Below are 218,649 nucleotides of genomic sequence, written 5' to 3'. Positions count from 1 at the left end.
TGGTTATGTGTATCTTATACTTTATCTTTTTTTCTTTAAATTATTGAGCAACAATATTGCCCACATGACAGACTTTTAATGCATAATGTCTTGTTGTGAGCCGGAATTGCACCATTTACTAGGCCTAATTGATCCACAATTGCCAATTTGTATTCTATGTTTGATTGGATTGAGTTGTTCAAGCTTTGAAAAAGCTAGTTGCCCTGCTTTTAGCCCAACTGTAACCAACTTTTGAAATTATTTTCCTGGGCTTAAATCTTCTGGACCAGGCTAACACACGCCGGGTATGCGGATACTTTGATAACAGATGGCACTTCGATACCAGATAACAACAAAAGCCACTTCAGCTTTTTTGCATTTATGTTCTGTTCATTTGGTTTTCAGACACGTAACATTATTTGATCGATTAATGGTATAGTACTTCGTATTGCGGAGCAAGAAAGTCGTGAAAAAGCAGTGGATTAAAAAAAAATCATCGATAATCATCGTGATTTCGATGATCAGTACGTATTTCAACAAAATAAAAATACTTGGAAATAAATTAAGAACGTGCCAACTTATCGAAATAAAATATCAATATGTCCATTAATGTTACAACATGTTAAATTTTAGTTAAATAATGTATTTGAGGAAAAATCAAATGTTTTAAGAGTCGGATGCCAAATTTTCATGGACACTTCTTTTACCGATCATCGCAAAGACAATGGCACTTCGATTCCAGATAACTCGACACTTTTTACCAGATATAACACACTCTTTTTAGTGAATAAAAAATGCAGAATTCGCTGTGGAATACTGCTATAGTAAGCAGGCAATAAATAAAAATGTATGTACTGACGTAAATTTAAAACGAATTACCGAAATATTTTCTTATCCCTTTGGAATATGATAATAAAAGGGAAAGGGAAGTGTAAAGGGAAGTGCTTCCTATAAGTAGGGCTCAATACAAAGTGAGTTTTCCAATCTCTTTTAAATTTTGTGGCTACGCATTAGTATCGTCTTCATGGTGCGATTCTAATGAGCACCAATGACAAAGGATTTTATGAGGTGTATTGGCCGCTTTAAGACCCCTTGTCCTCCTATAAGTTCAATTGAACACAGTCGTGTTGATCCACATGATCCGTTGTATTTTCAATTCTCTTAATCTCAATTTATCACTTAAAAACAAGTTTATTATTTAGACAATTATTTTCGGTCGTCACTTAAATTATATTAATTCAGAAATAAGCATTTGAATCTTATTTAAAATGTGCACTTATAATATTAATTATATAAATTAATAGTAATAAGATTTTTGAAAACGAACAACGCCATTGGTTATATTTTACATGTGTATTTAATAACGTTATGCATAGATTCCCAATGTGTCGGGCTTGACAATGCAAATTGATTCGTACTTCAAATGTTTGGTAAGAATAGCAATAATTTACATAAATGCATTTCAGGTAGAAGATAAAACTCGGTTATCAGAGTGCCCAATTTGTTGAAAGTCTCTGTTATTCGAAGTGCCCTATATCGGGAATCAAAGTATCCGCAACTTCACGAATACCACCTAATAAAACATGCTCTATCTCCGTTTATATTTCATTGAATACTATCAAAATTTCAGTATATAAAGCACAATGATTACTCTACATGCTGGAATATCAAACAATTTCTTGCAACATTTCTAAGTAGTTTTTTTTTTGTTGTTGAAATGTTTACTGTTCATCCAGTTAATGCTGTTTTCCGACCGATTTTCTAAAAAAAAATTGGGGGGGGGGGGGGGAATCTACCATTCTTCCGTGATGTTTTTCTTTGCAATAGAAAAGTATTAAATAGATCTAAACAGTGGTCTAAACAATAAACTTTTATTCCAGGGGTCAGTGGTTCGAGCCCACTTGAGGGTAACTTGTTTTCTTTAATTTTATTCTGTTTTTTTTTAATGGAGCTTTTAAGATTCAATGTTTACAAATTAAGCAATTAATGACAAACTGTGGAAAGATTCATTTTAGATGTTTATTTAAAAATACCTCAAGGTAAAAATTTAGAACTCATTGGTTGTTTATTTGATTTATAAGTGATTTTGTTTATTTGCCTTGTCAGCGAGGTTACTTTGAAGTTATTATCACTTTTATCCTTTTTTTCTTATCATTAATAAAAAAAGATAAGTTAAGCTTCATTTTGGGCAAAAGGGCTTAAAGGGGCCTTTTCACAGATTTTGGCATATTTTGAAGTTTGTCATTAAATACTTTATATTGATAAATGTAAACATTGGATCTTAAAAGCTCCAGTAAAAAATCAAGAATAAAATTTAAAAAAGGGAAAAAAAGTAGCCGGTACCAGGGTTCGAACCAGTGACCCCCGGAGTCCTGGAAATAGTCTGAAGTAAAAACGCATTAGCCCTCTCGGCTATTCCGCCGGGTACGTACATGTAAGTATTTTATACCTTATATAAGCAATCTTCGTAGTTTCGTAAATTTAAACGACAACAACAGAACTCTCCAAATTATTCAATCGTTTCGCGTTGCAACGCTCTATAATTTTTAGGTTTTCAAATCGTCAAAAGATACATATAATGGCTATATTGGACTACGGTAAATGTTCAGTTATACTGTTTCCTCACAAATATCATAACTAAAACGAAAATTTGCGAAACTGAAACAACTTTTTTCAATTTTGTCAATTTACCAAACCGTGAAAAGATCCCTTTAATGCATATACATTAACTAATCTTATTTGACATGCATTAAGCCCCGTTTTCATGAAAGCAGCCAATGTGTACAGATTTCAATGATAAACTGGTCAATGTCGCCGCACAAGCTGTTAAACACTCGACTGGCCAATGTCGTCGCACAAGCTGTTAAATACTATTGATAACATACACGCTGTCTGCAGTGTACCAGTGGTGCAGTATACACAGGCAGTAGTTATCGTTCCTAGCGTAGTTAAGAGCAGACTGACTTGCAAAACTCCCTCTACACAGGGACCTATACAAACAAATTTGTTTGTTTATGTCAAACAAATTTGTTTGTTTATGTCCCTGCTCTACATTAGTTGCCCGCTAGCGCGAACAACTAAAAACCCACTGAAACACCATCCGTAGCAATTAAATATTGTAAGTGTATTTTCGACGCAATTCGTGCATAAATAATATCTCAACAATGTACAGGCTGTTTAGAATTTTCAAGTATTCATGTCGAGCGAGGCCGACTATTTGATACCATGGGACTCTGAAGGAAACTAATCGAATATACCGGTATATAACTTTTTCAGTCTATCGTGCATCTGATTGATTGGTTAACAATAATAGAACAAGTTGCTTTAAATATATACAATACGAGATATGGAGGGGACTTCAGGCTTAAATAGTTATATCAAACTAACTTTCTCGGCTTCAATGGAGCTAACGCTCGATAGGTAATTGTTGGCTCGGTTACTACTTAAATCTTCCGCGGGTACTCTTAAGAATTCTTAAATCTACCCCGTACACGGAAAATATACAAACACGTTACCGGGAATTCTAACACTAAATTGGTCGTTGTCGGCTTTTTTTTTCCCCAAATTTTATTATGTGTATATTTATTCAAATATTTTGTAAAATGGCCTAAATATTATCGTCATTCATACTCAAAGAATGTTGAGGCAAGTTTTGCTCCAAGACAATTTTGTTTTGTATTCCGTAGAGCGTTTAACGACATCGGAATATAGGCGGGAATAAAACGAAGATAAATTTAAAATTGAACGGGTACGTTTTATTATATTTTCCGTACCCGGGTACATGTAAGTATTCTTAAAGGAGAAATGCCGTTCTTTTTAAAACCAGTAAAACCCCTTTATTTATCGAATTTAGTATACATAAAAACATGTCAATTTGACGTCACCGCCAAAATAGGTGTCAGAAATATCCGCACGGTTTACGGAAAACAAAATCATTTTATGTATCAAAATGTGTGCTGCAATTTTTCTCCATGATTCCATTCGTTTTATAATATATGTGTTAATAAAATGGCATTGTATCGTTATCAAAACGTTATTTCTTCTGTATGAGAACCCGGGGTACATGTAAGTAGTACCCGAGCCTACAATGACCAATCGAGCGGAGCTAACCTATGTCTCAATTAGGCTCATGAACGAAGATCTTGGCTTCAACGACGCCGCCGACTGCCTCAATTGACTTCTCTTCCCAACCAACCCAAAGCCTCGAAATAACATGTAACCATGAACTTCCGTACACACGCCCTTGGTAAAGCCTCTTCTTCTCATCAAACGTGGTTTTACGCAATCCATAACTTAAGCTCGATTGGTCATTGTCGGCTCGGGTACTACTTACATGTACCCCGGGTACTCTTAAATATACTTTCATGTGCCCCGGTACGGTAAATAAACTTAAAGGTCAACAGAAGAAATCTGACTAACTGTTCATATTTTATAAAGTAATACCATATTATAACAACAAAGTAAAAAAATAAAATTTAAAAAAAAAAGTTAGAGCTAAAGAAACGATGATTTTGATGATCGGGAATTTCCGTAACGCGTTCGGCAATTTCCGCCGCTATTTTACCCCGATGACGTATGTGTGCACCACTGCGCATGACGAATATTCCCATGTTATGTACAGTATGCACTGAAGCATGCAAATTTCCCTCAAAACTTCAAGGATTACAAGACTGTGTTGATCATTCACTTGCATATACTTAATTTATAATCTCTTTTGTGTTGATTACGAGTCGAACTTTTACATGACATTGAGGATTTACTGATTTACAAGATGGTTCAATGTGCAGCGTTTGGCTGCAATGCTCGTTCTGAAAAGCAAACGGAGAAGTAAGGATTCTTCGGCTTCTCAAAGGACGAAAGTATTAAGCGGAAATGGATTCTATCCGTGAATTCACGAAGGATTATCGACGGAAAGGTGGTGGACTTTACGCCAAGCAAATATGCAAAACTCTGCATAAAACATTTTGAAGATAAGTGCTTTGTCCACCCCCCCCCCCCCCCCCCCCGAGTGTGATGGCGAGTGCGGGCTTTGGGATGAGACTGTCGCTGCATCCTGATGCAGTGCCAACTTTGTTCCCTGACACGGACAACTTCAAGGCATTACAGCCGAAAGCCCTAAGGCCAGACGAGTTAGGAGCCCCCAAACGGAAACGTGACAACTATGGTGCTTTTGCCAAGAGAAATCGCAAAACGGTAAGAACTTAATTAATAAGGTCAATGATCAGATATGCATCTTAATACCACAAGTTCTATGTTACTAGTATTTCAAAAAGCTCAAACACTGACAATGTAAAAAATACTTTTGAATTAAAAATCATTGTATGTAGTTAGAATAGTTGGCAGCTAGTAACCAAACTGACTTTGGCAGTACAGCAAGATCTAATTATTTATTGTATGTGTTTTGACAGGCATCAGTTTGAAATCGACACATTTCGATCTTAATACAAATGTGTATCTATCTAAATATACTACTAGTCGACACAATTAGCATTTCAAGCAGTGGACACTGTTGAGTCCATTTCCTGGGAAGAACCAGTACTTGGTGTCTATGGAGGAGATAATGAGAAAGATCCCTGAGTAGAGAGCGAACCCAGGAACTCCCGATCGCTAGACGGACACCGCATCCACTACACCACCGTGACCTCTTACTGTTTTCCACCACGGTTAATTAAGCTCAAGTTCTAATGTAAAGCAGTTGCTGACAAGCCATATTTTCTACCTATTTACCAAAAATTCAATTAATAATGTGTTGCTTATCTTTTTATTGTTTAAAATGTGAAAACGCAAGGGCTTTTTAGTAAATACATTCAGACTTCCAATAATGTATTAATGCTGGTTTAGAAAAAGAGATGATAAGTTAGAAATAGTGTGCCATTTAACTGTTAAAAGAATAAAAAAGAAATTTGAATTAGTAGCCGACAGGTGTTTTATTATTTATATACCATTTATTCTTCATGTAGTGTGAATCATAAAATGCATCTTGATTTTTTTGTGTTTTCATAAATTGAACAGCAACTGATTCTAGTACTTAGTAGCTGATGGCTATTTAGGCTACTGGTAGTGCCATGATAATTTAAATAACAGTTCAATTTCAGTCTTCAGGGTAATATATTTAGCCAAAATCATTGTTCTATATTAGAAACAGGAGAAAAATCCAATAGCCTGACTATATAAATTATTAATTTCTAGAAGCCCAAATAACATCTTACCAGACTCGGGATGTCTGGCTTATAATTGAAGACTGAATAAATGTTATATTTTCAAATTAATATTGTTACATGCATTAATTGCATTGGAAACAGTTTTCAGTGTAATAAACTCATTTTGCTCCTTATGGGCTTTAGCCATTTTGAGATTTCATTATAGCATTCAATGTACTAAAGATGTGTTGTTTGATTAATTTCTGAAGTGGAAAAAAGAAAAACATGTAGTTTTACTATTATGAATACAAAGTTTACTTTATTTTACAATTTTGTGTTACAAATCTTGTAGAAAATAAATGACAGCATTATAATATGTGTAAAATTAAATAAGCTTTTTTCGGGTTATCATTTTTATATTTTATTTATAAAGTTGCTTCAATTAGGTGGTTTCTGTACAAAATAAGTGGGATCCAGACATAAGCCCCCCAGGACAAAACCCCCCCAATGAAAAAATGAACATTTGGACAATTGCCCCCCAGAAGAAATGACAGGTAGGATATAAGCCCCCCAGTGCTTATTTTGCATCTGGACATTTGCCCCCAGTGCTTATTTTAGAAGTGGACATTTGTCCCCCAGTGCCTAATTTTAAACGACATTACTTGATTGAGCAGATAATCATGCCCAATTATCACCACCTTTTAATCCTTTTGATTGATTAAATACAGAAGCCTTTAATTTTCATTAACTAGTATATGATCAAAGCCACATGCAACACCACTAACAAGCTGATAATCCTTTTGATTGATTAATTAAAAAACAATTCAAATTCTTTAAGATGTTTGTTTTACCTAAGATTAGGCAATTAAAGTGAGTTTCTGGACCTTTTTTATTTCGAATTATAATGATCCAAGTTTCTATGATTATATATTTATGAGATATGAAATAATACTGAATCCAAATACAGAGATATACTAGTCTAATGGAAACAACATATGATATTAGCACTGGGGGGCAAATGTCCACTCCTAAAATAAGCACTGGGGGGCAAATATCCAGATGCAAAATAAGCACTGGGGGGCTTATATCCTACCTGTTATTACTACTGGGGGGCAATTGTCCAAATGTTCATTTTTTCATTGGGGGGGTTTTGTCCTGGGGGGCTTATGTCCTACAATCAAAATAAGATGGTCACTAAACTAGCTGAATTTTTGCAAATCACCATGCCAACAAGGCACCAAGTTGGCAGAATGTGGTGTATTACCACCCTACAGCTGCCATAAATCAAGCTGGTGTCATAAAATAGATGGTCCTCTTTGTTTCTGTAAAGTCAAGTATTGTTATCAGTGATCTACTGTTATCAATTGTATTTGAATAGAAAGTAATAAAATAAGCAGATTATCAGACTGCAGTAATCATAACAACTGAATATACAACATACTGCACTAGTAGATAGAACAGTATTTATAAATAGAATAGGAAATAAATTGCAAAAAATATAAATAACATTTTAATTTTGAACAACAGCAAAAAATATAAATAACATTTTAATTTAGAACAACAATCTACACTCCTATTCTTGTCTCTTGTCTTTATGCTTTCTTTTAATTTAAACACTGTATTATTTTAATTGGGATATTTTTTTTATATATTGTATTTATTTAGTTTGACAAATTATAATTAAAACAGATACTTGCATAAATACTGGCATCATTTAAATAGATTTCTTCAAAACTTGATTTTTTTATTAATTAAAAAACAAATCCTAATGAAATGAGCTATAATGCTGCGCATGGACACAGTTTTAAAATACAGTTAAAATGAAAAAAACAACAACCATTTTTAATGAAATAGTCATGGAAAATTGCTTACCGGTATAAAGCTTTAATTAAAGATACTAATACTATATTGCAAAAATAAATGTAGATCATGAAATGAATAGTTTTGTTTGAGAAAATCACCAAAATGATGTCCATTCCCTGTTTGATGTCTTATTCTCAATTCACATAATACAGTGTTTTTAGAACACATCATGACTTGCAGTTGACCCCTATTGATTTTGAGGTCACTAGGTCAAAGGTCAAGGTCATGGTGACCCCAAATAGTAAAATGGTTTCCGGATGATAACTCAAGAACGCATACGCCTAGGATCATGAAACTTAATGGGTAGATTGATAACGACTCGCAGATGAACCCTATTGATTTTGAGGTCACTAGGTCAAAGGTAAAGGTTATGGTGACCCGAAATAGTAAAATGGTTTTCGGATGATAACTCAAGGACGCATATGCCTAGGATCATGAAACTGCATAGGTAGATTGATCATGACTCGCAGATGACCCCTATTGATTTTGAGGTCACAAGGTCAAAGGTCAAGGTCACGGTGACCCGAAATAGTTAAATGATTTTCGGATGATAACTCAAGAACGCTTTTGCCTAGGATCATGACACTTTATAGGTACATTGATCGTGGCTCGCAGATGACCCCTATTGATTTTCAGGTCACTAGGTCAAAGGTCAAGGTCACAGTGACAAAAAACGTATACACACAATGGCTGCCACTACAACGGACAGCCCATATGGGGGGCATGCATGTTTTACAAACAACCCTTGTTTCATTTACATTTATCGGATTATATATTTAACATCCGATTAATGTAAATGAAATGATTATGAAATTTTGTTCAATGACATGTGTTGCCATGAAAGTTGGACTATTACTTGTCTTTAGGCTCGAAGGCGCACAAGGAATTACTGTTGGTCATCGGAAGCAAGTGTCTTCTCTCTGACATTCGCATGCTGTCACCAGCTGAACAGACCTCGATGCTGGAGGCTCAGCACAAGGTGGTCTGCCAATTTGCGCCAAAATTTGTCTGCTTTTCATACGCAGCAATGAAACAGAGGTATGAATTGTGATCGATTAATATTATATCTACAGAAGAGCTAGCGCAGGCATGTTGTTTTTGTCTTTCATAGTCCAGTGGTAATAATTTATAAAACTACAACTTTAAGGCAAAAATTAGTTTATTTCCTACACGATTGATAAATATTTGTGCAAGTTTAATGAGAACAACATTTGATTATGATGCGGTTTGGGGTTTTTTACATTCGGCATTAGTTGTGGAAATTCTAACAACCAAAAATATGATATTTAATTCGAGTAAAATTAATATCCTAGTTGACTAATAAAGATTGTCATTTGCAGTTCATAAACCATCAAGTGCCCATGAGCATATGTCCATAATAAATATGCATTAGTTGTGAAAATGATTTTAGTTCCTTTTTATGCCCGTGAAGGTGGGCATATAGTGATCGCACTGTCCGTCTGTCTGTCTGTCTGAAATTCCGTCACACTTTGCGTTTAGGTTTTGAAAAATGTGGAAAAACACTGCGTTCAGGTTTAGACAAATTTGGAAAAAGGGGGCATATGTCATCCTATGGTGACAAGCCTTGTTGTTATATGAAATAGTAATTGTTGATATAATTTGTGATTAAAGGCTATTTTTTGTAATCCAGATTGCATCTGGCAGCCCTGCATTCCGTTTCTAATGCGCACAGGAAACATGCAGAGACGAAGAACTGCGAAAAGCGCTACAGGATTTCGTATCCAAAGTACTAGGCGGGACACCATGTCGTGAAACCTGTCAAAGAGGCCTGCAATTATGGTAATGGTCCTTCTAAGCAAAATAGAAAATTGGCATTCTAATATATAATATACAAAAACCTAACAGTGAAACTGACTAAATTGACTGTTGTTGTTGTTTTTTATGCATAATATGTGTATTTTTATTTATTTGTTCAATGTGCATAGTTTAACCAAGTAGTAAAAAATAAATTGTTGATGCTTTTTTCAGATTATGTCACAGAGCTCATGGTTGAATTGCTGCAATTAAAACAACAGTTCAATAGCACCCGGATTGCTAAGCCGGCATCTTCTTCCATTCTGTTCTCTCCACCACCATTAGCATCATCTGCGAAGAAAATTTTAAAGAATGAAGCAGTGCAGTTGCACCGCTCTAGGTTTAATTAATTACAGTAATTGGAAACAACTTGGCATGCCATTTGTCATGTATTGCTCCAGCTGGGTTTAGTGTACGTGCGTAAGGTGTCATCCCAGATTAGCCTGTGCCATATATGTTTGTAATTAATTAAAAAAATCCTCGCGCTGGAAAGATGAGACAAAGCGTGCGCAAAATATCTCGTCCCATATTAGCCTGTGTCCCTGATAAGACTGTGCAGACTCGACGTGAAAACATGATATGCCCCAAGTTTTATATGACAATGTCTACGAATGTGCCCTAATGACAAATTAGAACCTAGCTGAAGCACGTATTGTTTCAAATTAACATAGCAACTACAATGATTTTTTTGAAAAATGTGAATGTATTATTTTGACAAATATGCTGTAATAATAGTTTATCCATTGTGTGCTATACTGTTATTATAAAAATGTTAATGTCAACACCTTTATTTTTAAATGTTGGGACCATGTAGTGTTTTTTGTGTGATAGTATTGGTCTGTAAAAGATGTTTTAAAAGTCATTTTGTTAAAGGTACTTAATTTGACTCCATGACAAGATGTATTGCAACATTGTGCTAGTAAAGCTCATTTACTTATTCCGTCCAGTTTTCTAAAACTTGTCGTCAGGTTACAAGTTGTTCTGTTGTTGTGTCTGTGGTAATTTATATTTTTAGATGTTGCAATAAACTTGTATGCAACATATATATTGTTGTGTTGGAATGTTTTCTCCATTTCAAAAACATCGAGAGTAAAAATTTGACATGCTATTTCTCATTAATAATATTAAGTCACCTCGCTCGTGGAGAGTTTAGAAAAATTCATATTTATATAAAATCAAGACTAATTATTAAAAAATATTTATTAAAAAACAACAGAAATGAGATCATTCAAACTTTGAAGTGAATGTCGACGTAAATGAGATCAATTTACCATAAATAAAAAATCGTGTGCAGGGAACACATCGGGTTTCAACAAAATGGCCATGTCAGGATACTAGCAAAAGAAATAAAACATCTATTCTCGGTCATTTAGTATTAAATGACACGACCATTTACGTAAGAATTATTCATTTCAAATCAACAGTATTTATTTCAACTAGTACGTTGTTGAAGTGTTGAACTTGAACGGTTAGTAAATTTGGACAGGCATTCGTACGTCGATCAGTTTCAGGGAATAATTATATCTTTTCAATGTGCCAATTATATTTGTCTGATTAAATTATAATAAATTACTTAAACAGTCAAGATGCGATGTCCTGTGGATGTGTACTATGAAAAATAAAAACACGTTATATGACGAACTTTAAAAAGACAAAAGCTGATACCGTTTCCTTTGTTATGAACTCGTAGCAAGTGGTTAACTCATACGTCACTTCCGGTTGAAACAAAAATGTCGACTCGATCACGAAGTGCGAAAAATCGGCATAGTTATCGGCTGTATACTCGCTGAATACGATGGTTTTAATCGAATTATGATATGGAAATGCATTTAAACGTTATAATCTCCCATAATATTGGTGTATTTCAGGATTTTTTAGTCGGGTCCGTTGATCTTTAAACTTACCCGGTAGATATTAGACTGTACCCGAGTTGTATTCCCGTCCAAAATCCGATGTCGTAAAACGCACTCAAACGTTAAAACGATCTTGTTTATCTTAAACAAACTTCTCTTTTAATAAAACTGCATGAACATGCTTTTTGAGTATTAGTTTCGATAATATAGAGACCATTTAACAGAAAATTTGACATAAATGCCAACATAATTAATTAAAAATAAATAGCCGACAACGACCGATTTTAAAATAGCGGTAAAATTCACGGGTGCGTTTTAGTTTATTTTCCGTACCCGGGGTACATGTAAGTATACTTTAGAGTACCCGGGGTAAATGTAAGTCTATAGTGACCAATCGAGCATAACTTAACCCCCAGACATCTTAAGGACTTTTTCAATAGAAACTCTTCTGTTCGGGCGGCTGCGTATGAACTTTATCTAATGAAGTCACTCAAGTGCGCATTTTCCATTTACTTATCGGGTCATTCGTTTCAAAATATATTAAACGCCTATTAAGTCATGCTTTATTTTTTAGTAATAAAAGGTATTTTTAAATGTGATAAACGTTATCGAACGTATGAATATGTCATGACTCAAACCTCACATCGGCATGATTTCTTTGTTGCATGTGTGCGTTTATGTGAAGTAAATCGTCTTTAATCCGACCTGACATCCAAATAGTTCAATCTAAATATGTCTTTGTATAGATTTCAAGCGATCGAAACATTTAGTCTTGTACTGTATGAAACAACTCGATCACAGCTTTGTTTCGTTCTATGCCAGAAACCCTTTGTATACGGGCGCGTGTCCTCCTTTTTATAAGTCTTTAAAATAATTCAAGTATCACCAAGGACCTATACAAACAAATTTGTTTGTATAGGTCCCTGGTATCACCCAAAGCTGATCTTACCACAGCATTGTTCATTCCTCAAATTATCAAAAATCCCAAAGTACATAAAATAAAGAGAAACCAAAATCAAAATAAGGCATGATAGCGCAGTGACAATGAGTAAAAAAAGCCTTGCTGGCATCTTCTTCAGTCCATCCGTGGATCGTTTGTACGTGTCCCATAATTAAGAATAACATTACAATTGATCTGATTAAACGAAAACAATCATTAAAAATGATCTATTGCCAATGTAACTTATTGTCGAGCATCAGACATCCGACAATCGAAAACGAAACCGAACTTTTTTGCAAGAGCGTTCACTTGTAAAAACTGATCAATTTTTACAAGGGAGACGAATCGTACACAGCGCACCTGCTTTTGGATGCTCAAAGGGAGAGAATTTCAATATAGGTGGCGTTGTTATGTCGCCATGATTGTTACCTCTAGCAACCAATAGTTCGAAGCAGTGTGTGCAGTTGGAGGTTGACAATTTTTTTAATTTGCCTCCTTAAGTTAGCAATGGAATCACAACACCAAGAAGAAACGTTTGAAGTTCCGAGGCTTCAATTGGAATCTGTTGTCGGATTTAATGGTAATACTAATAGTATAAAGTAAATGTTTTGATGTGTAATTGTAATAAACAAGTGAAGTGTGTTTAGTTTTCGTGTTTCAGTTTGTTAGGCGTTGTTTAATGTCACATTTGATTTTTGAACCATTATTTACTGGTTTTGTGTGTTATGTGGAATTATTCGTTCTAAGTTAAACGTATTTTAGTAACGTTCATCTTTCAAATTTTCAAAAATAAACATTTTAATAACTCGATCTGACTCTTATGTTAAATTAGTATTGGAAAGGAGTTGACTCTATAATGTTTCAATTCTTCAGTAATCAGTGAGATTGCACTAATATCCCTTTCTGAAAATGCACTTAAATGCTCACTTAAATAATCATTCTTCCCACATGTAAGAACCAGTCACCTGTTTTAACTCAAGTTTGTATGTGTTTGTGTTCCAGTGGTTGTGGGTTTCAACCCCATACCATTTCAACATTTGCTCATTAGTTTACTGAAATAGATTTGTATACTGGTACATAAAAAATGAAGTTTTGGAGGAGGCATATCAAGAGTAACTCTGTTGGCTGGTCTGTACATTAGTCGAGGAGAGACGCACGCAACCGGAAGTGTCGTGTTTTTTAACAGCGGCAACTCGCACTAATATTTTTCAATAATTAAATTATTCTCAGTGTTGGTAAACCCCAGAAAGTGTTTCTTAACCAATCCATACTTTAACACATAAGCCCAGTATTTAACGTAAATATGTCTGACTAAACCACTCAGGTAGGCTGGTAACCACCCCTGACTTCTGTCCACGCTTCCAGAAAATTCCAAGATGGCGGCCAGTTTGGCCAAATCAACGGAACACACACCTATCCTGCTGAAATTCTTGCTCTTGATTATATTGCTTTCCTACGTAACCAAATCGTACCCATCTGCACATCATAACAAAACAACATTGATCGGAACAGGATTGAAAGTATTTCCACCAAGAAACTTCTCATTTGGCAGTACAATGAACATATCTTTGAAAGAAAAACCTTACACGTCGAGACAACGTAAGTGCCTTATGACATTATTAATACTCTTGTCAGGCGACATTGAATAAAACCGGGGCCCAGGAAACAAATCTATATTCCCCTGTGGACTATGTGACGACCCTGTGAACTGGTCCCAAAAAGGCGTATGCTGCAATAACTGCAGTATTTGGTATCACAAATCATGTGAAGATATTGGCACCAAAACAATGTCTCACTTGGAGAAATCGCAAGTAGTCTGGTTGTGCTGCAAGTGTGAAAGCATAAATGTGGACAGTTTTACTTTTAACAGTTTTGAACTCTATACAACAAACTTTTTCACTCCACTCTCAGTTTCGAACTCTACAATGGAGTCAGTATCATCATCGTGTTTTGATCCTCCGCATACAAGCAGTCCACTCAACAGTAACAAACGAGACCACATATACTCGCCCGGAAACACTGTATCACCACCACGGACTAGCTCAAGAAATTACTCCAGTACATCAGCTGACCCTGAACTTGGGAGACTACCACTACCAACAAACATTCGATTGTTAACCGTGAACTGTTGTAGCGTACGGACAAATAGCTCATCATTTAAAGCATCTTTGGACTACATAAAGCCAGACCTTGTTTGTGGTACTGAGTCTTGGCTACGAGGCATCAAACCAAGAAAAGATCCGGAGCCAAATGCTATCAAGAACTGCGAGGTATTTCCAGAAACTATAACCGTCCACAGAAATGACCGGAATATACAAACGGGTGGAGGTGTATTCACAGCATTGCGTGAAGGCATTGTAATGGACGCACTACCTGACCTAACAAGTGAATGTGAAATTGTGTGGTCCAAGGTCAAAGTAAGAGACACCAGGGATATTCTCCTATGCTCCTTCTACATGCCCCATAGAAATATGAATGACATCAAAGAACTAGACATTGCATTTAATAGACTATCCCATAACCAAAAAGACAAAACCATCATACTAGCCGGAGACTTTAATTGCCCTGACATAAACTGGCCACACCAAACTGTATCCAAAGACGCACCAGACAGAGAAATCCAACTAGCACTCATTGATTTCGCCATCGAACATGGTCTCTCACAGATACACGATCAACCGACACGAAACGATAACATCCTAGACCTCGTGTTTACAAACAACCCCTCACTGGTTAAAACATCCACATCAGTACCAGGTATTAGCGACCATGCTATGATTGTCACAGAATTTAATATTATCCCCCATGTGATCAAGCAACATCCTCGAAAAATATATCAATACTCTAAAGCGAGTTGGCCAACCATATCTGAAGCCACAAAGGAACTATCATCCACCATATAAGCATCTAACCCATCACTACCAATTGAAAACCTTTGGGAAACATTAAAGTCAGGAATTCACAAAATTGTAGACAAACATGTTCCATCCAAAATGTGTAAACACCGGAAATTCCTATCCTGGTTCAAGAAAGATCTACACAGGATGACAAAGCGCAAAGCAAGACTTCACAAGAAAGCCAAGATAACCAACAATTTGGACACCTACAAGCGCTACCAAAAACACTGCAAGAAGGCTTTTAAAAAGGCTGAAATTGATTACATAAACAACACCATACAAAGCGGACTAGACGAAAACAACACAAAGCCATTCTGGAGATATGTTAAGTCACGCCGCCAAGACAACACAGGCGTAGCACCGCTTAAAAAATTGGGTCAACTTATGAATGATAGCAAAACAAAGGCACAGATACTATTAGACCAATTCAGCTCAGTTTTCACCAAAGAAGATAAAGATGGGGTGTTACCCAACCTTAACAAGAAAACAAGATCAATACCCCCACTACACATAACAGAGGAAGGCGTAAAGAAATTACTTTCTGATTTGAACATTTCCAAAGCTAGAGGCCCAGACAGTATCCCAACCATTGTTCTCAAGAACTGTGCAGCTGAACTAGCCCCAGCCATGCAATATATCTTCCAGAAATCACTGGACCAAGGGACGCTACCAATTGACTGGCGGAATGCAAAAATCGCCCCTGTCTTCAAAAAAGGAGATGTTCACTTGGCAGAGAATTATCGACCTGTGTCTCTAACTTCAATATTATGCAAACTTCTCGAACACATAATCTGCAAACATATACTTAACCATCTAGAACAAAACAAAATACTTACTTCACTCAACCACGGCTTTAGATCTGGCTATTCCTGCGAAACGCAACTTATTACAACCATCCATGACCTCCTAATTAACTACGACAAGGGAAGCCAAATAGACATGGCCATACTCGATTTCTCGAAAGCGTTTGACACTGTCCCACACGAGAAGCTCCTGAATAAACTTTCCGGTTATGGCATCGATGGCCCACTGAATACATGGCTAAGAGATTTCCTCACCAATCGCAACATTCAAGTTGTCCTAGAAGGGGAGAAATCCACAAACGCCCATGTTGACTCAGGAGTACCCCAAGGAACCGTCCTCAGGCCCCCTCTTGTTTTTGTGCCACATAAATGACCTCCCTGACACAGTTAAGTCACAAGTACAACTGTTCGCAGACGATTGCCTCTTGTAAGGCCCATACGATCCATACAAGACCACATAGCCCTTCAAGACGACCTGAAAGCGTTGGAAATCTGGGCATCTTCATGGGGAATGCATTTCAATGCCAAAAAATGTTACATCCTGAGCATTAACAACAGATCATCTCACTTCCATGAATTAAATAAACACATCCTCCAACAGGTCGAAGAAAATCCATACCTAGGCGTCACAATATCCTCCAACTTAAACTGGGACACCCACATCAATAAAATAATCAAGAAAGCTAACTGTACCCTAGGATTCATACGTAGAAATCTCAAACACTGTCCGATCACCTGTAGAAAAACAGCTTACTTAGCGTTAGTCAGATCAACACTTGAGTACAGCTCTGTGGTATGGGACCCACATCTAGCAAAGCATACTGACAAGATCAAGCGCATCCAAAGACAAGCGGCTAGATTCATCACAGGGGATAACCGCTCGCGGGACAAAGACTGTGTAACTTCAATGTTGAAAACACTGGAACTCCAAAGCCTACAGGACAGACGAAAGACCAATCGACTCACCTTCCTGTACAAAGTTGTCGGGGGGAAGGTGCCAGCCTTACCTTGTCATGACATACTAACACCAGCAAGAAATAAAAGAAACGTTAAACCTAAATTATTTAATGACTATCAAGCTACAAACATTCTAGAAAACCAAGTGACAAATAATACTAAGTGCTTTAAAACTTTTGTGTGCAAAACCGAACAATTTAAAAACTCCTTCTTTCCCAGAACTGTATTAGACTGGAACAAACTTAGTGACAGTGTTGTGTGCGCGGCTTCCGTCAATAGTTTCAGGACTGCGCTGCTTAATCCACAATTGGACTAGTCTCTCTCCCGTTGCGACCTACGCCCTACAAGGCCCTGCAACGTATCGATTCAGATTCAGATTCAGTCCATATAAATGTTATCTCAGAGCCTTTGATAATTTTGCTATGGTGGCTCTGGGAGTCAGGACCCTCTTTTGCCGCCAGGGGAAGCCACCCACATCCATCATGAGGGGGAATTTCGTGTCGTTTTGGGCAAAAAGGGGAATTTAAGAAGATCTTTTCACCAACCATTCAACACTCAAAATTGTTATATTTTAATGTGATTTACATAAATATACATTTAATCAAAGGTAGCACGATACCAGTGAGCTGGCAACATAGGTATAAAAAAAAAAAGTTGAGGGGGAATTTTAGCTGAAAAAGGGTGAAAAAGTATACTTTTTTCATGGGGGGAAGCCGCCGATATTCGGCGGTAAAAAGTGCAAAACGAGGGAGTCTATACGCACCCTTTCAGAAACACAATTGCAGTTCTGCGCAGAGATTCCCTGTGCATCACTTAACAGATGCTGCTTGTTACCAATTAAGGAAAGCGATTAATAAACTTCAAAAACACATTAAATTAACGGGAATGACAGCCTACGGATGTAATCCTTTGCATGCAACCTAAAAACACACTATTGTTGCTGACATTTTCATGTTGAAATTTGGAACAGTGTACATATGTCGACATCATTATCGACTTAGGCTACATAAGAAATTACAATGTGCAAAAGATTGGTTTACTGTGACCTAACCGATAGCGACACTTTGATTCGGCAATATTACGACAGTTTTGCAATATGGTAGTAGCGTACGAAAGAATAAAAAAGTAAATAAAAAGCAATTATATCTTGATTTAAGGGTACCATTTGCGTGATTTTGTGCTTTAGATAGGTATAGATATTTTTTGGTTTGGCTAACGTGTTTTAGTCTTAAGCACCAGTGTTAAACTACCTATAAAAGTTTCTTAAATATAGAAACATTAAAGAAAACACACACATTATTTTACTAAGGTGTTATGCATTTGAAAGAATAAAAATACATTGATATTATTATATTAATCACCTTTCCATTAGCATAGTGACTATTTACCACCAGGGGATTTGGACAGAGTGACAATTTTAGTTTTGGAAACCAATCTGAGTGAATTGAAAATTTATTCCAAAATGTTGTAAACAAGAAACATCTAAATTAAACTAAATGATTAATATTAAGTTCCCTTCTACCTACTGGACAAGTAAGAAAATGTAATATACATGAACAAGGAGGCATGGAAATGTTTAAAAGCATATATAAAAGGATACATAAGAAGCATGCATTAAAAGCATACATAAAAAGAATACATGCAAAACCTGATAATATTAGTAGAATTGTGCTTGAAGGAGTATGGATGGAAACGTTAGAAGCTTATGTTAAATGAATAATATACAGCAACATTTAAAAAAGTTATGGCTGAGGCGGAATGGGAGGTGGTGATTAAGTAACTTTCTGCTAACATCTAATTTGTCCCTTTGTCTGCAATTTCAGGAACTGTAACAAATGGACTGAAGGTGCATCCTGATAGACAACACATCATCTACCCCTTGGGCTGTGCTGTGGTGATCGAAGACATAAGTGGCAATGGAAAACCTAGCCTGCTCTGGGGACACACAGATTATGTCACCTGTATAGCTATATCAAACAGTAATGGAGATCTACTTGCCTCTGGTCAGAAGACACACATGGGGTTTAAGGTATATCTAGATCTCTTGAATAATACTTTTAGATATACATGTAATTGTCATCTGATGGGTCTGAGATTTGAAAATCCCTGATTATTACCATTATAGCAAGTCATTAGAATTTATTTAAAAAAATATTTAAGACATACATATGAAAATTGAGAGATACTAGTTTCTTGTAATTTTTCCAATTTTATTCTGCAGACTAGATGAATTCTTTACAGGATTTAGTTAGAATAATTACCCAATTTGGCTCAAACAATTTTTAGAAAATTAAACAAATTCAAAAATTAGAATCTTTGCATACAGCCTCCATAGACACAACAGTTTTATGTGTGTGAAAAGTTAGTTTTGAAGCAATAATGTATGCAAAAGTGAGTTTCATATTAGTCTGAATGACTTTATCTACATGTAGTTACATTTGTTATAAAGGCTGCAGCTATTGTATGGGACTACAAATCACAGCGGGCACTCTACAAGCTTGAGCTTCACAAAGTGAATGTGCAGGCTTTGGTTTTCTCCCCCAACGATCTGTACCTTGCTTCACTCGGAGGCTGTGATGATGGGAGGTAAGAGAATCAGATTACATGTTTTCAGGGGTTTCCCTGCCATTCACAAATATGACTCATATAATGATATATACGGAATATTACGCTAGTCAATTGTTCCAAGAGTTTGTATCACTCGAGTGGCTTGTGTGATGACGTATCACTGAGAGGCGGAGCCTCGAGTGTGATGCGAAATAGCACAAGCCACGAGAGTGATACAAACTCTTGGAACAATTGACTAGCGTAATATTCCTTTTATTATATACAACAACTAACGAAAACAGTTAACAAATGTATTTTTTACTTAAACAAATCTGACAAAACAATGACTAAAACGGTACGCCATAGTTCATTTAAGACGCATATGAATACAGTTAATGTAAATTAACGTGTAAACATTCAAACCGGGAAAACAGGTTTCCGACACGCTTACCTTAATGCCATCGTTAATCCAATTTTTATAACAATTAAGTTGACAGCTTTAATCCGATGTTTATAACAAAAACGTTTAAACGATATGCACTTCCACTTCTATCTTCCATGTCTTTATCGAAACTTAGTTTAAACCACACTATTTTATTGTATTCCTATCAAAATATACATTTATGCATGATAAACACACACTCCAAAATACGTTTTTAACACATAGTTTACTTCTAAAAAACACCACGTCCGACATGTCCTTACAGAGTTTAGATAAAACTATTGTGTTTTGTCACAGAAATGACGTCACACGATGTACTACGTAATATATTTCGTAATATAAAATATTTCTATTTTCGGTGCGTGTAATGTGACGTCATTTAATGCGTCGAAGTAGTCCGGCTAGTATGGTAATACGGAATTGGAAACAGCGAGTAGCGTAATACTGGATTTTTTATTTCAACGATTGATACAACCTGTATTTTGTTTAAAGCATTAAACAGGTATATAATAAAAGCTAATGACTTCAAGGAGAAAGTTTTCCACTAAATACAGGTATTATGGTCATCAATCTTGAAGTCTAGGACTATGCTTTGGAACATCTCACTTTAATATATGTTAACTGCCACTGTGCCATCTATCTGTATTGGGCAATGTTTTGAGCCTGGCATTCATTTACAAATTAATTTAACATTTAATTTTATGCTGAGTAGCGAGTAAGCACTCATGAAAATACAAATTGTATCCTTTTCTGATAATAGACTGGATTATCAAACCAAAAACAAACAAAACATCTTGTTTCTATTCTTCATGGTTTGTCTTCTGTTATCAGTGTTGTGATTTGGGACATGAAGAATGGCCAGCCTATCTGTGGTTCCCCGGCCCAGGTGGAGAGTGCAGGCAACACTCTCTGTATCAGCTTCTCAAAGACACGTGATGACGTCTTTGTCACAGGTGGAGAGTAAGTACCTAGTGGTTCTGAGCATTTTTATTTATACCCTATACTGTACAATTACATCAGGGAAACTTTATGTTGAATACTGAGTATATCAATTTTACTGAATTATTAAAGTATTCAAATAGACTTCACCACTATTCATATGATCAAACTTATTACTGAAACTTGATGATCAAGTCAACCAGAAAATTGAAATTTAGTGTATGAAATATGAAATTTTACTAATACTTATGGTTCTTAAAAGTACAATTTTTGTTGTCATATTAAAATTTAATGTAAAAGATTTAATGAAGCATACTATTTTCTTTTAATATTTTATTATTTGTATACTAAACATACAACTTTTGCTTATGTCACTTAGTAGTTTTTCCTTCCTCATATGTGTTCTGCAATATTTCATTATTCAAGTTCATAGTCTTAAAAGACCGTTATTCATACTCAAATGATATGATAGCTCCATAAGAATATTGCCTTGCAACTGTGTGCAGGTCGACACTACGTGTGTGGGAGCTAGATGTGGAGAATAGGAAGATCAGACCCTCTGATGTTGACATGGGTCAGATCAAACGCAGAGTCGAGTGCATTTCGGTGAGTGATCACCAAGTAAATGTTGAAACTTGTTTTTTAGCTCGACTATTATATATGAAATATATGTATAGTGGAGCTATCCTACTCACCTCGGCGTTGCCATTGCCGTCTCCGTTCCCGTGTCTGTTCGCGTGCAAATGTTAAAGTTTGCTTACTACCCCAAATATTTTCAATGTCCCTTGACATATTGCTTTCATATTTTGCATACTTGTTTACCATCATGACCTCAAACTATAAACAAGAGCAGACAACTGTATCAAGCATTTTGACAGAATTATGGCCCCTTTTATACTTAGAATATGCATATTATTGATAAATCTATGTTAAAATTTGCGTACTACCCCAAATATTTCCTGTGTCCCTTGACATATTGCTTTCATGTTTTGCATACTTGTTAACCATCATGACCCCAACCTATAAACAAGAGAAGGCAACTGTATCAAGCATTTTGACAGAATTATTGCCCCTTTTATACTTAGAATATGCATATTATTGATTAATCTATGTTAAAGTTTGCGTATTACCCCAAATATTTCCGGTGTCCCTTGACATATTGCTTTCATATTTTGCATACTTGTTATCCAACATGACCCCAACCTATAAACAAGAGCAGACAACTGTATCAAGCATTTTGACAGAATTATGTCCCCTTTTATACTTAGATAATTGAACATTTTGCTTAAATTGCCATCACATCTTTAATTATGATCAGATTTTATTAATACTTTGACAAAACAACACTTACCTGAATAACAAAATGGATTCCACCCAAACAATACCCCACGCCCCAACCCAGAATCCCTGCCCCCCACCCCACCCCCATTTTTTTTTCCTTTTTTATTTTTGAAAGATCATCTTATAAATGACCACACCCCACATTATACCCCCCTCTCAACCCCCCCCCCCCCATAACCCCCCTAAAAAAAATTTTTTTTTCCATTTTTTAATATTGAAAGATCGTCTAATAAATGACCACACCCAACATTATACCCCCCTCTCTACCCCCCTACCCCCCCCCCCCCAAATAATTTTTTTTCCTTTTTTTATTTTTGAAAGATCGTCTAATAAATTATTGAATATGAACACTTTCCCCATCATGGCTTACGTTATACTGTCAAGCACTCTAATAGTCGAGCACGCTGTCCTCTGACAACTCTTGTTAATTGTTACATTTGTATTTTATATCAATAAAAAACTTTGACCTTTTACTGCCAGTGCGGAATATGGAAGACAGACACCTATATTATTGAAATTTCTTGTTATTAACTTTCAAAGCAGTTTCTTAATTGTATGTGTGTTCCAGTATAAGATTAAGGTATTATTAACATTTAAATTTTTATGCCCCCGTCTGTCCGTCACACTTTGCGTTTAGGTTTCGAAAAATTATCATAACTTACATGTCGCTTCAGATAGCTATTTCATATTTGGCATGCATGTGTATATGGACAAGGCTTTTCCATGCGCACAGAAACTTTCACCCCTGTAACCGTGACCTTGAACTTAGGGTCGGCGTTTAGGTTTCGAAATCTGCGTTTAGGTTTCGAAAAGAGCTCATAACTTCTATCAAGCGTTTATAGAGGGCATAAGTCATCCTATGGTGACTGTTCTTGTTTGATATAAAAAAATGTGGAACAGTTTTGATTAAAAGGATTTTTTTTAATGGCTTTGTTATTTCCATTTTCTAACAGATGGATGACTCAAACCATGACAGTCCATTCTTCTTCTGTGGTACCTCTACTGGTGACATATTGGCAATCAACATGAAAACCAAACGCTTCCAGTTCAAGGCACCTGAGAAAAACAACTTTGAAAATGGAGTAACTGCCCTTGCACATCTGAAGAACAGCAATTTCCTTGTGGGAACTGGCTGCGGCAAGCTATATGAGCTGAAATTCCCTCTACCAACGACAGACAGCAAGGCTAAGCCAAGCAAACCCAAGGAAATCAGGTCAGTGTGTAAAGAATTTCGGAAAAGGATGATAATCAAGAAAAAAATAAACACATGTTATTGCCTGTGCACAACAAAATATTACAGTTCTTTTTTATGCCCCCGAAGGAGGGCATATAGTTGTCGCATTGTCCGTCTGTCCGTCCGTCCATCTGTCTGTCCCTCACACTTTGCATTTAGGTTTCGAAAAATGCTCATAACTTCTATGTCCCTTCATATTTGGTATGCATGTGTATATGGACAAGGCATTTTCATACGCACACAAATTTTGACCCTTTGACCTTGACCTTGAACTTGAACTTAGGGTCCACGTTTAGGTTTCGAAAAATGCGTTTAAGTTTCGAAAAATGCTCATAACTTCTATTAAAGCGTTTATCGGGGGCATATGTCATCCTATGGAGAAAGCTCTTGTTCTGAAGAAGTTTAGGAGATGTATAACAGTCATCTCTGAACATGGTTGTCATTATTTTATGTACACTTATGTGATGTTTACAAATGAGTACTGTAATGAAATGTTATGAATAATGTTTATATTATTTCATCTCATATTTAATTTAACAGATTCCTTCGATAATTTTGGTAGAACATTTAGTTGTATGTGTACATGTATAAATATGTCTTTTACATAACAGGAGTATTGATTGATTGCAGGTGTTGGCAAGATGAGACTGTGAAGAGCAACCGAGATGCAGCCATCACATCCATTTCTCTCAGGGGGGCAGGCCATCAGGTGAGGTTTACACACTTAACCTAGAAATGAACATCGCCTACAGACAATATTCTGATACAACGGTCTGTTGACATTATTGCTATTTTAAGGTATTGTGAAGGAAAAAATTGATAATCATCATTTGCACAATTATTTAATAATATCTCAGTGATCAGTTAATCTATGATTGGGAAAGCTATAGCTGACCAAAGGAGTTTACCAGAACTATGTACACATATTTGTGTAAGTAATTGAAAACTGCCCAATTGAATCAGAATTATGGGAGAATGGCAGGCTCTTTCAAAATAATTTTACTCACGTTAAGTGTCTGGGCTGGGATTAAAAGTCCTCATCACTTGATTGACTTGTTCAAATGTGTAGCAATTTCGTTACAATAATGGCCACATGTTGTTAGCTATCCCTTTAACAATAATGTCTACATTTTGACATGTGTAGCCATTTCTTTTACAATAATGGTCAAATGTTGGAATTAGAATCAATGGCTTATTATATTATAGGGAGAACAGTGTTTGTTTGTTTGTTTCTTAGATCTCAACATTTAGTTTATCTACCACTCAGCTCTACAAGTAACACCTTATTAAATATAATATTTAAAACACTTTTAGTCTCATTTGTGAAGCATTTGTTAGCAAAAAAACAAAAACACTTATTCCCCAATTTTGGTCAAAATGCCGAGACTGGAACAGCAGATAGCCCTGATATTTTTCTCATGTACACAATCTTTCAAAACTTGCAAATATTTGCTGATAATTGTTTTTATGCACCCAAAGGAGGGCATATAGTGATCGGACTGTCTGTCCGTCACACTTTGCGTTTAGGTTTCGAAAAATGCTCATAATTTCTATGTCACTTTAGATAGCAATTTCATATTTGGCATGCATGTGTATATGGACAAGGCCTTTCCATATGCACACACATTTTGACCCCTGTGACCTTGACCTTGAACTTAGGGTCCGCTTTTAGGTTTCGAAATCTGCGTTTAGGTTTCGAAAAAAGCTCATAACTTCTATCAAGCGCTTATAGTGGGCATAAGTCATCCTATGGTGACAGCTCTTGTTTTTAATATAATGCTAGGAAAACATAAATAACATGTGACAAATAAGCATGTCTTCTCATTTTCAGTTCTTTGTGGGGACTGCCAATGCTAGAATGTACAAATTTGGTTATGAGAGCTCCGACAAATCTGGTGTTCCTACATTTGATACTTGTGAACTTACAAAAACCTGCCACTCTGCTCGTGTGAATGATGTCATCTTCCCTCCGTAAGTACTTTTGCAATTAATTACTTCATGCACAATTTTTATCTGGTACATGTATACTTACAAATTTTAATTGTAGCAAGATATAGGTTTTTTTTTCTTCCTAAAATAATTTCATTTTTAGCGAGGCTGTTTTCAGAGAAAACCCGAGCTATTGTCATAGCCAGCTCGTCGTGTCGTGTCATTCGCCGAGGTCGTGCTAAAACCTTAACATTTGCTCTAAAATCAAAGTGCTTCCACCTACAACTTTGACACTTCATATGTAGATGCACCTTGATGAGTTTTACACGCCACACCCATTTTCGGGTCACTAGGTCAAAGGTCAAGGTCACTGTGACCTCTAAAAAAAATAATTCTGACAAGCTTTCACAGCAAAGTGTGGCACCCATCTCTTGTCTCTAAATTATGTCAGAATTTCATCTAATGATTTATATTTGAAAACAAACTTTACAAAATAAATGTATTAACATCTCAATAAGTTCTAATAATGCTTTTAATCAGAAGGATTTATGTGTGGACATTTTATAGTAATTGATACGTTAAAAAGAATTAATTCAAATATTCAATTAATATAATATTGATATTATATTCCATATTAAATAATGTCTGATTTACCCACTGTAAGAAAAATGAGGATGTGTGGACAGCTGATGTCTTATAGGTAAAGAAGGCCCTGACAGTGAGACATCAATGAACACTAATACTCCACCTTCTCTGTATAGGTTATGCATTTGAAACCTGGCTTAATGCATGTGCGTAAAGTGTCGTCTCAGACAAGCCTCTGCACAGGCAAATCAGGGACGACACTTTCGGCTTGTATGTCATTTTTTGTTTAAAAAAAAGTCTCTTTTAAATAAAAATCCAGTCTAGGCTGAAAGTGTTGTCCCTTATTAGCCTGTGTAGACTGTACAGGCTTATCTGGGACAACACTTTATGCACATGCATTAAGCCCTCTTATCCTATAGCGAGACTCATGTGTGTTGTTTTGTACTGCAGTGGCACCTCTGACCTTGTGCTCACCTGCCAGAAGGAGCAGATCAGAATCTGGGCCTTGAAGAACATGAAGGAGCTCAAGAGACACATTGTACCCAACATGACATGCAATGCCATCACTCTCGCTTGCAATGGACAGGCCATTGTCTCTGGTAGGTTTATTGAATTTGGAACAAATCAGAAGGGTATTGATTTGGAGGATTCGGTGAAAATCATTTCAATATTTAAAAAGGATTGACTGCTTATACTTTAAATACTATAACAAAAGTTAATACAAACATGCATATTTACGAAATGAGAATAAACGTTATATCTTATTTTTGTCTATTTGGAGTTGTTTTTTATGATCTATACTTATTCAGCATCTCATTTTATTACAGCTTGGGACGATGGAATCATTCGAGTGTTTGGCTTCAACGGTAAATCAAACAATGATCTGGTCCTGAGGAAGGCAATCAGTGCGGCACACAACAAGGGAGTTACAGCCCTTGCCTGCACACAGAATCTCGGATACCAGGGCCAGTGGGACTTCAAGATTGTGTCTGGTGGTGGCGAGGGCCAGGTGAGGATCTGGCAGTTCCGCTGGGACGGGCGTGGCGATCCTAGCTACACCTTGATGGATACGCTCAAGGAGCACAAAGGGTCTGTGTCCGATATCAAGATCCGTAGAGATGACAGAGAGTGTGTGTCGGCCAGCACTGATGGAACATGTATCATATGGAACCTTGAGTAAGTATCTTGTGAATTGTTAATGGTGTATAGTTATGTGTGAATTGTCAAAGCCATATCACCCTTAATGTTAATAAAGGAACACAATTTAAGATAAATAATATACTACCAAAGAAGGATAAATGTTTTGTTACTGATGATTAATTAAAAATGCCATATTTAAAATTGATTTGACAATTTGTTTTTGTGTTTTTGTAATGGATTATCATCATTTCCACAAGTATTTAATAATATCATCGGGTCAGTTAAACATTTTACCATTTAAGAGGGTCATTAACATTTTAATTGGCCTTTAAATTTGTATTTGGCCAAAAAGCATCTTTTCCAGGCAGTTGCTTTGTCAATCATCATGCAATTGTTTAACAACTATGAGAAGACTTGAGTGTGGTGTTTGTCATCTGTCTCATTAACATCGTTCAAATTCAAATTGTGCCATTAACAGTAACATTTTACACTAACAACATGTTATTGATGTAAGTGGAGTTTTGATAAAAAATGGAATAAGGGGGTTATCCTTGCACTATGGACTTATGTCTTGTTTTTTAGGAAGCGGTCCAGAAGCCAGATCGTGTTTGCCAACACGTTGTTCAAGTGTGTCTGCTACAACAAAGATGAGACCCAAATCTTTACCAGCGGTACAGACCGCAAGATTAGTTACTGGGAATGCTATGACGGCTCTCAGATTCGCGACCTAGAGGGATCCCTGACTGGGGCTGTTAATGCCATGGACCTTTCACTAGATGGCCAATACTTTGTCACTGGTGGTGATGACAAACTCTTGAAGGTAAACACATTTAAGAAAATGATTATGCTCATTCCTCAAGATTTATTGATACAAAATAAAAAGTTTTTATATTCCAGTTTATAAAACAATGCATACTATATGAACACCTACGGTTGGCATACAGCGTCCAGCAAAACAAAGTGTGCTCAATATTTTCACACGTTTAAATAAGATAATCATGAAGCTTGGTGATAATGTTTTTGGGCATAATAACATTACCTTGTTAAATAACCTGACAGATCGCATGAAGAATTATGGCCCTTGAATAGAAAATAGAAAAAAACACCAAATTAACCTTTTCCCCTGCTACTCAAATAGTTTAAAATACATATTACGTCCAAACATGAGTACAATGTTTATATGCATTATATCTCAACCAAGTTTTATAACCAACCAGATCACCTGATAGACTTCTAAATTATAGCCCTTGAATTATCCAAAATTTTCAGAATTTATTAAGTCTGCTTTCTACATAATTGTTTTCTTTCGATAACTTTAGTTTGCATGAACCAATCTTGATAAAACTTTACATAATCTAAGCTTAAAAAGAGACATAGCTAGGGACTGAACTTGTGGTATGTAATGTCAAGGTAACTGATATTAAAAATAGAAAGATTGTTTCTGCTCAATAACTTTAGTTGGATTGAGGTATTGCATTCAAATTTTGTTTGTGGGTAATTTGAACGGACCCTAGCTTTAAATTGCATTTGGGGCCATTCGGGTCAAAGTCAGGTTTACTGTTACATAAAACAGGTTTCTACTCTATAACTTAAAGACCTAGCTAGCAATTAAATTTGAGGCCAATAAATTTAAGGTCAAGGTCACTGTAGCTAAAAAATAAAATCTGCTCAATAACTTTTTGACAGAGGTATCAAGCAAAACTTGTGTGTGTAGGTATCATACATGCATGGCTTTTCCACATATCTTGTTTTCTCCAATTTTTTTGTGCCATCATATCTACAACAGTAAACATTAGTTAAAGACCAATAAAATGCATACTTTTAAAACAGTGTATTTTTTTTACAAGATGGCATTTTTAATAGGATTTTACTGACTAATGAAAAATGTGTTTGGCTTTCCAACTGTTTGGCAAGTGAATGATGCAATTTTTTCATATGATGTCTTTGGCATCTTGAGTATTATTTGAAAATTATTGTGGGTTAATTTAAACTGTATGCATTCATCTGTGTGTTTTAATAGACAGTTGTACATCCGTTTTTATAGAAATTTCACTTTATATGATCTTTTGGAAATTAGGAACATTCATAGTTTAAGAATGCTTCAATGAATAAAAATGTAAATTGTTCCCTTCTCTTGTTATTGAGCATTCTTTACCTTATAAAAGTAATCATCTCAGTGAGCTCAGTGAGTGAGGATGTATTTTACTGATAGTTTTCAATACTGTGCATAAAATAACCTGTGATAATTAACACCATGACTGTTCTTCAGGTGTGGACATACAACGATGGTGAGGTGGTTGCCGTGGGTACAGGTCACAGCGCTACCATTGTGCGTATCAAAATCTGCCCCCAGCAGAAGTACATCACCAGTGTCAGTGAGGATGGGGCCGTGCTGGTCTGGAAGTTTCCGTTCTAGGCCCGGCTATTGAGCATGCTTAGATACATGTACTTAGTGTTGATCAATTACTGTTTGTTGACTGGGCTCTTAAGTCAACCTGTGAACATTACATCGAGTTCAGAACAATGTTCCTTTATGCCTGATTAGAAAGTAGACTCATTTTTTGTCTGATAATATTAACGGTTTTTGTTGTTTACTTAAAAAAGCAATTTTTGTGTGTATGACCTGGTGAAAGAATGTGTAGGTTTTTTTAGATTTTGCATTATTGAGTTGGATTAAACAAGTGAATATTCATTAATATATTTAACTATGCTTGAGTATTGTTCTTTTACCTGTGTCATGAACATCAAAACAGTTTAATTAACTATGATTTAAATTGTCTCCTTAGAACTGTTCTTATAATTAAATTGAGCATGGTGGTTAAAATGAATGTTTACTCAGACATTTTGGTGTTTTTTTAATCTCAATGAATGATATATTATTACAGTCCACACATTTAGCAATTAAGATATTCAAACAAGAGATTTATTTACAGGGAATATTCAGTCTATTTCATGTATTATGTGTAATTGAATTATATTGTTATATAAAACTTGGCAAATACTGTGATAATTAATATACTATGTGCTTTACAACTATTTTTTGTGCTACATGTAGCAAGCTTATAATAATTACAAAGTGAAGAATGGGAATGGACTCTTGTATTAATCAAAATGTTTACCTTCACTTGATGTTTGTATAATTTATTACAAGTTTCAGTACTTAACCCACCCACTATTGAACATTTATATTGCGTGTCAAACAAAACATCAAATAATGGAAAATATTTAATGTTATGTGAGAAGTTGTTCTCTTTTGTTTATCTTTCTTACTAGGAGGGTTAGCAATCCATTTTTTGTAATGCTTGTCTGTTTGTATTATTTGGATTGTGTTTTTAAGAAATAAAATGTTTTTGTTTCATTTGTACATTCAATTGCATTTTAAATTTACTTGCTATATAATATGAATTTGTGCATATTTAAATAAAGTATAAAGTATCTACTTCTCACATAGTTTCTGTTCACTTTTGTCAAACAAGAGGGTAAAAGGCCCAAATCACTTACCTGAGAACTAATGAAATAAACTAACAAGCAGCTTGTGTGAGGTTTGCTAATAGATGCAACTTCTGACATTTGTTTTTGCCTAGAATCATTTGATAACTTGGCTGATATATCATAAGAACGAATGAAGAATAAAAGGAAAACTGCCCCAATGATGGCAATGTTTTCAACAAAAAGGAAACATTTTCTAACTTGGATGAGAAAGCATTACAACAAATGTTCTGATTAAGTTTCATGAGGATTGTACAAAACCATGTGTTTTTCAGAGTATTAACAAGCGTTTTCTTATATTTCACCTGGTAACCTATATGGGCTTAGCTCTGTGAAAAGGGGGTTTAATGCATGTGCGTAGTGTCATCCCAGATTAGCCTGTGCAGTCCACACAGGCTAATCAGGAACAAAACTTTCGGCCTAGATTTTTGGTAAGAAGACTCTTTCTGTAAATAAAAAATACTATACAAGTGGAAAGTGTTGTCCCTGATTTGCCTGTGTTGACTGCACAGGCTAATCTGGGATGACACTTTGCGCACATGCATTAAACCCCATTTTCAAAGAGCACGGTCTATATCTAAGTTATTGACTGCACAAGAGAAAGCTTCAAACTTGGCCAAGATATCATAAGGGCAAATGTCTTGACCCAGTTACATTAAGCTGTGGCATATAGAGTGTTCAACAGCTAAATGTTGAAGACACTCAAAATTGACGGACAAAAGTTTATCACAAAAGCTGGAGGTGTGCTAAAAGTGTTTATAATACATTGCATATGCAATTTGAAATGAAATGGCATCTTGTTAATCCCATTAAATGTAACAAGATCTGTTCGTTAAAAAGTTGTGTCCATTCTATATTTAAAGCAATCCTTTGATAAAAAACTGTTGACCAAAAACATGACTTATATCATCTTAAAAGGGTCATACCTAAACAACTTCTGAGGCAAGTTTGTGGATTTGTAAACCTAGATTGTGGTACCTTGTTTTATATGTTTGAGAAATGGCCATATTGTGTGGGTTTTCAAATAATTTCATGATGATGTGACAAGCATAATAAGACAGAATTCCATTTTAGAACAAGACCCAATAATTCAAGGAAGGTCACAATTCATGATCCAAGGTCAAATAGAAGAAATCAACCCTGAACACTGCCTTAGGCATAAAACTACCATAGATGTTAGATGGATTTCCAAATAGCTTTGTACAAGTGATAAACATGATTGGCAAGATTGTCTATAAAACAAGCAAATTCGTTGAATTGATATCACCGCCAATATACTTTTGGACACAAAAGTTTTCTGGACGGATAGACAATGCCAACGTGCATCATCCTCTTATCCATATATATACTCATACCAAGTTTCAATGAAATCCGTCAAAACACATCCAAGATATGGCTCCGGACGCACAAAAAAAGCATTTTTTCAAGATACAAATGGCCATAACTCTGTTATTACCGGTATCCAATGGTGTACAATGCCATTTGGTGTGCATCATCCTCTTATCCATATATATATATATATATATATATACTCATACCAAGATTCAATGAAATCAGCCAAAGCACTTCCAAGATATGGCTCCTGACAAAAAAAGCATTTTTTCAAGATACAAAGGGCCATAACTCAGTTATTAACAAATGGTGTACAATGACATTTGGGGTGCATCATCCTCTTATCCATATATATACTCATACCAAGTTTCAATGAAATACGCCAAAGCACTTCCAAGATATGGCTCCAGACACAAAAGTGCCGGACGGACTGACAGAAGGACGGACGGAAGGACAGACAACGCCAAAACAATATCCCTCCACCTATTGCGGGGGATAATAACTCTTAGCACTATGAAGAGCCTACCTCATGCCTCTAGGTCCAAGATCGCAATTCAAATCAATTGTAAAATAGAACAAGAGTGCAAAACTGTCACAATATATGCCCGTTTGAAAGTTTTGGACAACTTGATAACTTTACCATGACCCGTATTTGAACTTGACCTACATATCATCTAGACACAACTTCTGACCAAATTTGTTGAAGATCAGATGAAAACTACTTCAATTAGAGAGCGGACACCATGCTAAATGCTTGAAATACACTAAGTGACCTTTTGATCTAGTTTTTGACCCATATTCGAACTTGACCTAGATATTGTCTAGATAAAACTTCTGACCAAGTTTGGCGAAGATCGGATGAAAACTATTTGAATTAGAGAGTGGACACTGCTGTGGACGCCGCCTGCCCGTCCACCGCCAAGGTGAAACTATAATACGTCCCGTTTTTTTTAAACGGGCGTATAAAATGGAATACATTCATCATTAGCCGATTTTTTGTCTTGAACATAATTTTATATAGCATGCGTCAGCAAGATTCAAATCACTTGGTCCCAGTTTATTGTCACAATTCAAGCTCCATGATCAAATATGAAATCCACCTCTGGCTCTTTTCCAGAGCAAATCTTTGTCTAGCATGGATGAATTTTCAAACACTTGGCAGAAGTAGGACGCATGATTGGTCAGAGTGTTGTCAAATTTAACCTGTAGGTGTTACCTTCACCTTTTAGGTTAAGAGACAATTCCTTCACATGACATGCAGTCTCCACATGGCAGAAAGTTGTGGTAAAATATTTTAAAAGAGGACCAAACACTAGTACTTAACTAAGACCTCAAGAGTTTTGAGCAGGTAGCATTCACAAGTTTGCACAACATTTGGCTACGGTGTACGAACTGGTCCAAAACTATTTCAAACCGTATCGGACGGTTTATAAACTTTAGGAAAGTTTTGGACCCTTGGTGGGCATAAACTGTCCGATACGGCATAGACTAGTTTTGGCATAATCACAACAAACAATAAAACATAAGCATAGTAATAAAATGCTGCCACTTGAATTGTTTTTGAAATACTTTGATCTGGGTATTTTACAGAGAATGTGTCTTTCCCATTGTCCTAATTGCCATATTTTAAATATTTCTATTTTTGCATCAAAATGTTGATTTTATGCTTACTGAGACATCATGAAAGTTTAATAACAATCAATCACCTAAAGTACAGGGTGACTCAAAAAAGTGAAACCCTACTTCAAACGTATATTGTGACTAAAATAAACCGAATATTTAAAATATGAATATGCAGTTATGTAAATGCGTCCCTTTTTTAATGTTTCGTCAAAATTGCTCCTAAAAATATGCAGTCATTTTAAAGTTATGAGTATTTCAATGAAGCACCTTTACATCCGTTTAAACCTGATATTTGGTTTTGTGATCACACATGATAGCTTTTTGCACAGTTAAAGCATACCAGTAGTCTAAATATTCCATGCATGGTTTGTTATCCACAAAATAAATCGCCCAGTACGGTTTACAGACGCACGAGCGGTTCAGATGAGGACGTTTTTAATTTGGCTGATATATCATTAGAACAAAGGTTCAGTAGCATTTTCTATAATTTAACCTAATAAACTAGTTTTAAGCACTATATGACCCAGCTTTTTTATGCCATATTTAACCTATGACCTTTTAGATTGAAATTGACCTTTTAGGTAAAGTGACGGTTGTTACAATCTATATATTGTCTTATCATGCTGGACACTTTGTGGAAAGTTATTTTGAAATTACAACATGAATGATGAAGTTATAGCTTTTTTATGGCCAAATTTGACATTAGACATTTAAGATAGTGAGGACGGTGTTCAACACAACATGTTATTATGGCGCACCAAAAGGGTCGAAACTTTAACTTCTGCTGCTGCAGAAAAAAATGCTGCTCGAGCAGCAAATTACTGCTCGTGCAGCATCTAGATGCTGCTCGGGCAGCAATTTGCTGCTCGAGCAGCATTTTTTCTGCTGCAGCAGAAAAATCCTGCTCGACCAGCATTTATTTTTAGATTATGGCATCAGCCCATCAGAATCAGATTACACATAGGCATAAATCATGTAACGTTGAAGCAATTGATCAACCAAATTTGCATGTTCCTACATGACTTATAGATTTTAAAGCTTAATTATTATTTTATGAACAACTACGAAAAAGGGATGAGGATTTAATAATAATGGATTAAAACACAGATTATGAGTTTGTTGCAGTTTTTCTAAAGTTATTGTCAGGTCTTTTTTTTTCCATAGAGGTAGCTTATGTCGTCCGTTTGTAAGCTCAAATGTGATTGGCTGACGGGTTCAAGCAGGATTTTTCTGCTGCAGCAGAAAAAAATGCTGATCGGGCAGGAATTTTGCTGTTTGAGATTTAAATGCTGCTCGAGCAGCATTTTTTTCTGCTGCAGCAGAAGTTAAAGTTTCGACCCCTTTGGTGCGCCATATGTTATCCCCTAAATGGTGGCTGTTTGTGGCATATTATTTAAACAAGAGGGCCAAGATGGCCCTAGTTCGTACACCTGAGAGGAGTCAGTTCATTCAATCTTTACCAAACGTCAAACTTGACCTAGATATTGTCCAGACAAACATCCTGGTCAAGTTTCATCATTATTGAGCCAAAACTCTGGCACATGGAGTGATTTTGTTTTTGTAAGATTTGACCTGGTGGCCTATATTTTGAGTTGACCCCCCTTACCAAACATCAAACTTTGCTTACAAAAATGAATATTACGACCAAGATTCATAAAATCTTTAAAAAAAATTGTGACCTCTAGAGTGTTTACAAGGATTTTGTATAATATAATGAAAATTTGGACAATCTACGGGCAATAATTATGGCATTAATTATGGGATATATATAAAACCAATCTTTTCACCAAGTTTCATGATGATTGGGCAAAAAATGTGACTTCTAGAGTGTTCACAAGCTTTTATGCCCCCCCCCCCCCCCCCAGCCGGCCATGTCATTCAACTGACCGGAACCATTTTCAAACTCAACTCTCATATCAAAGAAACAAATTTTCTGACCAAATTTCATGAAAATTGGGCCTAAATGTGACTTCTAGTGTTTACATGTTTTCACTATATACATATAGAGAAAAATGCCCGCCCACTGGCAGCCATGTGTTTTCACCGATCTGGGCCATTTTCGAACTCGTCCGAGATATCAATAAAACCAATGTTTTGACCAACTTTCATGATGATTGGGCAAACATTGTGACTTCTATAGTGTTTACAAGGTTTCTCTATAGCCAAATAAGGAAAACTGCCCCCCGGCAGCCATGTTATTCAACTGACCAGAACCATTTTTGAACTCAACTCTCATATCAAGAATAAAAATGTTCTGACCAAATTTCATGCAAATTGGGCCAAAAATGTGACTTCTAGAGTGTTCACATGTTTTCACTAAATACATACAGAGAAAAATGACCCGACCACTGGCGGCCATGTTTTTTCACCGATCTGGACCATTTTCGAACTTGTCCGAGATATCAATAAAACCAATGTTTTGATTATCTTTCATGATGATTGGGCAAAAAGTGTGACTTCTAGAGTGTTTACAAGGTTTCTCTATTGCCAAATAAGGAAAAATGCCCCCCCGGCAGCCATGTTATTGAACTAACCGGAACCATTTTCAAACTCAACTCTCATATCAAGGAAACAAATGTTCTGACCAAATTTCATGAAAATTAGGCCAAAAATGAAAATGTGACTTCTAGAGTGTTCACATATTTTCACTATATACATATAGATAAAAATGCCCCGCCCACTGGCGGCCATTTTTTTTCACCCATCTGGACCATTTTCGAACTCGTCCGAGATATCAATAAAACCAATGTTTTGATTATCTTTCATGATGATTGGGCAAAAATTGTGACTTCTAGAGTGTTTACAAGGTTTCTCTATAGCCAAATAAGGAAAAATGCCCCCCCCCCCCGGCAGCCATGTTATTGAACTAACCGGAACCATTTTCAAACTCAACTCTCATATCAAGGAAACAAATGTTCTGACCAAATTTCATGAAAATTAGACCAAAAATGAAAATGATATCAATAAAACCTATGTTTTTACAAACTTTTATGATGATTGGGCAAAAATTGTGACTTCAAGAAAGTTTACAAGGTTTCTCTTTAGCCAAATAAGGAAAACTGGCCCCCCCCCCCCCCTGGCAGCTGTGTTATTCAACTGACCGGAACCATTTTCAAACTAAACTCTCATATCAAGGATAAAAATGCTCTGACCAAATTAGATGGAAATTGGGTCAAAAATGTGAATTCTAGAGTGTTCACATGTTTTCATTATATACATATAGAGAAAAATGACCCGACCACTGGCGGTCATGTTTTTTCACTGATCTGGACCATTTTCGAACTCGTCCGAGATATCAATAAAACCAAAGTTTTGACCAACTTTCATGATGATTGGGCAAAAATTGTGACTTCTAGAGTGTTTACAAGGTTTCTCTATAGCCAAATAAGGAAAAATGCCCCGCCCACTGGCGGCCATGTTTTTCAACGGACCGGAACCACTTTTGAACTCAACCAACATATTATTAAGCCAAACATTTTGACAAAGTTACATGAAGATTGGGCATGAAATGTGACTTCTACAGTGTTTACAAGTTTTCATCTTTTTTTTTACCTAGTGACCTAGTTTTTGACCCGGCACGACCCAATTTCGAACTCAACCAAGATTTCATTGGGACAAAGCTTCTGACCAAGTTTCATGAAGATGGGACAATAAATGTGGCCTCTAGAGTGTTTAAGAACAAATGCAGACTGAAGGACGGACAGACGACGGACAAAGACCAGTCACAAAAGTTCACCTGAGCAATCAGGTGAGCTAAAAATTGACCTAAAACAGTTACCTTAAAATTTGAGATATGGATATGGGTGTAACCCATGACATGTTGTCTTTCGATGTTAAAATTTATTCTTAAGTAATTTAAAAATTGCATTATTCATGAAAAAAGTATGGTTCCGAAAAGCTTGAACCTGCATACATTATTTAATACGTATGTATTGACCTTTGACCTCGCTGTGGCCTATAACTGTGAAGTATGGAGACAAGTGTTAACATGTGTTACGGAGTGCTATGATGGTGAATATTTTTGGTTAGTTACTATAAAATTGCATGATGCATTATAAAGGTACTGTCCAGAGAAGCTGTTTTATGGCGGAATTTGACCTTTGACCTCTGTGACCTGGGCCTTTTAGACAGGGACATGGGCATTACACCTAAAATGTTGTTTTATGATGGTCAACATTTGTGGTCTGTTATTTTTAAATTGGATAATGAATGAAAAAATTATACCCAGTAGTCAAAACAAGATTGGATGCATATATGTTATGTCCAAACTTGACCTTTTGCCCCTAATGGTTACCTTGATCTTTGAAAAAGTGAGATGAGTGCTAAATGTGATGTGTGTTCTTATGATGGGGGAACTTATGTGGTAATTTTTTACTGGTAATTGCCTGATGAATAATTACGTTACAGTTCACACATGCTTGGACACAAACATCCACATACACTAGACCATTGCAACACTTTTAGCAAGCTTTCCACATACACTAGACCATTGCAACACCTTTAGCAAGCTTTCCACATACACTAGACCATTGCAACACTTTTAGCAAGCTTTCCACATACACTAGACCATTGCAACACCTTTAGCAAGCTTTCCACATACACTAGAACTTGCAACATCTTTAGCAAGCTTTCCACATACACTAGACCATTGCAACATCTTTAGCAAGCTTTCCGCATACACAAGACCATTGCAACACTTTTAGCAAGCTTTCCACATACACTAGACCATTGCAACACCTTTAGCAAGCTTTCCACATACACTAGAACTTGCAACATCTTTAGCAAGCTTTCCACAAGAAAGCAGCTTAAAAATGTAATCCTTGATATTTAGAATTTAAGATTCTTCACATTTAGCTTTAGTGACTTTTTTAAAACACCTTTTATTAAGGTCAAAACTATCAGTAGTTATTTCAGTATAAAAATAATCATACCTTGTTATACATATTGTTCACCTGTAAGCATGTCTGTTTTCTTTTCAATGTGTTTGTACACTAGTACATTATTGAAAATAATGTCTGCTTTGTTAATGACAAGAACAAACATCACATTATTTTCGCATTAAATAAGGATTTATTGACATTAAAAATTGCATATAAATACATAAGAGCTGTATAATAATAAAAAACATAATCAGTTCCACAATTAGACAACCCCTTTCAATTTCCAACATGGTTACCCAACAATATCTTCTTACTGTTAACGTGTTGAGTATATATTTGTTTGGAATTATTCAAATCATTTAACAAGATAAAATAAATAGTTGTCAAAGGACTGATGAATATTCAAAGCAGTTCATGACTATATATTAAAACCACATAAATACTCAAAATCAATTAATATTTTATAAAAATAAAGTTATTAACCCCAACAAAATCGGTGTTCCTTATAGCAATAGCCAAAATGACCAGATGTGGTATGGAAGCATAGATTTAATGAGATACAAAATGCTTGTTTTTATTTTTTGCATCACAATATATTCCATGTGAATGTCACGAGATTGGCTTCGGGCAGCGTTGGAAGCAAGACGTAGATCTTAATCGGTTTTTAATAAAAGTTGCACATGAAGAACTTTACATCATCAGGAACAATCCATGTTATCTAACATGTATTTTTTAATTTGAGGTAAAGATGCTGGAGTGGATAAAAGTTCCATCTTATTTTTCAAGTGATTGGCTGACAAGGTTTATTCAACTCGCAAAACTATTTCCCTGTCTAGAGATGGATGCTTACACTATAATTGAAATCAAAGACCGAGGTTTCTCTCCAGCATATTCTCTGCTGAACGGACATCAAGGAAAGGAGTCAGTTTTATATGACAGTAACAATATAAATAAACAATTATGAATTTAATCATATGTCAACTGAGATTTAACTTTATGCATAATATGTAATAACAAGATATGTGCGCATTGGGCATGGATACCACCACATTCCACTTTTATCTCAAAACTCCACTTCTGTCAAAAGCAAGCTTGAATGTTTTATTTAACATTTTGACTTTTGTCCCTTTAGTGTGAACTTGACCTTTCAGGTTGGCAGACAAGCGATACATTTCATACTTCACCTCCTTATAACTGCTATTAGTGGAAATTTATGTTTAATTTGCAAAATGAATGACAAGGTTAGAATACGTATAAGTTTTTTTTAGAGATATATTTAACTTTTGACCTCCACAAGTGATTTTTACCTTTGAGGTAGGGAAAAAAATTAGTTAACACCCTAACACATGGCCTATGATGGTTTGCTATTATGTTGTTTTATATATAAAATCATTTCTAAATGACAAACTTTTTGCTGAGACAGGACATTTTCTGCTATTTCATATCCAAATTCGAATTTTGACATCTGAGACATGAACCTTTCAGGTGAGGAGACCCATGTTACAAGCAACACATTGTCATGATTTACATTTGTTACATTAAAAGTTATAGTAAAAACATGATTTTCAAGCTGTTTTAGGGCCAAATTTATTCTTTGACCTTTAAGTGTGCCCTTGACCTTTAAGGCAGGGAGACGGATTTCATGTGTTGTCTTATGACAGTTTAGATGCCAGTCTATTTTAAAATCCATCCATATATGGCAAAGTTTTGGAAGTTATGACAGGAATTTTCAGATGTCCCTCCAAGAACTCTCAGTACAGATGTTTGCACGTACAGACTGACAGTGCGACTGCTTCATATGTACCACCTTTTTATAACGAGGACATAAAAATAAGGAGCTCAAAGCAGTTGTCAAATCTAGGCTACTTTTGTATGTCTCAGTTCCCATCATATCAACAAGGAATACAACATGAATGCCACAATATCCATTGAGGGATTCCTTTCAAATCTTTTAAAGATAAATTCACATAATATCTAAATATTTATCCAAAAATACACATGCTCCTTATCCTAAGAGTAAATAAAATAAATATTTTTGGGTCAGGCAGGTATTCATTAAGCTCTAACGAGAAATTTTAACATGTAATAAAGTTGGTTAAATGCATTTAAGAAATTTACTGGAATTCTCCCCAAGAAGCTTTAATAACATTGACCCGGTTCAGCAGTAGAATGATATCATGTATCAGAGTGTAGATGTCTAAAACGGCAGATATCCGCAACAAATATTCACAACTGTAACTGAACTTGATTTGCGGCCTGTTATTCAAAATGAAACATAATCCCTAAATGCATTGAAAATTATAAAATTATTTACAAAACATTATGCCTTCTATAATTTTTTTCTGATTTCTTCTTATCTTACCAATTTTTTTTTCCATTAATTTATAACTGTTTTCTTATGAGAGTAAACACACTAACATTATATTGTAAATTTCATTGAAATAGACTATAATGAAAGTAACATTTTCTAGATACATTAACACAGAACAGAAGCATGTATGTATGGAATTGGTTTTATGTTATATTATATAGTAAGGTTTTCAAGTAAATGGTAGCACAAACAATATTATCATCATGGACCCGCATCATGCAAAAATTGGTCTTATGCCCTTCAATCCAGTCTTTCAGGAGCAACCCTGTCTCCTTACGAGACCAAACAAAAAATTAAGTGTTTTTGCAGACATGGAAGCTCCTAACCAGCCTGCACAGATACGCAGGCTGGTCTGGAACTATGCAGGCCTATACCGCATACATTTTATTTTTGCATGACACAGGTCAAATCTTTTTTTGTCATCAGGATGCCAGCATTGCTTCTTGTTCATGTTTTTCCTTCCTTGCTTTTGTTTTCCCTGAAAAGAGTAAATTCACCATCATTTCGCAGCCCATTTCCTGGGATTTTTTTCAAACATTATTTAAATAAACGACACTTTCCGCTTGTATGGTATTTTTAGTTTCAAGGAAGTCCCTACTTACCAAAAATCAAGTTTAGGCGGAAAGTGTTGTCCCTGATTAGCCTGTGCGGACTGCACAGGCTAATCTGTGATGACACTTTACGCACATGCATTAAGCCCAGTTTTCTCAGAACAAGGCTCATTTATAATGTCTTTTTTACAATGAAAACTGCTAAAAAACAAGAACATTTTAGTGCAAATTGCAAAACAAATCCACTACACAGCGTGACATGCCCATGGGTAACTGACCTTTAAGCTCTCCTGCAGGCACCTCAGGTAGATCCAGGGTGCCTTCCTCCTCCCCAACAGCTGGCAGGCACTCCTGAGAGCAGACACACTTGTGCAATTTACATTATGGCCATTTACAACAATGTCAATGTTAATATTATTACCATTATAATAATTATATTATCTTTGTGAACTAAGTCATGCAACTCTAAATTCTAAAACAATGTAACATATCTTCTAGTAGTCCCTATTGTCACAATTAATTAACTAGTTGGAAATGTGATTTTCTTTGAATTATAATTTTCATAAATGCTTTAAATCAATAATTATTTAACTTTTTAAATTAGGAAAAAATAGACACTTTTCCAACTTGCAACAATTTGTTATAACAACACAAAGCACACATTCAATATTTTCTCAGCAGGCAACAAAGCCGGCACCTTCCAACACATTGATGTATTTGGGTTTCACCATCCATGCCTCAAAAAACATCCATTGATAATGTTTAAGTATTTATTTCCATTAATTGAAAATCACAACCATTATCATCTACTATTGTCAATTTCACAAACTTTTTACAAGAGCTCATGCATGCAACAGAGTAGATTCAATAAAACATAATTGACAACTGCTTAGGCATCTATTATGTGTAAATAAACACAAGTAGGTTTAACCCTTTGCATGCTGGGAAATTTGTCGTCTGCTTAAATGTCGTCTCCTGAATTTCTAAAATTAGCATTTTCTTCGATTTTTTCAAAGAATACTATCAGAATAGCAAACAGTTTGGATCCTGATGAGACGCTTCGTTCTGTGGCATCTCATCTGGATCCAAACTGTTTGCAAAGGCCTTCAAAATTCATTTCTAGCACTGAAAGAGTTTAAGCTTCCCCACTGTTGCATGCAGTCCCGCTACCTTAATGATGTCCTGCAGTTCAGAGAGCACATCCTCCTCATCCTGCTGAGTAAGGCTGCCAGACAACAGCTCATCTATCTCCTGGGGACAGAGGCAATGCTCTATTAAAGGGGCCTTTTCACAGATTTTGACATGTTTTGAAGTTTGTCATTAAATGCTTTATATTGATAAATGTAAACATTGAATTTTAAAAGCTCCAGTATAAAATAAAAAATAAAATTTAAAAAAGGAAAAAAAAGTAGCCTGCAGCAGGGCTTGAACCAGTGACCCCCGGAATCCTGAAGTAAAAACGCATTAACCAACTGAGCTATCCTGCCAAGCATACATAAGTTGCATATTTTATACGTTATATAAGCAATCTTCGTAGTTTAACAAATTTAAACGACAACAACAGAACTCTCCAAATTATTCAATTGTTACGCATTGCTACGCTTTATAATTTTTAGGTTTTTAAATCGTCAAAAGATGCATATAATGGCTATATTAGACCATGGCAAATGCTCAGTAATACTGTTTCCTCAGAAATTTCATTACTAAACCGAAAAGTTGCGAATCTGAAACAACTTTTTTCAATTTTGTCAATTTACCAAACCGTGAAAAGATCCCTTTAAGGCTTTAACGTAAAGGTTGGGTTTATATTATATAAAACTATATAAAACTTTATTGTCTGATATTGATTACGGTACATCTTCAGCTCACTTGCACAATGCCCCCCTGATCGCTGGGATATGTTTCTTCACACTGGTTGCAGTATGCAGCCAATGCACATTGGCTTATTTCACTCACAGGTAACTATTTATACCCATGGGTTTAGAGGAGTAAACATGGGATTAATTTATTGCTGAGAATAATGCCAATGGTCTGAGAAGGTTTGGAACCAGGGACCTCCCAATTCCTAGACCAGCATCCTACCACAAGACCACTGCTCTCTTGAGACTTCTGTTTCTAATGTAATAACAATCACTTAACACACACTAAGTTATATCATTTAAGGAAAATTACTTCATAGGGATAATAACATTCTTGAGGCAGTTAATGTTAACAGACACCACCAAAATAAGCACCTGTTCAAGAGCTCGGGACATTGGTTTTCATACATGTTAAGGACATACAAATGTTGCTTTTTTGTTTCTCTTATACCTGTAACTGTACCACAAAAATGTGTTAAGAAGATAAACAAGAGGGCCAAGATGGCCCTAGTTCGCTCACCTGAGAGGAGTCAGTTCATTCAATCTTTACCAAACATCAAACTTGACCTAGATATTGTCCAGACAAACATCCTGGTCAAGTTTCATCATTATTGAACCAAAACTCTGGCATATGGAGTGATTTTGTTTTTGTAAGATTTGACCTGGTGGCCTATATTTTGAGTTGACCCCCCTTACCAAACATCAAACTTTGCTAACAAAAATAAATATTATGACCAAGATTCATAAAATCTGAAACAAAATTGTGACCTCTAGAGTGTTTACAAGGATTTTGTATAATACAATGAAAATTTGGACAATCTTAGGGCAATAATTATGGCATTAATTATGTGATATATATAAAACCAATCATTTAAAACTCAACTATCATATCAAAGAAACAAATTTTCTGACCAAATTTCATGAAAATTGGGCCAAAAATGTGAGTGTTCACATGTTTTCACTATATACATATAGAGAAAAATGCCCCGCCCACTGGCGGCCATGTTTTTTCACCGATCTGGACCATTTTCGACTCGTCCCATATATCAATAAAACCAATGTTTTGACCAACTTTCATGATGATTGGGCAAAAATTGTGACTTCTAGAGTGTTTACGAGGTTTCTCTATAGCCAAATAAGGAAAACTGCCCCCCCCCGGCAGCCATGTTATTGAACTGACCAGAACCATTTTCGAACTCTACTCTCATATCAAGGAAACAAATGTTCTGACCAAATTTCATGAAAATTGGGCCAAAAATGTGACTTCTAGAGTGTTCACATGTTTTCACTATATACATATATAAAGAAAATTGCCTCGCCCACTGGCGGCCATGTTTTTTCACCGATCTAGACCAGATTCGAACTCGTCCGAGATATCAATAAAACCAATGTTATGACCAACTTTCATGATGATTGGGCAAAAATTGTGACTTCTAGAGTGTCTACAAGGTTTCTCTATAGCCAAATTGGGAAAACTGCCACAATATACATATAAAGAAAAATGCCCTGCCCACAGGCGGCCATGTTTTTTCACCGTTCTAGACCATTTTCGAACTCGTCCAAGATATCAATTGAATCAATGTTTTGACCACCTTTCATGGTGATTGGGCAAAAATTGTGACTTCTACAGTGTTAACAAGGTTTCTCTATAGCCAAATAAGGAAAACTGCCCCGCCCACTGGGGGCCATGTTTTTCAACAGACGGGAACCACTTTTAAACTCAATCAAGATATAATTAAGACAAACATTTTGACAAAGTTACATGAAGATTGAACATAAAATTTGACTTCTACAGTGTTTACAAGATTTTTCTTTTTTTTGACCTAGTGACCTAGTTTTTGACCCGGCACAACCCAGTTTCGAACTTGATTGAGATTTTATTGGGGCAAAGCTTCTAACCAAGTTTCATGAAGATGGGACAACAAATGTGGCCTCTAGAGTGTTTACGAGCAAATGTTAACGGACGGACGGACGACGGACAAAGACAGGTCAGAAAAGCTCACCTGAGCAATCAGGTGAGCTAAAAATTGAGCAATTTACTATACAATTGACAGTTTATTGGAACACAAATACAGAATGATATTTGTTCATATCGATTATCAGGGCTGTATTCAAAGGCTAGAATAGCATAAGGAGGGCAAATTCAAACTTGGCCTAGATACTTTTGATACATGTATCAACATTCAGACTATATTTTATGAAGTTTGAATCATATAATAAAGAATCTTGAGTTGAGTCTTAACTTTACAGAAATTAATTTTGACCAAGTTTATTCAATCTTGCGACACAACTGTGGTCTCTCCCTGGAGAAATAACAAGCAAATTCATTGAATTGATATCCCCCGCCAATATACTTCTGGACACAAAAGTTTTCTGGACGGATGGACAACATCAATGCGCATCATCCTCTTATCCATATATATACTCATACCAAGTTTGAATAAAATCCGTCAAAGCACTTCCAAGATATGGCTCCGGACACACAGAAAAAGCATTATTTCAAGAGACAAAGGGCCATAACTGCTTTATTATCCAATGGTGTACAATGCCATTTGGCGTGCATCATCTTCTTATCCATATGTATATACTCATACCAAGTTTCAATAAAATCCGCCAAAGCACTTCCAAGATATGGCTCCGGACACAAAAAAGCCTTTTTTCAAGATACAAAGGGCCATAACTCTGTTATGAACAGACGATGTGCAATGCCATTTGGCATGTATCATCTTCTTATCCATATATATACTCATACCAAGTTTCAATGAAATCCGCCAAAGCACTTCCAAGATATGGCTCCGAACACAAAAAAGCCGGACGGACTGACGGACAACGCCAAAACAATATCCCTCCGCCTATGGCGGAGGATAACATGCATGATGTTGATGACTCATGCATATGACAACAGTCATGGATGGACCACAAAAGCTCTGCCTCATGTTGATCACAAAGTGATCACCTTAGTGATCATAATGACCTAAATAATCATCAAGGTAATACAAATATAGATGATAAAAGAAACTAGGTTAAGTATTATTCACCAATATGATCACTAACCTGCTGATATTCTGCTGCCTCTCGAGTTTCCTCCATTAATTTCTCTACTGTTTCTATGGAGAACATCTGGAAAAAAAACTTGTGTTTAGTCAGTCTGATGCAGTGCACTCACATTATTACAAGTGAAAACTGAGTCTATACATTTAATAACAAAACACAAGTGCTGCAAATATGGTGCACTGGTCCCTGTGTCTTTGATTTCATCTTTTAATAGAATTCAAATATCAATACATGTTGTAAATATATAATCAGTTTCTCAGGACAGAAAGAGGCATTCCTATGGCATAGTTTGACTTATTCCTATGGCATACTAGTAGTTTGACTTATTCCTATGGCATACTAGTAGTTTGACTTATTCCTATGGCATAGTAGTAGTTTGACTTATTCCTATGGCATACTAGTTGTTTGACTTATTCCTATGGCATAGTAGTATTTTGACTTATTCCTATGGCATACTAGTAGTTTGACTTATTCCTATGGCATACTAGTAGTTTGACTTATTCCTATGGCATACTAGTAGTTTGACTTATTCCTATGGCATACTAGAAGTTTGACTTATTCCTATGGCATAGTAGTAGTTTGACTTATTCCTATGGCATACTAGTAGTTTGACTTATTCCTATGGCATACTAGTAGTTTGACTTATTCCTATGGCATACTAGTAGTTTGACTTATTCCTATGGCATAGTAGTAGTTTGACTTATTCCTATGGCATACTAGTAGTTTGACTTATTCCTATGGCATTCTAGTAGTTTGACTTATTCCTATGGCATAGTAGTAGTTTGACTTATTCCTATGGCATACTAGTAGTTTGACTTATTCCTATGGCATACTAGTAGTTTGACTTATTCCTATGGCATACTAGTAGTTTGACTTATTCCTATGGCATAGTTTGACTTATTCCTATGGCATACTAGTAGTTTGACTTATTCCTATGGCATAGTTTGACTTATGCATGATATGTAATTCTTCATCAACATGTGCACTTATTGATAAACATGCATTTTAAAGCCCATTCGGCTATTAATAATAAACCAAATAACAGTGAGGCCCACAAAACATTACAGAGAGTTTAACACTAGACTACAGTGCAAACCACACTACAATACAATAGCACCTAAACTAGTCAACAGCGAGACCCGCACTAGATTGCAGTGAGATACAAACATCACTTCACTGAGATACACATGAAATATGTGAGCCCCACACTAGACTACAACCACCATACCTTTTGAAGAGCCTTCAAAGACTCATTTCCTTTCTTGAGCCCCTTAACTACCTCCGCCTCAATCTGCACAAACTCCAAGTCATGGACCTATGAAAAGAAGTAGGCAAATAACAAAGGGATCTCCCTCATAGTAAATACCTTTATGTGCTATAGCTTTAAATTCATATCTGAACTTTTACATCAGGGGTTTGACATAAAAAAAAGTATGAGATTATTGATTCACATACAACCAGTTCATATGACGAAAAGGTAAAAAATTACAATTGGTTATTTTTTGCAAAGACATAATTATATTTGTGAATGAATTGTTTTGAGACAACAGTTGCTTACATTTTGATCATGTATAGACAATATCACCAAACTGTTTTCATTTAAAGTGAAGCAGACATGAACAAACCATTCTTTCAATGTTTTCTAGTTGACCATCCATTTTTTCAATCTGAGTTTCACCAAATTTCTTTTTTCGTAACAAAAGCTTTGCTTTTCTGAAATAAGAGAATGCCTGAAAACTGTGAAAATGTGGTTATCAAGCAATACAACAGAAAATACACATAATAGAAAAACAAAACCTGAAACTTGGTACTTCACAACTTGTGGTTTTAATAGCAGCTTATAGCACAAGTGCTTGTATGGAAAGCGTCAGAGCAACAAACCATTGGTAACTAATAACTGCAAAAACTAACACTAACAGGTCATTCATTTCTTAAATAGACAAAGATTATTACCAGTTGAAGTATGGAAAACATAGTAGTTAAGGCTCGATTGGTCATTGACGGCTTGGGTACTACTAAAATGTACCCCATACTATTAAGACTACTTAAGCTCAATTAGTGGTTGTTGGCTTGGGCACTACTTAAATGTACCTCAGGCACTCTTAAGTATACTGAAATGTACCCTGGGTTCAGAAAGTATACTAAATCGAACCTGGCATATTGAGACATATCCGAGTTTTATTCTTGCCCAAAATCCGATATAAAACACCCTAGGGAATACGAAAGGAAAAATATCTTTGAACAAAACCTGCCACGGCATTGTTTTTTTAGCAAGAGTTTTTATAATAAAGAGGTCATTTTACAAAATATTGACATAAATATGAACATAATTAATTTGAAACAAGAGATGTGTTTGTCAGAAACACAATGCCCCCTTCTGCGCGGCTTTGAAGCCATATATTTGACCTTTGACCTTGAAGGATGACCTTGACCTTTCATAACTCAAAATGTGCAGCTCCATGAGATACACATGCATGCCAAACATCTATCTAAGTTGCTATCTGAAGCGACATAGAAGTTATGAGCATTTTTCGAAACCTAAATGCGAAACCTAAATCCTAAATGCAAAGTGTGACGGAAAGACAGACGGACGGTCCGATCACTACATGCCCTCCTTCGGGGGCATACAAAAATAGAGTACATTCAATAACAGTTAGTTTAAACCTATTTTATTTTAGCTTGATTGCATCGAAAGCTTTAAGCTTATTGAAACGCTATTGAGTCCGTTTCCTGGGCCTAGAACCAGTACTTGGTGTCTTTGGGGGAATTCTAAAGAACGCTCCCACAGAAGGGATCACACCCATGACCACCCAGTTGCTAGGTGGACACCTATCCATTGCACCACAGCGACCTCATAATACCTCAATAACAGTTAACACAGCAAATTTACATTATGGGCATAGACATCTTCTATTAATATGGTTTTTCTTATGATAATCATCGCATAATTAGAGATTCTTTATTACAAGCACAATGTATTTCCGGTTTTATTCTTTTTTTTTAAAGTTTCTTTGCCTAAATATATAAAGTTTGCATTAAGCTTTTTTACATATTGAATGAAATACTTTAAAATATGCCAAAACATGTAAAAAAAATCCATTCTATACGATGATTATCAACATCATGCTGTCATTAGCTGTACTGCCATAATATAATGTTTAGTCCTTGTCGATGAAATTCAGGCATAGTTATATTAAATGAGCTTTACTCTTTCTTTCCATCCTTGAGGAACTTCCGGGCAGCTTCTCTGTCCTTTTCTAGTTGCAAACTGATTTTCTTCTGCAACTGTTTCAGTTTATCTCTTTGGTTTTTTAACTCCTGAAAAAGACCCGATTTAAGTATGTTCTGGCTTAAGATGCCGTATCTTGATCAGATTATAAAATCAAACATAATAAGTTGGTTAAATATAAAAACAACAAACAAACTTATAACTAAGTATATCCTTAATTTCGAAAGCAATCAGAGACTATGAAAATAAAACCAAAAAAAGATTCACATGATAACAGCATATTTTGGAAATAAATTGCTAGTTAATTTGCCTTTTTTCATGTGCATTTATTTGAAATTAATAAAACAAATGCTTGTTTCAGAATCGTTGGGTAAAATGATAAGCTTAAAAATTTCCCATTATCCGAACACAACTGTCCGAATATGTGTATTATTTAGAGTATAATATATTTTCGTGATTGGGATTGACTTTTAAATTTGTTGTATTGTGTTCAATTTATTTTATGAATGTGGGTATTCAAGCCGACAAATATCTCATTTCGATACAAAATGAACTTACTAAAACCGCCTTGTCCTGTTCGGTAACACGGGACTGCTTTTTGTTATCACTTTTGCTAAAAAGTTTCCCCATCGCTTTTTCTTCACAGTTTCAACAATTTTATAAATGGTTTTCTCACATCATCGGTGTTTATTTCATACCAAATCAAATTATCATCTGAAAACGATCAAAATGACATACTACTACATGTATTATGTTTTATTTACATATCACGACGACCCGGATATGATTTAAGCATTACCTATCTGACCCCGTTTTGTGTATCAGATAAACCGAAAGTAGATTGCAGCATGACTCTTATCGTGCTGTGTCTGTGTTTCATGGTTACCATAGGTACTGGTGACATTTTACCACAGCTTTCCAGTGAAATCACGAAATTGGGGTTTCACCGGTAAGTTTGATATTTATTTAACCGTTGTTCCAGAATTACCATTTGATGGGGGATGTAGCATTTTTACTCTATGTTGTCTTGTATGTCAACATTTGCATTTGTGCAGATTAATGCCTTTGTCATATGTGCGTACATTCATGTGCTTTTGTGTCATACATTACATGTTTGTCCAGTCTTCTACTTCTACTTCTTCTACTTCATTTTCCTACAGTCCATTGCTGATTATTACTGTGAGGAAGGCCTATTATGAAAGATATGGACACTGTCGAGTCTGTTTCCTGGGAAGAACCAGTACTTGGTGTCTATGGAGGAGATAATGAGAACGCTCCCCGAGTAGGGAGCGAACTCACAAACCCCCTATTGCTAGGCGGACACCTCATCCACTACACCACTGCGATCTTAGTCAGAATGAGAGGTATTAAAGCAATCAAAAAGATTTTCATTGGTAGGCACATAAAAATGCAATAGAAATTGAAAATAACTGACCATGCTTCTTTTATTTTGAACAGCTGCAAGACAATCTTCATGTTATTGTAAAGGTCTATTTTGACTTTTAACTTAACATTCTTTCAACCCGGTCTTATACTCTCTTTATATATATTCAATATATTTAATAGATCACACAATACGCTCAACTGGGAGGTCAGGGTTTCGATCCCCACTGTGGGAGCGTTCTTGAGATCGCCCCAATAGTACTGGTTCTAGTCTCAGGAAATAAGCCTTAGGCTTTCAATGCAATTGAGCTAATATAAATAGGTTTAAACTAATAGCTATATTCATTCCAAAAATGAAATTGAAAATATTAATTAAATGGATCCGTTTAGAGAATTGAACTGAGAACTGATGATACTCACTTGGCGATGAACAAATCTGCTGCAACAAGCACGATATTGATTGGACTTCTTTCCTTTGAAAACAAATATTGCACTGTCTGCTTTCATCTTACATAAAGTTTCAGATCTCATCATTCTTCGATTCATCAAGCTTTTCAGTATAAACCAGAGGGGAAGGGAAGGACCTTCGGATGTTCAACAAATCTTTACTACATTATGCTGAATTTCTCAACTGCATAAATCATACACTTGAACAAGTTGAACAGCAATACATATAACCTGTTTACAATTAAGATAGTATCTATCAAATTAAAAATTGTGATACCAGTATATATATATATATATATATATATATATATATATATTACTAAAAATGATTAATTATTTTTAGAAACATGATTGATGGAAACCATGTTTCAAAAATAAAACAAGATTGTCTGAAGAATGATCCTTTGTATCTACAATTGAACATATAGAATGAAAGAATCCAAATGAAACCATAAAGATCAACTAGCCCAATTACTTAAACAATTAAATGCTATAAGCAACTAACAAGGACAAGGACACATTGTTTTCGATCGAAGAGCAAATGGATAATGGAGTAAAAATAACATGCTATTTTTGTTCATTAGAAAACAATTTCTGTTTTAATGTGACATGTTTAAAGATTGTTACGTATTTGAAAATAACAATAGCTTAACTGTATTAACAAAACTGTTATACTTTAAATTTAAATAACTAATAACAGGAAAAAAACAAAAATAATGTGTCAACGCTGGGGATCGAACTCTTAACTTCTAGAAGCAAAAGTTTACTTACTAACACTGCACCACACAGGCTTTAGATTCTTTGTCGTAGTTAAAAAAATAAATTGTTAATACATGTTTATGATGAATTTTATATTATTTATGATAACATTATAAATGCTTTATAGTTCTTAGGATTTTGATTCAACATGGACTCGCTTTAAAAGTGTTTTGGAACTTTAGCCTTCTACAGTAACTGTTTGTCTTTAAATAGGGAGATACATCGCAAACTAACCTTTCCAGTCGCCCTCCTTCCTGGTCTGGTGCCAGGAGGTGATGTAGAGTGTCACGTTATGTTTGATGAGTTAATACCGGCAGGGGCATACATGGATCCATACCAGCTAGAGAATCTGCGAATGTTTGTTGGTCTTAATGTAAGTCGCGGTTTATATGGTTTCTTACTGAATATTCCACCAAGCCTTAATTAGATCCTACTTTAATTGCACCAGATTTCTAGAGGATATGTGTCGTAGGTCTGTTTAGTGAGTCCCATTGGTCATTAATAAAGTTTATATTGACAATAAATGGTTTTGTTTCCAATAACTCATCAATATTTTATTGTGATCTCCTTTCCGCACACAAAAATTATGGAAACAGACATGCGTCTCGTGCATTAAAAGGTTGTTAGATTGTTATTGCATTGATATTTTGCTTTTTTTTAGGGTTGTTATGTTATGATTTAAACTTCAACATCAAACTGCTTAACTATTGGAATGCTATTTTTACACAGGAAATTTTGTAAATTGTTCATTAACTTAACAAATTTTCTCAGAAAATTGGCAATTTAATAACAAATATGTAAAAGTGTAAAATCGGTTAAAAGTGCGATTCAGTATATACAAAATCATGTTTAAAAGCAGAATGGAAAGTCGATCATGTTCATTACCGTCATATAACTCTCTAACAAATTAGATGCAGGTATTGTGTGCCATACAGGTGGAAATACATGACCAAGTAGATCTGGAGGCCCCAGAATTTCAATCCAGTGCCATCCATGTGTCAGTGTTCTCCAACCTTAGCCTAATAGGCGACAGCTGGCAAGCAGGCTACGTGTTTCCGGTACACATCCGTTACCATGGCATTTCAGACAGTTCAGAGTTCGTCAGGGTGAAGTTTATTACACCATCAGTGGCTATTCGGTGCCAAGATACAACTTACCAGATGACATTTTATGGTTGGTTTTTTAACATTTTCTTGTGTCTATATTAAATTTGTAGTACAACTTCATGTACACTTGAACAGCGTTATTTTTAAGTTGTGGGAAGAAAACTTTGTAACAACAATCATTCTTGTCTAACATTTCCCTGTAGACTTTTTATAAATATTGCTTGTATTTATATTTTTGTGTATCAGACAGCAAAATTTATCGAAAGCGACAAGAACGAAAACAGAAGAATACATTTTGCATAACTTCATGTTTAATATGGACATGGAAATAAATCGCATATATAATTGCATATATCATTTTGATATATTAGTTGAATGATAAATACTGTCTCTCTCTATAGTGTTGTGTAGTTTCATACAGTAGAAATGATTACATCTCTGCATTTTGATGTCCACAATAAGCTTGTCATGACTTATTTCTTTGCTCATTTAAGTAACAATACATAGAGAAGATACACCATCAAGTGTTTCTGTTTATATACTCCATAAGACTTTTATGAAGTTATTTGATTACAACACAGATGATAATATTCTGTATGCGTCTATCATTTATGGGGAACACGGTTATTGACTTCCTATTACCAGCCTTGTTATTTTAATATTTTTAGGGGTCTAGGTTTCGGTTTTTATGCCATTTGTCCATTTCTAGATTGTCCATTTCAGTGCCGTTTTAATTGTTTTGTGCAATGGTTGGTGTTCTGTTATGAAAGCAGTAGAAAAGAATAAGAATTTCTTTCCTGATAGGGTTTTTGAAGTTTAATTGTATGTAATAGTTGTCCAACATTTCTAAATTCAACTTAGGAAATGTTAAAACTATCCATGCATAGTAAATAAACACTACACTTTATTTAGATAAAGCTTGTGTATTTTCCATGAATGTGTTTCAATACTAATTCTGTTGTTTTGTATAGGTTATGGTGGCCCCATCCATTCCCAGCAAAGCAGACTGTGCAGTAGAGGATCACCTATCCTGTGTGATTGGATGTTTATCCAAACTGAGAAGGTAGTACAAATACTGATACAGTGTCAAGAGTTTTATTAGTTAATGGCCACTGCCAGTCTGTTCAAGTAAACAGTTTTTATGCCCCCGAAGGAGGGCATATAGTGATCGGACTGTCCGTCTGTCTGTCTTTCCGTCACACTTTGCATTTAGGTTTCTAATTTAGGTTTCGAAAAATGCTCATAACTTCTATGTGTATCTCATGGAACCGCACATTTTGAGTGGTGAAAGGTCAAGGTCATCCTTCAAGGTCAAAGGTAAAAAACATGTATCAAAGCGGCGCAGTAGGGGCATTGTGTTTCTGACAAACACATCTCTTGTTTATATTTAAACTAGGGATGCAAGAGGTTAACCAGTTAATCTGCCAAAATAATCAGTTAACTGGTTACATATTTTTGAAAAAGGTTTACCTGATTTTTTTTAATTATGCCTTTTTCATAGAATAAATCTTGCGATTTTACTTTTTGCGCGTGACATACTGCCAACATTCACTGGCAACCAGTTAGAACAACATGCCACAGCAGCCACACCATTGATGGTAATAAATAACGTGTCAACAAGCACAGTAATAATGCAATAAATCAATACCTTTATGGTGAATTAAAGGGTGTATGTTTTGATAATTGTCACTATTGTTTTGTATTTCTTGTGAAAAAATTATCTTTCCAAGTGCGGAGATAGGGGGCTATAAGCGTAGACGTAATTGACTAATTTATTAACTGGCGATAAACTTTAGTTGAAACATTGGATGGCTTATTTTTAGCTTTTGTTAACCAATATTTAACACTGATTGCGCGTGAAAATAAAGTGTCAATACTGATAAATATCAATTTTAATAAGATTAGCATTCGTTGTTAAAGTCTTGACCTGCTAATGTTTGTTTTTATCTGAATTAAATAATATTGTTAGTTATTTATGTCATCAACAATTCCATCACAACTGTGTTAGGCAAGATTAAATTATGATAGCAAATTATCAAACTAATTTAATTACAAAACAATAATCAATCAGGTTATAAAAAAAAGAAGCTCATCAACGTTGTATCTATGTAATTGCTCGGAATGGTACATTAGCAACATAAGTAACTAGCAGTATTTGAGTTCATGATACTAAGTAACATCGCTATTATATTAATATAATGATAATTTAAAATATTTTATTTGCATTTTGTTAAAAATATATATATTTAGATTTATTTCAAAGAAACTCAAAATTGTTGTGAGTAATAAGATGTGAAAGTAACATAAGCTGCCCCACCAAAAACAAAATAATGGCAGGAAAATTTTAACATTCTGTAGTACTACTTAAATGTATACTGCGTACTCCTAAATATACTTAAATGTACTCTGGGTACGGAAAATACACATAAACGTACCTGGGAATTCTAACGCTAAATTGGTCGTAATACTTATGTCAATATTCTGTCAAAGGGCCTCAATATTATCGAAACACCTACTCAAAAAAGCATTTTTTTCCAATTTTTTACGCACTTTAGGACATCAGATTTTGGGCTGGAATAAAACTCAGATGCAGTATAAATTGGCCTGGTTCCTGTAAGTATATTTTCTGTACTTGCGGTACATTTACATGTAAGTAGTACCCAAGCCAACAAGGACCAAGCGAGCATAACTTATTACTCATATAAACTTTTTACGCAGAAAAGATAAATGCAAAATCTAACATACATTTACATATTTATTAAAATGAATGTTATTATACACTTATTAAGAAACTGACTTGGCAGTTTAAGTAATCAACGCAAGCAATCTTTAATTACTTTCTTTTCATAGCGAGTACATCTAATAGCAATATGATATTATAAGTATACTATAATACTTTTACGTTTTAAAGTTGTTCACTTAACCGTTTAATAACCAGTTACAGTAAAAGATTAACCGGTTTATGTTTTTTGTAACCTGTTGCATCTCTAATTGTAAGAATTGTTACAGTTATAAACTTTCACTGCTGCTACAACAAAAGTATTGTACAAATATATTTAGCTGACATGTGTATATGTATTTACACATAATTTCTGCACAAATGGTTCTCCACAGTCATACAAAATGACAAACCATTTATTCTTCTACAAAGCTTTGATACTGGAATTGATGATGTCTTTAAACACTATCAATGCACCCACATCACCTGATCTCATTTTAGGTGAGAAGATGCCATAGCCTATCGATTTTGGGAAAAATTAGCACCTGGCATGATTAAATTGGTATATGTTTCCACGGACTCTAGATATACACTCCGTGATGTTTTATAGCTTTTCAAAAGTTTACTGTTTATCTTCATAAAAATAAAATAAATAAAAAAATATTTCAAATAAAATTATTGAATGAAATTCTAAGATTAAAATTTTACTCCCAATATTGCATAAAATATTTATATACTACACACTTTTCCCCATTTCCACTTGAGGCATATTTTGACAAAGGGAGAGAACTTTTTACTATTTTTAATTACTTCTCACTACATGTACATGTATTTTCCATTACTTCCCTTGCAATTGGTACAAATGTTTCAACAAAATTAATTCTACTAGTTTAATATTGTTTCTGCATAAATGTGCACATATATTGCCTTTATGAAGTTTGACTATTTTAAAATGCATTGTTTATACATGTAAACATACACAAATGTAACCCTACATAAACTAAGTGGAATCAAATCAAAAGTCTACCACTGTCTCTTGTGGAGGTGACGGTTCCGACGAAACCGCACGGTGGTAGAGGGTTTGTAATGCATGCACCTGGTGGCAAAGGTCCCGCACTTCACTGTGTAGGTCCTGTATCATCATAGCCTGTGCGTCAAATCGTTTACTAAACTTAGTATTTTGGGCGACCAGCAAGGCCTGGACCCCCGTCAAGACCGCCGCCACTGTGTCGTCAGATTGACGCTGGATTCTGATGGTAGGCCTGCGTATGGTCGGTGTTGTTCCTGGCACTTCCTCTGACACCTGAACAGAGGGCGTGGTCGAATCAGAGGGCGCAGTCACGTGACGAGCATACATCAAAACCGCGACGGGAACTTCAACTGATGGACCAGACGGCGTAGTTGGAGCGGGTACACTCGGGGCGGGCGCAGTCACCGGTAAGGACGGCGCAACCGTGACGGGAACCTCCACTGACGGGCCAGACGGCGTAGTAGGAGCGGGTACAATAAGGGACACCGTCGCTGGCAGCGCAACAGCAACAGGTGCGGGCACTCCCTCTGGACCGATCGGCGCTGCCACCTGTCCCTGGCCTACAGCAACCATGCGCGCCAACTCCTTCCCTTTTTCGTTTTTTTGAACCCTGGGTCGTTTTACCGGTGGTTTAGTCGACTGGGCGGCTGGAGCGGCCACGGCCACTGATGGATTCTGTGCCTCCCTGGCTTTCATGTCGTTTTGCGCACCCGTCGCCAGAACGACTGCTTGGGTTACCTGTCTGGCGTTTCCCCACTGAACTTGGTATCTGCTACCCACCAAGATCTGCAGACAAAATAAACAGATAATAAACAAATGATTCAATTCTTTTTTATAGCTTGCTTTGTACATTTCTCTATTATTTAAATAAGATTTCTTTCGTTCATTTCTATTTACATCCATGCACAAAGATTGAGTGGTCATACCGAAAACGGACCAAAATATTAAAACTCGATAAAACAGTATCTTATTAAAACGTATAATATGCTAAATCAGATGTGGATCAACAAAATTATAATGAAGGAAAAAATTGGGCATATCAAATAATGTATTTATGGAGGTTTCGTCACAATGCAGTTTCGACTATTGTTAGACAGTGTTTTGTTTGTAAATAATTCGTATTTTATTTATGTAGTACAAATACAAAAAAAGTAATATGTAATCAGTGAAATGCTACATTTACTAACAAGAAATATCTTTAAAAAAGATATACGGCGTAAATAGTTTAATGAATGAGATCAAGGATAGCGAATGTCTTTTTCTGTGCAGTTCTTAGCTGCATCACACGCAGTACGGGATGTTACGGGGAGTTTTCGCGGCTTATTTTACATTATAACATATTGCTGGTCATAAACCTATAGATACAAAACAGAAAACCAAAAGAAGAATGGAAGTGAAATTTAAACATATGAGTCAACCGGCCACACGAGAACAAACCTGTTTTAGTGGTCTGTCGGGCATTGCTATTTGATTCGATTATTAACAGTATCGAGAATCATCGTGCTCATGCTTAAAGTGATATTATGGGCATTTTGCACTGTTGAATTGAGCTGAAAAGAATTAACAGGTCAAAATAGTTAGTTAAAATGTGGTTACTGATCAATTATCTGCAACTCACCTTGCTACCAGTTGTTTATAAAAAATATATTTTATATTCGATATTCTTACGTGACCCACCCAGTCCTGTAAGCCGAAATGATCCGTAAAACAATATTGTGTCTTTGTGTCGTATGAACAAATCTGCACTAAAACTAAATTTAGGTTCAACTCGTTAACGCATGATCAGTTGTCAAACGAAAGTACGGTTAATATTCAAATGCATTATTTTTCTCTTTCTGGTATATTGTTTTAGTATGTTGATGCTGCATTAATTACTATAAGTGTATATGAAGTAGAAACATCAAAAATAATCAACGGTTGCGATAGACACCTATAAACTGTTACATGCTCATAATATCACTTTAGTACATTAGGCAATATGGTGGAATAATTATTGTTAAATTTATTAAAAATAATATTTATCATTGTATTGTTGAAAACACATTAAGAATCTATTATTGACATACCATAATTATATTGCTGAATATCTTCTTTTAACATATTTCTGGTCTAAAGAAAATTCCAAGTCACCTAGTTCACGGATAGCGTCTTTATTATATAACGATTATTTTACTGACCGCGAACTCCGGTGATGACCTGTATATAAACTCTGAATGTCCGCGACTTGACCCGAAACCTCGCGGGTTGAAATGCAATTCTTTAAAGTGAGGCCTCGCTTCCACTGCTCTTTATACTTTTACATGTTAACATGTTGACAGGAATATGGAAGTAAGTACTAAATATGAGAACATAGCCTTTTAAGTATAAACGCTTTTGCGCTGGTAATACTCTGAAAATAAAAGGTGTACGCACAAACTGTATTGATGTCGAGAATTGAGTGTAAAACTGTTCTATCTATTAAGCCTTTTCATTAGAGATAAAATTGTTTCATACAGCAAAACAGTGTTACAAAGACGCGGATATGTTTCCAATGTTCTGGTGGTATACTCAAATCAGCCAATGGAATAAATGAAGTGTATTCATTCGTACCTAGCCGCGGGAAATTTTATTTGAATTTTATTGGACACTTACAAAGGTCAAGTCAGGGTGAAAAGCTGGCTTATGCAGCTTACGCCGAAAAAAACAAAAAATAAAAAAAACATTTCAGCCGCATGAGATATTCCAGGGACCTATACAAACAATTTGTTTGTATAGGTCCCTGGATATTCTTAGGATTGATTACTTGACAGTGCAAACATATTTTATTAATTAGCGCGTTGCAATAAACGAAATAAGAAAAACTTATTAAATTTTAAAGTCATATTTTCAAATATGGCCAACGTTAAATAAGTTTGATATATTAACGAAAACACAAAATAAGAAATTTTGTTTGTATATATATATATTTTATCTGTTTATTTTCTTATTTTGTGTTTTCGTTAATATATCAAACTTATATATATAATGCGAATTGTTTACGGAACAATTTAGAAACAAATTAATTCATCTATGTATATTATTTTCTCTCAGAATTTGATGAGTAATAATCAAATATGAATATTAAAATGAAACTTTTTATGTAGATGAATGTACTCTTTATCTCTTATAAACAACTATCATAATCGGTGTTAAAAGGATATATCTTTTGATATGAATCAGTAAAATAAAATGTTCACTTCTTCCATTACATAATTTTTATAAATATTACCTAATTTCATAATAATTATCATCCATGTCGTTACACTTGTGTATTATGTATTATGCATTTGGCTAAAAAGCGTGTATGCTTACGAGCTAATAAATGTTGTTGTTGTATATTATGGGAAAATTTATTGAACCTACATAATTTCCTGCCAATCAAACATAGAATATTAAGCATTTATAAAGAAACCTGGAAAACAAAGATAAATAACTAGCCGCTTCTTGAAACGCATAATATATTTATAAACACTCATTAGAATTAAAAAAAACACACACTATGTTATAAAGACTAAAATATTTAAAACCGCGCTAGATTTCGAGCATCATCTCACAATTTGGCAGGTAGATGCACAGACATGCCCAGACAACCTCGCCTTTGTACAAATTGCCATTTTGATTTGTTAGAAAATGAATACCGCATTTTACTTATTTGCCCAAATTATACAGATGAAAGTAGTTTACATCTTAGCTGAAAATTCATATATATGAATTAACATAATACATTCAAACTGTGAAAAAATCCAAGTTTTTATCAATAAATAAGCGGCGTTAATCATCTGCTTAGTGGTACTCCGACCTACATTGTACCTACATTATATATTTTATTGTCCTTATTCTTCTGGCGATGTTGGTGGATACAAACAAGTTTAAGTATCACTATAATTGATGTTATGTACATGTTCGATAATTAGTTTTAAGTAAATTTGATAGTGCAAATGAGTAAACCCGCTATTTAAAATTTTCCTAGAAATACTCAATATACAGTTAAGGGACTTATATCAGTATATTCTTACCTCATCTGTAACATCTTTGAAATGTCCTTTCGATCTCACTTGCACTTTGCTGTCCTCCAGGTATCGAACCAGAAAATGATTGTCAGTGCGAGTCAGTTTCCACAGTGCCATTGTGTGTGTTAAATAATCCAACTATATTCACTTCTAATTGTACAATGTTATTAACACGGAACCAAAAATAGTAAATAACTCTAGAGCGTATACTATTATTAAAATAAATCCAAAGAGCATGAGACACGATATATGAATGAGGCTGGGTTGGTGAGTTGTTCTTTTTTATACATAATCATGTCCTTCCTGAGAATTATTGTAAAACGCGGACATATTGGCAGGACAGTGACCAGTGTGACATGTGTAATATCAACTTTGTAATAATACCCGACACGATGTCTACTTGTTGTTAACTCGTGTCATAAACGGTCCATCCTGGCGTGTGAGAGGGGTGACAGACATGTCCTTCATAAAAAATTATTGTTAAAACACAGCGATATATAAGCAGGACAGGGGCCGGTGTGACATGTGTAATGTCAACTTGGTAATAATACCCAACACGATGTATGTGTGAAAGGGGAGACAGACAATCAGGCAACATTTTTTTTCTCCTTAGTTTTTATTTCTTATCGTACAATTATACACATGTATTATGTATAACAAATATAACTTTGCAATAACGCGTGTTTATACAAACATGTATGTTGAATTATGCAAAAAGGCATTCGATATAATGAAGAGGAATACTTGAAATGAAAAAGACATTTGTATGAAATTTAGTAAACTTATTATGTGAAACGACGCAACTGTTTTCTATGTGTCACAAGTTTTGTAAATTCTACAATTTTAAGAAGAAAGTTATATATTAATATACCATTAAGTACTTGTAGTTTATAAATAATTTAAATACATGCATGTTGAACACGGTGTGAATAAAACAACGCAAATAACCGTGAGTAATAAAGAGAACAAAAATAATATACAAACAAACATACAACAGGAGCCCATAGAAAATAAACGTAACTCGACGCAACTAGAATACAACTGTGAATATTTAATGCAACTATCAACTCAATAATTACCACCTTCTTTTAGCAATTAATGGAATAACCTACCTAAAAGAGAAATTAAATGCATTAGTAAGCAGAGAATTGACTTTGTTCCGACAATTAAAACCATTCATTATGCATTCGTTGAATGTGTTTACTTGAGTAAGTTATGCCTGTAAATTCACACAGATTCGCCAGACTTTTAATGGATCGCAACTTTTAATAGGGTCATTTGTTTACATGTTCAGTATAGAAAATCACCTGCTTACATGAAAACTTTGGATTAAATTAACAAAATAAAAACAATGTTGCAAACTGTATTTATATTAATTGGTAAGTATTAGTTAAAAGACGACGTTTTGTGTGTCGTATATCAACGAGTTTTCTATACAACAACAACTACTTCTACAACCACGTCGGGATCGATCTATCTTGGTTTTTTTTTTTATTGTAAATATTATACTACATGTACATGTATGTACTTGTAATAAATGTAATTTTATTTGAAAATCAGGAAGTCAAACAAAATTTAATTGATCGTTATCTTGTAAAACGCGAAGTTTTCCCCGCGTTGCCAACGCCGAGGGCCGCCGCGTCACAGTATCAGTTTTGCCGATCGTTAACCGCCGCGTCCAAAATCATGAAAACGCCGCGTATCGCGGGATTTTCTTAATCTCCCTCCAGGTCAAGCACTTACCGTACCAGTAGATGTTAAGTCCATTTGAACAAGTCCAAAAGTTGGTCAATTTTTACAACAAAATGAGGTCAGGTTATGCGGATGTTTTGAGAGGGCTCACAGAGTCAAACAAAAGTTGTATATGTCCATTGTCATCTCGAATGTAAGTGTTTCTGGTGGGTCATTGCATAAAATATTTAAACACTGAGTGACAGGTTTTAACAATTTTACGATTTTAATATGAATTTCTTATCTTTAGGTTGCAAATGATATCTCAGTAGATGTTCCGGTAGGGAAAATGGCAGACACATTTCTGGTGTTGGTTGTCACTATGGTGACAACGTTAGGCGCGTGCGCAGCATTGGTTGCAAAGGCTGTTGATTGTGGAAAGTATACTATGTTCACTATGAAGAAGGTCAGCTGATTACCAGACAAAATTTGATACAACTTGAGTTGTTAAGTAAGTAGGAAAAGTTGTCACTTACCTGAAGAGATTTGACAACAACGTCCTTGTGAAACATAAACAAAACGGTGCATGGTAATGGTAATGTTCCTTTGGAAATGTGCACACATGAATAGTGAAGCTACATGAAATGGATTATTCCATAGGGTAGAAATCTGAATACAAATACGAGGAACTCGTGTCAAATGTGTAACTATGCAAGTGTTCTGTTGATGACACATTGTCTATACATACAGTTATTGTTCACATTATTATTAACTGTTATTCCCATGTGTGATTTGCTTCTTGTTAGCTCACCTGATTGCTCAGGGGAGCTTTTGTGACCAGTGTTTGTCCGTTGTCCGTCCGTCCATATTATTTTGTTCTTAAACACTCTAGAGGCCACATTTATTGTCCGATCTTCATGAAACTTGGTCAACTAACTAATGGGATTGTTTACCCTCGGGACTTCGGTTATAAACCATTGCCCGAGCACACTGCTTAACATAGAACTCTGCATAAAAAAGCCGAAAACGGCCATAAAATGGACAGCCCGATTTTACTGGGCTGTACCATTGATATAAAAAGAAAACTTTGCAGTGTTGGTGCGGTGCCTTAATAAAAATCTATTAGTTTAAAAATATCTAACCTTTATAAGAAGCGTTAAAAAGACGCAGTACTTTACAATGCCTAACGCTGTTAAACTTGGTCAGAAGATTTGTCCCAATTATATCTTGATCGAGTTCGAAACTGGGTCATGCTGGATCAAAAACTAGGTCACTAGGTCAAAAAAAAGCAAGCTTGTAAACACTGTAGAAGTCACATTTAATGCCCAATCTTCATGTAACTTTGTCTAAATGTCTGTCTTAATGATATGTTGGTAGAGTTCAAAAGTGGTTCCGGTCCGTTGAAAAACATGGCCGTCAGTGGGCGGGGCAGCTTTCCTGACATGGCTATAGAGAAACCTTGTAAACAATCTAGAAGTCACAATTTTGGCCAAATCATCATGAAAGTTAATCAAAACATTGGTTTTATTGATATGTCGGACGAGTTCGAAAATGGTCCAGATCGGTGAAAAAACATGGCCGCCAGTGGGCGGGTCATTTTTCTCTATATGTATATAGTGAAAACATGTGAACACTCTAGAAGTCACATTTTTTGCCCAATTTTAATGAAATTTGGTCAGAACATATGTTTCCTTGATATGAGAGTTGAGCTGGAAAATGGTTTCGGTCAGTTGAATAACATGTCTGCCGGGGGGGGGGGGGGCAGTTTTCTTATATTTATATAGTAAAAAAAAGCTTGTGAACACTCTAGAAGTCACATTTTTTGCCCTATCATCATGAAACTTGGTGAAAAGATTGGTTTTATATATATCTCAGATGAGTTTGCAAATGGTCCCGATGTGTCAATAAACATGGCTGCCAGGGGGGTGGGCAGTTTACCTTATGTGACTTTATAGAGAGAAACCTTGTGATCGAACGCTATGGAAGTCACATATTTTGCCTAATCATCGTGAAACTTAGTCAATACATTTGTTTGATTGATTTCTTGGACAAGTTGGAAAATGGCTCAGATCGGGGAAACAGACTTTTTAGCTCACCTGAATGCATAGGTGAGGTTTTAGGATAGGTCTTTGTCCGCTGTCCGTCCGTCCACATTTGGGTTGTAAACACTCTAGTATTCACATTTCTCAAGCATTCTTTATCAAATTTGCTGAAAGATATTTTAGTCAAGTTTGATGATAGGTCACCATTTCAAATCTTAAAAAACAAAAACACTCCCTACGCCAGAGTTTGGTTCAATAATGATGAATCTTGACCAGGATGTATGTCTGGTCAATATCTAGGTCAAGTTTGACATTAGGTAAAGATTGAATGAACTGACTCCTCTCAGGTGAGCGAACTAGGGCCATCTTGGCCCTTTTGTTTTATACCAAATGTGTTTGATTTTTCAATTCTTTTTGATTAAAAAAGAAATAACTATTCTTTGGCCAAGGACTCACATATAGTAACATATGCAGTAAGAATATTCTCCTAGGAAGTTAGGAACGTCAATAAAGCTGACGAATATCCAGTAAAGAAGTAAAAAATAACCCATAATGGAACCTAGTTCACAATGGGATATTCCTCTTTTTCTATTACTTATCATTCATGCTATTAAAAGTGAGATTATCATCCACTGCTTTGAACTGCTATTTCTCTTCATGCCATTAGGATTGTTTATGAATCCAGTGTTGTTATTTTTTGTTGTTGTGACAAAATATTTGACACAATTATTCTACTAGTGGTCAATAAAATACCATTATGTCTGTTATATGCTTTGTTCTTTACGTTATTATTGCCAATATACAGATATGTTATTTTTAGCAAACCTATGCATAATGTTATCAAGGTAAGCTATTGTTATCAACCTATATCTGGTGTCCGTCATGCGGTGTGCGTCATCAACTTTGATATAGTTACCACTTAAGAGGCCACATTTTGTATTATCCCATCTAGATGTCACCTCTTTATCCAATCTTGATGAAACTTGGTCAGAATGTTTATCGTGACAGTTTCTACACTGAGTGTGAATCTTTTTCATGTGTGTCCACAAACAAGGTAACTAGGTTAAACCTTAGAAAAACCTTGTTACATGTACCACTATTGAGGCCACATAAAAAACAGAATGTTTATAGTGAGTCTTTTTAGTGGCAATGTCTATGATGTGAATAAATCTAGGTTACTTGCATCCTAAATCTGGGTCAAAAGATCAAATCTTCGTAAACCTTATAAGCACTATTGAGGCCACAATTATGACTCAATAGTGGTGTCAGAATGTTTATCTGGATAATATCTATTATATGTCCAGTTTGAATCTGGATCACATTCTTCCAAAAACTAGGTCACCATGTCAATTCTTATAAAAACATTATTTCCACTGGAGATGCCACATATGGCTCAAGCTTGTTAAACTTGGTTAACAAGTCTACATAGACCATACCTGAGATGAGTTCTAATCTGAATCAAATGTTAATAAATCTTAATGATACTTGGTCAAAATATTTATATTGACAATATCAAGGCCATGTTTTAATCTGGGTCTAGTGTGTCCCAAAAATAGGTCACCAGTTCAAATCTTAGAAAACCATATTACCAACATAGAAGTGTCATTGATGACACAATGTTGATAAAACTATGTCAGCATGTTTATCTTTCCAATATCAATGCCATGTTTGAATCTGGGTCAAGTGGGGTCAAAAACTTACCAGGTAAAGTCTTTGGAAATTGTAACCCTGAAATCAGGTGAGCGCTGCAAGGCTATCATGGCCCTCATGTTTTTGTTGCTTTAGCTCACCTTAGCACAATGTGCTCATGGTGAGCTTATGTGATCGCCTTTTGTCCATCACGCAGGATGCGCTGTGCGGCGTTAACATTTGCCTTGTTAACACTCTAGAGGCCACATTTATAGTCCGATCTTCATGAAATTTGGTCAGAACATTTGAACCAATGAAAGCTTGGACGAGTTTAAAATTGGTTCTGGTTGGTTGAAAACATGTCGGCCAGGGGCGAGGCTTTTTTCCTTATATAGCTGTAGTAAAACCTTGTTAACACTCTAGAGGCAACATTCATTTCCGATCCTCATGAAATTTGGTCAGCAGATTTGTATCAATGATATCTTGGATGTGTTCGAAAATGGGGTTCGGGTTTGTTGAAAAACATGGCCACCAGGGGATGGGGCATTTTTCCTTAGATTGCCATACTAAAACCTTGTTAACACTCTATAGAGGCCACATTGATTGTCCGATCATCATTAAACTTGGTCAGAAAATTGTCTCCATGATATCTTGAATGAGTTCGAAAATGGTTCCGGTTTCTTGAAAAACATGGCCGCCAGGGGGCAGGGCATTTTTCCTTATATGGCTATACACCCTCCCCTGGATGGGTATCAGGTTTGCTCAAACTGGAATATGCATATGAGAGAGGCTTATCAGCAGCGTATAATTAACAAGTAATAAAACCCCAGAGTGTGCCACCTTGCATTCTGCTCTTGGAGCTTAGGAAACAGAACTCCTATGTTCTGATAACAGTTGCAGATAAAATATCATAATTAAGTTCATACAACACTGGACAATACAAAATTGAATGCTCGGTCTCTAACAATAAATATGTGATTTTCATTTTGTTTTTATTTTGTGTACATGCTGATAATGCTACATTTGAAGATTCACCAGCTAAGTGCTTATTCAATATTTCTTTTTGCAAACTTTAATAGTACCGGGTAATCAAGTTGTAGATGTTGAGAATTTAACAGACTGGGGTTCAATTACTGGATATTTAGCCTGATCGGACTTTTTTTCTCATTAAAATGAAGAAGATTTTTTAGTTTTAATGATTTCTCTTTAAAACTATTTTACCATATAAGTAAACACCACCAAGTAACACATTTTTAACGGATATTCCTTTATACAGGTGGTTTCTATGTACATTTATCTATTATAGAAGGAATTCCATGTGTCGTATTCGAATATTTAATATGATAAAATAGTTGTAAAGTGAAATTATTAAACCTAACAAAACTTGTACATTTTTTATGAAATATATCTTGATTGTGCTTCATTCAGTAATTGAACCCCAAGCAGCCTGCGTTCAAGTACAACTTTATTTATTTATTATATGTTTGTAAATTTTAAGTTTATTATCAGTAAAAACAAATCGGCCATTATCATAACTATATCTTTCCCGAAGTTAACAAATCACATTTTATTAACCAGTATGCAAAATCATTGATTATCATTGTTTATGTTTAAATATTTCAGATTTGCTGCAGATATCATAAGAATGAAATTCGCAAGGACTTTTGAAGTGTTTAGTGTTGAAAACTGTGGTCAAAAATACATATATTGTGATGATTTTTTTTACTTTTTAAAACAGAAAGATGATAGTGTGAGGAAATTTAATTTAAATAGAACACTAAAAGGATATAAAGGGGAAGCCATCCCAGTAATGAAATCAGCTATGGTTTGGTTACCGCGTATTTTAGGAGATTGTGCCGAATTGTTTTTACATGTTAGTTTTTAACTGAAGTAGTGTTACTTTTACTGCTGTTGACAAAAGGGTATTCAATATTTTGTATTTTACTTTAAAATGATTTAATATTATGGCACAGTGCAGAGGTTAATATTGTGTTGTCTTTACTAAGTTCAGTTTCTCTTACAACTTAATATATTTGTATGCTCCTCCAAAAAATTTTGGGGGAGCATATAGTCGCTGCTTGGTCTGTCCGTGAGTGTGTCCGTCCGTGCACAATTTTTGTCCGTGCTAATTCGCAGCAATTAATGACCGAAATTCAATTGAACTTTATGGGAAGCTTCAGTAACAAGAGGAGATGTGCATATTATCAGCCGGTTCTGGTCGGATGATTTTTCACAGAGTTATGGCCCTTTGAAATTTTCCATTAACTGTACATGTAGTGCAATTCTTGTCCGGGCTATTTCTCAGCAACTAATGACCGGAATTCAATGAAACTTTATGGGAAGCTTCACTACCAAGAGGACATGTGCATATTATCAAAGGGTTGTAGTCAGATAATTTTTCACAGAGTTATGACCCTTTGAAATTTTCCATTAACTGTACATATAGTGCAATTCTTGTCCGGGCTATTTCTCCCCAACTACTGACTGGAATTCAATGAAGCTTTATGGGAAGCTTAACTTCCTTGAGGAGATGCGCATGTTATTTGAGGGTTCTGAGTAGATGATCTATTTAGAGAGTTATGGCCCTTTGAAATATTTGCTAAACCATCCATAGTATTATTTTGTTCAAAGTTATGCCCCTCAAGACGTTTCCTTTTATTTGAATATATAGTGCAATATTGTGACAAAAAAAACCTTTGGGGAGCATAACCCGTCTCCGACGGTTTCTTGTTTTAAACTGAAATTATATTTCACATTTTTCACTTCTTATGAACTAAATACAAGTAATCAAAACTTTTTAAATAATACGTTAAATATTAATAGTGCTCGATTGGTCATTGTCGGCTCGGGTACTACTTACATGTACCCGGGTACTCTTAAGTATACTTACTTGTACCCCGGTAGCGGTAAATATTCTTTATCATACCCGGTCAATATTAGACAGTACCAGAGTTTTATTCCCGCAAAAAATCCGTTGCCGTAAAACGCGCTACCGATTATCTTAAACAAACTTCTCTTTCAAAAAACTGCATCAACATGCTTTTTGAGTATGAGTTTCGATAATATAGAGGCCATTTTACAGAAAATTGACACAAATGTGAATAAAATTGATTTAACAAAAAAATAACCGACAACGACCCATTTAGCGTTAAATTTCACGGGTACGTTTTAGTATATTTACCATACCCGGGGCACATGTAAGTATACTTTAGAGTACCCCGGGTACGTGTCAGTAGTACCCGAGCCAACAATCACCAATCGAGGATTAGTAGTATCTATTTATTGTTTTGTTTAAAAAGTACAAGCTACTAGAAGTACAATGTGGCAAAATTTCATACTTTACCTAACACCTGTATATAACTACTGTTTAACATTGAATGTTCATTATGACATTATTTTCATTGATTTCACTATACATCCGTGAAACATCATCTATTAATTTAAATTGGATATTAAATTGTTCTAAAACAATTTCTTTGGTTTCAAATTCCTGCACATTTCATGTAAAATATACTCTGAGATCTGGAGAAACACAATTTTCAAGAAAATGTCTGCTTGATGAGAGCATGTGGTAATTGGATATGGCCCTAAGTAAGAGATATGCCAGCATGCTAACTGTCTTTATGGCCTGTTAATTATACGCTTATAGGACCCTGCTGATAAGCCTCCCTCGATGGAGGCTGGTAGGTTGTTCCAGGTGGCAATTATACTTGGAAAAAAGCTGTGGCGATAGAATGAAGTGGATGTCGATAATGGCAGGAACTTGATGGAGTAGTTTGCTCGTGTCCGGTTTGAGCCAGGGGAAAGATATTTCGAAACTGGTATGTCCATGAGGTCGTTGGTTATCTTATAGACCATTGTCAGCTTGGCTTTGGTTCTTCTGGACTCTAGAGTTTCCAACTGTAGGTGTTCGAGCATTGATGTGACGCTACTGGTGTTGTGGTATCTGTTCGTAACATAGCGGGCTGCTCGTCTTTGGACCATCTCCAGGTCATGGATCTGCTCCTTATGGTATGGGCTCCACACAGTGCCGCAGTACTCTAGGATGGAGCGAACAAGGGAAAAGTATGCTGCACTTTTTACCTCCTCGTTGCCTATCCGTAAGTTTCTGCGTAGGAAACCAAGGGAACTGTTGCCTTTCTTAAGCACTTTTTGGATATGTGGCTTCCAGGACATGTCCTTTGTCAGCTCAACCCCAAGGTATTTTTATGCTTCTTCACATACAAGCGTGTGGCCTTTAAGGGTGTAACTGTATAGGATTGGTGATCGCTTACTGCACACTCGCAAAATGCAGCACTTCCCTGGGTTAAAGGACATTCCCCAGAGCTTCTCTTGTTTCCTCTTGTCGGATCATTAAGTATCCACTACAGCCCCGTTTCATGTCATCTAGAGTCTGTGATATTGACGTCATCTTGAGTCCGTGATTTCGTATGTGTTACTGAAAATAGCAATTTTCAGGGACATTTAAGGATAAAACGAGTATTCCATTCTAAACGATCGAAAGAAAATCTTCTAATTGTTACTTTCAACTTATAATTTAACATTTTTTAGCGCTTTATTTATAAATGACATTCCGTATTGTGTTGGTGATTGTAATTTAACTGAAAGATTTTCGTTTATTGTCTATATTTCAATATTCGTGGATTTGGCGATAAAAAGTTTACAAAACTAAAATGTGCACGCCTGAAAAAAGGAAGCACAATTGTACGTTTAGATGTATAATTTGTGAAGACATTGCTATGATTTTTTATATACCGGTATGCCTTGAACAAAATTATACCGGATATATATATATATATATATATATATATATATATATATATATATATATATATATATCAAGAGCAATCAAGTAAATCAATATCAAGCCTTAAGGTTCATGGGGGGGGGATAAAATTCATTAAAACTTCGTTTTGGTTTTTTCATTCAATGTGGTACAATATGGTCAAACTATATATCATTTTAAAGCTTAAAACGGATAGAATAAGATAAACACATTTTTGACATTCAATATTTGTGTGCTTATTCATATTTTGGTTTAAAACCAATACATTTTTACACTAATTTACAAAATCTCAATCTAAAGTTAGGAAGGATATACACTACCTTAAGTTGAATAAATACAAAGCTATATACCAGAGACGTAGATAACATCTACGTCTCTGTATATACATATACAAGGTCAAGTTAGCAACATTTCACAGAAAATTATTGTCATAAAACAACAAATGAGTTTTTATTCAACTGCCTTTTTTGGATAAATTTCCTAAACAAAGTTCTAAAAATAACTTAAACGTAACTACTTTTTAAAAATCCAGGTATGATGGATAATAAGTCACAATTCTATTTCAAAAACTTAACAATTTTGTTATTTACCTCTCAACCAAATTGCAAATTTTAAACCATCTCAAATTGAAATAGATTGCAGACGACATATAAAATTGTAAAGGAATATAAAGAAATTGGCAAACCGATTGATTTTATATTTCGATTCCTTCTACCCATTTTGAAAGCGTGGCCATCGCTGTGCTCCGTAGAAAAACGTGCAAAACAAATCGGTCGAAACCACGTGCAGTGGTGAGAAAACCGGGTATGTGTATACACATACCTGAGAAAACACATACTTATTTTGACAGTTGGGTGGCAACTAGTAAAACAACTATTAACATTAATCAGCAAGAGATCGCACTAAATAACATAAATGACCACGTAGAGATATCATCACTTACCCTATTTCAAATATTTTCCAGCTGAAAATTGTCCCCCACACGTCTTTTTTAGTTTATTTGTATTGTTTTTCCGGAGCCGAAGTGCATCTCACAGAATATCCATCCAACTTCCGTTGTTTTCACTTTCGTTATTAAAAACTCCGTTTAAAATAATTATTTCTACTTCTAGATTGTTAAAGCGATGTATTATTATATATTATCAATAGAATAGTATACCGTGATGAATTAAACGGAGTTACGTATCGATCTTACTGTCAGTCTGTAAGCGTACTATTTTATGCGCAATAATATAGTACATGTGATTCGACAGCGATTGTAAACATTGGTGAAATGCTTCTTACATAGTTATTCTTTTGAGTGTTTATGAAGTCTGATCGTGCAGTTTGCAAACATCAACGGAAAGATTACAATCCAATGCATTTTTCATCGTCAACCGTTTGGAATGTCAAGTAGGCGATGAGTGAGTTTTTAGCATGTTGTTGTGCCGGTGCCCGGTCTACAAAATGCGCACATACCTCGTGATTGGGAACCAGCGACAAATCGGTATAGTGCATGCTGGGTAGCACGAGTTTGTACGGTCTCTTGTGCACGGGACGTTGATGTTAGTAGATGTGTTTATGTGCCTATGTCCCAATGTGAGTATTGTGTGAGGAATTGTGAGCCTGTAAATTTTAAATGGTATTGTATTGTATATGTGTGTCTGTAACTGTGAGCCTGTAACTGTGAACCTGTGCGTGTAACCCTATATTATATATATATTTGATAGTGAAATATTTTTTTTTCAGAAAAGTTAATTTTTCGTTATAATATGATTATTTATCATTCAAAATGATGTTTTCACTAATTAATATCATAGCCACACGCTAACCACCTGTGGTCTGTGACTGTGTATGTGAGTCTGTGAGTTGCCTGTGATTGTGTCAATGACACGTATTTCCCTGGAAGTGTATTCCCAGAAGTATATGTGTATGTAAGCTGGTGACTGTGTGTTTAAGTACGTATTTGCCTGGAGGTGTATTCCCAGAAGTACATGTATAGTGCCATTTCGTGACGTGGATGAGCCGAGTTCCCTCGAAGACGACGAGGACGATTGGTGCCATCCTGACGTGGATTCCGGTTGATGCCCATGTGAGTAGTTTAGTATCTTGTCGTTGCTAGTAATTGCTGTAGTGGTTGTGGACGAACCCCACAAAGAGCTAACCGTAAAAACACTACAATGTTTCTTTCTATTTTATTAATTTAAAAATGGCTGCCCACATGGTGATGAAATGACATGTGTTCGAGTTTTGATATTTCTAGATATGTAAACCTTTTTTACTATTTAAGCGTAACTTGCCCTCGTCAATGTCTATATTAATCACTAGTTATATAATTTTCCGCCGAAATACGCGGAATAAACATGATTCAAATTTTTGAAAATAATGTATATTTTATTGTTAAAATCGCTTTGTATTTTGATTGATTTTGTGGATGTTATGATACGTTGATGTACAAAATTGGTAGCAGTTTGAAGGAAAAACATCCTTTAAAGCATATAATGTATACATTTTCAATGTGGCACTCTTCCTTTAGTCAAATTTGAGTTCAATGCTAGGGGTCCCAAATTTAATGCATTTACAGAAGTGAAAACAAACATTTTGGGCTTCTGTTCCATTGTGGAAAACGGGCCATAATTCCACCAAAACTCGTCTCAGCCAAAATTCTGATCACGTGTGGCAAGTTTTTTAGTGAAATCCATCCATGCGGTACAAAGTTAACCGACAAATATTTCCCCCGCCCACCCCGCCGATGTTCTCATAATGCGGCCGTTTTTCAAACAAGCGTACCATTTTATATAAAGCTAAGTAATATAATTATGTGAATTAGAGCAATGCAATTCCTTCACTGTTGACAAAAATGTGTATAAATCTTTCAAATGATATAAAGCAGGGACCTATATGTCCCTGTGTAAAGCTTAGAACACGTCGACATCAGTATAATTGCTGATATATTATTTACCAAAGTATTTTTATTTATGCCGTTATCACTACAGTAATATTGCTTCTACCACAGGTGGATAGCGTGTGGCTATGATATTATTTAGTAAAAACATCATTTAGTATGATAAATAATCAAATTATGACGAAAAATCAACTTCTCTGAAAAAAAATCACTATCCAATATATATTTGATAGTGATTTTTTCAGAGAAGTTTTTTTATTTAATTTGATTATGTTTTCATTCAAAATGATGTTTTACTAATTATTAGCATAGCCATACGCTAACCATCTGTTGTGGCGTCTACTGCATTGTTGTTGCACATCTTGTTTGTTCATTTCAACATTTATCTTATACTTAGATATTTATTAAGTTATTCGCGTCCACAAACTGATAACCTGTGCGAATGTCGTTTTGTGTTAAACTGCAGTTTCCTCCAGAGTTCATGCTTTGTGAATATGATTGAACAAAATATTGTTTAATTGACATGACTTATCAAAGTCTGCATCAGACATAATAATGACACCAAACAAATTATAGCATTTATTTTTAAAGCCTATAGTTATACATTCACGAAATGTGCTTAAATCAATCCGATCGCACGATCGCCTTGTCATTTTGAAATGTAATACTTCATACTTGTAATTCCGACTTAAGTGTTTTTCCAGTAACCTTGATAGTGACAAAAAAATAGCGCATGACTATGACGCACCATATACAAACATCACGAAGCTGTCGATTGCTTTACAATTTAATCACGATCTATGTATGGTATTGGAACAGAAACGTGGCCTATATATACATCTAACAGCCGAACAAAAGGCTTAATACATATACTTAGGCACGGGTGACTGCGGATCGTGACGACTCGAGCTGGCATGATCACGTTTTCTCACAATGCCTTGTTTACCGAATGCCCGGGTACGAGTATATATTGCGGTCGGTTGTGGGAAGCGGCATTCATTCGAATTCTACAAAGCCTGCGGGTCAGGACTTAAGGAAAGCACTTCTTAAGAATATAGCTGGTTCGAAGTATACATTGACATCAGAATAAACGGTAAGTTATTTTTTTCATCGTTTAAGTAAAATACGACTTACATAACTACATTCTTATGAATATTACTGTTACATTTATTAACAGCAAAAGTCGATATAAAATGCCTTTACATGACATTGATATGCATTTCCTGCAAGGTCGATCGCGATAAAGGAAAGTGATATTGTAATATTTTCAGATGCATATTTCAATGAAGATTGTCGTCGCAGTGTTGGTTTGTGCAGTTATCCTAAGCGAAGCCCGACCACAGGTAAAAGGAAATCTACTTCACAGTTTATTTGAGCATATTAGCATAGTCAGTGAGGGAATACTAATATTCATGTATAAACCGCTATTTTAGGTATGATAAATCTATAGCCATGATTAAAAGGTGTAAATATAGACTGTACGTTGTTAGTATCGTGATTTTCTTCGATTTAAAGAATGGCTGTAAGAAAAGAAATATTATTATCTGCAGGGTGGGTCAGGAAATCAGCAACGGCCTTCGAAAGGGTCCGGAAAGCAGAAGCCCACACCAATGCAAAGAGCCAAGCCAACGCAGACACCCAAGCCAGCAAATGGTGGCGGTGACTTAAAGCCGCCGAGGAGACCGGAAGCTGTAAAAGGCGCGGGAAAATTCTGCGGCGCACTCGTGAACGGAAATATCACCAACAACAACACGACATTCGACGGTGTGTTCACCAGCGTCAGCGGCGTCTGCACGGATCTCCTGGCCTGGCTAGAAGCCAACAAGCCGACAGACGCCCCGCCTGCTGAGGGAACTGTAAGCCACATTACGATTAAATTGAAGTATCTTTATTCATAAACGTATACGCCGACAACTGGCACTCGTAAAAATGTCCTTTAGTAGCATAATATAGTATTTTCTATATTTGCAGTTAAGTTTGTTCGTGCACGTTTTACTTTATCAGGTCAGAGCAGCATACCTTTTGAGACTCGCTTTAATCGATTTGAATCTTTTCCTTTACTCAACTTAGTATATTTATCCTAGCAGGATTTTCTCTAATATTAATTAATTAATTGATAAATGTCAGTGCCAGTTAAACAGAGGCGATCGAATTGACAAATATAGCACGCTACATGGAGTAATCAGCCATGTTAAACGAATAGATTATCAATTACGGTAATTAGATTTTTTTTAATCTATCTACTTAATTGTTTCAGGGTAAACGTGGCCCAGCTGGAGGTAAGAAATCCCGCGGTGGAAAGGACAGTTCCGAGAGTGATGATGCCGACCGCCATGGCAATAAGACTGCCGTCGATATCCTACTGCATGTGTGTGAAGGCGTCGAGAAGATTCCCGTTGACGACCCGGTGAGTAGACGCTCGACAGGCATGTTCATTGAATAATAATAGGGTCGAATGTAACATATAAACTATTTAAACTTCAATACCATTATAATTGTTTACAGTACCGCAACATACAATTAATCTAAGTTTACTATTCTGAATATCAAAATACGTATTGTAGTAAGCATATAAATAAATATATATGTATGTATATATTATGCTTCTAAAATATACCCTCTATTGATTGAAAATTGATTAATATCACAAGTTATATAGACGTCATCCATTTTCCTTGACAGACCATCCCCGCAGACTTGAAGAACATCATCACCCGATTTGACACCGAGTGTGATGAGGCAAGAAAACTTGCCGGCGGCTCGGCTCCCACTGACGCCCCAGTCCCAACAGCTGCCCCAAATTAGGAACCACTTTATACCATACAATAACTTTGCCGAAAAAAAATTACAACGCAGTTAATTTTGCCGTTTGTGATTTATGTAGCCTAAACAGATTATTGTCAACACAAATGTTATTGAAGTAAAGCCCTTAAGGCAAATGTGCATTAAAGTACACGCACACACAATGCATTTGACAACGAACTTATCACGTTATGGTAGGTTCTAGAGCCTTTTGAATTTGAATACTGCTTAGTTGATAGATATACGTTGCATTTTGATAGGGATATACTGCGTAGGACGTTATGTTAAATATGTTTAAGTCAGTAAAATACTCGACGCTGGTCGTCTTTCTCGTTGATACTATTGTAAGACGAGGCATTTGATAAAAAATGACCATGAACTCGCATAAAGCATCTTGCTTTTGTTTATTTTAAACTAACAGAATGTCCATTTGTTCATATTGTTTTATCAGTGGTATTGTGTCACTTGAATTTACACCTATGGTATATCTTGTCTTGTGGCCATGATTTTTTTAAATAAATAATACAATAAAAAAACACCTATTTCTTGTTCTGTTGTCAACTATTGAGGTCTTGGAAATCGTGACAGAGATGTGCACATTACTGTTGATATTGCATCAACAGTTGTTATAGTATAAAACGTTGATTCCGCATTTGAAGATCCAACCCAGCTTACTTTTAATTATACCGTTCTATAAGTGTATTGGTGTGTCACACTTGAAAACTGTTGACAACAGGTTACAATTTAAACACGGACATCGTTGTAACCTGCCGTAAACTTTCACTGTATAGTACGTTTTTAAGTCAAGCGTTTTACCTGTTTGTGATAGAAATTATCAAAGTTGTTTGGTGTTGCATGACACTGGATACAACTCGTTCATCAAAATTAAAACTTAAGAGCTAAGAACAAGTTTAATTTAAATACAACACAGTTTACTTAGTATATCAAATGTGTCTAAACACGAAATGTTATATACCGGTAATGTTAGTGGACAGATAAGCTGCATTCACACATAGTGTCATTGTTAGTTTACCTAGTCCAACGTTTGTAGAAAACGGTTTTAAATTATATGCCATCAAAAACTGATTCTAATTTACCCCAGGAACATTATTTATAAAGGTCCCTGTTCACACTTATATGCAATTATATAATAACGATGCTCCTTATTTATTCATACTCGTTACCAGCACGGAGTGTAATCTAGAGTCCGTGTTACCAGTAAACGTTAATTTACAATCACATCTTATAATACACAATAAGATATTAAAATGAAGCTGAAAAATCAAATCAAGAAAGATATATCAGAAAGATATTGATAAAATTGATAATGTTCAGCGTCAAGCTGCCAGATTTGTAACAAATAATTACAGCAAGACACCGGGCACGGTCACAAATATAATTAAGGATTTGAATTGGAATACCTTGCAATCAAGAAGACAACAAGCTAGACTCATTTTGTTCTACAAAATAGTATATAATCATGTTGATGTCAATCCCCTTCACTATCTCACTCCATACATTAGACACTCACGCCCTCATCATCACATGGCATACCAAATACCACCAAGTACAGCTGATTACCACAAATTTTCATTCTTTCCAAGAACAGTTGTACAATGGAACACACTTCCATCTTATGTAGTCAGCGCTGATACGATCCCTGGATTTAAATCAGTGCTTGTTTTTAACTCGACTAATATTCTCACCACATGCACAGTTGTATATGTATATATTTAAGTCTTAAGGGCTTAAGGTGTTAGGTTTTGCACCTTTTTTATCACTGTTGATAGGATTTTCTTGAGTGGATTGAGTAACTCGGGAAGACTATCAATCTATTTCTTTTTAACCCCCCACGCATGGCCATAATGTATCAGTATTGAACATAGCCATTATTATAAAAGTAGAAGAAGAAGAAGAAGAGTGGACTATTTAAATAGCCGTTAGATATACTACAAATGTACTTGTATGTAACATCACACGACATGGACTGAACTTACTTATGCAGGAGCTGATTTTTTATTTTGAATGATCTTATACTCAATAGATCAGTATCTATTTAAAATATCCACCAACAAAAATTACTTCTAATATAAAACAATGTTTATCATTTGAATTAACGGGTACTCAATATTAATTTATGACCAAATTCCAAACCTTTAGTAGGCATAAATCTAATACTAGTAAATGTCAAGAGAGCATCACTTCCTGGAGCAGAATAATCTGATTACAACCATTATCAGACTGAAGCTTCTATAGTATGCTCACTGATTAAGCAATGTCTACTAATACTAATTAAACCCACAATGCACCTTGACTTTCCTGCTACTGGTGTCAGACCAATGGTAGCCAGCAGTGAGTGGCCGCTAGTTTGGTTTCGGGCTGAAGCTGTGCAGAACTTTGGTTTACTTATAGACACAAATGCTACCATTTGTTTCAGAAAAAAATGTTCAATTAATCCAAACATAATTGCAAATTTAATTCCAGCAAACATAATAATGCATTGTACAGTGCACAATGAGAATATCGAAAAAATTATACAAGACATAATTATCTTAAGCTTCAAAAACAACAATGGTGAACATAACAATTATAATCAAGAGTTCCCAAAGTTAAGAATAGTACAAAACAATACAATACAGTACAAAAACTCTATAGGAATTTACAGTTATCATATACATGTTGTAAAAACTTCCAATCAATTAAATGACCACACAGAGTCAGAAAATGAAGCCTTCACTTTGAATGGTCTCATTGTGCTTATTTACTTTAGTCATTAATCTAGCGGTAAAGATGGAACATGAGTGATAATATCCCTTATTTACTTTAGTCATTTATTAATCTAGCGGTAAAGATGGAACATGAGTGATAATATCCCTTATTTACTTTAGTCATTAATCTAGCGGTAAAGATGGAACATGAGTGATAATATCCCTTATTTACTTTAGTCATTAATCTAGCGGTAAAGATGGAACATGAGTGATAATATCCCTTATTTACTTTAGTCATTAATCTAGCGGTAAAGATGGAACATGAGTGATAATATCCCTTATTTACTTTAGTCATTAATCTAGCGGTAAAGATGGAACATGAGTGATAATATCCCTTATTTACTTTAGTCATTAATCTAGCGGTAAAGATGGATCATGAGTGATAATATCCCTTATTTACTTTAGTCATTAATCTAGCGGTAAAGATGGAACATGAGTGATAATATCCCTTATTTTCAATTACAGTACTATTTCATACACAGTACACACAAGTTTATTAAATAGGCTCAAATACAAAATCAATTAGATTCAAAAAATTTTTAGTAAAAAAGTTTATTTTTTTAAAGTCTTGAATATGTGCCCAAGCATAACATTTAAGCCATAAGTGTAACAAGAGTGCCAAACTGTCACAAGATACGCCCGTTCGAAGGTTTTGGAAACCATGCTCAATGCTTGAAATGCACTAAGTGACCCCGAGACCTAGTTATTGACCCGGCATGACCCATATTTGAACTTGACCTAGATATCATTTAGACGTAACATCTGACTAAATTGGGTGAAGATCAGATGAAAACTACTTCAATTAGAGAGCGGACACCATGCTATATGCTTGAAATGCACTAAGTGACATCGTGACCTCGTTTTTGACCCGGCATGACCAATATTTGAACTTGACCTAAATATCATCTAGACACAACTTCTGACCAAATTAGGTGAAGATCGGATGAAAACTACTTCAATTAGAGAGCGGACACCATGCTCAATGCTTGAAATGCACTAAGTGTCCTCGCGACCTCGTTTTTGACCCTGCATGACCCATATTTGAACTTGACCTACATATCATCTAGACAAAGTTTGGTGAAGATCGGGTGCAAACTACTTCAATTAGAGAGCGGACACCATGCTTTATCCTTGAAATGCACTAAGTGACCCCGTGACCTAGTGTTTTACCCAGCATGACCCATATTCGAACTTGACTAGATACTAGACACAACTTCTGACCAAGTTTGGTGAATATCGGATGAAAACTATTTAAATTAGAGAGCGGACACTGCTGTGGACGCCGCCCGCCTGCCGCCCGCCAAGGGTGAAACTATAATACATCCTGTTTTTAAAAACGGGCGTATAAAAAATGGTCAATTAAGGAGTTAGTTGACATATCATAGGTATATATTTATTGGGAATAGCACATAATTGTTTGTTTTTCATTAAAGAACTTTACTTCCAATTCTTGTACAAACATCCTTGAGCTAACAGGAAGGTGGGATGGACACTATTTATAAAGTTGTTAATTACTAGTAACATAATTGTGACTTTATTTTGCAATTTTAGTAAATAATAACTTAAGAATCTTTATAAATATTGACACAGATCATCCCAGTCTCTGGTGTCCAGTCCCTTTCATAAAGGAATAAAGCCCATAATTCTAGTACAATTTATTCTTCCATGGGGTATCTCTTCACCAGGCTTTCAAGGGAAGGATTTCGCCCTGTGAACTGCTGGAACACTGACTTGGCACTGACACCACCGCCCTGGGCAAGGTACGTACTGCGGAATCTGAAACCACAGTCAAACACACATCTTGTCAGCATGATGGTAAATCTAATAAGTTGTTTGATCTTTCAATTTTTTCTTTTGACAAAAATGTGACATTAATTTTGTGACATCATCAATAAATTTTGTTTCGCAAATATATTTACTTTATGAATATATTGTTTTGTTTCATGTTGGAATCATATATAGTTCCTAAGATATAGCCCTGAAAAGTTTGTAACAGACAAGCTGACTTATGGACAGAGGGATAAAAAACAAAACTATATCCTTCCCCCTTCCTTAAGTGGAGGACAATTAAAACAAGGGCTGTTTGTAAAACATGCAGGCCCCTATATGGGCTCTCCGTTGTAGTGACAGCCATTGTGTGAATATGTTTTTTGTCACTGTGACCTTAATCTTTGACTTAGTGACCTGAAAATCAATAGAAGTCATCTGCCAGTCATGATCAATGTACATATGAAGTTTCATGATCCTAGCCATAAGCGTTCTTGAGTTATCATCCGGAAACCATTTTACTACTTCAGGTCACCGTGACCTTGACCTTTGACCTAGTGACCTGAAAATCAATAGGGGTCATCTGCAAGTCATGATCTATCTACCTTTCAAGTTTCATGATTCTAGGAATAAGCGTTCCTCAGTTATCATCCGGAAACCATTTTACTATTTCGGGTCACCGTGAACTTGACCTTTGACCTAGTGACCTCAAAATCGATAGGGGTCATCTGCGAGTCATGATCAATGTACCTATGAAGTTTCATGATCCTAGGCATAAGCGTTCTTGAGTTATCATCCGGACACCATTTTACTATTTCGGGTCACCATGACCTTGACCTTTGATCAGTGACCTGAAAATCAATAGGGGTCATCTGCAAGTCATGATCAATGTACCTATGAAGTTTCATGATCGTCGCCATTAGCGTTCTTGAGTTATCATCCAGAAACCATTTTACTATTTCAGGTCAGCGCGACCTTGACCTTTGATATAGTGACCTGAAAATCAATAGGGGTCAACTGCGAGTCATGATCAATCTACCTATCAAGTTTCATGATCCTAGGCAAAAGCGTTCTTGAGTTATCATCCGGAAACCATTTTACTATTTCGGGTCACCGTGACCTTGACCTTTGACCTAGTGACCTGAAAATCAATAGGGGTTATCTGTGAGTCATGATCAATGTACCTATGAAGTTTCATGATCCTAGACATAAGCGTTCTTGAGTTATCATCCGTAAACCGTTTTACTATTTCGGGTCACCGTGACCTTGACCTTTGACCTAGTGACCTGAAAATCAATAGGGGTCATCTGCCAGCCATTATCAATCTACCTACGAAGTTTCATGATCCTAGGCATAAGCGTTCTTGAGTTATCATCCGGAAACCATTTTACTATTTTGGGTCAATGTGACCTTGACCTTTGACCTAGTGACCTGAAAATCAATAGGGGTCATCTGCGAGTCATGATCAATCTTCCTATCAAGTTTCATGATCCTAGGCCTAAGCGTTCTTGAGTTATCATCCGGTAACCATTAAAATATTTCGGATCACTGTGACCTTGACCTTTGACCTAGTGACCTGAAAATCAATAGGGGTCATCTGCGAGTCATGATCAATCTACCTATTAAGTTTCATGATCCTAGGCCTAAGCGTTCTTGAGTTATCATCCGGAAACCATTTTACTATTTCGGGTCACCTTGACCTTTGACCTAGTGACCACAAAATCAATAGGGGTCATCTGCGAGTCATGATAAATGTACCTATGAAGTTTCATGATCCTAGGCCCAAGTGTTCTTGAGTTATCATCCGGAAACCACCTGGTGAACGGACCGACAGACCGACCGACATGAGCAAAGCAATATACCCCCTCTTCTTCGAAGGGGGGCATAATAATAGAAAGAGTTAACAAATGTACACTTGCTACGATGTGGCATTTCAAACATGTCAGGTCTAGGTATCCCGTCTGTTTGCTTATAGATGCAGTTATTCGGTAGTAGATTCCAAATACGTCATGTTAAGAAAACATTTTTATTTTATGCTTTCCGTTGGTTTATAGAGAAATATCAGTGAAATAAAACTGGTATTTCACTGTTTTAAACAGTGAAAAATAACAATGAAAACTAGAGCTTTGTCACAGACGTGACAAATACCCCCACATGCCGCATTGACACATAATATTTTGCATGTCGTCTTCACAAAAAACAGCGGACACCATGCTCAATTTTTAAAACGCACTAAGTGACCCCTTGACCTATTTTTTGACCCAAAAAGGCCCATGTTCTATCTTGGCCTTAAGATCATCTCCATAAAACTTCTGACAAAGTTTGGTGAAGATCGGATGTAAACTACTTGAATTAGAAAGCGGACACCATGATGAATGTTAAAAAACGCACTAAGTGACCCCGTGACCTAATTTTAGGCCCGGAATGGCCCATGTTCACACTTGTCCTAGAGATCATTTAGATAAAACTTGTGACCAAGTTTGATGAGGATTGGATGAAAACTACTTGAATTAGAGAGCGGACAACATGGTGAGGTTTACAACGCACTAAGATACCCCGTGACCTAGTTTTTGACCCAGCATTACCCATATTCAAACTTGACCTAGACATCATCTAGATACAACTTGAAGATTGGATGAAAACTACTTGAATTAGAGAGCGGACAATATTGTGATGTTTAAAACGCACTAAGTGACCCCGTGACCTTGTTTTGACCCGGCATGACCCATATTCAAACTTGCCCCTAAACATTATCAAGATACAACTTCTGACCAATTTTGGTGAAGATTGGATAAAAACTACTTGAATTAGAGAGCGGACAACATGGTGAGGTTTAAATCACACTAAGTGACCCCATGACCTAGTTTTTGACCCGGCATGGCCCATGTTCTAACTTGACCTACACATCATCTAGTTACAACTTCTGACCAAGTGTGGTGAAGATCAGATTTAAACTACTTGAATTAGAGAGCGGACACCATGCTCAATGTGTAAAACGTACTAAGTGACCCTGTGACCTAGTTTTGATCTGGCATGGCCCATGTTCGAACTTAGCCTTCAGACCATCTAGATAAAACTTCTGACCAAGTTTGGTGAAGATCGGATGAAAATTACTTGAATAAGAGAGAGGACACCATGCTGAATGTTAAAAACTTACTAAGTGACCCTGTGACCTAGTTTTGACCCGGCAAGGCCCATGTTCGAACTTGGCCTTAAGATCATCTAGATACAACTTCTGACCAAGTTTGGTGAAGATCGGATGAAAACTACTTGAATTAGAGAGCGGACAACATGCTGAATGTTTAAAACGCACTAAGTGACCCCGTGACCTAGTTTTGACCCGGCAAGGTCCATGTTCGAACTTGGCCTAGACATCATGTAGATACAACTTCTGACCAAGTTTGGTGAAGATCGGATGAAAACTACTTGAATTAGAGAGCAGACAACATGCTGAATGTTTAAAACGCACTAAGTGACCCAGTGACCTAGTTTTTGACCCGGCAAGGCCCATGTTTGAACTTGGCCTAGACATCATCTAGATACAACTTCTGACCAAGTTTGGTGAAGATCAGATGAAAACTACTTGAATTAGAGAGCGGACACTTAATACGGACCGACAGACAGACAGACCGACCAACCTACCAACCGACCAACCAACAGACAAGTTCACTCCTATATACCCCCTAAACTTCATTTGTGGGGGTATAAATATCGATATTTTTCACTGTTTTACTGTGAAATGACGTCATTTTTCCGATGAAATGACGTCATAAATCCAGTGAAATTATCCAGTTAAACTCCTGAACAATGTAAATTAATGGTGAAAAAAGCATAAAATAAAAAGAAAATGTGTTGGATTCGATGGAATAACGATTTTAATTCACTTGTGACCATAAAAAATAGATATTATCACTCGTGGCTGCGCCACTCAAAAAAATATTATTTCATATGATCACTTGTGAAATAAAATCGATATTCCATGGAATACAACAAATATCCTCTATATCAAAACTAAATAATAGCCATTTAATGGTGTTATGTGCAAAATGTACTAAATGCACATTTATACTGCATGAGATAGAGATTTATTCCAATCCATCACCTAATACCTAATACATTTATTAAGTACCTTATTTGTTCAGTTATAGGTGTCCTTACTTTAGTATTACTTTAAATTTATTTTTATGTATTTACTAGGGATGGCAAACCTGATGAAATCCGTAACCGGTTAACCTGTTTCAATATTCGAGCGGTTAACCGGTTAACCGACTGTATTTGTACCACCAAAAATAAATATAAAAAAACACCCGAAAAACGTATATGTTTATAAACAATTTTTTACATGCTTGTCGGTGAACTGTGATATTTCTTTGTTGTAATATTAGCTTCATGTCATTTACACACGATTATTGTTCTACATCTTGATCAATAAAAGCTAGTGCGGAATTTAAATTATATTGTGTTTTATTAACACTAACACCCACTATCCTTTAAGAATTACTTGCATTAATAGTTTGCTGTTTTTAACAATTGTCAAATAGCGTAAATTTAATTTGCAACGGGCAAAGTGGTTTTCAAACCTCTGTTGTTAAGGCCTGTTATATCAATGTCCTTATTAGAGCGTTCAAGTTTGCAATAGTTGTTAAAACAACAGTGATCAGGTGTGATCACGGTGTCCAGCTTCATTGATTTTATCAAGCAATGGTAGTCAACGCAATGGCATACTTCACTGGACTTGCAAAAAAACACCAAAAAACAACAACAACAAACAAACAAAACAAAATGTGCATGTTATTTTTTTTCATTCATTTGATTGATGGAGATTTTTGGATGTACCCCCATGCAACGAAATTGTCGTTGGGCATAGTATGCATGTAGCTGATTTCTTGTCAGCAGCCTGTTTGAACAATTTCCAAGCATCCGATCATGGTAAGAAGCATGATTGTTGTTTGTGTCGCTTAACTTTTTAAAAACATGATATCTTAACAAGTTGGACCGAATTTATACTGGATATTCACGTTGAATTAATATTTATAACATAAAATGACATGTGGCAGTCAAATGTGCTAATTGACAAGCCTAATTGATCGGTTTGTAATTTAAATTTAACAATATGTGAAAAATTGAAACACACTAAAATGTAAAGTGCTAAACAAACTGCAAAGGAAGTGCGAATTGCTCGCGTGCCTGCCCATTATTCCGCTGCACGCGATAGTTTACAATGATAATCACTATTGATCCACAGGGGGCATTACAGGGTGGTAATTGCCGATAATTTGCGATAAGATAAGCGGATTAGCCATTACAGTGAAATGAAGTAAAACAAAACTGACGATTTGAGCATTTATTGCGTTCAGCCAAAAATTGTGTTTTCTGCGAGAGTAACCGATTATTTATTTTGTAATCGGTTAACCTCCTAAAGAAACAATTAACCCGTTAACCGATTAACCGTTGCCATCCCTAGTATTTACTATCTACCACAACTGCATCATATTCACTTGAATAAAAAAATAATTCAAACAAGCAAATTCTTTTAATAGATATCCCCGGCAATATAAACATTGTTTATGGATCTGTATAAAATCACTAAATACACAGTATAATCATTACGTGCAGGGTAATAATGAATAGGTAATAATTACGTGAAAGGTATTTATTTTTATGTATAGCAATTCTCCTCATTGATATTTACACACCCATGAAGTTTCATGCTGAAATATTGAAGCGTATCTGAGATATACCCTTGAAAAGTTAAGTCATACAAAAACAACAATGGGCAATAACTCTTATTTGAGGAAGTGAAGGGTTATGGTTCTTAAGCATGGCACTTGTCCTCATTAATATCACTACATCCATGAAGTTTCAGGTTGAAATCTTGCATGGTATCTGAGATAAAGCCCTGAAAAAAAATCATCATACAAAATAGAATAGCTTTTATTAAAGAAAGTTTAGGGTTATGGTTCTTGTGCATGGCACTTATCTTCAGTGATATCTATTCACCTATGAAGTTTCATGTTGATATCTTATAAAGTTTCTGAGATTTTCAGATATAGCACTAAAAAACACAAGAGCACTGCATAACAGGTTGTGTTTTTTTTAAGGGGTCACAGTGACCTTGACCTTTGACCTAGTGACCCAAAATGGGTGTGGCGTGTAGAACTCATCAAGGTGCATCTACATATGAAGTTTCAAAGTTGTATGTGGAAGCACTTTGATTTTAGAGCCAATGTTAAGGTTTACTTTAAAGTTTTATATTAGAGGTCACAGTGACCTTGACCTTTGACCTAGTGACCCAAAAATGGGTGTGGCATGTAGAACTCATGAAGGTGCATCTACATATGCAGTTTCAAAGTTGTAGGTGGAAGCACTTTGATTTTAGAGCCCATGTTAAAGTTTGATATTAGAGGTCACAGTGACCTTGCTTGACCTTTGACCTAGTGACCCAAAAATGGGTGTGGCGTGTAGAACTCATCAGGTGCATCTACATATTAAGTTTCAAAGTTGTAGGTGGAAGCACTTTGATTTTAGAGCCAATGTTAAGGTTTTAGCCCGACGCCTACGGCGGATGTCGGACAACGAGCTGGCTATGACAATAGCTCGGGTTTTCTCCATAAACAGCCTTGCTAAAAAACAACTGTGACAGACGGACTGATGGACAGACAGGCGGACGGACAAAGCTAATTCTAGATCCCTCCACGTTTGGCAGGGGATAAACAATATTTGGAAAGTTTGTGATTTAATTCTTACCTTCTTCCCACTTTAGTAAGTTGTTTTTCATTTTGGAAGCCAGCATCAGTGAACTCCTCCATGATGTTTGCAGCAAGCATCTGCAGTGGATGACAGATCAAATGAGCCTCATGGGAAAATGGGTCTTATGCCATATGAAGCAAGCATAGCTCTAGCCCAGCCTGCACAACAGCACAGTCTGTTATTTAGACTAAATAACCTTACATGACTTTAGAGTGGAAAGGTAAGCTCCTGACTAGACTGCATGAAAACGCAGGCTGGTCTAGAGCCATCGTCACAGCATATGGCATAAGAGCAATATATAGCCACAAAAGCCTTTCACAGATCGAAGAAATCTGTGTACATCATTTAAATCACAAGTAATTTATTAAAATTAAAACCTAGTTAGCCAGCCCTTCCTGTTCACACAATTAATACAGATCAATTGAGCCTGGTTCTGGGAAAACTGGGCTTCATTCATGTGGGCAAAAGTGTTATCTCAGATAAGTCTGTGCAACTTGCACATCAGGGATAACACTTTCTGCCAAAACTTGATTTTCACTGAAAAACTTCCATAAACAAAAGGGCCATGATGGCCCTGAATCGCTCACCTGATGGAAGTTTTACTATGATTTGACCAGATGACCTACTTTATGACCTCAGATGACCCATATACAATCCCAAGCCAGATTTCATCAATTAATACTTCATTAAGACGTGATGAAAACTGTGATCTCTTTCATCTACACTAGGTTTTTCTATGATTTGACCTAGTAACCTAGTTTCTGACCCCAGATGACCCAAATACTATTCCAATCCAGATTTCATCAAGATAAACATTCTGACAAAATTTCATAAAGATCTGATGGAAACTGTGACCTCTATTGTCTACACAAAGTTTTTCTATGATTTGACCTCGTGACCTAGTTTTTGACCCCAGATGACCCAAATACAATCCCAACCCAGATTTCATCAAGATTAACATTCTGGCCAAATTTTATTACGATTGGATGAAAACTGTGATCTCTACTGTCTACACAAGTTGTTTTTTTTAAACTTTGACCTTTTGACCTTGTTTTTTACCCTAAATGACCCAAATTCGCTCCCATTCAGATTTTAACAAGACAAACATTCTGACCATCTTTCATTAAGATCTGATGAAAACTGTGACCTCTATTGTCTACACAAGGTTTTTCTATGATTTGACCTAGTGACCTAGTTTCTGACCCAAGATGACCCAAATGCAATCCCAATCCAGATTTCATCAAGATAAACATTCTGACTAAATTTCATTAAGATTGGATGAAAACTGTGACCTATATTGTCTACACAAGATTTTTCTATTATTTGACCTAATGACCTTGTTTTTGACCCCAGATTACCCAAATACAATCCCAACCCAGATTTCATCAACATAAACATTCTGACCAAATTTCATAAAGATTGGATGAAAACTGTGACCCCTACTGTCTACACAAACAAATTGTTGACGGACGCACGCACCCAAAACAGACGCCGGACATCACACGATCACATAAGCTCACCATGTCACTTAGTAACAGGCGAGTTAAAAAAGGGGAAAGTGTTGGCTTTGATAAGCATGTGCTGACTGCACAGGCTAATCTGGGACGATATTTTACCCACATTTATTCTGCTCCCCTTACCTCAGACCAGATGTTCATGTAGTAGGCTGCTACGTAGGCCTCGCTCATCCAGAGTGTGGGGTCTGAGCACCAGACCCAGTCCTCAGGGTGCAGCTCTATCGGCATGAACAGCTTGTACAAGTCTATCTGGATGTCCTTCCAGTAGTTGTCATGACTACAACACAGACACACACACTATGGCATGTAGAAATACATGTGTAACACTATAATAACTGGTAGAACATTTGCGGAACATGTATGTACAATTAAGTAGGGCATCACTATGTAGAAGAAATTATGTAGGGCAGAACTATGTATCAGAAAATGATGTAGGACAGAACTATGGAGGGGAAAATGATGAAGGGTAGAACCATGGAGGAGAAAATGATGTAGGACAGAACTATGGAGGAGAAAATGATGAAGGGCAGAACTATGGAGGAGAAAATGATGAAGGGCCGAACTATGGAGGAGAAAATGATGTAGAGCAGAACTATGGAGGAGAAAATTTTGTAGAGCAGAACTATGTAGGAGAAAATGATGTAGGGCAGAACTATGTAGGAGACACCATATAACATGCCCAGCCATTTAGAATAGACATAGGGCAGATCATATGATGGCATGAAATTTACAGCAAATACAATGCTAAATATAATGAAATAATGTATAGACTCACATCACATAGAAACAAGCCTTTTATTCTCAGAGAAAGACGACAATGTCTTTTAACTACCATATTTTAAGTTGGGACCTTCATCCGATAGGCTGCACATAGGATCAAAAGCTAGGTCTGCATATGAGGTTTTAGTGAAATTCATGCATCAGAACTCAATTTATTGAGCGCTAACATTTTCTTATTCAGTAATAGTTACCATGCCCCCACTGTCCCCAAATGCAAGCATGTTATCTATCCCTGAAGAAAAAAATGTGCACAATATCTCCATCCTACTTAATAGTACACAGTTTTTATCAATTTTCAGCAACAGTAACATTGTTCTTGACCCAACCTTCCCAAAATGAATCCCCAATCTAGGTCTGCATGTCACCTAGAGAAAGAGTGTGCTGCATGAAAATGCTTACCTGAATTTCTTTAGTTACACAAAATACAACAAGGGGCATAACTCTGCTAATGGCAACTTAGACTTATTGGCCTTTGTTGGTACCTCAAATGATGATCCTTAAGACATGTGTGAAGTTTCAAATGGGCATTTAACCCCCTTTTAACAGGGCACAGCCCAAATAAATATTTGTGGTAGATTCAGAGAAATGTATTTGTAGCATGCTAACCTTGAAATGTATTTATATCATGCTAACCTTGAAATTTACTTGTAGCATGCTAACCTTGAAATGTACTTGTAGCATGCTAACCTTGAAATATATGTGTAGCATGCTAACCTTGAAATGTACTTATGGCATGCTAACCTTGAAATGTACTTGTTGCATGCTTACCTTTTTTGAAGAACAAAAGGTAACATAATCATGCATACAAGCTTATTTAAGATATAGGTCTTAAATTATCAATTGTGTATACAGACCCTAAACACATATGTAAATTTTTAAATAAAAATAGCTGTAGTATATATAAAGATATGGAGTTGTTGAACACTGTTATCAGAATTTGATACCAACACAAAGTAGAATACATGTTATTTTGTTTAATTGTAGGTTGGAGTTATGGAACTTGGTCGGTGACCTTGCACGATTCCCCCAAACACATACTTTCATAGTTTCAATTGAAACAGTGATATGGAGTGGTTGAACGTTCACCTTAACCAGAACATTAAGAGTATGACAATTTTGACATATGGGTAAAAAGTATAGCTGAGACTAGTTCGTTATTTGTCAAGCTTAAACAAGAGCATCGCAAAACGGCAGCCAATGCTCAGGTGCGGGTGCAGTTTTGAATAAATGAAAGCTTTTCAGAATATTGTTTTTTTCAGAGGTCACAGTGACCCTGACCTTTGACCTAGTGACCCCAAAATGGGTGTGGCGTTTAGAACTCATCAAGGTGCATCTACATATAAAGTTTAAAAGTTGTAGGTGGAAGCACTTTGATTTTAGAGCAAAATGTACAGGTTTTAGCACGACGTGGACGGCGAACAGCGGACGACACAACGAGCTGGCTATGAAAATACCTCTGAATTTCTCCGAAAACAGCCGATCTAAAAATGATCTACATGTACTTAACCACACAAACAATGTGTTAGATACAATGTTCACCATTTTATAACTTTAAACATCTGTATGCTTCTTAAACATACTAGACAGGCCTTTGTAAACTTGAATGTAAAAATCTATAAAATGAGCCTTGTTCTGAGAAAACTGGGCTTAATGTATGTGCATACAGTGTCATCCCAGATTAGCCTGTACAGTCCACACAGGCTAATCAGGGACGACACTTTCCGCCTAAACTTAATTTTGGGTATGTCGGGACTTCCTTGAAACTAAAAATACCATAAAAGCAGAAAGCGGACTGCACAGGCTAATCTGGGATGACACTTTACGCACATGCATTAAGCCCAGTTTTCCCAAAACACAAATAATTTCATGTACATACGCAAGGTGGTTCTCAATGTCAAAAGCACTCTTGTAAAGCTCTGTACACATATCCAAACCCTTCATGTAGGCCTGACCTGAAACAAAAACAGAATGTCCTTCAGATCATACCCCAGTCCTTTTCACAAAATTACAACTGTAAATACACTTGATGATCCTGTTTGTAAAAGAAAAAGAGATCCAAATAATATAAATGTGTTTTATTCTGTTGCATTTAAAACGTCTATGTAACTCTATGTAATGATTTTGAATGAAACAATAATTATGAGGATCACATAAGGACTGAAATAATGGTGTTCATATGCTTAAAGTGATGTATTCTTGGTCTTAAGAAACAAGAAACCGTCGGAGACGGGTGATGCTCCCCAAAGTGTTTTTTGTCACAATATTGCACTATATATTCAGATAAAAGGAAACGTCTAGTAGTTGGGGGGACAAGAATTGCACAATATGTACAGTTAATGGAAAATTTCAAAGGGCCATAACTCTGTGAAAAATCATCCGACTAGAACCGGCTGATAATATGCAATTCTCCTCTTGGTAGTGAAGCTTCCCATAAAGTTTAATTGAATTCCGGTCATTAATTGCTGAGAAATAGCCTGGAAAAAACTTGTGCACGGACGGACGGACACACACACGGACAGACGAAGCGGCGACTATATGCTCCCCCCAAAAACAATTTGGGGGAGCATAATAAAACAATGATTTTTGGCTTGCTTGGTCTGACTGCCAATTTAAATAACTGGTGACATAAGACTGCAGTCTCAACCCACAAGACTGCAGACTACACACACATGACTGCAGACTACACCCACAAGACTGCAGTCTCCACCCACAAGAATGCAGACTACACCCACAAGACTGCAAACTACACCCACAAGACTGCAGACTACACCCACAAGACTGCAGACTTCACCCACAAGAGTGCAGACTACACCAACAAGAGTGAAGACTACACCCACAAGACTGCAGACTACACCCACACAACTGCAGACTACACCCACAAGACTGCAGACTACACCTACAAGAGTTCAGACTACACCCACAAGACTGCAGACTACACCCACAAGACTGCAGACTACACCTACACGACTGCAGACTACACCCACAAGACTGCAGACTTCACCCACAAGAGTGCAGACTACACCAACAAGACTGCAGAATACTACCAATTAACTGCAGTCTACACCCACAAGGCTGCAGACTACACCCACAAGACTGCAGACCTCACACACAAAAGCCACAAGACTGCAGACAACACCCATAACAGTGCAGACTTCACCCACAAGACTGCAGACTACACCCACACTGCAGACTACACCCACTAGACTGCAGACTACACCCACAAGACTGCAGACTACACCCACAAGACTGCTTACTACACCCACAAGACTGCAGACTACACCCACAAGACTGCAGACAACACTCATAAGATTGCAGACTACACCCACAAGACTGCAGACAACACCCACAAGACTGCAAACTACACCCATCAGACTGCAGACTTCACCACAAGACTGCTGGCTACACCCACAAGACTGCAGACTACAACCCCAAGACTGCAGACTACACCCACAGGACTGCAGAATACAACCACAAGACTGCAGACTACAACCACAAGACTGCAGACTACAACCACATGACTGCAGACAACACACACATGACTGCAGACTACACCCACAAGCCTGCATACTACATCCACAAGACTGCAGACTACACCAACAACACTGCAGACTACACCCACAAGACTGCAGACTACACCTACAAGATTGCAGACTACACCCACAAGACTGCAGACTACACCCACAAGACTGCAGACTACACCTACAAGACTGCAGACTACACCCACATGACTGCAGACTACACCTACAAGACTGCAGACTACACCTACAAGACTGCAGACTACACCTCCAAGACTGCAGACTAGACCCACATGACTGCAGACTACACCTACAAAACTGCAGACTACATCTACAAGACTGCAGACTACACCCACAAAACTGCTGACTACACCCACAAGAATGCAGACTACACCCACAAGAATGCAGACTACACCCACAAGACTGCAGACTACACCCACAAGAATGCAGACTACACCCACAAGACTGCAGACTACACCCATAAGACTGCAGACTACACCTACAAGACTGCAGACTGCACCTACAAGACTGCAGACTACACCCACAGGACTGCAGACTACACCCACAAGACTGCAGACTACACCCACAAGACTGCAGACTACACCCACAAGAGTGCAGACTACACCAACAAGACTGCAGACTACACCCACAAGACTGCAGACTACACCTACAAGACTGCAGACTACACCCACAAGACTGCAGACTACACCCACAAGAGTGCAGACTACACCAACAAGACTGCAGAGTACTACCAAACAACTGCAGTCTACACCTACAAGACTGCAGACTACACCCACAAGACTGCAGAATACACCTACAAGACTGCAGACTACACCTACAAGACTGCAGACTACACTCACAAGACTGCAGACTACACCTACAAGACTGCAAACTACACCTACAAGACTGCAGACTACACCTACAAGACTGCAGACTACACCACAAGACTGCAGACTACACCCACAAGACTGCAGACTACACCTACAAGACTGCAGACTACACCCACAAGACTGCAGACTTCAACCACAAGACTGCAGACTATTTCCACTCACACTTGAGCAGCTTGTCTATCTGTATGTCAGATAGCGGTTCCCCAGTCAGGTGGTGGGTGCTGATATCCCGTATCACATGGGGCTGCAGGGCCATCATCTTCATCACATTGCTCACCACATATATGGCATCACGCTCTATGTTCCGCTGACCCGCTAGCTCTACTAGCGGCACCTCTGTCAACAGCTGCTGTAGAGAGTTGCCCATCTACAAAAACGTGGTCATATTCTAAGAATTATTTATTCAGAAAATTTCTTCAAATGTTTAGATTTGTAACACATATTAACAATTAACCAGTAAATCTTCATGATGCTGTATCAGTGGAAGGGTAAACAATCAAGTGTTATAGTCAAAACATTAAGAGATACATGTGATTGTCTATATCATATGCTACTGTTATGGATACATTAAATACATGGGAATTTATTGCGAAATTCGTTTGTTGTTGCTTTTTTCTACAAATTATGTGTTTTCTTCATCCAGAGGTAATTAACATACAAGTATATTTTATATTACCTCTTTGCTTCGATTCAAAATATAAGCTACTTTTGTACAAAAGAATTGCAAGGGCGTATTAACATGTGTAAAAGGCATAGTTGGTTATTAAAAAATAAATTTGTCATTGAATAAGTTAATTCAAACAAAATTAAAGATCAGTAGAATGACAACAAAAAAAGACTTTTAGTATGACAACATAAAAAGACCTTTAAACTTTTAATCTTTTTTTAATGTTGAACCAAGGTAGTCTGAATTAAAAAGCATTTCCTTAACTTTCACTTAAACAAGCAGAAATGCAGTTGTACCACTAATGTAGCAAATCATATTGCACTGTTCTCTCAACTGCAATGACCCTCTGTGGTGGTTCGTACCTCGGAAAAGAGAGCTAGCACTTCCCTGAAGGACATCAGGTTAGGGACGCCCTGCCGCTCTGTCTTCAGCACGTTCAGAGTGATCACTGAGATTGGGCTCATTGCCAGCAGGTCACAGCGCTCTGAAACATACATAGAATGATGAACGGCTTTTTTAGGTACATTTAGGGGTCATTATAAAGGTTCATTACTTGAGGAAACGCATTCAATAAATATTTTATCCCAAGTATTTTTACCCCTGATAATTTTTAAGGACATAACTATCCAACCAACAGTCTGAAAATTACGTCTGAAACTGCACAATTCCAGCATTATTTGTTATTAAAAAATAATGTGTGACTTAGGATTGTTTTTCACAACAGGCCCGAATCGCAATTCCAACCTAGGTCTGCATGTAAGCTACCTACAAAAACAAATTTACCACAAAAAATCTCCCTCTAGACTAAAATTAATAAGCCCAAACTATTTTTTAATATTGTTAAAGTGACATTGACAATAATGGCCCAAAGTCAATCCCTCCCTTGATCTGCATATAATTAACAAAGTATACATGATTTCAGCACAACATCTCCATACTTAAGTTATTGAACCCAAACCATTTATATACCTTGTTAGCAACAGTGACCTTAACTGTGACCATATTGGCCTCAAATGCAAGCCCATTCTAGGTCTATATGTCAGCTAGAGATAGTTATTGTACTCAAAATTTACCAAAATCTTGTGTGTGTGTGTGTAATTCAGAGTTTATTTACATGTGATCGCTTAGTCTTATAGACTACATTATGTGTTGCCCTGCCCTTGTGACATTTCAGGAGAAATTATTTAATTTTGAGCTAAATTAAGTAAAATTTACTCCAGCAGTTCAGGTATTCGCCAAAACAATACTTTTGATCCAAATAGACCAGTGCACAATGGCCGAGACCTTAATATGCACTGGTAGACAATTTAAAGACAAATCATGTCTGGTTGTCCTAAATAGGACAAGGTTACTCTGCAGTGGAGTGCTGACAATTTGGCAAAGATCTTCTTCCCGCTCCTCGCGTGCCTTTATGGCTCTTGAAGTCACAAGCTGTGAACCGAACCTCAGAACGGTTTCCCCGATACGTTGAGCGTACTGAGTACCCCCGTCATGGGACACTTCCATTGTATTCATAAGGCCACCCCCTTGAAGTCCTGATCTGCATCGCTGCTCCAGGTCCGTTAGTCCATCCTCTACGCTGCCAACTCTGCTGTCCTGCTGCTTCCGTCCCACTCCTGGTGATTATAGTTGCAACCCCTTAACCACTATATCTTCATCTCCTACGGACAATTAGCATTCTGCTTGGGGAACATCAATCATCAAGTTCTGTGAGACAGTGAAGTCCTGTCCTACTCCTGGTGATTAAAGTGGCAACCCCTAAACAACTATATCTTTATCCCCTAAAGACAATAAGCATTCCGCTTGGGGAACCCTGATCATCCAGTTCTGGGAGACAGCAAAATTAGCGGGAGAGGAAGTCCGGCTCCAGGGATGACAGTACTTGCTGGAGTAAAAGATCCGCCCGCAGAAATTCCCCTATCCAACCCACCTCAGACAATCTAGTGAAAACCATTATCCAGCTACAGACAATTAGCATTCCGCTTGGCGATTCCTCTGAGAAGTCTTTAAGAAAATCTTCTGCAGGTGGTTCTTGCCCCGGGAGCAGCCTGCACGCTCCAATTGCTGACCGAGCCAAAATCATTTAAGTACAAAAATTTGCATAAATGAGCCAAACATGCAGAACACAAAATGACCCAAAGGGATGTTTTAAGTTTTAATTGAATATCTGTAGCAGAAACCACAATATGGAGATGATGCGCATTTACTTTCCCCAAATTAGTACCAAAAGGGGTGTAATTCTGCTAAATTGGATGTCAGTGTTATTGAACTTGGTCAGATATCTGACAAAATGGCCCTGAACACATCAATGAAGTTAAAATTGAAAAGATGTACTAGAAACAGTGCTATGGTAAAGTTGCACTTTTACTTTAGCATAGCGCAGACACTGACATTGACAATTGAATAAGTAATATAGCTAGGGCTATTTAATTAATAGTGGAGCTAAAACCTTATTCATATTAAGACCAACTTTAATTTAAGTAACAGTAAAGAAATTTACAGATGGGAGTCAGATGAGCATGTTGCACTCATTTCACAACAAGAATGACTTTTTAAGAAATAAGCTGCTTAAATATAAACCCTTGTAAAACCAAGTTTTCCAGTATTTTGCATATTGTAGAAAATACTTGTAGAAATAATATTTGTAAACTTCAAATTGTAAGGATACAAGATGATTTGTATCAAAACAACGTTAATACATTTAATTTATTTAGTTACACGGAACATTAGCATAAATATGCTGCTAGTACATTTATCCCACTTCAGTACTTTACCTCGACATATGTATGTTGTGTCCACAATTCTCTTTGTAGGTCTCGCAAATGGGTCAATATACAATCTTGCTACATAGGAACCTGAATGTAGAAAATATGATATAGTCTCCGGGAAAACCAGACTTAATACATGTGCATACGGAATTGTAAATGATAAGGGTTAACAGTCTGCAAAGGCTAAATAGAGACGAAGCTTTCCACGTATAATGGACTTTTGTTAAGCAACAAAAAAAGAACAGTTAAAGAGGAAAGTTTTGTCCTAAATTTGCCAGTGAGGACTGCAAAGTATAAACAAGGACAATCCTTTACACACAATCAAAAACATAGTTTTAACAGAGACAGGCTTAAATGAAATGTATACAAGTTATCTTTGAAAGCCTCAAGGACCCACTGGACAGGTTATAAATACATGTTCATGTATGATAAAGGCAGATTATTCCAAATGTTCATATATGTTTTAATAAATTGATTCGAGTGATTAAAAAAAATCATAAATATTATCTTTAAAAGGTCAGCGACAATACATCTGTTTTTTAAATAGGTATATTAACACAAATACATGTAATTACAAGAGCACACAACTAAAACATTAAAACTATATTTACCAAACAATGTTCAACACCAGCATAAAAGCAGAAAACAAGTTGTTTCTTTTATTTAAATGTTTAGCTAGCTAATCTCAGAACAAATGGTTTTAACACATGTTTTCTATGAAAGTAAGGAATCGTAAACAAAAATAGAGCCATGTTAGTCTCCACATACCATCCTCATTCAGCAAATTATAGGCTGTGACATCTTGGTGCCAAACATCTACTGTGGACGGATCAACTTGCTGCAAGAAACACATCAGTCAGATCAAAGGCGGGAATAAGAAACAAAAGGTTCTTTTTCTGCTAAAATAAATACACTTCTCCAGTCACTTCAGATGTTCAAAACAGGCCTAAACAAAATTTAAACATTGTCTTGAGTATACTATGAGGTGTTTCTTGCAAAATTGGGTCTTAAGCCATATACATCAAAAATTACACCAAACCAGCCTGCACATCTGTGCAGAGCTACCCAGTCAGCTAACCAGACCGTGAAATGTTGCGTCAATTTACAGGGGACAGTGACGTGAGATTATCCAATTGGGCAGGCTGTACTAAAGCTACTCTGATACCATATGGCATACAACCCATTTTAGAATCACGCAACACGTGCGTTTTCTATATGCTGGGACATTTAAGAATAAAATTCTGCTGTCCCAATTTTGAGAAGCAGAAAAAAAAGTCTAATCGTGTCTGAATATTTAGAATAGCCATAAATATTTTGTGCTCATTTGAAATCATACCTCAAACTTGATTCCAAACATCTTCTCACACAGTGAGAACAAAGAACGTAAGACCACATCATAGGTGAAGTACTGCATTCTGTCCACCTTCTGCATGCTGTACAAATAGTGCAAAATGTTTTGGTAAAACAGGCATAAACTTAATAAGAATAGCACTAGTTAATGAACAATTGTTCAATATGAATACATAATTAAATAGCTTTGTGAATAGATACCAGTTTTATCAAATTATGTGCTACAGTATGGATTTATTAGTACATATCACTACCTACCATGTATATATGCACATAACACAAGTTTATCTTATCACAGTGTACATACAAATATTGATTATCAAACTCTATATACATGTGCAGATAACCACAAAGCTCATACCTTAATAAACATTCATGTACAGCATATCACAGTGTACTAAAAGTACAGAATATCACAGTGTACATACATATACAGCATATCACAGTGTACATACATATACAACATAATTTATCACAGTGTACATACCATTGATTCTCCACTAAAGTAGCAAATTAGGATATTGGTTGAGCTTAAAATCAAATGTTGCGCTTACCAGATTAAATCAACTTTTTATGAAAGTTCAATGCATGTATAACATTGAAAACATACTGGTCCTTCTAACATTTTACCCAAATTCTGTTCACTTATGTTGAAATTAAGTCTCCCTTAACTCATTTTTTATGCAAAACAGATACGTTACATTGGTTTTGCTTAGTTTAAAGGTCTATATTGATTGTATAAGCATGGTTGTATTTGATTTAATGACTGGTTCACATTCTCACAACAAACAATCATTAAAATGTTATATGATTTGATGCTCCGTTAGACATTTTGAATGAAATATTAAAGTTCCATCCGGGGTGTGAAAAATGTGCTGGAAAAAAAACGTCTTATTGATCAGGCGTATGTATTCCAAAAAAGATATATATCAATCCAATGTGAATTAGTTAATCAAACTACCAGTGTCCCTTACTGGGATTATAGTACAATTGAGTAGGGATCAAGTATGTAATATATCTCTATATAATTAAGAGTAAATAAATGACAAGAGATGGTAATGTATCTGATTATTTCATTCTACAAGACACAAAATTATGTTTGATTTTGAACATGAACATAAACACATGTTAACAGTTCTAACACATTTGACCAATCGATTATATGTCTGAATAAGCAATGTTTGTACAGTTTTTAATAAACAGAGCATTCAATGCCATTTTGTCTATGGTAACGTATCTGTTCTATATGTGTGTTAATGTTTATAATGTTAATGTTTGTATGCAAGATATAAGCTCACAAAACAGTGTGAGAATAAACAATTACTTTCAAACATTAGGTAAAACAACATATCCTTCAAATGCTTTGTGTTAATTACTACATAGCTTGCAAAATAACGAGCATTGAGTCCTATTTAATCGTGGTAACGATTCTGTTTTCTACATGTGTCAGCAATAACAATATGGTTTTATGTTATTTAATAGAAACAAACAGTTATGATAAAAATAGAAGTGATAGTCAAAATGTTATATGTTTTATACGTATATTACAAATCTTAAAACATAAACATGCATGTACGAAATGAATGTTTTCATTTTTGCTGTATTGTACATGGTATGGAATGGAAGTAAATTGTGTTAATTTTTACATACTAATAGATACTGACAAAACACAGTAGGAACGTTGACAATAACTTTAAAACACTTTCAAACAACAAATGTGTCTGTTTATGTGCGTGAACGACTACATTGCACGTAAAACATCGATCACAATGTCATTTTCAATTTCAGTAACGTATCTGCTGCGGGTTCTCTTGTCTGTAGAATACGAATTTGATATACTTCTCGTGTGTTGCCCATTCATACAACTCGCTGGCATCTTGTATCGACACCTTAAAACTTGGTTTATATATATTTACATAATCTTTTTAAGCCTGAAGTGTATTTTGTGTTTTAGTTGTTAATTGGTGATAATTTTCAATTTGACTGTTTTGAAAGCAAATAATTGTATTTTTATGTTCCTAATAATTTGGCCTTAAAATCAATAGAATGGTTTTAATGATTTTAATAAAACAAAATTATCATGGGTATACAAATTAACTCCGTACACACTGCTTGTTCTATATAAAATGTAACAAGGGCTGTTTGTATAAATGTACCTATGAAGTTTCATGATCCTAGGCGTAAGCCTTCTTCAGTTATCATCCGGAAACAATTTTTCTAAGTTGAGTCACCGTGACCTTGACCTTTGACCTAGTGACCTGAAAATCAATAGGGATCATCTGCGAGTAATGATCAATCTACCTATGAAGTTTCATGATCCTAGCCATAAGCATTCTTGAGTTATCATCCGGAAACCATTTTACTTCTTCAAGTCAATCTGACCTTGACCTTTGACCTAATGACCTGAAAATCAATAGGGGTCATCTGCGAGTCATGATCAATGTACCTGTCGAGTTTCGTGATCCTAGGCGTAAGCGTTCTTGACTTATCATCCGGAAACCATTTTACTGTTTCGGGTCACCATGACCTTGACCTTTGACCTAGTGACCTGGCAATCAATAGGGGTCATTTGTGAGTCATGATCAATGAACCTATGAAGTTTCATGATCCTAGGCCTAAGCGTTCTTGAGTTATCATCCGGAAACCATTTTACTATTTCGGGTCACCGTGACCTTGACCTTTGACCTAGTGACCTGAAAATCAATAGGGGTCATCTGCGAGTCATGATCAATGTACCTATGAAGTTTCATGATCCTAGGCCTAAGCGTTCTTGAGTTATCATCCGGAAACCATTTTACTATTTCAGGTCACGGTGACCTTGACCTTTGACCTAGTGACCTGAAAATCAATTGGGGTCATCTGCGTGTCATGATCAATGTACCTATGAAGTTTCATGATCCTAGGCCTAAGCGTTCTTGAGTTATCATCCGGAAACCATCTGGTGAACGGACATACATACGGAGGGACGGACCAACATGAGCAAAACAATATACCCCCTCTTCTTCGAAGGGGGGCATAAATATTACATAAAGCAATATCGTAAGTACTAGTACGTGTCTTATTTTTTTTATTTTAATTTGTTAAAGTCACACACCTTGAAATGAAATACATTGCAGAGTAAATTTAAGCATGAATATGAAACATAAACTGCATATAATCATGTATCGTTTTAAAACAGATACGTTACCAGAAAAAAACAGATACGTTACCAAGAATGTCAAAGAGTTTTTCATTATATTTCTCGGAATATTTCTATATCGAGTTATTGTATGTCATCATAGCTATTTTCCAACAAAATTTGCAAAAATCTCCACTTACCCTTGTTTTCCAGAGCCTCTAATATTTTGTTTTCCTTTCCTTAAACAAAAATGGCGGAAAACGCTGTCCAGCGATGTTGCTCGATACATGACACCATCATCTATATGACATCATTTGGTTATCGCGCAAAAATATCAATTAAATCTCATTTAGCGAAAATCGGTAACATATCTGTTCATAACATATCTGTTTGCCCAAAACTAAACTACATCAGATGCGTCATTTATATTTGTCAGATATATCAAAGTTGAAAATTTTTGGTAATTATATATTTAAAATGTACTTTAAAAAGACCCGATATGCATATACCAACGAGGGTACATGATGTTCAGTGAGAAAGGATGGAAACGTATCTGTTCTGTTTTAAAGAAAACTACATGTCGCCTTACCTTAATGAAGGCATCGTTGCTTTTCAATGTTTCTGGTAGCAGTATTAATGTCTAGATGATGAAATATAATGTTTTGTGATTTTAAAAAGGCAGTTTTAATAATCAAACGGGTTATACTATTGTTATTCTTGTAGCTCTGAAGTTTGGTAACGTATCTGTTCAATGGTTCAGGGACATGGTTTTCAACATGTATATTTTCAAAAATAAAATATTCTTACAGAATTTGATGTATACACTAAGTTATTTGAACTTTATTTATACTTTTGATGGAGTTTTGTCATCTCATGATTTTCGGGAAAGTGATATATAACAAAACGCAGTATGTGCTGCGGTGGTTGGGGACATTGAAAAAACTTTAAATAGCATCAGTACATGCTGGAATTATTGTAAAAAATGCACAGGAAACATTTAATGTATGTTTTAAGTACGTAATGACACTCTCGTGAAATACAAAGCAGCAAACATGTTTTCCAGCAACATCAGAGGAAATTATACACGTGGGTCAGAATTTACTCCTAATTTACTACTTTAGTGAAGAATCAATGATAGTGTACTCCATATCACAGTTTACATAACTGAACAGCATATCAAAGTGTACATACATAAACAGCATATCACAGTGTACATGCATGTAGTGCATATTCCAGTGTACATACATGTACAGCATATCACAGTGTAAATACCTATACAGCATATCAAGGTACCCATATATGTACTGCATATCACAGTTTACATAACTGTATAGCATATCACAGTGTACATACCTGTACAGCTTATCACAGGTCACATACATGTAAGCATATCACAGTGTACATACGGAATATTACGCTAGTCAATTGTTCCAAGAGTTTGTATTACTCGAGTGGCTTGTGTGATGACGTATCACACGAGAGGCGGAACCTCCAGTGTGATGCGAAATAGCACAAGCCACAAGAGTCATACAAACTCTTGGAACAATTGACTAGCGTAATATTCCTTTTATTATATACAACAACTAACGAAAACAGTTGACAAATGTATTTTTTCTCTAACAAAACTGACAAAACAATGACTAAAACGGTACGCCATAGTTTATTTAAGACGCGTATGAATACAGTTTATGTAAATTAACGTGTAAACATTCGAACCGGGAAAACCCAGGTTTCCGACACGCTTACCTTAATGCCATCGTTAATCCAATTTTTATAACAATTAAGTTGACAACTTTAATCCGATGTTTATAACAAAAACGTTTAAACGATATGCACTTCCACTTCTATCTTCCATGTCTTTATCGAAACTTAGTTTAAACCACGCTATTTTATTGTATTCCTATCGAAATATACATTAGGCATGATAAACACACCCTCCAAAATGCGTTTTTAACACATTGTTTACTGATAAAAAACACCACGTCCGACATGTCCTTACAGAATTTAAATAAAATTATTGTGTTTTGTCACAGAAATGACGTCACACGATTAACTACGTAATATATTTCGTAATATAAAATATTTCTATTTTCAGTTCGTGTAATGTGACGTCATTAAATCGGTCGAAGTAGTCCGGCTAGTATGGTAATACGGAATTGGAAACAGCGAGTAGCGTAATACGGGATTTTTTATTTCAACGTTTGATACAACCTGTATTTTGTTAAAAGCATTAAACAGGTATATAATAAATACATATACAGCATATCACTGTGCAAATATATTAAATCTAATCAGAGAGTACACAACTGTACAGAGTATCATAGTGCACATACCTGTTCAGGATATCAAACTGTACATACCTGTATAGCTTATCAGAGTGTACATATATGTACAGCATAACACAGTCTGCATACATTTAAATCAAATCACAGAGTACATAGATGTACAGCGTATCATAGTGTCCATACCTGTACAGCTTATCATAGTGTAATACCTGTACAGCTTATCACAGTGTACATACATGTGACAGCATAACACAGTCTGCATACATTTAAATCTAATCACATAGTACATAGATGTACAGCTTATCATAGTGTCCATACCTCTACAGCTTATCATAGTGTAATACAAGTACAGCTTACCATAGTGTATATACCTTAACAGCTTATCAAAGTGTACATACCTGTACAGCTGATAATAGTGTACATAACTGTACACCTTATCATGGTGTACATACCAGTACACCTAATCATGGTGTACATACTCTGTACAGCTTATCATAGTGTACATACCTGTACAGCTTATCATAGTGTTCATACCTGTACAACTGATTATAGCGTCCATACCTGTACAGCTTATTGTAGTGTTCATACCTGTACAGCTTATCATAGTGTTCATACCTGTACAACTGATTATAGCGTCCATACCTGTACAGCTTATCACAGTATACATACCTGTACAGCTTATCATAGTGTCAATACCTTTAAAGCTTTCATAGTGTCCATTCTTATACAGCTTTTCATAGTGTCAATACCTGTACAGCTTATCATAGTGTCAATACCTGTACATCTTATCATAGTGTACATACCTGTACAGCTAATCATCGTGTGCATACCTGTACAGCTTATAATAGTGTACATACCTGTACACCTTATCATGGTGTACATACCAGTTCAGCTTATCATAGTTTCAATACCTGTACAGCTTATCATAGTGTACATACCTGTACAGCTAATCATCGTGTACATACCTGTACAGCTTATAATAGTGTACATACCTGTACACCTTATCATAGTGCACATACCAGTTCAGCTTATCATAGTGTCAATACCTGTACAGCTTATCATAGTGTACATACCTGTACAGCTAATCATCATGTACATACCTGTACAGCTTATAATAGTGTACATACCTGTACACCTTATCATGGTGTACATACCTGTACACCTTATCATAGTGTCCATACTTGTACAGCTTATCATAGTGTCTTTACCTGTACAGCTTATAATTGTGTTCATACATGTACAGCCTATCATAGTGTCCCTACTTTTACAGCTTATCATAATGTCCATACCTGTAAAGCTTATCATAGTGTCCATACCTGTACAGCTTATCATACCTGTACAGCTTAACATAGTGTTCAAACCTGTACAACTGATCATAGTGTCCATACATGTACAGCTTATCACAGTGTACATACCTGTACAGATTATCAAAGTGCCAATACATGTACAGCTTATCATAGTGTCAATACCAGTACAGCTTATCACAGCGTCAATACCTGTACTGCTTTTCACAGTGTACATACCTGTACAGCTTATCATATTGTCAATACCTGTACAGCTTATCACAGTGTACATACCTGTACAGCTTATCATAGTGTACATACCTGTACAGCTTATCACATTGTCCATACCTGTACAGCTTATCATAATGTACATACCTGTACAGGTTATCATATATACCTGTACAGTTTATTTTAGTGTCCATACCTGTACAGCTTATCATAGTGTACATACTTGTACAGCTTACCATGATGTACATACATGTACAGCTTATCAAAGTGTACATACCTGTACAGCTTATCATATTGTCCATACTTGTACAGCTTTCATAGTGTCCATTCCTATACAGCTTATCATAGTGTACAAACATGTACAGCTTATCATCGTGTCCATTGCTGTACAGCTTATCATATTGTCCATACTTGTACAGCTTTCATAGTGTCCATTCCTATACAGCTTATCATAGTGTACAAACATGTACAGCTTATCATCGTGTCCATTGCTGTACAGCTTATCATAGTGTACATACCTGTACAGCTTATCATATTGTCTATACCTGTATAGCTTATCATAGTGTCCATACCTGTACAGCGTAACATAGTGTACATACATGTACAGCTTATCATAGTGTACATACCTGTACAGCTTATCATAGTGTCCATACCTGTACAGCTTATCACAGTGTACATACATGTACAGCTTATCACAGTGTACATACCTGTACAGCTTATAGTGCCCATACATGAACAGCTTATCACAGTGTACATATATGTACAGCTTATCACAGTGTCCATACCTGTACAGCTTATCATAGTGTCCATACCTGTACAGCTTATCATAGTGTACATACCTGTACAGCTTATCACAGTGTACATACCTGTACAGCTTTTCATAGTGTCAATACCTGTACAGCTTATCATAGTGTCAATACCTGTACAGCTTATCATAGTGTCCATACCTGTACAGCTTATCATAGTGTCCATACCTGTATAGCTTATCATCGTGTCCATTGCTGTACAGCTTATCATAGTGTACATACCTGTACAGCTTATCACAATGCAGGCGCCTGTAGTAGGGGATATCCCACTGTTTTATTGGCTCTTTTAGTCCCATGGATGCTGCAAACTGCTGTAAGTCGGCTACTTCTTTCTTAGCCATTGGTAGAAAATGTTCCCTGTATCTGCAATTTGTAGGTTTGTTTGTTTGTGTGCTTATTTGTTAATTTTGTTGAGATTATCTCGGTTTTCAACAATATTTCAGTCATCTTACATCGGTTTATAAACCAACACACAGTTTACCTGGATTAGCTGGTTTACCAGCACAAAGTGCTCATGTTAAGAAAAGAAACTCATTTCATAATAAATGGTCAGTATCATGTAATCCAGCTCAAGCGACAATATTTGTGAAATAATCACAATGAAATGATTGTCATCATGTCATTTGGTAGCATAACTGAACATTGAAAATTCTGCAAGACAACAATTATAACAAGGGACAAAATTGTCACAAAACCAGGTTATCATTGTGAAAAAAAAATCTGATAAAGGGAGAAAACTCAAACTGAACTTTATAAATGAACAAACAAAATTAACCCCCTTTGTAAGTTTTTTTTTTTTTTTAATCTATTTTTAGTCGTGGCGACCTTGACATTGGAGATATTGACGTGATTCTTTCGTGCGACACACCATCCCATGATGGTGAACAAATGTGCCAAATGATTTTAAAATCTCACAATGAATGACATAGTTATGGCCAGGACAAGCTAATTTATGGCCATTTTTGACCTTTGAACTCAAAGTGTGACCTTGACCTTGGAGATATCGACGTAATTATTTCGCGCGACACACCGTCCAATGATGGTGAACAAATGTGCCAAATTATTTTAAAATCTGACAATGAACGACATAGTTATTGCCCGGACAAGCTTGTTCCGCCAGCCCGCCAGCCAGCCAGCCAGCCCGCCAGCCAGCCAGCCAGCCAGCCCGCCCGCCTTCGCCAATCTAATAACCAGTTTTTTCCTTCGGAAAACCTGGTTAAAAACCTGGTTAAAAACAACACTTAAATATGTAAACAATTTTTCAATGAGGTGCCCAAGCACTTAAAACAGCTAGAAACAAAGGGAACCAAGAAATCATTTTAAACAAGAGATTGCCTAGCAATATGGTCCCCTACCGGCTCCACCATTTTCAGAAATTCCACCATTGTCAGAATTTTATTTTTTTATTTGTTGCTTGCCACAGCAACCAGAATTTTTAACGTAGGAACAAAATGAAATGAGGTGCATAATGTCCATATTGCCATCTATCCGGGATTCAAGTTTCATGAAAAAATATGAAGAACTTTTAAAGTTATCGCAGGATCCAGAAAACCACCATTTTCAGCAGTATTTCTAGTCTATTTGTTGCCATAGCAACCAGAATTGTTGATGTAAGAACAAAATGAAATGTTATTGCAGGATCCAGAAAAGTGTGACGGACAGACAGACTGACAGACAGACTGACAGAGTGCAAACCATAAGTCCCCTCCGGTAAAACCGGTAGGGGACAATAAATAGCTAGAATGGTGAATACCTGTCTAACATTGTGAGAACAGTTTTCAGATTTCCTGCCATTCGTCTCTCCATACACAGGTCTGTGAAATGTTCAAACCCCACCTTCTGGGCAATGTCTCTCCTGAACACACATTAAATACCGGGCAATGTCTCTCCTGAACACACATTAAATACAGATTTGTAGGGCCAGCTCAGAGATCCCTTGTACTAAGCAAGCACTAACAATATATTATTTATTATACAATACAGGAAATAGTTGTATACAAACTTGTAACCCAGGCTCCATATTTACTTTAAAACAGACTTGTCCAGTCTGACTAGCGGCTTAAAAATCATTGACATCAAAAATACACATACAGTGAGATGAAACATGACATATTTCTTCCAATGTTCTTATGCATTTTCATTAAAGAACAAAATCAGAGTGTTATGTGGAGTGCAAAACACAGTTGAATCGCACTCTGTGCAGTGCGCGCAAGCTTATCACAGATGACAATTTTCAGATTGGTGTCAAGCGGAGTCTTCCTTTTAACTCAAAATACTTTAGAAGCAGAAAGTGTTATCCCAGAAAGTGTTATCCCAGAAAGTGTTATCCCTGATAAGCCAGTGCGGACTGCACAGAACAAAATGGGACAACACTTTACGCACATGCATTAAACCCCCTTTTAACACAGTGCAGCTCAGTTTGTCTTACCTTGCTTCTGTGATCTGACCAGGTATCTCAAAAGTGTGCAGTCGAATATCTGTGGAGAAGTGTGTGCCAATGATGTGCCAGCCATTCCACACCTTGAAGCGGTGGGTCCTGTTGGGACAAATCTCCAGGAACGCCTCCACAATGGGCTTCTTCAAGGTCACCCGCCAGGGCCCCCGGTCTACTGCTGACCTGGCCATACATGGCAAACATTCATGGACTGATTAATATGTAAGGATGGGAAGGAATAGTGCAATAATGTTTGAATTTTAAAAATATGTTTGTCATTATTTGAAAATATTCCAATATTAGTTATTTTTAATCTTTAAATTTCAATGTCCAAACTTGCTACCTTTCAGAGCAAAGTAATGTACCTGATTGCCTAAAATACCAATACTTATTTTATAATATATACAGCTTTTAAAAAGGGAATAAGAGTAATAATTTTGTAAACAATTATCTATTATTATATTCTTCATTTTCACTGAATTTATTTCTTTTTTAAAAGATATATGATATTTCCAGAAAATATTGCCTTAATTTTCATTTATTTCAACCCTATAATAAATTATTTGGATAACCTTCCCTAGATCATATTTTTGCTTTTGTTTTCGCATTTTTTTTTAATGAACTCCAAAATCACAGAACCACATTTAATTGGTTACTTTTTTAAGTAACTAAATTCTGATATGATAATCCTGAACTTAATATCTGGATATAGCAATTAAAATGATTGGCCATTCGAAAAAAATGAAAGCTGTGTTGTCTCTTTTGTCTTAATTGCTAGACGCTGATCTATAAATAACATGTAAATTATCTTAGGCAATAGATTTAACACAGTGTATTAACACCTGTGTATACAAGAACATTGTCTACACTGAAAAAAAAGACTTTGCACCAATACTCTATTCGAAGTTTTTTGCATAAAAAATGAATATTCAAAAATTAATTTTTGATTCCTATATTTGGAAGATTTTCGACTGTTACGTTATTTGTTCCCATCACTATAAATAACATAATCATGTGCATAAAACAATTACTACAAAAATGGGCCTCTTTATGTTATAAAAATGTGTATGTTAAAGGTGAAACGTTGAATCAGTATAAAGACTTCGGAGGATGTTGAATGCAGGAAAACAGATTCAGTGAAACATGAAATAACATTTTTTTAAATAAAATTTTAATAGCTATCTGACAACTAAAATGATGTAAGTTTTAATTATTTAAACCAGCAAAAGCAAGGAAATGAGAATGGTTGGTAAGTCTCCAACTCTTGGTGCACAGTACTTTAGTACGTCAATTTGTATTAGGATAAATGCTGCTAAATGTATAAGGAACAAGAACACAGGAACTGTCTTCAAGTACATACTTATCTCTAGCTATCTCCTGTATAATCTCTGCAGGTAATTCTTTCAAATACTTCCAGTCTGCTTGTCCTCCGAGGTCCAGAAAAAACAGGGACTTGTGGGTCATCACCTTACGTCTACAAGGCAGAATATTGTGAAGAAATGTAGACCTATTAAATAATGCTCTCCTTTCACAATGTATTGTTTGTTGGACTTTTCTCTCTGTTTTCAACAGAATTTCAAAGCATTCAGTTCAGCCAGGCACACTTTTCCAAAAGTTCATACTGAGCATTAAAATAATCTCAGGCAAAAGCAGAATGGCCATACAAATAACTGCATGAATAATCAGGCCCAAATCATACAGCCCCACAAGAGTCCCCGTATTGATAGTCCATTGAGCCATAAATTAAGCTGTCCAGGCCCAAATGAAAAGGTACAATCAAGGATTCCCCAAGGAAAACATGGTGGGATGACCTTGAACATAGAAACTTGTGTTTTGGACAGTGACTGGAGAATTAAGGGAAATGGTACTATCATGGCCAAAAATTTAAATCGGTCATTTTCAAACCATATTGGTCTCAGACCAGCAAAAGGAAAATAATATTAAATCTGCACATAAGACCCATGGTGTATTTGACAGAGTTATGCTTACTGGAATTCCTCCTGGTTTCTTTCTATCTTCTGGTAGCATTCCATGATGTATGTGTAGTCTTTTTTCTTGTTGTCCAGCTTATGCATGCCAATCATCTTTGCCTCATATATATATATGTCCAGCAGACGTTTGTGATAGTCTGACAACTTGTCGTAATCTTTCTTCTTAATCCTCTGAAATTTTAATAAGAGCACATCAAGCATTTAGCAATGTTTTATGTTGGTGCGTGCCAGTAATTCACAGTTATTCAATTATCATTTGAAGTCAATATTCCTGTATAAATGATAAAGAAGCATTGATCCAGAGATCACTATTTTAATAGGGAAATGAGATTTGGTTGTTTTGAGTCTCTTTTCATTTGACAAGAAAACAAAAGCCTTTGAATATGAAATGGTTTTGAACATGTAGTGTTTCACACTGCTTATACCTAAGTTGTAACCCTAACTTCATACAAACTGCAACACAGTTGAACAAGGTTTGGAAATTTTCAACTGAGAATGCTAATGGGATGAGTCTTTACATACGAGGATATGTACATAGGATGTAAACATTCAGAGTTTAAAATATAGAAATGTAAATATTTGTTTACAACAAGAGCATTGTAGAATTCTTCTTGGAAATGTATTTCATTCAGAGATCGCTGAATCTGGCTGTCAATCTGAAATGAGAAATATTCTTGACCCATACTTACAACCATGAAAACTGTATGCTATTGTAAAAATCATTATTGTAAATGATTGTAAAAAAATTAAGAAAAGTCAGCTTACTGGTATCTCTTTCCATTTGCTGATGAAAAACTAGATTTTGTAAGAAATAGTGACAAATACTCCCTGATTTCGCATGCTGAATAGCAATTTGCATTGATCATTTTATAGATTTTTTTTAATGAGAAAGGGGCACAACTTTTGCAATATTTTTGGTAGGATGATTCATGTTTCAGAAGCACAAATTAATATCATAAGTAAAAAAGCATAAATGTTTAAATGTTGTAAGTATAAATGTGAAGGAGTCTACGCACAGACGGTTACAAAGACAAACATCCAGTGTGATTACGATTTACCCAGTGCTGTCTTTAGGCTACTGGGGTATAACTATTTTTTCAGACTTAGACAAGGCAATCTAGCATTCTCATGTCAACATAATCCAGGCAAACCATGCAGCTGTACATATTACAATTCTAGAGATGATCAATAATGACTTTAAGAGGAAAGCCTATGATTCAAACTTCAATGATAGTTATGCAAGTAGAGCTGTTGGTATTGCCGATGACAATGTGAAGGTAGCATGACTATGATGTAAAATACGATGAGAACTATGTGTGTGTTACTGCTGCTGTTGCTGATGATAAGATATGGAAGATTTAATATGTTCTCACTCTGTCATAGTTTGGTCGAGGGAAGTCTTTGAAGTTTGTCTGAGTGAGAATCTCTGCCTGATGGTAGGCTGTGTACAGTGGTGCCATCGACTGCTCCAGGGCGCTCACTATCTCCTCAAAACTCAACTTCTTTGCTATAACATGTGCATGTAAAATAAATTATGTTTTATGTCTCTTACAAGCATTTATGTTTGTCATTATAAGGTATATTATATAATCTTATATCTTTTTGCACAAAAACTTTAAAGAGCAATTAACAATTTACATTACCTATGTAGCATCTTAAATTTTTTTTATAACTGTCAACACAAAAAAACTTACCACTCAAAGTATCAACAAGCTGATCAAATTTTGAATCAAAGGTTAATGCCAACTTTGCACATCCTCGAAGCACTGTGTTTTTTTTAACTTTGGAAAACTCCGGGAATTTTTCATAGTTCATAACTGGGTTGTTGTCTTTGTTGTCTTTTGGCACCTCTGGGATACTGAAAATGTATTTTTCTGAACTAGAAGAGCGAAAAAGTGTACAAAATGAGGAATGGTTAAAATCAGACAGTTAATGAGAACTGTTGACACCTGGACAAATCAACCATTCCTAATTTAAGTACTCATGTTGTATGAATATTTGTATGAAACTGAAGAAGCTAGGTATGTAAATCTCTCACTTAAATACCATGTAATGCAGTTAACATATGGTGAACTTCCAAACAAGGTTACTCTGTCGCGCTAACAAGGTACAAGAAGTAACAAAAAAGTATAAATTAAACCCTGAGCCGTTGTCAAAAATTATTCCACAAGCAAAATATAAAAACAGTTTCCTGACCAGAAACCATTGGAGCCATTAGCTCCTTTCTCCCAGACCTGGTGCAGATCTGCTGACAAGTCCCACTCAGTCTGCAGACATACTTCGCCTTATCAGTACTGCCTGTCACTTAAATTGCCAATATGCCATCAAAGTCTTTTACCGTTATTGGAAATCACTTTCCCTAGGCAGTACAAAGCGGAAGGGAAGTCCAGCTTCACAAAGATGTGGCATTTATGCATAATAATTTGCTACAATTGGGTTATTAAAAAAAATTCTATTGGTCATAGCCTTTGTATTACTCTGGTTAGTTTTTCTTGAATGATTTGAGCTAATGTGAGTAAATACGTACAGCTCAAAGTTCTTCCTGGTAAAGGCAAAGAACATAAAAAAATAAGTCTCAAGAATGTCTATAAAATCGAGTTCTATCAAACTAATACATGTACATTGTAACGAACATGATACTTGTTTCCATCCACATCAATTTGTGTGTCTTTTGTAGAGAAATGCTCAAGTTAAAAACTTGACAAAAAATCGTGTTCAAACCAAAAGCAAACATTTTTTATTGAATGAGTTGGTTTATCACGATTGGTTAATTAGAAACGCGATCTATCTTGAGGAGGATTCCAGGGAAAGGCAATGTATAATTTTTGCATAGTTTCGAATTTGGAATACTAGATGTTGACCGTTGTAAATACCTTCCAGGAACTGTTGACTTGTTTGAAACTTGGATTAACATTATTATACTGCAAGCACACCATATCACGTACGTTATTTAGTTTGCGCATTTAGGATATACAGTACAGCCCACGCAGAACAAACATATTTCGCGATCCGCAGAGTCAAGGCGCAGCAAGTCGATGCCAAGTTGGCCGTTGAAGCCGCATCAGTATGCGGCAGCACGTAGCATTTCACCACTATGCTTTGCATCTGTCCGCCAAGACATGTCGAGGCAAGCCGCGATCCAGGATATGACGCAGAGTAGACGCGCATCAGAAAATAAAAATCTTTTTAAAATTATTAGTTAGTCAAAAAAAATTAAAAGAACAATTATAATAATATTAAAATCATAATTAATTTAATGTATCTATTACTGCATAATCACTATTTTTCCCGTCCCTACTCATTACCAGATAATCCAGTATATTCCAGTTTTAAAGCAAATTCTGGTAAATATTTACGATAAAAGTGCTCAAGAATTTCAAGAAACACATACATTCGCAATTTTTCTTCGAATAAATTTTGGCATTTGTTACTATTTAAAGATGTGATGAAATAACGTCGAATCGGGTTGTTTTTTCCCCACTGAACACGCGTTAATCACCTGACTTGATGTTCATGTTTTTATACAACACAAAATACACCCACACTTTCTATGCAACGTTCTACATGTCTGAATAATTTTCGCGCGCTTTTTATTGAGACAAAGGATAAGGCACTGTTAATTTTACGCTAGAATTTAATTGTTAATGTTGTTTTAGTATTGAAATTTGTAAGCCTGTTTCGGATTACAAATTCAATAATGCTCATTTGAGAATCGAACGAAACATGTACAGTTGTGCGTAATTAATTCAACGATAATTTGTTAAAGCGCATTACGTGTCAAATATATTTCAGGACGTGATATTATATAAATAGTCTATAAAGCATCATTTTATAGACATATAAAAATCATATTCGCATATCAAAACGTGAAAATAATAACTATGAAAGTAGCGCAAATCTTGGTTTCTACGCTACACAAATGTACATGTCGGCGATATGAACACACGACGCGGCCGCCGAGTATTAACGATTCTGGCCGTGGCGTGACTGAGGATTATGTTGGTTCTGCGTGGGCTGTACTGTATTTATGATCTTTATGTGTTTATTTATGCCAGAAAATAGTTTATGTGGCTCATATAAGTGATAAAAGGGCCGCCTGGATTTCTTTATTAGTTGCAACTCCTATTGACCCGGAGGGTCAATAGTTTGCAGTTGGATCATTGCAACTATTAATCTAGTAAACTGAATGAGCCAATTCAGAAAAACTGGATCTGGCTTTTGTTACATCTATTTTACAGAGGTTTTGAATAATCTATCTATCTATCTTTCAATAATGCCGGACTTCCCTCACGGGTATTACTGGCAGGTGCGCGTGTCAGTGCAAGATAAAAGGGGTTTAAAAGCATTGAAAGGGAAACTTAAAAGCACGAAAGTGAGGTGAACATAAGTGTGATAGTGTTAAACAAGAAGAAACATATTTATAGGTTAAAAGTTATTAAAAACACTGTTTTGTGCATTCAGGGACGACTGGAGAGTAGAGTGGGGCTAAGGCAACGCTTAAACCCCTCTAGTTCTGACTGCTGTACAATTGAGGCAGGTAAGCTGTTCCAAAGAACTACGGTGAAAGGAAAGAATGAGTATTTGAAGTGGTTGGCTGATGTATGTATTTGTCTGAATGAGAGTGGGTGCAGCAGGCCTTGAAGAATCCACTCGACCACTCGCATATGCGAGTGAAGTTGATGGTCGGGCGAGTAAAGTTTGTTAAATACTCGACCGACCGGGCGAGTGCTGTTTTTCATGTTGAGAAATATAAATTCAGTTCCAGAACTCCTGCCACATCAATACAAATTGCGAACAATTTTTCGAACGAACAAAAAATAGGTTTAGTACACAAAAAAACTGCACTTTCGTTTTGACACTGAAAAATGACGTAACAGGCACAGTCAAAATAATTCTCGAAATTGGCTGCCCTCTTTTCGTAGGTGTCAGTGCTGTCAGCTAATCGATTCAAAGTGAAAAACACAGTTAAATATATTGGTCATTCCGTGAAGAATAAAATTTCATTGTAATGTAAATATCAATAGAAAAAATAAAACAACTGGTTAATTATAATACTTCTTATATTTAATTAAAAAGAAAAAGAAAAAATAATTATTAATAAACAGAATAATTCTTGATCAGAAGCCTTAGCAAAAATTTACCATATTGTACCCATTTGTCAATCAAGCGTGTCTTTCAGTAAAAGTTCGCCTGAAATATTAAAACTCAGCATGGAAAAGGGTTCAATTTTAAAATATCTGCAAGGTGGTGGAGACAGGGAACAGAAAGAAAGGTCATCAAAACTATAAATAAAGATTTTTTTTTTTAATGCAGGGCGAGTAGATTAAAGTGACGGGCGAGTGGATTGTCATGCCCACTCGCCCTGAAGGGCAAGTGGCTCTGGAAAAATTCTTCAAGGCCTGAGTGCATATGACGAGTCATCCTCATAGGCCTTTCAAGATATGATGGCAGCACAATGGCTACCAAGCCATACACAACCTTGTAAAACTTTTGGTCAGTCTGGAGAGGTCACGTCGGTCCATTAAAGTCTGCCAGCCAAGTTCAGATTGCATACCGGAGACACTGCTGTAAAATGAGTAGCTGTTTTTTACCCCTTGGACTGCTCTACGCTGTACTTTTTCTATTTTGTCAGTATTATATTTGGTATGTGGGCTCCAGACAGAGAACGAATATTCTACCTGGGGTCTAACTAAGGTCTTATAGGCTACTTCTCTGATGTTTTCATTTTTAGTTTGTATATTTCTGCGGATGAAACCAAGAGATTTATTAGCATTTGTTGTAATGTTGGTACATTATTAAGTCGGTGTATTACGATTGGTTGTTTACACACGAGATCTATCTTGCAGAGGATTCCGGATATAGTCGATAGCACAGACTAAGACTAACACATTTAAATAAACCATTGATGTGTTTGAAACTTTTGATTAATATCAATATTATGCGAGCACACCTTATCATGTAATTTGTTCTAACTTGTGCATTAGCGATATATATCTGTTAATTGCTGTTGCTAATATTATTATTTTAATTTTAAGCGCTGCCTGGATTCCAGGCCGTATCTTTCCATGAAAAAGGATTTTATCAGTCAGTTGCAACAATCACATCAACCCGCAGGATCAATAGCTGGGAGTAAGATTGTTGCAACTAACCTTTTTTCGGTGGTAAACTTTCAACATATTGTATACAGTTTGACAGAAACAATCAGTGACATGTAGCCTGTTAATGGTCAATTTATGTCAATGTCAAACATAAAAACTGACGATTGAGAGATTAATTGTCTCTTACAACACGAAGTATCCTCTTGACATCGAATTTGTAGCTTCTGAATTGTTTCTGCATGGCATATACAAGACCGACTGCAAATGACGAATCTTTTGCATTGATACTCGACAAACCATGGATGCTGCCATCTTGATGTAGCATTATATAAAAACAAAACGGAGCCAAAGACGAAACGGTTAAAACAATACACTATGAACGAACCACTCTTTTACACTGCGGTTCATTGCATTCATGTATGGTGAGGAACGAACGACAACTCTGCTAGGAGAATGTGAACGAACTTACAATTTCAGGTACACTGTTCAGCAGGACATGCGTCGTATGAACCACCTATTTAATTAATACGTTTAAATACTTTAAGTGCTTTTTATTTCTTACAAATATATTTAGTTTATAGATAAACTTAAATTGCATGTGATGCACATCATTTATCTGATGAGTGTCATTTAAAATTGCTAATTAGGACAGACACTGCACGTTTATTTTTCGGCGAAGCTGTATTAAGCCAGCTTTTCACCTTACGTGACAATTGTAACTGTCCAATAAAATTCAAATAAAATTTCCCGCGGCTAGGTCAGAATGAAAACACTTCATTTATCCCATAGGCTGATTTGAGCATACGACAAGAACATTGGAAACATGTCCGCGTTTTTGTAACACTGTTTTACTGTGTGTTCAGCATGAAACAATTTTATCTCTAATAAAAAGGTTTAAAAGATAGAACAGTTTTACAGTCAATCTCGACATCAATACAGTTTGTGTGTGCACCTTTTATTTTCAGAGGAATTCCAGCGTGAGAACATTTGTACTTTAAAGGCTATGTTCTCATATTTAGTACTAACTTCCATATTCCTGTCAACATGTTAACATGAAAAGTATAAAGAGCAGTGGAAGCGAGACCTCACTTTAATGCATTGCATTTCAACCCGCGAGGTATCAGGGTCAGATACAGGTCATCGCTGCATCTTCACAACTACCTTATGTGCTGACCGAAGTTCGCGGCGAGTAAAATTATCGTTATATAATAAAGGCGCTATAGCATGAACTAGGTGAACTGGAATTTTCTTTAGACAAGAAAGATGTTAAATGAAGATAACCAGCGATATAATTATGGTATGTCAATATTCAATAATAGATTCTTAATGTGTTTTCAACAATACCATGATAAATTTTATTTTTAATTATTTTAACAATAATTCTTCCACCATATTGACTAATGTATTAAACATGAGCGCGATGATTCTCGATACTGTTAATAATCGAATCACATTGCAATGCCCGACAAACCACTAAAACAGGTTTGTTCGAAGAGTGCGCGTATAAATATTAAAAATATGTACGGATACTTTGCGTGTGGCCGGTTGACTCATATGTTTTAATTTAACTTCCATTCTTCTTTTGGTTTTCTGTTTTTTATCTATAGGTTTATGACCAGCAATATGTAATTATGTAAAATAAGCCGCTAAAACTCCGCGTAACATCCCGTACTGCGTGTGATGCAGCTAAGAACTGCACAGAAAAAGACATTCGCTATCCTTAATCTCATTCATTAAACTCTTTACCTTGCATAAACTCCAACCACAATCAACGCCGTATATCTTTTTTAAAGATATTTCTTGTTAATTGATTCAGCAATATTATATCAAAATACGATTTTTTTTCTCACATTCACTTGTATCTAATCTCAAACGTTTTCCTTCTGCGTGTATTTGGGAATCCCTCAAATGTGCGTTTTATAGCCACCATAGCAAAATAACCTTCATTTTATAAAACTGGAGTAAGTCTGGATATCATGGAATATGTGGCTCTTTCAAGAGGTGGCCTCCACGAGGCAAGAACTGGGCAACATATTCATTATGTTGGCAAACTACCTCATGTTTATATAATGAGAAATTTTCTGTGGTTTAAAATACTAAGATCAAGTATGTTGTTTTTTTTATATAAATAAATTTCTCGATTCTTTTTCCTACAATCAGGTCAGCACATAAGGTATTATTCTTAAAATAATCTAGATATGTATGTTTAGATCGTGAACATGCTTTAACACTGGTGGCCGAGTTTTTACATACACGATCAGTAACTATCAAACTGTGAAATAAACAAATGTTTTCCTTCTTTAATCATGTTTACAAAAAAATACTGGTGGTGACATCAACGCACGAGCGTGTTCCGCAAACCTTGGTCTGTACAAGTTGGCCAACCTTCTCAGAGAGGAATCTGAGACAGTTGATCTTCATAAACGGCTGGTGAGCCAGCACCTTCTCACGAAGATCAGATGGAAGAAATATGTTGCCATACACGGCAGACTACATCAAGCATGGGATGACTACGAAGAGGAGAAGCTGACAACCACTGATCTACTGAGGATCATCAGCCATATCAATGCCCTGGGACCATCCATGGCGGTCCACCACATGCTCGACGCCGACGAGTTTTAAACGATGTGAATGACTGATATGGTTGAAATGTCACATTAAATTGTACTGTGTCATAAATGTATCTCATTTTTATTAGAAATGAAATTAAATTAAATCAGCATGCGAAAAATCTGAATGATAATAATGTGTCGTATTAATATTGTACTGTGTCAAAAATGATTCTTATTAATATGTGACAACTCCCTCATTTTTTTTTAAATGACATGATATATTCAAATATGTCCTATATATATAAAAAGACCGATTTTGCATCGCTATGATATCATATTATTCATATTAACGTTTTCGTGTGTGTGTTTTCATCATTAGTCATTGAAATGTCTTTTTTTCTCCAAAAAACGCTCGTTTTTCTGACCGATTTGTTTCAAAACAATATTTGCCTTTAACTCGGCTTTTTATGTCTTAAATCAGAATTCATTGACGACACTGGGAACCAAACCAGGAAACTTAACTTTCATGACGTCATGGGTGGGGATCGGAGTCAAAATGGCGGATATATTTCCGTGCTGTACGAGAGACCCTGATCTGAAGCGACAGAGTGATATAAGTAAACAAATAGATGAACAGCTCAAACGAGAAAAGATACAGTTTAGAAGGACAGTGAAAATTCTCCTTTTGGGTGCGGGCGAGAGTGGCAAAAGTACTTTCCTAAAGCAAATGCGAATTATTCATGGGGAAGATTTTGATCAGAAAATTCTCACGGAATTCCGTGATACCATTTACTCAAACATTATCAAAGGAATGCGGGTGTTAGTAGACGCAAGAGAGAAGTTACAAATACCATGGGGTGATGGAAGTAATGTTAAGCATGCTCAATTTGTGTTTGGCTGTGACACTTCTAAAAAGATTGACGAGTCTGTGTTTCTTAACTATTCAGAATCACTTGAAACTTTGTGGAATGATTCAGGAATAACTGCTGCCTTTGATCGTCGAAGAGAGTTTCAGCTGGTAAGTAATCAACCTAAATGTTTCAGATATAAATTGTAAGCACATTTGTATTTGGGGTGCAACACTTAAAGGGGCCTTTTCACAGCTTTTGGCATATTTTAAAGTTTGTTAAATGCTTTATATTGATAAATGTAAACATTGTATTTTAAAAGCTCCATTAAAAACTCAAGAATAAAATCTAAAATAGTAAAAAAAAGTAGCTGTTACCAGGGCTCGAACCAGTGACCGCCGGAGTCCTAGAATTAGTCTGTAGTAAAAATGCATTAGCACTCTCGGCTATTCCGCCTGTTATAACCAGTTTAAGTATTTTATACCTTATACAGGGATTTCAATAGGTTTTAAAAACCAGGAGTCAATGACCCCTGGACTGAAATTTTGAGGAGTCAAATTGAAAAATGGTGGGGTCAATTTGGAACGCGTTGATTGTGTTTTTGTCTGTATTATTCAATTTTTTAGCTAAAAATATGCTCTAAGAGTAACACAATATCTTAAAAAGTAATACTGCTTTATTAAATAACAATACCATGATACATAACACAACATATTTTAATGTATTGGTACATTAAATATACTTCCTTATAGTTTTTATAACACATTTAAGTCTTTTAACACATTTAAATAATTTAAGATTTGTACCGGTAGCACTATTTCATCACATATTTATCGTCCCTATGATAGCTTTTCTAACAAAACACAATCTAAATGCATGGAACATCTAGTATATCTATTACTGTTTATCCGAATACTATACATGTCCGAAATATGTACACTTTGGAATGCCTTACCTGTAGTAGTTTTACTTAAATAATCCAAATTTTTCTTGTTGTTATCGGGTTTAACAAACCTTATCAAATGTTTCTTAAATCCAGTTAATGCTTTCTTATTGAATCGCCAGTACTTGCAATTTGAATCGCCAGCTTTGAATTGAACGCGGGTTGAATGTTAATTCCGCCATTTACAATGTCGAAGGTCATGCCGCAGCAATTTAATTTTACTCGGATAATTTATATCTTATCCAGAAAATGTGTTTCCTCAATGTTTATGTGTAGTATTATTACTTGTTAGTATAAAAAAATGAATTGTGATTCCAGTTTATATAAGATGGGTGTTACTCGTAATTATCGGTGGTTTAACAACTGACAAAACTCGCTGGACTTAGATCTACTATTGGATCTACGTAATTAATAGACCTTTGATCAATATGGTTTTTACTTTAATTAATTTTGCCGACTTTCTTTAACCGTGCCGTCTGAAAAGTCTGCAAAAACCCTGCAATTTTCGGATGGTCAATCAATTATCACGTAACCACTGCTGCTAATTACCCAGTTAGTGGGCACGCACTATTTAGACGGAGACATGTGTATTGGAAGAGATGAGATAAGATAAACAACGCCCGGGGTATTCCTTCGATTATAGACCGAGTTTCAAATACTGAAACATTAATTTCAATTAGGAGCACAGCGGGATTTATTACCATGGAACTCGAGATGTTAACTGACTGACGCACACGAGCACAGCAGAAAAAAGGGTTGCGTCAAAAATGAGTCATTTTTAATTTGCTCGCGTCAAAACGCAGGATTCTGCGTCTATTGAAATCCCTGCTTATATAAGCAATCTTCGTAGTTTCGTAAATTTGAACAACAACAACAGAACTCTCCAAATTATTCAATCGTTTCGCGTTGCAACGTGTTATAATTTTTAGGTTTTCAAATCGTCAAAAGATACATATAATGGCTATATTTGACTATGGTAAATGTTCAGTAATACTGTTTCCTCACAAATAACTTAAACGAAAATTTGCGAGTCTGAAACAACTTTTTTCAATTTTGTCAATTTACCAAACCGTGAAAATATCTCTTTAAAAATAATATCTCATTTTTATTTGAGTCCGTAATTGATTCCCATCTCAAAACACTTTATTACAGAGTTGCATTTTCATTGAACTTGTCCGCAAACAACATGACAAGTATGGGAAATCAACAATAGTAATTGCAACACACATATTTCTATTGTAAAAGTTGCTTCTGGAAGCAATTTAGAATCATTTAACAAACATTTATTGACATTACCAACATCCCAATCAAAATATATTCTCCAATTACCGTGAATTGAGGGGATATAGAAACTTAACAAGTAAAAGAATTTCAGAATTAATGCAAACAATGCCACAATGAACAATGTACCTTTAAAAATTTATTTCATTCCCATTAAATCCATGCAGTGCTTTCAAAAGGCCATTTAACTGTCGTAAAAGAATTTCAGAATTAATGCAAACAATGCCACAATGAACAATGTACCTTTAAAAATTTATTTCATTCCCATTAAATCCATGCAGTGCTTTCAAAAGGCCATTTAACTGTCCTTTGCCTGGGCGCTTGAATTTTGAAATCAGTCAGTGAGTCAGTCCGCGGGCATTTGAAATTTACAGAGTAGTGTATTTTTTCAGAAACTGCAACAAGTTATTCATAAGATCAAAGCTATATCGATGTTGCCAATATTTTGAGAGCCGTTTTTATGATCCTCTGTCATTTACATGTATCTCTTTACCCAAATTAAGCTGCCTCTAGGCGGAGCGTGATTCTTTCGGAGAATCGATATTGGCCAATGAGAGCGCACACTTTTCGTGAGCAACAGCACTCTTAGGCATGTACTAGCTGCAGTAAAATTATGTAGACGACAAATGCCGTACTTGTCACCTACCACAATTGGTCACAAGGTTAACACTTCAACAATAAAATCCTGTTAAGTTATTTAGATTAGAAGACTGATGATGGCAACCGGGTACAATTCACATGGATATTGTGCATTGCATGAATTTTAACAAATTAAAGTTGAATTCATTATATACCACTCAGGGTTTTTTTTGGCTCGATTTTATAGCCGAAATTCGGCTATGTTCCCAATCCCAAAAAGTATACTTTTTTCCCAAAATGTGGCAAAAAATTCCCAATTTCCAAAAAAAAAGTGTCTTATGCGTATTTTATCTCAATTTTAATTCAATTACATCTAACAAAGACTTAGTATTTTATGATTTTGTTCTTTTAATTTTAATGATTATAAAGTGTTACATCAAATTTAGTATTTCCCTTATTAGAAGACTTTTCATGTGGAAAAAAAAGGCTAATGAATTAATTTTCCCAATTTCATGAAAATGCAGATAAAATTCCCAATTCCAAAGCCATGGGCTATCTTCCCAAAAAGTGGAGAAAAAAAACCTGCCACTAAAATGTTTTGTTGAAATATCCAATTGGCATTCAATCTAAATAAATTTGTAATCCGAAACATGCTTCTGAATTTTAATGTTAACGTGGCATAAACAAATTCTAGCTTCAAATAAAAAGTGCTTCATGTATTTCTGCTGTTTCTTTGTCTCAGTTAAAAGCGGGCAAAAAACTATGCAGACATATACAACGCCACATGAAAAGTGTGGAAAGATTTATTGAACAGCAAGTCAGTAGACATATGTGTGTTCAGTTGGAAAAAACCCGTCCCTACATTATTTCATCAATCTTTAAAAAGTCACATATGCCAAAATTAATTTTCTACTTAAAAAAAAGATGAATGTTTATGTTTATGAAATTCTTGAGCCTTTTTATACTCAATATTTATCAGAATTTACTTTAAAAAATGGAATATACAGGATAATCTGGAAATGAAAAGCGACAGGAAAGGAGTAAGTACATGTATGCAGTAACAGGGTTCCCAGCCAACCTGGAAATCAGGGAAAACCTGGAAAAAGACTTTCACTTTTCCAGTCAGGGAAAAGTCAGCAAATTTGAGAAAAGTTCCTTAAATCACGGAAAAATCAGGGAATTATGTTTGGTCAGACTTTTTCGACTTGTGTTGAAAAGTCCATATTTTTAAATCAGCAATAATTCATCTGTTTGGCTATGGTGGCTTTGTAGTATACATGTAGCTTAGTGTACTACATGTATTAGTAAATACCTACTTCTTTCTCCCCCTTTCTCTGTTTATAAAGCAGCTGTGATGCAACTATATATATTTATTGAGGGTGTTTAAAACTAAAAATAGGTCCAAATTATGATCCTGGAATTTTTATTTTCTATCAGGGAAAAATCAGGGGCAAATCAGGGAATTTAGTTCAAACCAAAAGCTGGGAACCCTGAGTAATTGATAGTGTTGGGTTGATACGGATGCATTAGGGAATCGATCGAGTCTGGAATATGAGTATCTATGCATGAGAAAAAGTATTAAGCAATTAAATTAATGTTGTTATCCATGACTTCATAGCTTTTTTCTAAACAAGTTCAGGCTATCAAGCGGTCATACTTTTTCCTACTATTTCCTACTTTTTCATCATGATCCTACTTTTTCCTATATTTTTACCAAATCTTCCTACTATTCCTACTTTTTCATTTTCAATGAAGAATTATTATCTTTTTAGAGTTTATTTAGTAAACTTGCAGGATGAATGAATCTATGGCATGACTGTATTCCTGTTAAGGTGCATTCATCTAGATGAGACCTGACAACCCATGCTGACTGTCTGCTAGCACCTCTTCAGGAAGCATAAATATTTATTTTTATTTAATGCTTTCCGGTGGTTTATAGAGAAATATCAGTGAATTAAAACTGATAATTTCACTGTTTCAAACAGTGAAAATTATCAGTGAGAATTATCGATAATTTTCATTGTTTACTGTGAAATGACGTCATTTTTTTGACGAAATGACGTCATTATCCCAGCAAAATTCGTTAGTTAAACTCTTGAACAATGTATATAAACTGTGAAAAATGCATTAAATAAAAAGAAAATTTGTTGGATTCGGTGGATTATCGACTTTAATTCACTCGTGATCATAGAAAACATATATTTTCACTCGTGGCTGCGCCACTCGTGAAAATATTATTTTCTATGATCACTCGTGAATTAAAATCGTTAATCCACCGGATCCAACAAATATCCTCTATATAATGTAACTTTTGAAATTATTGACAAAGTTTTATTTAAAGTAACAATAGTGCCTTGTTTACTTCCTTAGCACTTGTACTCTGCAGACTTCACTACCTTACATAGTTCCCAGTGATGCAAGAGCTGAGGGAACCCATTGTTTATTCCAGTTTTATTTTGTTTCCATTGACAACAATTTGACCAAACCTTATGCATGTTTACATGATATTGCTGTTTGGAATGTAGAGATATAGAGATACATGTATTGTATGAGTGGTTATGTAATATGGAATTTATTACACAAGTTATTTGAAAAAGATAAAACTGATGCTTTGCCGAGTTTTCATCATTTACAAATATAATGTAATAAATTCCGTATTACATGACAACAGATATGATGTTCTATTGATATCATAGGTACATCATGTGTAGTAATTAAAGATAAATGCACAGAGCCTAAATGCCCTGATACATTTGTATGCTCCCGGTAGGGTGGCATATAGCAGTTGTACTGTCAGTCCGTTTGTCTGTCTGTCTATCTGTCTGTCTGTCTGTCTGTCTGACTTTTGTCCGTCTGTCTGTCTGTTTGTGTGTCCGTCTGAAAACTTTTACATGGGCCATAACTTTCGCAATATTGAAGATAGCAACTTGATATTTGGCATGCATGTTTATCTCATGATGAAGCTGCACATTTTGAGTGGTGAAAGGTCAAGGTTATCCTACAAGGTCAAAAGTAAAAAAATACAATCCAAGGGAAGTAATAAGCTTTAAAAGGGCGATAATTTCTAAACCTGCCAAATGATATTTTGAAATTTTATTTCAAAGGGGCGCAATAGTGGGCATTGTGTTTTTGACAATCACATCTCTTGTCTAATGATGCCCATAGCTAGTGAGGTAACTTCAAGGTGTTACAGCGTAGTATTAAAAATATTAAACGGCATTATTACACTCTCACGACATCATCAATAATGAAAAAACATTTTTTGAAACTAAAATAAACAATGTAGTGCAACTGTTTCATTGCTCAATCAATGATGTCATAAAAGATATCAGGTGATAAGGTCCTATCTCCATTTGCATAATGTGCTCTGCAATGACCAGTCATTTTGAATGTAACTTAAGTCATTATAACTGCACCCTATTGTCAATTTAAAGGTTTCAAAATGTAGCTGTAGCAGAGCATTGACATTGCTTTATATACTAGTATTAATCTTGTACAACAAGTTGGTGTATCACTAAATAAATTTTGTCTTCTGCTTAAGGATATAACATGCATAGTATATTACCATTTTTATATCCATACACAGAAGACCTCTAACCACTTATTTGATGATACACCAAAATGAACAGCATCTAATTATACTTCTTTATCAGGGTAGCTTTGCTTGAAACTTAATTATCATAGATACACTATAAGTGCTAAAATGCCTAGTGGGAGAACAAAGTTTAACCCTTCATGGATTGAGAAGTTGGACAACAGTGGAAAAACACTTGGATCGTGGTGCAATAGAGATACCGTGGTGCAAGAGAGATACCGGCAATTAGTTTGCAGGATAGTGTACTGTCTGAATGAAGTCCATCTTGTGTAATACATGTAATTCTGGTGCTTATCAACTGATAAGTCATGCAGATGGACAACAACACAAGGAAAACATGAAATACATGCATGATAATTCACAAAAACATTTGTTTGGAAGTGCTACAAAGCCAAGCAGCTCTCAGGGGGGGGGGGGGGGGATAAATCTATTTGTATGCAAGTACATCCATCACACAAGGAACAGGTACAAAAGGCTGAAATCCTCTGGGCCCTTATTTAGGTAGCTTCAAGAGGGAATACATACAGAACATGTGATGGCACTCCTGCTCTGTTTCAAGCTATGTTTCCTGGACCTGTGTCTAAAAAAATTGTATTATGTATTCCTACTTTTGAGGGAAAAGTTCCTACTTTTTCCTACTTTTTTCCTACTTTTTTTTGCAAAAGTAGTTCCTATTTTTTCCTACTTTTTGAAAAAAGGTCACTTGACAGCCTGCCAGTTATAACGGACCCAGCACTGCCATGTCAAAACTGTTTATTTACCGAGTGTTTAACCACACAAAGTTGCATACACACCCGCAAATAACATTCACTAAGCAGGTTGTTTACCTGGTTTAGAGACTTCGCCAGGGACCGAAACTTAGCTTGCATACTCTCAAAATGCAAGCGAGATTTATGGATAGCGAGTTGAAAAATATAAAGCTTGCAATTTTCTGCGTGTAGAAATTTCAGATTTCTCAAACCTGTTTTTCCATAAATCCTTTTAAGTATTGAGAGATAATTACTTTCCTATAATCACGGCTCCAAATTTCAAGATCAAAATCTTGCTGAAAGTAAACGATTAAAGTGTTAATGAATTGCATAAACACATTTGACCGCCATTATTGTTGTTGTTGTAAGATTCAAGGGAAGTTACTCTGGGAAAAGCTATGCTTCGCTAGGCGCTTGCGGCTAATAAGCGTCTCGGTGATTGTGACTTTCGTAAAATCTTTCTCTCTGCCCAAATTGCAAGTAAATTTTTCATTTTGCAAGTGAAAGAAAACCTGTTACTTTATGAGGTTTAAAAGCAGGGCTGCTTCAATTGTAATTCTTTGTTACTTTGTGGAGATGTTCACATTTTGATGTCAAACCTTATGTCATAGATGGGGACCCAAATTCTACTTGTCCGCTAATAAAGATGAGTTTAATCTTGGAAAGGACAAGCGAATTTCCTAAAAGTGGGTGGTCCGAAAGGAAAAATCACTGTTACTGTTAACCCAATTTATGGCTATTATATTCTTAGACTTTATCACGCATATTCTGGTATATTCCATTCATGATTTAGAAAGCCAGGAATATATAATGTTTTTATGCCCGCCTGTCTGTCATTGTATGTGTCCGTGTGTGTGTCCCAAAACTTTAACCTTCTTCATAACTTTTGCCATAGCAACTTGATCTTTAGCATGCATGTGTATCTCATGGAGCTGCACATTTTTAGTGGTGAAAGGTCAAGGTCATCCTTCAAGGTCAAAGGTCAATTTTTTTAATTAAAGCATTAGGGGGCATTGTGTTTCTGACAAACACATCTTTTGTTTTTTGTTGGTGTTTTTTGACTCAATGGTTTACCTTTCAGGCATGGTTATTAATAAATTATGATCACAAAATATCTGTTTATTGTAATATTATTGGAATTTATAAATATAATCTTGTCAATATTAATTTATGTATGGTTGTTCTTATTTTCTGTTTATAACTTTTGTTTTGTATAAGCTAAGTTTGAGTATCGCCAATACCAGCATTAAATTATAAGACATTCCTGCTGCTTCTGCTGAAAATGCCTGCTACTAGACTGTAATTCAAAACATCAGGCTAATTCTCTGGGTTGGGACTGGTAATTGCTTAACTGTTGCAGAATTGTTGTGAAGTACCTTTATTTTTTGGCTTAAGCATATAATTGATTGTACAGATGTAAGTACAAGCTAAGTACTATGGTATTTTGAGCAAATTTTTGGGATACAAAGTCTGCTTGATTATTCATTCAACTATTCAAAGGGAAAATTATATTATTTTGATGGTATATTTTGTGCATTAAATTTATTTAAGTGATATAATAAAGACAGGATTGTCATTCAAATTATTGGTCTGCTATATAAAGTTTAAAGATCTTTTAGATAATGCATTCTGTTTAAATAAGATTTTATAGCAATTAGAATTCGCATAACCGGTAAATACATGTATTGATGCATTGATACTTAACCTTTACAAAAGCCTAGCATAAGCCAACTTTTTGCATAGCAAAAATTCCTTAGTGAATAAGATTATAAATGTAGCAAAGATTTAGGAGCTAATCACTGGGATATGTTTCTACCTCAAAAGCAACTGTTTGACAGAAGTGTTTGAAATACGTGTGTTAAGTAAATTGATTTGTTACACTTGATTTTACTTTTTTATTGATTCTTGTTTTGGTTATATTTTACAGAAAATACATTTTGTATTGATGAAATACTATTTAAGTTTTGCACAGATACACTGTAAGATCTGCTAACAATTTGGATCAAAACTTTTGTTAATATTGGTACTGGTTAGTGTTTACAGCAGCAATTTTTTATCAGGAGTCTCTGACAGTCAGGTACCGAAACTTGTTACAGTGGTTTCATGGAAATGTGATAGGGCCCTAGGATTTGGAAAAGTTCAAATTACATTTGTATATAAAATAATTATTGTATTTTTTATTAAACAATATTTGATTTTGCTGTCATTTTGCTTGAATATAAACAGTGCTATAAATACAGAATTAGCTGCTCATGTCCTTCCTTATCTAAGTCCATTGCGCTGAATACATCTCACTAGGATGTGAATGATTCCCAATCAGATCATGACTTTGTGTAATGTAAAAATGAATAGTATCCGGTAATATTGTGCAACAATGGAATCGTTAGTAGTAGCAACATTAATATAGCAATATTTTTTTTGAAGACATCGGCCTTGACTTTTTTTCACATGAGCTTAGATAAATATCTGTGTTCAAACTGCAAACGGTCATTTAGTTTAAATTTGCTCTAAATAAACACTTCTACCAAACAACAACAGCACAGATTGAATAAATGTATACTTTAAATTTGGGTAAATTGGTTTCTGATGGTGGTTTTATAAGCAGACTTGATTATGGACTGTGTTGATACCAGTTACCAGGTCACCTGGATTGATGTAGCCATAAAAATGTCAGCTTAATGCAAGAGTACATCAATCATATGGCTACATTAATTTTATACAACTGTTAAAATTTCTTTGGCAAACAATATTAACTGTAAGTGGAAACTTTATACTGTAATGTGGGATGTTGTTTTATTGAAAAGTATATTGAGCCTTGCACATATCTATGTTGAATTTAATTTGTTAAAAACAATTAAATGAAGTAATACTATTTGATGTAGCATTCCAATGTTAACAAAAGTCCTGAATTTTCTGTACATAAAGTAAAATTTATCAATTTAGTTACTTTATGATTTGAAAAGAATAATGTTAGATTTTTAATAATCAAACAAAAAGTGGCTATCATCAGTGTAATACATGGGAGATTCATTAAACTGAAGGTTTAGTTGACCCAGAAAATATTTTAATGAGCTCTCAGTCAGCTGTCAATTATGTTGCATTAGTTTTTGCTTTATAGTTATAGGTTTATACTGTTCCAATTTGTTGAGACATGTGGTATGTTTCATTCATCCCTGTTCACATTGGTATATTGTGACCCTCTGTTACCAATGATAATCTTTACTATTGTATTCAATCCTGCAGTGTTTCATTTGCACTTCATGGTTTATGCACTTGTTGATGTCCTCATTATGCGGGAGACTTGCATTTCTGAAAGTGCCTATATTGCTGATGGCCTCGCATTCGGGTGATGTAGTTTCAACAAAATGCATTTATAATAATTATGTTGCAATATAACTTACTGAGTACAATAATGGTGTCCCATTGAGATTTGTGAAGGAAACTGTCTAGCTCATGTGGTAGAGCAGTTGACTACAAATCTGTGGATGCTGGTTGGGTTAGATGATGGGCTCATACTCAGAGTCTCTGTGTAATGATCAAATGGTCAAGACATCAGCTCTACAGCCAATATCCCCATACCTCTGATTCAAAAGGCAGCATGTGTCAAAGGCCACTTTCCTTGCATTGATACAATCCTACAAAATCATGTTACATAACTTATTTTCTAGTCACCCTAACAAGCCAAACCAAAAGCAGCACCAAGCAGCTTAAATGGCATAAAGGCACTGTTCAATGCCTTGCTTTCACAAACAAGTGCAGACCATTTAATGCCTTGTTGATATCATTGGTCAGATTTCCTGATTTCTTGATAAAATGTTTCTACTTAAGCTATGGCGTAGAAAATATAACATATAATCTATGATAAGTATGTTTACAGGGTTTTCTATGCAGCAGTATGTTCAAATTTAATAACATTTGATTTTTCCCAGGAAATTGTTTTTATTGTTCATGAATGTATGCCATATGTTTGCTTTATAATGAAACCATTCAGCCAGTAAACTGAATATCATGTTTCAGGCATTTTAAGTATTGAAGGAGTAATCAATGACCATAGCCAGAAATAAATTCAGTTACTTCAACATGTTCAATCCAAAAAAATAAGATAACACGATCAATCACCCATAATTTTGACACATGGGAACAACTATGTAAAATTTAGTACTTTACATAATGCATTTGATTGTAAATGCTTTTTGGAACAAAATTGTTGTTTACAAAGCCTAAGACATAAATATATGTTATGACTCATCTAATTGTGTTGATATGGAATGAACCTAGTTTTACCAACAATATCATGAAATTAACTGAGAGATGAGGATGGCTTGTCACTGACTGGCTTCAACAGGTGTTTTCTGAAATGTTTAAATGAGGTTTTATAGTTAGGATGTACACTTATGATGTCACAATGAGAAACACGTATGCTAAATAATGCTTATAATAATTTTCTTGAAAAAACAAAACACAGCTTCCAATGCAATTCATTTTGAGGTAACTAGGTTTTAATGGATGTGCTAAAGTGTTATTCCAGATTGGCTAGTCGATCCTCACAAGCTCATCAGGGACAATACTTGCCGCTTTAATGGAATTTTTATCATCTTTATGTGGACATTCCCCTGCCCTGATTTTCCTGCTAATCTGGGATGACACTTAACATACATCATTACATGCATGTAACCCAGTTTTCTCAGTGGGTCACCCATGTCTGTGGATATATTCCCCTATTATTCTCAGTTTTCCCAGTGGGCCACCCATACCTGTGGATATATTCCCCTATTATTCTCAGTTTTCCCAGTGGGCCACCCATACCTGTGGATATGCCACTATTATTCTCAGTTTTCCCAGTGGGCCACCCATACCTGTGGATATATTCCCCTATTATTCTCAGTTTTCCCAGTGGGTCACCCATGTCTGTGGATATATTCCCCTATTATTCTCAGTTTTCCCAGTGGGCCACCCATACCTGTCGATATGCCACTATTATTCTCAGTTTTCCCAGTGGGCCACCCATACCTGTGGATATGCCACTATTATTCTCAGTTTTCCCAGTGGGCCACCCATGCCTGTAGATATATGCCCCTATTATTCCCAGTTTTCCCAGGGGACCACCCATACCTGTGGACATGCCCCTATTATTCTCAGTTTTCCCAGAGTGCCACTCATGTCTGTGGATATGCCCCTATTATTCTCAGTTTTCCCAGTGGGCCACCCATGCCTGTGGATATGCCCCTATTATGCTCAGTTATCCCAAGAGCACCACTGGTATGTCTGTGGATATGCCTCTTTTATCCTTAGTTTTTCCAGAGCAACACTCGTATGTCTGTGGATATGCCCCTATTATCCTCAGTTCTCCCAGAGCACCACTCATGTCTGTGGATATGCCCTTTCCCAGAGCGCCACTCCTTAGTTTTCCCAGAGCACCACTGGTATGCCTGTGGATATGCCCTAATTATTCATAGTTTTCCCAGAGGGCCACTCATGCCTGTTTAGATATGCCCTTTTTATCTTCAGTTTTCCCAGAGTGCCACTCATGTCTGTGGATATATTCCCCTACTATTCTCAGTTTTCCCAGAGGGCCACTCATGTCTGTTAAGATATGCCCTTTTTATCTTCAGTTTTCCCAGAGTGCCACTGTGTCCGTTTGAGCGTGGTGTGTGCCATGCCCTTTTTGTAGCGCCACGCTGCCCTTCTCAAAGACAGCCGCCCTGCCCTTTCATGACATGAGCATCCGCTGTTTTACGCGCCTTTATTGATAACATCTTAATAGCCCTTTGTCCAAACTACTTCGCCGACTAGTATCAGAGTATGGCCCCAAGGTCGCGAAGATTCGCTCGGTTATGAATTAGTCATGCGTGAATAACCCCGTGTCAATATTTATCAATAATTTCAGTGGCTTATACCAAGCACACTTATTGGTCGGTAATGTGTACTCGTCCACGATAAAATCGTGGACAGTTACTTCATAGACTTATATTGAAAACCTAGATTTTCGTCGTGGAAAATGTGCATTTCATGCATAATACAGTAATATCAAAACATTTATTTTAGATAATTAATTATTTACAGAATTACTGTAACATTTTCTTATTAAACAAAATGCGAATCGCGTATATTATACAAGTTTACGTTGCTATGCGCACCTGTCGCTTATCATTTTAACAAGATGGCGGAGAATACAGCAAATAAATTGTGACTCTTGGCAAAAATGGCAAATAAGGATCAAATTAACGATGGAGATCACACATTTAGAAGGGATTAATGAAATGCATGTGATAACGAAAGATGCATTAAACGTTAAACACAACAACAACAACATATTTATTAGTAATATTTTCAGTTGATGTATGTCACGGAAACGAGTGTTTGCAAATTGTTAGCGTTCAGTTTACTCATTTTACTGGCAAAACTTTTGACAAGATTATTGTTAGAAAATCGGATAAGACAAACATGATTTCATTTATATGTTAGTGGATCTGTTTATAATCAGATTCATATGCATATATTGCTTTATTATGTTTGTCATTCTGTAGCTCTTTTTTACCTAAACTGCGCGTTAAAATGCCCTTTTTCAAAGTAATGTGCCATGCCCTTTTTTCCTCCTGGGAAAAACACTACACCACTGGTATGTCTGGATATGCCTCTATTATCTTAGTTTTCCCAGAGCACCACTGGACACTGGTATGTCTGTGGATATGCCCCTAGTATCCTTAGTTTTCCCAGAGCACCACTCATATGTATGTGGAAATGCCCCTATTATCCTTAGTTTTCCCCAGAGTACCACTCATATGTCTGTGGATATGCCCCTTTGATCCTTAGTTTTCCCAGAGCACCACTCATATGTCTGTGGATATGCCCATATTATCCTTAGTTTTCCCAGAGCACCACCTCTATGTCTGTGGATATGCACCTATTATCCTCAGTTTTCCCAGAGCATCACTGGTATGACTGTGGATATGCACCTATTATCCTTAGTTTTCCTAGAGTACCACTCATATGTCTGTGGATATGCACCTATTATCCTTAGTTTTCCCAGAGAACCACTGGTATGTCTGTGGATATGCACCTATTATCCTTAGTTTTCCCAGAGAACCACTGTTATGTCTGTGGATATGCCCCTATTTTCCTTAGTTTTCCCAGAGCACCACTCATATGTCTGTGGATATGCACCTATTATCCTTAGTTTTCCCAGAGAACCACTGGTATGTCTGGACATAAGCCCCTATTTTCCTTAGTTTTCCCAGAGCAGTACTGGTATGTCTGTGGATATGCACTTATAATCCTCTTGTTTCATAACATGTTATTGATGCATGATTTGTTTTATGTTTCAGGGAGACTCACTGCGCTACTTTCTGACAAACTTACCAAGAATTGGTAAACCAGTAAGTACCTTACACCATTTAATGATTTGAATAAATATATTTTGAAAGGATTATTTGGATAAGGACAGTTTGAAAGGTAAAAGAAGTTTAAGCAAAGTTTTTGTCAAGGTTTCTGTTAAATATTTAGCTTGACTTTTAACTACTAAGTAAAGGCAAACTATTCTGCGTTTGCACCCAAGCATGTTAAATGTTTTTTGGTGAGCTAGTTTCTCAAGAATGGCTGGAGAGATTTCATATAAACTTAAAACATATTCTCAATATTAAAATTACCATATCGGCCACATTTGATAATTTCTGAGGAATAGGTTTCAAGATTTCATTAAAACTTTAAAACATATACTCACCATTTAAATATGACCCCATAGGTCAAGTTTTGTAATTATTTTTGGAAATATGATAACATTTGGGGCCATACAGATATAGATAATGCTGAAATGTCATTGTTACTGAAAATGTCCTCCACATAGTTAACCCAAATCCAATGAACTACAGGCTTTTTCCGCCCCATGCCACGGGTCCGAAATTCGGCCCCATTCCCAATGCAAATCTGGTAGTTTTTTTCCCAATTGAAAAAAAAATTCCCAATTCCAAAAAAAAAAGGTTTTTTTTTTTACCTTAAAATATATAAGTTAACCTGATCCGGTGTAGAAAATAGAAAGTGTTGCATAATTTAAGAATCTGTTGCCTTTAATTTGTTTTAAAGACTGTAAAATATGTTATTATTATTTAAGACTTTCCTTATTTTCCTCAAAATCCGGCGCTTCGCACGATTTTTTTCACCTCAAAAAAGGCCAGGCCTTTTCCCCAAATTCAGATTAAAAAACCTGCAGTTATCTCACATGTTCATAATACTTTGTAAAATTTTAATAATAAGTTATCAAAATAGTCGTTATTTACCAGTTAACGGCTTCTTTGAAATATAAGAAACACTATTTACATGCGATAATTTTTCCCAATTGAGCCAATTTTGCGAATAATTTTTTCCCAAAATGGGGGTTTTCACGACGCGAAATTCCCAAAATTCCAGTGTGGCGTATTCCCAAAATGGAGCGGAAAAAGCCTGAACTAGTTTGCAATTGTATGCAGGGGAAGTCAGATAAAGGTCAATGTCACTCAAAAAAGAAAAATAGTCTGCTCAATAATTTTAGGTTGGATAAATGTTCTATGAAGGATGGCACTCAAGGTTTATCCATGGGGAAAACATGGAAGGGCTCTTCAGAATTTAAAGAGGAAAGTGGCATTTAATATTTTTTGTTGATGAGCATGATAGCATGTTTACACTTTGTTTAACAAACAAATACTGTGCTTCAGATGCTTAAATTAATAACCCTAAATTAGGCTCAGACTTGGTTTAATGAGAATAGCTGGGAACACCTACACAAAATGCATCTAATGTGGTCAATTATGTTTTCAAATAAAGCTTACAGGAGGGAAAAAAGGTTATATTTTGTGAAAAATGTGGAAGTTTTGTGCGGGGAAATGGGGTGGAATTAAGGTTCCAAATTAGCCTTACATTTCAATGCTTTCGAGAACAAGAAAATCACACAAGCTGTCCTCTGACAGCTTTTGTTAAAAAAACACCCAAACACTTGAATGACATACCGTACTAATAGTGTAGGAGTTGACATACATTCAATTCATTCTTTGCCAGTGAAAAGATTTGTAAGTTCATTTGTTACTGAAAACAGTGAAAATAAATGATAATGAAGGAAGAAAATTACCAAAGAATAAGTATCTTGACTATTCATGTGATGATTAATTTTGAACTGGGACTTTGAAACTTGATATTATCCACTTGAACAAGCCTTGTGAGAATGAATCATATACATGGACTAAAATACTGATAATCATAAGAGTAGTTATTTGAAGGTCGCCATGTGGTAGTATACATTGATATGATGTCGGCCTAGTGTAGGTCGCCATGTGGTAGTATACATTGATATGATGTCCGCCTAGTGTAGGTCGCCATGTGGTAATATACATTGATATGATGTCCGCCTAGTGTAGGTCGCCATGTGGTAGTATACATTGATATGATGTCGGCCTAGTGTAGGTCGCCATGTGGTAGTATACATTGATATGATGTCGGCCTAGTGATGGGGAGGTCACAGGTTCAATCCCCAGTGTGTGAACGTTCTATATATCTGTCCAGACACAAAGTTCTGGGTCTGTATTCACCAAACAGTTCTGAGACTTAAGAATAAAGAATAGACTTGGAACCAAGAAAAATGCATTCAGTGTTTGAATATATAGATGCATCCACTGGTAATTATGTCATTAACACAATGTTCTACATGAAAAATGCCATAGATAGAGGTGTTTAATAACAAGTTTTAGTCAATATTCAAGCACTTATTGAATATATCAATTTTAAGAATATTCTTTATTTTTATACTTAAGTCTAAGAATTGTTTGGTGAATATGGGCCAGATCTTGCACTCAGAAAATGGAAAAGCATTTCAATAAGCTTATCCCTATGGATGCAATTGATCTACATGTACATGTACTGTTATTAGATTTAATACAAGAATAATGGTAATAATGTGGTATAAATGTGGAAAAAATAAATTTCTGTAAAGAACTGTGCTTTTATTAGGCCCCCAGCTTCTTTTATTTTGACATGATAATCCAACATTATTATCCCACAACAAAGGCATAGGGGTATAGAATTGGTGTTGTCCGTCTGTCATTCAGTCTGTCGATCCATCTGTCTGTCACAAACTTTCCAGGGTTATATCTCATAATCTATATACGATATCAACATGAAAGTTCATGGGTGTATAGATATGAATGAGGAGACGTGGCCTGCTCAAGATTAATAACCCTTCACTTTGTTTAATTTTTAGGGAGGCTGTTTTTGGAGAAAACCCGAGCTATTGTCATAGCCAGCTCGTCCGCTGTAGGCGTCGTGCTAAAACCTTAACATTATATACGGGCTCTAAAATTAAAGTGCTTCCACCTACAACTTTGAAACTTCATATGTAGATGCATCTTGATGAGTTCTAAACGCCACACCCATTTCTGGGTCACTAGGTCAAAGGTCAAGGTCACTGTTACCTCTAATATAAAACTTTAACAAAAACCTTAACATTGCCTCTAAAATCAAAGTGCTTCCACCTTCAACTTTGAAACTTCATATGTAGATGCACCTTGATGAGTTCTACACGCCACACCCATTTTGGGTCACTAGGTCAAAGGTCAAGGTCACTGTGACCTCTAAAAAAAAAAAATCTGACAAGCTTTCGCAGCCGAGCGTGGCACCCGTTATGCGGTGCTCTTGTTTTTTTTAGGATTATACCGTTTATCATGGGATTTACTCCCATCAATTGACAAAATTTATTTTGCTGGGGATATCAATTCAACGACTTTGCTTGTGTTATTATGATGAAACACCAAATGAAAATATTTATCTAATAAAGAATATATATTATACATTTCATCAATGTTGGCATTAAAAAATTCCAATGATTTCATTCTGAAGAAATTTTAATGGGGTCCATATCTACTCCTTTGCCTGGCAATTTAATACTTAGCCATTTACATCGCTGATATCTAATTTGGCACATACTTGTATTGTATTTATCCTGTTTGATTGATTCACAGAAATATAAACGGAGACACAAACTGCACATACTGTATTTTAACCGTTGTTTATTTTAAACATGTTATATACACATTCAGGAACATTAATTGTAATCTGTTATCTGAATGGATTTGGTCTCATTTGTGATTTTCTTTTTGCAAATTGAGACAAAAGAGTTAATTTCAATCTGCCAAAGTTCAACCTCTGTGATATTAGGTGTATAAGGCACAATTTTTAGCTCACCTGATTGCTCAGGTGAGCTTTTGTGACCGGTCTTTGTCCGTCGTCCGTCCGTCCACATTTGTTTGTAAACACTCTAGAGGCCACATTTATTGTCCGATCTTCATGAAACTTGGTCAGAAGCTTTGTCCCAATGAAATCTCGGTCGAGTTCGAAACTGGGTTGTGCCGGGTCAAAAACTAGGTCACTAGGTCAAAAAAAAGAAAAAACTTGTAAACATTGTAGAAGTCACATTTCATGCCCAATCTTCATGTAACTTTGTCAAAATGTTTGTCTTAATGATATGTTGGTTGAGTTCAAAAGTGGTTCCGGTCTGTTAAAAAACATGGCCACCAGTGGGCGGGGCAGTTTTCCTTATTTGGCTATAGAGAAACCTTGTAAACACTCTAGATGTCACAATTTTTGCCCAATCATCATGAAAGTTGGTAAAACCATTGGTTTTATTGATATCTCGGACGAGTTCGAAAATGGTCCAGATCGGTGAAAAAACATGGCCGCCAGTGGGCGGGGCATTTTTCTCTATATGTATATAGTGAAAACATGTGAGCACTCTAGAATTCACATTTTTGGTCCAATTTTCATGAAATTTGGTCAGAACAATTGTTTCCTTGATATGAGAGTTTAGTTTGAAAATGGTTTCGGTCAGTTGAATAACATGGCTGCCAGGGGGGGGGGGCAGTTTTCCTTATTTGGCTATAGAGAAACCTTGTAAACACTCTAGAAGTCACAAATTTTGTCCAATCATCATGAAAGATAATCAAAACATTGGTTTATTGATAACTCGGACGAGTTCGAAAATGGTCCAGATCGGTGAAAAAACATGGCCGCCAGTGGGCGGGGCATTTTTCTCTATATGTATATAGTGAAAACATGTGAACACTCTAGAATTCACATTTTTGGCCCAATTTGCATGAAATTTGGTCAGAACATTTGTTTCCTTGATATGAGAGTTCTGTTCCAAAATGGTTGCGGTCAGTTGAATTATATGGCTGCCGGGGGGGGGGGGGGCAGTTTTCCTTATTTGGCTTTAGAGAAACCTTGTAAACAATCTAGAAGTCACAATTTTTGCCCAATCATTATGAAAGCTGGTAAAAACATTGGTTTTATTGATATCTCATACGAGTTTGAAAATGGTCCAGATCGGTGAAAAAACATGGCCGCCAGTGGGCGGGGCATTTTTCTCTACATATATATAGTGAAAACATGTGAACACTCTAGAAGTCACATTTTTGGCCCAATTTTCATTAAATTTGGTCAGAACATTTGTTTCCTTGATATGAGAGTTGAGTGTGAAAATGGTTCCGGTCATTTGAATAACATGGCTGCCGGGGGGGGGGGGGGGGCAGTTTTCTCATATTTATACAGTAAAAAAAGCTTGTGAACACTCTAGAAGTCACATTTTTTGCCCAATCATCATGAAACTTGGTGAAAAGATTGGTTTTATATATATCCCATAATTAATGCCATAATTATTGCCTTTAGATTGTCCAAATTTTCATTATATTATACAAAATCCTTGTAAACACTCTAGAGGTCACAATTTTGTTTCAGATTTTATGAATCTTGGTCATAATATTTATTTTTGTAAGCAAAGTTTGATGTTTGGCAAGGGGGGTCAACTGAAAATATAGGTCACCATGTCAAATCTTACACAAAAAAAATCACTCCATATGCCAGAGTTTTGGTTCAATAATGATGAAACTTGACCAGGATGTTTGTCTGGACAATATCTAGGTCAAGTTTGACGTTTGGTAGAGATTGAATGAACCGACTCCTCTCAGGTGATCGAACTAGGGCCATCTTGGCCCTCTTGTTCATTATTTTAAGACTAGATGACTTAGACTAAGCCCAAACTATTATGCCTGCTTAAAGGTCAATGTCACATGTGAAATAGGCTTTATGAGTGGAGGCTTTATGAGTGGCAACAGTGACTAAGGGCTGGTACATACAAGCTGATTTAACAGTTTACATTATGAGTGGTAATCAACACTCCTTTCTGTATCCAGTGAAATATAGTGGGTGCATCTGTTTTTGGACTTTGGTCTCAATATAGTTATACTTCAAAATGTCAAGTTATCTTGTTTGGCATGACATTAAAAATTGAAGACTTTAAAAAGGTAATATATTTGTTTGACCCTGTATGAATTCTTGTCGAACACGACATTGTTATCCCCACATTTTTCGGAGATAAAGTGGGGATATTGTATTGTGTCTGTCCGTCCGTCCTGGCCACCTGCTCCTCCTACACTTTTAGCACTAGAACCTTGAAACTTACATACATGGTAGCTATGAGCATATGTGTGACAGTGACGGAATTTTGATCTGACCCCTGGGTCGTGAGTTATGGGGGTTGGGGCGGGGCTGGGTCAGAGATTTTCACTCATTGTTTTATGTTATTTTACATTAACTTCTTCATTTCTGCACCGATTTACTTCAAATTGATACTGAGCCTCTCTTATGACACTAAGGTCAATCTCAACTATGCATGGCCCCATTACCAACCCTGGGGCGCCCCGGCCACATAGGCCACGCCCACCCAAAATTGCCTTTTACAATAATATCTTCATTTCTACACAGATTCACTTCAAATTGATACTGAACCTCTCTTATGACAATACGGTCAATCTCAGCTGTGCATGGCCCCATTACCAACCCTAGGGCACCCCGCCCACATAGGCCACGCCCACCCAAAATTGCCTTTTACTATAATTTCTTCATTTCTAAACCGATTCACTTCAAATTGATGCTGAACCTCTTTTATGACAATACGGTCAATCTCAACTATGCATGGACCCATTACCAACCATGGGGCGCCCCTGGGTCAAACATGCGGCATGGGGATACGCGTCGGCCTCTGCCGCGCCATTTCTAGTAAAGTATGTTTTTCTTTTCCAGGACTATATACCAGTCCGGCTAGACATCCTGCACGCCCGTAAGGCCACCAAGGGAATCACGGAGCATCAGATTGACATTAACCGGATCCCGTTCCTCTTTGTGGACGTTGGGGGTCAGAGGTCGCAGCGGCAGAAATGGTTTCAGTGCTTCGAGGGCATCACAGCCATCTTGTTTCTGGCCTCGTCCAGCGAGTTTGACCAGGTTCTCATGGAGGACAGGAAGACCAACAGGCTCGTGGAGTCATGTGACATTTTTGAGATCATAATCAACAACAAGACCTTTTGCAATGTGTCGATCATCCTCTTCCTCAACAAAACTGACCTCCTGGAGGAGAAGGTGAAAGTTGTGAGCATTAAGGACACTTTCTCGGATTTCCAGGGGGATCCTCACTGCCTTGTCGATGTGCAAAACTACATTCTGGGACTGTTTGATGAACGCCGTAGGGAACGGACAAAACCGCTCTTTCACCATTTCACTACCGCCATTGATACTGAGAATATCAAATTTGTGTTTAAAGCTGTAAAGGACATCATTTTGCAGGATAATATCAAATCGCTTATGCTGCAGTAGTGATAATAATATCACAAAATATTGGTTGTTTGCGTTATGATAAAATGGATTTTAGTGCTATATAGTTGTTGACCAGTCAATGTGTCGTGAATGACTTGTGCAATGGATGGAAATGTTCATTTATTTACAGAATCATATATAAATGTTTAAGCAACAAATTGTATTCAGAATATTACGGAGACTTCTGTTATGTTTATATGAACAGCATCCTTTCCTTATATGCTGTGGGGACTGTGAACTTTTTTGGGGAAGTATTTAACTAGATTTTCTTCTGCTCACTTTTTCATCATCTCTGGCTTCCTAGGAAAATACAATATTTCTTAATTGGTAAGTCATATCCACAAATATCATTCTGGAATGTTTCATTATGCTGTGGTATACATTTCAAATGTTTATCAATAGAATCATGCTATATCAGGGTTTTTTGCCATTTGAAAATATGTGCTTGTCTCTTTTCATTTACACTAAAATCTATTTTGGTCTATACTGATAAATGCTGTGAGAAGCCTGCAGTGTATTGTTGGTTTTAATGCTTCTTTGTAGTTGAGGTGAGTATGCAGACACTAGAAATGCACCAGGCTGCACAGGAGACTTGCAGTGCACAAAATCTGGATGAGAATGAGCTCTGTAATTGATAGTTTACATAAATTAGCTGACTTCTGTCAGATTGGTTTGAAACAGAAAGATGTTTCATTGAGTAATTAACAATAACCTTCAATGCACATACATTTTCATGGTTTATAACCATTTCAAAATATTCGTCATTTTTTAACCTAAACTTTGTACTAAATGCTCAATCTGTTTATCAATATGAATGTAGAGTTGTTTCTTGCACATGATATCTGAGTGAACATGCCCTTTGGCTGTGGAAGGTGTCCCTTCCTCCATGAATCCCAATCAAAGTTTTGTTGTTAAAGTTATTCATTATTTGGTGATTCATTCAGTGTTTTGCCCTTTTGGCAAAATTTAAGTCACCAAACAAATAACAAAACAGACTGTCTTCCTATCCTTAATCAATGTGATAATGAAATAATGTTATTTTTCATTATCAATTGTACCATTTTTCTAAAATAACCTAATTTAAGATATGTATCACCTTAAATTATTTGTCAGCATTTTTTTCTTGATGTGTAGAAATTTGATTTTATTAAATACTTGGAAAACTAAAGGTTAACATGTATTTTGTCAATTTACAATTGATAACAATATTTAAAGGTATGTTACTTGAAAAAATACAAGATCACTTGTTTTTTAAAGTTAACTATTTTTGTGTATTTTTTTTATGAAAGAGTAACTCTGTGACTCATAGGAAATAAGTTGCCTGGAAGTTATATTTTGGAAAGCAAGGCAAGAAAACTATACCACTTATTATTATCTATATTTAGTTATGTTTCCATAGAACCACGAGATTTCACATGCATGCTGTAAGTTATTTAAATTTTGTATGTGTGTACTTTTTTATTTTTATGCCCCCCTTCGAAGAAAAGGGGGTATATTGTTTTGCTCATGTCGGTCCATATGTCCGTATGTCTGTATGTCCGTATGTCTGTCCACCAGATGGTTTCCGGATGATAACTCAAGAACACTTAGGCCTAGGATCATGAAACTTCATAGGTACATTGATCATGACTCGCAGATGACCCTTATTGATTTTGAGGTCACTAGGTCAAAGGTCAAGGTCACAGTGATCCGAAATAGTAAAATGGTTTCCAGATTATAACTCAAGAAGCTTATGCCTAGGATCATGAAACTTCATAGGTACATTGATCATGACTCGCAGATGACCCCTATTGATTTTCAGGTCAGTAGGTCAAAGGTCAAGGTCATGGTGACCCGAAATAGCAAAATGGATTCCGGATGATAACTCAAGAACGCTTATTCCTAGGATCATAAAACTTCATAGGTACATTGATCATGACTCGCAGATGACCCCTAATGATTTTCAGGTCAAAGGTCAAGGTCACGGTGAATCAACTTAGAAAAATGGTTTCCGGATGATTACTCAAGAACGTTTACGCCTAGGATCATGAAACTTCATAGGTACATTGATCATGACTTGCAGATGACCCCTATTGACTTTCAGGTCACTAGGTCTAAGGTCAAGGTCACGGTGACTTCACACAGTAAAATGGTTTCCGGATGATAACACAAGAAAGCTTACGCCTAGGATCATGAAACTTGATAGGTAGATTGATCATGACTCGCAGATGACAGTGCTTTCCACAGGATTTTTGTCAGGCGCCCCGAGGGTGGTTCATGGGGTGTCCCCTCCTGACGATGATTTTTTTTTAATTTAACGTGTCAATTCATGTTCTGTGGTGCGTTATAACTCAAAGAAAAACAGCGTCAAAAAACGTCATTTGGTCCGTTATGACTCTTCAAGAAAATTACCCAGTCATTTAAAAAAAATAATATATATATATATATATATATATATATATATATATATATATATATTGTTTAATTGTTTTAAAACTTTCCCGCACAGATAGTAAAATCCCGACTCGAACGATTCCCCAATACATCCGTTTCAACCCGACTATTACTATATACTTACTACTTTTCATGTTTCTATTTATTACCCGATAATCCCGTTTATTCCGTTTTTATATCACTTTCTGGTAAATATGTACGCTAAAAGCTCTCAATAATTTCTTTAACACAAACCTTGCCATTTTTCTATAAGTGACTATTTATAGATTTGATGAAATATTGCCTCTGAACATGCGTCAATCCCCTGACGTGTTGTGTGCTTGTTAAAATGCTCAATGCACGCACAATACACATGACGCGACGTTGTACATGCTGCATAATTTTCGCGCTCTTTTTAATTGAGAAAAAGATTCGACACAAAATTAATATGCACTGCTAATTTGAAGCAAGAATATTTTTAACGTTGCGGTAACATTTACATTCGGAAGTGTGTTTCGGATTAAAGACGCGTTAACGTTGACTTACGGAAATGGGTTTCGGATTACAAATTTAATTATTCCCATTTGTGATTTCGACAAATATTAACAGTTGAGTTATGAATTCAACGATAATTTGTTTAAACACTTTACAAGTCGAATAAATGTTTTGACGGAATTATGCATGAAATTCACGTTGTTCACGAGGATTACGGCTGGATGCCATCATCAGTCTTTTAAGTATCGATTATCGGACGAAACATTTATAAGTGTGCGTAATTAATTCAACGAAAATTTGTTAAAGCGCATTACGTGTCGAATAAATGTCAGAAAAAGGAGGTGAATCAGTTCTATAAATGGACATGATGAAATATACATGTACTGGAATAAAATTGTTATCGCATAATTGTAACCGGGAGTTATTTGCACAACTTGCTCGCTATAAGTAATTAATTGTTTACCACTTGCAATTAATTTCTCGTATTAATTATGAGTCATAGGTAACACTTGTTTACAGTAAAAAGGTGTGATGATGATGCCCGAAACCGTCTTTAATGTAATGTACTGTACTAGTTACCGGTTTTATATTACGTGAATGGTTTAATTTCTTGCTAATCAAGCTGCGATAAACTCTTACTTTGTGCCCGACGTCAATCAAAAATAATGGTCGATAGTTAACCCCGCCCTCATAAGCATTCGTGTAACCGATTGGACGATGAACATCACAGTTTGAAGACTGGAAACTTACCTGACACATCCTTGTCAGCATTTAAATGAATGTGTAATGTGGCTAGAATAATCGATACGCGCGTCTTATCAGTGGATTACCCATTACCCCATGTGGTGTTTATGGCGATTACTTGTGAAAGTAGGTACCGAGTGCTCTTTCAAAACAGGGAATATTGATACACTGATAGAGAAATTTTGATTTTGTTTGACAATCTCCACTTTCTTGTACTGAAAAATACACTGATCAGAAAATTTCAAGCGCCCGGGTGACTCTGATTTCGAAATTCAAGCGCCCCGGAGAGGGATCGTTAAATGGCCTGTGGAAAGCCCTGGATGACCCGTATTGATTTTCAGGTCACTAGGTCAAAGGTCAAGGTCACAGTGCCAAAAAACGTATTTACACAATTGCTGCCACTACAACTGACAGCCCATATGGGGGGCATGCATGTTTTACAAACAGCCCTTGTCTTAAATTGTAAAGACACAGGAATTGCATTGCTAGCAACTTCTGCTTAATGTTATATGCTCTCTTACTTTCATGGGTTTGCTGAGGTATTGAGAAATGTTATAAAAAATAGCCTATTGTAATTGAAATTTCAGGTAAATAATCAACATTCGTACACAAAATTATCTTTGTTGATGTGCAAAGTAAAACTGTCATGGTTGTGAATCGTTTGTTTTGCACTCCCTTTCATGCATTTTTTTCTGTTGCATTTTTTTTTCGACATTTGCCATAATTACTTAGCTTCCTTAATTTGTATTTGATTATGTTCACTGAAGCAGTGGATGTGGTTACTGTTTGAACACTGATACGGCTGATGTAAATGATTATCCAATGGGAATTTTTTTGTTCATTGCAAAGATTGCTTCGTAACATTATTTTCTTGTGTGCTTCATACTGCATGTATTTACCTTCCAATTCACTGAACAATTGAAATTAATGCCAGTTTTGTGTAATATTTTTTTGACAAGCTATCTCCATTAATTTTGCCAAACAAACCCTGGTAAAGATGTAATAATCAATGTTAATAAATCTTTTATTATGCACATGTATTCTTACAAGTTTTCTACAGTGTTAGCCCAGATGTCTCAATGGATTTACTGTCTGTACCTCTGTTAGTAAACAAAAATGGTGTCTTGTTCTGAGAAAACTGGGCTTAATGCACGTGAGTAAAGTGCTGTCCCAAATTAGCCTGTAGCAGTCTGCACAGGCTAATCAGGGACAACACTTTCCGCTTAAACTAGATTTTCGGTTAAAAGGGACTTCCTTTAAACGAAAATTACCATTAAAGCGGAAAGTGTTGTCCCTGATTAGCCTATGCGGACTGCACAGGCTTATCTGGGACGACACTTTACGCACATGCATTATGCCCAGTTTTATCTGAACACGACACAAAGGATCTTCTGGTAACTCCAAATAGTACTGAAGATAATTTGATGAAATGTACATGTAGTATACAATCTTCACTGTGATCATGATGCACAGCTTTTAAGTGTTTAGCAAAGGTCACAAGCCAGTCAGCAACAACTTAATTAATAATTAATAACATTACAAATTATTATCATCGAACTATGTTGTACACTTGGATTGATGATGCATTGTGCACACAACTTCATATCTAACAAATGCAAAGGTCATTGAATGTTTATATCAGAACGAAAACCCAAAACTGTAAAACTTGTGTGACTGTTACACATAGGGAGTTAAATTTTTAATTTGTAGGCATTTTTATGTGTAGAGAGAGATTTGCAGCATTGCTTGCAATACCAAAATTAAAGTTAAAATAAATTCAAGTTAGCATGACTTAAATAACTAATTTTGCATATGAAGAAAATCACCAGGTTGATTGCTGTGACATTTAACATTAAGTGCATGCATTGTAAGCATGTTGATCAGACAAATGTCAACCCAAAATAATTGGCCAGTTGTTTGCATGTTTATGATGCTATTTTTAGTTGGTCGCGTTAGCAACCAGCTAAATTTACAGAGCATATTTTGCAAATCAGTATATGATTAGTAGGCTTAAGTATGGTAAGAACCATAACTCACTCTGCAAGGGACGATTACCGCTGCCTGTTTGCAGCAGACGACAAATGATTCTGCTCTAGCAGTGAGTGTATATACCCTCTAGCAGTGAGTTTATATACTAGCTTGTAAGTGGACATTGGCCAGTCTAGTGTTTATCATTGAAATCTGTACATATTGGCTGCTTTCAGGGAAAACAGGGCTTAATGCACATCAAATAAGATTAGCCTGTGCACACTGATTAGCCTGTGCAATGCGCACAAGCTAATCAAGGACGACAACAGCGAACAACTGCAGTGCCTTCAGCACTTTGATTTAATTAGACTTGCACCCAGCTGATTATAAAACCATGTTTCAAGATTAAAGTGTTTGCATCAGACTTCTGTCTGAAAATTTGCAAATTAAAGATTAATATAAGCATTTTTAATGCAGTAGGTGATTTCCATAAAAGTTACTATAAGGAGTTTAAGCCAGTAGCAAACTGCTTGAGTTTTAAATCATGCACTGTGTGTAAATGAGAAAAGTCAGTGCTTGTTTTGTAGAAAAGGTCAATCATGCTTTTATTTCAGGCAAATGTTACACCTGGGAATAGTAAAGTTTATATTTTGACCTAAATTCTATGATGGTTATGAAAAGTTTATACATGTACATAAGAATATGAATTCTATACTGGTGGACCTATTGTTTTTGCCCTCTCTGTTTGTGTGCGTCAAACTTTAACATTGGCCATAACTTTTGCAATATTGAAGATAGCAACTTGATATTTGGCATGCATGTGTATCTCATGGAGCTGCACATTTTGAGGTCATCCTTCAAGGTCAAAGGTATGGGGGGACATAGTGGTTCACAAACACATCTTGTTTCTACATATTTTCAATCTAACTGCAAGCGCCCTTTAAGGAATCCTAGAAACCATGACAACAGGTGAGGCCAGATTGCACTCTGTAAGTCTTAATATTTACCTCCTGTTCAGCTATAACTTTGCAAAGATACAAGAATTGTATTAATGCATGCAATTGGATACCTTCTTTGGATGCTTAAATCTTCAAAAAATAGTTTTGTGCTGATGTGTAATTAGCCAAACTATCATAGATATTTAATTATTATGTAAAGTCTTCTGTTATAGAAATAAAATATAACATTAATCTTTCACTTTTGACATTAAAAGATTTTTAGGCTAAAAATCGCTAGAACATACTTTTAACTAAAACTAGCATGTATTCATTGTGATAAAGAAGCACAGACTTTTATACTTTTTACACAGTCTCTGCAGTATACTGCCATTGTATCATGTGGTAAGCTGGTCTTGGTGGCCCCTGTTGGGTTGTCTGTATAACTCTTTGTCATCTTTCTCCATATCCCTCCCTGATTCCGAAAGTGTACATTGGTGGTGAAAGATGAAGTAAACACAGCTGTTCATAGATAACTTTCTCTTGTTATATTGCTGGAGATGTGTCTGATTATTTTACCCCTTAAGTTGATTAATTCTCCCTCCTGTTGTGTAATATTTATAAGACACTAATAAGTACAACCATTGTGATCATTACTCATAGGTTAAAGCATCTTTAATTTTTGATAAAAATGGGACTGCTGATGACATTTCTCTGCTTGCTCACTGTATTCCACATTAGCATATACAGGTAGTAATTTCAAGTGAAAATAATTATTGTTAAATACTTAAATCCAATTTATTTCATTTCATGTCTATAGATATATATGTTTGATTTTAATTAATGACTTGTGCACTGTCTAGCAAATCATTAATTGCTCATAAATTCACAATTATTGTTATCTCTTTATACAATACAAGTCATGCTTAATCTACTTTGAAACAAGGTAATACTTGACTTTGATAAAAAAATTGTTTTCAACTTACTATTGCAATTCACTTTTCTGGAGATTAATTGGTTCTTTTGGGGATGCCCTGATATGTTTGCATAACAGAGACTTTGTTTAGTACATGTATAATGTCAATGACTCTAGGGCCTGTACAGCGCTGAATGGCAGAACAAAATGAATGTTATTAGTTGGTTTATGCTTATCTTTTCTTTCCATTTGTAGAGATTTATCAATCACTTATCTTAGGAAAATAACCTGTAATACTGTGCAAATAATCAAAAATACAATTAAAAAAATCCTTAGAAATTTTAAAGATAACTTACTTTTAGTTAAACCAGTATTTGTGCATTTAAATGAAGGTTTATCAGTTATTTCTACCGGGTATTTGCCTCTTAGTGCAGTGAATGTTTAACCATAATATATTGGGATTAAAATATTGAGACAGTAGAAAACATAAGCACCAATAACTTGGTGTAGAGGTCTAGTTTGCTTCTAGGAGACTGTTGACTGCAAACATTTGTGTGTACATTTACTTTTTGTTTTAAGTTATACGTCATAAGGGCTTGTATATTGCTTGTATAGAGACAAAAATGTGGCCAATGTGAAATGAAATCAAATGAGAAGTCATGTATGCTTTGAAAGTTATGTTTGTTTTAATATAATAATTTTATGTATATATAATGTTTATCAAAATGATTTATCATCAACATGTAAGTCCAATTGTAACAGCATGTAATTGTATCAGACATAACTGGATCTTTTATGTTGTTGTTAAACAACTTACAATAATTCTTTATGGTTTTCTATTTCACTTAAACCCATGCACGAAAAACCATGTGTTTTCCTTATTATAACAAAATGTACTGTATGGCTGTATTAAGAATATTAAGCCATTATGGTGTTGTGAGAACTTGTCTCAGTCTTGAGCTGGTAGTGTGTTGTCCTATGGCAGGAGAGGGCAGCCTAGAGTATGATGCTTCTTGACACAACCAACAATACTTATACATATTCCAAGAACTCTATACTTATTGAATATATTCTAATTATTATATACCTATTTCTGCATATTACTTGGTTAATTCCCCCACAAATCATGAACTATTTTAGGTGCAGTGATTTTTGCTGCCGAATAATGCGTGTCAAATAAGAAATGTTTTTCAAGGCACCAAAGTTGACCAAACATTTGTGTTGACATAAAAAAATGAAATTATTCTACTACATGTCACCAAAGTTGACCAAACATTTGTGTTGACATAAAAAATGAAATTATTCTACTACATGTACTAAAACACAAAAACAGAAAATGCTATGTTTTTGATATTTTATAGTAGAATACAGAATATATTGGTGGGAGAAAATCAATAGATATAGAATAAGATTTGTTTTATTGCTGATATTCTTTCAACAACTGTAAAATTATATAAAGTTTTGTAGAATTCAATGTATTCAAACTGCATTTTTACAAGGCCAACATTTGCTTAAAATGCTGGACTATATTTTATTCCCTAGAGTGTATTGTGGCGTTTATGATCATAATATTATTAATAAACAATATTATTATTTAAACCACTCATGAGTTTGTTTTTGCTAAAGATCTACCTTAACTTGAAACAAATACATCGTATACAAAGAACTAAATTGTATACATTGTTTAAGATATTTTGATGAGGAGAGGTTTTAAAATTTCCTCTTACTCTGAACTATATTCAAAATCAAAGCGCTGAAGACACTGAATTTGTTTGCTGTTGTATAATCTTAGACGCAACTTAGTTTTTAACATTATGTTATAGCTTTTTATATCGCAAGTTTGAAATGACCACAGCCCATTCAAATTTATAAAGAGTGTGTCTTAAAACACAGGTCGAAATGTGTTGGGTTTTTTTCCAAATCATTGATACAGCTTATCAGTGTGCACAGGCTAATCTTATTTGACATGCATTAAGCCCCGTTTTCCCTGAAAGCAGCAAATATGTACAGATTTCAATGATAAACACTAGACTGGCCAACATTGTCTTACAAGCTGTTAAATACACACTATGTACTGTACCAGTGAGAACAGGCAGATGCGTTGGTTAAAGCAGACGCTTTTAGCATGATGCTGTCTGCTAAATTTTACTGGAGTTATCCACACAGGCAGTCACGGGTTACGGTTCCTTGCGTAGTTTATTTCATAGTAATATTTTCTCTATATCTCGACTTTACTCGGTGCAAAATTTCTTAGCGGGATGACCTAATTAAGGCTCCACTAAGAAAATTTGCGGGGAGTAAAGTCGAGATAAAAAGCGAATTTAAATACGAAATAAGCGCTAATCACCTTTTTACTGATATGGCTGGAAAGTGATCGTCATTTAAAAAATAAACAGAAGTAATAAAGGGTATAAAACGGCAAAAAATAACTGTCTTGGGATGGACGTTGCCTTCTTGACTTTCACATGATTACTCCCTCTGATAAAACAAAGTAGCTCTACTGATTACAGCCTCTGAAGACTTAAATATATTTGCTCAATACAGCAGTCAGGATGGTCAAGAACATGTGTGTGCATGCATAAGGCAGAGCTTGTCTAGACTATAACTTCATCATTAATCAATCAATTTTTAAATAACTTAGAGCTAATTACCACCATAATAAGAAGATATGTCACATGCAACACATGTCTCCTTACTTAAGGGTCAAGGTCAATATGTAAAAACAACAAAAACTTTTGCACTGTAACTTGGCATACATCATGCAATTTAAAATCAATGACGTGTTGCATGTAACCGCTGTCTTACCTCAAAGTTCAAGGTCATGTTTAGATTTCAAAGGTAAAATTTAAAAATAAAACAGCTTACCCAGACTGTTACTTTGTAATTAATCATTCAATTTTGAAATAAATTACAACTAATGATTACCCTAAAGAGGCAATATGGTGAGTCAAAGTCAAGGTCACACTTCGAGGTCAAATTTAGTTTTAAAACAGCTTTTCGGAACAGCAACTATGTCATTCATTATGCCATTTTACAATAACTTACCACAAATGAGCACCATGAGGAGATGACGTGTCGAATTAAACCTACGTCTCCTCTCTTTAAAAGTTAAGAGGTCAATGATAAATTTGCCATACAATAGCTTGTCCAGACTGTTACTTTGTGATTCATTCAAAATAAAAAAAATCAATTACCACCATGAGGACAAGGTGTTGTTTATTACTACAGTCCCACTGACTCAAAGGTCAAGTTCACATTGCAATGTTTAATGTATAACTAGATCTACAGACACTGCACATTCTATCATGTGGAATGTATAACTAGATCTGCAGACACTGCGCATTCTATCATGTGGAATATATATCAAGATCTACAGACACTTCACATTCTATCATGTGGAATGTATAACTAGATCTACTGACACTGCGCATTCTATCATGTGGAATATATATCAAGATCTACAGACACTTCACATTCTATCATGTGGAATGTATATCTAGATCTACAGACACTTCACATTCTATCATGAGGAATGTATATCTAGATCTACTGACACTGCACATTCTATCATGTGGAATGTATAACTAGATCTACAGACACAGCACATTCTATCATGTGGAATGTATATCTAGATCTACTGACACTGCACATTCTATCATGTGGAATGTATAACTAGATCTACAGACACTTCACATTCTATCATGTGGAATGTATATCTAGATCTACTGACACTGCACATTCTATCATGTGGAATGTATAACTAGTTCTACAGACAATGCACATTCTATTGTGTGGATTGTATAACTAGATCTACAGACAGTGCAAATTCTATCATGTGGAATGTATAACTAGATCTACATACACTGCACATTCTATCATGTGGAATGTATAACTAGATCCACAGACATTGTACATTCTATCATGTGGAATGTATAACTATATCTACAGACACTGTACATTATATCATGTGGAATGTATAAATTGATCTACAGACACTGTACATTCTATCATGTGGAATGTATAACTAGATCTACAGACACTGTACATTCTATCATGTTGAATGTATAATAGATATACATACACTGCACATTCTATAATGTGGATAAAGTATAACAAGATCTACAGACACTGTAAATTCTATCATGTGGAATGCATAACTAGATCTACAGACACTGTACATTCTATCATGTGGAATTTAGAATAGATATACATACACTGCACATTCTATAATGTGGATTGTAAAACTAGATAGACAGACACTGTACATTCTATCATGTGGAATGTATAACTAGATCTACAGTCAATGTACATTCGTTCATGTGGAATGTATAACTAGATCTACAGTCAATGTACATTATATCATGTGGAATATATAACTAGATTTACTGACACTGCACATTCTATCATGTGGAATGTATAACTAGATCTACAGACACTGTACATTTTATCATGTGGCATGTATAATACATATACAGACACTGTACATTCTATCATGTGGAATGTATAACTAGATCTACAGACACTGTACATTCTTATATGTGGATTGTATAACTAGATCTACAGACACTGTACATTCTACTATGTGGATTGTATAACTAGAACTACCGACACTGCACATTCTACTACTAGTATGTGGAATGTATAACTAGAATTACAGTCAATGTACATTCTGTCATGTGGAATATATAACTAGATCTACAGACACTGAACATTTTACTATGTGGATTGTATAACTAGATCTGCAAACACTGTACATTCTACTATGTGGAATGTATAACTAGATCTACAGACACTGTACATTCTTCTATGTGGATTGTATAACTTGATCTACCGACACTGCACATTCTACTATGTGGAATGTATAACTAGATCTACAGTCAATGTACATTCTATCATGTGGAATATATAACTAGATCTACAGACACTGCACATTCTACTATGTGGAATGTATAACTAGATCTACAGTCAATGTACATTCTATCATGTGGAATATATAACTACATCTGCAGACACTGCACATTCTACTATGTGGATTGTATAACTAGATCTACAGACACTGTATAATATATCAGTTAATGTACAATTAAACATGTGGATTGTGTAGTTATACTCCCACAAACGAAGTTTAGGGGGTTATATAGGAGTGAGCTTGTCTGTCGGTTGGTCTGTATTAAGTGTCCACTCTCTTATTAAGGTTATTTTCATCGATCTTCACCAAACTTGGTCAGATGTTGTATCTAGATGATGTCTAGGTCAAGTTCGAATATGGGTCATGCCAGGTCAAAAACTAGGTCAAGGGGTCACTTAGTGCGTTTTTAACATTGAGCATGGTGTCCGCTCTCTAATTCAAGTAGTTTTCATCCGAGTTCACCAAACTTGGTCAGAATTTGTATTTAGATGATGTCTTGGCCAAGTTCAAACATGGGTCATGGCAGGTCAAAAACTAGGTCACTGGGTCACTTACGGCGTTTTAAACATGGCACATGGTGTTAGCTCTCTAATTCAAGTAGTTTTCATCTAATCTTCACCACACTTGGTCAGAAGTTGTGTCTAGATGATGTGTAGGTCAAGTTCGAACTTGGGCCATGCTGGGTCAAAACCTAGATCACAGTGTCACTTAGTGCGTTTTAAACAGTGAGCATGGTGTCCGACGTTTTTTGTGAAGACAACATGCAAAATATTCTTTGTAAATGCAGCATGTGGGGGTATTCATCACGTCTGTGACAAAGCTCTAGTTTGATTTGCAGGCTTGATACAATCAAACATTTGGATAATGAATTTTGATCTACAAAAAACTACATTTTAAAAATATGGATTGTATAATCAGTCTAAAGAATTATTTAACATCATTAAATGTTTTCATTTTACACATAAACCTACTCTTTTTATGCACTTGTCATATAAACAATAAGTTCATGAACTGCGATGCTTTTACAGCTGAATTAGGCACAATAATGTAGAAGTTGAAAAGAACTTGTTAGATTGCCACATTAATGGTCACTTTCTAAATAGTTTTTTGTATCCAAAAAGCAGCTGTATTTTCACAATTGCTTTCAAGATTAATGTCAACACTCTTCAACTGGCACAAACCTTTCAAATGCAAACATCTTTTAGATATAACATTTTACATTTCTTTTTTGGTAAAAATCAATAAAAATTGTTGAATCATTGAATCACTTCAGTAATTCAATTGGATTAAATGACATTTGCGAGAAATGCCTAAAATGTACAGGTAATTGAGATATTAGTTATACAATGTAAACAATCCTGTAGATGGATCTCACAAAACTGGAGCTGCTGGTATGTTCATTTTGAACTGGCAAAATACACAATTAGTGTCTTGCATTGCCGAAATGCCTCTTTGAACAATGCAGGGAATCTCTGAAGTAAACAAGTAAAATATAATGTTACACTTTTTTTCCCAAGAACATTAGTATGCTATGATGAAAGTAAAGTACTTTTGTAAAATTTAATAAAAGCTCCGAAGCCGTTATCCAAAATACTAGTTAGTCCTTCATAAATATATGTTAATAAACTGTGTGACAGTCATTTCCAAGTCTCAAAAAAGGCACAGTCGTGCATCCACATGTTGGTTCTGGTGTTGATCACATTACTTCCTGAAGCGCTAGCTCCCTGGGCATGTGGATCGCTAGCTCCCTGGGCATGTGGATCGCTAGCTCCCTGGGCATGTGGATCGCTAGCTCCCTGGGCATGTGGATCGCTAGCTCCCTGGGCATGTGGATCGCTAGCTCCCTGGGCATGTGGTTGCTAGCTCCCTGGGCATGTGGATCGCTAGCTCCCTGGGCATGTGGATCGCTAGCTCCCTGGGCATGTGGATCGCTAGCTCCCTGGGCATGTGGATCGCTAGCTCCCTGGGCATGTGGATCGCTAGCTCCCTGGGCATATGGATCGCTAGCTCCCTGGGCATGTGGATCGCTAGCTACCTGGGCATGTGGATCGCTAGCTCACTGGGCATGTGGACTGAATAATGAATTAGTTTGTAATCACAGAATAATAATTGTCATCATATCTAGTACAATAACGTCCACAGACAATTACCATGTTAGAAATAAAGTTGTATTGCACTAAATAAATTAACATTCATTTCACACATTTGGTAGAGGTAAACTTTATCATTATACTCATACCGGAGGTATAATTAGGACCATTTATAATGCACAAAAGAACCTCTCTTGTTGCGAGGCATTTGCCTAAGTACATTCTTGATTTTTTCATTAAGCATTACTTGTTATATGAACACATTCGCCTTCATTTTTTCTTAAGAGAAAACTGTTCACAAATTTCATGCACAATATTAACTTAAATTATATTTCTTTTTGAACTAATAATTTCAAAGTTTTTTAAATGCCCCGAAAGGGAGGCATATAGCAATATCATCGTCCTTCCATCTGTCTCGCTTTTATTGAGCAGCTTTACTCAAGACTTATTAATTTGATTCAAAGAAAACTTCATATTATAAATGAGGTCTTCAAGGGGTATAAAGAGTACAAGAACCATAACTCACGCCAAGGTATTTTGCCATTAAGCCATTTTTTTGTGATGAGCATAAATCCCTTAGTATATTAAGTATTTGAATAGACCTTTGTACATTAAAAGAGGACAATGAGATAGCATAGCAAAGCAAAAGAACCATTATCAGCATTTTTAGAGTTATTTCCCTTGCCTTATTTTCAAATGGTTTGGCTCTTCTCAAGATAACTCTGCAAGTATTACAGGTTTTCAAATGAATCTTCATATAATGATAGATGGGACAAATACTTTTTTCAGTAGTTACAGAGTTATTACTCTTTGATATTTTTTCATGTGTAAAACATAATTCATAGGTATTGAAGGGATTTATATCAGTTTTCATAATTATTTTGGTAGAGGACATTTAGAGGAAGTTTCGGGTACAAGAACCAAGAACCATTTATCTTTTGAAAGTATTTTTTTTTAGATGTTTGCTTATTTATTTTTTTGGCAAAAAATAACTATGGTATATACTGTAATGTTTAAAGTATTGAACGAATTCAAATGAAACTTCAAATGCTGATAAAGGGCTTTGAGAGGAAGTACATAGTAAATGTACCATAACTCTATCTGCAATTTTGTCAGTTCTTTTTCTTGTGCACTCTATAATTCCATTACAAAAGAAGGTTTAATAATGAAATTGCGCAAATTAATGGTTCTTACTAACTCTGATGTTAATCTGAGGGAAAACAATCCTTGCTTTCCCTAAACACATTCTTATACTCTAAGTTTGAAACAGGTTACTATGTTTTCATGACTTTCATATCATTCTTAAGCATGGGGCACGAGCTATCATTCTTAAGCATGGGGCACGAGCTATCATTCTTAAGCATGGGGCACGAGCTATCATTCTTAAGCATGGGGCACGAGCTATCATTCTTAAGCATGGGGCACGAGCTCAAACATGATAGGCGTTGAAGCAAGCATTCTGTATGTACTGATTCTACCCGTACACTCATGTTTTTCATCCATAATTGTGCAGAAGGTACATCGCTGACATAGGTTTCAAATATCCTCCAAATTCAAGAGCCTGCATGGTGTGATGGTTGTGTGTAATATTTTTTCTATTTTATCATTTTACTTGTTATTATTATTGTTCAACACTATTTTAAATATCAGTTTTAAAAGTAAATTCAATAAATAAAATGAGAAGTCTGTGAGATGTAAAAGAGTCATCAAATCAATCATAATGAAACTAAAGACATAAATTTAAATAAACATTTTGACATAAAGCATAACAACAACCAGTGTTGGACAAATACAATGTTCTTCTTATCACTCAGTCATATTTAACTAGTACACAATCATAGCCTGTGTATTTCATAAAAAAATATAGAAAAAGCTCACTCAAGACAATTTGAGCACGCAACGCTATGTATAGCAAACTATGGTACCAAACTAGGGTAAAATCAGTTTGTGTTACATAATACATGCTGCTGAAGCAACTTCACGTCAGTTAATGTTCAATTAGCAATAAGCAGCTTTCTAACAGCTGAACATAAATAAACTTGTACAAACACATATGTTAAATTGTAGTATGCTGCTTAGATATCACTGTGTGCTTATAGATACTACATAAAGATAATACAACAGAAGGGATATATTTACTTAACAATCAAAATCTCAATTAAATTTCGTTCTGATATGGATAACCAAGTGACACTTATCACAATCAAAGATGCCCTATTTTGACTAAATAAATAAAGTTATTTTCAGTGCAATATCAGTCTATTACCATGTGGTAGGAGGAAAAGTAAAACAAACTTTTGAATATGGATATATCTGATAGATAGATACTAACACATAATTCAATTAGTGAAGATTTAATTAAAATTACTTGATTACTCATTGATTTATCAAATGTAGAAACTAGAAATGGAGATTGAATTAGAAACCTGCATAAAATGCAGACAATAACATTGTGTAGATTAAATAGATAACATCATAAACGTTTCATGGAAGTCAAAAACTTAAAGTTTATTATTGAAAATGCTTATCAGAAGCACGAATAGCAAATTATTCAGAATTTGAAGGATTTTATCGGAGATGTTTATCTTTTGGCATTTGAATATCAGTAAATGAGATAATAGGTCATTACAATTGGCAGATGTACAATTGTATTCATACCAGAGGGCTGAAACATTGAGACATGTCATACAGTCTCAAAAATTTAGGAAAGTTAATACTGGTTAATGTTCATGTACACAATCACAAAATACAAGGGACTGATTCATTGATTTTTTAAATGTATCCCTTTCAAAACTGGAGTGATCTTCACAAATACATATATCCATGACAAAAAAGTAAAATGAAAGAGAAATAAGTGATCCCTGGGTTCGAGCCCATGACACACCAACTAAAACTTTCAGTATGCCATGCTGACTACAAGATTACTGTCCTTAAATAAGGTTGTTCATTTGTCTGTCTGCTGTGAGTACAAGCATTTCATTTACCTAACTGCTTTCCATGAACACTTGTCTTCAAGTTAACTGTGTCAACAAGCTTCGACTTTTACTCAATGTTTAACATTAATGTCACATTTTCTTGTAAAAGAATGAACTCATGGAATGCTTGTGATTTTCATTTTTCATTTTGTAACACTTGATTAAATTTATAATGTACAATTTTTTAAAGAGATCATAACATAATTGTTTTATTAGGCAAACAAATTAAATACAAAATATACTCTACAGAATCTTAAAACAACTTGTATATAGCATGCAGAGGTTTATACTCACCAACCCAATTGCTTGCAAGAAATATTTACACATGAACAATTATAATACTTCCTTTTATGATAAAGTATCTAATGTTTATAAATGTTGAGCCTTTAACAAAGTTAATTCTCTGTTAAAAGCAAACAAAAATACCAGAGACTTTGTCAAATATGCTGGTATAAATCTTGATCATTTAATCAACAAACTGTTAAAGTATAATAAAGCTTCAAAGTGTTTTGCTTAATACCAAGGAAGATTCCTTTGAAAATCATTCTGCAACAAAACAGTTTAATGAATATGTGTCTCACTCTGGAAAAACAGGACTTAATGCATGTGCGTAAAGTGGCGTCCCAGATTAGCCTGTGTGGTATGCCACTTTCCGCCTCAACTGGATTTTTGCTAAGAAGAGACTTCCTTTAAACAATAAATACCATAACAGTGGAAAGTGTTGCCATGGTTAACCTACGCAGACTGCATAGACTAATTTGGGATGACACTCTACACACATGCATTAGGCCCAGTTTTCAGAAAGGCTCAGTCATATGTTTATACTATAGTGAAGCCTAAAACCATATTTGTGAATATGGTCATTTTACTTCCAATGTGAAGACGAAAATGTGAGATTGTCAAGGAAAAAGACCTATCAGCATTTGCAGAATGACAATGATCCTGGTTGATTTTGTCATAGAAAAGACAAAATCATTCTCAATCAAATGAAAATCACAAACAAGTCCTTTTAATTTGACCAGATTCCTTTACAAATAAAAATTATGCCTTGCAAATTATGCATAAAGATATTGATTATATAACATTAATAGATAACGCTCTAATAATGCAACTAAGGTTTTGACATTTACAATTACAAAACACTTCCATTTAACTTTATAAAATACAAAGGTAACAACAATAACATCCTGATATTAGGATGTGAGTAAAAAATATCTGAACATTATATGACTTGAAATAAATCTGAACAAAGTTTCAAAGCTTATTTGTACTGACCACTTTAATACTACATGTATAGGCAAACAAGAGATGTGTTTGTCAGAAACACAATGCCCCCTAATGCGCCACTTTTGTTGTTGTTAACCTTTGACCTTGAAGGATGACCTTGACCTTTCGCCACTAAAAATGTGCAGCTCCATAAGATACACATGCATGCCAAATATCAAGTTGCTATGTTCAATATTTCAAAAGTTATTGCAAAACATTACTGTAAGGTTCAAGTTTTGGGACAGAATGACAAAATGACAGACAGACAGAATGAAAGACAGACAGGCCAAAAACATTATACCCCCGATCATTTGATCCGGGGGCACAAAAAACTCATTCAACAACGAACAAATGATGTATGAATATAATCAAAATACATATAATGCTTTGTGGTTTAAAAAATATCAAAATCACAAAAATGGGTAACTGGTTATTAATGATATAGGAATGATTGTTATTGGAACGATAAACCTTAACTGTAAAATGGTTAGAATGGCATTATAGGCAACAGTAATAATTTAAACAAATAAATACAAGTTCATACAACCATTTGTCAAATCCAAATAAAATCAACAAAAACAACAACTTTAACAGTAAAAAAACTGTTAATAAAAAATCTAAATTACAATTATATGTTAAAGGATTGGAAGAAATAAATTCATACAACCATCTTGCATAACACAACCACTAATTGAAAGATAAACATCTTATTTTATATTGCAAAAGTTTCAATAAATTATTCTTCATAAGGAAATAACTGTTTCACAAGTTAGGTAAATTCATACTTGAACATTTTTCCATTCTATTTAAATGTCAACAGTGTTTTAGACTATTCAAAACTTCAGATTAAGTAAAAATGACTTTTTGTACACCAGAACTTAAAAAAGTATAGGAACATAAAACATAACGATAAACATTCAGCAAATAATTTGACACAATATGGAATGATTAGAAACATTTATGATGTTGTAACAACATGAACATTTTAACAACACTTAATTAACTGGCAAAATAGTAAAATCAATTTAGCTTATACTTTTTTAACAAACGATGCTAAGTTGCATCATATTTTAATGCCAATATTCTTATTCCTAATCACAACTTTGTCTGTTTGTCTGAGATTTCATCATAAACTGGGCTGTAAGGGTGATCACTCTGACTGTCCTCTGTACAATCTCTGGTGGTTTCCCTTGTTATGTTCTCCACACTACCTTTTGGTTCCCTGTAAGCACCCAGAATGATCTCCCCTTCCTTCCTCTCTGTAAGCTCTCCAGACTTGCGCTTCTCCTTCAGTCTACTCAGAATGGCGGCAGACACTGGCGGAGCAGGCTCATCAGGCACCTCCAGGTCAGCAAACTGGTCCTCCAGGATGACACTGTCAGGCTCATACACGTAGTTGGGCAGTTCAGAGACATCCTCCGACTTCACGCTGGACCGCACACTGGTGCGCACCGATGTGCTCTCAGAGGGCTGACAGCTGCTCACTCTGGGGGACTCGTAACCGTCACAGTATGCAGACACAGTCTCTGACTCAACCAATGGAGACTCCAGGTCCCAGTCTATCCCTCGATCAGCCTCCACCTTGGAATCTTCTGACTCTTGTTTATCAGTGCCGCAATTCGAATCCGAGTCTCCGTCTTTTGTTCTTGGCCTATCATTTTCCTCCTCTTCCTCATCATCCTCTTTGGAGGCTTGTTTGGAACCATGTGGTTTGAAAGTAAATGTGCTTATGTGTCTATAATATGTTGGATCCGGACTAGGATAATAATCACTTGATCCTTCAACAATTTTATGGCGATCTTGTTCCATTTTCTCTATAAGAACTTTGATTTCTTCACTGGTTGCATACGCAAGGTCTTTCTTTTGAAGTCGATTCCCTACATCAGTTCCCTGTTGTCCACCCCATGGCTCATGATAAATTAGATTGCCATTGTTGGCCCCATTTCTCGAATATTTAGACTCGTCCCCAATGGGTTCGTAGAAGTTTAACGGATGTGACTCCTCGCCCAGAGAAAGACTGGCCTTCACATCTGGGGTCTGCTGATTCTTTTTGTTCCGCTGCCTGAAATATTTGTCACACATTATTAATTATCTTAAGTAAGTTACAACATTAACAAGTACTAGCGTCAAATAAACAGTGGTGTATCCTTTGTCTCAATAAAAAGCGCTCGAAAATTATGCAGACATGTATCTAACGTAGCATGGAAAGTCTTTAAAAGTGGGTGTATTTTGTGTTGTATAAAAACATGAACATCACGTCAGGAGATTTACCCGTGTTCAGTGGGGAAAAAAACGCCAGATTGAAAGTTCTTATGCGGCCGTAGATACGCCCACACGTTTCATGTAGATGACGCGCCATGTACACAAAAGCAATTTGGTTATCTTTTCTAACACGAAAAACACGTGGCTTGTATCTAGTAACGGAAATAGTAATGTTTAATTGACGTTAATAGATCTAGTGTATTACGGATAGGCTTTTTAACTTAGCAATTTCTCATGTGAAAAAAAATGCGTACCCAAAATGCATATATGTCTATATATATCGCATTATGTTTACTTGTCCCGGAAAATCGGCAAAAGTCCCGGAAAATTTAGCTCAATGTCCCGGAATTGGTCTGAAAATTTATGGCATGTATGTACATTAAAAAAAATTCAAGTTGAATTGAATGAATGGTCAGAATTTATTTTTTTTAGGTCACAGTGACCTTGACCTTTGACCTAGTGACCCAAAAATGGGTGTGGCTGACGCATGTAGAACTAATCAAGGTGCAGCTACATATGAAGTTTCAAAGTTGTAAGTTGAAGAACTTTGATTTTAGAGTCAAAATGTTAAGGTTTTAGCACGACGCGGATGGCGGACAACACGACGAGCTGGCTATGACAATACATCAGGTTTTCTACGAAAACAGCGGAGCTAAAAATCAAATCTCACCAAATTTAATAAATCCAATAACCATCTACCTGTCAGTATTCCAATTAACTATATCTAAATTTCTAACTTCATTATAATGTTCACTGCATACAATATAGATAATAAAATGTTTCAGTGATGGAAATTCTACCCACAAGTCTGCAGGCTCTGCACATGTAAAATTTGAACCTGGTTTGCTCAGATTCTCAGTGTCATACCGGTGTGCTAGTAACTGTTTCTTGGTTTCAAGTAAAACGTGTAGCGTTAATACAAGAAATTTGGCTTGCATTGGTTGAAAAGCTAATTTTGATGACTGTTTGAAAACCTTATAAAATATAAAAAAATAAAATATTGCACATTGAGAATGGAATTGATCAATACTTGGGGAATGCTCTTCTTAAAGACATCAAGTAATAACATTGTTCGCATCAAATTCCTTTCTTAATGGCCATCTACACATAAAGGTCATTTAGCTGTGAATTTTGAGCAAAATCTGCCAAGTAGTTAAATAACTTAAAAACCCACAATTTTGGGACTGTATATTCCATAGTGGAAATCAGACAAAGTGCTAAAATTCTGCAAAAACGGAATGCCATTAAATTAAACAAGAGGGCCATGATGGCCCTGAATCGCTCACCTGACTATCCTTGATACATCAACTTAAATTCTATCAGACCCATATATAATCCCAAGCAAGATTTCAGTAATTAATACATTCTGACAAAATTTCATTAAGACGTGATGAAAACTTTGACCTCTTTCATCTACACAAGGTTTTACTAGAATTGGCCCAGTGACCTATCTTGTGATGCAAGGAACCTCAATTTCCAGTGAGAGAATCTTCTCCACAGCGTGACGGAGACCTCGTCAGTGCTCAAAGGGCTTGCCTGGACCCGGACAATGTTGATATGTTAATTTTTGTAAAAACAAACATCAAACTGCATGAACAGTGAAAAGTGTATGTTAACAAGCAAACTATTAAGTGAATAAGTGTTGAGGTTTCGTTTTATTCTGACATTGCTACCATGTTAAACGAGAAATTTGTTCTGTTTTTTGTTAATAAATGTTTAATGTTTTTAGTCAAATTATACTTCTAAAACATTGATTTCTTTCATTTAGACAGAATTGCTAATTTCCGCTTATCTGAGGGATCGGGATCCGAAACAAATCCGAAGAAACCTTATTTGGATTTGGATCCGAACAAATTTTTTGGATTCATTGCAGCCCTAATGAAAACTATTACCTCTATTGTCTACACAATGTTTTTCTATGATTTGACCTCTTGACCTAGTTTTTGACCCCAGATGATCCAAATACAATCCCAACCGAGATTTGATCAAGATTAACATTCTGGCAAAATTTCATAAATATTAGATGAAAACTGTGACCTCTACTATCAACTAAAGTTTATTTTAAACTTTGAACTAGTGACCTAGTGTTTGACCCCAGATGACCCAAATACAATCCCAACCCAGATTTCATCAAGATAAACTTTCTGACAAAATTTCATAAAGATTGGATGAAAACTGTGACCGCTATTGTCTACACAAGGATTTTCTATTATTTGACTTTTTGACCTAGTTTTTGACCCCAGATGACCCAAATACAATCCAAACGCAGATTTCATAAAGATTAACATTTTGACCAAATTTCATAAAGATTGGATGAAAACTGTGACCTCTATCGTCTACACAAGGTTTTTCTATTATTTGACCTAGTGACCTAGTTTTTGACCCAAGATGACCCAAATACAATCCCAACTCAGATTTCATTAAGATAAACATTCTGACCATATTTCATAAAGATTGGATGAAAACTGTGACCTCTATTGTCTACACAAGGTTTTTCTATTATTTGACCTAGTGACCTAGTTTTTGACCCCAGATGAGCCAAATACAATCCCAACCCAGATTTCATCAAGATAATCATTCTGACCAAATTTCATAAAGATTGGATGAAAACTGTGACCTCTATTGTCTACACAAGGTTTTTCTATTATTTGACCTAGTGACCTAGTTTTTGACCCCAGATGAGCCAAATACAATCCCAACCCAGATTTCATCAAGATAATCATTCTGACCAAATTTCATAAAGATTGGATGAAAACTGTGACCTCTACTGTCTACACAAATATTTTGTTGACGGACACACGCAAGCACACACACACGCACAGCGGACGCCGGACATCACACGGTCACATAAGCTCACCATGTCACTTCGTGACAGGTGAGCTAAAATGTTTAAACAAGATCCATAATTATGCTCAAGCTTGTCAAAGCCAAAATTCCTTACTTTACAATCATGTGCGCATACAGGTCATTCAACTATGAAAGTTTGCGAAAGATCAACACAATAGATAAAGATGAATTGAAAACAAAAGCTTTGGGACATTCATACATGCATACAGAATATGAAAGGACAGACAAGTTGAGATGAGTAATGCCGCATACAAAATATGAAAGGACAGTAAAGTTGAAATGCTTAATGCCTTGCAGTGTAAAAAGCTGCCCCAAATAACTTTGTCTTCCCAGTGTTGACTGGCTTGGACCCCGCTTACCTTCTCCTGATGATGAGACATATCACTATGAGCATTAGCAGCAGCACCACCACACCAGCGGCTATCCCTCCTATGATAGCTGCAATAGCTGAAATGACATGGTAAGGTATCAATGTGTTGATAGATCATCAAAGTTTCATTCACAATTAGCCAGTGGATCATGGAGCCAGGTTAACTTTGTATTTGCATGAGTCACACATGCTTTGAACTATGCAGATGTATGGTGACAACCCAATAGAAACAAGAGATTGCCAAGCAATATGGTCCCGTACCGGTGAAACTCAACCATTGTTAGTAAAAAAATTTATATTTTTTTAATATTTGTTGCCATGGCAACCAGAATTTTTGACGTAGGAACAAAATGAAATGATGTGCATAATCTCCATATTGCCATCTATCCATGTTTCAAGTTTCATGAAAAAATATGAAGAACTTAAAAAGTTATCAGGATCCAGAAAAGTGTGACAGACTGACTGACAGACAGACGGAGTGCAAACCATAAGTCCCCTCCGGTTTCACCAGTAGGAGACAAAAAGTGACAATAAACATTTCTGAGAAATTTATGTTTACTCAATCAAGTACTTAAGATTATATTATGTAAAACTATATGTTACTGAATCAATAAACATGATATTGAAGCACAATCAATAAACCCCACCACAATCCTTGAACATGGCAAGAATTTTAGGTTTAAAATCTTTAAAGACAGTGTCAACATAAACAAAGGATCTAAACTAGACATGTGTTCATAGGAGACAACTGGCTCTACATTCTGCTTATTGTCACGAAGCACAAGTCATTCAATATACCCATATATGTCTGTACAGTTATATCACTATATCAGCACAAGTTCAAGAATTGTGTGTCTGTTTAACTAAATACAAAAATAGTTATAGTTTTGGAGTTACATGCAAAACATATCGGACAGACAATAAGGATGAAAAGACAGATACATGGAGGAATTAATCAAGCACATCCCCTATGAGGAGGGGACATACAAAAGGAAATAAATAGATGTTGTCTTTACAAACAAAGTGCAACAAATTCATAGCACAGCTATTTCAATTGATAGTAAACACTCTGTTTTCTACACAACTCATAGTCCTACCTGGATTCTGTTGTTCCCCAGGCAGATCCCCCTCAGTATTCCCTCCTCCACCTTTATTTGGGTCCAGATAATCTTCATCAAGGTGGATTACAGCTGTGATAAAGTATAAAGCTGTTAACACTGCAGCATAAAAAACCCACAAAATTTGAAAAGTTTGTGTTCTATTAAACAAAAAGACACTCACTGAGAAAGTTAGTATTTAAAAGAAATTAAACAGAAAGTTGCACTGTACATGTACAACAGACATGTTGTAACAACTAAGGAGCGCAAACAGTATTGGTGCCTTTAAAACTAAATATGACAAGATAATTAAAACATAAAAAACAAGCAAATTCTTTGAATTGATATCCCCTGCCAAATAAATTTTGTTTATGAATGGGTGTAGAACTAAAAGAAAAGGTATAATTGAAGGGTTGTGTCTGATAATTGAGAACAATTACATCAGGACATTTTGAGAATCCATTTTAGTATGGTAGAATCCTTACCAAACAAGAGATTTCCAAGCAATATGGTCCCCTACCAGTGAAACTTCACCATTGTCAGTAAAAAAATAGTTATTGTTTTTATATTTGTTGCCACAGAAACCAGAATTTTTGACGTAGGAACACAATGAAATGACGTGCATAATCTCCATATTGCCTTCTATCCATGTTTAGAGTTTCATGAAAAAATATTAAGAACTTTTAAAGTTATCCCAGGATTCAGAAAAGTGTGACGGACTGACTGACAGACAGACTGACGGAGAGCAAACCATAAGTCCCCTCCAGTTTTACTGGTAGGGGACAATAAGGCATATTTAATCAAATTGTGTGATGATGACCTTTGTGTGTGACTTTGACCATGACCATAGCAACCTGGATCTTATATTTGACATGCAGCTAGATAATGGAGAACAATTGTGGACAGTTATTACAGAATTCCTTGATGCATAGTAAAGGAATGACTAAATAATTAATAATTCATCAAATTTGTGACCTTTGACCACAATGTGTTACCCTGACTTAAGCCCTTAGGATTATGGGTGTTGAATGTGAAGCACCCCCAGATCATTGAGAACAACTATGGCAAGTTTGATGGCCTTGGCTCATGTGTTAATGGAGATAAAGCTCTAAGTCACATTAAAAAGCAATTTTTCAAGATACAAAGGGCCATAACTCCATTAATAACAGATGGTGTACAATGCCATTTGGCGTGCATCATCCTCTTATCCATATATACTCATACCAAGTTTCAATGAAATCCGCCAAAGCACTTCCAAGATATGGCTCCGGACAGACGGACGGAAAGACGGACAGACAACGCCAAAACAATAACCCTCCGCCTATGGCGAGGGATGATAACTTTCAAATCACTGATTTCTTGTCTTTCACAATGAACAACATTTTTAAAGTTTAGCTGAACAGAGATCATATAGTAATACACAATGGTCACGCAAAGAAATGACAAAAACAAACTAGAGCTTAGTCACAGACGTGACGAATACCCCCACATGCCGCATTGACACATAATCAGGGTCTTCCCCAGGCCATTTAAGCGCCCCTTGCCGGGGTGCTTGAATTTCGAAATCAGATTCCCCAGGGCGCTTGAAATTTTCCGATCAGTGTATTCTTCAGTAAAAGAAAGTGGAGATTGTCCAAAAAAATCAAGGTTTCCCTATCAGTGTATCAATATTCCCTGTTTTAAAAGAGCACTCGGTACCTACTTTCACAAGTAATCGCCATAAACACCACATGGGGTAATGGATAATCCACTGATAAGAGAATAGCATGACGCGCGTATCGATTATTCTAGCCACATTACACGGTCATTAATGTATCTGGTAACTTTCCAGTCGTCAAACTGTGAAGTTCATTGTCCAATCCGTTACGCGAATGCTTATGAGGGCGGGGTTAACTATCGACCATTATTTTTTATTGACGTCGGGCATGAAGTAACAGTTTATCGCAGCTTGATTAGTAAGAAGTTGTACCATTTGAGTAATATAAACCGGTAATTAGTACAGTACAAAACATTAAATACGGTTTAGGGCATCATCATCACACCTTTTTACTGTAAACAAGTGTTACCTTTGACTCATAATTAATGCGAGAAATTAATTGCAAGTGGTAAACAATTAATTATTATAGCGAGTAAGTTGTGCAAATGACTCCCGGTTACAATTATGTGATAACAATTTATTTAATTCCAGTACATGTATATTTCAACATGTCCATTTATAGAACTGATTAACCTCGTTTTTCTGACATTTATTCGACACGTAATGCGCTTTAACAAATTTTCGTTGAATTAATTACGCACACTTGTAAATGTTTCGTCCGATAATTGATAGTTACAAGTTAGAAGTTAGAAGACTGATGATGGCAACCGGCCGTGATCCTCGTGGACAACGTGAATTTCATGCATAATTCCGTCAAAACATTTTTTCGACTCGTAAAGTGTTTAAACAAATTATCGTTGAATTTGTAACGCAACGGTTAATATTTGTTGAAATCTCAAATGGGAATAATTTAATTTGTAATCCAAAACCCATTCCCGTAAGTCGATGTTAACACGTTTTTAATCCGAAACACACTTCCGAATGTAAATGTAACCGCAACGTTAAATATTTTTGCTTCAAATTAGCAGTGCAAATTTATTTTGTGTCGAATCTTTTTCTCAATTAAAAAGAGCGCGAAAATTATGCAGCATGTACAACGTCGCGTCTATTGCATACAAATGGCGTGTATTGAGCGTTTTAACAAGCACACAACAGGTCAGGGGATTGACGCATATTCAGAGGCAATATTTCATCAAATCTATAAATAGTCACTTAAAAAATGGCAAGGTTTGTGTTAAAGAAATTACTTAAAGCTTTTAGCGTAAATATTTACCAGAAAGAGATTGATAAAAACGGAATAAACGGGATTATCGGGTAATAAATAGAAACTTGAAAAATAGTAAGTATACAGTAATAGAGTCGGGTTGAAACGGATGTATTGGGAGTCGTTCGAGTCGGGATTTTACTATCTGTGCGGAAAAGTTTTAAAGCAATTAAACAATATAAAAAAAATATATTTTTAAATGACTGGGGGATTTTTTTTAAGAGTCATAGCGCACCAAATGACGTCTTTTGACGCTGTTTTTCTTTAAGTTATAACGCACCACAGAACGTGAATTGACACGTTAAATTAAAAAAAAATCAACGCAAAGAGGAGGGGACACCCCTCCCAATCCCACCCCGATCGGCACTGGGGCGCCTGACAAAATTCCTGGGGAAGGCACTGATAATATTTTGCATGTCGTCTTCACAAAAAACAGCCGACACCATGCTCAAATTTTAAAATGCACTAAGTGACCCCTTGACCTAGTATTTGACCCAGAAAGGCCCATGTTCTAACTTGGCCACTCAATCAACTCCATAAAACTTCTGACCAAGTTTGGTGAAGATCGGATGTAAACTACTTGAATTAGAGAGCGGACACCATGCTGAATGTTAAAAAACGCACTAAGTGACCCCGTGACCGAGTTTTAGGCCCGGAATGGCCCATGTTCAAACTTGTCCTAGAGATCATTTAGATAAAACTTGTGACCAAGTTTGGTGAGGATTGGATGAATACTACTTTAAGAGCAGACAACATGGTGAGGTTTAAAATGCAATGAGATACCCCGTGACCTTGTTTTTGACCCGGCATGACCCATTTTCAAACTTGCCCTAGACATTATCAAGATACAACTTCTGACCAATTTTGGTGAAGATTGGATAAAAACTACTTGAATTAGAGAGCGGACAACATGGTGAGGTTTAAAACACACTAGGTGACCCCGTGACCTAGTTTTTGACCCGGCATGGCGCATGTTGGAACTTGACCTACACATCATCTAGTTACAACTTCTGACCAAGTGTGGTGAAGATCGGATTTAATTTACTTGAAATAGAGAGCGGACACAATGCTCAATGTGTAAAACGTACTAAGTGACATTGTGACCTAGTTTTTGATCTGGCATGGCCCATGTTCGAACTTGGCCTTCAGATCATCTAGATAAAACTTCTGACCAAGTTTGGTGAAGATCGGATGAAAACTACTTGAATAAGAAAGAGGACACCATGCTGAATGTTAAAAAAAGCACTAAGTGACCCCGTGACCTAGTTTTTGACCAGGCAAGGCCCATGTTCAAACTTGGCCTTAAGATCATCTAGATACAACTTCTGACCAAGTTTGGTGAAGATCAGATGAAAACTACGTGAATTAGAGAGCGGACAACATGATGAATGTTTAAAACGAACTAAGTGACCCCGAGACCTAGTTTTTGACCCGGCAAGGCCCATGTTTGAACTTGGCCTTAAGATCATCTAGATACAACTTCTGACCAAGTTTGGTGCAGATTAGATGAAAACTACTTGAATTAGAGAGAGCGGACAACATGCTGAATGTTTAAAACGCACTAAGTGACCCCGTGACCTAGTTTTTGACCCGGCAAGGCCCATGTTTAAACTTGGCCTAAACATCATTTAGATACAACTTCTGACCAAGTTTGGTGAAGATCGGATAAAAACTACTTGAATTAGAGAGCGGACACTTAATACGGACCGACAGACAGACCGACAGACCGACCAACCAACCAACCGACAGACAAGTTCACTCCTATATACCCCCCTAAACTTCGTTTGTGGGAGTATAACTAACATTTTACTTGGAGAAAAAAATTGCTAGTATTTAGAGTAAATCATGAGACATTTTCATGTTTTGTTTGCAACCGTCTGGAATTAAATAACTGCAGCAAATATTTTGGTTCCCAGCATCCTTTACATATAACACATTCATGAGCCATGTTGAGGTGATAACCATCATGTTAAAACATTGCTTAATAATGTATTTAATAACTAATATTCTCAGACTGGCTGTTATCTTTGCTGAGTGATTATGGATCATTGCAGTGGTGCTATCTTAACAATCAGATAACATGCCTGGAGCGACATAAGGTGAAATAGATCAGCAATACTATTAGACATTTCCAGATATTTTAATTTCACTTAGATCTGATCAGAGGGCAATACCAGGCCCCATAAGGCAAACAAAACCCAAATTGTTACCCTCTAGGATGACCCCTGATTTGACCTTGTGCCCTATTTTTGTTACCCTGCATAACCCAGTTTTAAAATCAGCCAAGATATCATTGGGAAAAAATGTTTTGAGTAAGTTTGATGAAGATTGAACAACAATTGCGGAATTGTTGAGGTCTATAGAGTGTTCAACTGGCAAATATTGAGGACAGACAAGGCACAACAGATGACCAACAAAGGGCAATCACAATGAACATGTGGTGCTAAGGAGGTTAGCGAACAAGGGGTTCCAGGAGGTTACATTTACAGAAGACAGGAAACAGCTATCAATACTTTCATAAAGGGCGCTGATGACCCGTGGAACAATCACCTAAGATTATAAACCTTGATAAAAATAGTTTTTTGTGTTTGAAAAAACCTTATGATATGACTCACTTGGTGGGTTAGCAGTGCGGTCTGGTAGCACCTTCATGTCATTGCCAGGGTCTATGCGAGGTCTGGCGGGGCACCTGTGCGCAGTCTCCACAGACCGAGCTCCACACGTCACCTTCAGTTTCACACTGGACAGGGAGGCTACAATTGAACACAGAAATTGAGAAAGTGTACCAGGATTGGAAACTTTTGAACGCAATTAACCACCTTTGTTGCATTAATGCCGATTGTTTTGAAGACCTAAGAGTTTCCTCTCAAGGAGATTCCTAAGAAAATCTAAGGGTCTATCCCGATCTTTTAGAACCTAGCAATGGCTAGTGGGCCCTTTCTATTTTCATTCCTTTGTGTAGTAGAAGCATGTGCAGTAAGTCACAACCATTTGAATCTGGCTAGTTATAATCAACTAGTAGTAATTTATGCTCTAGTGATATGAAAGAATGAGGCTGGATAGAACAAGAACTTGAGAAATATTTGTCAACCCCACTCCAACATTCTGTAATCAAATAATGTGTATTTGTATTTATGCACATTTCATGCCTATTAATATTCCTATTGTAGCAAGGTTGTGTTAATTACACAACTTTACATATATGTTTTTTGGGTACCTGTATGTACTAATAAAAGAAATACATCAAACAAATGTGTATATTAATTTTGAACACGCTTAATCTAATGCAAAGGATCGTATAATATTGCACAATGAAACATTATGTGGAATAATGAATAATAAAGTTTAAATTGAACATCAATAAAACACTTAGATAGATGTGATAAACCTTATAAATACTAAATAACAAATGTGCCAAGCCTTAGCCTTAGTGTACAATATATTGAATACATTGGGTCACAAAAATAACATCTTAACAAACAGCCTTCTAGCAGTAGTATAGCACACAATATCATTTTAATCTTTTTTGACACGCCTGCGTTTTAAAGCTTTTGTTCAGACAACATAATCTTTTACTTCAATCTCTCAGCTAAGTGTGACTATACTTTATCTGGCATAAAATGTCCTTAAATGCATAATTTCACATGGTAGAGCTTTTAAGTATCCAAACAAGACATTTATTAATGCAACTGGCCACAAAGGTAGAACTTTATGTACACAACATATAATCCCTTGTCCTCAAATATTATATAGCATATACTGAAGTACTTAAAGCTACCCATAGAAAATACAGATTGTAACAATGTCAATGCTTCGCTCCTACAGGCATGGGCACAAGTTCATGAAATGTTGAAATAATAACCAGACTTATACTAATTTATACACGTAGTGCTGTTGTCCCAACAACAAATAACATTTCAATTGACAAATCAAAATGGTGAATTTGTATAACAGTAAGAAAAGTAAGATAAAATACAATGAAGGTAATTTTTAACAAAGCCATATTTAATTGTTTGCAATGAACAACAACAACCAGACAAAGTTCTCCTTCAATCACTTATTTAGTGCAGGGCCCTCAATCTGTCAAATCCACGGCCGAAATTCGTCCACATTCCCCCCCCCCCCCCCCCTGAAATGTATACTTTTCTCCCCTTTTGGGGGGAAAAATTCCCCCCCCCCCACTCCCCCCCCCCAAAAAAAAAAATTCTTTTTTTTTTTATTGATAGATGTCTCATGATTATTATATCTCAATTTTTTTTTTATTTAATCTTGTATAACATACTAAATTGTGAAATAAGCAATGAATATAGTGCAAACTGTACAAATGTAATAATTAGAGAGTAAGTAATAAATCCCCCAAAAAGGGAAACGCCGCGAAAATTCCCCCTGCTATGGGTAGCGACCCGCTTCCCCTAAAATGGATTGAGGGCCCTGTAGTGTATACATGTAGCATTTGTAATAATAATTCATTGTAAAGTTTAAGTCTTCTGAAGCACTGAAGTTAAACATTACTAAACTGTTGTTTGACATTTTACATTATCTCCTCTGTGACCCAAATCATCATCTGACATTTGATGTTTACATTCCGTACATTCAGTTTGTATTGGACTAAAGCTATGCAGATTCATGCAAGCATCTGAGACACAGGGGGCGATATATCTATTTGCATACTGGGATACTCTGTGTTAAGTGTAAGCAGAACATGCTAATTTGTAATTGTTTTCAAATACTATAACATTCTTCATTTAATTGAAATTCCATGCGTAAAACAAGACCCTAAAATACAATGATTAGACAGCAACATGTTATTTGACAGAAAGAAGCACACATACAGTCTTCAAGTTACATATGAGTCTACCCTTTACAAAAAATTCAGAAGAAAAACAGACCTTAGGACTTCAATGTTTTTATTTTTTGTAAGTGTTAAGTTTGCAGAATGGCCCTTGTAACATTTAGAGGATAATAAAGAATATAATTATAGAATAGTATGCAAGCATGTTGTTCTAAAAAACTAGACTGAGACCTAGTAAGTTGCATGAAGTAGAAATGCAATATACATGTAGCCATAGAGCCTTCATGCATCCAGACATTACATGATTAACAATATTACCACTCATTCATACGGGCAGGATATTGCATATAAAGATCTATAACATAGCTGAATCTACATGAATTCAAGAGTAAAAGACTGTTGTTATTATTGTTATGACATCTAAAAGCGTTAGTAAATACCTTTCACGTGCAGCCAAACTTTTTGCGGAAACTGCCGAGGCATCTTATGCAGGTACATAATCACATTCTGCTCTGATGTTTTGTAGAAGAGTTGCATGCCATGCTGAAACTTGTTGGGTGTACACCCGTACTGCTTCACCTCATTCTGACCTACAAGCTCTATACGGCTGGACGTGGAACAGTTCCTCAGGTCCTCAAAGCCGCTGTGAAGCCGCACATCTATGGCATAGAACTCGATGTCAGCAGAAGTGTTACAGACCTCGGGAGTTACAATACACGAGCATTGCTGGGCATTGTAGGGACTCAGCATGGTAGCATGATGGATGTTCACTGACTTGGCAGTGACATAGTGCTGGGAGCACATATCAATGAAAAGGTCTTCTGAAAGACAGAAACAAGTAATTGCAGACATTTTTTATTGAGGGCACCCTATGGACATGACCTGTATATGGAAAAAAGACAATATTGGTACAGTCAAATGCACACAATTCTTCTTTTGTCAAAAGAATAACATCAAATAGGTCGCTGTGGCGTAGTGGATAAGGTGTTCACCTAGCGATAGGGAGGTCATGGGTTCAATTCCCAATGTGAAAGCATTTTGAGATTCTCATGATAGACACCAAGTACTGGTTCTAGTCCCAGGAATAGGACTCAAAAGCCTTTCCAAGCTAAAAAAAATAGGTTTAAACTAAATAAATAAACAGAATATTCCTGTGGGGTATTTGTTAGGTAAAATCAATACACAATGTAATGTCATAATGAATTAATAATAATGGATTGCTAGCTGAACCACATTCTGTTTATTTTATGCAACATCCATTGGACTGACAACCTTTATTTTTAAGTCTCAAAATGTTCTGTAGAAACAATAATTCCCTGGAAAAAGCTAATCCTGATTAAGAAGAATACTAAAGTGGTATATGAGGCCTGGTTACATGAGAAGTATTGATATCTCTCCAGCTACATGGGCCACTACATTGTTTTGTGATAAATTGGCTTTGGTAATTACAGAGGTAAATTAGCCCGCAGATATTAAATGAACATAAACTGTACCATTTGTCCAGAGTTATTTAAGAGAAGCATGTGCCTGTTGCTCGATTACAAGGAAGGGTCATTCACACAGACACTGCATCTTACAAAACAAATACCTAACATTGTCTATAAGTCCATTCAATAAGAATCCCTATACTGGCAAATTCTTATTTTGTTTCATCTCCATAAAATTATAATTACAACTTTTTTCATATTCATGTAAACACTACTTTCTGATTGAGTAATTTGCCTTGTGGCCAGTTTTTGTATTGCCAAATGCAAATTAAAAAGTGAACATTAATGACTGTACTACTTTTTCATAAAAAAAAGTTGCCAGATGACCTAAATGTTTTGTGTGGATCTTAAAGGCGCTAATGTCAACAATATAGCTTCACAATCACAATAAAATAATCAAAGTACCGACAGTACTGGTGTGACGATGCTTTTGAAGAGGATAGATATAAAAGCATCAATTTAAGTTTATCTTCATCGCCACAATTTTGTATGTGGTTACAAAAATTTGGGTACAAAAAAAAAATTGGTTACGAAAATTTTGGGTACAAAAAATTATGCCAAAAAAAATTTGGGTACGAAAAAAAAATTGGGTACCGAAAAAAACACACTACATTTGAGGTTTTCCAAGCGTTACAGCGTTTGAAGTGTCACCAGGCAGTTTCGTGTTTGGTTCCTGTCCCAAACCTCTCGATAAATTTGAAAGAAGACGGGAACCAAGCTGACTTTACCTTTTTCAATTACAATCAGCGAAGTATGCCGATTGAGAAAATTTAGCTTACTCAATCGGACTGGCTCAGTCTTTTACATAAGTCGCCATTGTGAAGAATTTGTTCATGGCATGACAACTTAGACGAGCTGCTTCGCTGAAACAGCATCGTCAAAAACTGAACCATAATTCCTACACCAGCGTACAGAAGTCTGTTGACTGGCTAGACCATTTAAATTACAGCATATATAGTCTTGTCTTTATGTTGTAATTACAGGAATTAACAAGTATTTTTCTGCATTACATTGGGGTAAGTACTGTTAAGAAAATTATGCATTAACCTCAACTTCGCTACTTTCCCAACAGTTCACACACAAATGAAACGCAGCAAAATACTGTTCAGTTCTTAATTGTTTCCTGTCTGTGTTTCACTTCTTCATTTAGGTGTTACATGTCCATACAGAAAATAAACAGTATCTTTTGGTAAAAGTGCTCTGTTTGTTACTAAACATCTTATAATGTCATCTTGATATTTATATCATTTTCTACCTTTTAATTGCATTCATTTAAAAAAAGATAATATTAAATGCCTAAAAAATTTATTTAAAAATAGGTAGGAGCTAATGATCCTCAGGGGCTTTTGTCCTTAGGGGCTATTGTCCTAGGGGCTAATGTCCGAGTGGGCTAATGTCCTACACTCGTGTTACATTGTAGCTGACAGCTTCTGATATAGGTAGGTCTGGAGCTAGAAGCAGATGTCATAAGACCCATTTTGCATGAAGTTTGCTTGTATTACAAAAGAGTATTATTTATGATACCTTTAACAATGAAAATGCCTCAAATCTTATTCATCAGGTATTGACAACTACTTAATATTATAGATCACAGATTTCAAACCATTAGTCATGATAAAATCCCTTGAAGTACTAACATAAAACTAATATCTTTCAAGCGAATATTGTTATATTAGCATTTATACTGCTTGCATAATAACTCTGACATTACTGCTCTGAAGCCAACTTATTCAGGGCACGTATAAAAAGAGCTAGACCCTTCTTACAATTCTTTTTTAAATTCCTTTACCAGTGAGTGAAAATTTATTAGAGGCCATGCATACTATTGCTATGCAATTTTTATGCATACTGCAATGCAGAAATAAATTTTAATAAAATGTTGACATGGCAACCATTTGCCACAAAAGTGCAGAAGTAGACTTGAAGTGATCAAAAACTGCACACAAATATTCACAATCAATCAATTACGCCTCTGCAAAAACAAAGTCGATATAGAGACCAGAAGGCTTGAAAGGAGAGACCCTGGAATGTGAGAGTGGAGCTTTAATATAGTATCATCTATAATTTACAAATGTAGCAAATAAGGATGAGAATTCTAATCAAAGCCACATAGAAACTTTCAAGTTCAACACCATTGTATCAGATTTCAATGAAATTCATATTTGCACAGGAAGTTTTATGTATTTTTTGCAAGAAAGCTTGTCAAGGTGTCAAATTTAAGAAATTATTAAACAAATGCAAGAACAATAATATATTTTTGACAAATATGACATTTAAACTTCCTGTATAACCTATAATCTGCCATCTAGAAAGTTGACTGCAATCATTGTGTACTATGTGTATTTTTTATATCTTTTAAGTTTCATAAAATATAAGATTTATAAATGAGACATGGCAAGGAATGATATGGAAGTCAACTGGTGCCTTGTTGTTCCTATTGCATAGAAAGAAATTATCGTTGAGAACAAATAGAGCAATGAGATTATTATCATGAGCTCGATGTAAATGAGTAAATGTATTGTTGAACAAACATGGCATCCCTGTCCAAGTTCACCATCTGACCGGCATCATGCAAAAATATATCTTATGCCAAATGCAGCGAGTGCAGCTACAGCGCTGACTGCACAATTGTGCAGTATGGTCAAGAGCTATGCTGTTTGCTAAACAACGTGAGGTTTCTTAGTCTCATTAGCAGATACGGTAGCTACTGACCAGTCTACACTGGAATCATTTGACATAAGACCCATTTTCGCATGACCTTGCTCATATTGTATTTCAAAACAGTCATTTACTACCAGTCTTTAAATTTTACAACACAACGAAAAATCAATTTGGATGCTAATTGATCAGAATAACTAATTAAAAAGATTGCCTGGCAATTAAATGGAGCCAATTTCTAAACAGCTCAATCTTTCCCAAATTTCCATCTTTTTATTCAGTACTTTCATTTCAATGGCGTGTGCCTTCCCTTCCATCGACTACTCCCAGTGGAGAATGGTTGCCATAGAAAGGTCAGATGCACTCATTAGATTACAGTGATTTCCACTTTGGAGTTAATCCTGCAGAAAGAAACCTTCACTACCAGTTATAGGACTGTCAATATCAATTTGTCACAGGAAAATCAAACAATATGCCTTTCATGGCTGGTTTCTCAGGTATAGATTTATTCATGATGATTAACCAACAAAGAACTGTTGGCGTATTTTAAACACGGATTCCCCAGGCTAATATGGCGTGTCTCTGCCAGCATCCCTTCTTAACAAGGGGTGGTCTTGCAACATTCCTTTATAGCAGCAACCTTGCTTAAGAAACTAACTGATGTGTCATCAATATAAAACAATAAATTGATAAACTGAGAATACCCTTTTCTCACTTTGATTCGGGAAGCCCCCATAATTAAGAAATAATATGGTTACATGCATTTTGTGAACATTGTATAAATGGAGAATACAGGCAGAATATTTTCAATACCAAAGGACACATTAAGAGGTGAATAATTATCTGAAACTATATACATGTACCGGGTAAACAAAATTAAGAAAAATCACAAAATATCGAAAAACAGTGTTCAGACATCTATCTATCAAATTCCAGCAAAATCAATGGACAGTGAAGCTATGTGAGTACTTTATGCCCCCATGGGCTGGACAAACAAAATGCTGACACCAGCTAAAAACCCATGAATTCTTAAAGACATTACCATAAATGGACCAACAGACAAATGTAAATTGCCAGACAATGTACACAGATAAATCTGTTTCGGTTGACAGATAAAATTGCAAACCACATTTCCTGCTCTGGAAATCAGCAACAGCATCTATAAGTTGCAGTATTATGTTCATGACCTCCACTTATATGGCTAAGGAAAATGTCATGCACTCTATTTCATGAGAGCTTTATTCTGTCATTTTGATCTATCAAGATAAAAGATGGAATTAAATGGAAAACCTTTATGGGGATAGTCAGCCAATTGAAGTTATTTTTGTAGACACAGACATCATCTATTATTCCATTGAATATAAATATTTTGGTTGAATAATAACTTCCAGGGCAATAATGACTTAAATCTAGGACAGTTAACCCTTTTCCGCCTAGATACATATTTTGATGAGTTTGTAGTCCCATTCAAAGATAAATTTAATTAAAGGGATCTTTTCACGCTTTGGTAAATTGACAAAATTGAAAAAAGTTGTTTCAGATTCGCAAATTTTCGTTTTAGTTATGATATTTGTGAGGAAACAGTAATACTGAACATTTACCATGGTCTAATATAGCCATGATATGCATCTTTTGACGATTTTAAAACCTAAAAATTATAAAGCGTTGCAACGCGAAACGATTGAATAATTTGGAGAGTTCTGTTTTTGTCGTTAAATTTTGTGAAACTACGAAGATTGCTTATATAAGGTTTAAAATACGGCAACTATGTGTACTCGGCGGAATAGCTCAGTAGGCTAAAGCGTTTTTACTTCAGGACTCTGGCAGGACTCCAGGGGTCACTGGTTCGAAACCTGCTCCGGGCAATGTTCTTTTCCTTTTTTAAATTTTATTCTTGATTTTTTACTGAAGCTTTTACGATCCAATGTTTACATTTATCAATATAAAGCATTTAATGAATAAGTTAAAAAATGCCAAAATCTGTGAAAAGGCCCCTTTAAAGACCTTTATTACTTAATTCAAGTGTTAAAGGCTTCATTTCCAACCCTTATATATTGATGAGCAGCAAACATCATAAAAAAACCTGAACAGACTGCACGTTACTTGCAGGCTGTTCTGGTTTTATGCTGGTTGCAAAAGGCATTTTAACTTATGTTCTTGAAGAGCTAAGGCCTAAACAAAACAAGGTCATGGATAGAAATAATTTACAGTGAATTTAAAGACAATTTTGCCTTTTTTTACGATTACCGGAATAAACCCCCTTCGGAAGAAACCCCCTTCGCTAAAAACGGCAGGGCGGAAGAAACCCCCTTTCATAGTTTGCTTACGCGGAAGAAACCCCCTCGCTAGTTTTGCATAGGCGGAACAAACCCCCTTCGAGTTTTCAGACGGGCGGAACAAACCCCCTTCGTGTTATCAGACAGGCGGAATAAAACCCCTTCCTAAATGTTAAGTCTTTTCCGCAGAGGTAGTAAAATCCCGACTAGAACGATTCCCCAATACATCCGTTTCAACCCGACTCTATTACTGCATGCTTGCTACTTTTCAAGTTTATATTCATTTCCCGATAATCCCGTTTATAACATTTTTAAAGCACTTTCTGGTTAATATTAACGATAAAAGCTCTCAATATTTTCTTTAACACAAAACTTGCCATTTTTTCTCTAGTATCAAATAAATTTTGGCTTAAGTGACTATTTATAGACTTGATGAAATATTCCCTCCGAACATGCACCAATCCCCTGACTAGTTGTGTGCTTGTTACAACGCTCAATACACCAACGCTTTATATGCTGCATAATTTTCGCGGCCTTTTTATTGAGAAAAAGAGTCAACACAAAAGAGAATTTACACTGCAAAAATATTTCAACGTTGCGGTAACATTTACATTCGGAAGTTTGTTTCGTATTAAAAACGCGTTAACACCAACTTACGGGAGTGTGTTTTGGATTTACAGTAAAGAAGTGTACCGGCCGTTTGTTCACAAGTTGTTAATGAAGTTGTTAATGATACACACTAAATATTCAATCTGTGAAACTCAAACATCGTTATCGTGATAATTGAATGAAGGTGCGAAAATCTGATTAAAGGAGTGTACCGGCCGTTTGTTCACAAGCTGTGAAGAATTAATCAAGATGGTAATAAAACGAATAATGTATGAAAATGGGGGAAATAATTATTATTGAAGGATAAAATAGACAAAAAAAGAATGAAATATATTAACATTTATTTACAAAGATCAAGCAAGCATATACTAGAAAATATTAAACAAATTGTTATTGCAAAAAAGGACACGCATTTAATGATAAAACAGGCATATAATTACATTTATTTACAAAGATCTCAAACAAGCATATATTAAAAAGCAACAAACAATTTGTTGTTGAAAAAAGACACGCATTTATTAACGATAAACAGGCTTATATTTACATTTACAAAGATCATATCATTCCCTAAAATCACACAATTGTTGTTCTTGATGATCTCCATTATTGATATATTCCAAATACCAACGATGTGTGTATATATATATATATATATATATATATATATATATATATATATATATATATATATATATATATATATATATATATATATATATATATAAATATATATATATACATACCAATTAATCGAGCAAATGCAATTAAAAAAAAACTGTACATAACTTCACACGAGCCGCAAAGGCGCCGATCATGACACAACTTCTCATCATTATCTACAATAGCCGGTACATTAAAGGACCTTTTATATAATTAAATACAGGTGCGAATATCTATTTCCAAATTGTTATGTGCTGAGTAAAGAGGTGTACCGGCCGTATGTTCACAAGTTGTTAATGATGAGATGCTCGTGTGAATTTGTCTTGCACGCGTTTCATTTAGATTATACAATTTTATATGCGTTAACTTGTACTAGATTGATAAAAATAACAAAAATCACAATTTTAGCGTCCAGAGCCGATAGTGACGAAGATATTTCATACATATTTTCCTATAATAACCGAAGCATTCGTCTTTAAAAAAATTGAATCATGCAAAAAAACGTGCTTCCCGAGAACTTTCTGAAAATGAAAGCGAATTTCTGTAAACAATTACCGTACGTTTGAATGCAACTAAATCGTCTGGAAGGGGGTTTGTTCCGCTATGGAAGGGGGTTTATTCCGCCTGTCTGAAAACTCGAAGGGGGTTTGTTCCGCCTATGCAAAACTAGCGAGGGGGTTTCTTCCGCGTATGCAAACTATGAAAGGGGGTTTCTTCCGCCCTGCCGTTTTTAGCGAAGGGGGTTTCTTCCGGAGGGGGTTTCTTCCGTACACCTTTTTTTACATAAATAAAGAGGAAAATAAAGTGCCATTAACATTTTTTGTTTAAGCAAATGGCAATAATTCTTTATATTAATGACAGGTGTAAATATGCTGGCTGTCATACTTTGGCTCTTGTTTCTGTCATTTTTTTTCCAGTTTGGTGAAAATTCAATGAAAAAGGTACAAGTGAGAAAGCAGAGAGACGCTCCCGAATCACACATTGGCTACAAGGGCTCTCTTAATACGTCCTGTTAATTGTGTTAATGGATGGGTGCATATCATAGGTGTAGGAGAGAGTCTCCTGACAAGATTTTGATCTACTAAGGACAGATAGATATACAGACGGACGGGAAGTCTAGACAAGATTTACAGAGGTATGTTTATACGGACAAGTGCAAGACTTAGTGCATTCCTCCATTTTAGGCATACTCATTGTCATCATCAGAAATATTGCAAATAATCAAAAGGATTACTTTTGATTCATAGATTTTCCAAATAACATAGTATATATATATTTGTTTGGTAAAACTCATATATGAAACATGATTCACTTGCTCATTTCTGAGAACAAACGACGTGTATCAAGACCATCTTACAAAAACTTGGTTACAGACATTGCATTATTGTCGTAACAATGACAGTTATAAGCCCTTAGAACTTCTTGAAAAGGATACGTTTTACGCAGCTAATAGGCCAATATAATTATATTATTTCCTAGTGAATCTTTTAAGTATAATTTCAAAACTCCTGGCCTCAAAGTATTAGTACATATGTAATACTTGTCTCATTTAACACAGATGTTTCTGTGAATAAGGGAAGTAAATCAATTAAGACAACTTTCTGTATTAATTTATTTATTAGCCACATGCAGAGTGATAATTGCAAAACCACTAGCAGCCATTTATCTGAAATCCATTTCCAGAAAGTAAAAAGTACTGATGCAATCTATACATGCTGTCTGTGACTCTTAAGTTAATTAAGATCAAAAATGAAAAAGTCTGTGCCTGTAATTTTTCTATAATATTGTGTGTTTTATTAACATTTTGAGATTAGAGAAAAAAATTATTAAAAATTCTCAATTTGACAGAACATGGATAGGTTATTTAATTTGTATTTGTGTCCAATTACACCATTGCTGAATCAATTATAAATCAGATGTATCGATGCACTAATCATAGCATTTTAATTTTACCGTACTACACAATAAATATACATACACCGGTAGATGTTTTCAAGTCAATATTGAACTGAACACTTAATTGTTTACCGAGCATACATAGGCTCTTAACTGAATTCAGTTCTGGCATGAAGCAACCTTATTAACAAGAAGGAAATATAACCAATGGGAACTGGCGCAATGTTAACTAATTAAGCACCTTTTTGGCAATAATGGACTGATTTTTGTTAGATAATACACCACTGTAAAACAACTGCAAAGATTTTTTTTTGCTGCAATACAAAATATTATTCACAATTCTACAAATAATTATTTTCACCCAAAATATTTCATTTACTGGATAAACTACTTCATAAGTGACCCACAGTAATCAAGAAGTTTACAGATCGGAGCCAGCCAGCTCTCACTAATTTGTCAGGGGTTTGAACAATCTGCCAATATGATCAGTTTCTGCTGATCTATTTCTTGGTTCCATTAGCAGACTGGCCATTTACATATCATACAGATCAGGAGTTCCTGTGGTGCCAGACTGTATTATCATCACATTCAGATCTATAAAAAAAAACTTTTCAATGTATGCAGGGATTGGTTTATCGTTTTTACGATTCGTATTTGACAGAAAACAAAATGAAGTAAAAAATCAAAGGTACAAAAAAACTGTTATGAAAATTGAAAAACGAATTGCAATCAATTCTTGATTGTTTTAGTTTAACGGTTTCCCTCTGTACCCCATTTGGTTTGAAATAGTATATTGAAACCTTAAGTGTGATGGTTATATTTGTAGCAAGTTTATATAGACACCAGTTCGGGCCAGTGTCTATTTAAGCATTTACTTCAGTTAAAAAGTTCTGAAAAATGTCGCTGCTAAACACAGATGGGCTAGAAAACTTTCATTAACAATATGTATGATTTTCAAAAAGTTAAAATTAAACAAGAAATATCTTTTAAAAAAGATATACGGCGTTGATTGTGCTTGGAGTTAGTGAAAGGTAAAAAGTTCAATGAATGAGATCAAAGATAACTAATGTCTTTTTCTGTGCAGTTCTTAGCTGCATCACACTCAGTACGGGATGTTACGCGGAGCTTTCGCGGCTTATTTTACATTATTACATATTGCTTGTCATAAACCTATAGATACAAAACAGAAAACCAAAAGATGTAAAATTAAAACATACGGCCACACGCAAAGTATCCGTACATATTTTTAATATTTATATGCGCTTTCTTCGAACAAACCTGTTTTATTGGTTTGTCGGACATTGCTATTTGATTATTAACAGCATCAGTCATCGCGCTCATGCTTAATACATTAGTCAATATGGTGGAATAGTTCTTGTTAAATTAATCAAAAATAATATTTATCATGGTATTGTTGAAAACACATTAAGAATCTATTATTGACAAATATCACTGAATATCTTCATTTAACATATTTCTGGTGTAAAGAAAATTCCAGTTCACCCAGTTCACGCAATAGTGTCTATCATAACGATTATTTTATTGGCCGCGAACTGACCATGATACCTTGCGGGTTGGAATGCAATGCATTAAAGTGAGGCCATGCTTCCACTGCTGGCACGATGGCTTGTTTAAAACTTTATACTTTTACATGTTAAATGTTCAATTTCGAAAACAATTTAAAGTGGTTTGGCCAAAACGAATATCAGGATAGGGAAAAACGATACTTTTATGAACTTAAATATACTAGTACACAGACAGGAATATGGAAGTAATTACTAAATATGAGAACATAGCCTTTAAGTACAAACGCTCTGGTGCTGGCAATCCTCTGAAAATGAAAGGTGCACGCACAAACTGTATTAATGTTAAGAGTTGAGTGTATAACTGTTCTATCTATCAAACCTTTTCATTAGAGATAAAATTGTTTCATGCTGAACAGGCAGTAAAACAGTGTTACAAAGACGCGTTCATGTTTCCAATGTTCTGGTGGTATGCTCAAATCAGCCAATGGAATAAATGAAGTGTATTCATTCGTTTCTAGCCGCGGGAAATTTTATTTGAATTTTATTGGACACTTACAAAGGTCAGGTAAGGTCAAAAGTGACGTTAAACAGCTACGCCGAAAAATGTATTAATAGATGTATAAATACACTAACTAACATTGATCAAGTAAGAGCTGGTTGATAATTTGGAAATCTGCTAACACTTTTTTTTTTTTATTAATGGGCTAAAGTAAAACCATGCTATTACAAATTGTTACAAAAAAATCATCAAAATATTTTAAACAGGAAGATTTAACTACTGGTAAAAGTATTATAAACAAGTGATGTGTTTGTGAAACACTATGTCCCCATATATTAGTATTTGACCTTTGACCTTGAAGGATGACCTTGACCTTTCACCACTCAAAATATGCAGCTCCATGAGATACACATGCATGCCAAATATTAAGTTGCTATCTTCAATATTGCAAAAGTGTAAAATTAGCAATTTTGACCCATATATTTGACCTTTAACCTTGAAGGATGACCTTGACCATTCACCACTCAAAATGTGCAGCTCCATGAGATACACATGCATCATGCATGCCAAATATTAAGTTGCTATCTTTAATATTGCAAAAGTTATGGCAAATGTTAAAGTTTGCACAAAAAAACACACATACCAACCAACCAACCAACAAACCAACCAACAGACAGGGCAAAAAAATTATGTCCCCCACTATAGTGGTGGGGGGCATAATAATAAAGTGTTGAAAAACAGTAAATAAAAAGTTGTACTGAAAGGCTTCATTTTACTTTATAAATAAAGGTCTGTATTAACAATAAATTGTAAAATAAAATGTGAACAAAGCAGTGGAAAATCTGCGCTAAGTCTTATAACTTGTCATGTTAAAGTAATACTATTGAACAATGTCTCTTCGTGCAGTCATGTGTACATCCAGCTCTTGTCCATGTAACAATGAGGTTTAATATAGAGTTCAAGTCCGAGGGCCTGTGACGTGTCTTAACAAACCATAGATATTTTAATGAAATTACGGTGTTAACTATTATGGTTGAATGAAATTACAGCACTACAGTTGAATTTAATTACAGATTTACAGTTGAATATTCTCATCAATTAATATCAAACCATTGGACATATTATGGTATGTAGATGGACATAAGACATGATTCTATGTTTGTCCAAATAGGCTAGTATAAACAAGGGACAAAATTGTCACAAAACCAGGTTTTCATTGTGAAAAAAAATCTGATTAAGGGAGACAACTCAAACTGAACTTTTGAAATGAACAAACAAAATTAACCCCCTTTGTAAGTTTGTTTTAAAATAAATATATTTTAAGTTGTGGTGACCTTGACATTGGAGATATTGACGTGATTCTTTCGTGCGACACACCATCCCATGATGGTGAACAAATGTGCCAAATAATTGTAAAATCTCACAATGAATGACATAGTTATGGCCCAGACAAGCTCATTTATTGCCAATTTTGACCTTTGAACTCAAAGTGTGACCTTGACCTTGGAGATATCGACGTAATTATTTCGCGCGACACACCGTCCAATGATGGTGAACAAATGTGCCAAATGATTTTAAAATATGACAATGAACGACATAGTTATGGCCCGGACAAGCTTGTTCCGCCCGCCCGCCAGCCCGCCCGCATTCGCCTATCTAATAACCAGTTTTTTCCTTCGGAAAACCTGGTTAAAAATGACCTTTGACCTTGAAAGATGACCTTGACCTTTCACCACTCAAAATGTGCAGCTCCATGAGATGCACATGAATTTATTTTTTTTGACCTTTGACCATGAAGGATGACCTTGACCTTTCACCACTAAAAATGTGCAGCTTCATGAGATACACATGCATGGCAAATATCAAGTTGCTATCTTCAATATTGCAAAAGTTATGAGCAACGTTAAAGTTTTCGGACGGACACACGGACGGACGGACGGACGGTCAAAATTTGTGTGAGTATGGAAAGGCGTTGTCCATATACACATGCATACCAAATATGAAGGTTATATCTCAAGGGACATAGAAGTTATTAGCATTTTTCGAAACCTAAACGCAGATTTTGAAACCTAAACGCAGACACCTACTTCAAGGTCAAGGTCAAAGGGGTCAAAATTGTTGTGTGTATGGAAAGGCCTTGTCCATATACACATGCATACCAAATATGAAGGTTATATCTCAAGGGAAATTTATGGACATTTTTGACCTTTGAACTCAAAGTGTGACCTTGACCTTGGAGATATCGACGTAATTATTTCGCGCGACACACCGTCCAATGATGGTGAACAAATGTGCCAAATGATTTTAAAATATGACAATGAACGACATAGTTATGGCCCGGACAAGCTCATTTATGGCCATTTTTGACCTTTGAACTCAAAGTGTGACCTTGACCTTGGAGATATCAACGTAATTATTTCGCGCGACACACCGTCCAATGATGGTGAACAAATTTGCCAAATGATTTTAAAATCTGACAATGAACGACATAGTTATGGCCCGGACAAGCTTGTTCCGCCAGCCCGCCAGCCCGCCAGCCAGCCAGCCAGCCAGCCCGCCCGCATTCGCCAATCTAATAACCAGTTTTTTCCTTCGGAAAACCTGGTTAATTCCTTCGGAAAACCTGGTTAATAAACACAAAAATGACAAAAAATAAATTTATGATTTCCACAAGATAAGTAAATGGATCATTCCTTCATTATCTACAAAGCTGTAAACAGTGACTTTAATATTTAAAATGTTGATTTACAACTTCATTTCATATACAAAGAGATATGCATTGTACAAACAAGTAAAATAAAGTTAAGATAGCCATAGATATTGTGTGAAACAGGTAACAGAAACCAAGCATGAAGTAATATAGTTCTTAAATAAATTAGAACTTACACCAGGTATAATTAAGATAAATACTTAATACAAGAGCACTGCATAACGTGTGCCACGCTCGGCTGCGGGTGCAGTTTTGAACAAGAGAACCGCCTTGCGGGTGCAGACCGCTCATCTATTTTCTTTTTAAAGGTGAAGGGACTCTCATTTTCAATCACAAAGGAGGGAGGGGTGGAGTAAAGAGGGGTGCATTGTGTGGGGGTGTGGACATTTATTACATTATCTTCCAAAAATGCGAAAAAAAGGAAAAAAAAAAATCGGGGAGGGGGGGGGGGGGGGGGGAAGGGGATTCTTGGGTGCGATGGTTGGACGGTATTTCAAACATAAAATAATAAAAATAAGTATTTGTGTTTTTTTAACCGTTTCAAAAAAAAAATGGGGGGGTGAGGTGGGGGGGGGGGGTATAGTGTGAGGGTGTGGTGGTAATTTGTGAGATGATCTTTAAAAAAAAAAATTAGGGGGGGGGGATTCAGGTGGGGGGAGGGGGGGGTGGGGGGGGATTCTTGGGTGCGATGGTTGGACGGTATTTCAAACATAAAATAATCAAAATAAATAGTTTTGTTTTTTAACCGTTTAAAAAAAATATTTGGGGAGGGGTGGGGGGGGGTATAGTGTGAGGGTGTGGTGGTCATTTGTGAGATGATCTTAAATAAAAAAAAAAGGGGGGGGATTCGGGGTGGATTCGGGGGGGAAGGGGGGGCACGGGCGATGGTTTAGGTGGAGTCTATTGTGGTATGTCAGGTAAGAGTAGTTTTGTCAAAGTATCAATCAAATCTAATCATAAATAAAGAAGTTATGGCAATTTTAGCAAAATTTAATAATTTGACCTTGAAAGTCAAGGTCATTCAAAGGTCAAGGTAAAATTCAACTTGCCAGGTACAGTAACCTCATGATAGCATGAAAGTATTTGAAGTTTGAAAGCAATAGCCTTGATACTTAAGAAGTAAAGTGGATCGAAACACAAAATTTAACCATATATTCAAAGTTACTAAGTCAAAAAAGGGCCATGATTCCGTAAAAATGACATCCAGAGTTATGCAACTTGTCCTTTTACTGTTACCTTATGATAGTTTGCGAGTGTTCCAAGTATGAAAGCAATATCAATGATACTTTAGGGGTAAAGTGGACCAAAACACAAAACTTAACCAAACTTTCAATTTTCTAAGTATAAAGGGCCCATAATTCCGTCCAAATGCCAGTCAGAGTTACATAACTTTGCCTGCACAGTCCCCTTACGATAGTTAATAAGTGTTGCAAGTATGAAAGCAATAGCTTTGATACTGTAGGAATAAAGTGGACCTAAACACAAAACATAACCAAATTTTCAATTTTCTAAGTATAAAAAGGGCACATAATTCTGTCAAATTGCCAGTCAGAGTTACATTACTTTGCCTGCACAGTCCCCTTATGATAGTTAGTAAGTGTTGCAAGTATGAAAGCAATAGCTTTGATACTGAAGGAATAAAATTGACCTAAACACAAAAATTAACCAAAATTTTCAATTTTCTAAGTATAAAAAGGGCACATAATTCTGTCAAAATGCACGCCAGAGTTATCTAACTTTGCCTGCCCAGTCTCCTCATGATAGTAAGTAAGTGTACCAAGTTTGAATGCAATAGCATTGATACTTTCTGAAAAAAGTGGACCTAAACGCAAAACTTAACCAAAATTTTCAATTTTCTAAGTATAAAAAGGGCACATAATTCAGTCAAAATGCACGCCAGAGTTATCTAACTTTGCCTGCCCAGTCCCCTCATGATAGTAAGTAAGTGTACCAAGTTTGAATGCAATAGCATTGATACTTTCTGAGAAAAGTGGACCTAAACGCAAAACTTAACCGGACGCCGGCGCCGACGCAGACGCCGACCCCGACGCCAAGGTGATGACAATAGCTCATAATTTTTTTTCAAAAAATAGATGAGCTAATAAATGATCACTTGTCAGATTTTATTTTTTTTAGAGGTCACAGTGACCTTGACCTTTGACCTAGTGACCCAAAAATGGGTGTGGCATGTAGAACTAATCAAGGTGCAGCTACCAGGGTTGGCATAAAACCCGGGTTTTATAGTATTGACCGGCCCAGGTGGGTAATACTAGGAAAACCCGGGTTTTACTGGGTTTTACTGGGCAATAGTGGCCAATACTGGGTAATAAAGATATTGCAATATTGTATAACTTGTACAATAATAATGATTTTATACATATTAAAAGAACATATCTATTAACAATTGTTAACTATTAGTTACATTGTCATGTGAAAACATATTCATAATTCCTTCTAATATTCATGAAAATGGAAATTCTTTTTCTTTGTCTGTTTGGATGGGCATTACTTGGGTATCTAAGATATTACACAATTATACAACAGCACAACTTGCATAATGATAATATTAATGATTTAAATTAGTACATAACAGAAAATAACTATTAATTTTAGCAATTCTATTTAATTATTTACACTGTTAACTTCTACATCATGTGTATGCATATTAATAATTACTTTTTTTCTGCAAAAAAAAAGTGCAATTCATTTTGTGTTTGTTTTGGGTGGTTTGGATGGGCTTAACTGGGTAATAAAGATATTACACAATTATATAATTTATATAATTATAAGTCTCTATAAAAACATATCCATTAATTATTAATAATTAGAAACTATTTGTTGCATTTTAACCAAGTACATCATGTGGAAAGTTTGGAATCCTAATAATACTTTCTTATTTTTACATAAATGAAATTCAATTTAATGGTCTTATGGACAATACTGGGTATAACTTGGTATCTGTTTTTTATCTGATTTACATTTTATTAACTCACTTACATTATTTTTCTAAAAATATGATATGATATGTAACAGAATGGTATTTATGCAGGAAAAGGGAAATCGGTAGAGACATGAGGGATTATACATGTAATATATAAATTTTTGTTATCATTCAAATAATTAAGTTGATCTTATGTTGCATTAAGACTCATGCCCCAATTTAGTGTTTTAAATCATTGACACAGTTTTGTGTCATCATTTATGAAACACAGTTTGTAAAACTAACAGTAACACTGGGCAACTTAGATAAACATTGGACCTATTTGGGCCACATAAGGGCCCTATTAGGGCCAGACAAAGGCCCTCTAACTGTTTATTAGGGCCATTAAAGATACACAGACTAGTGCCAATTAGGGCCCTCCCATAAACTGTGAAAACATGCTTTGATTGCTACAGTAAGTGACAGATTGCTGTTAATTGTGTTTCAATATAAAAAAGTATTTCTTCAATGATCCCTCATTATCAATTCTGACTTTAAAGTTTAATGATATTGTAATTAATAAAACAAGTCACTTTGAAGTCTGCAGTAAAATTTTATATATCATTCAGTGACAATATGTTACTTCTATTTCAATATTATTGCCAACAGCATTTGCTAACTCTTTTTTCTTTACAATAGAGGCTAGCAGAGAAGTAAGGAAGATAAAAAACAATAACAACTGCATGTTTAATGAAGAAAAAATAGGATGGCCCAGTATTGCCCACTTTCAGAGTATTGCCCGGGGCGGGAAAAACCGGGTTTTCCCACCGGGTTTTCCCGGGGGCGGGTTTTTCGTGCCAACCCTGGCAGCTACATATGAAGTTTCAAAGTTGTAGGTTGAAGCACTTTGATTTAAGAGCCAATGTTCAAAAACCTTAACAAAATGTTAAAAGCTTTAGCACGACGTGGACGTCGGATGGCGGACGGTGAGCTGGCTATGACAATACCTTCCCCGAAAACAGCCAAGCTAATAAGTTCATAGAAAGAGATTACATTTACCATGATTCAGACATATCAAAATAATAAACAGCATAAAAAATACAATATTTACAAAGACCTTAAATACAAGCCTTCAATTTCAGAACATCTTTTGACATTTCACAGTGGTTTACCACCTAAGTGTGTATTTCAGCGGTGTGACAATATGGGTAACAGAGCATTACAGCCAGGCTGTATTCATGACCGCTAATGATCACACTATAAGGTTGCTGGCACATTCTTTAAATACATGTATAACATTGTTTTGATTGAGATCAAATTTACACTTGATGACATGGCTTTTCTTTTTGAGATTAGACAATGTGCACTAGAAGAACAAGTCATAGCTTAAGTAGTACAAATTAAGTACCACTGCATACCTAATTTTGGAAGTTTTTGTTTCTATAAATTTGTAAAAGATTAAACACCAACATTGTCTAATTAAAATATAATTCAAAATATTCTGTAAATAAGAATGGCAAACAATAAAAGGAAAGGTTGATGAATAAGGACATCTTAACCAAATAATATACAATCATGTAAATGATTCTATAAAGGCAGAATGTGTATATAACATGTATTAAAAAAAACAGACCAAGATATAAATCAGTTTATCAAACTAAATTTAAACAAGGGCTGTTTGTAAAACATGCATGCCCCCCCCCCCCCATTTGGGCTGTCAGTTGTAAGTGGCAGCCATTGTGTGAATACATTTTTTGTCACTGTGACCTTGACCTTTGACCTAGTGACCTGAAAATCAATTGGGGTCATCTGCCAGTCATGATCAATGTACCAATGAAGTTTCATGATCCTAGGCCTAATTATTCTTGAGTTATCATCAGGAAACCATGTTACTGTTTCGAGTCACTGTGACCTTGACCTTCGACCTGAAAATTAATAGGGGTCATCTGCCAGTCATGATCAATGTACCTATGAAGTTTCATGATCCTAGGCGTAAGCATTCTTGAGTTATCATCCAGAAACAATTTTACTATTTCGAGTCACTGTGACCTTGACCTTTGACCTAGTGACCTGAAAATCAATCGGGGTCATCTGCCAGTCATGATCAATGTACCTGAAGTTTCATGATCCTAGGCCTAAATGTTCTTGAGTTATGATCCGGAGACCATCTGGTGGATGGACCGACGGACGGACCGACCGACCAACCAACATGTGCAAAACAATATACCCCCTCTTCTTCGAAGGGGGGCATAATAATAAGGGTTTGCAAACGTATGCAGAACAGAATAAGAAAAAAATGCCTTAGGACTTAATAAAAAGTGCAGAAAGAGTCTGCAACAAATTTACAAACATATCATTAAAGGTGTCTATTAGATCATATTTTGAGAGAAAAAAAGAGCAAAGTTCAGACTAAGCATTGAAATGTATCCCATGAGTTATCAGAGTTCTTTAGATCTTCCTTCAACTTGTAAATGAACAATCTGGTAGTACAGCATACACACATGAGCCTCTCTAGAAAAACCAGTCTAAATGCAGTCTGCACAGGCTAATCTGGGAGGATTTCTGCCTAGACTAGATTTTTGTTTAAAAGAGACTTCCTTTCCACAAAAATTTACATAAAGTGGGACGTGTCGTCCATGATAACGCTTTGTGAACAATAATGTATGCACATGCATTTAGCCTGGATTTCCAAGAGTGCAGCTCATATTGATTATAAATCTCTTCTTGTCTGCTGACTCAGCTATAAAAACATAAGTGGCATTTTTTCTTGAGAATAGACTTTGTCGGCCTTTCAAAGATAATTTGCGACATTAGCATCCCTCAGGCCAAACAATGCATTATAGCAAAATTATTCAAATAAGACAAATTTTATTGCTATAAACGACTTTCTATTACAATAATTCACTGGTTGTAAAAATGAATGCTCAAATCATAATTGGAACTTGTCCAAAATGAAATGTTGAATAGTTTCTATAAGCCAGAGTTCAACACATACCATGGCATGCTGGACTGTGGCTGGACAATTGTTGAAAGGACAGTGACTTAAATCTGAGAGGTAGCTTGTTACGTTTACGAATATTGTTTATGGTAAAATTAAGGACATTTCAATAACAATTGTCGGCAGATTTGATTTTGTGGCATTAGGATCTTAAACCATATTTAACATCCCAACATAATAAACACAAAGGCCTTACAATTCAAAAACCAATCTGGCCAACATTGATGAGAAAAATGTGTAAAACAAAATTTAACACAAATGTTAACCATTTTCCATAGGTATAAAACATGCACATGATTTCATAAAGTGAAATGTGGGATATGCCTCTATTTTATGTCAAATCAAAACTCAGGTATTCCCACTGAACAAACAAAAAATCATGTAACATCATCGCCCATGTGCTCGCAACGGGAAATTTTCTTATTTAGTTATAACAATCAAAGCACATTAAAATTAAAATTCAGATTTCTAAAAATCTTTCAAAACTGAAAGTATATTTCAGTAAAAATCAAATAACATTTGTCTGCATTTTACTTTTTTATGACATATTTTTTATTGACAAACACAATTGTTGCATTGATATGATCCAATGATATGTGCATAGCTAAACCTAATAGGTGAACATAAATATACAGAATAACAATAGCACCGCATAAAAGGTGCCACGCTCGGCTGCGGGTGCAGTTATGAATAAATGAAAGCTGTACAGATTTTTTTTTTTTTTTTTACAAGTCACAGTGACCTTGACCTTTGACCTAGTGACCCAAAAATGGTTGTGGCATGTAGAACTCATCAAGGTGCAGCTACATATGAAGTTTCAAAGTTGTAGGTTGAAGCACTTTGATTTTAGAGCCAATGTTCAAAACCTTGACAAAATGTTAAGGTTTTAGCACGACGCGGACGGCGGACACGACGACAGACACGACACGACAAGCTGGCTATGACAATACCTCGGGTTTTCTCCGAAAACAGCCGAGCTAAAAATAACTTAAGGACTCATTGGCTCATAAAACACAATTAGAGTTGAGTATTGCAGATTTTTAACTGTTTTAACAATTTGACCCTGGGACACCCTCTCTGACTTATGAGTGGATAAACATTAGACTGAGTATTCCTGGTATATCATACAGAGGTAGTACTTAAAACATCAGTCTGTAACAAAGCATGTGGTGGAAATAGGTGAGGAAGATGAAGACAAAGTGGATGACCAGTATGTTTTCTAAATTTAATAGCTGAGAAACTGAAGGCTTGTGGCCTTGCAAGTGCATTAGATGAGGATAACAATAAGGAATGATAATGCCAAGAGCATTGCTGCGATGCAAAACAAAGCCTCTAAAATGTGAATGGGGTGCATGGAGTAACATAATGCATTAAATAAATTGAAATACAACCGTTGATATGTTTTAATTCCTTTATAAGTTGTTTTATATGCCAGTTTCAGAAGGACCACATTTCATTCAAAAGACCAGATTCATGATTAAGTGGTTCTTTGGTCCTCCTAAAAAATTATTGTTTCATACTGTAACCCTGACCAGAGCTTAGTTTATTCTTTCTTTACCAGGGGACTTATATAGGCTTCTTCCCCAATTAAGAGTTCGTTAAAATTATACAATTGTACCTAAATCTCAAGTTTTCCCTGGAATATTAGTCCCATTTCACTGTTTTGTCGATTTTTTTTCCCAAACATGGAACCTCCATGGAAGGCCAGGCCCTGTCTCCCAATCACGAAAAAAAGCTCTGTTAACTACAATGACCACAAAATGTCAACATGTATACTTCATGTATTTGCTGCACTCATTTTTCTTAAAATCTTCCTTGTTAGTATCATTGGAACTCAGGACACAACATTTCAATCATGAATGTAATCTACAACCCAGTCTTGTATTCTTTAATCTTTTTTACGCTGAATAAGCAATTGCATTAATAGCTTGTTCTCGTTTAATTTGAAAATTATAGTCAGTAAAAACACAGAAAATTTAACAAGGCAGAACTATCAAAGTACCGGTAGATGCTTATTTTACCATGAAAAGTAATGAAAGATAAAATTAATATAAACACTAAGTGCTATGTACAGTTGTAATAAGGTCAAATGACGGCATACTTGCACCTACCGGTACATTATGCATGTGGTAATCACCACACTTGACATCATGTACCCCAATAACTTAGATAAGAGGATTTATGCAAAATCGTAACTAGATCAGATATTTCTAACATTTACTGAAGTTCATTTTGTGATGGAACAACTCACCATCACAAAAGTCACAATGTGACACTGAGTTTACAGCATGAATAATTTCTTTTAAAATATCAATCTGTAACCAGGATGTGAAAAGGTTAACCTACTTGAACATACAATATACACTGCCATCTCGTTAGATATCCAAAGCATGGACATGAATACTGCATGGTTCATTGACTTTTCTTATGTTTGAAAATATATTAGTTCTGTATGAATGTGATTTGCATAAAAACGATAAAAGGTAAAACTATTTGTTTGTTAATATGTCAGAGCCTGAGAGGGATCATGGAAAAAGTTATCCACTCAGCATTATTATGATTTGAAGAACATTTATTATAATATAACAGTGAAACAAAATAATGGTTGCCCTACATACTAGTACTTGATCCCTCACTAGAGCTGTTACTGACGATGATTAATACATAAATAATGATTTTACACAAACATGAAGTTTTAAATGGCCAGTATGCACGCAGGGTATGCGGATACTTTGATAACAGATGGCACTTCAATACCAGATAACAACAAAAGCCACGCGCGAGAGGTGAGTTCTTCAGCTTTTTTTGCATTTATGTTCTGTTCATTTGGTTTTCAGACACGTAACATTGTTTGGTCGATTGCGATTTGCGAGCCAAAATACGTGGAAAAAACAGTGGATTATAATAAAAAAAGATAAAATTCTATCGATATTCATCATTAATTTGATGATCAGTAAGTATTTCAACAAAATAAAAATACTTGGAAATAAAGCAAGAACGTGCCAACTAATCGAAATAAAAGATCAATATGTCCAGTTATGTTACAACATGTAAAATGTTAGTTAACTAACGTATTTGAGGAAATTCAAATGTTTTAAGAGTCGGATGCCAAATTTTCATATTTTCGATATCAGATTACTCGACACTTTTTACCAGATACAACACACTCTATTTAGTGCATCAGAAATGCAGAATTTGCCGTGGAATACTGTATATATATATATATATATATATATATATATATATATATATATATATATATATATATATATATATATATATATAGTAAGCAGGCAATTAATAAAAAATGTATGTACTGACGTAAATTAAAAATGAATTACCGAAACATGTTCTTATCCCTTTGGAATATGATAATGATTTCGTATAAATATGATAGACACGCGTGAAACTAATTCGATATGCCTAATGAGAACAGTCTATATGACCATAAATTTTCCAGTTTTCGAGTCACCCAACAGCTGGATCTTCGCATAGATCACGAGCTTAAATAATTTTAAATCACATTTAAAATGAGACTCATCAGACATATTGAAGATGTAAATTTAAAATTGTTTAACCTCATGTACTATGTAATTTTAAATCACATTCTTTGTAGCGAAACGGCTGATCTTAAGCATGTATATTTATGTCCTCATGAAGGTACTAAGGCCATTTACTTATGTACTAGATAGCGTGTCACGAAACATCACTTTGCTAAAAATGATAAGAGCTAAATTTCAGCAGCAATGTAAGATCTTTTTGGCTCAATGCCAGGAAATAAAAAATAGCAATAATGGTACAGGCAGTCGATTTAATCACACGATAGTGCATGGTGTCAAAGTTGTGCATACCCGTCGTTGTTATTAATATAAACACAAAACATTCTGCAAACTTGGATATACGTGACATAATTATATAAGCAGAATTTAGCATTTGAATCTTTTTTTAAATTTGCACTTACAATATTAATTATATAAGTTAATAGTAAAAAGATTTTTGAAAACGAACAACGCCATTGGTTATATTTCACATGTGTATGTAATTAGGTTATGCATAGATTCCCACTGTGTCGCGCTAGACAATGCATATTGTTTGGTACTTCAAAAATAGCTATTATATACATAAATGCATTTCATGTAGAAGATAAAACTCGGTTATCAGAGTGCCAATTTGTTGAAAGCATCTGTTATCCAAAGTGCCCTATATCGGGAATCAAAGTATCCGCAACTTCATGAATACCACCTATTAAAACATGCTCAATCTTCGTTGATATTTCATTGAATACTAGAAATGGCGCGGCAGAGGCTGACGCGTATCCCCACGCCACATGTTTGACCAAGGGGTGCCCCAGGGTTGGTAATGGGGCCATGCATAGTTGAGATTGACCGTAATGTCATAAGAGAAGTTCAGTATTAATAAGAAGTGAATCTGTGGAGAAATGAAAAAATTATAGTAAAAGCGATTTTGGGTGGGTGTGGCCTATTACGGGCGGGGCGCCCCAGGGTTGGTAATGGGGCCAAACATAGTTGAGATTGACCGTATTGTCACAAGAGATGTTCAGTATCAATTTGAAGTAAATCGGTGTAGAAATGAAGAAATTATAGTAAAAGGCAATTTTGGGTGGGCGTGGCCTATGTATGTGGGCAGGCGCCCCATGGTTGGTAATGGCGCCATGCATAGTTGAGATTGCCTGTATTGTCATAAAAGAGGTTCAATATCAATTTGAAGTGAATCCGTGTAGAAATGAAGAAATTATAGTAAAAGGCAATTTTGGGTGGGCGTGGCCTATGTGGGCGGGGCACCCCAGGGTTGGTTATGGGGCCATGCATAGTTGAGATTTACTGTATTGTCATAAGAGAGGTTCAGTATCAATTTGAAGTGAATCCGTGTAGAAATGAAGAAATTATAGAAAAAGGCAAGTTTGGGTGGGCGTGGCGCCCCAGGGTTGGTATTGGGGCCATGCATAGCTGAGATTGACCGTATTGTCATAAGAGATGTTCAGTATCAATTTGAAGTAAATCTGTGTAGAAATGAAGAAATTATAGTAAAAGGCAATTTTGGGTGGGCGTGGCCTATGTGGGCGGGGCGCCCCAGGGTTGGTAATGGTGCCATGCATAGTTGAGATTGCCTGTATTGTCATAAAAGAGGTTCAGTATCAATTTGAAGTGAATCTGTGTAGAAATGAAGAAATTAAAGTTAAAGGCAATTTTGGGTGGGCGTGGCCTATGTGGGCAGGGCGCCCCAGGGTTGGTAATGGGACCATGCATAGTTGAGATTAACTGTATAGTCATAAGAGAGGTTCAGTATGAATTTGAAGTGAATCTGTGTAGAAATGAAGAAATTATATTAAAAGGCAATTTTGGGTGGGCGTGGCGCCCCAGGGTTGGTAATGGGGCCATGCATAGCTGAGATTGACCGTATTGTCATAAGAGATGTTCAGTATCAATTTGAAGTAAATCGGTGTATAAATGAAGAAATTATAGTAAAAGGCAATTTTGGGTGGGCATGGCCTATGTGGGCGGGGCGCCCCAGGGTTGATAATGGCCCGATGCATAGTTGAGATTGACTTCATTGTCATAAAAGAGGTTCAGTATCAATTTGAAGTGAATCGGTGTAGAAATGAAGAAATTATATTAAAAGGCAATTTTGGGTGGGCGTGGCGCCCCAGGGTTGGTAATGGGGCCATGCATAGCTGAGATTGACCGTATTGTCATAAGAGATGTTCAGTATCAATTTGAAGTAAATCGGTGTATAAATAAAGAAATTATAGTAAAAGGCAATTTTGGGTGGGCATGGCCTATGTGGGCGGGGCGCCCCAGGGTTGATAATGGCCCGATGCATAGTTGAGATTGACTGTATTGTCATAAAAGAGGTTCAGTATCAATTTGAAGTGAATCGGTGTAGAAATGAAGAAATTATAGTAAAAGGCAATTTTGGGTGGGCGTGGCCTATGTGGGCGGGGCACCCCAGTGTTAGTAATGGGGCCATGCATAGTTGAGATTAACTGTATTGTCATAAGAGAGGTTCAGTATCAATTTGAAGTAAATTGGTGTAGAAATGAAGAAATTATAGTAAAAGACAATTTTGGGTGGGCGTGGCCTATGTGGGCGGGGTGCCCCAGGGTTGGTAATGGCGCCATGCATAGTTGAGATTGACTGTATTGTCATAAAAGAGGTTCAGTATCAATTTGAAGTGAATTGGTGTAGAAATGAAGAAATTATAGTAAAAGGCAATTTTTGGTGGGCATGGCCTAAGTGGGCGGGGGGCCCCAGGGTTGATAAAGGGGCCATGCATAGTTGAGATTAACTGTATTGTCATAAGAGAGGTTCAGTATCAATTTGAAGTGAATCGGTGTAGAAATGAAGAAATTATAGAAAAGGCAATTGTGGGTGGGCATGGCTTATGTGGGTTGGTGCATGTAATGGGGCCATGCATAGCTGAGATTGACCTTATTGTCATAAGAGAGGTTCAGTATCAATTTGAAGTGAATCGGTGTAGAAATGAAGAAATAATAGTAAAAGGCAATTTTGGGTGGGCGTGGCCTATGTGTCTGTAACAAATCTCTATTTTTAGTAGCAAATAATTAAAAGCCACTACCGTGACAGTAGATTCACCACTCAAAATGTGCAGCTCCATGAGATACACATAAATGCCAAATATATAAAGTGACCATGTTCAATATTGAATAATTTTCTCCCTTTTTAAAGCTTATTACTTCCCTTAAATCTGTATTTTTTACCGTAGACCGTAAAGGATGACCTTGACCTTTTACCACAATGTGTTTGTCAGAAACACAATGCCGCCTACTGCGCCACTTTGATTTATTTAACAAAAAATGTATATGTGGGCAGGTCAGATAACTATGTCCATTTAAAGCTTATTACTTCCATTGACTTTGTTTTTTCAACCCTAGACCTTGAAGTATGATGTTCACCTTGAAATTTTACCACTCAAAATGTGCAGCTCCAAGAGATACACATGCATGCCAAATATCAAGGTGCTATCTTCAATATTTAAAAAGTTATGGCTAATGTTAAAGTTTTTTTGGACGGACGGACAGACTGACATACTGACTGACGGACAGTTCAACTGCTATATGCCAACCTACCGGGAGCATAAAAACAGAGGAACTTACCTCTTGCGCGTGGCTTTTGTTGTTATCTGCTATCGAAGTGCCATCTGTTATCAAAGTACAATGTATCCGCATACCCAGCATGGTATGAATAAGTCTTAGATCAAAATTACATCAATGTCAAAATAATGTCAGGTGATGTGGGTGTGATGAGAATCTTAAAATTGTGCACCATTACAATGAAATGAAAACACAAAAACAGGTTTTTCATTATAATGTAAACAATGTCTACTTTCTTCTTAAATAATATTACATTATTGTTTAAAACAGAGCCTCATTTGTTCAGTGTCATTTTGTGGACAAATGCATTTACTGCATTTAAGAGATTTTAAATTGTCATAAGTTGTCAACAATTTCATACAACAAAGTTTATTTCCAATAAAAAATTTCCATGAAATATTTCGTTTTTTTATAATTTTGTAACATAGGACTACAGGATTTTATAGTATATAGCAGCTTAATAGTATATAGCAGCAAATTGCTTCAGCCAAATATGGGATATCCTCTTTTTTTTTTCTTTTTTTTTTAATTCATGGTTTTATCTTTTAAATCAACATAAATACTCTGGTTTTTAACTTTTGGGAAGCGTTGGAAGAAATGCATATTCATGAGAACTACATCATGCTTCAGAAGCTGCCAAAAACCCATCTTGCGTTCGCTCGTAGATGGTCGGATATAATAGCCGGAAATTCACATGGAATATATTGTGATACACAAAAATAAAAACGAGCATTTTGTAAAGAGCAAAATCTACATGTTACCAGACCACATCTAGCGTTGAACTTTTGGCTGATGCTATAAGGAAACATCATTGATTTTAAATGTTTATGGGCTTTTCAAAGGAAAATTCTCACAGCCATGTCATACCCCTAAGAATAACATTATGTGAAAGTTTGTGTACTGCAAATAGTTCCTTGGGAGAAAATACTGGTAACTCTAATGACAGTCTGCATAACTACAATGCAAACCTTGTTAGACATTTTATCGTAAATTGCTATCAAAACTTACTGCTTATACACTGGAATTCAGCCCAGATGTAGTTGGATCGATCCCTGATCTTGCATTCTCGCTGCAGAGGAATAGAGCTTGCAAACAGCCATCCACACTGTGGCGTATGAGAACAGTCTTTGTAGACTGGCGCTAACTCAGTGTCATTTAGAGAAATAAGACAGTCGCCAGTTTCGTAGCGACAGCAATGCTGGCGATTCGTACATATGTTGTTGTTTGGGCAGTTAGGCGTGTAAGGTTTGGCACCATAACTGATCTTTTGTAAGGCAATAAACTCATCTACTGGGCACTCAATTGAGTAAGAGCTGGTCTGACAACTTCTAGGACTGTCACAGGCAGAGCGATTGTGGATCGTCGGAAACTCTTGTACAGAAGTTGCTAGACCTGGATAAAAAAATATTATTAGGGGTCATTACAAAAAGTAAATTATAATTTGGGAAAAAATATTGCTTTGAGTCATGCAGTTTTCCCCTAAAGCATTTCCTCATGCTTATTGTTTCCTCCTTTCATTCAAATTACAAATGTATATATTAAAATAAAAGTACATGTAGCACTAGCTAAATGATAATCATTTGTGTAACACTTTCTTTAGTATTTAATGATGAACTATTTTGTTAATTTGAACACTTACGTTACGTTGTCACTATATGATTACATTTACCTCCTCGTAGCAGTCATCAAAATGAGAAATTTTGCCAAGCAAGCCAGGATCAAAGAATTAAGAAATGTATTATGTAATAACCCTGCCAACATGTATATTAAAAGCAAATCTGTGACTGCCATATTCAAAACATAGAAGTAAAGGCTTATAGCAGAGTGTGCTGAATTATATTACCCATATTGGGAAAATCAAAAACCTACAATATATAACATTGTTTATGTTATATATAAACATATGTGATACAGGAAAGACTGGCTCGCTAGCTCAGTCTATAGTATGATGGACTACACATGTAAAGATCATTACCGCAGTTTGATTCCCAGCTCTGACACATACACGTAAGCATAAGCGGAGCAGTTGCCAGTTACTTGCATAATTATGAGTACTTATTGTCAAGCCAACCTATGAAAAGTATGAGAAGGTTAACTTACCACCATTATATTATTAATATACAAAAATCTGTTGAATACCGCCCAAAACTAAAACTGACAGAACTAAATATGCATATAATATACCTATCTGTGGATGATTGGGAATCTTTATAAATATTGGTTTCAAACAAAGCCCGTTTTAATTCTAGCTTCATATAATAACAGAAAAACACTCAATTATAAAAAATATGCTGGTGCTACAGGGATGCTCCCTTTTGTGTCTTGCCTGCTGCCCCTCTGAAATAGCTAGCACAGAGTGAAAATTTTGAAATTAAATTAATTTGCAAATATTTGATGGCGAACGTTTAGATTTTGTTAAAAACCTTAATGTACAAGAGATGTGTTTGTCAGAAACACAATGCCCTCTATTGCGCCGCTTTTAAATAATATTTCAATATATCATTTGGCAGGATTAGAAATTATCTCCCTTTTTAAGCTTATTACTTCCCTTGGATTGTATTTTTTTACTTTTGACCTTGAAGGATGACCTTGACCTTTCACCACTCAAAATGTGCAGCTTCATGAGATACACATGCATGCCAAATATCAAGTTGCTATCTTCAATATTGCAAAAGTTATCTCAAAACTTTAACCAAGGTTAAAGTTTTGGGACAAAAAAAAACGAATGACATAGTCATAATGACAGCAGGACTTAACACTAACTTTTTTTTCAACTAGCCCATTCAGGCTAGTAAATGCAGAACCTACTAGCCCAGACCAATCTTTCATGTGCTCCGACCAATTATTATCAAAACCTTTATATTTATCATTTAACTTGTATTTTCTTGTGCGTGGAGATGCGCAATTATGATTTAATCATTCTTTATTAGCTTGCCTTACTAATGCTAATGAATTCAATATTCATCTACTTAAGACATCTATTTGTAATCTTCACACCATTTCGGGAGAAATTTCCTTGGGTTTTTTCCTCGTACTTTCTCTTACTTTCCTCCTCCCCTTTTCTTTTCTTATCCGAGTAACACCCATCCCCACCCGTAAAGCCAAACTTAAACAACGACATGAACGTTAAAACCTTTTTACATAGATTACCGCGGTTGCTGTCAGAAACAAACGGTAAGTGAATCTTAAGTGTCGCAAAATAACAAATAACGTGTTACGGTAGTAGTAACAATTGTACAAGGTTAACTCTCTACTAAAAGCAGGGATCGACCATTAATATTAGTTTTGCTAATTGAATTGCGTAAATAAGATTGTCAAAACACTTCTAATCGATCAAACAAATAAAAATTATTTAAAATTGATAAATAAATAATAATTTTATATTAACTTTGTGTTAATGTCGAGTTTTATACCTTTATCGATCCCGGACAATCCTGGGCGATCCCGGCTTTTAGTTTAAAACGTATTTTTATCGAGAAAACATGTCACTTCGAGGAAACCAATCAAAACCGTATCTATCGGAATTCCGTTTAAAAATAGGTACTGACGTGTTTTACCAGGAAAACTGCCGGGAATTTTCTGAATTGTCGGCCTCTTATTGATTGCAATCAGGGGGTTCCAAATCTATCTCGAGTTACGATCTGTTTGTAGTCTTCGACTTCAATCTGGGATTTATTTGTCATCTGATCATACTGTATTAAGATTTTTGCATCTTTCAAAAGCTTATTTAAAACGCAGTTTATTGATATAGAACACATCATCCCGCCCAAAATACACACGACCGGTCGGGCATGTTACTGGGACATTGGCTAGCCCGGACCTAGGTACAGGCAGTGAATAGTGTTCGGATGTGGCTTAGTGTTAAGCCCTGGACAGACAGACAGGCCAAAAACAATATGCCCCCTGATCATTTGATTAGGGGGCAAAAAAAAGTTCGACTAAAAAAATACATGGATTTAATAAAGAAATTTACAAAAAATCACCAGAAACCAGATTAGTCTGACTTTCTGTGACAGAAGAATTTCACGTACAATGATTTTGTGAACATAACGTAATTTATAACGCCTGTTAAACATAAAAACTAACTGGTCCCGTGGAAGGAAGAATTGCATGGAAGGACCTTTAAATAGAATTTGAAGCACACACATCAGAGCTGTCAACATTTTCCCCCTTTCATTTATAAAGACTTTACTAAGAATTGCCAATTGATATCATAAAGAGGGGGCAACTTATGTCCAAAATCGTTCATACCTGATGCATAAACAAGAATAATAAATCCCCATATATCCATGTCTCTTTAGCACATGATTTATTAATTGGGTCACTTTTGTTTACATATGATACATCAGATTTACTTCAACATAAACTTCTGAAATGTATCATATGTGACTGTCACCTTCTTTTTTGACTTTTGGTAAACTTCCAATTAAGTATTAAATTATTAAATTCGGTCAACATTAAAATAAACTATATTGTTTTCTTTTATCGCACAAGAACAAATACACACGTTCCATGATTTAAACGATTATTTTATTCATTTTCTTTCAAAATTACTTCTGTAGTCAACTTCTTGTTCCTTATAATCCGCTCTAAAATATTTTTAAGTCGTAATATTTGCATGAGGTAAAAGGTTACAAATTGTACTATTGGTTTTTAAATTCGTCATTATTCGTGTCAGCGTCATGAACAATTAAACAAATCGTGCAGCCTTAAGCGATATCGTTTACATATTAAGTAAATCATTTAAAAGCATTATCAATTAATAATTAAACATAAACAATAATATTGAAATGCCATGTAGTAAACAAAGAAACACTACCCACGAAAGCATCGTCAACAGTTTTCCAGAGTTGTTCTTCTTGTGCTCAAAATGTTATTTCTTTAACACCAGGGGTGCAGGATCAACGGGGTTCTCAGGGGTTTACACATGGGCTGGTCATAATGAAAACACACCGCGAAGATATATATTTTTGCAAATATCTGAAGTAATTCAAATATGTTTGCAAAAAAGTGCATAAAAGACAGTTTTTCTTGCAGTTTGTGCAGATTATCTTAAGATTTAAAAATACATTATTGAATACGCCTGAAATTGGTGCCAAAATTTCACATTGCGTGCAGCATAACCGGGCATATATTTTCATTACACATCGATTTTTTGTCAATAACACAGGCTTATTAAATTAAGTATTTCCGATGTTTTTCATATTGCCATAAGCCGCATATGAATCTTTCTTTTATGCACTAGTTGAAAATCGTCGGAAAAATTGTTTTAAACAGTTGAAAGCACATTAAAAATCTATGATTGACAAACTTTAATAATTTCGCCGAATATCCTCATTTAATATCTTTGTGATCAAAATATAATTCAAGTTCACATAGTTAACACGATAGCGTTTATATAGCGATTTCTCTTATTGACCGCGAACTGACCTTGAAACCTTGCAGGTTTGAATGCAATGTTTAAAAGTGAGGTAACGATACCATTACTGGAACAACGGCTTGTTTAAAGCCTTATACATTTACATTTTTAACGCCCAATATCGCAAACAATTTAAAATATTTCCGTCAAAGCGTATATCAGATTATTGAACAAGAATACTTAAATAATCTTAAATATATAAGTGCACAGAAGGAATTATCGTAGTAATTAATAAACACATCCTTTAAGTACAAACGCTCTGGCGCTGGCAATATTCTTAATATAATGGGGCACACGCAAACTACATTGATGTCGAGAGTTGAGTGAGGAATTAACTCCTCTATCTCTGAAGCCTTATCATAAGAGATAAAATTGTTTCTTGCTGAACACGTCGTTAACATCTTTGCTAAACTCACTGTTGTATCCCTTTTCATACCCTATACTTCCTAAAAATAGAAAGTCGATTGAAAAACATCTTAATGTAAATGTGAAACTGTTTATAGATTGAACGTTTTCTACTTCGAAAAGTTTCAGGCCTACCGACTGGAAATTTTATATTCAAATTGATTTGTCGCATACAAATTTCAGCTAAGGGGAAAAGCTGGGTTTAACAGCTATGCCGAAAAAATCACATCTTACCGATGTACGTGTACCGGCATTTCTACCCAATAATGCCTCTTGTCCCACGGTAAAGAAGTTTTGCACCCGAATGTCGATCGGTCGCACGATCTGTCTGTCCATATACAATTTCGTTGCCGAAAGATATATCGAGAGTTTTTTGACATACGACCCATGTAAGTATTATGATCTTGTTCTTGGTCGCCCGGAAGCAGAGATGAAAGGGTTGGTCATCTGTTGGGACTCCCATCTGTCTTCTCTTCATGCTCACAGGATCCGTTCATTAACTTTCCCTTTAGGAATAGTGGTCCTTTAGTACCTTTAGGATGTGTTTATCCGTTTGGTCGGCTTCTAAACAGGGGCACTTTGGAGATGGCACGAGGTGGAAACTCGTTTGCATATTGTTGTTTAGTTATGTAATGGTTATCATGGAAAGGAACATACTTATGTATGGATTAAACGGTCAACAGTCAAGGTCACAAGGAGCTTATATTATGAAAAAATCGTTTCCTCACAATATCTAAAAAGGTTTAACACTCTGTTATCTTCATTTGTATGATGGTAACGTGGGCTTTTCAAAGATCAAGGTCGCAGGGGTTTGAAACCTGAAAACCGCTGCAACACAATATCTCGAGAACGTTGTAACCCAGTGTAATATACATACGTATACGGGCTAGTGTTGACGGCAGACATACCGTTATTGATTTGCAATCAAATTTCTAAGTAATAGCAGCCAGCAATATATATATATATATATATATATATATATATATATATATATATATATATTATAAAATTTACATATAAGGGACTGCCATTCGGGGGAGGGGGGAGTAAATATTACCTTATATATTATAGATTTACATATGCTTTACATCTACTGTCTGTTTGCAACAATACACGTCTGTGTAAAAATCAAACTTATGCAATTTGGAACATTTAGCCTCAATCTATCCATGTATCTATACAAATTCAATGTATCACACATGAACATGAATAGACTAAAGAAATACTTAAAATAAAATTATCGTGTAAGTCATAGCCATAAATACTTTCAAGGGAGATAACTCGTATTCTCTTATTTTAAGTATAATATTACTCCACGTGTTTTGGTATACGTGTAAAATACCTTAAGCGCAATTACTATGTAATTGGAGGTAATACGTTTTTAGTAATGACGATTCACGTTCATTTATATAAATATATAAAGATCAACTAAAAAGTAATACACGTAGACTGATAAAACGTTAGTACGAACATGTTTCTACTTAGCTGGATAAGGGACATATTTGCATTCTTCGGTAAGTAAATTTTTTTACTGTTATTATAATAAATTATAAATTATAGTTTTAATTGAGATTTTTTGAGTGAGAAATTACAAACATATTAATAAACATAACATACCAAGCCTGTTAGTAACATTTTAATATTTATACTTGCTTTAAGTACTGGCATAAGTCTAACTAGAAAACTAAACAAACATGTAACCATGCGTTTGATACAATTCTTAATTTGTTTGAACAATGCGTTTTATGCTTTTCTCCAGTATCCATTCCGTAGGTGTGCTAACTCTCAATATATTACTAACATTTTCCCTGAAAGTACGACTTAGTTACGATTTCCAAATACAAGCATAAGTCTTTACAATATGTGGTACAATATAAATACAGTGAATTTAAACAGGTAAATTACAAACGAAGTCGTGCTAACAAGCAACGGACGCTACTAACAGTTGATCTTTTATATTGTATTCTAAATAGTACATATATACAGTAACATTGTCCAGGTATACAGTAACATTGTCCAGGTATACAGTAACATTGTCCAGGTAAAATGTTATGAAAATAATAAGTAAGAGACCCTTTTTGGGAACAGAATGAATACAGTAATACAGTAACCTTTTTTACAATAAGTTGGTTTACTATTTCGATTTAAAATTGAAAACATGATACCAATGTCTATTGGCAGATTGAAACTTATTTACGACACGATTGATCTAATTCAATGGTCGAATGCTTTTACACCAATTACACCAATACCGTTACATTTATGTCCTAACAAGTACCACACGTGCGCTGCTTGTTTAAGGCTTCAAGAGGAATGCCAAACTGCTTATCATTGGACTGGATAACGCGGGAAAGTCCACGTTCCTGGACCGCGTGGCAGACGGCAGGCTCGTACAGAATCCACCCACCCTGCAGACAAGTGCGTCATGTCTTAAAGAAATGCTGACTTGTCTTTATCTTTATTGAATATAAATATAACATGCCTTACCTAAGCATTCAGACAATAAAACAATATTTATCATTATTAGTTTCATACTGGAAGTGTCCAACGCACACCGCTTTGCATGAAATTACTCAGTCGCAAAACCATACATAATCACTTAAGTTTATTTCTTGATAACCGGTAATCTTTTACAACGTTTTATCGCTTATTCAAAATTCCTATTGACGGATTGGGCATCTGAAAGTTTAGGCCTGTGAACTACATTAATAATCGGCATCAGATGCCACTTTGAGTTTTTTTTCTCCAACTTCTTTTTGCAGGGTGCAAGCAACTGGACCTTGGGCGTCTGCGATTCACCGCCTACGATTTGGGTGGACATCCGCATGGTATGTGGTTGCGTTTAGGAGCATTAATGTGCACAAAATAACACATTAATTGATTGATTTTGAAGTGCTGCATAAGATGTGTCCATGATGTTGCTCAATAAGGTATAATCCCAAGGTTTATTTATCAGAAACAATATGTTTTATAATTTAATATGTGCTGTTTTGAAATCGTTGAGAGCCGAAAAGTTCAGTATGTATTAAAGAGCAGCGTTTCTAACGCCACTAAGCATAAATATGTTCGTCTTTGACGATCGAGCGATTAATATACTTGCATAGTAAATTGAATATTAATTTCGTGATATTTTTCATACTATGGATGTTTAACCAAACGCACCATCCACTTTCTTACGCACAGTCCGACGTATATGGCGGGACTACTTTCCCGCCGTCGACGGCATCCTGTTCGTGGTAGACGCCGCCGACGAGGCGAGGTTCGAGGAAGCAAAGGCAGAACTTGATGTAAGACATAGTGCTGTAGTGAGGTGATATTCACTAAGCATCGGTATTAATAAATTTGAGCATTTGTAATGATTGTAGGATTCCACACACAAGTAGTTTAGTACCACGTACCGCTTTACAACAACAGAATCAAATACATGTAATGATCATTGTCGTGGTGTCAAGAAGTTTAAAAAAGCACAGTTTGGGCAGTTTGTCACTTCACACTCGTGCAGTAAGCCCCGTTTTCCGACGACACGTCTCTCTTTTCTTTTACATGTAACATATATTGCAACACTCTCCCGATGTAAATTCAGAGCGTTCTGACATGCGACATCACGCCCGACGTTCCCGTTGCCATCTTGATGAACAAGATTGACCGAAAGGAAGCAGTGAGCGAGGAAAGTCTCGTTCAGGCGTTCAACCTCTACCCCACCAAAACAGGAAAGGTTAGTGGGAAACCTGATCAAATGGTAGGGCACTGGCCTAGGTGATCTGGTGGTATGGCACTGGCCTAGATAATCTAGTGGTAGGGCAATGACCTAGATGATCTAGTTGTAGGGCACTGGCCTAGATGATCTAGTGGTAGGGCACTGGCCTAGATGATCTAGTGGTAGGGCACTGGCCTAGATGATCTAGTGGTAGGGCACTGGCCTAGATGATCTAGTTGTAGGGAACTGGCATAGATGATCTAGTGGTAGGGCACTGGTCTAGATGATCTAGTGGTAGGGAACTGGCCTAGATGATCTAGTTGTAAGGAACTGGTCTAGATGATCTAGTGGTACGGCACTGGCCTAGATGATCTTGTGGTAGGGCACTGGCCTAGATGATCTAGTGGTAGGGAACTGGCTTAGATGATCTAGTGGTAGGGCACTGGCCTAGATGATCTAGTTGTAGGGCACTGGCCTAGATGATCTAGTGGTAGGGAACTGGCCTAGATGATCTAGTGGTAGGGCACTGGCCTAGATGATCTAGTGGTAGGACACTGGTCTAGATGATCTAGTGGTAGGGAACTGGCCTAGATGATCTAGTGGTAGGGAACTGGCCTAGATGATCTAGTGGTAGGGCAATGACCTAGATGATCTAGTTTCAGGGCACTAGCCTAGATGATCTAGTGGTAGGGCACTGGCCTAGATGATCTAGTGGTAGGAAACTGGCCTAGATGATCTAGTGGTAGGGCAATTACCTAGATGATCTAGTGGTAGGGCACTGGCCTAGAGGATCTAGTGGTAGGGAACTGGCCTAGATGATCTAGTGGTAGGGAACTGGCCTAGATGATCTAGTGGTAGGGAACTGGCCTAGATGATCTAGTTGTAGGGAACTGGCCTAGATGATCTAGTGGTAGGGCACTAGCCTAGATGATCTAGTGGTAAGGGAACTGGCCTAGATGTTCTAGTGGTGAGGCACTGGCCTAGATGATCTAGTGGTAGGGCACTGGCCTAGATAACAATTTGAAAGTCAGATGAAGTCATCAATATCATACTGTAAACCCTAACATGTACCTTTCTACCTCCTATGAACGCACAAGTCGCCCAATGATTGATTTTCGTAAAATCCACATCAAAATAAATTCAGGGCTTACTTGTCAGTCTTAGGAAGATCGTGCTCTGAAATAGACTTAAAATAGACAAACTAAATGTTGCTTTTCATTTATTATAAATGAACTCGGTAGACATGGTCTTAACGTGCTAATAAATCAAACAACTGTTAGTAATAACATAAAGGTTTTTAACATTCAAGTTCTACGTTTGCATTCATTTTTGGTAATTGTGTTAATAATAATTACTTATATATACGATTATGATTACTATTTATGAACATGCATGTTACTAGGAGCACGTTCCACGGGAGAAGCTCGGTCGACGGTCCGTGGAGACGTTTCCCACCAGCCTCGTCAAGCGTCTGGGTTACGGGGAGGCGCTCCGGTGGCTTGCCTACTACATTGAATGACCCGCTGCAATAGTCGCCCATAAGTTACCGGAAATAGACTTGCGCGGTGGTTTTCGTTGCAGGGTGCTTAATAATTCGGTCTAAGTGTAGAATCTGTGTGCAGAATCGGTTCATTATTGTAAGAATCTGTAATCGGATCTGTGTTTCTAGTTCAGGGCAGCGGTACACAGAGCAGAAGTTACTGTCAGCATTTAATTTAGTATTATCATATAGATGGACATATTGTTTTATAACACCGAACATTTCACTACTTCACTACCTAATAGTCGTTCTTGTGACACAATATTAATGCATTAAAGTTTGTCTTTGCCAAAAGATCACCATCAGGATCAGAATGATCATAATCATACTGAACATCATCATTTTACCTTCGTCATTTAAGGATTGTATGTAAATGTTATCCCTATGATTATCGTTATTGTTAATAGTTGTAACTCTCGGTTTGTTATATTCGGTTATTTGAGTGTATTATTTTTTAGACTCAAACTTGTTCAAACAATTTCGCTCATGTATTTGTCATTAATTGTGCCAATAAAATAACATTGATTTATTTACATCGTCTAGTTGATTAGTTTTAAAGGTACCAATATCGCATAACTCATTAAAAGAGCATGACTTTTTAAGTACTTGTGAGTAAATTTATAAGCAGAATTAATTTTTTTATGAAAGACCGTACTGCCTTATATATTAACCGCATACTATTATGTACGATCTGCGAAGATAATTTGATGTGCAGAGATAATTTGAAAAGTGTGCTTAAATTCTATGTATCTTTTTTGTATCTGCACGTAATTCTTCCCTTCATTATTTGATTCCTGTATCCACCATGTAAATGGGTCCGTTAAGTGCTCGATCACACGATGACGCAATAGCAAAATGTATCAACATTTATAAATAGATTGCATTAACACGACCAATATTTGAAAATTAAAGTGTTTGTAGTTGACCGTAATAAAACATACCGCTCTGCGTTAATAGGCTTTTACCACAGCCACGTGGTACAAACAATATTTATTGGTGGATTGGGTTGGATACACTAGCGGCTCCAGTGTACAGGCGCAACCTTAGTGCGCCCACCCCTTAATGTCGATATCAGTTTGAACAAGTTTATTTCGAAGCACATGTGCAGGTCAGAGCAGTCGACACTATGTCCGCACCACAATTAACATGACGCCTTATCAGTGATCGCTCCGCCCACTTAATCACGTGGCTCAGCGGGAAGAAAACCTAGACAAGCTAACACCAAAATGGCTTCTTTGCCTATAGACTGCATATAGATTTACGTGATATTCCGGATGATTTTATGGACTTGTTTAACACCATATTACACTTGTAAAGGGGTTGATGCCATTTAGTTATTCTGCAAATGCAAAAAAAAATATACGATTAAAGAGAACATCAGCTATTTATAACGGGTAAATCGGTACATTAACACGCTCTCAAACGCTTGCGCGCTTACCGAAATCAAACCCGTTATTACGTGTAATGGTGGTATTTGCAATAAATTAACACTTCACCGGTATTTACCCGTGTTATTAACAAAATTATTACCGAAACATTCCCCCCTACCCGTGTATTTGACACGAAATAGCGCTTTATAACTGGGAATTCGGTGAAGTTTTACGCGCTTTCTGACGCCGGATGGGTACCTCAATCCCACATGTTATTGCGTATAAAAGTGATGTTAATCATATTAAACATTGCTTATGGGACATTTATCAAGCACGATAATTTAAAGCGCAAAAACAACACATTAAGTTTGGACATTGTCTGATATAAATTAGCGTTGTACGAAATGGAATACGGTCAGGCTATTATAAATTAATAAGGCTACCAATATCAGACGCTCGCGCAGGCACAGGTGGTTAGCGTGTGGCTATGATATTAATTAGTGAAAACATCATTTTGAATGATAAATAATCATATTATAACGAAAAATTAACTTTTCTGAAAAAAAGATTTCACTATCAAATATATATATATAACAAGGTATGCAACTCAAAATCAGCCCAAAACGGGGTGCATCGCTTTGAACAGCCATATCTTCATCAATTGTGCAGCGATTTTCACGATCTCGGTCTTATTCAACGCAGAAATGAATTTCCTTTGTGGAAATGTATATGTCTTGCAATATTTTTACAAATGCTGTTTCAACTTTTAAGAAATAACACGATACACAACTCGTATGACCCAGTTGACAGTGATAAACTATTTAAACCTGCTAGAATATCCGATAAAAATATATTATAATTGTCTTTGACAGTGTTGACATTCAGTTGTTCGTGGTGACAACCGCATGCATTTATACACCTCTTACACTTCTCAATATATCTTTTCGGCTTTGGAAACGATATAAATTCAATGTCACCAACTAATCTTTCAGGATATCGATTGTCCGAGTAACATAATCCCCATTGACACCGTTTAACCATTTTTAATCGTTTTTTTAATGAGGAAAACAAAAGAAACTCGTTGGAATAAAAGTGAACCTAAACATGTAGCTTGTCTAGAAAATGGCGGACAGGTCGTTGCTAACGAGTGCGCCCGATTAATCGATCGCTGATTGGTGGATCAATTCTAGTGGGCGGAGCGATCATAGATAAGGCGTCATGTGTGCGGTCAATAAAAATAGAATCGTCTATAATGACGCTCGAACTACGTCCCAGTACGCACGAACTACGTCATTACCATGTATACCAAGTCGGATTCACGTAAGCATCGTGTTTCTATTATATCCAACCGGTCATATTGCTATGCGTTCGGGTAGGAATCAGTCGATGTCATTCAACTGACGTAGAATGCACCATGTCAGTAACGCGCTGTGGCAGTAAAATAAAAACGGGATCAGTGAAAGTCGTCCACTTATCATGTGCAGCAAGAGACTGAGCAAGATAAACAAAACTTATCTAGCGACAGTGAAGCTGTTAGCGTAACCAGTGAATCACAAAATGACGAGTAGAAACCCATGATATCCAAGGTTATATGAGACTTATATGACGGCCAATAACATTGATTTGTAGAATGGTTAAAGAACCATCATAATTATTTTCTTTGGCAACAAACTAACCGCAAACAAACACACCTGAAAATCAGCTCATTTTTATTTTGTCCACGGTAGCTTTTGTACACACATGATATTAATTAAATGTAAGAGTCGTTGCCACCTTAACTTACATAACCGAGCCATCCACGGACCTAGCAAATCCTCGGTCTTCTCAACCGGTTGCGTCTTATTGGATGGCATAACACTAACAGTGCCATTTGATATTTTACCATGTACTAGTGTAATGGCCTTTGGAGAAAAGAATATACGTTTTTTTTCACTCCTAATTTTAAATGTCTCGTGAACAGATGAAACGTTATATACATGCCTGTAAATCTGTTAATACTTTTCAAAACCGCAATGTATTGACCAAGTGCGTACGATTCAACTGAATCATACATAGCAATAACAGACGTGGGCCACAGGCTGATTAAGAGGGAACTGGGGGGGGGGGGGGCTAGTGTACCAAAGTTGCACAATTACACTTTTTTTCAATCACCCTAGTTCATGTCACTAAAATCTAGCTGTGTGATGTTCTGGATTTGGTAATTCAGTCTGACGTTATCATGCCTCTGGTATTAGGAAGCGTATTTTTCAAGACTGAGCGAAAATTGGCCATGAGCAGTGCTTAACATGTATGTATTCACAGAGTCGCATAAGACAGCTTGCCAAAGGGCCTCGAGTAGTAATATCAGAAGCGCACCGATATAAGATGTCCGGCCTCTCCGTGTTGCTTCTAGGTTCTCCCCACGTACGCTTTGAGCATAATCAACACGTCTGTAACGTGCTTCATGGTTCGCGCCACGTTCGAAAAGCCCTCACTTCGTACTGTCATAACGTGGATGACGTAATAAGGACATGCTCTGGTGTGGTGGAACTAACAAAAAGCTAAAGAAAGGTGATAAGCAAAATATCACGATATAATTATTTTATTAATAGTGTAGGCTGTGTA

General features: G+C 35.8%; 10 protein-coding genes and 2 long non-coding RNA genes across 16 annotated transcripts; 6 read left to right on the top strand and 6 right to left on the bottom strand.

Annotated features, from left to right (window-relative positions):
- The first annotated feature begins 4,414 nt into the window (after positions 1-4,414).
- On the top strand, positions 4,415-11,689 carry LOC127866208 (uncharacterized). The gene is made up of 4 exons (XR_008042886.1): positions 4,415-5,172; positions 8,849-9,020; positions 9,634-9,782; positions 9,972-11,689. It is a non-coding gene; the product is annotated as an uncharacterized LOC127866208 (long non-coding RNA).
- Positions 11,690-13,002: 1,313 nt separating this feature from the next.
- LOC127866207 (cilia- and flagella-associated protein 52-like) lies at positions 13,003-30,843 on the top strand. The gene is made up of 12 exons (XM_052406631.1): positions 13,003-13,170; positions 19,071-19,276; positions 19,697-19,833; positions 21,068-21,196; positions 21,682-21,781; positions 23,470-23,729; positions 24,381-24,459; positions 25,582-25,721; positions 26,715-26,863; positions 27,092-27,440; positions 27,987-28,224; positions 29,674-30,843. Exons 1-12 carry the CDS (start codon positions 13,098-13,100, stop codon positions 29,818-29,820), a joined length of 2,007 nt encoding a protein of 668 aa, XP_052262591.1. The 5' UTR covers positions 13,003-13,097; the 3' UTR covers positions 29,821-30,843.
- An 8,052-nt stretch (positions 30,844-38,895) lies between these two features.
- Positions 38,896-50,585, bottom strand: LOC127866205 (charged multivesicular body protein 6-B-like). Its single transcript, XM_052406628.1, has 8 exons — positions 50,351-50,585; positions 49,772-49,881; positions 48,189-48,276; positions 47,792-47,878; positions 46,564-46,629; positions 42,821-42,901; positions 41,929-42,001; positions 38,896-41,577 (listed from the first exon to the last, which is right to left on the bottom strand). The coding sequence occupies exons 1-8, from the start codon at positions 50,420-50,422 to the stop codon at positions 41,522-41,524; spliced, it is 633 nt and encodes a 210-aa protein (XP_052262588.1). The 5' UTR covers positions 50,423-50,585; the 3' UTR covers positions 38,896-41,521.
- Positions 50,513-70,077, top strand: LOC127866202 (phosphatidylinositol-glycan biosynthesis class X protein-like). Of its 3 annotated transcripts, XM_052406625.1 has the most exons (6): positions 50,513-50,741; positions 52,595-52,754; positions 53,317-53,554; positions 54,459-54,550; positions 56,043-56,100; positions 63,246-65,744. In XM_052406625.1, exons 1-6 carry the CDS (start codon positions 50,641-50,643, stop codon positions 63,254-63,256), a joined length of 660 nt encoding a protein of 219 aa, XP_052262585.1. In that variant the 5' UTR covers positions 50,513-50,640; the 3' UTR covers positions 63,257-65,744. The 3 variants fall into 3 exon arrangements, with proteins under 3 accessions (XP_052262585.1, XP_052262586.1, XP_052262584.1); XM_052406626.1 differs by lacking the exons at positions 56,043-56,100; positions 63,246-65,744 and adding an exon at positions 68,230-70,077; XM_052406624.1 differs by lacking the exon at positions 56,043-56,100.
- Positions 56,719-63,250, bottom strand: LOC127866201 (calphotin-like). Of its 2 annotated transcripts, none has more exons than XM_052406623.1 (2): positions 63,008-63,250; positions 56,719-58,022 (listed from the first exon to the last, which is right to left on the bottom strand). In XM_052406623.1, the coding sequence occupies exons 1-2, from the start codon at positions 63,029-63,031 to the stop codon at positions 57,222-57,224; spliced, it is 825 nt and encodes a 274-aa protein (XP_052262583.1). In that variant the 5' UTR covers positions 63,032-63,250; the 3' UTR covers positions 56,719-57,221. The 2 variants fall into 2 exon arrangements, with proteins under 2 accessions (XP_052262583.1, XP_052262582.1); XM_052406622.1 differs by lacking the exon at positions 63,008-63,250 and adding an exon at positions 61,271-61,926.
- An 88-nt stretch (positions 70,078-70,165) lies between the features above and the next one.
- LOC127866206 (uncharacterized) lies at positions 70,166-72,598 on the bottom strand. The gene is made up of 2 exons (XM_052406630.1): positions 72,336-72,598; positions 70,166-71,044 (listed from the first exon to the last, which is right to left on the bottom strand). Exon 2 carries the CDS (start codon positions 70,780-70,782, stop codon positions 70,228-70,230), a length of 555 nt encoding a protein of 184 aa, XP_052262590.1. The 5' UTR covers positions 70,783-71,044; positions 72,336-72,598; the 3' UTR covers positions 70,166-70,227.
- Positions 72,599-73,241: 643 nt separating this feature from the next.
- LOC127866204 (uncharacterized) lies at positions 73,242-77,620 on the top strand. The gene is made up of 6 exons (XM_052406627.1): positions 73,242-73,463; positions 75,154-75,369; positions 75,548-75,619; positions 75,827-76,132; positions 76,534-76,683; positions 76,959-77,620. Exons 3-6 carry the CDS (start codon positions 75,548-75,550, stop codon positions 77,079-77,081), a joined length of 651 nt encoding a protein of 216 aa, XP_052262587.1. The 5' UTR covers positions 73,242-73,463; positions 75,154-75,369; the 3' UTR covers positions 77,082-77,620.
- Positions 77,621-79,539: 1,919 nt separating this feature from the next.
- On the bottom strand, positions 79,540-118,448 carry LOC127866200 (uncharacterized). The gene is made up of 18 exons (XM_052406621.1): positions 118,281-118,448; positions 113,690-113,853; positions 113,369-113,502; positions 112,583-112,651; positions 111,994-112,166; positions 111,365-111,478; positions 109,999-110,187; positions 109,324-109,425; positions 107,793-107,933; positions 99,837-99,933; positions 99,269-99,338; positions 98,507-98,587; positions 96,095-96,216; positions 95,228-95,432; positions 92,537-92,612; positions 90,004-90,157; positions 88,361-88,440; positions 79,540-81,622 (listed from the first exon to the last, which is right to left on the bottom strand). Exons 1-18 carry the CDS (start codon positions 118,403-118,405, stop codon positions 81,502-81,504), a joined length of 2,217 nt encoding a protein of 738 aa, XP_052262581.1. The 5' UTR covers positions 118,406-118,448; the 3' UTR covers positions 79,540-81,501.
- A 2,699-nt stretch (positions 118,449-121,147) lies between these two features.
- LOC127866199 (guanine nucleotide-binding protein subunit alpha-13-like) lies at positions 121,148-147,989 on the top strand. The gene is made up of 3 exons (XM_052406620.1): positions 121,148-121,663; positions 135,966-136,016; positions 142,735-147,989. Exons 1-3 carry the CDS (start codon positions 121,172-121,174, stop codon positions 143,302-143,304), a joined length of 1,113 nt encoding a protein of 370 aa, XP_052262580.1. The 5' UTR covers positions 121,148-121,171; the 3' UTR covers positions 143,305-147,989.
- Positions 147,990-157,573: 9,584 nt separating this feature from the next.
- LOC127870290 (uncharacterized) lies at positions 157,574-158,133 on the bottom strand. The gene is made up of 2 exons (XR_008044740.1): positions 157,719-158,133; positions 157,574-157,670 (listed from the first exon to the last, which is right to left on the bottom strand). It is a non-coding gene; the product is annotated as an uncharacterized LOC127870290 (long non-coding RNA).
- A 1,421-nt stretch (positions 158,134-159,554) lies between these two features.
- LOC127866172 (uncharacterized) lies at positions 159,555-208,214 on the bottom strand. Of its 2 annotated transcripts, none has more exons than XM_052406590.1 (7): positions 207,866-208,214; positions 204,623-205,006; positions 176,684-177,064; positions 174,067-174,204; positions 168,591-168,683; positions 167,483-167,570; positions 159,555-164,076 (listed from the first exon to the last, which is right to left on the bottom strand). In XM_052406590.1, the coding sequence occupies exons 1-7, from the start codon at positions 207,903-207,905 to the stop codon at positions 163,110-163,112; spliced, it is 2,091 nt and encodes a 696-aa protein (XP_052262550.1). In that variant the 5' UTR covers positions 207,906-208,214; the 3' UTR covers positions 159,555-163,109. The 2 variants fall into 2 exon arrangements, with proteins under 2 accessions (XP_052262550.1, XP_052262551.1); XM_052406591.1 differs by having other exon boundaries at positions 208,122-208,196.
- Positions 208,215-210,750: 2,536 nt separating this feature from the next.
- LOC127866193 (uncharacterized) lies at positions 210,751-215,180 on the top strand. The gene is made up of 6 exons (XM_052406617.1): positions 210,751-210,952; positions 211,740-211,856; positions 212,201-212,266; positions 212,622-212,725; positions 213,022-213,153; positions 214,538-215,180. Exons 1-6 carry the CDS (start codon positions 210,910-210,912, stop codon positions 214,652-214,654), a joined length of 579 nt encoding a protein of 192 aa, XP_052262577.1. The 5' UTR covers positions 210,751-210,909; the 3' UTR covers positions 214,655-215,180.
- The last annotated feature ends 3,469 nt before the right edge of the window (positions 215,181-218,649 follow it).

The sequence above is a fragment of the Dreissena polymorpha genome, chromosome 2, assembly GCF_020536995.1.
Source record: "Dreissena polymorpha isolate Duluth1 chromosome 2, UMN_Dpol_1.0, whole genome shotgun sequence".
In the NCBI taxonomy this organism is placed as follows: Eukaryota; Metazoa; Mollusca; class Bivalvia; order Myida; family Dreissenidae; genus Dreissena; species Dreissena polymorpha.
Note: the sequence above shows the minus strand (reverse complement) of the source record. Positions and strands in the feature narration are given on the sequence as shown.

Coding starts and splice junctions, on each gene's coding strand:
- LOC127866207 (XM_052406631.1), top strand. CDS start 13,098: ATGGAATCACAACACCAAGAAGAAACGTTTGAAGTTCCGAGGCTTCAA. Junction 23,730..24,380: donor AGCAAACCCAAGGAAATCAG/GTCAGTGTGTAA, acceptor GATTGATTGCAG/GTGTTGGCAAGATGAGACTG. Junction 28,225..29,673: donor GTGATGACAAACTCTTGAAG/GTAAACACATTT, acceptor ACTGTTCTTCAG/GTGTGGACATACAACGATGG.
- LOC127866205 (XM_052406628.1), bottom strand. CDS start 50,422: ATGGGGAAACTTTTTAGCAAAAGTGATAACAAAAAGCAGTCCCGTGTT. Junction 49,882..50,350: donor AACAGGACAAGGCGGTTTTA/GTAAGTTCATTT, acceptor GGTCTTTTTCAG/GAGTTAAAAAACCAAAGAGA. Junction 42,902..46,563: donor AGGCAGCAGAATATCAGCAG/GTTAGTGATCAT, acceptor CTCTGTCCCCAG/GAGATAGATGAGCTGTTGTC.
- LOC127866202 (XM_052406624.1), top strand. CDS start 50,641: ATGACTCTTATCGTGCTGTGTCTGTGTTTCATGGTTACCATAGGTACT. Junction 52,755..53,316: donor GAATGTTTGTTGGTCTTAAT/GTAAGTCGCGGT, acceptor TGTGCCATACAG/GTGGAAATACATGACCAAGT. Junction 53,555..54,458: donor TTACCAGATGACATTTTATG/GTTGGTTTTTTA, acceptor TGTTTTGTATAG/GTTATGGTGGCCCCATCCAT.
- LOC127866201 (XM_052406622.1), bottom strand. CDS start 61,381: ATGGCACTGTGGAAACTGACTCGCACTGACAATCATTTTCTGGTTCGA. Junction 58,023..61,270: donor TCAAAGATGTTACAGATGAG/GTAAGAATATAC, acceptor TTTTGTCTGCAG/ATCTTGGTGGGTAGCAGATA.
- LOC127866206 (XM_052406630.1), bottom strand. CDS start 70,782: ATGTCCTGGAAGCCACATATCCAAAAAGTGCTTAAGAAAGGCAACAGT.
- LOC127866204 (XM_052406627.1), top strand. CDS start 75,548: ATGCATATTTCAATGAAGATTGTCGTCGCAGTGTTGGTTTGTGCAGTT. Junction 76,133..76,533: donor CCCCGCCTGCTGAGGGAACT/GTAAGCCACATT, acceptor TAATTGTTTCAG/GGTAAACGTGGCCCAGCTGG. Junction 76,684..76,958: donor AGATTCCCGTTGACGACCCG/GTGAGTAGACGC, acceptor TTTCCTTGACAG/ACCATCCCCGCAGACTTGAA.
- LOC127866200 (XM_052406621.1), bottom strand. CDS start 118,405: ATGGCAGCATCCATGGTTTGTCGAGTATCAATGCAAAAGATTCGTCAT. Junction 111,479..111,993: donor AGAAACCAGGAGGAATTCCA/GTAAGCATAACT, acceptor TCTGCCTTGTAG/ACGTAAGGTGATGACCCACA. Junction 110,188..111,364: donor CAGGAGATAGCTAGAGATAA/GTATGTACTTGA, acceptor ATGTATGGCCAG/GTCAGCAGTAGACCGGGGGC.
- LOC127866199 (XM_052406620.1), top strand. CDS start 121,172: ATGACGTCATGGGTGGGGATCGGAGTCAAAATGGCGGATATATTTCCG. Junction 121,664..135,965: donor GTCGAAGAGAGTTTCAGCTG/GTAAGTAATCAA, acceptor TTTATGTTTCAG/GGAGACTCACTGCGCTACTT. Junction 136,017..142,734: donor TACCAAGAATTGGTAAACCA/GTAAGTACCTTA, acceptor TTTCTTTTCCAG/GACTATATACCAGTCCGGCT.
- LOC127866172 (XM_052406590.1), bottom strand. CDS start 207,905: ATGGATATATGGGGATTTATTATTCTTGTTTATGCATCAG. Junction 205,007..207,865: donor TATTCTTGTTTATGCATCAG/GTATGAACGATT, acceptor TTTTTTATCCAG/GTCTAGCAACTTCTGTACAA. Junction 174,205..176,683: donor AGTTTGGCTGCACGTGAAAG/GTATTTACTAAC, acceptor GTTCAATTGTAG/CCTCCCTGTCCAGTGTGAAA.
- LOC127866193 (XM_052406617.1), top strand. CDS start 210,910: ATGTTTCTACTTAGCTGGATAAGGGACATATTTGCATTCTTCG. Junction 210,953..211,739: donor GGACATATTTGCATTCTTCG/GTAAGTAAATTT, acceptor TGCTTGTTTAAG/GCTTCAAGAGGAATGCCAAA. Junction 212,267..212,621: donor TTTGGGTGGACATCCGCATG/GTATGTGGTTGC, acceptor TCTTACGCACAG/TCCGACGTATATGGCGGGAC.